Raw genomic sequence first — 288,358 nt, 5'->3', positions numbered from 1 at the left:
GACCTAATTGGACAGTGCCAGGGTGAGTGCACATAGTGGGGGAGGAAGGACAGGGACTGTAAGGCTTAGCAGGTTTCTTTCTTCTTTTGCTTGAAAATGCAGAAAACTATGTGATGAATGTCTTTCCATGCGAGTTCCAGCAGGACGTTTTCTCAGGATGGAGCTTTCATTCAAATGGTAAATACCAAATTCCCCCGATGAGACACTGAGCGAAGTCAGAGGAGACAGAGGTCTGGATTGATGCCTTGCACTTGTGTTTCCCATGGAGCAACAACAAAAAAAAACGTTGAAGTGCCGAAAATAAGTGAGAATCTCTTAGATTAGATAACACATGCTTTTATTGGTCCCACAGTTTCATATGACTAGATTTCTCCCCTCCAGCATCTATGATAGCCCTGGTTTGTCTTCTCCTGCTGTCTTATATGTGAATGTCATTTCACTTCTAACGGTGAAGGATATTAGAAATTTGAGTGAAAAGGACTTGCTTTGTGCATTATTGTTATTTTTATTGCTGTCAGACAAGTGTCCTCACCTCTAGTGAGGACTCACCTCACCTTCTACATTTTTATGATCACCTACATTGAAATCTCCCCAGATTTATGTACTGTAAATGGTGTCACAGAATCACAGAATGGCAAGTGTTTTGTTCTTTAGATCATGTGCCCAGGATCCAGATGGCCATGTTGTGATGGTCTGTAAAGTTTAAGGGCATTCAGGGAGCTAAGAAGAACTTTCATGCTGCTGCCTTCAAAACTCTCCCAGTAGGTAACCTTCATGCACCTCCAATTGCCAGGTTTCACATGGGTGATGCCTTCACACATTGGATTTCGAACTTTCTAATATTTTGTTTAAGAAATAAGCTCAAGGTTCTCTGAGAATGTCTTCATGAGGATGCTAAAGGGGCAGCTCCCAAGCTAGGCTGTTCACCCTTTATGTGGCATAAACAAGACATTTCCAAAATGCATTTCATTCTCTGGTGTTTGAATCTCAGTAGGAGGGGGAATGATGGCAGAGGTGAAAGAGATACTGAACCAGAAATAGCTGAGAGATAAAACTCCTTGTTTTAAATCCATCTGTAATAGCAAAGACAAATTGTGAAGCTGCCTGGAAAAGCAGGATGGCTATTGATAAAGAAGCAATGAGGGGATTCTCAGAAACTGTGAAGAGACACAGCACAGATCAACCACAAATTTTTGTGCTGCAGAGGCAGCTAAGAAAATCCACTAACAAATTTTTAAACTGGAAATTGCAGAATTTATGAAATAATGTGGAGTCCACTATGTGTCCCTTTCTAAAGAGAAAGGGACAGTGCTAGGAAGGATCTAATACTGAGGAAATAGATTCTCTTCTCACTGCTTATGCTTTGGCCAGCTCAAGTGATTTAGAAAGATGCTTCATGCTTTTTCAACAGCTATGGGAAGAGATACGGTATCATGGATCCAGAGAAGTGCAGGAACAGCCCAACTGAACTTAGAAATTTAGTATGATCATGTGAGTGGCGAAAATGAAGGGAGGAAAAGAAATTCCGAAGCAAAAATGGGCCCCGCACTTCAAGAAAGGTGTTGAGGTGTTGAAGCGAGTCCAGAGGAGGGCGACCAAGCTGGGGAAGGGTCTGGAGGGTCTGACCTACAAGGAACGGCTGAGGGAGCTGGGGGTGTTTAGCCTGGAGAAGAGGAGGCTCAGAGGTGACCTTATTGCAGTCTACAACTACCTGAAGGGAGGTTGTAGTGAAGTGGGAGTCGACCTCTTCTCCCAGGCAACTAGCGATAGGACAAGAGGACACAGCCTCAAGCTTGGCCAGGGGAGGTTCAGGTTGGACATTAGGAAGAATTTCTTCTCAGCAAGGGTCATTAGCCATTGGAAGGGGCTGCCCAGGGAGGTGGGGGAGTCACCATCTCTGGAGGTGTTTAAGAAAAGCCTGGACATGGCACTTAGACCATGGTCTAGTTGACATGGTGGTGTCAGGGCAACGGTTGGACTCGATGATCCCAGAGGTGTCTTCCAACCTGATTGATTCTGTGATTTTGTGATTCTGCGAAAATAAAAATGCAAAAGCAAACGTCAAAACAAAAAAAGGCAGTCACTGAAAAAGAAGGGTGATTCTGGCAATTGTAACTGTAACTAATAGAACAAGTACTGAGTGAAATCAGTACTTATATAGTGGATAAAGAAAGGGAAAAAAAATCTCAAACCCACAAGCATATGCCCAAGTATATAAAGAGTAAACCTCAGCAGAGAAATTTGTTGCCTATTTTTAGATGAAACTATTCATGGATAAAGAGTTTCTGTTTGGATTTTATTAAAACCCTTGCAATCCTGCTCTCCGAATGAATTCAAATACACATTGCTTAGCCAGGCTGCAACGGAGGGAAACTGGGGTGTGAAATGTATTAACCATCTACGGAGACTTGCAGAGGCAGAATACTGCTCTGGGATACTTAAGAGGGTATAAATAGGAGAGCACGAGTGGAAATATGGCAAAGAGAATCCAGCGAAAGAGTTGGTCCTCACAGGAAGATTTTCCAGGCTTCAGGAAAAAGAGAAATGGGAATCCAGTTCTTTAGGATAACTCCTGCTCGAGTACCTGAAACACTACTTCTTCTTCTCTAACCTTCAAGTCAACTCTCGCTTTCCTTCAGCACAGCTCTCAGTTCCTGATCACGTTTTTAACTTTACCTTTCTCAGTGCCGAGCCACATTTTTGCAATTTAACTCAAGCAAATCCCATGAGCTAAGTTCTGCATTATTTTGGAGCAGGAATCCTCCAGCTCTGCTCTCTGCACTACTTCCTGGTCAGACCACAAAGCTACAGAGGGGGATGTTATGAATTTTTAGGTGTCTCCTCCAAAATGGTGCTCAAGTGCCTTTAGATGAGCTGTGTCTGCTTATACTACGCTGTCTTCAGGGAAGACATATCTGTCTGAGCACATCAGCCTGGGGGGAGCTTGCAGGTGTAGCTGGTGGAGTCTAGGACACGACTCATCCCATGCTAAAGAAGACACCTTCATTCAGCTGGATGGATCACACCACCATCTCCACTGACTTCACCAATTACCTTTCCATGGAGACTTTGCACTTCTAGAGCACATGGAGACACCTACAGTTTTTGCTGTTTTATTTTATGGTGTCTCACCCTATAAGCTGGATCAAGTCATCCAGGTAATGCCACCTAGACATCAAAAGGTCCTGAGTCCCACATGAGTCCTGTGTCCTGTCTGCCAGACCTGCACAGGCATCTCAGGTATTCCAGGGCATCCCAAACAACACCAGACACCTTTGCATGGGCAACTGAACTCAAGGTCTGCTAATTGCTCTCTAGATGCCTAGATGTCCTCCAAGTTATAATAGGGATCCGGACAACTCATGTTTAGGCACCTGAACTTCATTGTCACCACCTGCAAGGTGAATCCCACAGCTAACACTGGTGAAGATGGGTCCTCCCCTTACAGGATTTTTGATCTGGAGGTACCAGAATATATTCAGGTGCCATGACTTTCCAGACAAGAGCATCTCCTTCTCTGGTTGGTCATCTCAATATCCAGCATCCAAGTCCCTGGAAAAATTCACAAGGGCTTTGGATCATAGATATAGTCTTTGCCCCAGCCAGTGTTGGGTTCCTTTAGACACTTTTTCTTGTCCCAGAGCAGCTGAGGGGATGCAGCACTTCGCAGCAGCTCTCCCTGTCACTCCAGCAAGAAGCCTTGATGGAGTACCATGGAGCACATGGAAAGATTAAAAGCAGAGGCTCCAAGTTAGAGACATTTTAAAAATGTGTGTGCTCAAGTAAAGGACTTTTTAATGTTTTAATAACAAATATTACAAGATATTTTTCTCCATGCCCAGTGTCTGCTGAGCCATCATGCTGAGACTATATTTACGGCACTGTAAAGCACAATGAAGGCAACAGCACTAGGAATACTAATAGCCTCAAGTTTATTACACTAAGGCTGAGTGCTTCATTTTAATTGCACGGAAACATTTAATTTGTTAGATGAGGTGTCATGTAGTTTTCCTCAGGCACCAGTAACTCATATCCACACTGGGACAATCTAACAATCTAGAGGCGGCTTTAAAATTAAATGTATTTTACTGTTTCTTACCTCTTTTGTGTGTGTGGGTGGCCAGATTCTTGGTCTTTGTAGAGTTAAAATATTTCTGCCTCTTTGTTGTAAGAATTGACAGGGGAAATCCAAGTCTTCACAGGCAAAAAGGAGTGTGCAAGGCATCACCATGGGGTGTAAGAAGCCAGGTGGAAGGGCCGTGTGTTCTCATGGTTCTCCTCATCTCGCTATACGGACCGAGGATGCTGCTACCTGTCCTCGGCACCTGAACCTGTTAATGCCACCTGCCAGTGACCCTTTGCTGCAGAGATGGGAACACAACATTTTTTGAAAGGAAGGGTGGGAGTTCAGAGCACACCTGACCAATGGGTCAAAGGCACCGTCATACTTCTCCTCAGCAGCCCTCTCCATCGTTTGTCTGCCCATTTATAACAGCAATGTTTAAGGAGTAAAGGGGCGAGGAAACCCAACTGGACAGTAATGGGTTTATGCTCTGAAGTGATGTCAAAACAGAACATATCAGAAAAATAGCCATTTTTACGAAAAATAAATCCATTTGAGAAAAGGAAGGAAGTTTGCCAGTATGTCCCATGTGGCAAAAGGGACGGGGCAGAGGGAAATCAAGGCCATTTGGAGACAAGCTGGGTCTGTCAAAATAACAGCTCCAGTTTCCTGCGTAGTTCACACGTGCTCAGAGAGTGATGATGAACATGGAATAAATGCCTGAGTCAGCAAGGTTTCATTTACCTCTGGTGTTAGGGGACCTGTCTTTTTCCCCACATGCTGATCTAACATGTTGGACATTGAAGTTAGAAAACTTCACACTGGAAATGAGGTGGCTGTTTGTTTTTTTTTTTTTAACCACGCAGAGAAGTAATGACTGCAAGAGCTTTGCAAAACCAGTGGTAAATACCTTATGACTCCAGGTTTTAAAATGAGATAGGACTCCTTTCTAGAAGATATGCCACAGTTCAGCTCCAACTTCATGGGCTCAATGCTGTCGTGTCTGTACTATGGAAGAATAATTCTCCCAGCTGGAATTATCAGGGAAGAGGAATATTATGCAGAAGGGGGGACTCTCTGATGTCCTTAATATCCACATTATCTCCTTTGAGGCAACAAAGTAGATACCACGGCAATAAGCAAACATAGTGATACACACACGATGTGAATCCATGTGTTAATGATGAACATCCTGGCTGAAACCCACATATTCCAGTTACCTTAAGCCTCTGGGAAGCTGAAACTTGAACGACACGATGGACATGGTCCCATCGCACGGCTGGCTACACCCAGCTGCCAGGAGATCCAAGGAGCGATGCAAGCAAGCGAGTACGGATGTCAGTGTTCAAATCCGTCGTGGGCTTTTACCTCCTTTACATGTCAGTGCTGAAGTAGTCGCCCTTTCTGAGCTCTCTATAAAAGCTTTCTATAAAAATAGAAAGTTTGCAGGAGACGTCCAGCGGAAAACACTGTGCAGGAGGCCAGCGATGTAAAAATATGGGACTGTAAGAAAGATTTTCATCCCGTTGTCAGAGTACTATAAAAGAAGGAAGTCACAGGGTGCCTGATCTCCTGAGGATGGATTTTTGCACCGCTTCTAACGTCGCTACAGTAGGAGCTGAGAAGGGCTTTTCCATCAGCGTTTGCTGGAAATTTTAAACAAACCTCTTCAAATGTGTCCGCGACTCTTTTTTGAGTGTGCATTTTCTGTAAATACTCCTGGCACTGAGATTGTTGAGGCAACAGCTACAGAAATTGGCTGCCCCCAGCCAGCATCCAAGAATGGTCATGGGGATGGAGTTTTGAATTGATTCATGAGGCTAAAAGAGGCCCTGTATGTAAATAGCTATTGGATTTCAGTCACTTGCTCCCACACTGAGAGCAACAGCTCATATTCAGTTAACGCACAATTTCTAGGAACTTGCATTCAAATTTTGAAATTGACCCAGAAACCTGATTCTAAGTTTCTTACCCGACCAGAAGCACAACCTTTATTATGTCACCCCTCTGAATTAATGGCTCAGATTATTTCCACCTTGGCCCTACACTGACATTAACACAGAAGCACCTTGCAGACATGAATAATTTCACCATTTTCATCAAAGCAGTCCCTGCCATGGAAGAGGAGGTTCAGCTCAGATATGGAGTTGGCAGCCCAGAGGCATTAAGTGATGTGACTAGGGTCAGATGGAGATGCACTGTCCCACGTAACTCTCCTGGAGGCCAGACCGATTCCTGAACTTCGTAGCTGTCCCTGCTTTCAGACATTATTCTACTCACAGACTCCTTAAAAATAACAGAAAGGCCAAGAATATTCACAAGGTCATCAGTGAATAATTTTGAATAATCAGTAACCCTGGGAAAATCACAGGTCACTTGCAGAGAATTCATGAGCAGGAAGAGGCAAAAAAAAAAGTCAGAATTAATTCTTACCCAGACAAGGAAATCATATTTTCAGACAATAAATTAACGTGTGTGGACAGCACAGGAAAATCTCAGTAGCCGACAATTCTGAGTACCAGGCACCTGTAGAAAGCTATGACTCCATGAACAATCATGCCGAATGAACTGTTCACTGCTGCCAAAAAAGTGTTGTCTTATTTCTTCTCCCTGCACTTTTTCATGGCCAGTGGTCCTTCTGCTCTGTCTGTGGTGCTCATGGACTCTTCTGTGATCCAATTTGGCTCCGCAACACAGCAGAAAAGTAGCCCTTTTTTGATCTCAGTTAGGCAGGATTAGTGAACTTAACTGGATTTGAGATGTTACATTTACGTTGCTAAATAAAAGGATGTTATGGAGCAAACATTGTCACGGTCACCGTTGCTGTCCGAGGTTTGGTCTTGGCCAGCTCAGAATATTGACCTGTGGGGAAGTGCTTGGGTAGAGTTCGGTGCAGGGTTCACTCCAGCAAGCGTCTCAGATAGGATGGTTCCTTTCAGATGGTTCCTTCCAACCTACTCAGTCCTCCAACACCACCCCTGAAGGCTTTGCATCCCTGAGTAACTCCCTCAGATGTTATCAGGGTGTGCAATGAAGACAAGCATGTGGCAGCATGGTCCTTGTGTTATTCCAGGGACGTGGAGCTGGAGAAGACACACAAAGAGAAATCACGCCTTTGGGGCAGTGGGGTCCGAGCAGAGTCAATGATCGTGGGCATGGCTGGTCTACTCAGAAGAGCTTTTGGCAGCTCCTGAAAATCTCAAGAATTTGGTTGAGCTCGGAATCACTCATCTTTGGACCTAATTTGCAATGTGAGCTGTGGTGAGGCATCAGCTCTGAATGAACACAGGGACTGGCACGTGCCATGGGGTCAGGACATGAGCTGCACCATGTGCCTACGTGTTTTGTTTTTCCCTTGGTTTGGGACCTTAGCTGCCCACCTGACTGTGTATTTAGGAATCTAACTATGAGCATCTAATTATGTAACCCTTGACCAATGGGCCAAACTAATTTGTAGTTGTCCTCTTATCTATTAATGAATTTATAATAGGAGAATAATTTGTCTCTCCATGCCGAAATAAGTATATTCAGATGGGAGGTGCTCTCTTTTTTTTTCCTTTTTAAGGAAAAGACAAAGCTACTTTGTGCCTGATTTGAATTTCAGACAAACATTTCACAGATCACTTTGCTTTCCCAAACGTACAGTGCAGCCTCTAAGAGCAAGCTAAATTGCTATAAATTAAAGTTAAATGTCAAAAAGGCAAAGACGTGCAGGAATGCAGGAGACAATCTCTGTGCAATTGGGGTTGTTACCGAGCTGCTTTTATCCACTTTGCTTGCATATTGTTAAGTGCTCTTACTGGAAAGGGGAACTTTTTTTTTTTCTTTCCATTTTTAAATAAGCCCCAACCCCCCATTCCACTCAAATAGGATGTTATAATTTGTCACTTGCAAATATCATCAGAGAAAGAATTATGATTGTCCACTCATTGTGCTTCTCATTTCATTTGAGTTTTGCAGCCTGCTCTTAGAGAAATGCCATCCTTTTGATATAGCAGGTATCAACCCGCTGAGTAAAAGGGAAATTAACATGCAATTCCACCTGTGCTGAGTAGTTGGCCTCTGTGGGAGGGAAGTGGCAACATCCCTGCTTCTTCTGTTACTCTAAAATAGAAAATAGAAGGGGAAATGCATTGTGAGCTGTATGAGACAGATGGGAAAACAAGTATCAGTGTTCCAGTAGCTGAACCTCACCTGTAAAAAATGACTTCTGCTCTTCAGTGGGGCCAGCATGCTCTTGCCCTCCCCACTTACAGGAGGATCTCCATCCCCAAGCCTACAGTGTCCCTGCAGCATGAGCTGGAGGATGGGAAGATGCCTGAGCTGGCTCTGCACAGACCAAATGGGTCTGAGGGCTCCCTGCAAGCCTCATCTCCTGAGATTACATGATCTAAATGCTCCTCTTTCCCTCCAGACCTCTGGATCTTTAAGACCACCGGTACCTATGCCTCCAAGGGATGCTTCCAAACCAACTGCGTTCTTACAGAATCACAGAATCACAGAATCAACCAGGTTGGAAGAGCCCTCTGGGATCATCAAGTCCAACCGTCGCCCTGACACCACCATGTCAACTAGACCATGGCACTAAGTGCCATGTCCAGTCTTAGTGACACTGAGATCCTCTCAAGGATGTTACGTGCTGTATAACGCAGTACACAGGTAGCACAGAAAAGTGTATAATGTGGTAAGTGAGCAAAGTCTGCCCCATGTACTTTGGGGGCCATGCTTGTCGTCCTAAGCTTGGGTCCAGTTTTGTCAACAATGCAGCATCATCAGCCCACAAGAGGGAGAAGCATTTCAATGAAATGGTGCTACCCGGACAAGGCAGGTGCTGCTCTCTTAGGACTCCTCAGCTGGTTCAACCTGGTTCAATCAGCTCTACAACACCGCATCCCGTGTTTTTCAGGAATGCAGTTTTGATGTTCTTTGACACCTGTGTAACACTTGTACAGGATGGGAGCTGGCACAGCCTCCATGGGTACTTGATATGTCGCTGCAACAACATTTTGACATGTTTTCTTTCATGCACCTTCTGAAGAAGAGTTTAGGACTGTCCTGGTTTTGCAGCGATAAAATTTATAGAATCAATTTTCTGTCACATTTTGTTTCAGTCTGTGCCCAGCTGTGGGATGGTGATCAAGGCCATTAGCAGTTAAATCCAGGGCAGCTGCCCCAGGCTGGCCCACAGGTGTATTCAATAACATTAAAGTCAGGTTCACTATAAATGGGAAAGCTGCTGGGGATGGGGGCTTTTTGCTCTGCTCTCCTCTCCCTACTTCTTCTCTCTTCTCAGTGGTTACTATCCCTAGAGGGACTTGCCACCACTCTATGAGGTGAGTATACTTTTGTGTCTTTTGTAGTAGTATTGATATTGGTTTTCTTATTTTATTAAATCTGTTTAAATTTCAACCCATGGTTCTCCCTCCTTTTCCCCATTCCCGTTTTTGGTTGGGGAGGGGAGATTGGATGATAGAACTGGTTATTGTTTAGCCCTGGGTGTGGGCTAAATGGAGACAAGGACATACATATATAGGTTGTGAATGCAGCTGCCTTAAGCCATGGCTTAGCAGTGCAGAGGGTTTCCATGAAACCCTAATGGCCAGTGCTAATTGATATTTTCCTTGCTGCAAAGCAACATGCAGGTGAAGTGGGCAGCCTGCACACTCAAAGGCTCTCTGGAGCCCAGTTTGGCTCTAAGCTGGAAGAGGTTACCCCTGAGACCCAGGGTTATCCCTGGCTCACACATGGGCTGAGACACCAGAACCCAAATATCACTTCACTGAGAGGATTTCAAGAATTAGGGATATCTCTCACTGTAGCTGGGGAGACCTAGGGTGCATCTGCCTCTGATGCTTGTACCATGGGAAAATATTTAGGGCTGTAGATAGTAGGAAACTATTGCCACGTTGCATGGCAAGGAGAGGTATGGTTGATTTGATCTAGAATTGGGGATAGCCCTGCTACAAGTGGGAGACTGGACTGGAGACCTTCAGACCCTGCCACCTCGACCGCCACTTTCATGATTCTGTGAATGCATGGAGCTACCACTCTTAGTCCTCCCTTTGGTCAGCTTGTTCTTTGTGCTGTTTTTGTGGTTGTGTCTACCCCACGACCCATCCTTTCAGAGCCCCAAAGTGGTCATAATGCATGTAGTTGCCAACCTCACCATGCTGGCCATTCCTATTGATGAAGTGACTGTGGCATAGAGGACTACCTCTAATTTAGCTGTCTAACGTTACTATAGTCAATAGATAGCTAGTCAATGCAAACAGAAGAGTGCAGACCATAATTGTTTTGATTTCACATAGATGTCAACTGGAGGATCTACCTTGTCCACTGACTACTGATAAGATTGTACTAATCAGGTGAGCCATAATGTCCATCTCTTGTTTGGATATATTGTACAGGGTTTAAAGTGTGACACAGGAAGACCAGAGCCCAGTTCAGATGCCTGAACTTGCTGCCTAGTGCCATTTGTGATGTTCTAGGACAGCAACGTCAACCACAAGGGGCTGGCAGGTGGGTCATGAGATCTACAAGATGTCCACCAACTCCAATAAGATCCAACAACTGATGGGTTCAGCTAGAGTCTGGAGGAGGTAGATCATCTCTAATGCCAATGGATCTCTATATTAGGCCTCCTCAGCAAGTCTCAGATTATTTAGAAGGCCCTTCTGACCTCAAAATAAAAAAAGCAGCACCCATGAGCCCTGTTTTTAGCTAGCAGCTTGTCTGTCTTCATTGTCAATGTAACAAAGACACCAAAGGCTGCAGTGCCGTGCAGCCTCTCTACCCACATACCAGCAAGGAGCAGGATTTCTCCTTGTTAGGCAATAAAGAACATGAGGTAAGTAAAGATGCTGTTTCTGATGGACATAGCAGTTATGCTGTTCTAAAAGAGTGAATCCTTGCATAGCACCACGTCCCATGAGATTTCTCTGTCCCACCACTTTCCAACCAGCCAAGAACTAGGCAGAATGATCTGTACAAGATTTCTGGGGGACATCAGGAGCATGCTGGGCTGCAGGGCCCCTTACTTCCTGGAGAACATGCAGCAACTGTATTTGCAGTCTTGTGTGGATCCAGTCAAGACAGAGGAAATGGGAGTCCAGTGTCAAAGACACTTGCTACTGCTCTTGAGGTTGCTGACAGTCCTGAGCCTCATGCTACCAGATTTACTACTATAACCTAGAAAGTCACTGACAGGGCTTGTTATTTTTGTCAGGTATGTTTGAAACCCCCAGGAAGAGAAAGGGCTGTGGACTGAAACCTTGTGAGGTGTGAGGTCTCATCTTGGCTCTGGGACAACACACATCTTGGATGGGATAAAAGCTTCCTGCCAGGATCTTGGGGTGAGACGATACGGGTGGGAGGATTCCTCTCCAGCGAGAATCCTGGCTGTGTGCATAGTTCAGACTCATATCTGATGGATCTGCCTACACAAATTTTCTGTGAAGGATGTGATTATTTTTTTAGGCTGGCTTCCTAAGGAAATGAGCCCTTCATGTAACTGAAATATCTGCTTGTCTGTCTTAGTCCTCCTCCATGTCTTTTGAACCCACTAACAAATTTCAGATAATTTTTCTGGCTCAAAGACCTTAAGCTTCTACAATCTTTATGAAGAAATGCATCTGGCTTAAATGCACTCCGGTTCTGTCACCAAGCATCACTGGAAAGAGCCTGGCTCCATTCTCCTTGCACTCTCCCTTCAGGTATTTATCTACACTAAGGTCCCCCTGAGCCTTCTCCAGGCTGAACAGGCCCAGCTCTCTCAGCCTTTCCTCAGAGCAGAGATGCTCCAGTCCCTTGATCAGCTTTGTGGCCCTTTGCTGGACTCTCACCAGTCTGTCCCTGTCTCTCTTGTACTGGGGAGCCCAGAACTGGACACAGTGCTCCAGCTGTGGCCTCACCAGTGTTGAGCAGAGGGGAAGGATCACCTCCCTGGACCTGCTGGCAATGCTTTCTCTAACACAGCCCAGGATACCATTGGCCTTCTTTGCAGCAAGAGCACATTGCTGGCTCAAGGTCAACCTGATGTGCACCAGGACCCCCAAGACTGACCTTTTCTGTCAAGCTGCTTTTCAGTTGGGTGGCCCCCAGCACATACTGGTTCTTCCTCCCCAGGTGCAGAACTTTGCACTTTTCCTTTTTGAACTTTCTGAAGTTCCTCTTGGCCCATTTCTCCAGCCTGTTGAGGTCCCTCTGGATGAAGCATGACCCTCAGGCTTATCAGCCACTCCTCCCAGTTTGGTGTCATTAGCAAACTTGCTGAGGGTGCACTCTGCCCCATCATCCACGTCACTGAATGACCATGTTAAACAGGACTGGACCAGTATTGACCTCTGGGGTACATGCCCAGTAGTTACTGGCCTCCAACTAGACTTTGTGCTGCTGATCACCACCCTCTGCAGTTTCTGCAGCATGACCAACTCCTTGGTGGTTTCTTTTCTTGGGATCTAGAACTTGGGGACCTGATTTGTGTCTCTCCCATGCAATAAAGTGTCCACAGAGGGATCAGAGCTGGATGTCTAAAACCTTCCTGTAATCAGAATTATGGAGAGGAAATTTTTAGTTGTATGAAGCCCAATTTCCACATATCCAGGGGGAAATTCTCTGTCCTTCATGTGGACCCGCTCTTTCCCATGCCCACAAGTGTGGATAGGCAGACTATGGAGTTAGTGGCTTTTCGGTTGTTCCAGAGAACCTTTCCAACAGGGTTTGATAGATGCGTGATCTGTCTTCACTAGCAAATGGCTGGTTCAGTGAAAACTGCAAATTAGATTTATACCTGAGTTAAGGCAGGCAGTCTGAATTTCCCATTTCTAAAAACACAGATGTCCTGTCTGGTGAAAGCAGGGTTGTGTCCTGCTACATACTACGACCAGCTTGGAAGAGAGTTTGCTGGCGTGGTGGGACTCTTGGTCGTCGTCTTTGTGTTTTGATCCTGTTCTCCTTAAGACTCAGTGAGCATTTTGCTATGATTTCAGATGGGAACAGGATGATACTCTAAATTCATGGCACCCAGTGCCTTTAGTTTAGCTATGAGTGTTTAGTTATGAATGAAGTGTAGGGAAAAAGGATCCATTTGGAGAAAATCTGAGAAGATCCCAGGCAAAAGTACAATCTCCTATCTCAGGAGGACAAGTCCTCTCTATATAAAAGGGAGGAGAAAGGAGAACACACTGGTGAAGTCTACATTGATATACACACTTGAACGTGAAGTCACCCCCCAAGCAGTCACACTGAGATGTCACATCCTACAGCCTGCCCACAAGCAGGCTGTACTTCTTGCTTGAGTGCTTTCCTACACTTTGCCTCATAGCGTAACTCATAGCTCATCTTCATAAAGAACTTGCACCCTTTTCATTGCCAAGAAACTAGTCTTAGATAGCAAGTCCATGGATGCTTTGTTGTATGTCTGTCTTATTGCATGCTCATTGCAGCCCATGCACTTCCAACAGATAACCTCCAATAGTACCTTCTTTGGGGCTTTGATGTTATGTACAAACTTATTCCCTCACAAAAAATGTGTAAGGTGCAAGCCTCAGAGCTCAAAGTCCTCTCCTGAGGAAGCAGGTGCTGCCTCAGTTTCTCCATTTAGCTATGCTTGTATATCCTTTTGCTTTGACCTAATAATTTAAATTAACCCTTTGAATGAGACAAGAAGCCTCCTGCCCTTTGCAAAGTATCCAATAGCAAATTGCTTTCCCTCAGCTCCCAGCCCTCATGTTCTCCCTGACATCTCCAAACTGACAATGAAGACATCTCTGCCATCTCCAAAATGACAAGTGTATGTGCTGGGGTTCCTTGTGTAATCCCATACTGAAAGGCCCAATACAAGTCTCCAGAGGGGAGCAGATGCTCCTTTTACACTTCCCACAGGCTTGTTTGAAGTGTTCAGGGTCCTTGTCCCCACCCAAAACAAAACCTTTACAAAAACCACCATCAAAGTCAATAACGTTCCTTGCCCTTTTCTCTCTCCTTCAGTGCTTCAGTTCCCTCCAAGCATTTTTAATCACTACTCATGATCTGCTTCAAGTCCAACCTGGAGATGTGTTTAGTAATACTGTCTTCAGGGTCTCTATTCTCCCTTCAGGAGGAAATGGAGGTGGAAGTGTAGGGTGGTGGTTTGTTTGTTTTATTTTTTCTACTGAGGCACATGGACTGTGTATGTGTTTCTGCCCTGGGGTATTTAGGCTCTGGGCACCAGCAGTAGCAAAGCTCTCTGAATCCTCGGAGACCTCAGACCTCCCTGTGCAGTAGCCAAACTGAAAACAATGCCAAGAAAATTTTCTCCTGTGCACCAGCAGCATAAGGTTGATTTATGACCCATTTATCCATGACCTGAAGACTCACGAAGTTTAGGAATCACTGGCCCAAGAGTTTTAGAGCCATAAGAGATGGTGACTGCATCCAACTCACAAAAAAGCAAAACAAAGACAACAACCCTGCTAATTCTCTGAGCAACTGATCTTAGAGACCTTCCTGCCAGGGTTATTCATGACAGCTATTCTCTTCTCCTGACCTGGTAGAGTCTTGTGCTGCTTTTGGCACTTTGAGGCTTCATGTTTTTCATTACAGTATTTTCATTTTTGCTTTTAACTGGTTCTTCCAGAAACAAAAATAAATACAGTGCCCCCTATATATATATATATATATATATATATATATATGCACTCACAAACACATATAAGTTACATTTCATAACATTCCTAGAGAAGCCACTGGCAGGATTGATTGAAACAAGCAATTTCATAGTGAGCTGCAAAGTTCTTCCCTGAATCAGTGAGTCATGATGCCCTATAAAACATACACTAAACCGTCATAATGAGCTAGCACTATTATTTCTTCCTTAAATCTTCACTGTGAGAGGAAAGGGAGTTTGCAGAGCAAGGGGGAGAGGAATCGAGCTGATGGCAGCACAACCTGAGGGTTGCTTCTGCGAGCACACCTGGGGAGGTAAGGCTCTCCATTGCTGACAGCATTGTGGTTAGGTGGTCAAGGAGAAGACAGGACAGGTGTTTGTGGGGTCAGAAATCCCCAGACCACTTGTTTGCATTCCTAGGAGTAGAACAGGTTGGATGTCAGCAGCATTACACATTCAAGTCGCAATTTAATTGGATCAGAGAGAGGGTATGAATGAAATAAATATCCCTTTCCACACACAACTCACTAATGGGTTTTCTCACACTCGTCTTCACAACTATGTGCAAAGATGAAAATTTTTTCTTTCTTTTCATTTTTCTAAGACCTTTCTCTACTTCCCAGCCTCCCACACTGATGTTTCCTTTTTTTTTAGTGGATAATCATGACATAAAATGGAAGAAATCATGTAAGCTTGAAGAAAAAGGCACTTCTGGTTGAATGGTTTGTTTATTTGCTTCTGGAAAAGAAACGATCAGAAATATTTTCCCAGAAAACAACATGTTGTGCTTGAAAAGACCTTTCCTCTTTGTGAAACATTTTATCATCAACATTTCTGCCAGTTCTAGGGTTTTGCTGCCAAATGAATCCTGAAGCGCAAGTGAACTTTGAACAAGCAATCTTAATTTTTTTCTAGTCAGAACTTCATGGAAATGGGATAACCACCAAATTATCATTGATTTTCTCTGAAATTAAGAAAGCTCAACTTTCACTGAAAAGCCTTGAGGACCATGACACAGAATGGTCTGGAGTTTCTGATGGTCTGTGAACCTGTCTGATGTCCCAACCACAGTGCTAGATGATCATATCAATGGTAAAGACAGTCTGAGGAAAAGTTGTGGGCTGTTTCTGGTGGCAGTGGTACTGAAGAGTTCATCTCAAGGAGGATCAGAAAGCAGCAGGCTGTGATCCAGCTCTTCTTCCCAGGTAACACCACTACGCAAGTTCCCACTTATACGCCTCTTGCGAAAGACAACCAACTGGCGATGAGAAATTTCAGCCTGTTTTGGACCACATTCTGGTCTAGAAGTGAGAGCAATGCTTTTCAATTAAACTGTCAAGCCAAGTCTATGAAATAGAAAATGTGCAGAGAGACAACTGCAAATACAAAAAAAAATTTAAAAAAAATTCATGCAAATGAACTTTCCATTGGACTGGTCCTTCATTGCCTTGAATCTTGATGCAACCACTTCCATCTAGAGGTGGGAAGCCATTGCTTTGCTAGCCCCTGTGGAACGCATGACAGCTCTTAAAAGAACACACTGACTTATTTTCTGTGTCTGTCAGTGACGGGAGGTCAAGGAGACCCTGCGCTTAGTTGAGCCTTTCGCACTACAGTGTTATCAATAACATGGTCATGCACTTGGAAAGCAAATGGACAGGAAGGCTTTTATAGGTTTGTCAATCCCAACTAAATTTGCTTGTTGTCTGGTTTGCCAACCTCTGCCCTATACAATCCTCCAACGCAGTATCCCAACATGCTTTGCACCTTCACCCCTGCCCTCATGCCACATTAAGGACATTGAGGTTATAATATTTAGTGCTATAAAATACTTTCTAGTGGGTTGCAGTGTGATCTGCATATAATCTAGGATATATTCCATGAGCACATCAAGCTCTTAGGGCAACATGGCCCCAGAGGAGACCCAGGGAAAGCGTTGGGTTGTGTGGGCACTGCCAGTGCTTTAGATGCTCTGGTGCTTCAGAAGTGCATCCTGCTCTAGGTCCATGGTGGAGATCAGTCACTGCATCATTTGGATTTTGGATCAAAGATTGCTCCTTTGCCCTGTTCTATCAGTTGTATAGACATGTCCTAGTGGATAATGTCTAATGCACACTTTTACCCATGTGCAGGTACAAAGGCTTTCCTGTCCATGAATTAGTTGAAGGATGTTACGCTCACTGGATCAGCATCGTGTTTTGATCCAACAGAGACTAGCATCTATTTTGGGTTGCAATTAATTCCTCCCTCGCAGTGCTGATCACCTTGCACAGATTAGAGAAAGAGCCTTTTTGACTAGTTCAGTCTCCACTCCAAACTTTGAGTGCTGATGTGAGATCAGATGAATGATAATGTAAGAAAGACCTTACTGGGTCAAACCATATGCCCGGTACCATTTGTAAGTGTGGATAAAAGCAGATGCCAAGTGAAGAGTCTAAGAACAAGCACCTGCATCTTCCATCTTTCAGTCACTCAAGGCTAAAGGAATTTCAGGACTAGGTTTAGTTTCTATGAGCCTTCAGCAGATGGGTATTTCTTGTTTGCTTTCCCCTCGAACAAGTGTGAATATTTACTATCCACAACACCTTGAAGTGATTTGTTCCTCTGTTCATCTTCCTGTTGTGCAAAGAAAAAACTCCTTTTGTGTGCATTTTTATTCTTAACCTGTCTGCTATTAACTTCCTTCGATGATCCTTAGTTGTTGTACTGGAAAAGGCAGGAAGAAATTGATCCTCTCCACAGTTTCTGTGGCACTCATACTTTGACTTCCAGGCTTTATTATCCCTTCTCAGTTGTCTCTTTCCCAGGCTGAATCCCATCCCCAGCTTCTTATTTCACTGAGTTACACCAGACTTATGCAGATATTGTGGTGTTGACTTGAGTGGTCATCTGAACCCAGCTATGGTAGTTATGCAGGAATAAGTAAAAAGCGTGTTTCTGGATTATCTTGTGATGCTTTGCTGATGCACACATTTTTTATTGACTTTTACTGAGTCAATTTTTGATGTCTGTGTAGGTTTTTTATAAGGAAACACCAGCAAATTTAGTTGGGATTGACAACCTAGACGTGTGGAGAGATACAGTAGCATAAATGTCATTGAAATGATGCACAAGGACACCAAGGAGGATGAAAACCTTGTTATATGGAAGATGAATAGGATCCAGACAATTTTTTTTTTTAACTTAATTTTTTGTGTCCAGATCCAGACACTGACATCTCAGAATGAGAAAGCAGACTGAAGTCCATGAAAGTATTCATGATGCTGTGAGTTAAATGCACTTATGAGTCTTTGCAGGACCAAAGACTCACTAAGCAGAAGGAACTTAGGAATACAAATACATTTTAAAAAATAATTTTCAACTTTTTTTTTTTCCCCAAGTAAGAGGTTTTTCTGTTTTGTTTATCTTAATTTTGACTGAACTATGGTTTTGTTTTTGTCATTGCTGAACATCTTGAATTTCCTTTGATGCAACAGAAAAGCTATTTCTAAAAGAAAGGAAGAAAAACTTCCCAATGCCTTTTTCTTTTTTTTCTGTCTGACTTTATTACATAGTAAACAAAGCAGATTTATTTCTGTGCACACCTGTGTTACCTCTGAAGAGCTGCTGAGCATCTGTGAAACGAACAGATTGTCTCTTTTTTTAAATAAAAAAGCCCCAAAACAATACTCGCAGAGCTCGAGGCTCCTCTGTGTCATCATCCACATCGCAGCAAAGTGAACGTGGCGTCTCCGCTATTCAAATCCAATAGCTCTTCAAACCTCTTCTCCAGTGGTAGAAATGGCAACAGGAAATGTAAGCCAGGGATGAGTCTGTGTCTCAGGGCTTTTAATTATGTTAATAAGTAGTTCTGAGAACAGAGGAACTTACAAAGCTTGAGTAGACTCTCTGGTGTCTAATAGGGGTTTTTTATATCATCCTATGAGCTTCAATAATAAAAAGCCTTTCTGCTGTCCAGCTGTCTCTTTTCGTTGTCCAAGAGAGTTCAATGTATTCACGGTTCAATTTATTGAAGACACTCCCTTTGGTGGAAATCACAGAATCACAGAATCAATCAGGTTGGAAGAGACCTCTGGGATCATTGAGTCCAACCATTGCCCTCACACCACCATCTCAACTAGACCATGGCACTAAGTGCCATGTCCAGGCTTTTCTTAAACACCTCCAGAGATGGTGACTCCACCACCTCCCTGGGCAGCCCCTTCCAATGGCTAATAACCCTTTCTAAGAAGAAATTCTTCCTAATGTCCAACCTGAACCTCCCCTGGTGAAGCTTGAAGCTGTGTCCTCTTGTCCTATCGCTAGCTGCCCAGGAGAAGAGGCCAACTCCCACTCCGCTACAACCTCCCTTCAGGTAGTTGTAGACTGCAATAAGGTCATCTCTGAGCGTCCTCTTCTCCAGGCTAAACAACCCCAGCTCCCTCAGCCGTTCCTCGGAGGTCAGACCCTCCGGACCCTTCAATTATCCAAGTGATTCAAAAGTTGCTGCCAAAGAAAACGGGTAGCTGTGCAGACAGACACACAGACTGATGAAGACAACACAGCTGCCTAGGCTAAATGTCTTTAGGAAGCCAGGCCCAAAACAGGTGGATGCTGCTCCAGTGTAGGTTGAGCACACGGACCTGAATCCCATAGCCAGTTCCCAAACTGAAGAAGAGGGAGCACGACTTCACTGTCACACCACCACAAGCTACACCAGCATTCACATCTTATGATGCAACCCTTCCCTGTCCCTCCACTAAGGCTCTCAGCAGATACAAGCAACAACATACTTTGTCCAGCTGGTGATGAAGCTCATTATGCCTGGGATCCACAGCAGAGGAGCTCTTTAGGGCAATGAATTTGTCTGTCACTGCTTTGGGTCAAGCTGTACAGCGTTATTCTCCCTCTATCCCCATCAGAGCTGCTCGTTATGTTAAGAGAAGTACTTCATGTGGACCCTTGCCAGGTCAGTCTACGCAGCTTGCTCCTCTGCAAAGGCAAATCCGTGGCTGCTGGAGTGATGAGCCAGTAATCCAGCAAAGAGTTAAAGGACATGAAAGCCCTTCCAGAAGCAGCTTAGTGCACACAGGCAAAGCAATTGGGAAGCTGGCACATTACTGCCGCTGAATGAGTGACCCGTAACGTCATGATGACACATCACTATTGTTCCCTTGTAGAATATTTCCTTCGGGAGCAGAATGAGTGAGAAACGAGTTCCCAAATGATTGCTATCAAAAAAAAAAAATATTAAGAGAAGGGGGGATAAAAGGGAAGAAAAAAGCAGAAAGGCTTCATAGGCTAAGAGCAAATTACTCTGCAATTCAGAGAGTGATTTCATGGACATGCTGCAGGGATAATGTATTCTGAGTGGCTAGAATTTCATTTAATTCCACTTCTTTGTTGAGCATCTTTTCCAGTGGTTTTACGACTGAACACTGTGTGCCCATTTTCCTTGTTCTTAATCTGGCTGTTTGACAGTCACTCTGGATATATAATGTTCATGTTTATTTGCACGACGCCTCTTTACCATATACGTCCTGAGACAGAAGCAGCAGAAGGAAAATGTTCACAAATGAACCCTAATTTCACTACTATTGCTGTTTAGGCTAGTGACTCAAGGTTTTTGGCTCTGCCATGCACCCAGGGTAATACAGGTTGTCAGTCACTGATCAATTAACTGATCAATCAGTCTGGTTTTCTATCTTGCAGAAATCCCTGGAATTTCCTGCAATGAGTGAGGGTGTAGAAAGCTCCGTGAACCTCAGCTCAATTGCATGCGCCTTGGTCCAGAAGCAACTCTGGGACGGTCCTGTGCTGAAATCAGGAGTATCTCTGGGTTTTCTGTAGCTTCCTCCCAAAGCCACATGAAACCTAAAGCCTCTTCAGCAGATTAATAGTGAGATCAGAGGTTCATTTGAACCCCAAAAATGAGAATTAAATTCTGGCAACACCAACCAAACACAAGCTATGACCAGAGGGAAGCTGTCAAGCTCTGTGCATGGAGAGCCCTTCCTCAGCAGAGCTTTCCAAAAAAGCAAAGCAACTAGAAAACACAAATGTCTTATTATTTTTCCACCCCTACAAAGTTCAAAACTCCCATTTGAGGGGAAAGGGTGCAAAAAAAAAAAGAGGACTGTGACTTAAACTTCCTTCCTGATACGCCTGTCCTAAATACATGTTTTTGTGGGCTCAAGAAGCTCAGCTGTGCACAGAAGGGAGATGTTATATCGATAAAAAGTATTTTTCAGGGTGTTCCAGGTGCCAGCAGTCACCTCAGCTTAGACCCAGAAATGCATGAAAAGCTGTGGAGGCCCCAAAACTGGTTTGTGCACAGGCTCTCTTAAAGGCAGGAACAGAGGCTCTGAACTAGCAGCCTTATAGCACAACCTGTACAAATTACTGTTCCAGGTATATTTCTCACATGGTTTCAGTTCCTTTATAGTAAAAAAAAAAAGAAGATGTAAGTTGCCTTTTCTTGAAGGTAAGGTAGTCGGTTAGACAGACCTCTGGTCCCAGGCAGTACCTCCATTCTTCCTACTTGTTATTAAAAGACCACGATGCACTTTTAGCCATAAGCTTTTAATCAGATGCAGCTTTCAATATAATTTCCTGGACCAGTTCTGGACCATTTATATTTGCCATAGTGCCACCAGCTGGAAACATCAAACTATTCCATTTTTGTACCCGTTCTGTTTTTTTTTCCTCTTCTCTCCCTGTGGTGGCTGGATCAACCTGGCTTGCTTGGTGGTAGCAATGTGACAGCAAAATTGCCCCAAGTTATTTTTGTCTTGGATTTGCCCCATCCTTGGAAGGTCTTTTTATTACAGCAGAGGACAGGGAAATCTCTTGGAACACGTTGATTCCTATTCAGGCCCCCAAAAAATCATCTTTGGGAATTGAACTAACCCTTTTCCTTCAACTGTGAGCTCTTGGTAAGTGAAGTGTGATGGGTGGAGAGAAATGGTGTCACCACAGGCAGTGGAGCTTACTACCCCTCCATAAGTAAATGATCACAGGGACATGAAAATGGTCACATTTGGCTGGATGAGAGATTTTGCAACTAGGTGCAACTGGGAATATTTGCCCGAGTGTTTTCTTGCGCAGTTCCATCTGCCTGTATCCACTCTTAGCTTCTCTTGCTTTATAATTAGCGCTAGCACTGTCTCAAGGACTGATTTGTCATTCTGTCTTCATACAATTTCCAGCACAATGGAGCATTGATACAAGTCACACTTCCATGTAAAACGACTATTTGCAGATCAAGAAAAAGGACAGCGTGGCCTAAAATCCCATTTTGGCCCCGTGGTGAAAGGAAGGCAACAATTAGAAACAAAAAGACAATAGAGGAAAAAATGGAACTAGGAACATGGTAATTAGCAAAAAAGAGAAGCTGTGAAATTCAGATAATTGGTTAGGAAAACTAAAGACATTAGGGAAAATCCCAGGCTTAAAGAACTGTAGGGCATGTTAAAAACACAGGAGATCTCAGCAATGGTAGTTGGCTCATTGCTGGTTGAGGAGAAGAAAGTAATAACATGTTCTCCATCCCTCAAGATATTCTTACCTTCCTCTCTCATTTTTTAAAATAATATGAAAGAATTATTTGTATTTCATGAATATGATTAGCAACAATTATCAAGGAAGATATTAAGAAGCTACTAGGAATGCATTTGTTTAAAAATTGAAAGTCATTATAATGCACTTAAAATGCTGGCTGAGGAGAACTCTGCACAAGCATGTAGTAAGCCCTGCACTGCTTAACATGAGCTTTTACTCAAAGCAAATATATTACCAGTCATGACAGGGATAAGATGGATTTTAAACAGACAATTGCAAAGTTACCCATAGAGATTTAAGGAATGCAGACTGTGTTAGGGAATAGGGTTAAGGGGTCTTGGAAAGCAAGCAGCTCACCAGAAATTCCCACCATGGTGCTGTAGCAAAGAGATGAACAGAGACCCTGGAGAAAACAAGAAGGGAGTTGTAATTAGGAAAGGAGAAATGTTTTCCGCTTCCATGCGAGACACCAGAGAGCCTGAGCTGTGTAGACCAGCTGGTTGTCTGCTGTCAGTTTTAAAAAGGAGTTTGGGGAAAGGTCTGAAGAGTGTCCAAAAAAAAAAAAAAAAGTGCAAGAAAAATTACTGGAGAGCTGGAGAAAGTGCCTTGCACTGAGACTTTCTGCAATCCAATCTGCTTAGTTTATCAAAAAAAGATGGAGAGGTGACTGATTTGATTAAGGTGTGTAAGGACTTTCACAGGGAGAAAATTGTGGTTAGCAAAGCAATCTTTAATCTTGTGGAGAAAGGTATATTTATGGCTGGAAGTGGAATCCTGACATACTCAAATAGAAATAATTTTTAAGAGAGTGATGGACCGTGTGAACAAGGTGCCATGGAAAGCACTGCATCTCTCTGCCGCTGAAGGCTTTCAAATCAGGACTGAATTTCTTCCTCAAACAGGCAGTCACACTCGACTTAAAGCCCTCAATATGCTGCTAACCAGCTAAATTAGGTCTCTTCCAACCTGGTTGATTCTGTGATTCTGTAAATTCACTAACAAGTAAGAGGTCAAATGAATCGGTCAGTGGTGTCTTCTGGCCTTGAAGTTGCTGCACCACCAGTATAATGCTCTGGGGTTTTGCTGTTTCCCAGGCTTTTTAGACTATCAGGATTAGGTACAGATGCTCCCCCAGTCACCACCTCTCCCAACCACCCCCTCTGACCTCTTGGTGTCACATCGAATAGCTCGGGCAAAGAGTTGGCCTTCTCAGCCACCACTTGTAGACTTAGTGTCAGATCACTGAGAGATGGCTTACTGCATCTCAAATCACTCTCGTGCTCTGGGTTTTCTTTTAATACCATTTTTTCCCCCTTCCATTTCCTTTTTTGTTGTTCGGAAAGGGATCACTGTAAAAATCAACCTCACACAGAGCATGACAAAAGCTGGTGCACCTCATCCAACATGGTCTTCATCATTCCTATGATTTAGGGTGGAGCCTGTGAGTATTTTTACTAGATTAAATGGCTTTGTTGGAAGTGCACTGAAATGGCACATTTCCCAGGACATATATTCTTAGTCGGTGTGAGCACAACATCTACAACAGCCTGGCTGTAGCTTTGAAGGCCTGCCACAATGCAAACCAGAATGGATATATGAAGGTTGTAAAGGGGAAACATAGAAGCAGGTCTAGGGAAGTGATCATCCCTCTGTACTCGGCACTGGTGAGGCCACACCTTGAATCCTGTGTCCAGTTCTGGGCCCCGCACTTCAAGAAAGATGTTGAGGTGTTGGAGCGAGTCCAGAGGAGGGTGACCAAGCTGGGGAAGGGTCTGGAGGGTCTGACCTATGAGGAACAGCTGAGGGAGCTGGGGTTGTTTAGCCTGGAGAAAAGGAGGCTCCGAGGTGACCTTAGTGCAGTCTACAACTACCTGAAGGGAGGGTGTAGCGCAGTGGGAGTCGGCCTCTTCTCCTGGGCAACTAGCACTAGGACAAGAGGACACAGCCTCAAGCTTGGCCAGGGGAGGTTCAGGTTGGACATTAGGAAAAATTTCTTTTCAGAAGGGGTTATTAGACATTGGAAGGGGCTGCCCAGGGAGGTGGTGGAGTCACCATCTCTGGAGGTGTTTAAGAAAAGACTGGTCATGGCACTTAGTGCCATGGTCTAGTTGCCATGGTGGTGTCAGGGCAATGGTTGGACTCGATGATTCCAGAGGTCTCTTCCAACCTGGTTGATTCTGTGATTCTGTGATCCTGCCTTGCACAGCACAACAGCCCAGGCAAACACTTCCCTCACCACTTTGTGATCAGCTCTTGGCAGTCCGCATGGTACCAGGCTCCGGCAGCATCTCTGAGCCCTGATCTTCTGTCCCTTTGGAAAATGTTAATGTGGCCTCTGGGGAGCGTCACCCTAACTGAACGCCAAGAACGTTTAATTGCAATACCAATGGTTAGCTGAGCTACCAGCTGGGACTCAGCGCATGTTGCATCCACAATATGAAAGTCATCTCACTGAAGCAGAAAATAGGAATGTGTTGAGCCATCACGTGGCCTTCTATAAAGATAGAATTGCTACCAGGGGTTTCTAGGCTATTTGTGTGCATCCCCTCATTTCCTAATTATTATTTTTTTCCCCTCAGCTCTTTCAGCAATAAATAAATAAATAAATACATAAGCATTCCCATCCCCATGATAATAGCTGGAGCATCTATTTAGCCCACAGCCCTTCACTGGTATTCATGAGTCTCAGGCTGGCACTCGTGACCGTGATTTGAATTAAAAGGATGTAGCAGGGAATTTAAAATCAATGGGCCAGATCATTAGCTGGTGCAAGTCAGTGTAGACCAGTCGAAGCCAAAAGAACTAAAATTATTTAGATTAAGCAGGGAGATCTGACTGTATGCATAGGAAACCCTGCCCAACCTGTCCTCCAAGCTCTTGCTATTTGCTATCCTCTGCAGTAAGAGAGGTTAATTATCATCATCTGGAAGCACTGGAGTGAAATTAAGTAAAGGAGGATTTAGGAGGTATGTCAGGAAGCGTTTCCATGCTGTGAGCTGTTATCATAGTATATTCTCACAAGGAAGGCGAGAGGTGTCTGATCACTTGTATCACTGAAACTTGGGGTACTCAAATGGTTGGGAAAGATGCTATAAGGAGCAGCACCCCTCTATCCTAGGAAAAAGATCTGAGATCTAGCTGAGCACCTCAGGTTGTTTGATCCCCTGTTTCTGAGTGATCACATTTCCCAATGAAAGTGCTAAGCAGGACACAGGCTATCTGAATTATTATCCAAGCAAACACTCTCATTCTCAAAATCTGGGAAGTTTTCCAGCTTAATTAACATTAACATTTGTTTTCACTAAGCCGTCTGTCAATGTGCCACCAGAAGCACTAAATATGAGCTCTGAGTACACACACGGGTAGGTAGCAATTCAGGTGGAGCATGCAGTTTTATTTCCAAGCTTTGTTCCTTACAAGCTTCGTTATTTCTCAGGTCTGTAAATCATCCCCTCTTCAAACTGCAGAACCCTTTCCCTTGACACGCCGTCTCATTGAAAGATAATGACCAAACATCATGTAACATCCTCGGCTCATCTGTACCCAGACATGAACCCTGATTGCCTTTTGCTGGTACTGATGTTGGTAGTAAGGGGAAAGGAAAAAATTGTTTTAGAGTGGCATTGTGTCCCTATTCCTCTCCACAGCTCCATTTAGATGCAGCTTTCTTAAGTATCAGCCCTGTGAAGGCACAGGTGTTAGTTCTTCATCTTCTTGGGCTCTCTTTCCCTTTGGTCAGCTCATGGCTTTGACAATGATCGGTTCAGAGAGATGATGGTGAGAGAGCAGTCTGATCCACTGCGGAAGGTGGCTGAGGTTGGCCTGATACATATCAGGTTGAGACAACCAACCTAGACAACCTTCCAAATGTTGTGTTTCTCCCCCCAATTAACTGCTCTCTGGGAAGCTGTATGAGACAAACAGGTTCTTCATCATCTTTGAGCTTGCTCCATCAAAACTTTGCTCTGTTTAAAAGGCAAGTTCATTGTTTCTGTCACCAGCAGCACACAGGGCCTTCCTCATACCTGGGTGCAAGGACCAATATTCTGGACGTGTCCCTGTTGCCACTGTCGCCTTCCCCTGATTCATCTGATTCAAGCAAGCTCCTGCCAAGCATATATAGCCCCCCCACGAGCATTGCCAGAGGTTTGGTACATAATTTCAAGGACAGAGTTCTTCTGGCTCCTCAGTGCCAACCTTTCTATCCTGCTTGAACCTCCTATGTGGAAAAAGCCACAAGAACTTTGTCCCAGAATCACAGAATCACAGAATCAATCAGGTTGGAAGAGACCTCTGGGATCGAGTCCAACCATTGCCCTGACACCACCATGTCAACTAGACCATGGCACTAAGGGCCATGTCCAGTCTTTTCAAATTTCCCATCCACACATGTGCAGGCCAATGCAAGACTGAAGAGCTCAAGCTGCAGAAACCAAGTGCATCTGACTTGGGTTAATTTCAAGTAGATTCACCTGGGACAGGACAATAGGGTTTGGTCAGACCTATTGCACAGATTGGAATCTGAATTTGCTGGTGTATTTCTGTGCAGAGGAGATGGCTCCCCTTGAGATCTTGTGCCTGGTGCTGAATTGGAAGTGGAGCTATCACTCCATCCTCTGCTAGGCAACAGAAGAAAAGGTTGGCATGGCAACCCTCTTCTGATACGTAAAAGGTTGTTTTAAAGGGGACAGAGATCAACTGTTGTCATGTCCACTGAGAGAAGGACAAGAAGGAAGGCAGCTTAATTTGAATTTAAAAAAAAAAATACAACTTAGGGATGATAGGGAAAACTTTCTAACCACCCAGTAGTGAAACATTGCAGTTGGCTCATGGGGCAGGCCACAGCATCCCCCTCACAGTAAGGTTTGACAAGTAGGTAAGATAAAGCTGTCAAGGCTGGTCTAGATGCTCTCAACCCTCTTCAGTGCAGCGCCTTGAATGGGGAGATTTCTTGAAGCTATTTCAGCTGAAGTCTTCAAGGACTCCTCCGATGCTTGAGCTCTTCTTGGGTCTTCTCTGCTTTGCATTAACAGACAAGAAGCTCTTCATTTTCCAGTTTCTCCTTGCCTCTATCATGCTGCCATCAGATGCCATCAAATCTCTGCATCCACACATGTTGCACTCTGCTATAATACCACGCCTGGTCTTATAACCCTGTGTCTAACTTTATTTTTCAAATTCACGATGAACAACTAATTTTTCCCCAATTTTCCTTGTTGTCTTCATCTCGTTTGCCAACTTCTAAACTGATTCAGGACCTGTTGTTCTTGCACTCCATCCTCCCTTCTTTCTCCTTCTCCTCTTACAGCACACCCTGCGACAACTGACCCTAACTACATTCTGTGTCTGGCTGCTTCTGAAAGTTAAAATACTTCCACTTCACAGTGCTGGATTTCTGAATCAGAAATTCATCTGGATCTTTTGAGGATTCAGATAGGGCAACACGAGAGATGAAAGCTGAAGGATCCAACCCTAAATGAATACACACTAATGGAATGGGAATCTCAGTGAAAATTAACCCTTTGATCAACCCGTTTGGGATCTAAGTGGGTCCTGAACCAACCTAGCCTCTGTCTTCTAGCTAAAATCTCTGGACTGGACAACAATTATCCAGAAAGAGAAGGGGTCATCTCCCTGCAGCATCCTTGGTGCTGAATGCATCCCAGATATACCCACAAAGAAATGTGGAGAAGCAGTGCAGGGACACTTTGGTAACTGAATTCAACTCAGCTCAGGCATTCCTTCTGCCCCGTTCTGCAAGTCAAGCTCTGCATGAAACTGCATCACCCTGTTAGTTTGGACCACATACCCTTAAATTGGGGTTTTCTGGACAATAGGTTTGGAGTCCATTATATCTGTTCTTAGCCCATTTCATTGCAGTCTACAACTACCTGAAGGGAGGTTGTAGCGGAGTGGGAGTCGGCCTCTTCTTCCGAGCAACTAGTGACAGGACAAGAGGACACAGCCTCAAGCTTCGCCAGGGGAGGTTCAGGTTGGACATTGGGAAGAATTTCTTCTCAGCAAGGGTTATTAGACATTGGAAGGGGCTGCCCAGGGAGGTGGTGGAGTCACCATCTCTGGAGGTGCTTAAGAAAAGACTGGACATGGCACTTAGTGCCATGGTCTAGTTGCCATGGTGGTGTCAGGGCAACGGTTGGACTTGATGATCCCAGAGGTCTCTTCCAACCTGGTTGATCCTGTGATATCTTTTCTTAGTCCATTGTTATACCTGTTCTTAGTTCATTTCAGGGCTTCCTAGATGAGGCAGTTTCTTGTATGCTGGGTTCTAACAACAGAAATTCAGAGAGCATCACAGCTAGTCCTTGGCCTCAGAGATACTCATGGTTACCCAGTGTAAACTGCCTAACGGTAGAGAACAACATCCATTGGGAACTGAATTATTAGAAGACCATGGTGGGGTAAGGAGAACTCTAAGACTAGAAATACCACACCAGAAGGAGCAATAAGAAACATGACTACAAAGAATTAACTCTGGACCTTTAGATCTTTAACATAAAACACCCAGTTGGTAGCAATCCTTTTCAGTAGGATCAAGTAAGGATCAAGATGGTACTTGCTATGAGTAAGTAGGATAGAATTGGCCCTTCATTCCAATTTACTCTTTAACTTTGCCTGGTTAAAAAGGTAATATAAAGCCTACAAACCCACAAGACAGAATCTCAATCTCTCCACAAAATAAATAATAAAAACAAGCAAACCTCAAGCCTCTCTGAGGCCAGCACAGAATCTCAGCCTGTTATAAACACTGCTGGATTTAAATATCACGTATTCAATGCATCAACAACAACAAAATATAATCCATGTTATTTCATATGACAATGCACGGTGTACAAAAATAGAAAGGCCCGCTCCATTAAGCTTGCATCTCAAATTGCACTGAAATTATAATCAACAGCTTCTTCAGGGCAAAAGAAAACAAAGGAAAGCAGAAGGAAAAAAAATACGTGGAGGCTTTTTCTGTGGCACTCAGAAGAACCTAGTTCCAGCCTTTTTCTGGCTCCCTGGACAAGTGCCCTGCTGTGGTCACTGGAGCCAGGCTTTGCTGAATTCTGGAGTCTTTACCCAACCACTCTCCTTTTCCAGCACTGCACATGGAGCTGCAAGCCAGGAGAAAGGCAAGATCCATCACCAGGGTCCACACAGCTTCTCTCATCCACTGCCCTCCTTCCCTGTTCTGTCTCATCTTCCTTGATGTTGAGACAAGCCACAAGGAAAGCCAAGACTGCATCCTACACAGGTCCATCAGTGGATCAGGAAGGTTTAGTATGGGAGGCATCGGGGAATATTTAGGATGGAGGAGCCTGACCTTCAGTCCAAGTTCCTGTTCAGCTTATTGTCCATTCAGGTCTCTCCTCTCTTGTTCTGAGGCCGTAGTAAGATGATGTTGGTCACTTCTGATTGCTTTCCAGCAAGATTTTTCAATAGACGTCAGAGTATCATGCAGAATATTTCCACCTTTTTTTATTCTTTTTCTTACTAGCCAGAACTGCTTGAGGTCACCGTTTTAAAAGTCAAAATTGTGGAAAATCAAACGAATGAACGAACAAGCATAAAGAATGCCAGTTTTATTAGTTTTTCCTGGCACGACCTCACCCCTGGGATATAAAACAGGGGCTAACTTCTCTGAGCAAGGAAAACAAGAAAAGTTTAGAAAAATCAGTCTCTCCAGTGATGCTCTCTTTGGAGCATGTCCATAAGCCCCAAAATCCTTCTTCAGATTCCCCAGGTTCCCTGGAGCTACAGAATCTGATTTCTGTTATTATTTTGTTTTTATCATTGATTTGTGCAAATTAAATAGTAAGAAATACCAGCACTCGAGTCAAAAGGAGAAATGCCTGTTTTACAGGCTCAATATTTCACACAGATTATTCATTCTTCCTTGTGAGCAACTTCTTTTTTTTTCCCCCTCACATTATATTTTTACTGATAGTATTAAATTCTGGATGTAGGCAATATCTTTGATATATGGACAATTTACAACACACACAGAGAACCTTGACAGGATTCTTTTTCGTTTCTTTATCATCTTATTCATAAATTACAGCTGCTCCAAAAAGGGGGCTCAGCAATGAGAAATCAGGGCTGTGTTTGAGAGGTGAAAGCATGGTCTCTCTGTAACATATGACCAGTCAAGCTGCGTTTGTTGCATATATCTCCTGAATACACTAAGGCAGTTTGCTTATGACCTGAGGGTTGTATATAGCCTCACAAGGCAGTTAATTTTTTTTCTTGCAGTGCCCTCCTGAGTGCTTTCCTTTTTTGGGACAGCTTGGGAAGGGACAAGAAAGAGGGAAGCTGACAGGATGAATTCATGCAAGAACAGCCACATCAGCACAGACCAAAGGCTCGCCTAGCCCAACTGCAACTAAAGAGTCACGTAGCCTGGTGATGGCCAGCAGTTGCCACCTGAAGAGACCTTGGGAAGGTTATAACAGGCTGGTGTACTTTCCTAGCCTCCAGTGATGTGTCTCACAAATTGCTGGTCTTTTTGCCATCATTCTGGGATGGTTGCAATCCATTGCGAGCCCACATCTTACATGTTCTGCCCACCGTTTCCCCTTTATGCCACCACAGGGAAGGTGCCAGGCTTTCTCTTCCATATACCTGCTGCAGAAAGGAGCGCAGCTGACAGCTTTCCCCTGCCATCAGAACTGCAAGTGTCACGGGGCTCCCTTGACTTGCATGCAAGGAGATGGATTTGGGTCCCTGAGTGGCTGTCATGATGCTCATGCAAGGAAGGATATACCTACTTCTCCATCATTGCTGATAGTACTCACACCAGCCAGACACAATTTCGAGTCTGGCTCTGGGACTTCTCCACTTTTTGCCCTTGAGAGTTGTATCCGTGGAGTCCCCTTGCCCTCTCTCCCACAACTCCCTTCAAATTCAAGACAGATGCCACTGGCAGAGACCACAGATGGAGAGTGTAACCTTCCTTGCTAGGAAGACAAGGGAGCATGTTCAAGGCCTTCCTGTGGAGTGGAAAGGCACCTGGAAAGAATAGAGCTGGGTAAAAGCCAAGGAGGAGAGGGACAGATGAGCTATGAGTTTCCTTTTTCTTCTTCTGGAACAAAAACATTCTGTTTCTTCCTCTGGATCGTAGCAGCAGAGTTGAACACTTAGCGAACTGCTAGAAGCAGAGGGAAGAGTGAAATGCCAGGCATAGAGTTGTAATGGTGTGAACTAAAAACACATGGCATTTTTCAGAAACTCTTAACCCATCCTAAGCTGCTCTGTAAATGCAGACTTCTCACCTTCAAGTCAGTCGTATGAAGATACATTCAAAACATAAAAGGAAAAGTCCTGGGCTGGGTCGCCCCATATTTGAGAAAGTTGTTCATCACAGTTGCATCTTAGCAATGGCATCCAGGGCTTCCCAAGTTCTGGGTGCTCCATACACTTGGAGGAAGGCACCATCCAATCACACAGGAGCCCTGGACAAAGGAAACACAACTTCCATGACCTGCTAACCCTGGGTTGCAGTTTTGGGTCACAGACTGTTTCTAGAGGATCATTTCAGAAGACAGTACAATGTGTTAGTGGTAAATTCTTTAGGAGCTGTATCAATCTTACTCATCATGCATCTGTAGTCATTTTCTGCTGGTTGTAAGCAGCATTTCTCTGCATAATTGTATACTACCCCCTGGGGTCTGTTACAAACAGACCTTGTGTTTAAAATAGAGTTGTCAATCTGATTCCCTTTTTTTGGTTTCCAAGATATAGGTCAATGCACACCTGTTATAAAACATCTGTAACATTGCAGCTTCTACCTTCCTGCTATCTGAAGTCATGGCTACTGGTTCCTGGATCATGATTGTGAAGCTGTTATGAGTTAGGACAAAAACAATGCCAACACTGACAGTTTTGGCACTGACAGCTTTCCTACGAAACAATTGCCTGATTGCTCTGTCTCTAAACCTCCTTCCACATGGCTACTCCTATGGATGGGTAATCTGCCTCCAGCTGGGCCCAGAGTCCTCCTTTGCAGATCAAATCTTCAGGAAAACAGAGCCTGCAGAGATTTGTTGGTTAATGAAGATGCACTGGCTTCACCCTGCTAAGAATGATGGTGCTTAAACTGAATCCTAGAGCTGGGGTAAAGAGGATGTTTCCTCTTTTGTTCCCAACCCCTTGTCCAACCCACAGGGTCTGGTGCAATTCCTTTTGCCTTCTTCTGCAGTGTGGCCAAGAGTCCACCACCTTATTTGGAATCTGAGCCTGGAAGAAGGGCCATCTTCTCTGAGAACTTTGCTTTTTTCAACCACATAGATTGTCCTAACAAAATATACTGCCTCTGCCTGCAAACTTGGTCTTACTAAAAAAATGAAGGCTTTCTGTCACGACCGTGATGATGCTCTGGCTCTCTTATTGCCTCTTACTGGAGCACATTTGAGTTTCTTTGGGCTTTTCTGCTTGTCCTTATCATGAGCCATGTGGAAGCATTTTGCAACTTGTGGAATTAATGATATGTCAATCCTCCTGGACAGGACACATTGATGAGTTGTCCACTGTTCTGCAGGTGGACATGGCACAGCATAGATAGTCCCTCCTGTACCATAAGAAAGTTATTCCACAGTTATCTTATTCCTGTAGGGAATCACAGACTGTGAGCAAATTACAGAATCACAGAATCACAGAATGTTAGGGATTGGAAGGGACCTCGAAAGATCATCTAGTCCAATCCCCCTGCCAGAGCAGGATTACCTAGACCATATCACACAGGAACGCGTCCAGGCGGGTTTTGAATGTCTCCAGAGAAGGAGACTCCACACCCTCTCTGGGCAGCCTGTGCCAGTGTTCGGTCACCCTCACCATAAAGAAGTTTTTTCTCATATTTAAGTGGAACCTCCTGTGTTCCAGCTTGCACCCATTGCCCCTTGTCCTGTCAAGGGATGGCACTGAGAAGAGCCTGGCTCCATCCTCATCACACTTGCCCTTTACATATTTATAAACATTAATGAGGTCACCCCTCAGTCTCCTCTTCTCTAAGCTAAAGAGACCCAGCTCCCTCAGCCTCTCCTCAGAAGGGAGATGTTCCACTCCCTTAATCATCTTCGTGGCTCTGCGCTGGACTCTCTCTAGCAGTTCTCTGTCCTTCTTGAACTGAGGGGCCCAGAACTGGACACAATATTCCAGATGCGGCCTCACCAGGGCAGAGTAGAGGGGGAGGAGAACCTCTCTTGACCTGCTAACCACACCCCTTCTAATACACCCCAGGATGCCATTGGCCTTCTTGGCCACAAGGGCACACTGATGGCTCATGGTCATCCTGTTGTCCACTAGGACCCCCAGGTCCCTTTCCCCTACGCTGGTCTCCAACAGGTCTGTCCCCAACTTGTACTGGTACATGGGGTTGTTCTTGCCCAGAGGCAAGAGATTGAGGGAGATATAGTCTGTCTACATGAAGGAGATACTTGTATATATTTTCTGCTTATGAACCTTCCACAGACAGGTCTTGCTTTCTCACAAATCACAGAATCATACAATCATTTAGGACGGAAAGGACCTCTTGAGATCATCTTGTCCACCCGTCCTGCTCAAAGTCACTTAAAGTAGCTTACCCAGGACCGTGTCCAGTCGTGTTTTGAGTATCTCCACAGACAGAGACTCCACGACCTCTCTGGGTAATCTGTTCCAGTGTTTCACCACCCTTACAGAAAAAAAAAAAAAAAAGTGCCTTTGCTGTGTTCAAATTGCATTTCATGTTTTTTAATTGGCACCCGTTGCCTCTTGGTTTGTCACTGGGCATCACCAAGAGTCTCTCTCCCTCATCTTCATTAGCTACCATCAGGTACTTATGCACATTGCCTCCATCATTCCATTTATGCTCCATTTATCCACAAATGCCTCTATCATTCATAATTCACAGCATATGAGCAGCACTCTTCAGAAGAGACATGAAGGAAGACACTTCCCCAGACAACAAAGATTTAACAGCAGTTAGCTGAGATTTTCAAATTTGCTCAGAGAGGGACAAACATAAGCCACATAAGCAATATCAGAAACACTGCCACTATTGTACCCATTTAATTCAGCTACACACCATGTTTGAGAGGAGGTTCATTTGAGCTGAGGAGGTAGCTTCCATCACTGACAATGGTGATTCACAGCAGGTGACTGCCTGAAATCTGGGAGTTGGACAGAAGATACCAGTGATCTGGACAGGGTCAAGTCAAGATAGTCACCATCTCAGCTTTACAAATCATGTTCATTCTATTGTTGCACTGTTGTTCCCATCATGATCAGCCTCAGGTTTGTTTCCCCAGCTGTATACAAATCCACAAGTGATTCTGATAGACCCTGGGCTTACCTCTCTGTGATCACAGTGGGCCAAGGTGCATCATCACCTGCCATCCACAAATGAGTTTTCCTGAGCTTGAGATCCTTAAATCTGCTGTGTCAAAGTAGACGGGCTTAACACGGACCTTGTATTTGTAAATTATCCATCTGATGCTTTCCATGACGAAGACCCATTTTATTGTTTCGTTTACGGATAACATATCCTGTAGTACAGATCTTCCTTGCGCTGTAGACTGCAGTTGATGTTCAGTTTCTCCTGAATGAATCTAACCCCAAAAGAACAACTACAAGGCCTGTTACCAAGATAAAGGCTGCCTCTAATTCTTTGATCCATCTCACAGCCCCATCAGATGCTTCTGTTGCCCCTTTCTCCTGTGGAGATCATGCTCTGGCATGAACCAGAGCCATAATTCATTCAGAAGCAAAAGACCTTAATTTCATTAGCGCTAAATCCCTGGTAGAAGCAAACCCAGAAGACAAAAGAGGAGCTGAGAATTGAGAAGCTGGAGATCAGCCTTCATGGTGACTCACGGGACTCATGACAACACATCAGCACACAATAAAATGTCACACCATGAAAAATCCTCATTGTCTGGCCATAAATCCTTTTCCCAGCTGAGCCGTCTCCCTGTCTTCTGCCCTGCTAAAGGCCACAGAGCTGTTCAGACTCACTTGTAGAGGTCCCTGAACAATGTGGATTTCAGGAAGGGAGCCAATACCCTCCCAGACTGGGGCCTGAGAGGTCATCCTTTGGCTCTGACAGGATCTGGATTGACATTTCTTTGGAGCCAGGGCTGAGAAGCAGGGCACTAGCTGGCTGGAGAGGCAGAGCAGATGCCTGAATATATGATACAACAGTGAGGAGGAGGGAAGTGTGGTCTGTAGTCACTGCCCCAATGATGTCCATCACCCTTTCTCTTCTTCAATGACAAAGTGGAGTATCTTCATCGCCAGCAACAGGGAGCTCCCGGTGTTGGAGTATCCTGCTACAATGTTGTTGAAGCACTCACGAGGGACAAGAAGACTCACATCATTGTAGGCAAAGCAAATAGGCATCACTGACTGATCTCTTGCTGTTTGGGTAGATACTGTAGCCACCGATCAATTGCAGTGGGAAAGAAGGTCCCTCTGCCCTGCTCCAGCTGGGGTCTCTGCAAGGCCTGTTTTGGAAGGTGGGATGCCATGCTGAAACAGGTAAAGCTCTGCCTGTTTGGGGAATTTCACTGGGCCATTAAGAGTGGCTGGTGCTTAGGACTTGGGTCTCTCTGGACATGCCTAGGAGCAAACATATAGACAGCATATGATGAGAATCATCTCCTCTCACTTTGGGCCTTCTCCACAGAGAGAGAAGTGCCTCCCGAGGCTTAGTCATCCCACCTGATCTATATCCAATGGTCAAAAAGAGAGTATAGACATCTGCTTTGGAATGGACACATGGCTTTTACACCACTAAAGGTAATGGAGGTGAATCCTCCCATGTGAAGTAGTTCCAGAAAGTAAGCAGTCTACAAGACCAGCTATGAATCAAGCAGACCATTGTGTTTCTAGATCATGGATGTGGGCAGTTAGAGATGAAAGTAGAATGCAAGCATTTCTTCTTGGTTTAGATCTAGCTATATCACGTGTGTCTCTCAGGGCCAGCCAGTGTTGGAAAACTTCCATAAACATGTTGCCTTCACAGGCTGTTGGCAGCAATTGCAGTGCCTGCATCTGATATCTTATGCTGACAGAAGGCATGAGTGCAGGTAAACCTTGGGTCCGACAGACCCTGCATATGGCCTAGGATAAGCATTCCATAAGGGTCAACACGTTTGCAGCCTCTGACTTCAATACAAGAAGGTACATGGCCTTTTGCAGCCCATCTTAAGTCAAAACCCAAAAGAAAATTTGGGAGTTGTTTTTCCATGCTGAAAAGAAGGCATTGGTCCGCAATGTGCTGATAACACATCATCCTCCTCTTCAGAGCAAAGAGCAAGGCAAGTGGTGAAAGAGACACTGTCACCTGGCAAAAGCTGAAATCTAACTCCCACACAAGAAGCTACCTCAGCTCTGCTCCCTGACTGGCAGAGCAATATTTTAGAGCATTCATGGGTCTCTCTGGAATAAGGTAATCAGTTCAGATGTTGTCTCCCTTGGCACATAAAACACCTTCCTCCCTCCAAAGATGTGTGCTGAGACTGGACAGAAGTCCTCAAGCCGTGCATTCATACTGGACAGATGGACAATTACCTCCAGCCACACAGAGAAGCTGCTCTTGGCTTTGGCAGGCATCACTCCAAAGGGTGGGATAAACCACTAGCTAAGCTGTCAGCAAACCCGTTCTCTTTTTTATCCTGGACACTATCAGTGCATTTGCCATGTGCAAAAGAAACTGTTTGTGTACAAGCTTTAACTTTGATACAGATTGCTACCACCAGGCACATGCAGTTAACAAGTTTACTTCTTCTCCTGTTGATATCACCAGAAGATTTTTCACTGACATTGTAGAAACCAATATCAGGCTATGAAAGACAAGTTTTTCCTTTGGATGATTTGAGCCTAACAAAAAGGTGGTTTGTTCCATCCCTGTGGAGAAGATTGCACTTCAATTTTATGGAGAAACAGTCCTAAAATAGTCCAGAGAACAACTGGAGAATGGGGAATTCCCATCTCACCCCAGATGTTTCCCATAATCAGCCCTTGCTCTGGCTGACTGGTTGCACTCAGCTGCCCAGGAGCAGTGTGTTTGGAAGAAAATTGCATTGTCCATCTGAATGCTTGGTAGCCAAAAATTTTGGACATGCAGCACTGAACAGTGTGATGGGGCAACCTTCCCCTGGTGCAAGCTCCCATCCTTGTCTCTAGTAAGGGCAAATGTGGTCTATCCAACTGCCTTAACACAGGGCTCCTAGAAATACCCACAGATAGACCCAGAGTTCAGAGCTAAATAGAGCTGCTTATTTTTTTTTCTATATAGCAAATAAAATTGATTTCTGTTTGTCTTCATTTAGCCCGCACCCAGGGCTAAACAATAACCAGTTGTTCTATCACCCAATCTCCCCTCCCCAACCAAGAAAGGGAATGGGGAAAAGGAGGAAGACTCATGGGTTGAAATTTAAACAGATTTAATAAAATAAGAAAACCAATATCAATACTACTACAAAAGACACAAAGTTATACTCAGCCCATAGAGTGGTGACAAGTTCCTCCAGGGATCACAACCACTGAGAAGAGAGGAGAAGGAGAAAGACAGAGAAGAGAGCAGAGCCAAGAGCCCCCATCCCCAGCAGCTTTCCCATCTACAGTGAACCTGACTTTAATGTCATAGAATACACCTGTGGGCCAGCCTGTGGCAGCTGCCCTGGATTTAACTGCTAATGGCCTTGATCAGGCCATCTTTCCACAGTGGAAAAGCCTCCATGGTCTATGTTGAATGGATCATTCTTGAAACTGACCACGGACCTTTTGATCAAACAGGTTTCCCAGGAGGGCTTTTTCACGCCATTTAAATTTGGTGTGGGAAAAGTTTTGATTTATATGACACAAGAATGAAATGTCTCATTTGGTGTCTGACCTTATATTTTTGATATGATATAATGACTTCATTGTGATTTTGGTCTCAAGTGACATTTTTCTTTCCCGTGAACATTACCTTAGCAATGTGGGACCTCCAGACTTTAAGCTGCATTCTGAGCTGATTTTGCTGAAGAATTTCGTCTCTCATAATGCAAAAGGCATCTCTTCACCGCCTAAGCTGTGTGATGCATTGTGAGAATCCATGGCTGACCGTGATATGGGAGGTATAGTTCAGCCAAGAAACAAAGCCAAGAGCGCATAGATGGCAGTGGGCAAAACGACATTACAAGAAATGTGTCAAAATGAGAAAACACTGAAACAAAGGACATGACTTTCAGCAGAATACTGGGAAACATGGTAATGAACTCAAGATAAAGCATATGCATTTTGGAATTTATTTAAGCACCCTTTGGGTTAAAATCCCTGAAGCCAAACAGTCTGGCATGTCTGGATATCTTGGAATTACTAGGCTGCAAAAAATTTGAAGTGCCAATGGTTTTGGCCCAGTTTGTAAGAAAAAGCCAACATTGGTGTTTTCATGGGGAGAGGGATGAATTTTCCATTCTATGCTGCTTCAATTAGTCTTGTCATTTAAGAACGGGTGCAGGATCTCTCAGTTAAGGAAAGAGGGGGTTTGTAACCACTGGAGATGGAGGGTTGGAGCATCTGTCGCCTGCGGTTGCCCTTCCTCCACCCCCTCTTTTTGCTATGCCTCCGTCTGAGAAAATACACCACCTCCCTCCAGCTCGCAGCCAGCGGATCTTGTTATCCTTTTGTGATACAAACTGAAGAGCTCTCTCATTTCAAATTACTGTTCCCAAGCAGGTACTTACAGACAATGATAAATTACCCCTTAACCTTTTCTCCATAACACCAGGCAGCGTATGCCTCCCATCCTTAGATGTGTGTCCTCCCCCTGCTCCTGCCATCCCCGTCTCAAAAACCTTCAGTTGTTCCTATGGCTCTTCCTTGAACTGTCTCCAATTAGACAGCATCCTTCTGGAGCAGAGACAAAGTGATCCAAACACGGGGGCTCAGAGGTACCCAGCCAAATGCAAAGCCCCATGTCCACCTGGGTGTTGCTGGGCTGATTCTTGCTCTGCTCCTCGTTGGCAGCAGAAACTCGCTGAGTGCTCTTGCTGGTCGCGATTGCAACGCAGCTTGGCGTAAGACCTTCCACAATTCCTCTCCAAATCACACAAATCTCTCCTTTCCAAAAGGGCACCCTGACACCTAAAATACCCTCTCTTGTCATGCTGCCTGTTTCTGAGGGAAACATTAACCAGAACGCCCCAAGGACCCAAGGTTATTGTAGTGATTAGATTGCACTGGGTTGGGAAAAGCTGATTCTACCTCATGGCAGGACAGGTGGTCTAGAAGATCCCCTTTGGTCCTAATTTCTGACATGTTATGAGATTTCAGCCCTTAGACAGTATATAAATGGAAGAGAGCTCTGTAAAGAGATAGAGGCCACCCCCCGTGAGTATGGAGGGTGCAGAAACCTCGACAGGTTTCTGCCCTATCCAATATAGCGTGGTGTTATTTATAACGTCCTGCTCTGGTAACACGTCCTCTGTCTTTTCTCTAGTCCAGGCAAACACAGAAATGAACCCAAGACAACCCTTCCAGCTGTTCTTCTGACGTACCTGCTACTCGCCTACCGCTACCAGGAACGAGCAAGCAGCATCCACTGGTACCTCATCAATCATCTCCAAATGACACACGGTAACGTGTAGGAAGCTTAAATCAGTGGCTGGCAGAGTGCAGTGTGCTGTTGGGGTATATGAAGCTGTTTTACTTTTCTATTACATCTGACAGCTGGACCAGTGCCAGGACAGCATGGTTTCATGATGCGTCTCTAAATTATAGTTGGACTGTGACATACTCCGTCAGTGTTAATTCTATCCACAAGACATTCAGAGTGAGGAGAAAGGTCTCTTTCAGTCTGCGAGTGTATTGATCTGAGTGCACGGGACCCTTGGTGGGAATGAAAAAAAAGTGCTGGCATTTATGAAAGGGAAAGAGACCACATTGTGTTTGGTGGCTGGGAGAAGAACAAAAGGCTGCTTGTCAAACTCAATGAGCGGTTTCATACGTAGGGAACTGTTTATGGCCCTTTTTAATTGCTGTAATATTCCTGCTGCAGCCACAACTCTCTTTCTAGCTGCTTCACTTGCTCTGACAAATCAGCTGCCAGGAGAAGAGAAAACAGTAAAGTAAATAATTTGAGCAATGAAAGGAAGGGTGACCAATCCTGCTGATTTCTCAATCTCTGCTCTCTGCTTGCAGGAAGGTGTCCAAATGACATGCAAGGACTAGCCATGCCCCATCAAGTATTGGCCTATTGACCTCTAGCTGTGGCCAATCTGCTACACACACCTTGAGGGAAAGGCTGCTTCCCTTCCGTACAATGCATCTCATAAATTGTGCTTTCTCATCCATAGGAGCTGGCAGCAAACGTCCTCTTGAGTCCAGTTCGTTATTGAAGCATGAGGGGCAGGTTGCCCTTGGTTAAACCTCAGAGCAGGAAACATACTTTGGTGCATAGAGTTCAGCATCACCTTGAAAACCATGCGCAACCCCAGATGCGAGGTCCTGGTCCAATGCCTTTCTTTCGAAATAGGTTTCACTGGGAATCATGTTTGGTTATTGGTTAGCAAAGGATCCATGAACCTCACCTGCAGTCAGACTGCGAGCTCTTCCAGCTGTGTGCTTTACCTGCTGTGCTCTTGCTATTACACGAGACCTGGTCCCATGGGAAAAAACTCCTATTCCTTGCCAAATTCTCTTTCATAATCTATAAATGCTCACGAAATAGTTTCTGAAAAGTCTAGGGGCTCATTCTAGGTGTCTAAGGCTAGTTTTTGCCAGTTTGGAAATCAAAATTTGACGAAGATGTAGTTAGTTAGTGGGACTCATTCTCTTGGACTGGTAGCATGCAAGGCATGGATGGATGACAACAACAAATATATACAGATAGGGGTGACTGATGTGTGTGAACCCTTTCTTGGGACAGCACACAGTGCTGACTGCTTGAACTCTTGTGAACCAGCAGATCACTGCTGCAAGTCGTGGTCCTCCAGCATCAGTTTGGCAGTTCACACAGAATCACAGAATCACAGAATCACAGAATCAGCCAGGTTGGAAGAGACCTCAGGGATCATCGAGTCCAGCCATTGCCCTCACACCACCATGTCAACTAGACCATGGCACTAAGTGCCATGGCCAATCTTTTCTTAAACACCTCCAGAGATGGTGACTCCACCACCTCCCTGGGCAGCCCCTTCCAATGGCTAATGACCCTTGCTGAGAAGAAATTCTTCCTAATGTCCAACCTGACCCTCCCGTGGAGAAGCTTGAGGCTGTGTCCTCTTGTCCTATCGCTAGTTGCCTGGGAGAAGAAGCCAACTCCCACTTCACTACAACCTCCGTTCAGGTAGTTGTAGAGTGCACTAAGGTCACCTCTGAGCCTCCTCTTCTCCAGGCTAAACACCCCCAGCTCCCTCAGCCATTCCTCGTAGGTCAGACCCTCCAGACCCTTCACCAGCTTGGTCACCCTCCTCTGGACAGGTTACAACATCATGAAGTACTATTTCCACTCCCTGGCTGGATAGCTGGAAGAAAAAAAAACCTCTTTCCTTGAATATATTTTACTTCCCCCCAACATCTGGAGGTTGTTGGATGCCCAAGTATATCACCACTTTTTCCAAAGGAAGAAAACTCCTCAGCACTTGAACCTCTGAAGAAAAACTGCAAGCCTGTTTCTTGTTATAAGAAAATGCACAAAAGGTTTGATATATTGGTGGTTTGATGGAGAAGAGCTCTCAGGAAGCACACGCAGTGCTCTCGTAATGCTGAACAGACTGACTGGAGTGCCTAGGTGGGAGTACAAATGCCTTTGAACTTGCCCAGTTGCTAATGACACACACTTGGCCTATTGTGCTTAACTAGGGTATTGTCTGCAAATTGCTGCTAGTGGTCTTTTGTCATAGGCAGGAAAGATAACCTGTCTTTCCTGCAGCAAAACATAGAAGTGTGGACACGATCTGGTGTCTCTATAGTAAGAATCATGAGGGTTTGGCTGGACACATCCTTGCAACACAGAATGGCAGAAGAAGGGATAATTTCAATATAGTGTAAGCATCCATTAAATTATTACAATAGTCATTCCCTTCTTTCCCCTTCTCCCCTTTTTGATGCCAAGGGGAGCAGGGTTAAGAAGTGGCTAAGCCCTTTGGGAAATCCCACCTGCAGAGCTGAGGAAGCGGCTGCCTCATTTTTTAAAGGCTCTGAGGTGTTCATCTCCATATGGGTTTTTGAGGATCTGAGTTTTGCATTGCATCTGCATTGCCCAGAGAGTGAATTCTCTGCTGCTTGGTCCCTTGATGGTCCACATGGTACCTACATTAGTCCATTCTCAACTCCCTTCAGGAGTGAGAAAACTCTGGCACTAAGCCTGAACACTGTTCTGGGGATATTTAATACCAGGGAGAATGTCCTACAAGCAGTAGGTCTTGCTCCAGACTCCCAGTCCTCAGCGCTATCCCATCAAGATTTGGACCCTCTGAACTCCCTTTACCCCCATGCTTTCACACCACAAGGCAGGCAATGCTACCTTCAGAGTCATTCAATAAGGCTGGCTACAACACAGGCGATGCTTTATTTTAGATTCTTTGATCTGAAAACACACACATTCAAAAATAATAATTGCTTGTTGGCTAGAGGGGCCTCGAGGAGAGGAACCACTCCAGGGGGTTAGCCTCAGCAACGTGGACATGAACTGCTGTGCACCAGGTGGTTGGAAGGACAGATATTGCTACCTGGTCAGAGGATTTCAACACTGCTTGTGTATCTGTAGACTCTCTGGAGCAGCTTTCCAGAGGCACCTAGGAGTCTGAAGAAACATACCCGTAGACATCCTCTAAAACAGGCATCTTGCAAATCCCAGTAGACATCTCTGCATCTTTAGGACCTGAGTGCCTTTAGAAATCTGTGTTTCAGCTTCACCAGTGGAAAAGGAGTTCTAGCACCTCCAGACTGCCCAGAGCTGTGGGGATGACACATACGAGCTGTTCATATATGTGAGACACTCAACTATTATGAGTTTCTTGCAGCTTGTTCAGAGTTGGAGACAAAAGCTGTGCCCTTAGAGCAGTTCTTTTGCTTTAATCTTTGTCCTTTCCCTTGAGCTATCAACAGAGAAGTCACCTGGGATTCTCCAGCCGTTTACCATGGGACGTTAGAAACTGCTGGATGAAGCTGTCTTGTCCATGCTTTGACGGAAGCAGGGACTAGAGATGGTGACATCCCAGTTACAAGACCCCAGTTCCTTCTACCTGTGTATATGGGGGTCTAACTTGAGCTATGGACACCCAGAAAACTGGGTTAGTCTGGTTCACCCTCAGGGAATAGGTCCAAATGAATGAGGAGAGCAGCCCTTCTCCTCACACTTCATGCAGCGGCTCGTGAAATTGATTAGCAAACGCACACTGAGAAGAAAATAGGAAGATTAAGAAATGGAATCACCATTTCATAATAGAATGGTTGGCTTGATAAGGGGGAAAAGAAAAATTAAAAATGATAGGGTCCCTCAGCAGCACGCTGTCTCCAGTGGAATATCAGAAGAGGGCTAAAAACCTCTGAGAAAGACTGTGATTTAATATTGTTGTCTCCAATGTGCAAAGAGGCAAGGACAAGTATGTTGCAACTTCTTCTGCAAACCTCAGCTCTTAGGTGAGCTCTGACAGGGCAACACAGGAGAAGAGATGTCCCCATGCCCTGAAACTGGGGGATAGATGCCCTCCTCTCCAGCTCAGACGAGTAGTTATGATTGAGTTCCTGCCTGTACCAGTTCCAGGTTTTTATAATATTTTCAGGAATCTAAACTCCCGTCCAGCCTTGTAGGGAGCAGGGTTCATCTCCCCCACCCTGAGACATGCAGACTGCAAATGCCACCACCTGAGTCGATCTCTTTTGGCTCACCTGGCAGTCAGCAGCCAGAAATCAGCAATCCCAGCGGGTGACAAGTTTCGGTTAATTTTGGTGGGATGAATCACGCCATAGAAGTGCCATTGACTATAAAGAGAGCTGAGAATGAATATTGCTAATGGAGATGTCGCTGTGAGTACTATGCTGTGTAAGGTCAAGAGAGAGGCAATCAGCATAAAGCACCTACTCTGCAAACGCCGGCTTCTTATTTCCCCATGGATAGAAATAACCTCTGGCATCTACGGGATGTGATCTGACATGCTATAGCCACCTGTCTCCCTTGCACAGAGGGGCCAGGTCTGCCAGCACTTTGGAGTAGGTGACATGAATTACTCCTTACGTTATGCACAGGAGCAGCACGTGGATCTGGATCACTCCAGAGCATCTGCTCTGTGTAGGGGTTTCCTTATGGGCTGCAGCTCCTTTATTGCTGTCCTGATGCAGTGGAGTTGTAAGAGTGACACAGATAAATCACTGCTGTGTGCCTGCTACTCCCACTCATGGGGATGTTCCTCTTGGAAGGTCTCCAGCACCCCAGAACCAACAAAGGCAAACCCCACGGTGTCTGTGGTCTCTGAGGAGGCTCAGAGGTGACCTTAGTGCAGTCTACAACTACCTGAAGGGAGGTTGTAGCGGAGTGGGAGTCGGCCTCTTCTCCCAGGCAACTAGCGATAGGACAAGAGGACACAGCCTCAAGCTTTGCCAGGGGAGGTTCAGGTTGGACATTAGGAAGCATTTCTTGTCAGCAAGGGTCATTAGCCATTGGAAGGGGCTGCCCAGGGAGGTGGTGGAGTCACCATCTCTGGAGGTGTTTAAGAAGAGACTGGACATGGCACTTAGTGCCCTGGTCTAGTTGCCATGGTGGTGTGAGGGCAATGGCTGGACTCGATGATCCCAGAGGTCTCTTCCAACCTGACAGATTCTGTGATTCTGTGATTCTGTGACAGTGGGGCAGAAAGAGGTCACCTGTTGTCTCTTTGATGCAGATATTGGTCTGGCCTGAATCCCACCCTCTCTTCCTTCAACTATGCATATAGGGTGTGTGTCAAAAGAAAAAAAAAGACATAAAAATAATAATCAGATGCGAGGAAGTTAATGCTCCCTGTCTTCATGAAAATACCACTCTGCTGGAGAATGAAGGGAAAGATTGTTTGGGGCCTCATAATCCAAGGCACTGGATAGACCGTGGCACAAACAATCCTTTTAATACCAGACATGACCTGGCCTGCTCACCCGTCTCTCCCAGTGCAGGGCCTGACATTTCAGGCCAGCCATGTGACATGCTGCATGAGATCACTCTGCATTTGACCCAGAGTGCTTGATTAGAGAAACACTCACCCATCTATTCCCAGTAACACTGCAGTGTTCATTTCGTGAGGCATCAATTGCAGCAAATTAGCTGCCAGTCACAGGGGGAAATACTGCTGTTAATGAAAACTTCCCATTTAGCAGCGCAAAACTCATCATTAATGTTATCACTAACATTATTTTTTATTATTTTTAATTTATCCCTGTGAGGCATTGAGGTCAGGATCAGGGTTCAGTTGCTGTTTGACCTTCCAAAACACAGTGGTGAGTAACACCCTCTGCTTGGTAAAGCTTACAGCCTTGATGTGCTTTTCTGGAAGTCTCAAAGGGAGTAGGATCAGATCGAGAAGATGAGCATGGACCTCCTTTCCCCTTTTTCCTTACTCTTTGTGGCAATCCTTTTTTCAGCCATGTGCTTGTATCCAAAGTGAGAGGTGGGAACTGCTCTGGCAGTAGAGCAGCTAGTCCTGCAATGGCCACCTCCAGCCACAAGCTGGCCATGGGCTGTTGCCTAGAGTAGGAATAAAACTCCAGAGAACTGAGTTATTTGATTTGTTGTCTGCAATAATTACACCCATGGCCAACCAGGGCCATCAGGGCTGAGGCACTGAAGGACTGCAGCAACTCCAACAGAGTTGGGAGCTCTTGTGCTAACACCCAACACCTGATGCAACGTTCAGCCTTTACCTGCTGGCTCCCTCACACTTTTAGCCTTTCTCAGAGGTGAACAATTCCCAGCACACGTGGCTGGTCAATGTAGATGAAAGTCTGTTGAACGATAGCTAGCTTATCCCAACGGATGGGTACTAAAATATTGTCTTCTACCACACATCTGTGTTTTTCCAGTTCAAGGAGATGAAACCTTCTACTTGATTCTAGAAAGAGAGAGGCATTGTAATTTTAAGGAAAAAAGTAAAGACCATAACAGATTAAAAGAAGAGTTATATGTCAGGGTGTCACTGGTGGTCAGACACAAGTCACAATTTCAATAAACAAAGGACAAAACTAAAAGCACAACAAGAGCCTTTCCAAGCCAATTTAGTGTATGCTGCATTAATTCTGCATATCAACACAGATGGGAAAACTGAAAACTGTAAACAATATTTACACCCTCACACCATTACCAGCCAATGATGATGGCCCATGGTAGCCTCAAATCAAACAAAGCCTCCCATTGCTGAGGTCTGCGGTGGCTGAAGAGCATCATTGTGTTTGGTGGGATGGAAAGAAGAATGAGAACTAGCGGTTAATGCATTTTAGCAATGGGTTGGCTCAGTAGAGTGAGGTTGAGGAAAATGTGCCGATGACACATTCTTCACCCTAAGGATGACGTAGTTATTAAGAGTCCGGTTGAAAAAACTCACTTGAAGGTTCACCAGTCTTGCAGTGGAACGTCTTTTGAAAGAGATGGACAGGATACCATAAAGCACTGGGAAAAAAAAGGAATTTCTGTCCTGGGGGAAGTTCTGATGTTTCCTATTTGCTCCTGTTCTGAGTCAGGATGCAAACCTGAAGTAAAAAAAACCCAAAACATAAATAAAACTCTTAATTACTCTTTTTTTCCCCCTAGAAATGACAAAATGTTTCACCTCAGCCTCTCCAGTGAAGTGAAAAGAGCTGACACACCAGAATTGAATCTCTCTGTTTGATTGTTGAAATTACCCCAAATGTCACTTTTGTACACCTGTCATGGTTTCAGGGCTGGGTTTCTCAGCCAGAGCTCATTTTTTGGGTCTACCTGTGATTGAGTTCATGTTACCTATAATGTAACTAGTCAGTGGCCCAGATTTGCATGTGGTTTTGTGTCTACATGCATGAGTGCAGGGAACATGGACTTTGTTCTGATCCCAGGTATATTTTACATATATGTACTTTTTGCCATAGGTTTTCAGATTTGGGTCAGATCAATGTCAGGGCTTCCTCTGGTTGCATCCCAGGCAAACTCCTGTTGAAACAAAAGGGAATTTTACAACCTAAAATTACTTTACAAAAAATGACTGGGTTTGACTTTATTTCCTTTCCAGCTGTCCTATCTGGCGCCGGAGTGCTGCCAACTCTGGCTGAAACATCTGAAACACCAACAGTTACTAAGAATTTGAGTCATTTTGTGTCCGTTTCTAAAGGAGACAGAGAGAGAAGCTGGAAGATAAGGTGACTGAAATGCCCTTTGGAGAGTAAATGAGGTATGTTGGCTTACCCCTGTCCCTGACCACTTGTTGGACTATTAATGATCTTTCTTCCTCCAGGGGATTTACGCACTAAAATGAATTGCTGGCAGTTTTCTCATTCACCACACTTATTTGTTAATTTAGACTGAGCTATAAATATTTGCTTCCTTTTTTATTCCATCTGAGGAACTTCCAGCTCTCTGATTGTAGATGTGGCTGTTTTTTCATAACAGTACGGTACAACCAAGGCAGTCTAAACTCACCAAGTCCAGTCCTTGGTTGGCCCAGGTGACCTCAGAAGCTGCTCAGTTATCTCCTTCTCCTCATCCTAGCCACCCATGTTCTTGGCTGTATACCATATTCTTTGTCTTCCTAATGCACCAGCCTCCTCTGCTCAGGAGAGGGGTTGCAGCCTTGCTTCATATTGGTCTCTGCCACTGTATTCAAAATCTTCTATCTCCAGCCATTCACCTGGCCTTAACTACCACAGAGAACACTGACATGACTATCAGTCAGCCCTGAGTGCATCTGTGGAAGTTCTGCAAGTCCTTTTTGGCATCATCAGATGTTTCTGAGATGCCCAGGAACTGATTTTAGTGAAAGAGGCAGAGACAGAATTGTGTTTGTCCGCACTGTGGTGACTGAGACCAAGATATAAAGTTGGCAGAGCAGTTCTCAAATGTCTTAATTTCCAAGCATGACACCCCTCACTGTAGGAGGACCTTCCTGCCCAGTCTCATGGTGGAAGAGGTGACATGGTTTTGGGTGGCCGTTTTGCATCTCTTGGGGATGCTGGGCCTTGCAAGGAATCACTTATCTGAACACAGTACAAAATCCCAACTTCTCGCCTTCTTGTGACTGCACATACCAGATACAGCTTGTCAGGACATCAGATCGGGCTGTCCAGCCACATCTGGCCTGTGAACATAGAAGGAGTGAGAAAAGACTATGGCATTTCATTGCTGATATGGGGTGCTGGCTGTAATGAGCAGGACCCTGTTGCTGTAACCCCCACTTGATGCAGAAGAGCATGATGATCTGTCATTGCATGACTGTCCTTCCAGACCCACTTTGCCCTTCGCTGGCTTCTGAGGAGCCCAAGTGTGAAATGTTGCTGGCAGTGATCAGTACAGCTTCCCTTCCCTCCAGAGGCCAGGACCCCATGCAGCACATGATGTGTAGAAGAGACAAGCTTCAGTGCTTGGACAAGGCTTTGTGGTTTAAATCCCTGTTGAGTATTCAGTAGATGTGTGTATGGGGGGTGGGTCTGCAGTCTTAGATCCCCAAAGCAAGACCTGGAGATGTTTGCAAACCTCCACGGGATAGGATGCACCAGGCTATAGCTCACTGCGACTCTGGAGCCTGATGGTGCAACGACAGCCATTCAGCACACGCTGGTGCTCAGGATCACCAGGATCTGTTCCTGGGCTTGCCACAGCGTCACCCAAGTGCTGAGGCCCACTTACTCTGGGGTTCATGGACCTATAATTTTGGAAAGGATGGAGGGGAAGCCAACAGTTGGAAGACGACACAAGCGTGCTCTGGCAAATGCCTCTACCTGAAGAGGCTGTAGGAGTTTGCAGGGAGAAGGGAAGAAGGTAATGAAAGCAACGTTTGGTGAGGCAGCACATGTGTGAATTTCAAATGTCTCCTTGTGCCTGCAGGGCTTGTATGCTGCTCGTTGAACCAGGCTGCTAATTTCCAAAATGATACTTACTCTAATCCCATCCCTGAAGGCGCCATTATGGTGCATTCAGTAATGGGCTATTATCTGGGCTTGTTGCAGGGGGGGCAGGAGAACGAAAGGAGGAGGGAGGGTTTTTTGGAAAAGCACAGCTGATGTTGGAACAAATCAGCATCGTGATGCTCCTTCCCCAATTTGCAAAGTGATTAGACTGCTTTAGAGCTATTTGCTCTCCTTTGGTTTGTCTGCAGCCTTGATTTGGGGAGGAATTTTATGGAATTTTACTGCCTCATATAACACTCATCCCTGGCAATCAATATTGATTTTAACATAACATTTTGTTTTTAAGACTCTTTTTGTTGTTTTGCATTCACGCTGCATGTTAATAAGGTTTATAAAATCCATGATATTTTCTCGTTTCATGAAATCTTATTGGGATAATTACCTTGCTCTGTTGACAGATAATTGTGCCTGAATTATATGAAAAATACCACTGTTGTCAGCTTTTCTTCCATCTCTTGAAGAATTCTTTCCTACTTCGACATGCATTGGGTGTATGAATACAGAGTAAATACTGAGAAATATTTGCTGTATCCAGTGTAACCTTAGTTATGTTTTTGCCTCATGGAAAAGAAACTCCCAAATGCCACCCAACGCTTTCAGGTAGAGTGACCTTTACTGTAAATAGGAAATCAAGCAAATGAGAAAGAATAATGGCCAAGCCTTCAGGACAGGGTATGTAGTACACGTCTGTCTTTCCTACCCATCTACACCCAACAGAGTGCAGAAACGACTGAGCAGCTCTGGAGATGCCAAGGGAAGAATGTCTCTGGGAAAAACCCTTCCCAATGAAAGCACTTTCATGAAATTATGTCTAGGAGTTTTGATCCTCCTTCTTTCAGGACATGCCTGCTAGACAGAGCATTTTGGTCCTCTCTTGTCATGCTCATGCACCAGTTTGGCTACAACTGCAGTGATGTCTATTGTCAATTTTGGTGTCACATCAGCCAAAGTCACAGGAGTTGTACATGAAGTCTCATGTCACCCTCCAGGCCAGATGGAGGGTTGTTGAAGTAAGGAACTGGGAGTCCTGAGCTGTCTCTGCTTGAGACCTGCATACAAAGATACTTTTCAAACCTATGATAGGAAAAGGAACGTCTGGGAGATGTGGATGGGGAGTAGAGATGAGACCATCACATGAGCTAGACAGTTGCAAGAAGAGATGGAAAACCAAGAGGAAGACTGTGTCTGACAGCCTGAAAGCTGACCCTAATTAACATTGTAGAAAGAAAGCTATCTGAGGCCGGGAGCTCAAGGACCACCAAGCTTACCACACACTGTGACATGATGCATTATTCAAACTCATAATTATTTTTTGTGTCTTTCCTTTCTCAGGGTTGATGCCTCCAGACAGTCATCTCCTTATGAATCAGACTACCAAAGTCATTGCTCGTGGGAATCTCTCCTGCAAATGTAGCGCACAGTAAAGATTAGTTCTTCCTTTTCATCTTCTTGAGACCTTGCATCCCCCTACAAATTATCCCTGTTGTCTGTCACAGAGTGCATTGAACCTATGGACAGCCTTGATTTCTGAACTTCCAGAGACACAGTGAGGTAGAAACGTAATAAATAAAACTGTCCTGTTTTTGCATAATCCCCAGCAAACAGTACTTTTCTTAATCCCTCAAAGGATGCTTTATTGTATGTCTATGCTTTAGTTGGCTGTTCCCAGGCATTTGCTTCTCAGTTATTAAACACAGATCACTGGACTGGAAAAGACTGGACATGGCACTTAGGGCCATGGTCTAGTTGACATGGTGGTGTCAGGGCAACGGTTGGACTTGATGATCCCAGAGGGCTCTTCCAACCTGGTTGGTTGATTCTGTTGATTCACTGTTAAGTGGATAGCCCCTGCACAAAAACAGCCAATGTGAGACCAGGACTGAGTACCTCATAGCTCAAGGGTTTCCAGATATTACAAGCAAGAGCTGAGAACTTCCCTGGGACTAGTCTTTGGAGGTCTGGGCTCCCATTGCCCAGGCTCTGATCTGCCCCTGTGGTGCTGGGTGCTATCAGCTGCAATCAGAATAAAGCAGAATGGATGCAAATGCTGTAAGTGTTATGTGAACTTTGCAATAGACTTGCTCTGGAAAAACCTCAGGAAAGAGGCAGGAAGAAGAAAGTCTGTGTGGATTTGTCTCCTTTTAAAGAAAATATCTGTCCTGGCAGACTCTGATGTCTGAGCTGCAGGGCACTTAGAGATGGGCAGAGGCACGGCCATGGTGAATCAAACAAAACAGCAAATCAATTCCATCCCTGGGACAGTCACCAGCTCATGAGTTCAGAGTTTCTCCTCTCTGTCAAGATTGTCTGTGCATTTTCTGTGAGGGAAACAGCAATATCCAAATGGGAAAAAACACTGAATTGTTCCAGGAGGGCACACAAAAAGGGAGAACAAGTATCACTTCCCCCAGACACTAGAAAGAGAGATGGGTTCTGCTGCCTTGTCTCAGGTCTCGGACAGGCAGCTACCACAAGGAATTGAGTTTGTGTAGACACAAGACACCAAAACCACAACAGATGGTCTAGAGGGAGGGACAGAACAACTAAAGATGTCTCAAAGCGTCCCAGGTAGCATTAACCAGCTGAGAGTCCAACATCCAGTCTAACCTGGTGTCTGGACTGCCTTTGGAATTAATGAGGACTGACTGGCATCTCTAGTAGGCAGTTGACCTCACCTCTCTGAGCTTGCATCAATATCAGCACATAAAAGGGACAGAACCCATTCTCCAGCCCTAGGGGAAAGTGGCATGACGTGGCTCAGGACCACCTGGCCAGACTCTGCTCCCTTCTCTCCCTCCCTCAGAAAAGTGTAGCTGTGTCCATTTTGCCTTCTAGGAAGAGCCCCTGGCCTGTGGTGCCCCCTTACCTGTTCCCAGCCTTGTTGAGGCTGTGCATGAGCTGGAGGGCTGGCTGAATGAAGCTGGCCCTGTTTGGTTTGCTGGGTACGACTGGTCACCTCCTGCAGACCCTAGGTAGCTTGGACTAGAGTCCTGCTTTTCATGAGTGAGCAGTAGAGGTACCAAATCCTATCTTTTTCTCACTAAATGGGTCAGTTTGGATATTTAACATAACAATGCTATGGCTGGAAGGTAGAATACCCTATTTAGATATTGACTTTCAGCTTTCCTAGTCATAGCAGGATCCCAACACATTGGGGATTCCCTCTGTCTCACCTCATACCATGTGAAACTCCTTGCAAAAAAAGACTCCATATGCTTTTAATTTGTTTTGCAGGTTTTGGACAATTGGCTGGACATTTGCGATCCCTGATTCATGACCCCTGGGACTGTGAAGGACAGAATCTATAGGTGGCCTTTTCCATCCATGTGAAGCATTGCAGAGCTCTCCTTGTTACGCCTAGCCAGATGGAAAGAGACATAGGACGCAGCAAAGCTCTTGCAAGTACTCCAGGCACCAAGCTATTTCTGAACATCTGGTCTTTTATTCATGGTGGACTGCAACCAGGACTAGAAATAACTCAAAGCTGCCCAGCTGAGTGGAAGATTGTATCCATCAGAGCCCATCACCACTCTCTTCTACAAAGCCAGGGCTGGGAAGCTTAGCACATCTTGTGTGAATGGTTTGACGTGTCTGAGTTACTAGGAGCCACGGACTCAGCCAACATGCAACCCCACATCATCATTGGATTTGTCACCTTTCCTCACAGCTGGGAACTCTGGAGAGAAGTTTCTTTTAGCTGCATTTAAACAGGAGCAGATGGCAAAGCCAGCTGCTTGTTCTTTTGTTCTCGTTGGCACTGCAGCAGCGGCTCTCAGTCAATTAACAGTTATTGCTGTATGGCTGCTGGTTTTCTCAGGTTGGCAGCCCCCCCCCCCCCACCATGTAACAGCCATGCCTGGGTTCGAGTGAAGCACCAGAGGCCAGATAAGGGTTGTTTCTTGGATGGCAAATCCTGCAAATCACTCTGGGCTTTGATGACAGCAGGTGGCTTCCATTGTTGATGCTTTCCAAACCACGGTGATTCTGTAACTGGATGGTTCAGGTGATAATGGTTCACCAAGTTCTTCCTTAATGGGGAAGTAAAACTAGGCAAAGAGTCATGCTGCCCTGGTGCCACAGTTCCAGGTCCAGAGGGACCTCGACAGGCTGGAGAAACAGGCCAACAGGAACCTCATGAAGTTCAACAAGGAAAAGTGCAAAGTTCTGCACCTGGAGAGGAACAATCTCATGTACCGATATAGGCTGGAGGCCACTCAGCTGGAAAACAGCTTGGCAGAAAAGGCTTGGGATTCCTGGTGGACACTAAGTCGACCAGCAACATGCCCTTGCTGCAAAGAAGGCTAACGGTATCTTGGGTTGCATTGCCAGCAAGTTGAGGGAGGGGATCCTTCCCCTCTACTCAGCACTGGTGAGGCCACACCTGGAGTAATATATCCAGTTCTGGGCTCCCCAGTACAAGAGAGACACGGACATACTGGAGAGAGTCCAGCAAAGGGCCACAAGGATGATGAAGGGACCGGAGCATCTCACATATGAGGAGGGGCTGAGAGAGCTGGAACTGTTCAGCCTGGAGAAGAGAAGGCTCAGGGTGATCTCATTATGCATATGAATACCTGAAGGGAAGGTACAAAGAAGACTGAGCCAGGCTCTTTCCAGTGGTGCCCAGTGACAGGACCAGAGGCAATGGGCACAAACTGAAACACAGGAGGGTCTGTCTGAACATCAGGAAACACTTTTTTACACTGAGAGTGACTGAGCAGTGGCACACATTACCCAGGAAGGTTGTGGAGTCTCCATCTTTGGAGATCTTCAAAAGCCATTTAGACATGTTCTTGGGTAACCATATCTAAGCGGTCCTGCTTGAGCAGAAGGTTGGACCAGATGACCTCTAGAGATCCCTTCCAACCTCAAGCATTCTGTAATTCTGTGAAGCCATAGGAAAAAGCTTGTATATCCAAGACTAAGTTCTGTGTCCTACAAAGGACCAAAACAACATTACCAAGCGCAGTCTCACTGGTGGTCCCAGGAATTTCTGGCTCATCTCTTGCAGCCACATGTTGTTCTTTGGGAAATTCCCCTTTTTTTGGTGGGTCTGTAGAGCAGGGCTTTAAGGAGGGTCAGGAGAGAGAGGGATGGCTGGTGGCCACTCACACCGCGTTATGAGTCAGCATTTAGATCCTTCAATCTCAAATACAAGGTGAACAGTTCAGAGTGTTTCAGGGATTCAAGGGCTCAGCCCATGGCAACAACCACCATAATACAGCCAAATGCTACCATGCTGATGACAATTGTCACAGAGGAGAGAAGGCCTCCTGAGTTGTTGACTTACCAGGTTGTCATACGGTCTGGTACCACCACAACGGTCCTTAGAGAAGGTGAGAGGGATTAGACCTTCCTCAGAGAAAGTGTCTCATGGTGCATATGTTTCATTAACCCCTCCTTGTGGTATGATTTTCCTTCCTTTGTCACACCCAAGAACAAATTTAAACTTCTTTCTTGAAAGTGCAAACTCTTTTGCTTGTGTTTTTTGTGTTGAATTTGTTTGTGACTGTTGTGTGGAAAAAAGCCTTGGAGAAAAAAGCAACTCAACCTGATAAACAAGTCTCAGGTGGTAGATACTGAAAGCAAACTTTGCTGGTGTCCAGTGGCAACCCCTAGCATGCTGGAAGCTCCTTAGCTCAGTGAAGTGTTGCTGTGGCATGGAGGCACCTCCTGAACTCTGCAGAGAAGTCACCGAGCAAAGGTCAAAGACAACTCCAAAACATCCTCCACTAAATGTCACTGCATTCCTGCATGATGGCATTTTAATGAGCACCAACTGATTGCTTTTTGTCAAGATTTCCAAATAAGTGAGGACAATATGACACTGGAAGGAAAAGAATCATATTTAGGCTGTTTCATAATGTCTATAAATCTTCCTCCCTCCAAAATTTAATAACTGCAATTAGGAGCAAAAGGAGACAGTTAAGCTCCAATAGCTGTCAGAAAAGTGTGCTGTAAACTTCTAGAGAATTTCAGGAGGTCTGTAAGTCACCACTGACAGGCACTGTCCTAAGGAAAGGGTTAACAGAAAGCCACAGACACCGCTTTTAACGCCCCATTGATTCACTTTTCCCTGTACTCTGGAGGACTTTCCATAATCACACAGACACTGGATTGGAAACCTTCTTGCTGAAGCCTGCCTGTCAAGAGACGACCAAGGTGAGCTCTCTGGAAGAGTCAATAGCGGGTTGAGGGCTGAGCCAGTAGTCTCCTTGGTTTAAATGAGCAGCCCAGCTGGCTGACCTTTGGGGATGTTGTCTTGTCCATAACATGAAGGTCACCACCCACTCCCAACCTGCACAGAGCTGTAAAATGAGCTGCACTTATAAAGCCAGAATCTTCTCCTCATTCTTGGCTTTTGACATCCTGATGATAGAGTTTACCATTCTAGCTACTTCCCAAAGCATTGCTGAGAGCAATAATCCAGTGTTGATGCATAGGACAATGGCTTCGTGCCCTTGGTATGCTTGGTCATCTGCCCCTGAGGCAGCAGCAGGGTCAGAGCGTTGTGTATCCCTTGGCAATGCTGGCGCAGCGCCGGTTGCAGTGCTCATGTTGGGAAGGCATCACTCATGAAGATCCTTATGATCCTTGTGGCATCAGAAGAGAGGCAGAGCTTGTGTGGACCTGCTGATGCATATGGTACCCAGGGATGGAGCAGGTCTACACGCTCTTTTTGCAATGCTCCTTGTCACATCTCTTCTGCATCTCAGTCATAGCTTTGTTGGGGAATTTTTGACAGCAGCATCAGCTATGGCTGTTTCTTCACCTGAAAGGGAAAAAGTAATCATTTGACCAAGATTTGGCTGTTCATTTGAAACAGAGAGCCCAGGAGATCCCTGAAAATCTGGGTTGACTGTCACTGCTACCAGGAAAAAGTGAGGACAGCAGCTGATGCTACTGACAGAAGTTACTTCCTATTCCCCATCAGTAGCTACCATTTCACATAGACCCACAGCCCATCCCCAGTGGAGTCCAGCTTCACAGACTCTGGGGCAATGGTCAATAAGATTTTGGTATCCTGGCTACTGGTGTGCACCTCTGCTGTGTTTTACCCACACAAAGACAAAGCAAAATTGTAGACACTGGAGCTGTCCTTGTAAAATCCCTCCTCCTTCGACTAAGATTCTCTGAAATCATATAGGATTTGAAGAGACTTGCATATAGCAAAATAGTTCTAACCACCCATTTTAGGGCAGTAGAGCACACACACACAGACACACTGTGCAACCAGACACCCATATCTATTCATGACATCCGTCAAAGAGGCGAAGTCCTTTGCTCCATGATGGAATGATTCCTTCGTGCACCACAAGGCATCTGGATTTGATTTTTCCTGCCATTTTATGTGTGAGAGAGAAAAAAGTCACAAAGCAGTTGAGTGACTTGCTGAAGGTCATGGTGTTCAAATGCTTAACAGGACCTTTTACCTGGGGTTTCATTCCCAGTCCTGTACATTGACCTCTTGAAGAACAGACAGGACTTTAAAAATGTTCAAGGTAAGAGGAGAGCTGAAATCCAGGCAATACATCTCTAGAATTGAAATTTAGCCCTAGGACAACGCAAGCAATTATTTAGCTACATTGAAGGGTGTTGCTCACCAGAGCGCATGTGTGTTGTGAGGTTCCCACCATATGTGGTCATTTGAGGGACCTACTCCCTATACAGAGATGGAGGGAAGCAGGACTGTGGGAAATTCAGGAAACACAGCAGTTCAAGAGCAGATATCAGTCCATCTCCCACTTCACACCCAAACGTAACTCAAACATAAGCCCACATCACAGTGAAAGTCTGTCCTATAGCCAGGAACTGAACCCATCTCCTCATCCCTTAGAAACAAAATTAAAAAAAGAAAAAGCCCTCCCTTTCTTGCAGTTGAAATTCTGCCAGGTTGTAAGTGCTAACTATTATTTCAATTTCTCTCTTCAGTGGCTAGAAAGTGATAATATTTTTGGCTCTGTCCCAGCTGACCTGACCTCTCTGACATGCTATATCACATGAAAACCCTCCTGTAGATCCACATTGGTGATAGTGTCATAAAAGCATAGAAGGGGAGGGAGGCAAGGGACTGGGGAGGGAGGAGAAAGGAATGATTAAACAAAGCAATAGCCAGGCACCCACATAAAATCTATCTAGGTGACGAAACTGCAATAAATGTGGCACATCAGAGCTTTCGTATAAATGGTCAGGGTAAAATATATTTTTATATATATATGAAAGAGTAGTTTAAAAATTACTCTGAGCCCACATTCCTCCCCACGAAAAGAAAAAAACATTGTCTAAAGTGTAGCATGTTATTGATTTTTTATAAGTCAGGGCCAAATTTATTGGAGAGAAAAGTTCATTATTTAGTAATCCCACAGCTCAATCTGCTCTGCTGGCCATTAACCCTCAACGGTTCCCATGATAAACTCCCGGTGAACTCTCTCCATGTGTTGCCTCAATGAACTGCAGATGAATTTTGCTGAGTGCTTGTTCAGCTTCCCCTGGATATTCATCGTGCTTTTTGCTGACACAGATCCCAACTCACCTGGGTACCGTAGCAGTGTCCGTACCCACCTTGGCTCCCACACAACACCACTTCCAAGGAATCACCCTCCAAGCCCTCATCACTCGTTTGTCACCCCTCTGTGGGTCCCATCCATGCTGACTAAAACCAGAAGAATATAAAGACGGAGAAACCGCATGCATATGCATTAAAATGCACCACCACCCTTGGTTCTCCCTCAATACGTAATTGAATTAGTATCAATGATTCATGAAGTACAAATATGTAGGAAAAGGAGCTTTTTCACAAGCATCATGGCATCTTTGGTGCTTGATGGTCACGTGTGAGTGCACGTGCACAGGTAAAACCACAATGTCCCCCCTGTCCTCTCACTTTCCCTGAGCTTTTATTGCTGAGCTCTTATGAGAAGCAGCTGAAGAAACTGGGGTTGTTTAGTCTGGAGAAAAGAAGGCTCAGGGGAGACCTTCACAGAATCACAGAATCAACCAGGTTGGAAGAGACCTCAGGGATCATCGAGTCCAACCGTTGCCCTGACACCACCATGGCAACTAGACCATGGCACTAAGTGCCATGTCCAGGCTTTTCTTAAACACCTCCAGAGATGGTGACTCCCCCAACTTCCTGGGCAGCCCCTTCCAATGTCTAATGACCCTTTCTGAAAATAAATGCTTCCTAATGTCCAACCTGAACCTCCCCTGGCAAAGCTTGAGGCTGTGTCCTCTTGTCCTATCACTAGTTGCCCAGGAGAAGAGGCCGACTCCCACTGCGCTACAACCTCCCTTCAGGTAGTTGTAGACTGCACTAAGGTCACCTCTGAGCCTCCTCTTCTCCAGGCTAAACACCCCCAGCTCCCTCAGCCGCTCCTCGTAGGTCAGACCCTCCAGACCCTTCCCCAGCTTGGTCGCCCTCCTCTGGACCCCTTGTTGCTCTCTACAACTGCCTCAAAGGAGGTTGTAGCTAGGTGGGTGTCAGTCTCTTCTCCCAGGTAACAAGCGATAGGATGAGAGGAACCGGCCTCAAGTTGTGCCAGGGGAGGTTTAGATTGGAGATCAGGAACAATTTATTCACCAAAAGGTTTATCAAACATTGGAACAGGCTGCCCAGGGCAGTGGTGGAGTCACCATCCCTGGAGGGATTTAGAAGCTGTGTAGATGTGGTGCTGAGGGACATGGGTTAGTGGTGGCCTTGGCAGTGCTGGGTTAATGATTGGACTTGATGATCTTGAAGGTCCTTTCCAACCAAAAGGATTCTATGATTCTATTCTATGATTCTATGAAAACACAACTACATGCAACTCTGCATGGGCACCAGTTACTCTGAACATACACATCCACTTGAAGCTCCATGGTGGGCTGTTGTTGCAGTCCAGTGCAAAGGCCCCAACATTTTTCTGACGCAGTTCTATATATCAAGTCAAGTAACACGGGAAATGCTGTGGCACAAGAGTAAAGACAAAACAGCTGTAAATGCTGCTGTTCTTACCCAATGGCATTTTATACCCACCTTGCACAGGTGGAAAGCTCTGCTCTGGGTAAAGATTTGCTGGGAATAGGGCAAGGGAAGCAGAATTACCAAAAAAAAGAGTGTAGTGAAATTATGAGGGGAGGCAAAATATATTTGCCTCGTATGTGAAATCTATCTTGGTAAGTAATTTGATAGAGTAGATGAATTGCTCATCCGAGGCAGGTTGAAATACAGAGTGTGAAGGAAAGAAATAATTGAAACCAGCCATCATAAACATTCAGGGTAAGGGAAATCATGCGTTCAGGAAAGGTCCTAATCATCTGGTGACCATGAGGCAGGTTACAATGCCCAGGGCAGAGTCATGGAAAAGGAGCTATTGTTTCGCTTACCACTTCACTCCAACTGTTGTAAATCAGTGCTCTTTCAGCATCCCCACTTCTCAGAGACACCAGGCACTGATCCCTCTTGTGCTGATGTGTTGGCTTGATGGAAAACCCCTTGAGTTTCTTTGGCCCAGAGATGGGGAACGCAGCACCAGTGAGGAAAACAAACACAGGTGGATGGTCAAATTATCATTATTCATTGAGTTATAGCTAATCTGCTGAGATGCAGGTTACATTAGGACAAGAGCATACACCAGCCGGTTATGGTGTCTCTGCTGACCAGTGGTAATTTATTAATTTGTGTTGATGGATTATGGTGGGATGCTTTTCAGCAGGGCGTCTAAGCAAAAGGAGCAACAGTCAACCATCAATAAGGTGCAGGACAGTAACTAGATGTACACAAGCCCTACTTTGAGATCTGCACAGGAAATATTTTGTATGGGAAGCTGGCTGGCATGTGACTCCTCACTCTGCCAGTGCAGCAAGAAATTGCACCATGGGCTTGATAATACAGACTTTATCCTGCAGAAGCCTTTGCCTCCCTGCAGGCATCAGCTAACTAAGAGTGCCCCAATCACCTCCTGAAGGAGGAGGGGGAAAGACCAAAGCATGTTCCTGTCCCCTCATCTGCTCTACTGCTTCCTCCTTCTCCCAGGCTCACACAATGGTTTGAATGGCAGTGTTGCTGATAAGTGATGAGGACCTTCAGATCATTCACCTGATGGTTCTCCTGGATGCACCTGCAGGAAGCTGGGGAGCAGATGGTTTTGGACCAGTTCCCCAGCCTTGCAGATTATGGATGTCTTTTTCCCTGGAGCTGAGGACCCTTTTCAGCTGCTAATGGAAGGAGGGTGGGAGGACCCCTCCAAGATCCCCAAAGGGAAGTTGTTGACCTGCCTAGCAGAAACTCAAAGGCTCCTTTTTGTTTCTCTAACACCTTGTACCTGCCCTTCAAGAACCTGCAGGTAGCCTTGCTAACTGTGTAGGACAACAGTGGTTTTTCTGAGCCGGGCCTGCCTCAGAAGCTAGGAGATAACCTTGCTCAGCACAAATACTCATTTCGAGCAGAGCAAGGCAAGCACCTTTGCTAGGGTCCCAATCACAGAGGCCTTCGTTAAAGCTGCCTCTTTGCTCTTCATTGGACGCTACTGGGCTGTGACCCCTCCTGGTCAATGATATATGTGCTTGTCGACAGGTGTAAAGCCACCTGAATCCACACGGGATAAGGAAAGTTTATTACTTCATGTTACTGAGCTTGTGCTTTGTCAGGGGTTACCAGCTCACCCAAAGGTTCATTGGATGGTGTTACTCCTGTGTCCACCCATCTCCAAGTATCTATAGGATAAGCCATAAGCAAGAAGTAACAACTTGAGTCGATCATACTATTTCCAGAAAAAAAAACATCTAGTGTGAGAAGTGACATCATACACTTCAGATGGCCAAACATAACCAAGAAGGAGTGATCAATTTATTTTGTGAGTAATCTGTGTCTTAAAAATGCTTTATATCTCCACTGTCTCTGGAGACCTAGATGGTTTTAAAGTCACATTTCTGAGGTGGTTCAGGTGTTTCCTCTCTGCACTGAGGAAGCAGGGGTCTGGAATAGGGTGAATAAGAAAATCCTTTTAATGGGGAACCTTCCACTCTGGGGACATGCATGTCACAACACACAGAAGACCTTCTAGATCTGGCCAGCTGAATAGATCAAGAAGGTTTAAAAGTCTCTTCTCTAACCCTCATCCATTCTATGCCATGGCTGGTGTGGAGGGGAAGGGAACAAAAACAGAGCCAGAGGGAAACACCACCACCAAATAGCCTCTGTCCTTTAATAAAGCATCATGTCATGTGTGAAAACAAATCACACTTCCCCAGGGCAATGAACTCACTTCCTAAGCACCTGCCAGGAGGTTTCTCAGGTTTAAAAAATAGCAGGGCTTGGTGTCTGGAGGTTATTTATTTATGTGTTGGTTAATTCTGAGTCCTGCACTCGTATGAGAAAAGCCTCCAGGAAAAAACTGGGTAAGAACAGGTATTTCAGCTGCTCTCTGTGACAAGCTGGTGCTTTATGCAGCCAATACACACACAGAGGCAAAGCTCCTTGGCAGAAACCATCGTATCTAACATCGTATCTCCTGTGCATGGTCCCTTCAGGCATCTGCAAAATGAGGGGCAGAATCACAGAATCACAGAATCACAGAATCAACAATGTTGGAAGAGATCTCTGGGATCATCGAGTCCAACCATTGCCCTGACACCACCATGGCAACTAGACCAGGGCACTAAGTGCCATGTCCAGTCTTTTCTTAAACACATCCAGAGATGGTGACTCCACCACCTCCCTGGGCAGCCCCTTCCAATGGCTAATGACCCTTGCTGAGAAGAAATGCTTCCTAATGTCCAACCTGAACCTCCCCTGGCCAAGCTTGAGGCTGTGTCCTCTTGTCCTATCGCTAGTTGCCCGGGAGTGTCCCAGGGAGGAGGACATGTGGGACTGGGACCCTTCCTGTCATGGTGCATCCAAGCAGCCATTTCCAGACTCACCCTGTGCTGGGAGAGAGGATAACTGTAGGACCTGATGCCTGCATGGGACTCTTCATGGATGTGGAAAACAAAGAGCTCTGAGCTGTAGCTGCTATTTCAGATAAATCCAAGAATGAAGCAGGTATAACAAGTGAAGAGAAGTTCAGTCTGGCTATAAAAATAAATAGTGCTGGGGCTGGGTTTTCCTAAAAGAGGCATTTATTGTCGGCAAGGCTGTTGCTTATGCCTCAGCCTTGCCAAAGGCACCTGGTCTTTTCCTCCATGCTCATGGCACTGATACAACCCTCTTCTCCAAACACTTGGATGCAACCTCGGATACGTGAGGTAACACAGCATCTCAGATGTGGTGGGTACCGAGAAAAGCCTTTGACATCAGTGAGGCTGACACTGGAGCTGGACCAGGGCCCCGCTTCATGCACTCTGGCTTGACAAGTTAACAGAGCTTTGCCAATCTGCAGAGACACTTCAGACTTCCAGGACTGCGCATCGCTTTATCCAGGTCACTTGCTTTTTAGGTCTGACAGAGGCCAACGCAGCTTTTCCTCTGCTTGCAAGCATCGGCTGTGTTTGCAGCCATCTCCTAGAAGTAAAGCAAAATGTTTTAAATCTTCTTTTTGCTTCCAGGGTCAGGGAGGTGAAAAAAAGTTCTGAACAGTGCCCAAGAATTAGGAAATAGTACACAAACTTGTTTGATGGGGGGACTCCAGCTGATGAGCTTTTCAAAGGAGAAATCTGTTTCCTCTTTAGACTTTTGGACAGAGGGACTGTAGCATCCAATGGTTGGGAGTGGATCCTGGACATGATTTAGTGAGGAGTAAGGCACACATTTTTACCTAAAGGAGATACTTGGTCATTGATCAAAATAATTCAGCACTATCTCAACGTTTGTAGAGCAAGATGTGTCTAATCTGGTTAAGCCAGGCCTAGGGCAGATCACAGAACCACAGAATCAAACAGGTTGGAAGAGAGCTCAGGGATCATCGAGTCCAACCATTGCCCTGACACTACCCTGTCAACCAGACCAGGGCACTAAGTGCCATGTCCAGGCTTTTCTTAAACACCTCCAGAGATGGTGACTCCACCACCTCCCTGGGCAGCCCATTCCAATGGCTAATGACCCTTGCTGAGAAGAAATGCTTCCTAATGTCCAACCTCAACCTCCCCTGGCAAAGCTTGAGGCTGTGTCCTCTTGTCCTATCGCTAGTTGCCTGGGAGAAGAGGCCAACTCCCACTGCGCTACAACCTCCCTTCAGGTAGTTGTAGACTGCAATAAGGTGACCTCTGAGCGTCCTCTTCTCCAGGCTAAACAACCCCAGCTCCCTCAGCTATTCCTCGTAGATCTGATCACCAAGGGGGATCTCTTTGGTTTGCAGGTGTTCAGCCCAAAATCAATGGCGTGTTATTCAGCATATTTGGTGAAAACTACTTTTCCCCTTTCCAGGGCACAATGTTGTGCTTGTAGAAGCCTTTACCAGCCCTTCACCTTGTGTCAGCTTTTAAACAATGAGCAAATCATCACACCTATGTCTCATAGGAGCAGACTGGCAGCCTTTAAATCTCCTTCAACAGCAGCTAGGGAACTGAGATTAAATGGCATGAAAAGCCAAGATTTGTGGCCCTTGCAACATCTATGATTTATGGTCCAGAGACACAGAAAAAGACTTTTTTCTATCCCACCCCTTATTAAGCTCTTCCATTGACTGCTAGTTAAATTTTATCTGGGAATTGCTCACAATAAACATTTAAATCTCCAACAGCATATTGAATAACATCTTTCCAAGAAGCATAAATAATGCAGAACCATGTCTTCAGCCATCTGCGTGCAATCACATACTGTTTATGTTTCAAGCCCTGGTCCAGTGAACTTCAGGATGTAATGTTTTGGAGAGACACATCAGACATAAAAGTTCCTCCATAACCCACCAGCACTGGTACAAAGTGGAGATGACAATTCTGTCTTGTGGTTGATGCAAAAGCCGTCACACCTTCAGGGGAAGAAAAGCTGTGGCTGGAAACCAAATGGTTTATAGTTACTTGGCTGTGTTTATTCATGGAGAAACAAAGGCCCCAAGAACATTGGTCCTCAGGTGCGTTGGGCAGGCACATCCTCAAAGTACAAGCACCCTACAAACAACAGTGCTTCTCTGTCTCAAGTGACAGCTGCTTCCTTGTATTGTTAATGTTTTAGCTACACCTCATGCTATGTCATAGTTGGCTGCCCGCAGCCTGCAGACTCTCTGAGGGCACCAGAAGTTACTTCAAAAGACAACTAGAAAGTCCATTTACTGTCAGTCTTTTACCCCTTAAGCTATATTCACATGCCTTGGTGGGCTTTCCTCATCAGCAGCAAGGGTTGAATCAAAGAAGGTTTGTGAAGAAATTAGAGAATGCAAATATATTATGATGGAACACCTTTTCATGATGCATTCCCTAAATTGTGTTTGGTGTCCAAAGCACCACTGTGAGGTTTTTTATGATTGTGGGCATGAGATATAGAATATCTTGGTGGTTTACCCCATGTCACACAGGTTAAAACACATCTCAGAGCAGATCCTTGTTTCCAGCCCAGTGAACAGCCAGCAAAACACAGCCTCTTCCCAGTCCATCTTGGGGGATCAGGCCAGTTTACAGCCACACATCCACCAGCTGACTAATGCTGATTCAGATGACTCAAACATTTTTCTTTGCCTCTTTCTTAGACAACTGAGAGCTAAAAATGACTGCAGGAGAAGACCTTGGCTGAAGGAGCAACTTGCAACCCTCTCACCTAGATGGTGAAGAGGACAACAGAAGGTTCAAGACCCCTCATGGTGCTTTTACTAAGACTTTCAGCTCCTTGGAGAGAAGAAAATTCTCCTCTGGTATGTGAGACTGACATGATGCAAAATGGGGCAGCTGTTCTCCAAACTAGCATGGTACTGCTGCAAAACAAACAGTTAAAAAATATGAAGCAACAACTTGAGAGAAAAAATATATTACACTGAAAATGCTTAGATGTACACTGCGTGGCACAGTATTTGCATCCACAGCCTTTGACCAATGGATTTTGGCTCATAAAGTGTCTCAAAACCCCGTAAAGTGTCTTAAAATCCTGTGTCATGGCTGTCAGGCTGAGGAAGAGACTTTTCCTCCTCCACCCAGTAAAGCTGTGCTGGGCAGTAGCCAACACGGCAAATTTGGGCTACTCCAACGTGGGAGCACATCTCAGCATTTCACACACTGGCAAGTTTGCTAATTACTGTGGGGACTAAAATGACATGGGCATTGGTTGAACTGACTGCTTGGAGGTGGCTTGAAAATAATTTACAGATATATTTGTATGTTTTGTAGGAAGAAGTGGACAATCTAGAAAGTTCTGTGACAAAATTTCCATTTTTTTTTTTTAATCATAGGTTTTCTGTTGTCAACAGGCTGACTATGTGTGGGTGGGTGCTACAGAAAGAGAAAGGACAAAAATTGCTGTGCTTTCACCACAGTTTTTCCAAGTTTGTGATTTTCCTTGTTTTATTTTTCTTTCGTTTTGACAAATCAATCCTCGGTTACGGAAAACTTACAGAAAAATAAACATTTCACCTTTCCATCTGACTTTTTTTGGCTGAGAGTAGAATTGCAGTGCTGGAGTTGATATGGACTGTGACTGACTGGTTTGCATGGAGGGTGGAGAGATGAAAGTATCATCCTTCCAGGCCACCCACTGCAGGAAGTGTCCTAGACCTTATAACAAGGGCGAGTTCACATGCCATTCACACAAGCCTCTTGTTATTATCTTGTTATCTGAAGATGAGTTCAAATAAATTTCTTGCATAAATTTTCTTATATACAGGCTATGTGATAACTCTTCTGCACTAGTGACCTTGTGAGCATATTGACTTTGAAGGAATTGATGGGACCCCACTGGTGCCTCTCCAAGGAAATCCTTCAGAAGATTGTTCCAGGTTTCGGGGGGAACCAATTGAGGGTTTCCATTCACTACCTCTATGGTCCAGGGGGGTGGTTAAGGAAGCAAATAATCTGCATTTGCAGTCATGGCTTATTATAGAGGGAGAGGGATGACACAGAAGTTGAGTGAAGATGATAGGAGCCGGGCTAAAAAGACACGAGGATGATGAGGGGTTTCACAGACTCAAACAGGAAAATTAGTTTCTCATTAATGTCTCATTTTGGAAAAATATTTGTCTGGGTCAGCTCCCAGAGATAGATTTCCCACCCTTTCTCTAAGAATTTTGCTCCAGCCCTGTACAGTTTACTCTAAAGCCCCCAAATTAGTGTTTTTCTAAGTATTTTGCCAAGAATGTTTCATACTTCCGTAATATCTGGCTCCAATTCAGTCAAAAATATAATGTGAATAGCTTTTCTGATGATGTTATATTGTAGGCTTTACTCCTGTTTTTGGACCAAATGAAGAAGCAAAGAGGAAATGCAAACTGGGGAAGAAAATGAAAGCGATGGAATATCTCCAAAGCTCAAAACAAATAAAAAATGTTTGGGTTTGAGTTCTGGGCATACATTCAGGATGGCCTGGTTTTATTTAGACGGGGTGGCCCATTTCTGTGTTTATTAGGATCACTACACTAATGAAGGCTTAAAGAGAAATGCCGCAAGAACAAACGCTGGGAAAGTCTTTTATGCATCTAATGACACAATTTCCATAGTAAATGCCTAATGTTTAACGAGTATTTTATTCTTTCCCAATTTACAAGTTTATAGTTAACTTTTGTAGCTGCTCATCAGTAATTAGCCGTCTGTTTAAAAGGAACCTGTGAACTATACAACCACATGTTCATTCCAGTGATGGTAACAAAAAGAAGAACAAAAAACTTGGGCACTTCCTTTAGAGAAATATTTGATTACAGGTAGTTGAAAGAAAGCCAGAAAAAAAAAAGAGCAAGGGATTACACAATGGGTAAAACACAAGGGAGAAAGAAATGGGACAAAATGTCTGAATCTGAAGGGAATTTCCCCAGTTATGAGAATATTTCCAAGAGCTGAGAAATCTGGAATAACGCTGGTTTCATGTGCCAAGTTCGTCACCTGTCCCATTGATATAAGGCTTGTGGTCACCATGGAAATTTCACAAGGGGACTCAAAATTTTGGAGAAATAAAGCTTTCTTCTGATACAGAAGGGACGAGTTATTACGGAGCTAGAGGAGGAATCATGTTGCTAGTCCCTCTGAGGGGAAAGATCCCAAACTGGCCAAACCACTGTAAGACACCAGATCGCATGGTGTATTAGCTGTCGTTCAGCTATGTTCATGCAGCTTTGTCCAGAAACAAAGTGAGGAGAAACCCTGGAATTCAAAGTGCATCTTTGCTCATCAAAGGCATCTCACAGACGTGAAATAGTCGACAGCAAGGCAATAGCATAAAGAAATCTCCTAAAGTCAGAGATTAAGGGGGCTCCTTGTCACTGGCCATAAAGCCTTATAGAAAATCATAAAAACTAGCCTTTCCATTTGCACTGAGCAATCGCTGTGACCAAATTATAATGAAAACTAAGAGTTAAAACCAAGTGCAAAGAAGGTACTTTGCAAAAATATTTGTTGAAACACACTCTGAATCTTACTGCTGACCAACAGTGTTCAGGGAAAGGTGAAGTCTGTGTCTAGGAATGGAATTGAGTTTCCAGGCAGATATTAACAAAGTCATTTATTGTGCAGGCCCATAACCTCGCTACCAAACACAATAATTGGGTGTTTAACCTTTATCCTGATAACATAAACTAGTCATGCTCTTCTTTTTCTCAAGCATTGCCTATGGCTGAAGTCTGTGGAAAATGGCAAATACAATTTATGTATATGTGTATAAAGTCTGGATGTGCATCTAGGCCAGGTATCTGTCATCCAGCATAAGACCAATGAATCAGATCCCTCTTAACGCCCACTAATCATCACTGATATCAACAGTCAGATGATGGTAACCGAGTTTAGCACATGAGCTCGTGTTCCTCAGTAGTCTGATTGGGTGTTGGTTTGGGTGTTAAGCCTCCCATCCGGATTAGCATCATTACAGCTCTCATGGAACAAACGACTCTGAGAGATTGCACACAACTGTCCTTGGAGGTATCTTGTCCACAGAAGAAAGGGCAAGAAAGACCATACAAAGGGTCAATAGATCCCGTAAGGTATATTTTGTCTTCTCTCCAATTCCCCCTTGACCATCCTGTTCAACCACTGACACTTCTGGAGGGTATGTTACCTCGAGGGGCACAGAGACTGCTTTCTAAACCACCTCAGTTACTCCAGTGGCTGGACAACTTTTGTGCTTCCCAACACTCGAGGCTACCTTCAGCATGAGAGTTTATGCACATTGGATCTGCTGCAGAGCTGAATTACATCAGCAGGAGCTTTTGTATTCCTTCCAATAGGCTTTGATATTTGTCCATGTTGGTCCTAGCAGTGCTGTACTTCCCTGCTCCATGGTCACATCCCACATTTTCCATGGACAGGGAGTGTACAAGAGTTCAACCCTGACCTTTCTGGAGATGTAGGAACACCACACTGAGGAGGTGGAGGGCAGCACTTACAAGTGGTTATGATGGATGGGAGGGAGACAAACCTGGCAACAGGTCTTTACTCCTCCACGGGCCCTTCTTCTGAATAGTAGCCTCAAGTTCTCAAGAAAATCTCAAGAAATATAAATCCATTGCGCTACATTTTCTAACCCTGAGTTGCACCACATCAGGGCAGTTTAGGAGATTGTGAAGCCACTGACCTTGCAGATCTATGACCTCTTGGTGTCTAATTTCAGGTTGTTGGAATTCACAGCAAAAATAATGTTCCAAATTCATCTAGCATTTGACCAAAATTAATCTAGCAGGGAGATTCAGCAGGCTTTTTTCCAATGGCCTGCAATGTGTTATATTTTTTCCATTTCTATTGGGCACATGTTCCCACACAGTGACTGGATTTTCAAATAAGACACATGACAAAGTCCGGTATCTGGTTGGCTGAAGCAGGAAGGCACAGAGGTAGGAGAACCAGGGTAGGTGTAGTAGAGCACAAGAGAGCAGGAAAGGTGAGTGGAAGCAAACAGAAAGCCCAACAGTATGCAAAGTGATCAGGACATCATCGAGTGACTTCTTTTCACTGCTGATCCTCCCTCTGTGTAGGCATCAACCATATGAAGACATCACTAGAGGCCATGCTGCCTGCATGAAGGCCATTCAAGACAAATCTGTCATCATGTCAAGCAGGGTCACGGTTGTGCAAATAGGGTCACAAGGAAGACCAAGCCGCTTTCCCCATGGACCTCCAGATTATAGCACAGCTCAGAGAAAGAAGAGGAGCATTTGCATCAGTAAAGCAGAAGAGCTCTTGGAAGTGACAGCATGCCATTCATATTTCTCATACTTTTTAGTTTGCTGCATTCTGAGGTCTTTACTGAAGGCATTAAGTTGGTGACTTCATAAACATCTAAAAAGGAGAAGCTGAGGAAAGTACAAATGAGTTTCACCTCGGGTTTAATTACTATAATTTTCTCTCATAATGGTAATTTCAGTAATTAATGGCTGCATTCTTCTATTGTTGCAGTATTTGGAGATGACACAAAATGAGCAAGTGTTTTTGTTTCAGTGACAAAAGGAGAAGATTAGCTGGTTGAATGCTGATAGGAAATGTTTGGTGGGAGGAATAAGCAAGGAAAGACTGATAACAAGTTTAGTGGTATTGTTTCTTCGCTGTATTATCTCTATTTTACTGGAAGGCCACCGCAGCAAAAGCAATGATCTCATGGGATTCTGAAAATCCCTTTCTCCTCCAAGGAGCTCAGTGGCTTCAGTAGCTGGATGGACACCTCAGGACAGCTATACCCATCACACAATATGAAAAAAGCACTTTCTCAACTGGGAGCATACCAAGGTGCTCATTTAAAAGGTCTTGGTTCAAATTTCACCTCTTCCCAGATTTCACCGCTGATCACTCAGCCTCTCTCCCTGGACACCGTCCCATTAGTGAAGAGAAGAGTCTCTTCTTTCCTGCTTCCATGGAAGGTCCCCAGAAGGGCTTGTGGTCTCCCTGTGGTTTGAACCAAAACTTGGCCAACGGGAATCCCAGCACACGTGTTTTTTGTGGTTTTCTTTTTAAATTCAAATGAAATCTCCAATGTAGTTCAATAGTAATAATAATAAGAAGAATAACTATTAATAATAATAATAATAAACATACATGTTAACTTTTTGGATTCCTACCCAGTGATGCAGGAGTTATATGCCCCATGGCAGCTAGCACTTCCCAAATGACACTATCTGAAATAAGTTTCTGGCATCAAGCTGTGACTGAAGAGGGAGGTATCCCCTATGCAGATGGTCTGGCTAGCACTGCTCACATGAGGACCGACTGCCTCTCTTCCCCACAGAGGTCTGTAGTTACAAAGTCTTAATGAGCAACTGGACTTTGCTGTCACACCCTCTTCAGAGGGTTATTTAGGTGACAAGAGGTACCTTCTGCATTCAGCTAGCTGGAGACTTGCTAGATGTTTCCAATATAAATTAACCTGTCTCTAAAGACTATAATCTCATGACTTTGTTTCAAAGGCTAGAAGGCAGGGAGATAATGAAATCCAGACTTCATCTGCAACCTTCCCAGGAAAAATACAATGATTTCATACATACCTGGTCCCAGAATGGGACCATCAGCTCACAGAGGTCCCTCTGGAAGCACAATGAGATTTTCTGCATTTAATATATTCACCACCACATTTCACTGGGGGAGGTTGAGTTTCACCTCATGATGGTGATTTTTTTTTCCCTTTTCCTTGCCAACTGATTTCTGTTTGTTCATCACCTTCCACTCGTGCTTTGACAATGAGGGAGGATGTTCATGACTGTGTGTCATTTCTGTTCCCATTCTGGGACTAGGGACTTGACTCAATGCTTTTTGTGCCTTCCGTTGATGTTGCTTAAAACCAACCCTGGTATCTTACACTGCCAAACTGCACCTGTCAGAAAGGTTACAGAAGCCTGTCCAGATACATGTGCCATTTTTTTGGCTCGCTCTCCCCATCTTTTACTGCCATATGTTTGTTAGCTGCAGAACTGGGAAAGAGAAGCATTTAAGCACTGCTTCAGCAATAGAGCTTTTTCCCTGAGGCTCAGAGACTAGATGTAGTGAGTGGCTAAGAAATCAACCATGAGGAGTTCCCTACTTTAAAAAATAAGTCCTTTGGTTTGGTTTTAAAAGTTTGAAACCCTAAAAAAAAAAATAATGTTTCCTAAATGAGAAGGCTAACCTATACTTTGCCTTCTCCACAGTGCTCCTTTCCTGTACGTGGTAGTCCCTGCACTGCAGCTGCTGGGTTGGAAACTCATGAGTGCTTCTAGCCATGCCCATGCAAAATCAACCTTTTTAATGCAAGCTGACACTGGAGGTGGTTTGAGCCAATACAGCTGATCTTCCATCAAGGCAGGCAGGACCATGACACACACTGTTGGTGCCCAGTTCCCTCCCTCTGATTCATGGTGTTCAGCCATTAAGCACAGAGTTTTACCGAGCAGCTCGCTCTCTTTCTCTCACTGTAGAGAAAAGGATGCTTTCATGCCAACCTTCCACTTCTCTATTTGTTGGTCAATCCAGCCAGGGAGCATTTTTTTCAGTCATAATGTTTTTGCAGCATGGGAGGGCCACAGGAACTATGTGGCATCCCAGCCATGGCAAATGGTATGAATCTGGGTTTGTGTTAATTAACGAGAGGTCTTGCTGATGTTGGACACACTCCATTTCTGACTGGGCAACTCATCCTGGCTCCCAACAGTGGTCTGCCAGGGCTGCCTCTTCCCATACTCACAGCTGGCTACTGTCATGGTGGGAAAATGCCCTCCAGTCCCATTTCATTCAGTTCCACCTTGTTTGCTCCAGTCACAGGCCCTACTCTTCCTCTTCCAAGGCAGCAACTGAGCTGTACTCTTCCAAAAACACAAAGCAACGGAATAGCTGAAACCTCCCTGGGGGTGCCAATTCCCTGCTTGCTAGGAGAAGGGCTCTGCTCCTGCCTGCGGTGGGCTGTTGCTTGCTTTGCCTTCCCACGACCCTTGTTCCCAGCTCTTTGTTTTGAGAATGACCAGGTGGAAATCCGGTCATTAACTGTGGTATCTTCTGCTGAAGACGGAGTTACATGAATCCAGGAACAGGATACAGTCTTGCACCAAGGGGGGAATTTGAAGTGAGAGGAGGGGACTGCACATATTGACTACAGAGCTGATTTATCTCAAGTCCTTTCTACACTACATGAACTCCTCTCTGCTTTCCAGAGGTTGTTCTTCCCGTTGGACTGGTGCTATTAGAAGTCCAAGCCAGAGGGTGGAGATCATATTGAAGTCACTTATATACTACTTCCACCTGGCTTTCCACTTCTGTTGTGTTTGCTCCATCCCTCTCAGGGATGAGTCTGGGGCCCTCACCTTGGTGATACCTCACCCCACAGAGACAAGGTCAGAGGCATTTCACAAAGGGATTTATAAGAGTGAACCTCGTCCAGTGTTTTAATACAGTCAAATCTAGAGTAGAGCACGTGTTTGGCAGCACCAGGGCATCAGGAAAGGAAAGCAGCGAAGAAGGTGCCACATGCCTATTTGTTAACAGCAGTGCTGGCTTACTTCTTTGCTTTCCTGACCTATTTATTCCATCCTGCTTTGCATCATCCTACAAAAATATTTTGGAAGAGGCCTCGTGTTGGACTGCCAAGTAGAGATCTGGCTCAGAGCATCGCGTTGGAGGCTGCTAAGTGGGCAGAAGCAGGAGTGGGGTAGCACAAGCAGGAGTGAAAGAAAGGAGCATGGAGCTTTGCAGAGGAGAGAGTAAAGGCAGGAATCCCCTGATCCAGCATCCCTCCATGGACCACATACCGTCAACAACCACCTGAGGAAGGTGCAAACATGGTAAGTGGTACTAGTGTGTGATTTGGGTGAAGGAGCACTGCCATTAACTCACTGTGCAGGACCAGGTGTCACTGCAAGACAACACAACACGTGGTCAGACTGATGTGAGAAAAGATCTGGTTTAAACAACCTATTCTTCCCCTTTCCTTTTTCAAAACTACTTTATATACACATGTAAAATCATCTTAGGGATCTGGTTTAGAGCCCAGGGCCCTAAGAGTTCATCCAATACAACTGCGGTGTAACCACAGAGCAGGGAAGGATGGGCAGTGGTGGCAGGGTGGAGAAGGGGTGAAGACAAATCTCAAGCCATTTTCATCCCCACAATATGCCTGCATCTGTAGCTCCCCATGGCAGATACGGGAGAAAAAAAGTGTGGTTTAGTTCAAGCTTTTAAAAACAATCCTCCCACAAACACAATATGCAAAAAAAAAACCCAAAAAGGTATTCAATTGTAGTTTGAACCACACCTGGAATAAACCCTTTGTTTCCTTGTTTCAGCTTCTTCTAAAAATAAAGCCTAACAGGGGTCAATTTTGAAACATCACTTCAAACCTCCAAAAAGGAAGTATTTTGCACTAAAATTCACAATCAAAAACCATTCCACATCCTCCAAAAAAATCCCAAACTCTTTGTTATGTGCTTTTAATCAAAATGTTTTGCTAAGTCCAGCCAGAACGAACAAGCATTTCTGGTCAGCCTGAATAGATACTTTTTTCCAGGGAGGTAAAATATTCTACCAAATGTATGTATTTATTTATTATGCATTTTGGCTGTAAATACAAACGCTGCTTTATGCCCACAAAATGCACAAGCTATCATTTAAAAAAATGTTTATATTAACACTGGAAGTTGGGCGTACTGCCTAGCAGAGAAAATAATGTCAATTACCCACACAAATAGCTTTCCAAATCTCTCAGTGCCTGCTTTCTGCATGAGCAGTTAGATTCATAGAAATTAGAGACAGGAAAATATCTTATTAGCGTATCTCATCTACCTCACTGCTAGCAAAGGATTGTCCCCCACTGAGTGTTTTCTAGTTAGGTTTGCCCAGCCTACATTTAAAATTATGAGGGTCTCTAGAGTAGCCTGGCTTTTTTTATCTGTATCTCTTCATTAGCAAGTAGAAATATTTAAATTCTGCTGTGGAAAACAGTGACTTGGAGTCTGGTGTCTGTATAAAAGTGTCTCACCTGTAGTCAACATGCAAGAACTGAGGACAAGCACTCCCCTAGGCTCAGATTTGCAGAGGTAATGGGCCCTGGAGGTGATGTTTCCATCACCCCTTGATGGCCTGTGGTGGATAGGGATGGAAGCTCGGTTAGACAGAGTTGCTCCTCTTCCTCCAGCCTCTCCCAGTGGGAGCCTGCAGAGCAGTTTCCATCTGTGGCCTCTCTGACCATGTCCCTGCCCAGCCACTCTCTTGCAGCCCAGCTGGTTTTGTAGGCAGATGGGTGCTCTCTGTGAGATTCTGCTTCAGCATGGGCTGGACTCTGTGACCTGCTGTATTCCCCAACTGAGCTGTTCCTGCAGTACATTGGCCTCCATGGGCACCACATCCAGACAGAAATCAAAAATGCCCAGAACAGGGCACCCACAGAATCACAGAATCAATCAGGTTGGAAGAGCTCTCTGGGATCATCGAGTCCAACCATTGCCCTGACACCACCATGGCAACTAGACCATGGCACTAAGTGCCATGTCCAGTCTTTTTTTAAAAACCTCCAGAGATGGTGACTCCACCACCTCCCTGGGCAGCCCCTTCCAATGGCTAATGACCCTTGCTGAGAAGAAATGCTTCCTAATGTCCAACCTGAACCTTCCCTGGCGAAGCCAACCTCCACCAGTACACAGTGACAGCCACATGCAATTTCCTGGGCTGCCCAGGGAAAGTCTGAGATCTGCACTAGCCACAGCTCCCTGGGGTCCTTTGCACTGAAAGGCACTTGTTAACATGGATGAGAACAGCTCAAGGAGACTGCAAAGCTCTGTGAAGTCCTAGGTCAATCTCTTGGGCTACATATGTAGTTGCTCAGCAAAAGGGGCCAATGCATCTCACTCATCCCCCTCCCATGGCAACCTTCAGCTGCTCCATGGATTGGTTTCTGGTGTAACTCCCTTGCTGATGCTCAGCCTAGAGCCTTTATACATAGGGAAATATGGTCACTGCTGAGACTGGACTTGCAGGGAGGTCCCAAATCTGATGTGGCTGCAGCTGCTGTTGACGGTTGCTCCATGATGGACACAGCCCACTGCCTCTAGCAGCCCCCTTCCTTGGAGTAGCCCTGCCATCCTTGCAACCAAGACGCTGCAGGTTGCAATGCCTTCGAGGAAAAAAAAATACAAGATGATGGTGCAATCTCTAGTCCTGGGACTTTCTTGTCCAAGCTCAGCTCGGTGGGTGCCAAGTGGAGAAGAGGGGAAATGTGCTAAAGCTTTGTTTACCCGCCAGGTCTCTCCAGGATCTCAGCAATCAGCTTTTGAATTTGATAGCACCTGCATGCCTGTGGCTCACGTCCAGCCAAAACAACTTTGACAGTGAAACCCTGTCATATTATTTTTAAAGGTCACCATAAGCGAGCTGGGCTCCTTCTATCAACTTATTAGTTCTTTACTTAAACCAGCTTAAAGATAAACTTCCCGTGGTGAATTACAGTCTAGCAGCATGCTATTCTGTGATAAGAACAATCCATAGGGCCCGAGACACTCTCTGCTCCAGAAATCGCTGATAACAGCACACCTGTTTGGTGAGGCACGAAGTTATCTGCCATAATCATAATGCACCTTCTACTCCATCTGGGCACTGGGCACATAAGCAACTGCTGGGGCAAATAAGATTTCCTGGGCATGGTTTCTAGTTTTGGCAAAAAAATTAGCTAATTCATTGCTGCTTTTAGGCAGAGGTATCTGTGTATTCTTCAGAGCCTATCTTGTTATCTCAGTCCTGATGATGCTCTGATTTGTCTGCGTGTAACCCACTCCATGTCCTCCAAGTTCAGCATCAATACGTCATGTATGAGTCATCTCTGCAGTCCCACAGACCAGGTGAGGGTCAATTCAGCTGCTGACCTTGAATATTGTGTCCATTTCTGGGCCCCACACTTCAAGAAAGATGTTGAGGTGTTGGAGCGAGTCCAGAGGAGGGCGACCAAGCTGGGGAAGGCTCTGGAGGGTCGGACCTCTGAGGAATGGCTGAGGGAGCTGGGGGTGTTTAGCCTGGAGAAGAGGAGGCTCAGAGGTGACCTTACTGCAGTCTACAACTACCTGAAGGGAGGTTGTAGCGCAGTGGGAGTTGGCCTCTTCTCCAGGCAACTAGCGATAGGACAAGAGGACACAGCCTCAAGCTTTGCCAGGGGAGGTTCAGGTTGGACATTGGGAAGCATTTCTTCTCAGCAAGGGTCATTAGCCATTGGAAGGGGCTGCCCAGGGAGGTGGTGGAGTCACCATCTCTGGAGGTGTTTAAGAAAAGCCTGGCCATGGCACTTAGTGCCATGGTCTAGTTGCCATGGTGGTGTCAGGGCAATGGTTGGACTCGATGATCCCAGAGGTCTCTTCAAACCTGATTGATTGATTGATAACAGCAGTAAACCCCTGGCAGAATTAAACTTTCCTGGAAGTTGTTCTTCCAAGCTCCTGTTTTCAGTGGTTGCAGGCATTGCCAAACTTGAACAGTTCAACCTGAAATTTTTGGCATAGTGGGTATCCAGCCCAGGGTGTGTGGTCTTGGAAAGCTTTAACTGATATATGGCAGATATCTCTGATTAGAGAATATTTGTGTTATTAAAAATAAAATTATAACAATAGTGATCCTTCCTACATGGCGTGGGGAGGGATTCCCAGCATGCTTTTTCTAGGAAACTGGGTTGCACCAGTACCAAGGGTGAAAATGTGTGGAAAACCTGTAGACTGTGCTTTACTGCTGGCTCTCAGTGTGATGGAAACAGCTGATTTCAGACAGAGCTGGATCGGTTCACTTTCTGAGTAGCAATCTCTTACCCTTCCCTTCCAGTCCTGTCCCATGGGCATCTCAGTGCCAGCCAGAAATGACAGAACAGGTTTCCAAGCCACAGAAAAGCCCCAAAAGTGCATCGCTAATGTAAGCAAGATGGTGATTTGCACCCAACTTGGAACAGACGGCTGACCCATCGCTCCCTGAGGGGAGAACAGCTTTCTCTGCTTCTCTCCACTGCTAACTCTAGGTCCCCACTAGCAGCACTCTCATAGGAGGGTGGAGGTTGGTAAAACCACTTCTGACATCATTTGTGCTAGATGGACCACATGTACATGGTGGTTGGGAGGGTGATGGGATGATGCCCCCCTTTCCTTACTGCATTGCTGGAAATCCTCTAGGACACAACCATGCCTACACCCCATGGTTCAGGCAACAAGTTATGTCCTCTTCCCAGACATCAGGCTGTTCACACAAGAGGGTTTTTTTGCCTTCAGGTGTATGAAGGCATCCTGAAGTCCCTGTCCATGCCAGGAAGTGTTTCATCCTATAGACATAAGAACTGACCAACCATCCCCACCTCAGTTTCAGGACTGCTGCAAGCTGGGTTGGGTGTCAGTCTGAGACCCTCCAATTAGAAGGCTTGTGCAGCTGAAAATCATACCTGGTCACAGAGATGCCTTCTGCTCCAGGTTGAATCTCAAATGCAGGCTACCAGATGATCTCCAGAGGTCCCTTCCAACCCCAACCATTCTGTGATTCTGTGTACCAGAGCAGTGGCATGCCTGATGGAGAGTAAGCCAGTCTGGTAAGCCCGAACCCAACCTCCACAAGAAAGGGACAACAACATAGTTTCAAGGAGGCAATAGTTTGTCAGGTCCCTCACAACTTCAACTAAAGCTTGCTGCTTCCCCTATCTTTTGCAAGTGCATGTCCACAAGGCATCCTCAAATCTCACACGGTCAGTGTCAGTTTGGACTAATGCTGATAGTCCCAATAACGTCACTCCAGATTTTAATTCAGTGCAAGCAAGTCTTGCATGCCCTGCCTCCCCCTCTTGGATAGGGCTGGCTGGGAGTGCAGGAAACCCACCCTGGCAGTGGTGCTCCTCTCTGAAACCATCTCGTCAGCACTCACAAGATTACAAGCTGTCTATGCAATGACTCTTATGCAGTATCACTTGCTAATTCTCCGTTAAAGAGATGTAGATGTTCATCATGTTAGTGTAAGTATAGAGCAACAGTCCTGGTCCAGTCACTCCAGGTTTTTGTAGATGTTGCAGGGGCACAATTCATCCCTTCACTGGTTTGGCTGGACCTCACCTGATCTACACTCAGTCCATAACACACACAGGCTACTGGAAATATAATTTGGCTTCTTCCATATCACACATCTCATTACCCTTCACACTTCTACAGACTGCTGCTCATCATCCTACATTACCCAGCCATGCACAACGCTGCACCAGAAGTTCATAACTGACCTTCACCACAGGGAACGTTACAGCTCCTGTCAAATGAGTCATCTGTTCTTAAAGCTTTTGTTACCAAAATATGGCATGAAAGTGACTGACAGAAAGCTGGAGTCCTTCCCTGGCCCCTTCACACAGTTGCAGTGCTTCATCTCCTGCTGTCAGGAAGCATCTCCGGGGCCAAAGGACCATTCACTCTCTAGGAGCATTTATTTCTTAACTTTGCTGTAGACAGAGAGCCATGGGGCTTTAGCTGCTCCATCAGCAGGAGGGTGCTGGATCACCAGGGAGCAGAACCTGTGTAGATCTGACAACTGTGATAATTAAAAAAAAAACAAACCAAAGCAAACTGGCTCAGTTCCCTAAAGCTCCAGCTCCCCTGCCCTGATCCTAAGTCCTTGTAGCACCACCAGTGACCACTCAGCAAAGGCAAAATGTGTCCCTTCCTCCACACCACAGGCTTGGCTTAACCATGATCCAGCTCTTCTCAGAAGAATTAAAAGCCTGAATAGCCCCTGTACTTCAGAGTCAGAAATAAATACAGCAGATCTAATCCTAGGACCTATTCCAAGCTCCCTTTGCCACTTCTCTGCTGGGACACCTTGGGGAAATCAGTCCCTTCCTCTTCTCCCCTCAGTGCCTACTCTGACACAGACAAACCTTGGTTGAGGTTTTGGGTCTCTTCTGTAGGTAAATGGTGATTTAGCATGACCCTGAGGAATGAATCATATAGAGATTAATTCAGTGATGCGGCAGATATTGCAACCAGCTGCCCTTGACTTAAAAGTGGCATCTCCTCTACAAGGTCACTTTCGTCTTCCTGAGTGTCGCCGAATACCCCATGTCCCTTTGACACCTTGGCAAGGCTGGAGAAGCAAGCGTGTCCCTTCCCACCTCTTGATCACCTTTCCCTAACGTCTAACTTATTTACCATCGTTTATATTCCTCTCTAATTAATTCTTATCCCTCACTTGGTTTCACTTTTTAATTCCCTTCCTCCTTTCTAATAATTATAGTCTTACTAATTGATCAAGGAACTCAAGGATAGGAGCATTTATTTTTAATAATTCATTTTATTGCTGCTCTTCATTTCCTACTCTCTATACTGCCTCTCTGATGTAACACAGGAGTGGATTTTCTCATTTCCAATCCCCTGCTTGCAGCCAAGTTTCATAAGTTTGAGAAGGAAAATTAAAATAGTAATAATAATAATATTAATAATAATAACAGCAACAACAGTGGATAAAGATTAAACTGTAGCAGCCTGAAGGCAGACAAGTTGTCATTAACACTAGCTAGCACTGAGAGCTGATGTCATGCCATGGACTGATCCAGAGGTTCATAAACATGAACATTCTCCGGACTCTGGAGGAGTCTTTTTTAAAGCTTCCAAATTTTAGGCACCTGAGCTGTCCTGTATAGCCGAGTCCCTCAAAACCTGATGGGAGAGATTTGGGCCAAACATCTGCTCCAAGACATGGAAACCAGAGGCTTGGCCCATGGGCTTGCCCATGGGTGACCTCCAACCACCCAATCCTTCTCCAATGCATCAACTTCCTTCTAAACATCTGCACTGACCTACAAGTCAAGGGACAAACTACCAGTATGGAAACGTTTGCCATCAACCCACAAATGGAGTGAGACCTAGACCCAGGAGACTTCTCATATCTGACCATAATGCAGAACAAACAGTTCCTTACAGATGTAGCACCTTTAAATGCCTTTCTGCAGCTGTATTTGAGTGGTTTTGGTCATCCTTTTCCCTGCTTCTTCCCGCAAGAGCTACTAACAGGGTTAATACCGGGGTGGAAAGGAGCCTGGAAACATTTCTGAGAACATCGCAGGTACCTCTGGTTTTTTTATGGCTTCTATTATTATGCCCATTATTCTGCTCAAATGTGGTTATTGGCTCATTAGTATTTAAATCAGCTGATAATACGTGGAGAGATATTCCTTCTGACACAGGCTTTACAGCTGGTCTCTGTAGTGTGGAGGTTATAATGGTGCCAGTTGATGCCATTTATGTCAAACAAGCTTTGATTTTCAGCCTGCAGTAGTGACAGAGCAGGGCCATGCAATTGGGTAAGATTAGCATTTTGCTGTCCACAAAGGGAGGATTACGGAGCTTATTGTGGACTGCGAAAATGAGTTGTGAGGGAGCAATGCCCAACGGTTTGCTTTCTTTATGGACAACGTAGCCCTGTGGCAAAGTCAGGGGAGGAGCAGAGGGGATGTGTTTTAAGCAGCTTTGATGGCTGCAGAGTCCCAACCACTGCCACTTTGTAGGCTGGATAATGAGCCAAATCTCATAACTCATGTTAAATAAAAGGGAGAAGAGGCAGGATGGGGACCAGAGAGCAGAAAGTGGGGATATGGGGTTGTTTAGCAAGGGAAGGATGAGAGCTGGGGGACACAGAGAAGGTGGTTGTTCTCTCCCTCCCCACACGTATGTACCCTCTATTTAGACACTTGCTTTGGCCATTTGCAAGGAGAAAAGAAAATAGCAGAATTACCAACTTCTATTGTCCTTGGAGATCTTGCTTGTGATTTTGTCACCTTTTGCATGGACTTGGGAACTTTCAGGCCTTTGCTTTGGAAATAAAAAAAAAAATAGCCTAGTTTTATCTACCTAGCAGGTAGTTACAGCCCCAGGTGGCTTCACATTTAAGTGATGAATGCACACATGCATATTGGAGGTACATAAACGTACAGATTAGATGTCTGGCTCTACACAAGTCTGACAGATACATGGTTTAGTGGGAGAATCCTTCTGGGGAAGATGGGGACTCTGTAGACTTCATCTGGAGGACATCTCTTGTTGAGTGCCACAACTCCAAATCCCATATTTGTGGTGCACTAAGGGGGTTCAGTATTGCTCCCTATCTACCCTTCCCCAAGTGAAGGACTTGGGGGTTTACATGGTATATGTCTTCATTTAGCCCACACCCAGGGCTAAACAATAACCAGCTGATCCATCACCCAAGACCCCTCTACAACTGAGAAAGGGAATTGGGAAAAAGAGGGAGACTTGTGGGTTGAAATTTAAACAGATTTAATAAAATAAGAAAAAAAATATCAATACTAAGACAAAAGACACAAAGTAATACTTAGCTCATAGAGTGGTGGCAAGTTCCTCCTGGGATCACAGCCATTGAGAAGAGAGAAGAGAGCAGAGCAAAGAACCCGCTACCCACCAAGTTTTCCCATTTATAGTGGGAAATGTTATAGAAGACGTTAATGTTATAGAACACACCTGTGGGTCAGCCTGGGGCAGCTGCCCTGGGTTTAACGGCCCATGGCCTTGATCACCAGCTGGCCACAAACTGGAACAACATGTAACAGAAAAGTGATTCTATAAATCTTATCCCCATGAAACCAGGACAGGATTGAGCTGGACATTTGACCCAGAAGACCCAAATGTCCTGAGACTGGATGACACAAAAATGCTGGAAGTCACGCCAGAACTGGAGATCCCCATGGGTCCTCACTGAGAGGAAGACCTCAAAGAGCACAAGCTCCCCTGTGCCCTCTGACATGCAGCAGGGTTGTTCCCACTATGACTGGGACTAATTGGATTTGGGACTCCTTGGGTTAGGAATCAAGAATTGCCTTCAGCAGCGTTGATGTCCCTCATGAAGGCCACTCAGATGATGAACCACTTGTGCACAGGAGCTTGGGCATGATCCTCTTAATTTTTTCCATTGCAAGTGGGAGAGAAGCAGGGAGTGATGGTGCTAAACAGAGCCTTAATTTAACCCGCTGCTACCCAAAATTTCTAGCACACATTTCCTCTCCTGCACTAGGGAGGTAAAGCATCTGTTCCTACACCATGCACAGGGCTGGGGGTGAAAACCCAACACCACCCCTGTGTTGGAGGAAGGTTTCCTCTCTCTCCAGTGTCATTCCCTGCGGGGTATATATTCTTGGCAGTGCTTGTGCCTGGGAAGGGGCCAGGATCCCAGACTGAACTACCTACCTGCCCCTCCAGCTAACGAATCTGCCTCGTTATTTATGTCACATCCATCCATGAGCTGTAAGCGCTTTAACAGGCTCCCTAAAAGGAGCACACGTGTTCTCAGATTCCTCCTCTCTCCCAGCTGATGGGAAGCTCTTTTCCAGGGGAGAGAGATGCGTGTGTGTGTAGGGTTAATAGGTGAAAACTGCTCTGTATTTTCTCCAGAGGTGTGGCTCAACGAAGGAGAAAAGAAAACCAGCAACAACAAAAAAATAGAAAAAAAAAAAAACAGAAAAAAAAGTCAAAAAAACCAACCTCAAATCCTCTGTGTAATTCTTCATTTCAAAACATAAGCTCATTGTTTTCTTGTGCAGCTCTCACTGTGATAACACAACTTCATTTCACCTGTCCCAGGACAGTGAAGAGCAGCTGTCTGAATGAGCTATCTCCTCCCCAAAAAAAACCCACCACTGATAAAATTAGTATTAAGGAAAGAGAACTATTTTGTTGCTGCCATCAGAGCCTGGAGGCATCATGTTTTCCAGGCCTTGACAGCAGAGAGCTGTGCTGCTGTGGTCACAGAGCCCCTCACACGTCTTCATTTTATTCTTGCAGGGAGAGCAGTTGTCACAACTAATTACAACCGTGGTGGAGGAGGTGGTCTCCAGCCATTGAAAGCACTTCTGGAAAGAGCTTCCACACCGGGAAGGATGATCAGGTGTCTGGGCATCTGCCTAAGGATTCAGGAGACAGACGTTCATGTCCCCGCTACCCTACAGCTTTCTTGGGTGACCTTGGCCAAGCCAGGTGCAGACTGCCGATGGTGCTGAGCAATACGATTCCTCTTGACAACCCAGTCTGTGGCCCTTCAGCACCTTACTTACCTGTTTCTGAAATGGAGATGGTGGTCTTCTGGTCTCCCAGGGCAGGAGTTTTCCCATTTTCGGCCAAGAAAGTTTCCCACCCATCCTCTACCTCTGACAGTTTGGTGGTCATAGAATCATAGAATCACAGAATGGTTTGAGTTGGAAGGAACCTTAAAGACCATTTAGTTCCAACCCCCTTGCCACGGGCAGGGACACTTTCCACCAGACCAGGGTGCTCAAAGCCTCATCCAGACTGGCCTTGAACACTGCCAGGGAGGGGGCAGCCACAGCTTCTCTGGGCAACCTGGGCCAGTGTCTCACCACCCTCACAGCAAAGAATTTCTTCCTCAGATCTCATCTCAATCTCCCCTCTTTCAGTTTAAAACTGTTCCCCCTCATCCTGTCACTCCATGCCCTTGTAAAAAGCCTCTCTCCAGCTTTCCTGTAGCCCCTTCAGGTACTGGAAGGTGCTATGAGGTCTCCCCGGAGCCTTCTCTAGGGTCCTGCCCTAGGGGACATAAAGGTCAGCAGGGACCACAGTGGGAAAAGCAAGACCCGAGGGATGATCTATGTCTTTTGCACCTGAAGCCAGCCCAAAGCAGAGGTGGCACAGGGAGGAGTCCTCACCTCTTGGCGATGTGTGAGAGGGAAACAAGCACAGCCTCTTCCAAACACTCTCTCTGCTTTGAAGAGAGGAGCGAACGCATCCCAGCCCTGGAGCAGCAGGAGGATGGTATCAACCTCACACATTCAGCAGCTGTTTTTCCTGAGGCTGGAAGGCAGCTATCAGTCAAAATTAACACTGCATGAATGCCTGCGGTGAGGGTTTTTCACTGCCGAAGAGTAACGGGATAGGAAAGGAGAAAAGTGAGCTGGAGAGAACAGCCTCGTGTAGGGGATGAGGGTAAAAGGGGATTTTCACCTCTCTTCCTACTTGAGGTTTGGGAACATCTGTGTTTAAAACCCTGCTCTGCCACAGGTTCACTGTATTAGCATGGACCAGAGTCTTACAGATAGGTTGAGGTCCTGTAGCTTCTGTTCCAGAGCGTGAGACTCATATGCTGTGACAGGGGTTGTGGTGTGGTTTTCCATCCATGTCATGGAGTAGGTCTTGCAGAGATGTCTTCCAAGCGTGGATGCGCCCATGCCACTTCTCTCCTGCTTCCTGGCTCCAGGCTGAAATAACAGTCAAGTACCTCATTCCAGTCCAGATGTAGTTTGTCCTGCAAGGGAGCCCTGCTCCCTGAGGTGGAGCCACTATCTCCCCTTTCCTACCAGCATGAGTACTCATTGCTCCCTATCCAACCCTACCATGCAACCAGCACGAGCACACAGGACTTTGCGCTCCAGCAGACTTTGCACCTCTTGCTCCTCTTTGGGACCTGCACATCTCAAAGCCCCTTATTGACGTCCCCTTTGGGCAGCCTCCCCATGCCAACCTGAGGTTGGGGACTAGCTGCTCTGCCAGGCAAGGGGATGAGGGGAAATTCGATTTCCCTCACGAGGGAGGTGAACTTGAGTCATGATTTATGGTCCCACATTATGGTAAAAAAACAAAAAGGACGATGTTTCTGCCAAAAATAGATCCTATTCTCCTTGTCCACAGTGGATCTGGTGCCATGGCTTCTTTTCTGGGGCATTGCAAGGGTCACATCATTCAGAGTCTGACTGACTCTGGATCCACCAAGAATAGCCCTAGAGAAAGAAATGATTGATGTGAGAACAGTTGGCTGGCTTCACTGCAGTTCCCTGCAAAGAGATGTTCCTCACCTCCTTGCCATCACCAGACCAATGCTGTAATGAGTCTACATCATCCTCAACGTGCCACGAAATCTGTGTGAACCCAAGCAGAGGCTGCAGGGTCGTTCTCATGGGAGCTGTGCTGTTTGCTATCACAGGGAGGGGACAGACACATCTCTGAGGCTTTGGGCTACACAGAAAATCAGAGTAAGAGTTTCTGTGTGTTCTGTTCTTCAGACTAATGCATGAGTCTGACTCGCCTCTTTTTTTCCATTTTAATCTGGCGATTATTTTTCCCTTCTGAACTCAGCAGAACATGTTCCCCCCTTCAGTTCACCGCAGGATCTCAGCCCAACATTTCAAAGCTCTTTCCTCTCTCTGGACAGAGCCTTAGCAAACAATATTGATGATCTAAGTTTCTTTCCAAAAGGAAAGAGGAATATGCTCCCTGGTGCTCTTGTGTACGGTGTGAAAGCGATCCCCGCAGGGAAGAGTTTGCAAATGAAAAGTGACAGGCACTTCCCATGATGGCATCGTTTCCCTAATCACCTTCAGCACAGGCAGCAGCCCCCCCTTCTGCTTCCCCTAGTTATCTGCTAGGACAGATGTGGCCCCACAGTCTTCCCATTTCCAGGGCTGGAGGAGGCCAGCAGTATTTTAGGATCTGAGACAGAATTTTGTGAATACCAGATTTTCCCCAGTAAAACTGGAGCCTAGTGATGCTCATCTTGCTGTCCCCTGCATGGCAAGGGGCACATTTTAGGAAGCATTTCTTCTCAGAAAGGGTCATTAGACATTGGAAGGGGCTGCCCAGGGAGGTGGGGGAGTCCCCATCTCTGGAGGGGTTTAAGAAAAGACTGGACATGGCACTTAGTGCCACGGTCTAGTTGCCATGGTGGTGTCAGGGCAATGGTTGGAGTCGATGATCCCAGAGGTCTCTTCCAACCTGACTGATTCTGTCATTCTGTGATTCTGTGACACCCCCAACCAGAAAGGGGGTCACTGCTGGGTGATGTCCTCCATCATCCCAAGTCCTCCCACCTTCTCCCATAGGGCTCTCTAGTCAAACCATGTTGTGCATGGTGTGATAAGCACATATTAAATATGATAACAGGGATTTGGATGAACAAAATGAATGGCTTGGAGGGTGACTTCATGTCTCACCATGAGACTGGATGGTCAGCACGCAGCAGAGACCTTCCTTCTGCCATGGATGGAGGCAGTTCTGCGCATGTGACAGGTAGAGGCCACAGCCACACACCATGAAGCATCCCCTAAGGAGCCCTGTAGGTGAATCGCACTCTCCCTGCAGAGTGAAACATCACTGCAGCAGCCAAAATGAAACAGAAAAAAAAAGACCATGCCCAAAGCAAACGAGCAATCAGCTTTCAGGCTGGAAACCTACGCAGTTTCATAAGAAAGGCTCCTGCTCCTCCTAATTCCTCGTGATTCTATTTATTTGCAGCCTTTTCTATGCTGTGGGAAATAAGCTGTTCTGTTTTAATTGGGAGAATTGCAGCAATAACTTGTTTAAATGCTTTTTGGGCCCAACCAGAGTAAAACCCAAAGAACAGAACAAAATTAAAAATGCAGCATTACCCCTGCACCTCCCTTCAAATCAGAGGAAAAAAATCATTTCCGCATGCACAGTGATAGGATATTATTTTTTTCCTGTCTCAAAGGAAAGGTTTCAGTTTGTTGCTCCCCACTTCATTATACTTGTAGAGTAATCACTGCATTTTGCTAAATTTTGAAATGGGGCAGCACTGGAAAATGAAAAATCAAAACAATTCCGTGTGACAAAATTATTAAAATTGAACTGCTGTGACTGTTCTACAGCAGAATAATTTTAAAAAGCAATCCCCCCCCCCCCCAAAAAAAAATTCCTATAAGTGGCTTTTGACCAAATGACTGGAAAATTAGTTCACTGAGAGTTTCGCTCCAGCCAAATCTGCATTTTCCAGCATAATAAACTATTTGACCAAACATCATTTCATGTGCTAGAGTGGCCTCTCCACTACATATCAATACGAAGGCTTTCAGAAAGAGCATGCCCAGCTGGAAGCACTGTTAATGGGTCAATTTGCTGCTCATTTTCCATTATCATACAGTATGGGAGACAAGCTTCTCTGTGTTAACTGGGAACCCTGCAGGGACAATGGGTTTCAACGGGTTTTATTCCCTGCACCATCCCTGAACTTGCCTTTGCCTGCTGTTGTTCCAGGAAATCTTTCTGAGCTCACATTGCGTGCGCTTATGTTCTCACAGGAGTGTGTGGTAGAGAGGGCTGGTGTATCAACTCTGAAGGTCTGCAACCTCACTTAACCTCACAACCAGCCCCATCCATGACCCACCACGCTGCAGCATCCAAGACCTTCCAAGCAATCGGCTCCTTCCTGCAAGGAGAGGATGAAACAGCTGTGGCCACAGAGATTTCAAGAAATCTCTCACTTCAAGAAAGATGTTGAGGTGTTGGAATGAGTCCAGAGTGGGCAACCAAGCTGGTGAAGGGTCTGGAGGGTCTGACCTACGAGGAACAGCTGAGGGAGCTGGGGGTGTTTAGTCTGGAGAAGAGGAGGCTCAGAGGTGACCTTAGTGCAGTCTACAACTACCTGAAGGGAGGTTATAGCAGAGTGGGAGTCGGCCTCTTCTCCCAGGCAACTAGCGATAGGACAAGAGGACACAGCCTCAAGCTTCACCAGGGGAGGTTCAGGTTGGACATTAGGAAGCATTTCTTCTCAGCAAGGGTCATTAGCCATTGGAAGGGGCTGCCCAGGGAGGTGGTGAGCACCATCTCTGGAGGTGTTTAAGAAAAGACTGGACATGACCCTTAGTGCCATGGTCTAGTTGCCATGGTGGTGTCAGGGCAATGGTTGGACTCGATGATCCCAGAGGGCTCTTCCAACCTGATTGATTCTGTGATTCTGTGATTTTCCTTGTAAAAGGGCCAGGGAGCACACAGAAGACTTGATGAACCTGGGGACAGGAGGTGAGATGCTGACCAGAGGGAGGGATGGTGGAGCAGAGCTGCAGAGCATGGCAGGGGGCTTCCCTTCAAAGAGGCATGAGCAGCTCTCGCCTCCAGCCTCCCGCTCAGAGCAGGCGGGGTGGGTGAGATGCAGTAAACGAACTCATTTGCCAACAAGCAGGAGCCTTTGATTGCCCACATTCGTACAGAAAGATAAAGTGGATAAACTAATGGGTATTTACTCTTCTCTGCTTGTGTACACAACAGTTGTGTTTCTTTTAATGGGAGCTCTGTTCTAATTGCAGTCATTACCAAAGGGAGACTTTAAGCTCAACACCGTCTTTCTATTACCTCTGTGTGTGATGTGCTGCATTTCTCCTCTCTCTTAAATACTCCCCTCCTTTGACGTGATCTGAGCCACGGTCCGGATAACCCTCCCAAAATGTTTTTTTGGCATCCCCTCTGAAGTCCCCCCAGAGCCAGGCATGTTTGCAGCTCTGCAGGATCCAAAAGCTCCTGGTGACGTTTCATTAATGGAGCTCGTATACCCACGGATCCAATTTTGTCTGCTCATCAATGCAGTCGGCGTGTCGTGTGAACAGCATATGCCACAGCAGATGGCACGGACTCAATTCTAGCGAACAGCTCTGGAGTGAAATCGCTCATCTGCTCTCCCTTGCTTTGGATAGACCAGGAGTGTTGCTGGGAGAGAAGTTTGAGCTGAAAGGGGAGAAGGAGCAATGATGGAAAATTAGCTGGACTCTGGGTCAATATCTCCATCACCTGGATCCTGCGAAGGACCCACGGACAAGCAGCCCCTGATTTTGCTCTGTGGTGGGGTGCTGGGGTAGGTCACCAGCTGCTGCACTGCTCCCAGCAGCCAGCAACGATGTGTTTTCTCCTGGTCAGCCCCACAGAGGAGGATCTTGAGGTCTCATATAGGAGGTGGGAAGGTATTTAAATCCCAGCACTGAACACAACAAGTTGTTGTGGACATCTCAAGGTGCTTTTGTGTCGCACCTTGCAACCTACTGTGTTGCCTTCCTTACTTGCTAACCTTTACTCCTGCCTGCCTGTGCCTTGCTGTCTGGATGCTCCTTGATGCTTGGGTCGTGCTTTCTCCTTACTCTGCCTACATTACCCTTCCTGCAGAATTAAAGACTCCTTGATCATGAGTCCTGCCTGAGAGCGGACATTTCAAGAGGCATCCCAGTTTCTCTCCCTCTTCTGCTTGCTGACTGGGTACCTGTGGGATATCTTGGGCTTATCAGTGCTCCACACTAGAGCTTTAATTGCAAGCACAGTCCTGTCCCAACAGCAGTCACGTGCCCTTGACTGTCTGGTTTGTTGGTCAGTGAGAAGAAAGCTCAGGAGATGGACTTTGAAAAGAAACTAATCAGTAAAATGGACCAGGCTGTTGAATTCTGTAAGTGTCCTCCTTGGGTCACTGTGTGGCTTGGTCCAACCACCTCCTAGGATCCGAAGTAACTGTCTGAATAAAAATGGTGTCTGGCACATGTGACAAGTATGTAACACTCCTTTGGGATAGCCATTGATGACCTGCCTCTGAGCACCTCAGAGCTTCCTCAGCCTTTATTTTTAGCAGTGCCTTGCCTCCCATGCTGAAGAGTTAAGCTGGTTTGGGCTGTGTACCTACACATCGTCATACTGGGCTATCTGCTTTCCCAAGTGGGTGGTCTTCATTTGGAATGTAGTTTCCCAAGCAAAGTTTTCCCATGAACTTTCTCCAATCATCCATTGATTAAAGAGCTTGGTCACAACTCCTGCCCAGCCCTCCAAGGGTTTCCTGCACTAGAGTCTCTGTGTGCTCCATCCCCAGCAAGCATGTGTGGTGCAACATGAAGCACAAACTCATCTCTGCTTCCCATTTTCAACCATGGCTGGTGTGTCTTCATGTCACTTGATAGTGGGAGAGATTAGCTCAGTTCCTGAAAGCACTACAGCTGCAACAGCATGGCATTTGGACCTACTCCATCCTGGGTATTAGTTGGGTCAATTAATTCAGGAGTGTTTCTGTGGTCCTGGTTTGAGTCTCTGTCCCAGCAACCTCTGTATATTTGCACTCTGCAAAAAGCAAAGACAAGCCTGGTTTTGCACAAGGTTTTCCTCTAATTCCATTTGTCCGTTCTTCACTCACATCCTGCAGGAGATTGCACCACCTCTTACACCCCCAGCTGGTACCTCCACGTGTCAGCTGAGAGAGGAGTAAGGATCTTGCTCCCAGAGCAAAGCCTACAGCAAAGTAGGCTGAGTGAGGTCTGTAGACAAACGTTTCTCTGGTTCCTGGGGTTTGTAGATCAGATCATTAACATTCTCTACCTTCCTGGTCAAAGATTTGGATGGTGATCAGACAACAGTTCAATGCATTCAATTCACAATGCAATTATATTTTAATAAGCTGTGACCCTTGAGGCAGGACCTGCCACCTGTCAGCTGAGATCCAGCAGCTGACCTAATCTCAACCACGGATGGATGTGCTGCAGCTGAGTAGGTGGCAGTGTAGTAAAATATAATTTATGGTAAGAGTCCAGCCAGATCCTTGCTGTCTGACCTCAGCAAGTAGGGGGAACCAGATGCCTCAATTTCCCTTTTGGTATAATAGAGGTCTTATCTCTGGCCTCATGAAGATGCTGCAGAGCCATGGAAAGTCCTGTGGCTCCCCTCCCACCAGCCTGGCAGGGAAGTAAGGTTCTTTGGGGGAAAGAGAAAGTGAGCAAAAGCAAAATGTTATGTACCCTCGTCTCCTGCCATGCTGAGCTGGGCTGAGAGCAGCTCCAAACGAGCTTCGCCCAGCTCTGACTGCAACTGAAAGACCGCCACTGACTGCAACCATTAAAAAAAAAAAAATCAACCATAATCCCCGATGACAAATTCTAGAGAGGGTCAAATTCCTTTATGAGGATGAGACGAGAGGTTTTATGATCACATTGCCTTATTATACCCGGCTCCCTGTAGTGTCATATGCATCCTAAGAACCAATTTACTGTGTATCTCCCTCTCTCTCCAGCAACATTAGGAGCAAAACAACTTCTAAATATCCTTGCACGGCCATAGCTGTTGTTTTTTCGGTAAACATTTGCTTAGTGGCATTCGGGGACCCAATCCTTGCAGAACAGCCGAAGCATCCAAGCATCGCTGAGGAGATAAGTGGGGTTTCGTGGACCTTTCCTGGGAATAAAGGCTGAATGGCTCATTTTCTTTATGGTAGAAAAGGGTCCGGAGTCTCCTGAGTGTGCTGGATACAGCAAGGATTACATGGGACTTTTGCTTGACTTTTCTCAAGTGACTTCCACCAGCAGAAGTGAAGAGTCTCTGGCTTAAAAGGAGAGACCCAATTCCTCCTACAAGGGGATGATCACCTGGAGACAACCGTCCCACGCCTTTTTTTCTAGAATATGAGGTTTTTTTGGTATTTGGGCATTGTTTTTGTCTTAAACATGAATGGTACATTATCTGTTCCTTGAGACAGAAGAGTTAATGCCACCTGGAAGAATAACAGTGGGACTCGATTTAGGCACTGTGCTTTTGGTGCTGCTGCAGTTGAGGGATGCTGGGCTGCAATGACAGTGGCAGCCTCTGTACTCACTGTTAGATGTCTTTATAGGTGGCAGCAGCATCCAGACATCCCCACGATGGCTGGATGTGTGTTGTTTAAGCACTGCACACAAGGTTATAACCCCACTGAGGATATGGTTAATCAGCGTGAATACAGCATCCTGCAAATGAAGGTGTTCTGCCTTGTTACAGAGCTCACAGCTCCACTCCACATCTCCACGTTGGTGCTTTCCAAGGAAACTGAGGGCTGCAAACTAGTGGAAAGCCTGTCCCTGAAGGTCCAGATAGCTTGTGCTTGGGGGAGAGCTTTAAGAAGAGGGTGGGTGTGGAATGATACCTTTTTGCATAAAAACATTCCGTTTAGGGACTTTCTGACCCAGATTGTATTCACTGTGCTGCTTTTCATTGCTCTTGCACATTATTCTTCCCTGGATGTCTCCAGCCCATAGGAAACAGCAGTGCTGAGCTGTTTAGACACTGGAAACTGCTATGGCAGAACATCTTTGATGTAATCCCTGACAATGGATGTTTAGAGGGTTGTTACAACAGGGTCCAGGGGACTAAGTGGTGGAAGGCAACAAGGAGATTTTTCCTTTCCAGGCAAGGAGAGGATAGGTCACCTGGAGTCAAACACCATTGTCCCAAAGCACTTCAACGCAGCAAATTCAGTTCATCTGTGAACAAGCCACAAAGTCATTGCTGAGAAAGGACGGGAGCACCAGCAAAAGCAAGAGCCAGGTGGAAGAGCACTGGAGCACCTTTCATCCCAGTGACCTTTATTTCCATCACGCAGCCCCATACTTGGACCTTGCCAGCTAATTTTCCTTGAAAGGGGGACAAACAACGTATGAGGAAAGGACATTCTTCCTAGGATCCCCTTTGCAAAGAGAGAGCTTCAAGCAGTAAACCCTGAGCTTTTAAACCAGCTTGGCAGGGTACATTTCACTTGTCTTTTGTATTCCCTCTCTTTGGCTTTACTTATTTGTTTTATCTCACCCTTTCCTTTCTTGTAGTGCTCTCAGTGTCCTCATTCTTCCTTTTCTTCCTTCTTTTCTAATTCATGCTTTCAAAGACGTCCTTTGGCAGAGAGGAGGGGGAGAGGGGAGACAACCCCATGGAAACTTCCCTCTTCTTTATTTGCAAGCTTGTTCAGAAAAGAAGCAAGGGTGGAGGAAAGAAAAAAAAACACACAGTATTAAAAACCCTGGAAATATGCTCCTGCTGCTTTCCTGAATGTCAAGGGAGCATTATCTGGCCTTGCACGCAAGGAAGGAGAACTTGCGCCTTGTGAAGTGTAATCAGGAACACAGAGCCTAATGGAAAAATCATTTGCTTGTGGCATTTAATTAAATATGTAAATTTATGAACGGCCCTGAAATCATCAAATGAAAAGGCAGAGCTGTCGTGCATTTTGATTTGATTTCCTCCACGGGCTTCCCCTCCATCCTTCCCTGACTCCTTTTCCCTTCAATCAAAGGGGTGGCGTGCGGGGATGGCTGAGTGGCTGCCAGGCCTGTCCTCAGGGTTTCCCCAGGAGTGACGCACACACAAGGTGGTTTTATTCCCTGCACATCAGCCGCTGGCCCAAGGAGATGGCAGATGGGTGCGTGCTTTGTTGTTGGAGGAGATCCAGTACACAAAGCATGAGACACAAGTGGTTCTCACCATCTGGTTCTGGAGCTTGGTGGGGTGGCAACACGTCCCTGGAGATCTGATACAACTGGTCCCTCGCAATTTCAGTGTTCACAAACCTGCCCATCCACAAACCCACCCTGCATCTGGAGGACTGGCACTGCCTTGTGCCTTCTGCTATCCTCTGCAGTCAGCCCACCCAAGGTTCTGCGCAGCCAGAGCACAGTCACATCAGCTCTTACCTGATGCACAACCCCCAGTACCACCGTGGAGATGAAAACCCTCCAGGGAGGGGGCTTTAGTCCCTTGCTGTGCTCCAAAATCTACCTTGAGCTTGCATCCTGGCACCAGGATTCACACCATTTAGTGCAAACAAGGCATCAGGACTTCTGATGTGATGAACCCAAAGCTTCAACCTTGTCCCACAGACTCAGAGATTTGGGACATTGGGGTTTGTAGCATAGCATGCATTTCTCTAGGGGCTCATCCTTGCTCAGCGTGAGTCCCTGGTCACCCTTCAAAAAGCCACCATCCATCTTCAGAGCTGGGATGCCCAGGAAGGTGACTTTGTCAGACCCAGGCTACTAAACGGTCTCTTTGACTTGCAACTGACTGGACAGAATCTGGAGCTGCCTCCACTTTCCCATGACCAGCTCAGATTTGGGTCTGATGCTTGGACTATAGAGTGTAGTGTGAACGGTTCCTGCTGATCCTTTTACCCTTGTGTAGTCCCAGATGTTGTGGTGCATCAAAGACTCTTTCTCAGCGCAAACTTCGTGACAACCTGTGTTTATTTCTGACCTCTTATCTGCCAAACAGCTGCAATGGGTGTTCAGGTGACAGAGCAGAACTGCTTTTCCTCAGCTCACCGTGGCCATCAGCCTGCCTTGTAGGGTCCATTCAGGCAGGAGTGCAGAAATGAATGGGCTTGTGTGGGAAACACCAGCCAAAGCCAGAGAGGGCAGAGGGCAGCAGGGAGGGTTAGAGGCATTACAGGGACAGCAGAGCCTCATGGCAGCCAAAAATGAGTATTGAGCTCCAGAGGAGAGAATAGAATAGAAAAGGAAGAAACACGGTAAGAGAATCACAGAATCACAGAATCACAGAATCACAGAATCACAGAATCACAGAATCAACCAGGTTGGAAGAGACCTCTGGGATCATCGAGTCCAACCATTGCCCTGACACCACCATGGCAACTAGACCATGGTCTAAGTGCCATGTCCAGTCTTTTCTTAAACACCTCCAGAGATGGTGACTCCACCACCTCCCTGGGCAGCCCCTTCCAATGGCTAATGACCCTTGCTGAGAAGAAATGCTTCCTAATGTCCAACCTGAACCTCCCCTGGCCAAGCTTGAGGCTATGTCCTCTTGTCCTATCACTAGTTGCCTGGGAGAAGAGGCCGACTCCCACCCCGCTACAACCTCCCTTCAGGTAGTTGTAGACTGCACTAAGGTCACCTCTGAGCCTCCTCTTCTCCAGGCTAAACACCCCCAGCTCCCTCAGCCGTTCCTCGTAGGTCAGAAGGTGGAGTGTGTGATGAAAAGGCCATACGCTGATGTTTGTACAAGCCAGGAGTAAGACTGAAGCTATGTCCATGATGACATGGCCATGGCTTTCTCCATCACAGAAAACCTTGCAGAGGGCACAGAGGTCTGACCCTTTCTATGTTGTTTTTACTGAATGCCAGCTGGCAGCCAGAGTGGCAGATGTGCCTGTAAGTTGTCCTCATTCCCCAAAAACCCCTCTGTCACCACAGCAGTGCCACCTCTGCATGTGGATTGTGAGTCAGCAGCGAGAAAAATCCTGAGATTGGAGCAAGTTTCTTTTAAAAGACCCATGTTTCATTAAAATACCTTGTGACTGCAGGACATCCCTGCAACAAGTTCATCAGCATTTCCACCAGCTCCAGGCTTTCCTCTCTCGTGTTGCAAAGACAAACCCAAATCAGGGGGTCACTTCACAGGGGCCACCCCAGGTTTCCAGGGAGCAGAACTGAGCCCCTTGTTTGCATATGTGTTTAGGGAAAGTTGGACACCTTTTCTGCCTTCCCGGGCTGCTTTAGGTCTAGGTTGAACAGGTCTTGAGGTGCAAAATCTGTCCTGATTTGGCACTGACAGCTGAGACATTTTTAGGAAGCATTTCTTCTCAGAAAGGGTCATTAGCCATCGGAAGGGTCTACCCAGGGAGGTGGTGGAGTCACCATCTCTGGAGGGGTTTAAGAAAAGCCTGGACATGGCACTTAGTGCCATGGTCTAGTTGCCATGGTGGTGTCAGGGCAATGGTTGGACTCGATGATCCCAGAGGGCTCTTCCAACCTGGTTGATTCTGTGATTCTGTGACTCTGTGACATTATGCAAGCACAACCCCTGGAGTAAGCGATGCACCTCGCTTTCCACTTACAGCTCCTTGCGGGAGATCCTGTGAGTGGATTGCCGACTCCCCAGGTACGCCATCGATTATCCGTTCAGTTTATTTATACGTCTGTCTGAAGCAGGAGGAAGAAATCCGTCGCGTGTCATGCAGGGACACATTTATCCTGCCAAGATGCTGCACTGATTCACTTGGCAAACAGCAAGTGGTGAAGGGGTGTCCTTTCTTTCAGCCCACTCCTATCGCTGGTTCTCCGAAGAGACCAGGGACAGCTCCAGCTGTGCAAATGAAATTCAAGACACTTAATAACATTTTAATGCATGCTCTTAGCATTGAGGGTTGGTTTTTTCCTCCCCCCTTCTTGCTTTCCCTTTGATGATTATAAATGGAGGGGATGTCATTTGCTTGTACAGCTGCAAACCCAGGTCTTTGGAGAAGGTAGGGAGGATGAGGGAGATTATTTTATCAGGAACTTGAAAGAAGGCATAAAACAGTGATATGCAGGTGTGCTGATTTCCCAGAGAGCTCTAATCAGCTAATAATCTCATCTGTCAGCCTGTCTTAGCAGTGATAAAAGTCTTCATGGCTCCTGGGGTGAAACTGCGCTGCCCATTACCCCAGCCCCAACACTGAGCTGTTTGGGTTATGGCTGGCGAAGACAGAAAGCTGGTCACAAGCTGTCCAGGAGCTGCCAGTGGGGAACTGTCCACCCAAGGCCTTTACTTTCACATGATCTTGATCTCCAGGTGAGGTGAAGGACTGCTGAGGTTGAAGGAGATGGCGGTGAAGCAGAGCTCACCGTTCCTTTGTCTACAGGACAGACAACATCCACCACCCAAATATTCCCAGGGAGTTGCAATGCCCCTGAATTTGTGGTCAAGATTGAAAACCCCAGCCTGTGCAGTTCAAAGTTTCTCCTGTGGTGGCTGATGGCTGGTGGTACAGTGGTCCTTACTGTTGTCCTGTCCCATAGAAGTACTTCTGGGAACTCCAAAGATGTGCACTATGCTCTTGATGGAACATCATTGCCATTGAGCATGTACGGTTTTTGCAGTTTTTGTGCTGGTGAGCACAGAATCACAGAAAGGTTGAATTCACCGGTGACATATCCACAGGCATTCATGCTACATCGACTTCGTTATCACCTTTTGGATATCAGGGTGACAGTGCTCAGTGCTAGTTGTCTTTGTTAGGATGAAGAGTGAGATCTTAGTCTGCTAGTTGAGGCACAGCGTTACCTGGTCATCTTGTTTACCACGTTTTTTTTCTTTATGAGGTGTTCATTCCCCATGGAAGAGGAATCATAGAATCATAGAATCATAGAATCATAGAATCATTTAGGTTGGAAAAGACCTTTAAGATCATCGAGTCCAACCGTAAACCTAACACTACCAAGCCCACCACTAGACCATGTCCCTAAGCACCACATCTACATGTCTTTTAAATACCTCCAGGGATGGTGACTCCACCACTGCCCTGGGCAGCCTGTTCCAGTGCTTGGCAACCCAGAAAGAGTGGACTGAGCTGGTAACAGACAAATGACATAAGAAAATTCCTGGATGTGCCTATAGCTGTGGCATCCATGTCTGCTCTCCCCTGCATCACCCTGGATAGACAAACCCACAGCTCAAAGGGTGGTCCTGAGCTTCTGTCCTTTCCGCCCAGGGCACCTGAGGCCATGTTACCTGCACAGCCTCTCTGATCCAGCTGCAGAGCAGTGTAAGAGAGGAGCTGGAGGTTTGCTGTGCTCTCCTTCCCTTCTTGGGCCAGCAACATGACCAGCCCCACATCAACAGAGACTGTCCATTCTACATCCTTCTGTCTGGGCCAGAAAGTAGAGAAGTCTTCCCAGCATCCTCAAGTATCTGGGCTAAACACAGCAAGAACAACACAAGCAAAAAAGGACTTTCCTCCTACGTGTTGAGGAATGGAGCAGACTCATGCACACAGACATGGAATGTAGCCCAAATGTCACCAAACTTTTCCCAAGCCATCTTCATCCATGTCCTCAACAGAAGCAAATGGGTTGCAAATGTTTTTCATCCCCAACCAATCTGTTCAGGGTATGGCACAGGTTCCCTGCCCCAAGCATCACCCTCCATCCCTCAGCAAAAGGTCGGTGTTACCTCTAGACCATTCTGCTAAGCAAAGTTTTGCAAAAGTTCCCAGAGATGATAGGAAGAGTGTTATTCTGATGCAGGGGGGCCACAGGAGTGGTCCACACCCTAGGCATGAGCCTCACTGCCCTTGGCATCCTTCAGCCCACCTTTGAACTGGCTGAGGACAGCAGAGTGTAACCAGGAGAGCTGTCAGCTCTCCAGAGATCTCTGATCATGAAAGACAACAAAGTTTTATGAACAAATTTAATTCCTCTCCACAATACAATCCAGACCCTTCCAACTGAACTAAACTGAATACCTCTGCAGGTCTGTATCTGGAACATTAGGCTAGAAACACTTTCTATATCCTTTAGATACCTTTGACCTCTATGAGAACACACATTTTCCCCTGCATGGGGCTCTTGGAGAGTACTTGTTATGCATGATTATATCCCCTCTTCCAAATAAAACGCCTTCACTTAGTCAGGCCCTTCTTCTCTCCCCTGTACAGTTCATTCTCTTTCCAGAGCTCTTGCTGGTTCTGTTTGTTTGGAGAATTGCTGGATGGTGCCATCAGGGAAAAACAACACTGCTCACATCCCATGAATTCAGTGCAGAAGTGCTTTGAAAATGCAAACAGTCAGGACAGCCTGCCAGGAGGGGCCTTTGTTTGACTTTGCAGCCAGAGCTCTGAATTGCTCTAAGTTCAGCCCAGGGGTTGGCTCACAACATTCCTGTACGTTACTAGTTTTTCTGCTGTTGCATTGCTCTTCTCAGGGTTGGGAGCTGCTGCACTAAATGTGTGGGTCTGGCCCCAGAGCAGGCCTGTGGGATGTGTGGAAGCTGAGGAAATGTTCAGAGTTTGACTACAACAAAGTGTGAACGTGCAGGGCATCTTCATCTCCCTGTTTGAAGCAGAGTCTTCCACCAAAAAGTGCAGGACCTCTGAGAAATTAAGTACATTACAACCAGGGACTGTCCCAGGATCCATCCCAGCCTGTAAAACCCAGCCTGGAGGAAACCAGGGAGAGTGTGTTAAGAAGCTGAGTGACTCCAGGCTTATCCCCCGGGTCAGGCTCAGACCTAAGCTGAAGCAGTCACTGCCTCCCTGTGAGCCTGAGCTTGCTGCTGCACAAATGGCTCCATGCAGCACGTGGTCCAGGTTGCCAGCTCAGAAGCGATGCCCCGTCTGCCTGCCAGGTACCTTGGGGACCTCCATATACCTACGTTGCCTCTGCACCAGGTGCTTCCCATTTAAAGCCTGACTTATGACCTCAGAAAGGGTCATTAGACACTGGAAGGGGCTGCCCAGGGAGGTGGTGGAGTCACCATCTCTGGATGTGTTTAAGAAAAGCCTGGACATGGTACTTAGTGCCATGGTCTAGTTGACATGGTGGTATCAGGGCAATGGTTGGACTCCATGATCCCAGAGGGCTCTTCCAACCTGATTGATTGATTCTGTGATTATTTTTTCTTATCTTTTCTTCCATTCCCATAAAGTCCCTTCTCCTTCTGCTTTGCTTCAGCTGCTCTTTCAGCTGCACTTTCAGCTGCTCTCAGAGGTTAGAGCATGGAAAACAAGCACAGCTTAAGGAATTTCTGTCCGTGACCCTGGGAGATGTTGGAAATGGCAGGAGCAGAGCAGGACAGCCCCAGCAGAGACTGTTGCTTTGGTATCTACAGCAGTGATGCTAAAGCCAGGAATGATGGGAGCTGGAGGATGTGAGGAGGTAGTGATGAAGGGCAGGGTCTGGAAGGCACCAAGATACCTCAAGGAGGTGGGACAGAGGGAGAAGCAGTCACTGGCACTGGTGGTCACAGCTGCAGAGGTGCACAGAGGGTGCGAGCGGAGGAGGAGGATGGGTGGTGGGACTGAAGAAACCACTGGTGCAGTGTGACCCTCCTCTCCAAACCTTCTCTGCCAGGCCCTTAATCACAGAATCAGTCAGGTCGGAAGAGCCCTCTGGGATCATCGAGTCCAACCATTGCCCTGACACCACCCTGTCAACTAGACCATGGCACTAAGTGCCATGTCCAGCCTTGTCTTAAACACATCCAGAGAAGCAGCTCCTTCAACCTTTGGAAGGAATTTATGTAAAAGCAACTAACCTGGGCCAAATCTTTCCCTCTTTTTCCTTTCTTCCAGTGCTGTCAGGGCTGGCTAGCAGCTCCAGACTCTTCCCAAAATGAGAATAAGTATGAAGCTGTGTGCTGAGCTGCTGAAAACTACTCTCTTCTTCCTCCTGGACTGGCTTTCTCCTGGCTTACTGAAGCTAAGTGTAATGGCTACAAAATGTTACAGATGCTCCCCTCTGGGAGCAGGGAATTCTCTGGGAATTAGGGCAATAAATATTAAAAGTCTAAACAGTTTCCTAATTGCTGAGGGTGTCTGCTGCCACACTTATTCACTCTGCTTCTAAACCCATTTCTGAAGCTCTGTGTGTTTTCAAGGTGGTCTCCTAATTTTGGAACCTGAGCTACACTGGGAAGTAAAAAGAAAAAAAAAAAAAATCACATTTTTTTGTCATGCCTCTCTCCAAAAAAAGCTTTCAACGCTTCCAGCAAAGAGAAGGTGGCAGAGGGTTTCTAATTCTGAAGCTGTCAGCTCATTTGTTTTTGTGGCAGCTGGAGCAAGCCGAAGTGGCGAGGACCTGGAAATTGGTGTGTCTGAAAGCCGTGCCTGAGCCAGCAGTTTTTATCTGGCTAATAATATTTATAATTGGTTGACTTTTATTAGAGGGAGGGAAAAAAAAATCAGAAAATCTTGCCTGGAGATTTTAACTATGTCGAGTACCAGGCAACCTTCCACTGTGCTTTTTTTTTTCTCTGTGGCCAGCATCACAAGTCTTGCTGTGTCTTTCTTGAGTGGAGTTGTCTAGCAAAATTAGTGTTTCTCTCTCCCTAGGGCACACAGGCACCGGCTTGCTCTTGCAATGGCTGTTGTTATTCTCACTGATGTTCAGGCAGGACTGCATTGAAGTGGTTGTTTGGAAAGGAGGAACCTACTTTTCATCATTCCCTAGGGCAAGAAGTGTTCGTCAGACCCGGTGTCTCCCCATTTTGGTCATGGACCTGGACATTTGGTGAGTGGGGCAGCACAGACCCAGCTGCTAGGGAGACCAAGGCTGTATCTCAGTGCAAACTTTGTAGATAATGGACTGTGGACAGGAGCCTTGAGACCCTCTTAAGGGTCCAGACCCTCTAATTTGGATCTCATTCTTCCATCCGTGAAACAGAAATGAACTCATAGCATGTTGGGAGAGCCTGAGCTTTAGCGCTCCTACCTGCACCTCCCCATAAAACCTGCCCATGGCAGCCAGCTCATCTTTTCCTTTGACTGGTGATACCTGGATTCCCAGCACAGGGAGAGGTCACCAAAGGCTTGGAGGTCCCAGGGTACATGATGCCCAGACCACATCCAGTATTCCCAGAGCCTGAGGCATACCCAGCTCAAAGCCAGGCTGGTGGCTGGCTCTCTAGGCAGGACATTCAGCAGCTTGGGGGATTAGTCAGCAAGACCCAAAGGACAGAGAGGTCAGGGACAAACTGCCACAGCCAGCTCCACATCCTGGTAGTGTGGAAGCTTGCAAGGGACCTCCAGCCTGGAGAGGAGAGGAGCTGGTGGGTGACACTGGCAGGGTTCACCCTTCAGACTCCTCTCCCTGCTTTTCGGCAACCTACCCTTGGCAGGCCACATCGGTTCGAAGCCCCCAGGATCCACTCTGCACCGAGCACGAGCAACTGCAGGAGTCCCTGGTCACCGTCACCGGAATCGTGGCACATCGTCACACAGAGGAACGGGGCCAGCACTGCCCGAGGTGGGTCAGGGGAGGAACAGGAATCAAAGGGAACCATGCCTGTGGGGAACCTGGCAGGCATGAAAACCTCCCTTTGAAGAGTATATTTAGGACTCCAGTGATACCCAGTGTGCTGATCTCCTTAGCAGCAAATCATCCTTTGCCCCCAAAGAGGACAAAGCTGAGAACTCACCCCACATGTCTTCCTGCGTGCTGCACACAAGGTGGAAGGGTGACCTTGTCCCTGTCTGACTCTGACAGCCACGGAGGTGCCTTCTCTCCCCAGACCCCAAACTGCAAATGATGCTGAAAAAAGAGTGGCAACAGTGAGGCACTGGGGATGGCTAAAAATTTTCTTGAGCCAAACCACTGGAAAAGGGTGTGGAGATGCCACATGCAAAGCGAGAGGATCTTCACCCCATATTCCAGTTGGTGAATATCAGCTTTGCAATCCCTCTTCCTCCTTTCTGCTTCCCCAGTGGGTGTCTCCACTGAGGAGACACAGCATAGTGCAAAGCTCACCTCTAGCCTATCTCAGGTCTGCTTCAGGCAGGGAGATCACTGGGCTTGCTGGGCCACAGGCCAGGCTTTTCTTGGGCAAGCCCAAAGTCTCAAGAGCTGACCTGGCCTTAGCCAACAAGCTCAGATCACAGTGGTTGACTCTGCAGTAGCCTGGACCCCTTTTTGACTGAGATCTTGGGGCTGCTAATTTTCTCTCTCCCCACAGACATAACTCTTCTTTTGAGGGAGCTGAAAAGGGTTGAGAGACAAAGGGGTTTCTTCCCAGAAATTAAACCAAGCTGACAATTGTAGGATGCAGCCTGACTCAGATGGTGAAGCAAAAAGGTTTGCTCCCTATGCAGGCTGGCCTGAAAGCCAGACCCATGTCCACAAGGATCAAGTTCATTATGAGTCCAAAAGCATCTCCCTCCTGAGACAGAGGAGAAATCCCCTGGCAGATGCGAAAGCAACCAAAGGAGGCAACTCTTCACTCGTTACCCAGCTGAGCTGCAAAACTCCTTGACACAGGAGGCTGCGGATGCTATTACAGGGGTTCAAAAAGGAGCCAGAAGGAAAGGCGTCAAGAGCTATTGAACACAAAAAGGTCATCTCTGCCTCTGGAGGGAAGGTCCAAGGTGGCTACTAAGCATGACAGTCCAGGGTAATGCTTTCATCGGCAGGAGATGGGGTGTCTCTGAACCTGTGTCTCATGCAGCAACCCTAAAGGTCATTTTCTACTTGTTTTAATTTTCCTCCTTATTCATCTGCTGGTCAGGGACACTGCTCTGGCTTAGAAGGACCTTTGATTGACCCCAGAGGGTTATTTCACCTTCTCAGGGCCTTCAAAATCAATGAAGTAAGGGGATGAAGGCAGGAGAAGCTCTCAGATGTATCCAGGCTGATTTCAAAGCTACCTGGCACGCTGGCCACTGGTGCCTGGGAAAGACTGGTTGTCCTCCACCATGCAGGACCCCTTGCTGCTCTTTGTAAAGCCTGTGCTTGCTCCAAGCACTACCTGCTCTTCTCCAGCCTGGACAAACCAAAGTGGGCACTGTGGTGGGAATGAAAGATCAGCAAAGCCCTTCTGCCATCCTGCCTTGCCCCGTTCCCACCCCAGCTTCTGCTAGGAACCTGCAGAGACTCACACCAGCTAATTAAACACCAGTTTATTCTTTCTCATCGCTTGTCTCTGTCAGTGACGGCAGCAGCCTGTGATGGCACGGACGGGGTCACTCTTAATTAGCCGTGAGATGAAGTGATAACCTTGAAGGCCGTGGCAGACCTAAGCAAGGCTAATACTCCCTGTCAAACCGATGACATCTCAAAGGCTGTCAGCTGAGGTGTGCATGAACCAGGGAAAACAAATCCTCTCACCTGGGCTCCTGCAATGTCTCAGGAGCAGGGAGGGATGAGGGGAGGGAGAGGACCGTGTGGCATGATGCTTGGCTCCCTAAAGCAGGGCAAGCTTTGCCTTTGAGCTGTTGCTGTGGACAGATGTGCAAACAGCTGGAGGGCAGCTGGGGGAAGGAGAGCAAGGTGGGATCCCCACCACCCAGCAGCAAAAGAAATCTGTTGCTCCAAGGCTTTGTCTCACTGGCTCAGAACCAGCTGTGGGTGGGGGGGAGATGGGTGGTCACACACGGACACGTGGAGGATAATCGCCAAGACACATTTCCTATGGAAAACAAGCTGTGAAGTCTCCCTGAGTCAAGTTGGCTCTGCTTGAGTTCCCACTGGCACAGGAACACAGCCATGTCCCTGCCATCCCCTCAGCATCCCAAAATCCTTCCATTCCCAGCTCAGCCTCTCACTTTGGGGATGGCAGTTCAGCAAGGGACGCCTCTGCTTCGCTGCCCCAAGGGACAGCTGAGTGGCCCTTTTGGCCCGAAAGCTTTGTGCAGCAGGAGATGCCTCCATGAGGACACTGCTCCACATGCTGCTGCTAAAAAGCGTCTGTAAATTTTCATGGAGATTAGCAAGCCTTTTTTGCAGGGGCCTGGGCGCACCTCTCGCAGTCCAGGTTCATGAGACTGGCCGTGGACACTGCAGCCATTTCCGGAGGCAGCTGTTGAAACTTGCCTACAAGCATCCTTCTGCTGCTTCCCTCTGTCCTCACAGCCACATTGCTTCACTGGTACCTTCTTCTGCTTCTTCCACACTTGCTGGGGGCCTGGATCCCAGCTCTGAGCTGGGCTCCAGCCTGTTGCAACATCCTCACCTCAAAGCCCAGGGTGGAAAGGGAACCATGTCTGTGTCTTTTTGGCTCTAGAGCACACGCTCATTTGTTTGCTTCCAGCTCCTTCCCCATGATCTTGGTTTCATATCCACCCATGACTGTCTAGAGCAGGGACATGTGGCACCTGAAGGAGGGAGCTCTGCCCTGCATGGTGCAGAGCCAAAGCAGGGTCCCTTTGCTCCAACCCCAAGCTCTTCCCATGAGCTCCAGCAGCTCTGCGGCACTAAGCCAACTTGCTTTCACATGGGGGCTGACCCCAGAGATCATGACAAGAAATAACAACCCAGAATCTGGATGAGTCACATCTTCATTTACAAGTCTTATTATGTTAGGAGGCCCATTCTCTGTCAACGTAGACCTTGGCAAAGCATCTAACATAAATGAATCATCTTCCACTTGACAAGCCTATGGCATAAAACCATCATGGCTATTTTAGACTTTAAGAGTGCCACCTCTGTACGTGCACATGGAGACACACAGGCATGCCCATGGCACCCTCCCCTTTCTCTTATACCTTGATCAGCTTTTCCCAGGCAACTCCAGCTGGCCTCAGTCACTGGAAACCAGTGTGATGCAAGTGGTCCTGCCAACCTGGGAGATATCAGTCCAAGGTGGGAGGGGAGAACGGGGGAGCACAGGGGTGCAATGAACTGCAGACAACTGAGGTGAGAGACATGTTTCCTTCCCTGCACAGTGCTGGAGAAGGGATCTGAGGCTGGTGCCCACAGCTGATCCAACCTGGCAGGCTGGACCAGCTCCTCCTGCCTTCTGTTCAAACCCTCAAGGACGTAAGGGAGGGCTCAGCCTGTTCCCTAAGGAGCATGCTTTGGCAGCTGCTTGGCCTCAAAGCACTAAGGGTCCCTTTCTCCACCCTGAATCACAATGAACTCTGACTTTCGGACTGACAGGAGAGAATCATCATTTCTCCTTCAGCCAGAAGAGCCTGAAATAGCTTGCAATGACCTTGGATCTCCCCAGCCTCCCTTGGGAAGAGCAGCAATGCTATTTGCACAGCCATCAGTGTATCTGCCACTCCTAAGAGCTAACACCCTGCGAGCAGTGTCCTCCAGAAACCCAGGGAGGAGAGGAGGAGGCAGGGTGCCTCAGTCCTGCTGTTGCTTTATTTGGTAACTTTGCAGGAGTCTCCCAAAGGCTGCACTGACGTGCACACCAGCACTCATTCTCCTCATTGCAAAGTTGATGAATGAAGTACCCCAAAGGCCATTTTACACGATGACCTCAAGGCCCTCAATGAACTGGCAGGTGCCAAATTCTCTCCAGCTTTCATCCCCCAGTTCCACCCTGTCCCTTGCAGCTATGCCTATACAAGTTGTTTATGGATTTTTTTTCCATGGTCTTTTACCCAAGATGAGACCATGGGAACATCTTCCAGACTGTTCAGCTCCTGGTATGATTCTGGGTTATACCAGCTAGCACCTTCCCAGCCAATGCCCTGGCATGACTGAAACTGCCACCGATGTTCCTCCCCATGGAGGAGAAGATTGCAGTCTCCTTTCTATAGCCCTTTGAGATCACCTGAAGGAGGAATGCCCTCCGCATTTACAGAGATGCAAAAGAGAAATAGAGTAATTTTAAAGGACTTTTCCAAAGCTGCAAGCTGGATGGTCCTGGGAGAACCAGAAATGAGCCCCAAGCACATGAATTATAGCCCAAATAGTGACTAGTCCTGGTCAATTGGTGCTTTCGCTGCTTAAAACATGCTGTACCCTAGAGACCCAGACCAGCAGTTCATCTAGCTCAGTGTATTGCCTGCCATGGCACCAGTAAGAGACACAGTTTAGCGAGATAATGTGAACCAGGATCCTTTTTGTTAATTCTTCTTCCATACTCCCCCAGCATCCCCGTTTGTCCTATTGGGGATGTTAAGGGGACATCCCTGCCCCTCTTATATCTCTGTTTATGGACGTGCCGTCCATGAAATTATCTAGTCCCTGACGGGCTTGGATGTGCCATATTCCTGACTGCCTGGGAAGGAAGATGGGGCACAAGCTGGGGTTGCAGTGCCAGCCTGATCTCTAATTTGGCCTCCTCTGATCATCCCAAAAGTGAGAGGGGAGGGAAATGTGATGCCACTCCTTTGTTTCTGTGCTGCCACTCCAAAGCTTTTCCACTGCTTCCTTGTCACTGCTAATGTCAGTGACGGCTGTGATTGACAAGTGTCACTATCTCTATTCTCACTCCCAAAGCACCAGGACAAACACTATCTGTCTGTCTTGCAGCTCTACATGTTGCTATTTCTCCTGTTCTCCTGGAGCTGTTACAAAGCCTGGTCCACCTCAGTTGCCACAGGCTGTAAGATGGAGCATCGTGCAGCCCCATCATTAAGGGAGTTAAATGTCTCTATTCACAAAGCCCTTCTAGCAAACAAACTTATTGATGCTGGGATTAACTTAATGAAGCCAAAGGACTGAAATAGTTAAGTGAGGGGGGGTGTGTGCCAGAGGTTAATCCATTTGGGGCTTTGCCGACTAAAGACATGTTCCCAACATTTGATATCTTCTAGACATGCCTGGCTGGTGGGGAAAGGCAGCAGCACCCCATCCCATGGGGCTGAGCTGAAGTCTGGGAGCCAGCCCTTGCAGCTCCTGGCTCCCAGCACACCACAGTTCTTCACCTGTGTGTCCAAGCACCTCCTGCGTGTCCAAGCACCTCCTGCCACCATCAGGATGAGTGGGTGGTTTCTAATGGAAAACAAGCATGGGAGATGCTTTCACATGCCTGACTTGCAGGTGTGAGCCCCTTGGCCTTGCAAAGCCACAAACATGGACTCCTCACCTATTTTTGATCCCCACGTGTGGGATATGGGTGACTCAGCCTCTCCATAGGAGATGAATAAGGTCCTATTCCTATTTGCAATGACACAGAGGTATCACATCCAGGCTCCACACTGCTATGAGTCCAGTTCATAGAATCATAGAATGGTTTGGGTTGGAAGGGACCTTAAAGATCATTTAGTTCCAACCCCCCTGCCACAGGCAGGGACACCTTCCACCAGACCAGGTTGCTCAAAGCCTCATCCAACCTGGCCTTGGACACCGCCAGGGAGGGGGCAGCCACAGCTTCTCTGGGCAACAAAAAGTTCATCATCAAAGTTCATCTGCAGGGTAAGACCAACGGCGTTCAGCAGTGACAGAGGCTGGCACAAGGTCAATGTGTGCTCAGGAAGGGCAGGGATGAGACCTGCTGCCTTCCCCAGGAAAGGCACCCACCAGCCCTTTCTCCTACAGCATCAGCACATCTCTTCCAGCTCCATCGGGCAAACACTTCCCTGCAAACATCTGCACAGTCACCGCGTGCCTATCTCCAGCCAGAAACCAAAGAGGGATGGTGATCCCCATGGGCACATCCCACCCTCTGATAAAATGCTTGGCTTCACATCAGGCAGCTCTCCCAGCCGTTTCCAGGCTGCTCGCCTCTCCCAGCTGGCTCTCTGGAGGGGTGTAGCTCTTCTATTTTTCAGCTTCTGTGACCGAGGTCTTTTTTTCCAGCAAAACAAATGCACAACAGGTCTCAATATCCACTTCCCATTAAAAAAAAAAAAGCGTGTGTGTGACCAGCCAGCGTTGAGCCTGAGCTGTGGCTTTTGTGCAAAAGGAGCGCTGGGGCGTTTCAATACACCCCACCAGCTCTGAATGCTATAAAAGAAGCAGGAGATGGTGGAAAGCAGCTCACATTCCAGCAAACCCACAGACTTCCGTCTTCCCCATCGTCATATTATTATTATTGTAAATAAAACAGTAAAACCCTACTCCAAGTCTTACGGAGGGGAGCAGCAATTTCTTGCCGAGGCAGTAGGAAGCTGGGGAGGTCACGTAGGAACTGCTGCATGTAATATAAGCCACGATCATCCCAGGCTGCCATCCAGCTCTGAGAACATCTAGTTGGAGATGGTTCAGAGGGTAGAAGGAGCTTTTTCTCCCTTCACAGGCAGTTTGCAGCCAGAATGGGCCATGGGAGGAAATCCTTCTGGAAACCCACCTCCCTCCCATCTCTCCTGTCTCATCTTCCCAGCAAAAGGAGAGTCTGTGGTGGACCCAATGGGTCCAAGATGTTGCACCACCAAGCCTCTGCCTCAGCCATGGGGCTTGTGGAGGAAGGTTGCTGCAGGGGCTTGAAGGGCTGTGTTCGGTGGGTGCAGTCAGACGCAGAGCAGCAATGGGGTCTGCTCTCGGCAGGCAGAGGGGAAGGCTGGTTCCCAAAGCCACCAGCCCGAGGCAAAGCGATTGGGGGATTCAAGCGTTTAAGAGATTTTCTGCAAAGGTTTTCACTTCGATTGACCTTTAAAAGGCCAATTCTGTTGCTTTTTGTAGTTAAAGCTGATCAGTGGGGGACATTGTTAGCACTTATTTACTTTTTTTTTACTTCATGTTTTTTCAGCATGACAGTTAACTCTCTAATCCCAGCCTCACCTAAACGGTCTGGAAAAAACAGGTTAGTGACTCAGGACTTACTTTTTTTCATGCTTGTGCTCTCAATCCAGCTTCTCTGAATCCCCTTGGCCCTGCAGAGCCACAAACACGGACTCCTCATCCCGTGTCCCCTTTTCACCAGCAGACCACGCACCAGCCTCATATCCAGTGCCTGCTGGATCCCAGACCACCACCCCTGAAGCACAGGTCCTCCATGACTCCCTCTCCTCCTCACCAGCCCCCAAAATCACTATCTTGCCAGACCGGTTCAATACAGTGCCAGGAGCTGTGTCCTGGTGATGGTGGCACTGCTCCTCAGAGGAATGGGTTGTAGGGCAGGAATAACTGATGCCTCTTGACCAAGCATTTAATGTATTTCTCACTTGCAGCACATTAAAACATGATGGGACAGTATATGGGACCCAGAGACTTCCCCTCTTTCTGTGCCAGGGCTTCCCTAAACTTCACCTCCACATCCCTCACCTCCCCTGCCTCTTGCCACATCCTGGTAGCATGAACCATCTCTTATCTGATGGAGGTATCTCTGCAAAATCCTCCTTGTAGCATCACCCAGCATGGCTTTGTAGGGTTCAAAACAAAATTGGTGTCAGGGCTTTTTATCAAAGCCTGTCGTTCCCTGTCGAGGATGTTTGCATTGTGGTTGAGGCCAACTCCACCCTGAGGATGGTGCAAGGCATCTGGCAGCATTGTGGTGTTGACCGAAGCAACGTCAGATGCTGGATCACAGATATTTCTGAATTTCAGGGGTGTTCAGGCTGAGCTCCTGCCTCACAGCACACGTCCCTCGCCCAGGTCAGTGCTGCTTCCAGCCACCTGGAAGCAGCTGGTGGCCACACCTTCGGACTTGTGTCCCTCTGACAAGAACTGCATTGGTTTGGTGACAGCACCAGGTCCCATACAGTGGGAAAGGATAAGATGTGGTCTCACTGGGGATGAGGGAGGATATACAACAGCAGTAAAATCAAGCCAGACCACAGGCTCACCTGTCCCAGTGGCCAACAGCAGCTGCCAAGGGAAGAGCACGAAAACCAGCCAGCACATAGTGATAGTTTCCAGATAAATCTTCCTGCTCTTCACATCTCAGCTTTTCCACAGAAGTGGTGCCTTCATTTAACTTACCACATCTGATATCTTTCCTTTCTTGATTTTTTTCCCAGTTGCTCCCATGTAACCTCTTGGCATCTACAACATCCTGCAGAAAAGAGTCATCAACTTAACTATCTGTTGTAAGGGGCCACATGCTCTGTCTATTTAGAGGCCATCAGCTGTTGCATCCTATTTTTCATCCTGGAGAAGACTCTGAATTGTCAATCTTGTCCACCTTCTCCACGAGCATCATGATTTTGTAGACCACCCTCATAGTGGTTGGTACCATCAGGATGTATTTGTATGTATATTTATACATAAAAAGGGGGGAAAGATTCCTTCCTTATAGCCTAAAATGCTCCAAAAATAGTGACTCCCATCCTCCTGGTTTGTTCGCGTTGTACCTCTGCTAACAAAATAAGGCTTTTACAGACTAAAAGGGCAGAAGTATTGTCACCAAGTAAATTACCTTATCTTCCCCAGCTGAGAGGCAGTGTAAAGAGAGCACAGAGAACAGGTGAGCTGTGGAAAATCATACAAAAGATGTATTGATTTCTCTTTTTTTATTCCCCTTCCCTCTCCCCACTTCCCAGCTGGTGCCAAAGAGGAGATAAGAGCTGCTGGGACTTCTAAGGGAATGAGTCATCTTCTTTCAAGTCCCTGTGACTTGACTTTAAAAAGTCAATGAAAGAAAAGCCTTAGCAAAGTGACAACTAGAGTCAATGAAAGAAAAGCCTCCACAAAGTCAAAACTGGAAGATCCACCAACCCAGTGCAAGGGAGGAATTACCCAAGGAAGGTCTGTTAATGGGAGCAGGAAGGGGAGGTAAGGAGTTTTGTGTGCAGAAGTAGTTTAAAATCTGGCTCTGCCCCAGATTACTGCTGGAGCTCTGAGCCAGCCTGGTGGGGTGAAGCATCCCCTTACACCCTATAATCTTGTATTTCTGCAGCCTGAAAGGACGGGGCATGAACTAATGCCCCACACAGCTCAGTCCCTCCTGAGCACGACAGAGGTGTTTTCTGCACTAGCTGAAAACAAAAAATGCACACAGCAGGTTCATGGTGAGGAAGCAGCCACCCCAGCCCGGGCATGCCCTGCAAGGTGGCAAAAGCCCCATGTGCGGGTGCTATGTGCCCTCATGGCAGGAATAAAACACAAGGGAGGCGTCTCAGAAATTTTTAGGTCATTTCACATAACAAGAGGAGCTTGAAATGATTTCCAGGGCAGGGAGCTCGCAGAAGAGGCCACCAGCAGAGAGGATGCAGAAAGGACGTTTGTTCCCTTTGCCTTCATCCTCCATCGCTTCAAAGCCTCCCAGTCATCATCTCGGTGGCAGGCCTGACTCACAGGAGGCTCCAAGGAGGCATTTTCCCTGTGAGACCTCTCTGAGGGCTCTGGTGACTCATGATGGCCTTTGGGCACGCTGGCTTCCTGCCCTGCTTTGCCCCTCGGGAAGGGCAAGGGAAGGATGCTGCCTTCAGCCTGCATCCCTCATGCTGCCCTGGTCCACGCATTGCATGGTGACCTTGGCTGCTGGTCCTTTCCCAGGGAACTCGGGACTCTCAGCTGCTTTGGACCATCCTGTTGCCAGTTCCTCATGAGTCTCTTCTATTTTCCCTCAACAGCTGCCCAAAGCAAAGCGCTAGACCAATCAATCCTTGCTCAAAATCACCCAACCCTCTGCTGTACCGCTGGTGGTTGGGCCACGGCTCCTTGTCAGCTGTCCTTGGCTTTGCCAGCCCCCGGGCTCAGCCCTGCAGCCTTCTGGTTTCATGGGGTTCAGCATGTCTTTGCCACTGGGTTTTTGCCTGTATGTATGTAAGTGTGTGTATCACGATACAGTGAGCTCCAGGTATCGATGATGTGACATTTCCACCCCTTCCCAAGAACTGTGCATCACTTGGAGTAATCAAGTTTCCCCGCTGCCTCCCGAGTAAACTCGATGGCTTCGTCTTTCCTTGTGCAGGATGTAGCACCAGGATTTCTCTACTGTCCAAACCCTGGTGAGGACACTGAGTCCCAGACCCAGCGGGACAGTTATAGGACATCCACTATAAATTAGGAATCTGTCTCATACACAGGCATGCCAACACTTTAGGTTGTGGTTTCAGGGGGGGCTCTAATCCATTTCCAAAACACAGTACTGAAATCCCTGTACAGGCGACAGAAAGGACTGGAAAGCTCCCATGGCCTCAGGGGTTGATCCCGTCCCCCAAGTTAGCTATCTAAATAAGATAGACTGAACCAGAGCCTTAATCACAGATTTCCTAGCAGTGCTCATTATCACAGCATCAGAGTATGTCACAAGCCATTAATTAACTAATCTTGGCGTCCTTTGAGTACATTATCCCTACTTACAAATGGTGAATTGAGGTTCAAAGAGCTTAAAACCGAAAGTTTCCAGGAATGTTTATTGCTTCATATCACACATGATCTGGTGCTCTTGCCAGCGCCGGCAGAGTGCTAAGTGACGCACAACGGAGGCGGTGCCTTCTTCCACTCCTTGTGGTACCAATTATTATATTTCCCATTTCTCCACTTTCCCATTTTTCTTTCTGATCCTTTTTTTCCCCCCACCTCTTTTCCTGCATTAGGTCTCTTAGAAAAACATCCTCTGTGTCCCACATCCTTATGGCATTTGTGTCCTTTGGGCTTGTGTTGAAACACGGGAGGTGGCAGATCCTGGTTGATCCAGGTCCACCAGTGGTCATAGCTGTGACTTGTGACATGCTCAGCCCTCACTCCTGCTAAGGTGCTTGACTCTCTTCACATTAAGTCTTGCCTTAGCCCGGGGTCAGATGCCTCCATTGGTCATTTAAAATCATTGACACTTAAAACCATGCCCTGAAGGGGCAGGGAGAAAGGAAGAGGAGAAGTTTGCAGGCTGCCTCCATGCACAGCGATAGGAAGGGTGGACACATGCCAACCCGGGGCAGCCCGGGGCTACTCACCCCTTGTAGTGCTGCAGGGGTGGGATGGCTCTGACCATTGATCTGACACGGCATGAGACAATCGCATCCACCATCTCCAGATCTTCCCACCATTCTTCACAGCTGGTCCTGCCATGTCTCTTCAGAAGGCTGGTTGCTGGAAGCCAAAATTTGCCTCCTTGTAGACTTCATGGAGAGATGTTACTACCTTAGGAAAAGCAGTCTGAGACATGGCAATGCCATCTCCTGATAAACACCAAGAGTACAAAAGTGAACCTCTTTATGTCTGCCTGTTTGTACGTGTCATCTGCCACACTCACAGCTAAGAGAAGTCCTCCAGAGGAGTAACGCCTTTGGCTATGAAATGAGACCCCCACCTGCTGTGTGTCAGTAGAGCTGCTCCAAGCTGCCCCCATTTATCTGAGCATCCCTTCCCCAGGTGGTTTTACATCCCACGAAGGTGGTGTTATCCAATAACAATCACCAGCTATACAGCTTCAATTGACTATGAAATGGAGAAATTCCCAAATGGGAGTGCAATCTGTGAAGCACTTTTTGATGGATGTTTAATGTGAATATTGACTATCTGGGCTTTTCTGTCTAATAAGTGGAGTGGATTTAAGTGAAGGCTCATTGTTCAGCTTTCAGTGTCATAAGGCAGCTCTGTTTTGATTATGGTGATTTATTCTGCTCTGCTGCACTATCTGTAACAGCTTATAACTGATTCAATTCCCTATTACCTCCCCCCCCAAAAAAACACCCAGCTGCATTTGGGACTTCATAGATTTTTCAGAAAAAGCATGAAAAAATCCATTGCGATAATTTTCTCTGACCTGCTGCTCAGCCTAGCCCATGAGCTTTGTGCACTAATTCCCACCTCAGATCCAATAACTGCGATCAAACGAGAATCCCTCCTTTTGAAACGCAGCCCAAATATCACTAGCGATGGAGAATGCAACACAGCCTTTGTCTGCTGCTCCTGTGATCAATTATCCTCATCGTTAGAAAAATTACATCTTTTTCTGGTCTGATTTGTCTAGCTTGAACTTCCAGCCACTCACTCTTGTTATACTTTTGTCTGCAGGACCACAAAGCCTCTGTCATCGATTTCTGTTCTCCATGCAGACATTCATGGGCTGGCATAAAGTCACTCCTTAATCCTCTCTGTGTTAAGATAAACAAAGTGAGATCCTGGAGCTTCTCACAATAAGCAGGTTCCCAATCCTTTGAGCATTTTCTTGGCTCTTCTCTGAACCTTCTTCTGTAAGTACGGACAGATCCCAGGACCTGGAGCTTGGATCCTGCCCAGACCCTCAGTAGGTCTGACGCCTGGTGTGTCAATTCATGTTGAGTGGCTGTACCAGGTCTGGTCTCTCTATACATGTCGTGTGGGCTGTTTCTGAGACATTTATCTGGCTCTCAGAATCCAGAAGTGTTTTAAGCTGTCCACGTGCCCATGTCTCTAAACTGGAGTCCCACATTCAGATTCTGCTCCTCCATGAATACTGGACCAGCAGCAAAGACCACAGTCCTGACGCACCACCCGGTGTTGTACAGACATGCACGCTAGACCAGACTGAGTCCCAGGCAGAAGCATCTCATAAAAGCCCATGTAGAAGTCAACTAAATGGTTGCCACCATTTAATTCCCCTTAGCCAGTAAGTTAAACTGGTTGCAAATGAGCCTTCTCCCCATTTCACCCTTGCCCCTGCCACTCCAGCCCTGGCACCGCTATAGACAGTGAGTTAAACCTCTTGCAAAGCTTCCCTTCCTTGCCAAGCCCAGAGTGTTTTAAATCCTTGGTATGCCTTTGGTATCTTCATATTTTACAAGACCATCAGGAATGTGGATCAGGGATTCACCACGGATGTAGAGGAGAGCAGGAAATTTTTGATGCAGGAACATCACTTGTTGCCCGGACTAGCTTAACAAGAAGTTTGGACATCATACTATGGTTCATAAAATGAGGACTCAAACCCACTTGAGGGCAGAAAGAGCACTCAGCCTACGTTTGCACATCATCATATACAGAGGTGGTTCCCAGGTTTCCTGTCTGTTATCCTCCTTTCTTTATTTCTCATCCCAGAATCGATGGCAAGCCAGCAGACACATCATTACCAGAATCCATCCATTTACCGCCTTAAAATATTGGTACTTCTGCTTTCTTCTTGCTTTCAAGAAGATTCAAGACTTAAGAAAAACCAGCTCAGAAGTCAGGGCTCACATGATCAATTTTTTTGCCACCTGAAAGTTGGGAATATAGTTTAAACTGGTGCAAACTCACTCTCTAGTCACTGGAGGGAGATCAGCACCTTCAGGAGAGATGGGTAAGGCCGGGTGAGATGAGGTCGGGTCTGGGAAGCATCCTGCCCAGTGCCTTTGAAACTCTTCCAGGCAAATGTTCCTCAGCTGCTGGTGGGTATAAGGTGCCTTCATCAGGAGATGAAATCTCTTACATATTCCACTTCCCAAGCCACCACTTGGACAGGACCCATTTCCCCATCTAGTGCAGATGAGGCAGTCAGGCCCTTGGAAAGCAATTTTTCCCAAGGAGAGATCTTTTCCTCTCCTTCAGTCACTAGACTTGGGAAAGAGTTTCAAAACTTGGCTCTGCCTCAGGCTGCCCATCTGATTTTTTAACAAGTTAGATCAGGCCAGAGATTTCAAAGAGCTCAGCTCTTGTCAGAACACACACCCCCAAAAAAAAAAAAAAGAGTCAGATTTGTTCATGACCACGAGGTATCTGGCAGCTCCCACTGTGACATGAAGAGCCAGATCTTCAAAAGGGTTGGTTGAAATCCAGCCCTTATTCACCCTGGGGCTTCTCTCTCTTCATCCAGAAGAGTGCTGCCTCAGATCACCGAGGTGTTTTGAGGCCAGACTCGCTAATATCCATGGGCAGCATTTCAGTGGAGGAAGGAAAGGCAGATAAGACATTTGGCTGGACAGATAGAGTGATTTTCCACTTCTCTGTTACAGTCCTTGTAGACATGGCAAAAGGATTTTGCTCTGAGCAAGAAATATTCCTCGCAGCATCTTTCCTTTCAAGGTCTGCGGGAACTTGGCGATACCACGACAAGATCTCTCCTGAGCGCAATCCCAGAGTCCAGCCCCTTGTGGCTTCCCAAACCAGGCAGAGTTTCCATGGTTTTAACACCCCTCAGTGCTTCTCAAGGAACATCTCCAGTTTCCCTTCCCTGTTAACTTTTATCAAGCACCATGCTTAAAATGAAGGAGGTCCACTGCATTAGCCCTGCAACGTGGAGACCTTCTGCTCTTGCTTGTTGCAAGCCTGCCATGGGCTAGCTGACTCCAGAGCATGATAAACCATCCCTTGGCCATGAAGACAGCATCCCGCAGCATGTCAAGGCCATTCTTCTCACTGAACAGCATGGGAAGAGAAAAGGACCTGTCTCAGGAAACAAAAAATTGCCTTGGAAGGCTCCACTTAATCTAAGCTCGGGGCTGATGGAAAGCAATCAAAACCCACTCTGTTTCAAGGACCTGATTATGGATTGTGATTTTACTAGTGAAAAGCTGCTTTAATAAATTTTTAATCAATTGTTAAAGAGCCCAAGAAGTTGATCTGTGCTGTGTAAACACGGATTTTACGTACAGAACAAGCACAAATACCTATAGTTCAGGCTGCCTGACACTTTCCACTACAAGAGCTTATTTGCAGTAACTTACAACTTTGCAAAGCTGAAACCAGATAGTCTAAAATTTTCTACGCAGGATGCTTTACTGCAGGTTGACCTCGTCTACAGAAATTGTTCAGTTATTTCCAAGAACAAGGCTAAGGAAATATCTGCTGGTTTGCCTGTATTCATTAACTTGTGGTAAGGCTTTTGTTCTGGAAATTCTCTTGCTGTGGTACTTTGCAATAGGGAGTAAATGGAAAAAGTCGTGTGTGATCAGCAGTTGGAGTTTGCATTGTATGCACAGCGGAGGGGGGAATACAGATCACACAGCCAGCCTTGCAGGCAGCTTTTCCCAGCTTTGTGCTCTACAACCTCAACACTATTTCATCTGGTGTTTGTGTCAGGTTTTATTTTTGTCAGGAGAGAGGTGGAAGGGGAAAGCAAGGAGTCCTGTGTAACACTTACAAGCCCTCCTGCTGATGGTGTCATGGTCTACAGGGACTGCTCTGCTCCTGACCTCTAAAGGGGTTTACCTTTTAAGTTAAAATCTTAGTCCTTTGTTTTGGCAAGTCTAAAATTGCTTGCTGGCTTTAGCTTCTTTGCAGCATGCTGGGGGTCAGAAAGTTACCTGGTGCGGGGAGCCAGGTATCGACCACGTGCTCGGCAGCAGCACAGGATGGGTTTTCATGGCAAGCTGGGATGTGCATTAGCAACCTGGACAGAGGAGGACGTGGATGTCCATGCTGGCAGAACTACTTGCCCCTCTCTGCCCAAAAAGCCTGCCAGTAGCTGGTGCCCAGGAGCCAGTTTTATCTCGGTGGCCAGCCACGTCCCGTCCTTGTGTCAAATTGTCATAGTGGCCACCATCAAAACAGCCTTCCCTGTCTGCCAGATCCTAAACACCAGCCTGGTTTTGGGTCTTCCATGCTCTCTGCACACAAAAGTGTGGATCTGAAAGCCTGCTGCTGGTTTTCTGCCCCTGCTCCCTGCTTTTTGACTCATTCTAACTTCCTGCAGCACTTCAACTTCCAGTTCTGCCCATCAGCAGCAGCTGCCCAGTCTGCTAAACAGGGACACGAGTTTTGCCGAGGACTACTGAACATTTCTCCTAAGCCCTCACCATCCTGCCGCTCACACCACTGATACGTATGCTGCAAAGTGGAAAGGCAGGCAGGATTTTAATGGAAACAGCTTCTAATGCATGAGGATTTCCAGCTCTGTACTACTCGGCAGACCAGCTCTCCCTACCACAGGCAGCCCCATACTCAGCACTTCAGAGGCTGAAAGCCAGAATAACTCTCCCAGATGGCCAACTGCCAAGAAATAGGGCATTTGTAATTGGAACAGAGAGGAAAAACTGTTCCTGTCAGAAACAATCCAGCTGCCCTTCCCATCTTCAGCGTAGCAAAGGCTTCAACAGCAAAATGAGGGAGGTGCCCAGAATGAAGTCACTGGCAATTCCTTGCCACGGTAATTCTATTACTTAGCAGTGATAAAGCTCTCAGCAAAGGACAGCAGAAGACCGCCCAGTGCAAGGAGCTGTGGGTTAATCCATGGTGGCTCTGGAGCACATGGTCCTCCCTGGGGTTGAGGTAGGACAAGGTGCCATGCCACTGCTACCTCACTGTACCGGGTAATGGAGATGCTGGTGATGCATGAGATGGATTTTCAGCTGCGAATGCCTGGAATCAGTGAAAGATGTTTGGTCCAGAAGGATCCACAGGCTGCCCACTCAGTGTCCCTAATGACATGGGTCCCAAACCCCAAATCCCTTACGCGTTCAGCCTCCCAAGAGGAGTTCATCACATCCTCTCTCTCCTTGGACATGCCCAGTAGATCTGCTTGGTGTTGGCACACCTTTGCAATGGGTGAGGGGAGGTGGCTTCATGGGTTTGAGACGGTCGTTTATCCAAAGGCTGTCATGCCTACCTGCAGCTACTGAAAGAGTCCCGTCAGTTTCCATGGATCAGCCCGGCTCTGTGTCCTCTCTGGAAGCATCAAATATCCTCACAAGCTACTGAAGCAGCCTTAAGAAGGCCGCTGTAGGCATCTCAGCATCTGCCATCCCTTCTTCCTTGTTTGAGAGACAAGATCCCAGGGAGCCACACAGGTAATAAAACCAGAAGAAGTCAGAGTTGGTTCTCACAGTAACTTGGACTATCTCCACTTTGAATGTCACCAAACTCAGCTAGTTCCCTAAGCTCCCAAATTGCTAGAGGCTGGGACAGCCTTTGAGGACATACCACTTCATGCTAGCCCTGTCCTTCAAGCCTTTTCAGAGCATCAGTCTTAGCCATCCCGTGGGACAGTGGACAGGCAAGATATTTGGTCTGACCCAGGACACTTTTCTCATCAGAGAGACCAGCAAAGAGCTTCTCTTGTGCCAAGAACACCCAACCAACCCACCTACAGAGCAACCATTGTTACAGAGCAGCTCTACAGGCTTGGACAGATAGCTGAGGATTTTGAATGCTATTCAGAAGAAAGCTTTTTTCTAGGTATCACACATTACAGCTAATTCAGTGGCACTTTTTCCTATGAAACACAAAAACAGCAATGACAAAAGATATCCCAACCCAGACGTTTCAAAATCCTGCGCTCTCGCTGCTGTTAAATGAATGTCTGAAAGGTCTGAATTGTATAAAGTAAAGATAATACAGAGAGCAGATCCTCAGGTGGTGTAAGAGGGCATCCCTCCAAGGGAATCAGACAGCTCTTACTGATTTTTAGCCCAACCAAACACCTTTAAAACTCAGCAGAGAAGATTGCATTGCTATTGATCAGATACCAGCTATCACTGACGCAGGGGGAGATCTGTGCTTCTTGGGATGCAACAGAACAGGCTCCCAGACCCTGCTGAGAGAAACAGCAATTTAATAAGTGTTGAAACATGCTGTCTACTGAAAGGAAATGGAATAATCATGCAGACTGTCGAGAAGCAGGGCATGATTCCTACAGAGGGAAGGATTCTTTGTAAGAAGAGGATTAGCAGCCGGAGTCCGAATCCCAGTGGCTCAGCGTTGGACCAGTAGCCCCTGTCTTTCACAAATCTCCCTGTAATGGAGAAGGAGTCACCTAAAATAACATCAGGGCAGCAGCATCCACACCATTTTGCCTGATAATGCCTTTATCCTAATCTTAATAGGAGCTGACAATTGTTGTCATCACGAGTTAGCAGCTCTGAGCTGCAGCTCAAGACCTGCTGAAAGGACTAAGCTGCAGCTCCTGGAGGGCTTTTTTACTGTGTTGGAAGTACGTACAAAATACAGACTGAGGGCTCAATTCTTCTCTCTGTTTCTCCAATGTCTTGCTTGTGCACAGTCCCTGACAGGATGATAAAAGGCTGCAGGTGAGACATCGCCAAGCTCACCTCGTCCTGGTGCAACAGCCCATGCAGGCAGCATCAAGGCTCCAGGTCTGGTGCAAAGCTTGCTCATGGGGACCCAGCTGTGCAAAGCCAGGCAAACTCTACGGGAGTCTTCTGGGCCCAGTTTGGCACTAAAATAACGTTAACAGGAACAGGGAAGGCCTGAGAGAAAGCCAAATCTGTGTGATAGGGCAGTGGATGCAGGTGCATCCATGGGGCCAAAAAGAAAACACAGGGAAACAGGATGACTGCTGCTCCATAAATGAACCTCTCCAGGTATAATGATGTGAAACACTGATCTCTTCATGTTCTCCTGTCACCTCTATTTCTCTCTTGCAGCTCTGGTAACTTCAGATATTTACAACACACTTATCCATTTGTCTCAGCTGTCTTTCTAGGATGCAATTCCTCTTATTGCAGGTAGACAACTGAAAGTAGGTCATATTAAACTAAATGTGGACAAACGAATCCTACCCTAAGTGACAACTTCTGTCATGTGCAATTCACCTTTCTCTCCTCTTCATCTCAAACAGAGTAAGTTTGTGCATCCAGAATAACATCCTACAGTGTTATTCTGTAGGAATTGTTTAATTTTTGGGGTTTTTTTTTTTTTTGGCTGTCACTACAGATGTTATAGACAGGGAGCTGCACCAGAAAAGTATCCTGTCTGATGACCACAAGCCATAGTAGGTAGACCACAAAAATATCCCCCTTCTACAGTATTTTCAGCCAAACTGAAAGCTTGAGGGTGGTTCTCAAAAGACCTAGAGAATCTGCTAAGCTCTACAGTCCGTCTGGAGACCACTCCTCTACATGGTTCTGGCTGTACCTACCTACTGGCTGGTAAGAGATCGGACCTACTAATGACTTAGCTGAGACGACCTAGACCAGTTTGGTCTTACTAATTCTGGCCTGGAAGTCCTATAGGGATATATCAAGTGTCACACCAGGTTGGGGTTTTTTTGTTCGTTTTTCCTGAATCCCTGCTAGAGGTGGCAGGAGGGCAGGAATTTGGGAGGTTGTGAGTTGGACCCATCGAATTGTGTGTCCAAAGAAGAGCAATGAAGTTGGTGAATGGTCTAGAGCACAGGTCTTGTGAGGAGCTGCTGAGGGAACTGGGGTTATTTAGCCTGGAGAAAAGGGGGCTGAGGGGAGACATTATTGCTCTCTACAACTACCTGAAAGGAGGGTGTAGTGAGGTGGGGGTCAGTCTCTTCTCCCAGGTAACGAGTGATAGGATGAGAGGAAATGGCCTCAAGTTGTGCCAGGGGAGGTTTAGATTGGAGATCAGGAAAAATTTCTTCCCCAAAAGGGTTATCAAGCATTAGGACAGGCTGCCCAGGGAGGTAGCAGAGTCACCATCCCTGGAGGGATTTAAAAGCCGTGTAGATGTGGCACTTAGGGACATGGTTTAGTGGTGGCCTTGGCAGTGTTAAGTTTGTGGTTGGGCTCAATGGTCTTAAGGGTCTTTTCCAACCTAAATGATTCTATGATTCGATGAATGGAGAGCCTGTGCAACCTGCCCCACCTGTACCAGGGTGAGATGAAGGTGGGCCACCCTTAAAGTCTCTATGGGGCACTCAGGGCAACTCCTGTGGGTGCAAGGCAACCTTTGCCACAGGGTGTCCCAAGGGTGTCCCAGTCCAGAGCCCAGGGCACGGGGTCCCCTCTCCTTCTGCATGGCAGTGGGTAAGCAGGCAGAAGAGGCATCAGGGTCAACGATGATTGACCTGGGACACTAAACATAAGAGGGGAATGTTTTTTCCCCATCCCACTCAAGGGAGGTGTTGATTTTTGCAACGTGCACCTTTCCCAGGATGACAGGTAACCACATTGCAAAGTTCCTCTCATACCTCGTTGCTTCTTGCCTCTGTGCAGGACGGGCAAAATGCTTAGGAAAGATGCAGCGTTATTCCCATCACCCTCTTAAAAAGACCTTTGATGGCAAATATTTCCATTCTGTTTTGTCCTCTGTTGAAACATTGACGACTTAACTTCGCAGTTGTCCCACACTCTACCTCCCAGCTCTACTCCTTTTCAGGACAAAAACCGACTGATATTTTTTGCTGTGACATTTCCACGCATTTTCCTGCCTATGAAAACCAAAAACTGACCAGCACAGATATAATTGTTTTGGTGGGCAGGTCTTCTAGAAAGGCCTAAACTGTCTTCACACTGTGCTTCAAAAGGCTTTGTGGGGTGGCACAGTGGGCTTTGTAAAGGGTACTTAAGAGCTTAGTGCTCGCTGCTGCTTGCTGTTACCTTAGCAAGGGGCAACGTTTGGCTTTGCATCATAAAGTGCTCAGAAAACTTTTTCAGGTTCATTTTCTTTTTTCTCTGAATTGCTCCCTAAAATCGTTGATGGTAGATGCTGTGCAGGACACAGGTGTTATTGCTCTTCAGGGTTTTATGGCAGCTGTTTTCTGCCTCTTCCCTGTGCGCCGTTTCTGCTGTCATTAAGGTGTTTCTCTAATTGCAGAAACAAGCTATTATTGCATATGTCCTCTTCAAACTGCACAAATGAGGTGCGATACTGCTTGAACTCCTGTCTTTCTATATATGAAGTGAAGCAGATGTGCACTCAGGTCCTAAAAAACACTTGTCAATAAAAAAAGACCCAAGCGACAGGACAAGAGGACACAGCCTCAAGCTTCGCCAGGGGGGGTTCAGGTTGGACATTAGGAAGAATTTCTGTTCAGAAAGGGTTATTAGACATTGGAAGGGGCTGCCCAGGGAGGTGGTGGAGTCACCATCTCTGGCTGTGTTTAAGAAAAGACTGGACATGGCACTTAGTGCCCTGGTCTAGTTGCCATGGTGGTGTCAGGGCAACGATTGGACTCGATGATCCCTGAGGTCTCTTCCAACCTGGTTGATTCTGTGATTCTGTGACAGTGCCATTAGCAGTAAAAAAAAAGCACAAATCTGACCCCCATTCTCTCCCAAATCACCAGCTTTAGGTTAAATTTTTTTTTAGCAAGACCCAGAATATGTGCTTCTTATCAGCTTGCTCATGTTTAAGGTGCTTGAGGTCTCGCTTTTCAGCTTTCCTCCACAATTATAAGAGTTTTTACAAATTAGTTTCCGAGAGAGAAGGAAAACGATGTGCATAACCATGTAACACTTGGCACTGGGTCTTTAAAAGTGCATCAGCTGCTGCAATATTTGTGATAAACAATACTGCCAGCTGAGGGACTGTCACAAGCTCCCTATGTCCAACATAACTTTTGGATGATCCATTTTTCTATAGGTGATCTCTGTCTCATGACCATGTGCAAATAGGTCTGACACAAGCCCTCGAATTTGGAAAACCAGTTGCTCCAGTCAAAACACACAACCTTAGTATGTTGCCCCAGTACCTTCCCCCTTTTCATGTGCCTCATGGCCCTTTGGTTCATCCCTGGCCAAGTGGGACATACACACTCATTGCTTTCTCCCAGAGGCCATGTTTTACTCATGCATTTGTATTTTTATATAATTTTTAATTATAGTTCTAAATGAAATTAAGAGCATTGTGGTGTCTGGATGGCCAGGTTGGCTGCTCGTCCCACCTGCCAGGGATGGATGGACATGGGGCTGCAGAAAAGCAGAGGGACCCTGGCACTTCCTTGGAGCCTGATGTTCTTTGCACCACTCCGAGCTCCCTGGCACTGGGGGCTTTACCATAATCCTCCTGGCATAAATCAGGACATATCTCCGTACCTTCCCATCACATCTCCATCCTGACACATGCACAGGTACTGCCATGAAGCAGGGGATGCTAGGTGCTGCAGATCGCTTATCGGAGGGGTTTGCCAACCTTTGGAGGGCAAGAGAGAACAACCCAAGGCAGGGAAAGCAGCGCACGCTCACAGCATGACATGTCAAGCATTTTACAGTTGGCTGGCAGAGCTCTCAGCCAGGCTGACACGCAAGGGGGAAGAAGGAGGTGGCAACGGCGGTGGGACTGGAGAGGCAGCCCTACTCAGGATAAATACTTTACTCCAGATTATGCTCTGTTTTGGTAATTGCATGCAAAATTCTGGGTGTTATGGCAGTCTGCAACCAAATTAAAACCAACTGATGGAGATGCATCTGGTTTTGGCAGCTCTCTGTGTGAGACTCAAAGGGAAGACTCAATAAGCGTTGTGGTTATTAAAAGCAATGCAGCTTTTTTAATGTACTCCTGCAAGATATCAGATTTTCTACCCCACAGCCCTTTGATGGACAGGTAGGATGATCTAAAATGAACACGCAACACGTTAAAGGCATTCAAAGCCCTTGACTGACCTCAGCTTGTGCCAACACACGGGAGCTGCTGGAGCGTGTCCAAAGAAGGGCAACGAAGCTGGTGAAGGGTCTGGAACACAAGTCTGATGAGGAGCAGATGAGGGAATTGGGGGGGTTTAGTTTGCAGAAGAGGAGGCTGAGGGGAGACCTTATCACCCTCTACAACTACCTGATAGGAGGTTGCAGTGAGGTGGGGGTTGGTCTCTTCTCCCGGATAACCAGCGATAGGATGAGAGGAAACGGCCTCAAGTTACGCCAGGGGAGGTTCAGGCTGGATCTTAGGAAGAATTTCTTCACTGAAAGAGACATTAGGCATTGTAACAGGCTGCCCAGGGAGGTAGTGGAGTCACCATCCCTGGAGGTGTTCAAAAAACATCTAAATGTGGTGCTTCAGGACATGGTTTAGCGAGCATGGTGGCATTGGTCGATGGTTGGACTTGATGATCTTTTAGGTCTTTTCCAACCTTAACAATTCTATGATCTGTGAACCATTTGCAAGGAAGCTGGGGTGCCCAAGGGATCGGTGCGCTCTCTTCATACCTATCAGTGGCCCATAAGGAAACTCTGGGGCCTCACTGATGAAGTCTGCAGAAGAAACAAGACTCTGGAAGAAGATATTGCTGATACAATGCGGCCTAGATGATATGGTGAGAAGGACATGAGCAATTGGTGAGCATGTGAACACTGTCCAAAGTGTAATCAGTAGAGAGGCTCACGGTGTGATGATGAAGATGGGGTGGGTTTTGGATGCATAAGCCAGGGATTTTTCAAGCAGACGTCAAAGTATCATGTCTGTATGTAGTAGTAGGGCCACTGTGACCGGGACCCTGCATCTTGTTCCGGTATTTACATAGAAAACAAGAGCAGAGAGAGATGAATGACTGGAAAGTCTGAGTTGACTGGAGACAACCCGTGAGTTCAAGTTGTTTTGTTAAGAAAGAGGAAGGCCAAGGGGTGGCTGGAGCACAGTCTGCAAGACCCCCTCATTATGTGCAGAAATCTGGCATCACTTGTCAGTCTGTCAGACAAAGAGATAACAAGATCCTGAGGCTAGATGTTAAAGCAGGACAAAAATCAAACAAGAAATCACATCTGGTTGCTCTTTTGCTAGGAAGGGTAAATAAAAGTGGAACAACTTATCAATGGCTGTGCTGGATTGTCCATTGCTGAAAAAGACTTTAAAAATAGTCCAAAGTGGGTTTTGTTCTTTTCCCAAAAATCTACTCTCACCCCATTAAACAGGAGGTGGACAACGTCCTCCTGACCTAACAAGAACTCTCCAAAGTCTGCATGTGAGCTGCAGGGCAGTTTCCACACCCACTGAAAAACTCAGGGAGGGAGGGAGCTGTAGAAGTACCTTCTAGGCAAGAAGTTGCAACAGCTCCCTGAGGTCCCTTCTTTTCTTTTGCAGGATGGAGGTGCACTGAGCACACCCCTCTGTTCCTGGGCTGCTGGTTAGCTGTGCACATGTTCATCCGTTTTCCCTTCTGAGGAAGAGCTTGTAACTCTTCCCTGGTACCCATGGGACATTGGCAAATTCAGTAGCGAGCAGTGTCACCTTGGGAATCCAGAGAGGAGAAGGTAAGTGGATCTTCTTGCTTTGCAGTCCCTATGAGGATCATCAGGTAGTGGAAAGACTGTCCTTTTCAGGGCCTTTCCTGAATCCCCTTGTGCTTTCCTGAGGTGGGGGAGTTCACCAACACCTTCTCCTCTCTCTAACAGCAAGGGGGACAACCCAGGAGACTTCACAGGGCTCAGTGTAGCAGAGGGAAGACTGTCTGTAGGGAGCAAATGCCTAGGAATAACCCAGTCACAGTCCTGAGCTGTCAGGTGCCTTCCCATGAAAGAGTATGTCCTCCTGTCTCTACGATTAGATATGATAGTAGCAATAGTGATGAAAATGAAAAGATAAAAAAAAGAGAGAAAGAAAATACAGCAGCTCCTAAAATCAATGAGCCATTAAATAGGTGATGATCATTTCTAGAGAAGTTTCAAATATTTAATTTGAACAAACTGGGGGAAAAAAGGTAAAAATAAAACACTTGTCTGGCCTCCAGACCAGCGCCCAATGCCATTGCTCCTCACCACTGGGGACAAAAATAGCACTTTTCTCTCCAAGAGGCTGGGGATAAAACGGATTACTCTGGGTCCCCATATCAGCTTCTCTCTGCAGGGAACATGGTGAAGAAGAGACTCCAGAGAGGGTTTCCAGCAAATGATGATGTGAATTACTTGGGTCAGGACTAAGTCAGTGAGACCAGGACTGCTCTTTGCTCTCTGCAAGGGCACTGGGTAACACCACCACAGGAGACTGGCCCTGTTCTTCACATAATTGATCCACTGAAGCATTAAAGCCTTTTTGCCATCCTTCTCCTGGCCGTGTTGCCTTTTTCACCTCTCCCATCTTACCCAGAATGGTAGCCAGCCCATGAGATGGGCAAAGGACAGTGTCTGGCTTTTTGCATTGCTCCTTGACCCAAGTTCAACTCCACCCCAGACAGTCTAGCAAAACCATGCTACTCATCTGTCTTCCACCTCCTTGGGCTAGTGGATGGGGTCCTGTCTGGTCCCATCCCACCCTATGAGGATGTTCCTTTCTTGCTGGTGAGGACCAGCACTACAAGGAAAAAGGTGCTGACACAATTCCTAAAGTAATTAAGAACTGGGGACCTCCAGTAAACCACCTGCAGTGGGTAGAGGAACTGATTGCAGTGGGTAGAGGAACTGGTTGCAGTGGGTAGAGTTCCCATCCAGAATGTTCTTCACTGAGCTGGTCTAAGAAGTAGGCCAGGACTTGTCTAAGGACAGCTAAATCACCTATCAATCAGAGGTGTCAGTCACTCTCTACTGCCCAACTCTGGAGTCTAGAAGGCCATCCTACAGCTGATCCATGTGTAGACTGTTAAGGTCAGGCAAGACAAATCAAACCCAAAGGTCTGGAAATGGTTTTACATCATCCCACAGATGGTGTGAGCCACTGCTCAACTCAGAGCCTGTCCCCAGTCACACATGTAAGAAGGACTGGTGGTCCTCGTAGTGGCCATCACTGGTTTGGACACAGTCATGATGAATTTTGGAAGTGCTGTGATTAGTCATGTCCTGCCTCTTTGCCATAGCCCCAGGAGCAATTCTGAGCAGATCGGTGCTTCTCCAATCCGTCTTGCTTTTTAGGCCTGTACAAAACAAAATCCAGGTGCCCATTTTTGTAAGGCCAGCCCCAGTGCCCACCAGATCACAGTGGTCTGCCTTCTTATTAACAGCTTGGACACCTCCAGAGAGCTTTTTAACTGCAATCTGTTTTCCCTTCAAATGAACACAGGTCTGAATAATGGAACGAGAGGAGGAGGTTGGGAGGGAGCAAGGGGTGTATTCTGCAAGAAAATCCCCATTGGCTCTGGTTGTTATGTTGAATTGGGCTGCATCTGTCACATCTGATTAGACTGTGTTGTCCTTTTTTATCTCCCTGATCTAAGCTATGATTCTTCTGGTTTTATGTGACATTTCCTTGGCAATATAACTGCTTGGATTATATATTCAGAATGTTTCCCAAACCGTAAAACATCCAGATTGCAAAGGGTATTTATTTGCACAGTTATGTTCTGCTTTGTCTTGGTTTCTTTTTTTTTTTAATGTTGCTTTTTTTTTGTGCTGATTCTGCTTGTAAAGAGGATCCATGAGGTTTTTTGCATTAAAAAGTATCAACGGATTACGTTTAGAGCAAGGCTATCTGTATCATACTTGGGCAAGGATGGGACTTTGCAGTTTCAAGAACAATATCTCTCTTCTGCGGACCTGGTGTCAGGGCAGAGTAAATCCATGAAGTCTTTTAGGTCAACAAAGGTTTGGAGGAGGCAAGAATCTCACCCAAAATGATCATATCTACACTTCACTTTGCTGGGAAGTCCCTTGATTATATCCTCAGAATCACAGAATCACAGAATCAATCAGGTTGGAAGAGCCCTTTGGGATCATCGAGTCCAACCGTTGCCCTCACACCACCATGGCAACTAGACCATGGCACTAAGTGTCACGTCCAGTCTTTTCTTAAACACATCCACAGATGGTGACTCCACCACCTCCCTGGGCAGCCCCTTCCAATGGCTAATGACCCTTGCTGAGAAGAAATGCTTCCTAATGGCCAACCTGAACCTCCCCTGGCGTCACTTGTACAAACCATGATTGCTGGGAATAGTGACAAAAATAGGGATCGAGGGCTGATATTTTTCAAGCTGTGTTATCTCCAAGACCCGTCAGTTCCTGCAGTCCATTCCTGACTGCTGGATTGCTAGAACATTTCATGGTTTTAGAAGTTAACTTTTACACTGACATTTTGCACCAGCACATGCATCATGTTCTCCTGTTCTCCAGGTGGTCCACCCCTTTCATTGTCAGCCATCTCCAAAGGGTCTTGCAAGTCAGAGGCAATTAAAAGCAAATAATAATGACACAGCTACTGACAAGTTGAGATCATGAGCCAGCTCCTCAGCTCTGTCAACCGATGCTACTCTTGCAGCATGGATAGAGTTGCAGTTATTATATCAGCTGAGACTTTCAACATATTTTTCCTCTGAGATACTCCTCATCTATAGCTTTTATTTAATTAGATGCTTTCTTCCAGGCCCCTCTCTTCTTGCACACATTTTGTAACCTCAGACACCCTACCCCATAAGGCCAGTGCTGGAACACTTGGTTAAGTGACCAAGACGGTTGGGATTTGATAACTGAATCGTTGTGGGAGATGATTGGGAAAAGCCTTTTGGTCCCATTAAATGGCTCAGCTGAAGAAAACCTGGCCCACAAGATCCCCCAGGAGGACTGGTGCTGAGGGTCCATAATCATGCAGAGTGGATGCTCAGCCATGGGAACCTGCCAGGTGAGGTCTCTCTTGGTGACATCCACATTTCATCCTGGTGACCCATGATAAACCAACACAAAGGTTTGTGGAGAAGTGGTCAAGGAAGGTTGTTATCAATCAGGAGAATGATGGACCCAAGCGGTCCCCAACCCACTCTCTCAGACCTGTAGACCCTAGGGCCAAACACTGCCCTGTGAAAAATATCTGACACTTCTCTCCATCAACCTGACCCCATCTCACTAAACCTGGTCACATCTTTGTGCCAACGTAATCTTTCTTCATTTTCATCCATTATCAGCAGGGGCTCAAAGAGTCCTATTAAAAAGCAACTTTCTGCATGTGTGTGTGTGCTCAGAAGATAAATATGATCCCTGGGACTGATTGGCTAATAAACTCCTTTCTAGAGTCTGCTGATTATTCCTATGGAGGCAAAACCATGCTGATGAATTAGCAATGGATTATTAGAGTAGTTCTGTGTCCTGTCTGCAGGGCTAATTTTCCTGCTGAGGTAACGTGTGTTTACCAAGCCAAATATTCGACTGTCTTATCTCTGTCTCTTTGTTTGCAAGAAAGTAATTCAAAGTTTCCTCACCAAACTGTGGTCACGGATAGGAGAATGATTGAGAGGCTCAGCTGGTTTGACAGACTGGGAAAAGAGGTTGTGTAAAGAATTGCATCTCAGCTCAAACACAAGACACCTATTAAATAAACCAACAACAAAGACAGACAAACCAGCTCCCACAAAGCTCGAGTGCCATCTTTGGCTCCTCTGTTTACCAAGGAGACCTTGAGCATGTAGGACAGCAATGTCACCTGGGCATTTGATACGCTGGCAAGGAAGCATAACAGCAGAAGAGTGGCTAAGTCAGGTGCCAAGGCTGTTGGGAGCCCCGTAACACACCTAAGGGAACCAAGAGCAAGTTTCATATGTAGGTGAGCCTTTGGGACAAAGGCAAGTAACGTTTTCTTCTCAGAACAATGCACTCCTACAACTCTATTCCTCTGGTCTAGTTCTTCAAGGACAATGAGATTGGTGGACCACAGACAACCAGCCATGAGTGGACAGAACCCGAACACCCAGGAGGACAAGGCTGGGTAGGGAAGGAACTGAAGATTAATTTGGCAATGTACAATATCCTTGCAGAGTTATGGAAATCAACAGGGCAAAGCCCACAGCTGCCAAGTTCCTGCTCCCACACAGACTTGAAATGGAGCTTCTGCCAGGACTGAGCACCCCCCTGCTCCACCTCCAGGGGTGAGCAAGCCAAGGGAAATTCATACACTTTCCATTGGAAAAACCCTTTTTCTGAGCCACGTCTGGTTCTGAGCTCACCGTACTGGAACTGGTTAATGGATGTTGTGGGTGAGTTACTGAAGTGGTATTTTACAGAGGGTTTTTTCCCACTCAACACCTTCTCTGCCCTTGTAAGGTCCTGAATCAATGCTGAAGCCATTCAGTCTCTTTTCTTGTCTTTCCAAAGCATGTTGAAAGCTTTTCAGTCTGTATCAATCTCAATTCTGTCATCAGTGTTGCAATGCTTAAACGGTCTGTGCCATGTGTGACCACCTGGACCTATCCTCAACCAAGCAGTTACATGGGACAGTGATGGGGCCAGACTCAACGGCTCAAATCATCTATGGCCTGGTGTGTGTCTAAGTGCCAAATTCCCCCTTGGCATTTTCCCCCAGTTCAATCTCTCAGCTCTGGAGTTAGAGAAGGCTCCCCAAAGCAGGAGGACAAATGAGAAGACAAATGATAGAGAATATGATGTGGGGAATAGCTGTATAATCCCATTCTGGATCTACCTGGGCCGGCTGTGTGGAAGGCCCAGGGATCCAGGATGCACCAAGCACTGAGCCAGGGGATGCACCCTCCCCTCGCCAGCCCATGAATGTGACAGCATTTGCATTTAGATGGGAACAGTTATGAACTCAAATGGCCTTTTGTCACCACACAGCTGCTGCACACAGCTGCTCCTTGATGCAAAAAGGTCCCTTATGGTTGTTACACATCGGAGCCCTGCAGTCTTTTGGTGTCTTCCCCCATTCATCTGAATAAAAGCGCTGGGTGGAAATGCCAGAAAGCAGCAAGATTTCCCTGCAGAGTCCTCTAGTCGGTCTGTGATCCCAGCACCACCACACCTGCTAACACACCACACCGCGTTGGAGGGGAAGATTGTGCACACAGATTCAGACACCTAAAAGTCAGCATTTCTGGGTGATCTGGGTGCTTGGCTACATTGCCTAAATGTGATCTATGACATGAAAGATGCTGTAGGTTATCCATAGGGCCACCATGCTACAAAGGTGCAAGCCTCCCGTGGCCTGCAAGCCCTGTGCAGGCATCTCAGACACCCCTGGACATCTCAAATGCCACTAGACCGCTGTCTTTAAGAAACCCTAATGAATACACACTTGAGCTTGGAGAACAATTCAGCTGAGCTTGTGTCTGCTCCAGAGGGAGCAGAACTGCTCTCTAAACTCCTTGGACTATACTTACTACTTCCACCAAATTACAACATGAGCTCTCATGCTTTGCTCCTAGGAGATGCCTACAAGTCCAGAGCTAAAGCCAGGGTGTGAATCTGGAGTTGAATCTCTCCTGGAGTGCTTCTGGCATAAAAAAAATAAAATATTGGTTTACAAACGTACTTCTTTTATGATATAGCAGCAGAAAAAGCCTTTTCTGTAATGCCCTGGGAAACTGGGGTGACTTTGTGCAGAGAGAAAGCCCCCATAAAGCATAAATCTGATCTCCCCAACCATCACATCTCTCCCTTGATGTCAGCAGTCGTGGTTTCACATTTACCCACTGCGATGGCCACAGGTTGCCAAGAGCTCTGTGACTCAACAGGACAGCAGGATTATTGCCATCACCAAAACAACACTGATTCACTGCAACTGAAGTGTTTTGCTGAAGCACAGTGGTTTGGGGGAGGTCAATGACTCACGGGCAGGTGGGAGCTCACACTGTCCACTCTTGGAGCTGGGGATGGGCTAAAAGCTAAGCATCTAATACAGTACTTTATTAGGGCTCATCAACCCTGTGAGTCCTCAGTGGCTGTAAAAAATAAATCCTTCACATTGTGCATTCAGGAGGTTTATATTTATTTCCAACTCAGAAGCTGTAAGGAGATGGGCTAGACTTAGCAGAGCCACTATTGAACATATCTGGGCTTCGGATGCTGAAAATCAGGGGGTAGTTACAAAACTGCAATAAAGACCTCATCTGAGTGTTGAGATGTTCACATATGCAAGTTCAACTGAAATCCTTCTGAATCTGGATGTTTTTCTTTTCTGGAAATTGAAATATTTGTAATGGAAGATTTCCCTTCTCTAGAAAGTGCTCCCCTGCCCCTTGCAGACACACTGCCTATTTGTTTACCAACCCTATTTTAGAACTAATTTTAACCAGTATTACTCTCTTGGCAGGGATGTTTTTTTTCCCCCTCGATGGTGAAATTGCATGTGAATTCTGAATTTTCCAGTTAATTGAGCAAGCTAAGCACTGGCAATGCAATAGGCCCCTGCAACGTACATATGCTTTATTCTGCTTTTCCTCGAGGGGTCCGTATTAGAATAGTCATAAGGAAAAGAAAAGACCAGAAAAAAAGGAAGACACTTGCTGTAAATTGCAGGGTCACTTCTCACGGGTCTCTGAAATCCTTTCCAGCTTATTTTTCTCTGCATCTTGGGGGTTATCTCAGGATCCTCTCTCTAAGTGATAGGTTTGAGGGGAAAAGGGCTCAAACAGAGCTGGGAGGAGCAGAGGTGGTTGGAAATGGGACCCTTGTTCAGCAGCAAACACCAGGAAAAGGCCTTTCTGGGATGGAAATTTCAGCCTTTCCACTGAAACTGGAAGTCCTGGGTCAGGTTTAGGAGTTAAAGTGCAATGCTGACAGCCTTGGTTGTGGGGTGGATGCATGGCAAGCTCAGGGCTCAGACCTTAAAAGGGGTAACCCAGAAAACCCCTCTCCAGCAAAACCAACCTGTTTGGCCACCCTAGCACAGAGCCAACCCCATCCAAGATGCCAGTCAAAATATGAGTCAAGTGTGACTTCCACTGCAGGTGATAGTGGAGGAAATTCCTTCCCTTTTCACAAAAAAAACCCAAAAAGTATTATGCTTCCCCGTTTGAACAGGGGCTTTGCAGGAGCTCTTCTTCTCATGGCTGAAAGCCACGGATGGAAAGCCCACGTGCTCCACCTTCACGGGTTCAGGATGTCCTTACAACAGAGAGGGACTGATTTCCAGCCCCCTGTTTTTAACCTGAATTTCAAGATCCCAAGAAGAGTTCTTACTTAAGTGCTCCACCTAGGTTTTCCAAAGTATTTAATTCTGTCCTTATTACCACTAGAAACCAAAATTTTAGCCATTTCCAGGTCTCCCCAGTTCCTTTTCCAGCATCACACTGGAGATTTGGGCAAACAACTCTATTTTACCCTTTTCCCATCTTCCCTCTAAACTAGCTCTCCCACTGTCTTTTCTTTAATTGCTCCTAGTTCAGATATCCCCTACAATTTTTTTTTTCCTCTTCCCTTGCAAGGGTTAAGAATAAATCACCTCCGAGCAGCCTAGCCACTTACTCCCAGAAACCCATTCAAGTGGGACCTGCTGCCAATGCCGGAACACATTTGTCCCCCACTGTTCCCAGCCATGTGGCAGGTGATTCTTAGTCACAACAAATTTGCTTTGCTCTTGCAGGACTGTCATCTAGTGTTTACTCCGGGACTGTAGGAAAAAGTGATGTTCTGAGGCAGGGCTTGAACACGGGAACTACTCATTTATTGTCTTGCACAGGGTGTCATAATTTTATTAAAACCCAGACAAGCCTGACACCTTGGTGACAGAATATAATTTCCCTAACCAAATGCCTTGACACCAAAAATTAGGCTAAATTGCATTATTTTAAGGGAGCAGATGGGAATGCTAAACACTTACCCAGGGAAACGCTTGAATTGCCACAGTCCATTACTGCCCCAGCACGGCAGGGTACCTAATAGCCTCCATTAGCAAGCGCAGAGCAGAAGCCACAGGTAAAAGTCCATCCCTGGGTGGCCATGTTCCTTCGCAAGAAATAGCTTTGCTCCTCCTCAGACACAGCAGGTCTGGAGATGTTGGAAGAGAAGATCAAATTTACAGTGAGGCTGTGGAGATAAGAGAATAAGTGGTTAAAGTGTGACCTGTGGGGTACCTCTCCTTCCCATCCACACCAGTCCTGCAGCAGAAAGTGTCAGAGATGACTGCTTGGCCAGCTACGTCTTCAGAAAGCTCCCACTTGCAGTTGACTGAACCCTTCACAAACAAATGCTCCCTGTGCAGTTCAAGTAGAGGACTACAGCAATGGGACTCCTGACCCACACAGTCTTTGCAGCTTTGGCCGGGGTGACAGCACAGACCCCAGGAATGAGCATTACTGCCTTTCCAAGCAGTATGTGGCCAAGCAAGCCAGTGTCCTTGTCCCAGATGTCAGTAGCAGGTCCTCACACTGGACCTTACCTTCCCCATCTCCAAACAGCAGGAGCGACACATGGATTTGGAAGCTGTATAGGGGCAAGCAAACTTTTGGCTAGAGATGGATTGGGTATTGGGGTGCTTAGATTGGCAGGTGAGAAATTGGGATTCTTGGCTCCTCTGTCCTATCATCTCTGACTGATTAAATAAAACCTGAAGGAGATACCTGACTTCCTAAGAAGGGTAGTGATGCCTACTGCATCTAGATGGAAGGGAGATACCTCCTGGAGGTTGGCTGAGCATCTAGGATCTTCAGCTCTGAACAGCTGGTTGCTTCTGTTAAACCATGGCATTGACTTTTCAACGGGAAGCCATCAGCGTTGCCCTTTCCTGACTCAGAGCCCATCAACATGGGCTGAGTTGTACCCCTGCAAAGGAACAAACTGTCACAGGAAGAAGGCATTAGACTGGGAATCTGGAGATGCCAGTCTTGGCTCTGTCAAGAACACACCCAGGCCCAGGAGATGGAGAGGGATCTGCAGGTCCAGCAGAGCCACAGCCTAGGGAAGGCAAATAGGTCAGGAGATGGAAGTCCTCTGCCCAAGGCTCTCTGCCACCACTGACAGACCTGCAGGCTTTTTTCTTGAGGCATAGCCAAGCTGACTGTGTCCATATTCAGCACAGCTGCCCAAGCAAGGTCTGACCCAAATCAGAGCTTAGTATGAGCACTGTTGAGCTTTAATAACCTGAGAAAGCTGTTGTGCTTGCCAAACCTACTTCATTTCTGCCTCAGAGCTGTCTTGCGGTTGGCTCCAATGACGAGCAGAGTGAAATCCATGCTGACACATAACCCATGTCTTTCCCTGGACAGCAAGTTTGCCACAACTCAGATCTTTCTAGTGGCACTTTTCTGAATGCTTTCCAAATGGTCAATGTGCGTTTTGAACCAAGGACTCCATATTCAACTAGTTATGTCAACAGTTTTGGAGAAGGATGGCATATTCAACCCTCTGGATATTCTCTTGTTACATGTCCAAGGTCCCTCAGGACTTGCCAGCCCCATCCCTGATCTGAAACACCATCAGCTAGAAGTCTCTCTAAAAATAAAACAACCCAGAAAACCCAGGGCAATTTCTAGAAATGCAAACCCAAGTCCAAATTGGAGCAGATTGGACAATTTCTGCACACTCTTGAAGCAGAAATACAAGGAGTGTTTAAGAAACAGTTGGGGAGAAAGCAATCAAGAGAACAACAACAAAAAAAGATAAGTAGATGGGAAAAAAAACCTCTTGGTGTACTGGAAACAGCAGTGGTTTAGTGGGAAAAAGACCCCCCAAGAGAGCACACAGATGATGTTGGGTGGGGGGGAGGAGAGGGGAGGAAGCAGCATCAGAGAAAAAAATATAGCAAAGAGACTGAACTGGGGAAAGAGAGTGAGAGTCACAAAACAAGCAGAGAGAACACAAGGCAATCATTAATTAGAGGAGGAAAAAGAAATAATGTGCAACAAATTGCAGAGAGCATTGGCAATTAGCGGCAAGGAATCCATTCCCTTCTGCACACAATAGGCGCCAGATAAGAACATCCATTTCAGGATGTTTTGCTCAAGTATTGCTGGAGGGCAAGTAGCTGTATCAGTGCTGGCATTTGCGCTGGCACTGCCTGTGCAAAGGGAGGAAAGATTTGTCATGAGAGGGAACAGCTGGCTGAGGTGGGGAGGGGAACCCAAAGAGATTGAAAAAGTGTGGGTGGCAAAGGAGTTAAGAAAAACATTCCTGTTCGATAACACCCTGAGTAAGCTGGAGTATGTATTTAAGATCCAGCAACATCAGGCACCTGCTTCCTCAATGGGGACCACACTTGGAGCTGATGCTAGGTGTCCCTAAACCTGTCTTGACATCTACAGAGTGACCCTTATTGCCTTGAACACTGCAGGACGATGCAGGTTTAGCTACCCCTATTCCCTCTGGACGCAAGTGACTCCTTAAATAAGTGCTTTGTGCTGGAAAGCTCTACAGAGATTGAAGGAACCAGTTCTCCACCCCAATGGCTCTTGAATCAAACCAGGGTACTTTTCATAGATATAGAGATCTGTCCAGGACCGTGACTCAGCATGAGCAAACTACCACCGCTCCCCAGTGGCTGAAACCAGCACATCCTAAATTAGTGTGTGCAAGATCAGTTACCAGTGGGTGGTAGCTCTTGAAAGCACAATAGCTCAATTGTTTTTGAGCTTGTTGTAAGGGCTTGCTTCTGCCCAAGTTTTCTGGAAGACTCCCAGCTCCGTTAGTCATCGTGGCCTCCAATGAAAGGTGAAGATGATGGAGAGGGTGTTTCTTCACTTCCTGCCTAGCAAAGGGATTGCCAAGTTACAGCTCAGGATCTGAGTGTGGATGGTCAAGTCCAGCTCACCCCCGACCTCCTGCACGTGGGATTTAATTCACTGATCTCAAAGCCCACATTTAGATGTTTCCATGTAGGTAACCAAGGGACTGAGTACCACTACAGACTTTGGAGACGCAGTCAACACAGTCGAGGGATCCTGGAGAGCCATTCTGTTGACCAGAGCAGTCTACTTTTGGGGAGTTGAGTGGCTCTGTAGATCTCCAGTGGTTAAATAGGAGATTAAACACTTGTTGCACAGTTGGGCACCTACCCAGGGTAGATGGAGGCCAGGCAAGATGCCCTAGGGTATTCAGTAGCACTAGAAATGTTTAGACAACTGAACTGAGCACTAAGTGAGCTCACTACCCACCCAGGGCAACTAGTGCCATTGGAAATGGTCTTGGGTGTCCTGTCTGCCCTCCAACATCTCCTCTAAAATGAGTCACCCCATGTCCCACATCATATCTGCCACCCTTGAGCAGATGCCTTGGAAATCTTAGAGAGTCTGAATGGTGAGAAATGCCCACATCTTGGGCAACGGGGATGACAGGGATGGGGTGGTGGAAGCCATGAAGGAGGGAGAGGAGATGCAATAAAAGAACAGGCAGGGTTGGTGGTATGCAGGTTGCACCTGAGGACAGTGAAAGAAGAGGCAGGCACTGATGGCTGAAGAGGTGCCATGGGACTCAGGGGGTGACAGGGCCATAAGGGATGGGGGAGAGGGCAGAGAAGTCCCAGATCCCTGGAGAGTTTGGTAACCCTGGAGCCAGTAGGAAAGGTCAAACCCTTTCTGTGCTGCTCCCAGACCTGCCATCCTCTCTGGGGTGGACATCAGTCTTAAACCAAATAAATAATTCACCTCCCTCACTTTTCAGTTCACACCTCTCAGTTGCGTTCAGCGAGTTAAACACCACTGAAAGCCACGTGGACCCTGGAAAAGCCAGATAAAACCCTGCCCTGGCTGAAGACAGCAGTGTGAGTGCAGGGACAAGAGGACTCATTTAGGTGATCCGTCAAAAGTCTTTGAAGACATCACTACTGTGGTATTGGAAGAAAACTACTCTCTTAGCCTGTGATTTTTGTTCAAAGAGCATCTCAGAAGGTTTCGTCTCTGAGATAAATGGTTGAAGTGAGGGTTGGAGAGTGAGAAGAAGGAAAGAAAAACAGAGTCTGGAGCACAAACTGATTAGAGAAGGAGAAAGAAAGCAATACCAGAGGTAGAAACCATCTGAGCTTGAAAACATACCATGAGACAGGCTGCACAGAGCTGTGATTTGGAACGGGCAGGCAGCAAAAGACTGGGCAAAGCACTTCCAAGGCTCAGAAATGACCTAAGGAGCCTAAATCTCTTCTCAAACTAGACATAGGCACCTACAATGTTTTTCCTTCAGATTTTAAAGACCTTTTTCACTGGCTTTCAACAGCACAGTCACATGCCACAGCACAACCTTGAATTCCTGTAGTGTTGAAGTAAAACAAACCAAACAAATCCAACTGTCCCTTTGAAACTCATTGGTTTGAGATATAACTGAGTAAAATATTTATCCCCCAAAAGGGGAAGAGGGAAACATGAACTGAAGCAAGGGGGAAAGGAGCAGATATGGGATCTGTCTGTTTGGTAGAGCCAAACAGGATTTCAGATCCAAATACATCGGTGTTTGAAAATTAACACCTCACTGTAATTTTGTTTTCTAGGGAGAGCTCTCCTACTTCATCTTTCCTTATTCTTGTGCTGGGAATTAATGAAATATCCAGGAAAACTCTTGCATTTCAAACATAACTCTTATGCCTTTCACTTTCCAAAAAACCAACTTTTCAACAATTAAAAATGAGAAGAATTCAACTCAAGCCAGACTGAAGAGCACATCTTATTTTGTTTCTAAATTTCTTGGAAAAAAAACCCCACGTCTTTCCATTTAAAGCTTAATTCTACTTTTCTATCAGTACTATTCTGGGGAGAGAGTGTTTGGAAACCAGAGGTATGTCAACCAGCACCTGCTACTGGGAAATTGTTCCTTCTGCACAGCTAGAGCAGCACATTGACACTGAGAAAACCTCCTACGTTAGATATGAGAATATGAACCTCACGCATGTACTAAATATCTGGTTACCATGCACCATTTACCTCTTTTCATGAATTTTTTCAACTCCTCTATCAGAGATGCCATTTACTTTTCAGCTAAATATTTCATTCGGGAGCAATGGATTCTTTTTTGGGATAAATATCTGTCACTGCCTCCAATCAGCAGTAATTAAAGTCATATGATGCAGCCCTCAGAGTCACAGCTGGTGAGCGGCTCGTGGCTGTTGTTGATGGGTACAAATTCTTTTGGGGAAGGAGCTGACACTCACTGTACTGACATAAACCACCACCACCAGCTCCTGGATCCGCCCAGGACAGAGAGGCCACTGGGACCCACCATCACATTGTTCCTTGGATGCAGCTGATTTGCATCAGCAGGAGACATTGATGCTGGCAATGAAACCTGGTTTACTAAGGTCACCCTCACCCTCAGGGTGGTCTTTCCCCAGCCCCAACCTCCTTCACTCGGCACTGAGTCTAGAAAAGCTCTGTTTTTTTTCTTGTCCAAAGGTCCTGTCACCTTCCAGCTCCGTCTCGCTGACCTCCCATCCCATCCACCTCATGTACCCCCATCCAACACAACCCACCTCGCCTGCCCAGGTTGCTTATCCCATCAGTCTGGCCCTGTATTGGACAGATATAAGTATATATCTGTCCATATACATCTATTCATTGGACAGATATAAATAAACTTATTTGCCTTACATATTCATGCAGAAGAGAAGGCGGCTGTGACACCCAGCCATTTCATCACAGCTCAGCCCACTGTTTTCCTGCAAGTCCCCAAAACACCATGTCCCAGGGATGGCCAAAAGGCAAATTAGGCCCCCAAAATTCCCACTCCCCCAGTAAAAGGAAAACCTGAATGCAGCTCAGAAATGCTGATAACTTGCTCCATCACTGTTTCTCAGAACTGAGATCCCATCCTCTCTCCCTCCTGCTGCAGCTGAGCTCCTCCAGCACTCAGGAATGGATAGACCTCACCCTTACCCATATCCTGCTCCTGTTTGCAGCATAGACCTGCCTTAGGTATGTCCCCAGGTCATGGTAAGGACGTGGAAAGGCTCCATCTACTTTTGATCTCAAAGCATGTGAGACTCCCTATCCCCAGGAAACTGAGGGGAAGAGGATGGAGTGACACTCCTGGGTCATCCTACAAACTGTGCAGCCCAGGAATCACAGAATCACAGAATCACAGAATCAATCAGGTTGGAAGAGACCTCTGGGATCATCGAGTCCAACCATTGCCCTGACACCACCATCTCAACTAGACCATGGCACTAAGTGCCATGTCCAGTCTGTTTTTAAACACAACACACTTCCAGGAAACTGGAAGGAGACTGCCAATTTATTAACTGCATTCCCTTCACTCTGCACCATGCATCCATATACCACCACATGCACCAGACACCCTACCACCCCCAGACACGCATCCACAAGCCATACAACACAAACTACACATGCACTCCTGCTCTCTGCCCCCAGCACCACTAAAGACCCCAGCTCTGCCTCCAGAGCTAAAACGTAAATCAGGGCGTGGAGGTCAAGCAGCAGAGACGGTGGTTCTCATTTTCATTCTGGTTCAGTTCAGCATCCTCAAGAAGCAAAGCCACGCACAGGCTCTGATAGTGGATTTCATACAAAGTAATCAGAACGCAATAATATTCTCCCCAGTAACCGTCCTGGCAGAAGCCTGGGAGATGTTGACATTATTTGCATCTTTATTGTTCCTGAGCAGTAGAGCAATGATGTTGCCGTGTTTTGACTAAATAGACGGAGATGTTTTCTTGCTTCCTTGAGTGTAGAAAGATTAAGCCCAATTACACATTTCCTCCGACTCCCCCTGTTCACACATACGGATTCTGCCTTTGCTGAAATTGCAGGACCACCCTGCGAGTTATTTAAGGCGGACATTAATGGAGAGCGAGTATCATCTGCATGAAATGGAGGGGAATGCAACGTGCCAAGGAGGACTATAATGATTTTTGTCTAGATGGGTTGAGAGTGATGGTGCACAGGAGGTTCACACCATCACAAGAAGCCCCACGGTCCCAGTCCCAGCCCCACACAAGTTTGGCGTGCCAGCGTTGGCACACCCAGTCTGTGGGTAGTCTGGTAAAGGGAGCTTGAGGGCCTTATTGCATCCCCTTTGGTACTGTTTGAGAAGAGAGGACACCCTCTTGTCCCCCATGCTGCAAGTGCATCCAAGCAGTGCCCTCAGACCATCATGAACCTCCCCATGGAGATCACACACGGGGCTGCAGCACAGCTGCATCATCTGCAGCATCTCTGGGGAGGACATGGCAAAAATGGGGGCAGCACTGATCACTCAAAGAGGCTGAGCATCCATCACCAAATCTGCTGCCTTCCAGCCCAGAGGGAACCACAATCCAACACACTCCCTGGGCAGACCAAACCCCTCCCTCCAAAACTGCTGTGAGCTTTACAAAGCAGATCCCATCCTTCCTTCCCCCCTCTTTTGCTGTGCATGTCCTCAGACAACCCAGACCTCTGCAGTTCCCTTGCCAGGCAGAAAATTACGATGTCACTTTAGCTGTCAGGCTTCTGGCTTGGCATCAGCAAATGGCCAGAGGAGGAGGAGAAGGAGAAGGGCCGGGGGAGGAGGGAGAGGGGGAGGCGAAGGGGGCGAAGAGGAAAGCGAGCAAAGGTTTGTGCAGTAAAGTGGGCAACAGCTGCTGCTGCAAAATACAAATGGCAAGAGGCCAGCACGAAGGATGGATTTTGCTCTCTGGCCTTCCCACCTGGAGGGAAGAAGGAACTGTGGGTTGAAGGTCTGGAAGAGAAAATTAAAGTGCAGGTGGTGAGGCTGACTGAAGACAGCCCGCATTAACCAGGAGAAGGTGCCACCTGGCCTTCCCCAGCTTCCTAAGAAAAACAACTATCCTTTGCCACCCTTAAATCTAGTTTTGGGGGTGCTGGGCAGTGAAGTCAGGATCTACACGCAGCCTAAAGCTGAGGTTGCAACAGGGAGGGATGGATGGACTTGGTAGGACCATCCTGAGCTCAGGAAACTGATTACCACCCTGCATGGTACCTCTCCACCTTTCTCTAACCCTCCAGGTCAGGCATTTGTGCACAAGAGGGTCGTGCCCCCAGCCAGCACCGCTTCAGAGCACACCCCTCATGTGCACACAGAAAACACCAAGGGATGGTGCAAGCTGGGAGGACAACTCCTCATCCCACCTCTGCAGGGGCTGAGGTCTGCCAGTGCAGAGGACCTCCCTCATAACCTGTTGCTTCATGCCTCTGCTCATGCCCTCCCCACAGGACCTTTCCCACAGTCCCCTCAAGCTTCCCCTCCACCAGCTGCAGCTCCTCGGCGTCAGTGGATGGAGATTACTCGACCCGCTGTGTAAACAGCATTAGCCCGCCCGTGCATCATGACTCTCTCTCATCATGAATCTTTGAGCGAGGCAGAGCACAGTCCACCTTCTTTCCGGCCTTCCAGGTGATTTATTTAAGCTCCTGTTACCCCACTAGCAAAGGGTCTTTGCTAAGGCTTGATGCATGGCAACAGCTGCTCCTTTTTCCACATCTAGTCTTCTCCTTCCACAATTTGCTCCGCAAGTTTCTCTCCATCCCTTCTCTGTCCCCTCCAGAGGTTTCCAACCCACAGAATCCCCAGGGGACCTGTGGTTTTCTAGGGATTTGATCAAGATACACAAGAAAAGTAGGTTCAACTTGGAGGGCCTTCAACTAAGGAGGGTCTTATAGGTCTACATTTTTATTGTAGCATATTGGGGATTCACAAAGAAAAGGGTTGAAAACTGCAGGTGTAGATGATTCCTTCTTGTCTTCTTTCACATACCTCCAAAAGGCCAGGTTTTCAGCGAAGCTTCCTAAACCCACCGCAGGGTCCACCTGCACCCACGTGTCCAGGTTCACCTCATCCTCATCCCTCAGGTATCAGCTTGACCTCTCCCCCTTCTTCTGCCACCATGGTACCCTGGGGAGGTAGGAAATAAAATTCATGTATATTCCCCATGATACTTCCAACAGAACTTGGTCCTATCTGAGTTGCATCCCAACATTTTTCAAACATCCTGCAAATCAAGACACTCCATTTTCTCAGGGTAGGAGATGGCTTTATCTGCTGTGGCCACTCTTTGCTCCACCCTGACACGAGAAGCCAGAGACAATTCAGGGTAGTTAATGGCTCTCTGGGCAGAGTGACTACGTGCTGCCAGGGTTACCTCATTTTTCACTCTCCACCCTGGAGGAACTGAGCTGTCACCAATTAACACTCCTCACACTTCCCCCCAATTTCAGTAAGAGCAGGAACAGATACTGTTGGGTTTGGTTTTCCTGTTCAAATGGAGAGAGTCTGCTAAACTCTCCCAATGGCAGCCACCTCCACAGCTTAGCAAATCAATCTGATTTCCACAAATGCAACAGAAAGATGTCTGAAAGTGCAACAAGAAGCTGACCGTCACTAAGCAAGGAGGCACAGAGGCAAGGACCAGCTTTAGTTCCCCATTGTATCAGCTTCTTCAAAATGAAAACTGAACACTAGGGTGATGTTTATGGGGTGGTTTTGGCTTTGAGTCCTCCAAGGGTCTCCATTCATCAAGCGACTTGTTCCCACACAGGGGAGGAACCCAGCACCAAACATGAAGCTGGTGAGGAACCTGGGGGCACAGTGGTGATCACTTGATACATTCCAGTTGAGATGAGGGTAGATAAATCCTCCCATGGCAGAATGATAAATCTAGGAGGGGGATACATTTCCCTGTAATAACCCACCCTGCAGGGTGGAAGGATTTGAATAACAGACGGGTGGTGAGAAATCAAATCTTTTTTGAGCAGGGAGCATAATCACAGAATCAGTCAGGTTGGAAGAGATCTCTGGGATCATCGAGTTCAACCGTTGCCCTGACACCACCATGGCAACTAGACCATGGCACTAAGTGCCATGTCCAGTCTTTTTTTAAACACACCCAGAGATGGTGACTCCACCACCTCCCTGGGCAGACCCTTCCAATGCCTAATGACCCTTTCTGAAAAGAAATTCTTCCTAATGTCCAATCTGAACCTCCCCTGGCCAAGCTTGAGGCTGTGTCCTCTTGTCCTATCACTAGTTGCCTGGGAGAAGAGGCCGACTCCCACTTCACTACAACATCCCTTCAGGTAGTTGTAGACTGCAATAAGGTCACCTCTGAGCCTCCTCTTCTCCAGGCTAAACAACCCCAGCTCCCTCAGCCGTTCCTCGGAGGTCAGACCCTCCAGACCCTTCACCAGCTTGATCACCCTCCTCTGGACTCGTTCCAACACCTCAACATCTTTCCTGAAGTGCGGGACTCAGAACTGGACACATGAAGCAAATGGGAATATCTGCAGAGATGGCTTTGGCCATGGGGTGCAGCATCTCTGGGGTAAATGGTACCCGGAAGATTTTCCCCTCAGTTCAGTGCCTGAAGAATGATCGCTGTCCTCTGTATACGGGAGATCAGCCCTAAGCAACGAGTGCTGCATTTTCTGCTCCCACCACCACCACCTCCTCCCAGGTTTTGGGAAGGTTTTCAAACAGCCCAAGTTTGTCATTAGCTGATGAAAAAGAAAGGTTAGTTTCTTCTCTCCCTGGGTTGCCGCTGCTTGAAGGCTGCGCACAGAGGCAGCAGGCACAAAGGCACTCTTGGCAGCAGCTGCTTTTAAGTGCCGCCGAAGCTCAGTGGAAAATGGGGAATGAGAATCACTAATTAGGCAGCCAGTTATCTTAAAGCCTCACCATAATCCTGCTTTGCCAGGATGCTTTTGTTGCTCTCCTCAGGGAAAGCTCACCCCCGGTGTAAGAGCCTGCATCAGGTCTGTGCACAATTTCAACCTGAATTTGAAAACATAACGAGCGCGCCAGACCTGCACAGGCGTGGATTTCCCTCTCTTACCTCCCAGTTTACCAACCCCTTTCCACCTCAGCAGGACCTCTTGCCCCTGCCCAACTATTGCACCCCATCCAACGGCGAATTTTTAAATATCTGTCCTGTTTGACCCAAGGGACAGCCACATACTGTCACTCACGAATGGTTTTGAGTGTGCAAAACCCAGGCATAAAGTCCCCCTTCTCTGGAGTGGGAGTTTTGTGTTTGTAAATCTTAATCCTACGAATACCCAGTTTTCAGATTTCACCAGGTTTTCAGCACCTCTGTTTACGATTTCCTTGCTCTGAGCCTCTTGGAGAGGAGCCCCATGCATTCTCCATGAGCAATGGGGAGCAAGCCCAGCAGCAAGTCCAAAGCTAGAACTGGGTCAGACATGCTTATCCACCTTTAAAAGGAGGGCTTATGATGGTTTCCCAATGCCAGATACTTGGTTTGAGAGATGCATATGGATTCACACCTTGTGAATTTGGATCCTCTCCTTTTTGAAGCATTTCTGATCAGTAGCAACAACACCGAGGAGACCAGGGACAACTGCCCTGTGGTGCCAGCAATCCAGCATAGCCAGACCCTAGCCACCAGTAACCTTGGCTGGTGTGACAGCTCCTACGGGATGCAGCATGGATGTCTGCCCAACCACCCATCTCCAAGGGGGGTTACAGCCTTGCAATGTCCTATATTTAAGACTACTGGTTGCACACAGTCACTGCTGCACCTACTTGACAGCCAGGACAACCTGCTCTGCTTCAGGTACCTGGTGCATCGATACCTCTCCTGAGCTGTCTGGGCTGCTGGAGTCATTACTGGAGAGCACTCAGAATGATTTAGCTCATGCTTTGGTGGGCTAAAATGAAGGAAAGTAACCACAGACATGCCTGTTTCTCCCCACTTAAGATAAATGGGTTCATGACCTGCTGGGCACAGCAAAAGCAACATCTCACCCATGGTCTTGGGTGAAGATACCCTGGAAGAAAGCTCTCTCCTTGCATTACAGCTCATCTCCTCCTGGTCTCCAGAGAGACATGGCAATTACAGAATCACAGAATCAGTCAGGTTGGAAGAGCCCTCTGGGATCATCGAGTCCAACCATTGCCCTGACACCACCATGTCAATTAGACCATGGCACTAAGTGCCATGTCCAGGCTTTTCTTAAACACCTCCAGAGGTGGTGACTCCACCACCTCCCCGGGCAGACCCTTCCAATGCCTAATGACCCTTTCTGAAAAGAAATTCTTCCTAATGTCCAACCTGAACCTCCCCTGGCCAAGCTTGAGGCTGCGTCCTCTTGTCCTGTTGCTAATTGCCTGGGAGAAGAGGCCGACTCCCACTCTGCTACAACCTCCCTTCAGGTAGTTGTAGACTGCACTAAGGTCACCTCTGAGCCTCCTCTTCTCCAGGATAAACAACCCCAGCTCCCTCAGCCATTTCTCGTAGGTCAGACCCTCCAGACCCTTCACCACCTTGGTCGCCCTCCTCTGGACTCGCTCCAACACCTCAACATCTTTCTTGAAGTGCGGGGCTCAGAACTGGACACAATGGGAGAACTCACATGGCTTTAACCCCTCCAGCCTGTGGCACAACCACATCTGTGCCCACCAGACGTGTCTGTGTCTCAGTAGGAACCAATGGGATTTAGATGCATTAGAAAAATCACATCCCTTTTCCTTCTGACCAAAGCTGGGGGTTTTACAAAAGATTTCCTTCTAATTGGCTCTCAATACAATGTCCTCCAAAACCCATGGGGCACCCTGGGAAAAGGACCCTGAAACACCGAGCTCTTGCTGAATTTCAGTATCAAGCACCTTCCCCGGGGGACTGACCCTGCTCCTGTCTCTAAAAAGCTAGCTTAGTTAACACCAAAAGGTTTAGAAAATCCTTCCCTGCTGAAACAGGGCTTAAATGGCAGCATTTCTGCACTGCTCGGTGACATCAGGGATGGTGATTGTGGGGCAGGGGAGGTGGAGAGAAAAGCTCTATGATTAAGTGATTGAAGTGAAGAAAAACATTCTTTTGGACCTATCTGGAAGGTATACTTTTCAATTTTTCACTGGCAAATCATTTGAACAAAATAAGCCCATTTTGTTTACTTGGGAACTTCTTTCCATTTAAAATAAATACTTCTGTGTTTTAAGTTGAAGTGAAGCAAGTGAAATATTGTTTCAAACCGAGACATCAAACCATCTGGGGGGGGAAAAAAGAAGTAAATTGAAGCTTTTCTTTTTCAAAATTGTCCGGTTTGGTTATTTCAACCCAAACAACAAACGAAGATTGATATAAAACCACAGCATGTTGCAGGTGACCTGAAAGTGTATCTTTCAGCATAAAAAAAAGTTCCAGGTGAAAATGTTTTCCTGGCTTCAGCAACGATTGATTCATGAGCGGAATTAGGATTTAAAGCTTGGGCCACAGAGTTTAATCCACTCCCCCCCAAAGCCAGCCAAATCTGCTTTGAACACGACTGCGGTGGAGGAGAAGGGGGGGGCAGAGAAATCTGCAGGGAAAATACAAGAGCAGCCTTAGAAGGCTCTGGCATCCACTTAACTTGAAAATGAGAAAGAAAGTGGTATAAGACCAGGACAATTAGTTCCTGAGCAATACAGACCTTTCCGAAAATGAAAGACAGCAGGGGGAATTAATGGGCATAAATGCAACCCAGTAATTAATTGATAAATGGCATTAGAGAGTTTTCTAAAGAGCAAGACTCCAACGTGACTTATCTTCCCAAAGGCTGAAGACAATTTCTCTCTCCTTTCACCTTGCAGATAAGGACAGAGAACAGGGACCTTTCAGTTTTGAAGCTTAAGAGGAATCTGGAAGTTGAAGACAAAAGAGAAAGGAAAAAGCCCCACATGGTGGGAGGAACAACACTGGGGGCTGTTGTTGACTGAGCTACCGAAGCCGGAGAAGAGCAACCTGCAACTATTCGCCACCGAATAATTCCTCTTGCAAGGGCGGGAGCAAAGCGAGGAGTAAAATGGGAGCAAAGTGAGCCCTGCTGCAAAGGCAACAGGATTATACCTTGTAGGGAACAGGGGAACCCAGGGGCTGGGCTGTCCCACAACTTTCTGCATAGACCCCCTTGCCTTCCCCACGAGACAATGGGGCAGGTCTGCAGCATGGGACCACTTCTCTTTGCTGCAGCTGCAGCTTCCCAGCCAGCCCCTCAAGCATGTGCATTGCCTGCCTCGGACAAGACAAAGCCCAGCGTGGGGTCTCCATCTCCTCCCCTTGCTGCCTCCATACCAGCTGTAAGGTCTTATTTGTCCTCAGCCCAGCCAAGATGCTCAAGCCAACCCCTACAGCTAACCTGCAGGGTCCTCCATCTCCTGAGACAACCTGCAAAAAGCGCCATCATCGCAGGTGCCCAGCAGTGCAGCAATGTTTTTTTTCAAGGCTGAATAAGCCTAATAATTGAGACACTTCCCTCCTGCCCTGCTAGACATTTATCATTAACAACACTGAATCCCCAGGCGGGATTAGCTGATAGATGGGAACACATAAATTTCAATGCCTAAGTGTAGGTGTCTACGCTCCTGCACAGCCAGCGCAGACCAAAGGCTCAGTTCAGTTGCCTGAAGTTAGGCACCTTGGGCCATCTGAGATGCCCAAAGGTACGCAAGACATCTGCATCCTTCTGTAGCATGAGTTACGCCAAAGCATCCACATAACATCTAGATGACTGGTCTCAGGAGACACCAGCTTCTCAATAGATAACAGCTGTCCCCATTAGTCACAGAATCACAGAATCACAGAATCAACCAGGCTGGAAGAGACCTCTGGGAACATCGAGTCCAACCGTTGCCCTGATACCACCATGTCAACTAGACCATGGCACTAAGTGCCATGTCCAGTCTTTTCTTAAACACATCCAGAGATGGTGACTCCACCACCTCCCTGGGCAGCCCATTCCAATGTCTAATAACACTTTCTGAAAAGAAATTCTTCCTAATGTCCAACCTGAACCTCCCCTGGCAAAGCTTGAGGTTTGCCATGTGGTCCTCTTGTCCTATAGCTAGTAGCCCGGGAGAAGAGGCCGACTCCCACTTCACTACAACCTCCCTTCAGGTAGTTGTAGTCCTTTTAACATGTGTGAAACAGAGATTTCTCTCCATGCCAACAAGCTATGTGCAGTGTGAGTTACGCAGCTTCCTCCAAAAGAGACAGGCCCAGCTTGGTTTAAGAAGGAGAGGCAAAATTTGGGCAGAACAACTGGAGAAAAGGAGTCACGCTTGCTCATGGTCAACCCAAATGCAGTGAAAAGACACAGCTGTTTGATGGATTCCTCCCAACCCTGGCAGCAGGAGGGTAAGAGTATGATGAAGCCAGGCCAGATGGGTCAGCAGGGATGGGACAAGAGCCAAATTCCCCTGAACAGCTGTCTGTGTCACGGTCAAGGTCTGTGGTTTGCACAAAAGCCCTCAATCTTCATGTGGAGGCAGCTCTGCCCCTGTTCATAAACTCACCCATTCAGCAAAATCATTTGCTGCCATGATGTCATCCCAGCAGAGAACTTGGTCCAGCGATTTCAGCGGAGCACCCCAGTGAGACCCAAAGACTGGCAATTTCATAGTGGCCTCCAGAACCATCTCCAGGGTATCACAGACGCTGTCTCTATTTCCCATCCCCTTAAGACTACTTTGCAGGAGATGACCTGGAGGCAGACACAAGCAGGAGGGGTTCTGCATGTCTGGAGGGTCCATTCTGCTGGACCTACACAGCTGAGGTGTCCAGCTGCCCCTGTCCCGAACTGGGGTCCTCCTCTGCCATCCCTGCAGACTGTACTCTTGCAGGGTTCCCCTCTCAACCACGCAAGAGGCTTTTCTGTGCTTGGAAAGCATGGTAGCGCTGTGAGGTGGCACAGTGCATGTCCAGGTCTTGTTTCTACATGGAAAATAGGATTTATCTAGGACATATTTCTGGTCCTAGGAACTAGGAAGACCTTGGCTTCCCCAACCCAGGCACCATCTCTGGTCCCATGAGCTGGTGATGGTGAAGTAAGGTCTATGACTGGAAGTGAATCAAGTATTTATCCGACACCCTGACTCACAGAATCACAGAATCAATCAGGTTGGAAGAGCCCTCTGGGATCATCGAGTCCAACCATTGCCCTGACACCACCCTGTCAACTAGACCATGGCACTAAGTGCCATGTCCAGTCGTTTCTTAAACACATCCAGAGATGATGACTCCACCACCTCTCTGGGCAGCCCGTTCCAATATCTCATGACCCTTTCTGAGAAGCAATTCTTCCTAATGTCCAACCTGAACCTCCCCTGGCGAAGCTTGAGGCTATGTCCTCTCTCTCTATGTGACTCTTCCCAGAGCAGTTCCTCCATTCCCAGTCCTGCTAAGCAGCAGGCAGACAGAACAGCTCAGCAGCTATTCATTCCTGTCATGAAAATAGGTGTAATCTCCAGCCAACGCGCCAAGCCAATTCAGCAAAAACCCTGCACAATTGCCCTGAGCTGAATCAATAGCCCCCCAGCTTCATCGCTGGAACAGGTCACCCGCTTATCAAGAGAGAGCTGAAATCACTCATAGGATGCTTGTGGTTTCACCGTCCTTGCGATGGCTTTCCTGAACTCTGTCCAAAGCAGAGACGTGTCATTTAGATTCTATTAAAACAAAAGTGCACGTCCGCACACGCGGGAAGAGCAGGAAGAAAGAGAAAAGAAGGAGGGAGCCGAGTGTCCTTGAGGTCATGTAATCTAACAAATCACGGAGAAGCCATTAGGAGCACGAAATGACAGGAGGCAAAACAAGGCAGAACGTTAAGCGCCCGGCGCTACCAAATCCATCAGCTGCCCCCGTTATTCTGATGGTGTGTCGGTGCAGCGTATAATCATCAAAAATTGGTATTCTGCTGCAAATCATCTGTCTCCTGCTTTCTCTCCGGGCTGAGTTTTGCTGGTGATTAGGGATCAAGGAGAAAGTACGAAGTCCACCTCGCATTAGTTCTTGCACAAAGTCTGCTCGGCCCTCCTTCATCGGCAGAGCAAACAGGGTGCTAAATGCAATAACTCCCGTTGTGTGCTTGTAAGGAGGGGGAATAACTGGGAGAGAGGCTTAGTCAGCCCTGGAGTCATGAAGACCTCAAGTGTGGTGTTGTTTTGGAGGTGGATGGTGGCAAAACCAGCAATCATAGAATCACAGAATCACAGAATCCCAGAATCAATCAGGCTGGAAGAGCCCTCTGGGATCATCGAGTCCAACCATTGCCCTGATACCACCATGGCAACTAGACCATGGCACTAAGTGCCATGTCCAGGCTTTTCTTAAACACCTCCAGAGATGGTGACTCCACCACCTCCCTGGGCAGCCCCTTCCAATGTCTAATAACCCTTTCTGAAAAGTGTTGGATCTTCAAAGGGTTCTGAAATGTGCTGGATCTTCAAGGCCCTGGGGCTGGGTCAGTGTTCAGCAGAGTCCTTGTGTCATTTGCAGAACTGTGATGGTAAAAACATGAATGACCACCATCAGAGCTGGAACAACCCAACCCTAGCAGGTGGTGGAACCCACACACATGCACATATAGCTGTCACTCAGGGGACAGGGGCGGAAAGGGGCCCTGGGGAGTCTTACAAGGAGGGACTGGCTCTTACTCAACATGGGACTAGTCCCCCCAGCATAGATCAGGTTTTGTAAGACTCCCTTATTGAAGCTTGCAAGGATGTTAGAATTGACCAGACACAAAGTGCAATCACCACTGGCCTTTTCCTGGGAAGAAGAAGAAGAAAGGCTCTGAGCAGACACTCTAGACAGCTGACAGAGGTCCTTTCCAACCAGCATCTCTGCAATTCTTGAGAATGGATAAAATTCATGTTCTGCAAAACAAGAGACGACCTTGTCCCATCCGGAGGGTCACAGAGCTTCACAGCACTAAGGGATCTCCATCAGAGACAGTGATTGCTCTGGGGGGGTTGCCAGCAACCTCATGGTCATTCCCTGGCTCTCAAGGAGACACCAGCATTGCAAGCTCTACTTGAGCGACATCGAAGGACCTCTGCTCTCTGCAGAGTTGGCAAGGTCCAGGTAGCAGAGTTCAGACCACGTGTGAAGCTACCAAGACCATTTCATGGAAAAAAAAGGACCAGCAGGTCTCAAAGTTCTTCTCACACCAAGTTTTGTCTGGATAGTGTTGAATATCCAGCTCATAGACATCTAAAAGGGCAGTCATGCCACTTCTATCTGTGCTCTTCCATCCTCAAGCCCTGCCACAAGACATTCCCAGTGTGCTGCAGGACATCTGAACAGGACAACATCATCTGGATGTTTTGAGATGGCCCAGTCTCAGCTCTTCAAGCCCTAGAGAAGATCCTGACCTCCTGCTGAAAATACAGCAGAGCTCAATTTAGTTATATTCAACAGCCTGTTCTCTAACAAGACAGAGCATAGAAGAGCAGCCATTTCCCATCCCAGAAAACAATGTGGTTTTTGAAGTTTAATGGAGAAAGTTCTCCAGCCAATTGTCTGCTGGGTTTTTTTTGAAGTATCGTGCATGTCACTCAGTGCCAAGGATTTCAAAGTGTGTCATCGCTGAATTCTTTTGTCATTAACTGCCAGGTTTGGGGGATGGTTCAGAGCTGAGCCGGAGGAATATCGGAGGCAAAGCTGACTTCATTAAGACTGTGTTTTGAAACCTTTCTGCATCTTGTTTAAATTGATTTGCTTCTGCTTCTGCTCTAAAAGGGGAAGAAAAAAAAAGAAGAACTCCATCCAAGGGAACATCAAAGGGAACTGAGCTATTTTCACTGCTGGTATAAAAACGAAAAACATGCAAAGACCAAACTGCACCAGTGGTGCTAATAAAGTGTCTGAGAACAGAGACCCGTAGAGACAAGGCCCAGGAATGGACGATAACGCCTTGACTCAGACCTGAGTTGCTTGCACACGTGTAAAACCCTCCCGGGAAAGGCATTGTTGAGGAGAATGTGTGGTGAAAAAATCACACCAGGAATGATTTGAAACTCAAAGAATGACTGAATGTCTTGCAGTCATGGCTTTTCTTTCTGGAAAGGGCAAGCAGAGGAGGAAACCCAACAAAACGAAGCAGAAATGAAAATAGTTGAAAAAGCCACCTGGTATTTTTATGCCCAGGACAAAATTAGGGTGTTTATCCAAACCGTGGCTCGTTTTGGATTCACTAAGCAAAGCCAGCAGAATGGCTTGGCAGGTTGGATTCTGGCCTTTGGTCACCTCAAATCCAATGGAGACCAGGTACCTCCTGTCATGTGTTCCCTGGATGACACCTATAACTCTGTCCTGCGTGGTTGACCTGATGTATATACTCAGCTCAGGTCCTGCCCCTACACATGTATTTATAGCTGGAGACCTTTGCACAGCAGGAGGAGTCTCGATGGGGCCACCATGTGATTGCAGGTCTCAGGCTCTGGAGACCCTCTGTTTCAGTCCTACTATGGTAGGTCCTGTCCTGCAGCTGTAAGCTCTGCCTTGCCCTTCGCCTTGTGCTTTCCACCCTTGTTCATGTTAGCAGAATCTTGCTGTGAATCCAAAAGGGTAAATTCACACTTTGCTAGAAAATTAATCCAAAAGCTGTATCGAGTTGATCTAGCTGGGAATAATAAGGTGACTATTCATAAGTGAAAGGGGCCTTGAAAGGGTGCTAAGATCTCCTTGTTCCTCTTATACACCACTGACCACAGGAAAAACTGGCTTCTCAAAATGAAAGTGGATGTTGGCACCAGGGACTCCTCATCTAGACATTTAGAGGTACCTCTTAGATCAGTCCTTTTGCACTAATGTTGTCTACGATGACTTAAGGACTCCCTTTTTTCCTCTTCACCCATTCTCTACCAATCACAGCCAGAAGCAGGGAGGCCAAAAATGGACCACCCTTGGTTGAGGAGAGCCACAGAGGTGAAATATATTCCTTCTCAGCCTAGTCCCAAAAGCTGTGTCTGTACTCATGAACTGAAGAGTGGATTGAACTCAAGCTGCTGAATTGTTAGTCCTCCCTGGCACACGTTTGGCCTTAGCACAAAGCACTATATGGTTCTTGCATGGGTCAACCACTTATGTGGCCCATGAATCATCCCAGCAGACAGTTTGCTGATGGCCACTTTGTTTTGAAGGCAGGAGAATTTAATAACACAGATGAAGACTGCTCTGGGCCATTGGCCTCAGGACCCCCAAAACACTCCCAGGCACATTTTAATCTATGAGCACAGACATGACCAGAGCTCCTTGCTCTGCAAGTCTAGGGATCACAAAGTACATGAAGTCCCTCAGTCACAGGAGGCTACTTTGGACTGAAACAGCTTCTTTATTTATTTTTATGCAAACCCAATAAAGATAAAATGATCTCTTGATGACAAAAATTTCATCTTATACTTCTTTAAAGGACCTTTGGGTACCAAAGAAGTGGCAGGAATAGCAATAAACAGCCCTCTGTCCCTGGGCAAGTGTCCCACCAGCTTTCCCTGGGCAAGTAGGAAGGCTGGTGAGCAACAGCCTGACCTTCAGGGCTTTGCTGCAGGCAAGCACAGTGGAGGTGTGGGCTGGAGGAGTGACAGCAAACTCAGCCATTCTCTGGGAACTGTCAGCCCCATCCAGTCCCTGGCTGGTCATGATTGTCCTTTGCAAGCATCTCCTAGCATATCCTCAGTGGCCACTGAATGAAGGAGGCTGCAAAAGTCCTCTTAGATGTGTTTCTCAAGGCAGTAATTTGGTGCATCTTTGCTAATTAGGCCAGAACAACTCTTCCTCATTTATATATCTCATCTGTTGACAAGAGCTGGACATCTGGGTCTCATGCAGCGCATTTGAAGCCACACTGTGGTGTTTCCACCCCCATTTCTACATTCTCCAACTGCCTGATTTTACTTCTTTGCAACAGTTTGGTTTGATGATCTCAGCTGAGCACCTGGGACCAAAACAGGTACATTGCATGCGCTCTCTGACATACAGGTTCAGCCCAGCCTCCACTCACCGATGTTCTTCAAACCACAGTGGACAGCAGAAGCAGGGTCTTTGCATGGAGGTGCCACGTCACCACGAATCCACGGTGCAGGGCTTCTCCTCAGCTCCAAACGTTGCCCAAACTTGCGCCGATTCCTTCATTTGTTTCTCCAAGCAAGGATTTAAAACAGAAAGAAAAGTTGGAGAGGGAGAGCTGCGTCCTGCTTTGACACTGCTGACGCAGAAGTGCTCCATCTCCAAGCTCACTTTGTACTTCATAGCACGGGGACTTGAAAGACACTCACTTCTTTAAGAAATCCTTGGAAATTAGAGAGATAAAACATCAGCTTTAGGTAACACTTCAGTGACAGCACTCAACAGGACCCCAGTCTTTAGCGCGTGTGTGTATGATATTATAAATTTATTTCTCGCTGTATATATAGAAATGTTGATGCAGTGAATTAAAATCAAGCTGTGCTTTATACTTTCATTTTTAATGGGAGCATTCTTGACGCCAAGGAGAGAGCTATCAGCCCCTAACGGCAGGAATGGGTGGAGAGCAAGCGTCTTCTGCCAAAGACAAATAAAGTAAAAGGCAAGAAAAGGCACTGGAAGATGATGAATGGTTCAACTTCCTCAGCTGCAGGAGCCTCTTCATTAACCGCTTCACTGCCTTTTTTTTCTTTTTTCTTTGTTTATTTTTTCCTTGTTTATTTTTTCCTGTGGCTCTGTGCATGTCTGTCTGCCTGCAGCTCTGAATGCCCAGGAGTGTGTTGCCTGCCTGCAGCTGGTCCCAGTTCAGGTGTCCATCCCCCTCATCTCTCCCGCCCCAGGACGCAGCATTAAATGAGAAGAATAAAAAGAAAATGGTTTTACATTTTACACTAGCAATGTCACCTCGTGCTGCATCCCAGGGCGCAGAGCCTGCCTGGTGCCAGGACACCCACAAAGAACTTGGTGAAAACTCAAAGCATCTTGAAATTCAGGCTCCAGGGAGCCAAGGAGGACACTTCTTGTCCCAAGGTGACTTCCCCAGTGTGCTCCAGACACCCCTCCCCACTATTTCTGAAGCTCCCTGGAAGCCATTCAATCCCTGGGGACTCTCCCCTGTCCCCTCCATTGCTTGGTCTTTCCTCCACATCCCCCTTCATCCCTTAGAGACCCCTGCAGAGCCCAAGCAGGCCAGAAGACCATGGAGCTGCTATGGGTCAGGATCTGGCCACATCTCCATAATCATGGTCCCAGGTTCTCCCTTACCTGACTGGAGGGGAAAGTGAGGCCCAACATCCCAGCAGATGCAGCATTTTGTGGACATTTTGCTGCAAGAAACATCCAGGCCAATGCCAAAAAATGCAGATGGGCTAAAGCAGGTTACAGCACTCCGTGTACTCACTCTGGTGCTGGTGAAGTGTGTATGGGGACAGACATGATACATGACTTTGCCTACACAGCCGCAAAGCTGAGACGAGCCCCCAGAAATGTCGAGGTGATGAAGGTAAAAGTGCTCTGACCCTCTATCCCACACCCACCCCTCCGAGCCTTAGGGAGACTGAAAGGCACTTAAGAAGCACATGGGACCACCATGACATCTCAGTGCCCCAGGTTTCAGTGAAATCACAGAATCACAGAATCAATGAGGTTGGAAGAGCCCTCTGGGATCATCGAGTCCAACCATTGCCCTGACATCACCATCTCAACTAGACCATGGCACTAAGTGCCATGTCCAGTCTTTTCTTAAACCCCTCCAGAGATGGTGACTCCACCACCTCCCTGGGCAGCCCCTTCCAATGGCTAATGACCCTTGCTGAGAAGAAATGCTTCCTAATGTCCAACCTGAACCTCCCCTGGCGAAACTTGAGGCTGTGTCCTCTTGTCCTATCACTGGTTGCCTGGGAGAAGAGGCCGACTCCCACTTCACTCCAACCTCCCTTCAGGTAGTTGTAGACTGCACTAATGACTGAGACAAGACCCACCACCACAGGACCCTTCCTCTTTTCCCTTCATCATGCTGTTTGACTGAAACTCCATCAGCCAAAAAGGTGCCTTTGATGCTGAAGACACAGCATGGCTGTGGTTTTTCAGCTCTCCACCATCATTTTCCAAAGGTACCCAAGCTCACAGTGGACTCCTTTATAAAGGACAAAGCTCCACTTGGATGGGCTTCAAGCTCAGCGAGTCATGAGAGGCACTTGGCAGCTTTCATGCCCAGCTCACACTTTTAATGAGTTTGCAGATGATGGGGCAGGGAAGAAAGAGCAAGGAGAAAAGCTGTGCTTGAGGATCTGGTCCCTAGAAATCCCACAGCGATTCAGAAGTAAGGCTGAGCAGAGCATTCGGTGGTCATCTGCTGCCATCTAGTGTTATCTAGACACCCAAAAGCTCTGCCTGGATTCATGAATTTCTCTAACCAGGCCTCAAATCCTGCCCATCTCATGGACCCCAGGCCACGCCTTACATTTGCGGGTGCATCAGGATGGACATCATCCACCTGCACTCCCTGCGACCATCTCAGGTGAGATAGAGCCAGAAAATAGACCATTGTGCACCATCCCTAAACTACACCCTCCCCACCCTTACACCACCGCTCCCAGAGGGGAGCCAGCTTGCAGGTCAAGGGCAGAGGAGATGGGTTGGTTTGGCCCCAAATGTGCATGTTGTACCTCTGTTGGTGAAGTCTGGATAGCTGTGGAGGGTGGACTCCCCATCTCTCACCACTGGCAACAGGAGGACACGAAGGGGAGGGTGATGGCCAGGTAGGTGACATTAATGGGCAAGAATCCAAGTTCAGGGACATTGCATCAGCTTGATGTGATCATTCAATTGCTGGTCTCACAGTAAGGTGGTTTTTTTTGACTGCAGCGTTGTTGTCCCTCACCTTGTCATTAAGCAAATGGTCCAACTCATGGGGAAAAGTTTTTCCAAACACTTCATCATTGCAGAGACTTCTCCAAACCCTCTCCACCTGTTTAATCCTCTGCTAACACCTACACTGGACAGTAGAAGGGAGGGCATTCACAGGCAGGGAGCAGGGTTTCCTCTCTCCAGGAGCTCTGTAGGCTCTTCCTCAAGTCTGACCATGTCAGAAGTGCTTTGTGGAGATCACTAAAAAGAATCATAGAATCACAGAATGGTTTGGGTTAGAAGGGACCTTAAAGACCATCCAGTCCCAACCCCCCCTGCCATGGGCAGGGACACCTTCCACTAGACCAGCTTGCTCCAAGCCCCATCCAACATGGCCTTGAACACTGCCAGGGAGGGGGCAGCCACAGCTTCTCTGGGCAACCTGGGACAGGGTCTCACCACCCTCACAGCAAAGAATTTCTTCCTCATATCTAGTCTAAATCTCCCCTCTTTCAGTTTAAAACCATTCCCCCTCGTCCTATCACTCCATGCCCTTGTAAAAAGTCCCTCTCCCGCTTTCCTGTAGTCCTTTCAGGTACTGGAATGGGACCTTGGGAAGGTTTAGGGACCAGTTCATTTATTGTGTCCTCTGGAGGTCATCTGAGGATGATCTCAAGAGGTCCCTTGGAACCTAAATGACACTCTGATTTTGTGACTTTTTATCAGAGTAAGAGGAGCTGCTGGATCCTACATCCCACCTGGATATCCACCGACCAAGACAAATATGGAGGTACCAGAGATGCTTCAGGGAAGACCCACATGCATGACCAAAGACTTCAAAACAAAGTCTGATCGATGAGAGTAAGGACAGCTTAGGTTAAGGTGGCCTTAACCACAACCTGCAATTAGCATCCCATTTTGTGACACTGGGCATAATGAAACACCCAGTCAGTTTCCTGAGGGTTGTCCCTGAGCGTGCATCGTGAACAACCATTACATTGGTTGGACACAGCCCAAAAACTTTGTCCTAGGACAGATGGGATCTACACCAGGGTAGCTGACATGTCACACACAGTTGGACAGAATGATCTCAGGTTTAAGGGCTAGCAGAAGGTGTTCCAGAGATGTCTGTTTGCATTGGTGTGGTGGGAGACCCAGAGCCCCTTGTGTCTAAAGGCTCAGGGAACTTCCGAGCAAGAAAAGAGCTGAAGGAGCCAAGAGACCATACAAAGCCTTTGTTCTCATTTCAGACTCTGACAGGGCCGCATGTCAAGTCATAGGAAAGTGGCACGGTACAGCACTGTGCAGGTCAACAGCACCTTTCATTGAGGATTGTAAAGCCCTTTCAAGACATCAGTTTGTTAAACCTCACGACACCCCTGTGAGGTAGGTATTACCCCCCCCCATTTTACAGACGGGGGGAACTGAGGCACAGAGAAATGCGATGGCTTGGCCAAGGCCTTTGGGCAAGCCAATGACACGGGCAGGAGTTCTTCCTGCTCTTGTTCCCGCCTTGTGGCTCCTTCCCCCTTTGGACAGCAGAGCGTTAGCAGCTCACAGAGCCACTGCTGGGCTTGCCCCATGAGCAGGGAACACGCAATGTTTATGGAGGGCTCCTGAGCCCCTTGAAAGCACCCTGGTAACCAGCTGCCACCAGCACTGGAGACATTGAACCGTTTCCCAGACAGCTTCTCCTTCCAGGTACGGCCCCAGGATTGTCGTTGTTTCTTCTTGTGCAATCAGGCAGGAGGAACTTGAGAACCTGGATCCTTCATGAAAATGTCCCAGCACTGCATGGCACAGTCCAAACTGGAAACCACTTTGATGGCAAATGTCTCCCTGGAGACAACGCCCAGCACTGAACTCTGATGGCAGTGAGTGCTGGGAGGTCTCACCAGGCCTGGAGGAGAAGGAGGAGGTAGCTAGAAGGATATTACACGGCTTTCGCTGCCACTGTCGTCAGCACCTTGCGTCAGTGTTGGATGTTCACTTGACCTCAAGTCACCCCATCCCAGCCCATGTGCAACGTCAAGAAGAAACTAAAGCTTGGGGATAAATTGGCCAGGAAGCGATGCCAGGAGCTGCGGTGGAGTCTCCATCATGGTAACCCCACCACCAACCCACTGCAACCCTTGGTTACATCATGGTACCAATTTCCCCTCTCCTCCCCCCACCGCTACAGTTTTTGTGCTAAATACATATTCTGTCTTATAAAAATAGTCCTCTGGTATCAAAAGACAAATAATACAAGAGAGGAATAAAAGACCCCTGTCGCCAGCAGCAGTGCAAATCAGGAGAGCCAGCTCAGCAAGGATGGGCTTAAGGTGTCCTTGGTTTGTCACTTCTTCAAGGGGAAGGAGGTTGATTGGACTTTGATGGCTGGGACTGGCCTAGTGCAAGAAGAAAGAGAAAGGAGACAACTCATTCAAGTGCAGAGACCAAGCATCCACCACCTCCACCACAACCATCCTTGCACAGCTTGAGGAGGACAGACCAGCTGCTGTCCCCGAGACTGGAGGGGACCTGTCATGGTCACCCATGTCCTCTCTCAAAGATACAACCCCAAATTGTATCACTTTGAGTGTTTTCCTTCAGTGTACCCTCAAAACCCTGATAGGACGCAGAGTCCGCCAAAGCATGTGGTGGCACCAGGCAGTAACCAGCAGTGAGAACTGGGAGCCCACCAGCTGTGGGAGTGATGTCCCCCAAGGGGTTACTGCTCTTGCCTTCCCAAGAATAGCCAAGGTGGTTCGTGCACTACCACAAGACATCACCAAATCAACCAACCTGATATGGAACCTATAGTCCATCTTACGAATTCATTAAATCTTTCACCTCATCCATCCAGGAAAGGCAAGAGTTCCCTGGCCCTCTCTTAGCATGTTGGTGGTGTCAAGTAATGACTCTGGACCAAGACATGGGCACATCCTGCTCCCTGGCACAAGTCTGGCCCTGCCAGACAGCACTTTATGACATGGGCAGTGTTTCAAGAGATGGCCATGGATGGCTCCTGGAGGGCAGCAAGGACAAAACTGCACCTTATGGGGAGGGAGTCAAGTTTGGCTGCTGGGATGTGCCAAATCCTTCTCTTTTGGGACCACAGAAAGGCCTGTCTTATCTACTAGAAGACTTGAGCTATAGGGATTGAGTTACACTGAGAAATTTTGGGGCATATTCAGCCTCCTTGTGGTGGCAACTACAAAGACATAGGAATCTAAAAGGGTCCAAGAGGGTAAAAGCAGTAATTAGCAAAGCAGACCATCTGGGGATGAGGGCCAGCACGGCCTTCTCTCCATGGCTGAATATGACCCAGTCTCCTGGGTCCCAGCCCAGTGCTTGAGCAAAGACCATCCCCCCATGGTCCTGCACCGTGTCTGTGACTCACCTTTGAGGTGGCATCAGTCTGTAGGGAGGAAAGACAAAACAGAGCATCAGTGTCCATCCCTTCACTGTCCCCCAGCAGCTCACCAACAGGCCCTTCATGCTCTGGGACATGGGGCCATATGCACCCACCAAACGATGGCCTCTCCCTTAACCCATCAGAACCCTACAAGACCCAAAGTCCCAACTTTGGTCACCACTGGCCAACTTTGGCCAAAGCTGGTGGGCTCCTGCGAGGTGGAGGCATGGCTGCAGACCCCCGACATCCACAGGTACCTTGCTTTGGTGGGCAGGCTTTTCTCCTGTACCATGCAAGAGGGAGCACGGGCACAGGGTTGTTTATGTACGTAGAGTCCCCATCTGGACAAACATTTTGGTTGTGGTTGCTCCCCAGGTAGCAGGATTTGGGACATCTTCTGATTTCCTTTCTACCTGTTGCTGCTGCCCCCAGGTGCCCCATACCAAAGATCCCCAATGCCCTACAGGCCAGTTACCTCAAAGCTGGTGGGCTTCAAATTCCTTTGTAGCTACAGCAGCGGATACAGACCCGCACAGCCCAGACCACAGAGCATTTCTCCTGCTCCTCAGCGGCCTGGCCTGTACACACCAGCCGTATCAGGGTGGAGCAGGAGAAACCCAGGTCATGGTGAAGATACCATGAGGGGCAGACCAGAGCACATCACAGTGACATTTGGGATGTCCCACCCAGACGTCACCCACAAGACCCCGTTCTGTGCCCACCTGCAGGACCCCAGCAGAGGTGGGTGGTAGCTCAACTCCTCTCTCAACTTACTTTAATGGCCTTGTGGTGTGGCTCATGGCACTTGTACCCGATGCCTTGAAGTTGGTAGGAGGGACCATGACCAGCAGGGTCTGTCCATGTGCAGGAGGCAGCTCTTTGGCCAGAAGAGGACTTCCAGGCAGTGGCCGACGGGGGGGCTGGTGCCTTGGGACGACCTGAGATCACAAAATGGGGAGAGATGACATCCTTAGAGGAGCATCCAACGACCTCCTAGAAACCTCTCTCCCCTGCTGCAGAGCTGAGATGCTTCACAGCATGTAACAACAATCCCCAACTAGTTTAAAATATTCTCATTATCTAATGAGCTTTCTTCACCATTGCAACAGATTCACCTCTTATGGTGGCATGAAAGCTCCTTAATAGTGCCCAACCCAAAAGAGCCACAGGCAGCTGAAAACCAGGGAGTCTCTGCAAGTCTGGAAGGAAAGCACAGCCAGCCAGTAAAGCTCACCAGTGGGGTCCTTACGGGGCTGCAGGGAAGAGGTTTCCTCGGAGGTGGCAACTTAGCCTGGGAGACAACAGTTTTGGTGGGGACCATGGGTGATTTGCTGACTGGCGGAGGTGGTCTGGCAGGCTTGGGGTCTCTTGGGCGTGAAGGGATGGAGTGGGGAGCCGGGCGAAGAGGGTGGACAACGTTGACGGGTTGGGAGCCGGGACGGTGAGCACTGGCTTTGGGGGGGAACACAGTTCGCGTTGCCTGCAGGGACAAGAAAAGCAGAAGTATGGAGAAAATCCTTAGGTGCATTTTCCCAGGTGCTAAAAAGCAGATGTCCCCTCAAGGTCTGGGTGCTACGGAGTTGCAGGAGGAGCACTGGGTATTTATTCCACTTTCTGAGACCACTACTTTTACCATCCCACCCAAAAGCTGAATACATTTCATAGAACCATAGAATCACAGAATGGTTGGGGTGGGAAGGGACCTTAAAAGTTCCAACCCCCCTGCCACGGGCAGGGACACCTTCCACCACACCAGGTTGCTCCAAGCCCCATCCAACCTGCCCTTGAACACTGCCAGGGAGGGGGCAGCCACAGCTTCTCTGGGCAACCTGGGCCAGGGTCTCACCACCCTCACAGCAAAGAATTTCTTCCTCAGATCTCATCTCAATCTCCCCTCTTTCAGTTTAAAACCGTTCCCCCTCATCCTGTCACTCCATGCCCTTGTAAAAAGTCCCTCTCCCGCTTTCCTGTAGCCCCTTCAGGTACTGGAAGGTGCTAGAAGGTCTCCCCGGAGCCTTCTCTTCTCCAGGCTGAACAGCCCCAGCTCTCTCAGCCTGTCTCCACAGCAGAGGGGCTCCAGCCCTCTGAGCATTTCCGTGGCCTCCTCTGGACTCGCTCCAACAGCTTCGTGCCCTTCTGACGTTGGGGCCCCAGAGCTGGACGCAGCACTGCAGGGGGGGTCTCCCGAGAGCGGAGCAGAGGGGCAGAATCCCCTCCCTCGCCCTGCTGGCCACGCTGCTGGGGATGCAGCCCAGGATATGGGGCTCTTTGCCCCTGGTAACCATCCAGAATATTTGCTCCTTGCTAACCACATGAGAGCACACAGGGATGACAAAGGTGCTGGCCTCTGGTGAATCCATACCAGATTTCCACCAGACTGAATTACAGAGAGGGGACACATCACCCCTCCTGCCTCAATCTCAGCCATTGTGACCACACTCCAAAAGACCATCACTTTCTACCTAAATTTAGCCCCGGGATTCCTCATCCCAAGGTCACCAGAGCTGACAAAACCAGCAGCAGAAGCATCTGCCTCCCTGGAGACCCAGAACAGAGTCATCAGCCGGACTGCAGAGCTCCTGCTAAGCTTTGCCATGGTGATGGGCAATTTCCCAGCGGAGGCTCCTGGCAATCACCGGGGTCTTATTGAGCAGGAGGAGCTCAACAGACTCACTTTTAGGAGGGATGTGTACTACTGACCAAGGGCTCACAGTGTAGACACGATCCAAACCAGCATGGGGTACCAGTTGCTTGCCCAGTTGCTAGAGGGAGACGTGATCACCCGCAAGGATGAAGTCCCAAGGAGGGAAAGCAAACCTGGAAGGTGACTTATTACTTACTTTATTAGTGGAGGTGGAAATGTTTCGCAAGGTGAAAGCAGCGTTGGGATGGCCACCGGTTGACTTCCGACTGATGGTTTTGTTCCTGCCCAGGATCACAAACATAAATCACAGATGGCAAAATAAAGCAATCGTTTTTGCGACAGCTGCCTCCCAAAACGCTGCCAGCGAGACCCTGTCTCCATTAGCAGATCATTAGCAGACAGTCCTGCAGTGCTGGGTGAGCAGGGGTGACAAGCTCATCTTGAGATAATGAGGGTAATGAAGTAGGTTTGCTTATTTATTTTTCTCAAATTATTGCAGGGGCTCTGAGGCATGTGTTTGTCTGTACCTGTACTGGGACGGGAAATAATGAGAATATCTAAATTCAGAGCTACTTTAGAGCCCTTCCAGCTTTTGCAGCCTGCTAAGAGCAGATGGCAAGAAAGCTCCCCAGTACCAGGCCACTTTCGTCATCGCTCTCTGGGCTTGTCTGTCCAACAGACCATTTCTGACTTCTGCTCAGGGGACAGCTGAGAGCCTCAGATTGTCCTAGGAGAGAGCTCTCCATATCTCAACCAGGTCTTGTACCAGTTTGAAACAGGCCCAGTCCACCACCAGCTCCCTGACAACCATTCCTACCAGGCTGGATGCTGTCAGTGGCAAGAAAACATTTCAGAGTCTCACTAGGTCCTCAAGAGAAAAGGGATTTAGGACACATCACCCACCTGTATGTCTCCTGGCTCCTCCTCCTCATCTCCTTTATCCATTTATTCAGGAGCGAGTTCTCCTGACGGTACCAAAAGTAGATGCTCATCATCAGGGCCGGGAGGAAGAGCAGGAAGATGAGCAGAAGGGTTATTAAGATGGCTTCATGATCTGGCAGGGAAAGCACAAAGATGAGTGGGGCTGGGAGAGCCAGCAGCCTTCAGCTTCACTCGATGGAAATGTCGGCCCCATCTGCCCATTCGTGGCCACCCAGACTAGAGACATCGTTGCTGACCACACCTCCAAAAAGGGAGCAGTACCATTTGGTGGCTTCTGATTAAAATGGGTGGCCACCAAGCAACCAGAGCTGGGCACAGGCTGTGAGTCTGCCTGAACAGACCCAACCCAGCACATCTGGGAGCAGAGCTGTCAGCAGCTTTATCGCCCCATCTCCCCTGCTCGTGGCATCACTCCAGCCCCACCAGCATCACAAGGCACCGGATGAGAAGTCAGGACTCACTGTCACGCTGCACAGGGCCACTGTCCACGCTGCCGCCCAAGCCCGGCTTCTCGCAGTAGGGGGGAGCCCAGCCGGCATCGCAGTGGCAGTTCTTGTTGCTGTTGCAGACCTGCAGAGAGAGAAGGAGGGTTGGAGGCCACGAGGGATGTATGGAAACGATGGTCTGTATGGTGGGGATGAGAGCAGACGGCCCATGGCGAGAGCCCGGGCTGAAGGAGCTTAACCCCTGCCAACGTTCACCCCTTGAACATCACTCGGATTGTGCCCGTGTTGCCCCCAAATCTGTGATGGCAATGTACAGAGATATCTACCTGTTGACACTTCTCTTTCCCTGTTGAAGACAGGTATCTTGTACCCTTGGGTTTTCACACTGCTTGACTAGACAAGCGTGATGCCCTTAATACTCTGCATTAGGCCAGAAGTTTTTTCAACATCTTCCCCTTGGGACCTTCCCATTAAACCATCGCATTGTTGTTGCCTTATCACAGAATCGCAGAACCAACCAGGTTGGAAGAGACCTCTGGGATCATCGAGTCCAACAATTGCCCTGACACCACCATGTCAACTAGACCATGGCACTAAGTGCCATGTCCAGTCTTTTCTTAAACACCTCCAGAGATGGTGACTCCCCCATCCTCCCTGGGCAGTCCCTTCCAATGGCTAATGACCCTTGCTGAGAAGAAATGCTTCCTCATGTCCAACCTGAACCTCCCCTGGTGAAGCTTGAGGCTGTGTCCTCTTGTCCTTATCTGACAAAGCCCTGCATTCTGCAGAGATCAAAGCTTTGTAGCCTTCAAGCTTTGGACAAGGGTGGCTCTTCCTATTAGCTCAACTGCTGCCCTGCCTTTTTGCAGTCCCAGTTGTGTTTTTGACTCCTGCTTTGCTCTCAGAGGCAACAGACACCTGCTCTGAGCTCTAAACACTCTCCAGTTCAAACTAGACCCTGATCCAAATTTTGCAGATGGTCCTTACGTCACGAATGATCTTATTCCTCTAACTTGGACGTGAGTAAGCAAAGATCTCAGCTCAGTCTCACCCACAGCTGATGCAGGAGAGAGTTATGAAAAGCAGATGCCCACGGCTTTGCAAGGCTCGTCCCTGTGGGAGATGCTTGGTTTCCCTTAAGAACCTGCGCCCATCTCATGAGCCAGCTGTAGGTCTCAGGCAATAACTCACCCCATGGCCGTTGCACCGGGAAACGCACTTTTCCAGCTCAAAAAGGGAGGCGTTCTGGCACCGGCGATCTTTGCAAACCTGAGAGAGAGCCAAGAAACTGAGGTTAGAGAAAGACAGGAGAGAGGGGGGGACAGCAACCTTCCACCTTCACAAATGAGTCCTCTGGAAGGACGTTGTCCGTTGGAAAATGCAGGTTGGTTAAACCATATTGTTCCAGGTCAACGCATTTCACTCCAATTTTCAGCACAGCCCAGGAAACCTCTACCATTGCCCCATCCAGTGGAGACCATCCACTACCATTCCCACCCTCGTCCCCTGACACCCCACCTGGCAGCTCCCAGAGAAGGCATTTCCCATCTGGCCCTAAAACACAGGCACCAGCCAAAAAAAAAAAGGACACTGGATTTCAAAACCAGCCATCTTTTCTCATGAAAACGTTGACATTTTGGCCTCCCATCCCAAACTGTGATGAAAATCTCATAATTAAAATGCCAAATAGCAAAGGTCGTATCTCCGCAGCCAGCTCTGTCTGGCGTGCATCCCTGCTACCCTGTTGTCTACCAGATTTCTGCTCTTTTGCAGCTGAACTCACCCTCTGTAAAGTACTTGGAGATGCAGGGGCTGGAAAAAACCTAATGCTCAGTTAGCAACATCTGTTTGGATCTGTCGTCTTGATTCCTAACACAGCTTTCCCCTGGGAAACAGTTTGTTCATAGGAGGAAGCCTCATCCATCAAGTCCTGGGGCATGCAACCCTTGTTGGGGTTGCTCTACCACGCATTAAATCAGTAAACAAGCACGGAAGCCAAGGAGAGAAGGATTTGGTGGCCTACACACAAGCATCTGGTGATGTCTAGAAATGCCCCAGTTGAGATGTCACCAGGGCAATGTCTGCAAGCGTGGGGGAAACCACGTCCCATGGCCTGACTGTAACACAGAGAAGAGCCAATGTCTACATTGGAGCTGGGACAAGAGCCAAGGAGCTGATCTCCTGGAGAAGACCTCAGCCCTACCAAGAGGTACTCACCATCCCATCTCCACATTTTGTCCCCGTCATCACCAGCCCGGGGTCGGAGAGGTCTTCCTCATCATCCTTCGCTGTGTACATGTAGGTGCCTCGGCACTTCACCTCCCGCCCGTTGAATCGGATGGTGGTGTCGATGGAGACGGTGTTGGTCCCCTGGGGCTTCTTAGCTGAGCTCTGGCACTGGATCTTGCCACACATAGCATCCCTAGGAGCGGGGCACAGCCGAGGTGAGGGCAGGAGATGTGGGTACCAGCCGCCTCACCCCCCCTGCCCCATCACCCCCTGCTCCACTGCCTGCTTGCTCCCCTCCCTCTGAATTTATGGCCGTGGGAGGTTGTGATGGGAGAGAGTCAGCAGGTTCAGAAAGGACTTAGATAAATCATGGACAGCACGGAGAAATGCTGGAGGGAACAGGTTGCAGGTGGGTCCCTCTAACATCCCTGGTCCAACTGGGAATACTGGAGAGCACACGCTCCCTAAATAGCATCTCCTGCTCATGCTGTCTGATTTTCCCTTCAGGCTGGGCTGGGAGGTGTTGCATGGGGGGACAACCTCCCAGCAGTGACGGGGATTGAGCCCAGGAAGGACCTGGTGGCTTCCTCAGGTCCAAAACTGAGCTGGCCCAAGGGGTAATGTCAGGAGGCTTGGGTAGGACCCTTCCAGTCCCTTTGCAGGGGTGGGTTGGGGGGGGGTGTGGGAGGAGGACATGGGGCACCCATGGGTGCCAGCGCTGCACCCACCTCTTGTCACATTTCACGTAGCGCCCATGGCTGTCTTTGCCGCAGTTGCCGTAGGTGTTGCCGGCCATGTTCACGTCCTGGAAACAGGCGTCCGGGGCTGGCCAGGCACCTGCAGGGAGGGAGGAAAGGTCCCACGTGGGATGGGGAATGGAGCCAGTGGGGAGAAATACCGATACCGGGAGCAGTGGCTGGATGCTCAGGGAGAAAACACCATACACAGAATCGCAGAATCACAGAATCAACCAGATTGGAAGAGCCCTCTGGGATCATCGAGTCCAACCATTGCCCTGACACCACCATGGCAACTAGACCATGGCACTAAGTGCCATGTCCAGTCTTTCCTTAAACACCTCCAGAGATGGTGACTGCACCACCTCCCTGGGCAGCCCCTTCCAATGGCTAATGACCCTTTCTGAGAAGAAATGCTTCCTCATGTCCAACCTGAACCTCCCCTGGTGAAGCTTGAGGCTGTGTCCTCTTGTCCTATCGCTGGTTGCCCAGGAGAAGAGGCCGACTCCCACTTCACTACAACCTCCCTTCAGGTAGTTGGAGACTGCAATAAGGTCACCTCTGAGCCATGGAAAAGTCTCCTTGAAAGCTGCTGCTGGGGGTGCCAGGCCAAGAACGGCACAAGAGGGGTGAAAACCCTTTGGCTGCGGGGTCTTGCAGAGGATTTTGTACATGGGTGCCAGTGGGATGTTGGGAGTGTGGATATGGGGGCTGTAGCATGCCCAGGGGCAGGGTGCAGCACGTGGCTGCGTGTGGCCATGTGTGGGGGCCCTGTGCAGTGTGGGGTCATGGGCAGCAGGAGGCCATACACAGCAGATGGCCATATGGAGCACATAAGCTATGGGCTGTACGCAGAGTGGGGGCCATATGCAGCGTGGGGGCTGTAGGCAGTTCATGGCCACATAACGAGTATATATAGGTGTGTGTGTATATATATGAAGTGTGTAACAACCATGGAATCACGGCATGGTTTGGGTTGGAAGGGACCTTAAAGACCATCTAGTTCCAACCCCCTGCCACGGGCAGGGACACCTTCCGCCAGACCAGGTTGCTCCAAGCCCCATCCAACCTGGCCTTGAACACTGACAGGGAGGGGGCAGCCACAGCTTCTCTGGGCAACCTGCGCCAGGGTCTCACCACCCTCACAGCAAAGAATTTCTTCCCAATATCTCATCTCAGTCTCCCCTCTTGCAGTTTAAAACCGTTCCCCCTCGTCCTGTCACTCCATGCCCTTGTAAAAAGCCCCTCTCCAGCTTTCCTGTAGCCCCTTCAGGTACTGGAAGGTGCTAGAAGGTCTCCCTGGAGCCTTCTCTTCTCCAGGCTGAACAGCCCCAACTCTCTCAGCCTGTCTCCATAGCAGAGGGGCTCCAGCCCTCTGAGCATCTTCGTGGCCTCCTCTGGACTCGCTCCAACAGCTCCATGTCCTTCTGATGTTGGGGGACCCAGAGCTGGACGCAGCACTGCGTGGTGGTGCAGGACCACGGTGTGCCCATGTGCAGACACAGTGCTGAGACCCGACGTGGCTCCTGCTCCGGAGAGGGGTGGCCAGGAGGCTGGTGGGACTCACCTGGTCCCCAGAGCTGGACACACTGCTGGTGGTGGGTCATGCACATGCCATTGTTGCAGTAAGCCTCGCCGTAGGCGCAGGACGAGCCATCCAGCAGGTACACGTTGGCTGGGCAGTAGGGTGAGGCACCCGTGCAGTATTCGGGGAGGTCACAGGATCCCGCTGCTTCCCTGCAGATTGTCCCAGCCACCTTCAGCTGCCGCAGGAGGAGAGAGAAACATCAGCACTGAGTGGCAGCAAAGGGGTCAAACTGGGATTGCTGCTGCCTCTTGGTACAGCTTGGGGCCATAAACCATCTATAATGTCCCCTCTGGGACTATAGGACACAGCCTCAAGCTTGGCCAGGGGAGGTTCAGGTTGGACATTAGGAAGCATTTCTTCTCAGCAAGGGTCATTAGACATTGGAAGGGGCTGCCCAGGGAGGTGGTGGAGTCACCATCTCTGGAGGTGTTTAAGAAAAGACTGGACATGGCCCTTAGTGCCATGGTCTAGTTGAGATGGTGGTGTCAGGGCAATGGTTGGACTCGATGATCCCAGAGGGCTCTTCCAACCTGACTGACTCTGTGATTCTGTGATATGGGGTTGTCAAGGTATAAAGCCAAATTCCCAGCCACAAAGCAGCCAGCAGAGGTTCTCCGGCAGACACAAGTTTACACACAACCCTCCTCATTTGGCACCGACGGGGCTGACCTTACGGACATGAAGCACATGAGTCCTGAGGGAATGGTGGGGGCCATATCTCCCTGCTCAGCCCCTGGGCAGGTGCGTAGGCAGGGAGGGGGACACGGTGGGGGGCTCACCTTGCAGTTCTGGCAGCAGTCACCGTGGGCACATTGGGCCCCCATCTTCAGCGTGCAGTTGTGTGCGTTGCAGCATGGGTTGGTGCACTCCTGCGTGGGGAGAAGAAGAAAACACCATGACCAGTGAGTCCATCCCTTCCCCATTGCTGCCCACATCCCTTCTCCACCCATCACAGCACTGCTCTTCTCATTTTACCAATGGGGAAACTGAGGCACGGGGAGGGCTGAGGAAGACCTGAGCACTCTAAGGCAAAGTCAAGAAGAAAGCCAGGCCCAGGTTAAATGGATTTAAGACGACAGGACTGGGAAGAGCCCTTGGGATGGAGTTCCTGTGGTGACCAGCAAACCCCTTTCCCTTGGAAATATGTTTCTCCACGTGGGCCACATCCTGCCACCCAGCAGCTGAGCTGAGCTGCAAAAGGCTCTGCGGGAAAGCGATGCAGCACCCAGCACCATACCTCCACCTCGCCACAGTCACAGTCTTCTCCTTCCTCCAGAAAGCCGTTGCCACATTTCCGTCCCACCACCAGGTCCTTGGTGTCGGGCAAGTTGAAGAGACACATGCCACCTCCCTTCTGGAAGTAATTCTCCAGCTGCCTCTTGCTGCAGGAGCTGAACACGCGAGGGAAGGGGTGTCTGCGCAGAGGACAGATGGGGAGGGATGGGAACCGGGGCGATCGGGACCAGGAGAAGGTGGAAAACCACAGTCAGAGCTGGGAAATAAGGACAGGGGTAAACGGGCACAAACCCTTCAAAGAGCAAGAAGCCGCCATCGACCAGATGCATCAAGACCGCTAACATCTCCCACCCCAACTCACAGAATCAATCAACCAGGTTGGAAGAGACCTCTGGGATCATCGAGTCCAACCATTGCCCTGACACCACCATCTCAACTAGACCAGGGCACTAAGTGCCATGTCCAGGCTTTTCTTAAACACACCCAGAGATGGTGACTCCACCACCTCCCTGGGCAGCCCCTTCCAATGGCTAATGACCCTTGCTGAGAAGAAATGTTTCCTAATGGCCAACCTGAACCTCCCCTGGCCAAGCTTGAGGCTGTGTCCTCTTGTCCTAGCACTAGTTGCCTGGGAGAAGAGGCCGACTCCCACTGCACTACAACCTCCCTTCAGGTAGTTGTAGACTGCACTAAGGTCACCTCTGAGCCTCCTCTTCTCCAGGCTAAACAACCCCAGCTCCCTCAGCCATTCCTCGGAGGTCAGACCCTCCATACCCTTCCCCAGCTTGGTCGCCCTCCTCTGGACTCACTCCAACACCTCAACATCTTTCTTGAAGTGCGGGGCCCAGAACTGGACACAGGATTCAAGGTGCGGCCTCACCAGTGCCGAGTACAGAGGGACGATCACTTCCCTAGACCAGCTGGGAACTCGCAGGGCTGAGCACCAGACTAACAACCAGGGGACACCACAATGAGCGCAAATATTTTCCAGGTGGGATGGGGAGGACATCTTCTTGATCTGTTATATGCCACCCTTTAGAGCATCAGCCCTCCAGCAAGAAACCTCCTGGAGACTGGAGACCCCCATGGTCTGAACCTGAAAGCCCAGGGAGCACCCATGCCTGCAGGCTCTGCTAGCTGGATGCTGGTGTAGGTGTCACCTCCGTGCCTTGGTCCTCTGCACCTGGGACACCACAGACCTCCCCGCCTTAACCGCAAGGCGGGTCTCCACATCTGCTCAGGATGTCCGCTAAATAACATGCCTGCTATCACTGAACCACTGATGGGAAATACCCGTTTGGGGTGATCTAAACACCTCTGAGGCTGAGATGGAGAAAAATCATTGAAAAAATTAAAGAAAAATGGAAAAGAAACACCAAAAAATCCCCATATTAAATCATCCACAAGGCCTGAGCCGCACAAAAAAAAAATCAGCGCCTTCTACGTGTAAGGTCATTTTTCTAACAGCCCAACTGACTTCTGTAATGAGCTGGAGAGAAATGGTGATTTTCTAGAGAAGCTCTGAGCATGGTTCTTCCGTAATTTTGCACAAGTTTGTGTTTTTTTTCGTGTGATGTATTAAGAAGGAGGAAGCAGAGAGCACGAGCTGTGCACAGCTCTCCGTTGCGGTGCTGGTTTCATTTCCTCCTGTCGTTAAAACAATATTTTATTTCATATTAGGACGCCTCATTTCCGAGATGACACAGAGGGCTTCTTCTAAAAGTAATTTTGAAGTCTGGGGGAAAATCTCTTGAGCTGTAAGGAAAGCTCTAAGTCCATCCAAGTCATGGGAGGGTGAGCAAAGAAATATACCCATAAGGTGGTACATGAATGTGCAATAGGGACAGGTTGAAGCTGGTCAAAAATGTGTTTCGTGCCCGTGTGGAAAAGAATATTTCAGCGAAAATAAGAAGGAAGAAATGTCATGGGGAGATGTCAGCTCGGAGGTTCAAATAATGCAGAATAAACAGCTGCTTTTCTGTAGTGCAGGGAAATCTGGGACCACTGTATCGTCGGGAGCTGGAAAACCCAAAAGGAGAAGGACTTTGGAAGGGAAAGTGGTACCAACCAGCTGAATTTCATGCAACTGTGGGCCAAATTAAAGGGTAAAGGCATGGGAAAGCAAACCCTGGAGGGATGCCAGAGGGCATGAAAGCCAATGACTGCTACTCCAGGGCACCCTGCATCCAGATTTAGTGGGGTTGGGGTGAGGGATGTGAGCTCCCCGCACCGCAGCCCCACGGTGCCATGAGTCCCCACCGGCATGGCCGAGGACTGGGCACCCCTTGGCCCTCCAGTCTGATAATAAAGAATAATTTCATAGAATCACAGAACGGTTTGGGTTGGGAGGGACCTTAAAGATCATCTAGTTCCAACCCCCTGCCACGGGCAGGGACACCTTCCACCAGACCAGGTTGCTCCAAGCCCCATCCAACCTGGCCTTGAACACTGCCAGGGAGGGGGCACCCACAGCTTCTCTGGGCAACCTGGGCCAGGCTCTCACCACCCTCACAGCAAAGAATTTCTTCCTAAGATCTAATCTAAATCTCCCCTCTTTCAGTTTAGAACCATCCCCCCTCGTCATGTCACTCCATGCCCTTGTAAAAAGCCCCTCTCCAGCTTTCCTGTAGCCCCTTCAGGGACTGGAAGGTGCTAGAAGGTCTCCCCGGAGCCTTCTCTTCTCCAGGCTGAACAGCCCCAGCTCTCTCAGCCTGTCTCCATAGCAGAGGTGCTCCAGCCCTCTGAGCATCTCCGTGGCCAATGTGCTGAGGTGTGGGTTAGCACAGGAAAATGCCTCAGATTCCTGCAACATGTCTACCAGATAACATCCATTTGCTTCCATCCCCAGCTCTTTTGGGATGGGGCTGCTACCCCTCGGAGACCACCAGCCCTGCCTGCTCCTGGGTCCTGGGATGTGTTTGCTCCAGGTAACTGGGACGTGCAGGGCAAACGGGGAGGAGGGCAACTAGCCGGGTCCCCCTCTGCAGTGAGGCACTGCACCCGCAACGCTGCCTTGTAGGACAGGACCCCCTCCCCGCACACAGCCCCCACAACCTGCTGGGGGGCTTAGGGGCCGCACCCCGTCCCCAGCGCCACTTACCCGGTGGCCGCTGCCATGACACAGCCGCCTTGCTCCGGGGTGGCCTCCACGCAGCAGCCCGTGCTGTCGTGGCTCATGCCGAAATTGTGGCCAATCTCGTGGGCCATAGTGGCGGCTGCTCCAATGGGCTGCTCCGAGTGGTCCTGCATCAGGAGGGGCGATGTGTCAGCACAGCAGCCAGGAGCAATGGAGAGGGCTGATCCCACAGCAGGGCGTGGGGCTGGGGTGATGGAGGGACCACAGCATCCCTGGGGTGGCAACTGGACGCCGTGGGAGAGAGGGATGGAGGAGGATTCATGGCAGAAGTGGGGTTTGGTCTCCTAAAAGTCCCGCATGGGACTGTTGGGAAGCTCTTTTGCTGGAGCCAACTGATGAAAACCTGGGGCACTGGAAGGCACATCCCAAAAACCAGAAACCTTGGTGCCCCACACCACCACCCTGCCTAGGGACCACAGGTCACCAGGGCCACCACCACCACATCAGGAGGAGGATGATTTACCTGGGGTGGAGATGACCCTACAACCAGAGAGCACAAGCAGGGAACAAGTAGGGGCTATTAATATGATGGGCAGAAGCAACCAGGAGATCCCAATGCTGCTGCTAGCTGCAAGTTGTAGGTGTACATGGGGCAGGAGACCTTTAAACCAGCCCCTTCTCACCTCCTTAGACCTTGGCCAACATCTGAGAGGGGTAAGGGGCTACCAGCATCATCGTTTGTCCTCAGGCTGCATCCCAGGACCAACCCCAGATGGCTGGTCCTGCAAGCCCATGAAGAACCCCAGTAAGATGGGGTGGCAATGGGGTCCTCCAGCCTGGGAGGAGCAGTGGGGACCCCTGTGCTCCTCTTACCACGCTGACGCCTCCGGAGTTATCCGCACTGCACATGCCCTCCAGCGGAGCCATGCCGATGGTTGTCCCCCTGAACGTCTTCCCTCTGCCCGGAAAGGAGAACAGAGGGGCAGTTAGCACCCAAGGGGTGGTTTGGAGACCCTGGTCTGAGCTGGGAGCCCCCTGCCCCAACGTCCCCGGGTCCATAGGGGTGCTCACGTCAGCAGCTGGGCGTTGTCGTGCTTCTTGCGCGACCTCAGCGCCTTCTTCCACTGCAGGAAGGACCAGAGCGTGGCGTTGGCATCGCTGGTGACAGCGCACTGGTCCCGCTCCGTCCACACCTCCAGGCCAATCAGGGCCACCTTGATATTCAGCGACCTGTAAAACTGCAGGGAGGGGACAGGGATGGAGGGGATGGGGACCGGCATTCGCTGTACATCCTCCATCCCTGCCACCGCATTTCAGCTGGCGGGTCTCCATGCTTTACCTCCAGCTAGGTGACTCGGGGACACACTTGTCCCAAATCCACCTGCAAGCATGAGCTCTACAGGCACAAATGTGGGCACAGGAGCGAGACAGGGTGGCATGATGCCATCCATCAGCTGACAATGCCTAAAGGTGTCCCTCCTCATGTCAAGGGTGCTGGCATTGATCCCCATCCCCACAGCAGCTCAGCCGATGGGTGGCAAAGCATGTTCCACCACGTGCTCACATCTGCCACCTAAACTCCTAGCCCTAGTGACATGGGGACAGTCCCTGAGGGCCACCACCAGGTTGGTCCCACGCTTGGGTGCTTTCACATGCACTGGGAATGATGGAGGTGGTCACCAGGGACCAGCAGGACCCTCTTGCCAGCCATTACCTTGTCCACGTAGTTTGCGATCTCCACGATGCGCTGCTTGGTGTGGCCCAGGTTGAGGTTCTGGTTCCTGTACTGCAGAGAGACGTGGATGGGGAAGGGTCACCAGAGGAAGAGCAGGGAGGGAGACAGAGAGGGGTCCCAGGTTTTCAGCAGGGTACCAGGTTTCTGCCCCCCCCGCCCAGCGCTCACCAGCGTGTGATCGGCAACAATGAAGAGTTCCATGTACTTCATGGTCCTCCAGGCATCCCTCTTCACCTGTGAGACAGACAGACAGCAAGGCTCAGAGGAGCAAAGGAGCAGGCAGCCTACAGCTCTGGCCATCTCAGGCTTCCCAGACACCGCAGAGCTGCTCAGGAAGGACAGCTGAGAGGGGAAACTGAGGCACGAGGTGATGAGGAAAATTTGAGTGGCTACAGTGCAATTCCCAATGTCACCTCACATCGTGTCCCACACCGTATGATGAGCACCGGTACCCAACCCACACGTCTTCCCTTTGAGGTCTCCTGCCCAAACTCAAGCTAGGTAAGCTGCCCACTCAGACCCCCTCAGGTCCCATCTGCCTGTGCAACCCTGCCCAGATGCCAGGGTGATAGGCCCGCCACAAGCTGCAGGCATTTAGCAGGGGTGCAGACAGCCCCGCTCCCAGCCCTCTGCCCCTCCGCGCCCAAAGGACCCCAAGATGGATTTACCCGGTGGTGCACGGGCTGGAAGAGCCGAGCGATGTCGGCGACGGTGCTCCCGAAATCATCGCCGTGGCCGCAAGTCCCACCTCCGATGGGCAAGTGCTCTGCTCGGTGGATGACGTGGTGGCCCGGCTCAGGGGTCCCCAGGGGTTTCAGGTAGTAGCTGGTGTTGCTGCTCAGCACTATCAGGCCCCTGGCAATGGAGAGCAGCCCCCGATGGCTCCTGTGGTGCCTTCACTCCACTCCCCCAGGCCCTGCCGAGGCCCCACAAACTCACTGCACCTCAGCTTGGCCCATACCCGGGGTGAGGGCAGAGACAAGAGACGGGTGTCTCTGTGAATCAATCAATCAATCAATCAATCAATGAGGTTGGAAGAGACCTCTGGGATCATCGAGTCCAACCATTGCCCTAACACCACCATAGCAACTAGACCATGGCACTAAGTAAGTGCCATGTCCAGGCTTTTCTTAAACCCCTCCAGAGATGGTGACTCCACCACCTCCCTGGGCGGCAGCCCCTTCCAATGGCTAATGACCCTTGCTGAGAAGAAATGCTTCCTAATGTCCAACCTGACCCTCCCCGGGCGAAGCTTGAGGCTGTGTCCTCTTGTCCTAGCGCTGGTTGCCTGGGAGAAGAGGCCAACTCCCACTGCGCTACAACCTCCCTTCAGGTAGTTGTAGACTGCACTAAGGTCACCTCTGAGCCTCCTCTTCTCCAGCCTAAACACCCCCAGCTCCCTCAGTCGTTCCTCGTAGGTCAGACCCTCCAGACCCTTCACCAGCTTGGTCACCCTCCTCTGGACTCGCTCCAACACCTCAACATCTTCCTTGCAGTGCGGGGCCCAGAACTGGACACAGGATTCAAGGTGCGGCCTCACCAGTGCCGAGTACAGAGGGACGATCACTTCCCCAGACCGGCTGGCTACACTATTCCTAATAGAGGCCAGGATGCCATCGGCCTTCTTGGCCACCTGGGCACACTGCTGGCTCATGTTTAGCCAGCTGTCGATCAGCACACCCTGCGAGCTCACACATCCTTGGCATTGAAACCTCTGTGCCAGTCAGCCCACAGCGACATGGGACGGCAGTTAGTGGTTGCAACAGGGTGAAGCTCAGTTCAGGTACCCGCTGTGGGCTGCGGGGTCTCACCTCCTCCAGGGATGAATTTCCTTGAAGGCAGCTCATGCTGCCAGAGGAACAGTCTCTGCCCCCCCGCCTGCCCCTGGGGTTGGGTGAAGGGTGGGAGAAGGGGAGCAATGGAAAAATCAGCCCCACAGAGCACCCAGAGCTGGGCTTGGGGGGCCATCGGTGCTGCTCCAGGGTGCCTGGAGGGGGTCCCTGCAGAGGGGAAGGGGGCAGATGGATCCATCCCCCCCTCACCATCCCCACATGTCTCTGTACCGTATTCCCGAGCAGGTGCTGAGGACAACCCAGGAGCCGCCGTAGCCCCGGACGCGCCCGTGGTAGTGGCAGTGGTCCTGGGGAGAGAGGGGACGGAGACCATCAGAGACCCCCATGGGCTGGGCAGCGACTGACCCCACTTGCCCGTCCCCAAAACCCACATGATCTTCATTCCCCGGCCGGGAGGGACGGAGGCAGGAGGCCGCCGGCTCCGGCGGTTCAGCCAGGGACGCAGCCAGCGCTGGAAGGGTGACAAATGGCCAGCGGGGAGACGTCGGGGAGGGCGAGGGCTGCTCGAGCCCGGCGCTGCCTGTGTTTGCCTCCCGAGGTGCTGTCCCGCAGCCAAGAGATACAGGAGCCGCGCGCGGCCGCGTCCCTCCCGCGACAGGCGCCGGGGACGCCGCCAGCCAGAACCCCGCGCCTCAAAAGTCCCGCTGGGGCTTTGGCTCCATCCCAAGCGCCGAGACATCCCGAAAAACGGAGCTGAGTTTAACGCCTGGCACCCACCGTGCGGTTGGGGGTCACCGTCACCGCCTGCCCGTCCGCGCCGTAGTGCGTCTCGGTGTAGCCCGGCGCCAGCAGCCTGCGGAGAGGGGAGAGGGGTGAGGACCCCCGGGCTGCTCCAGGCGTCCCCCCCCCCAGTCTCTGCACCCAGACCCAGCTGAGCCATCCACATGGTCCCCCTTCACAGCCCCCAGAGCTGGCAGCACGGCCATCACCGCGGCGTCAGGGCTGGCCCCCCGACCAGCAGATGCCCACGGCCAGTGGGGACATGAATCGCAGCCCGACGTCCCCCTTTGTGTCTGCGTCGGGGTCCTGCTGGTCTGGGACAGGGGAGTTGCACAGGAGGAGCCCGGCTGCCCACCCACCCCCAGGGTCAGGGGCCACCTTGCCACCACCAAGGTCATAGAATCATAGAATAGAATCACAGACTGGTTTGGGTGGGAAGGGACCTTAAAGACCATCTAGTTCCAACCCCCTGCCACGGGCAGGGACACCTTCCACTAGACCAGGTTGCTCCAAGCCCCACCCAACCTGGCCTTGAACACTGCCAGGGAGGGGGCAGCCACAGCTTCTGTGGGGTCGAGCACCCAGGCAGGGTGACAGCTTCCCCATAGGGACCAAACCCCGCTTCGAACTACCAAAGTCCTCAGGAGGAAACATCCCGCTGGGAGAAGAAGGGATCAACCCCATACTCATGCTCCAGCCGAGGACACGGGAGGTTTGGGGTCTCGGACACAGCCACCCCCTCCAGCCCCGTGCATGTCACTTCGCCTCACTCATGGCACAGCGAGGGGGACGCTCCCGACGCAACACCCCAGCAACGGGGCAGGGGGTCCCCGAGAAACCAGAGCTGAAGGGGAGGAAGCTCAGGCTGCCTTTAGCAAAGCCTGACAGTTTGGCCCTCGATTCCTGGGGTTTGGCCCATCCCAGAGGTTTTATTCTGCAGCAGAAGAAAACAAACCCAGCAGCCGGCCCCAGAATAGCCCTCCCGCCTCTTGGTTTCTATTTTGCAACCAGGTTGGCCCCAAAAATGTCACTGTGGGCACGTTCCTGGCTTCCCAGCCCACCTGTGAGTGGGTGCTTGGCACCAGAAACTCCAGTTACAGCAGAGAAAAGAGACAGGAGCTCAGCCTGCTTCCTGGAAAGGGACTCGTGGGCAGCCTGGCAAGACAAGTGCCTGGCCAGCATGGGGGCAGATGGGCAGCTGCCCGTGCAGGATGGGGACAGGGATGGGGACAGGACAGTGAGGACAGCAGAGAGGCAAAAGCCTCCACACCATGCCTGGGGAATAGGGGGAACTGGGAGGGTGGGGCTGACCCCCGAACCGGGGGGCACAGCAAGTCCCATCCAGGGGCACAGTGAGTCCCAGCATGGCTCAGACCACTGAGATGTCGTCTCCAGGGCAGGTCAAGGACCAGGAGCCCTGGGGAAGGAAGGGCAAGGAGATGTGTCTTCTCCTCCAGCACAAGGGAAGGCCTTGGTTTTGGAGGCCAACCACATCTCCCAGTAGCAGAAGAAAGAAGAGTTGAGGTCTAGCATGGCCTCACTGGCCCATGAGCTAGCAGGGCTAAAGTAGCCCTGTTAGTTGGCACAAGACAGCAGTGTAGATGGCCAGGGCTGCACTGGTCTCCCCAGTAGATACAACCACTAGGCACCGCCAGTCTTGGATGCTGTGGACTATCCTGGGTGCCATATGGACTACTTTTGGTGCCATGGATGGTCCTGGGTGCTATGGACTGCCTTGGGTGCCCTGGATGGTCCTGGGTGCCATGGAAGTTCTTGGGTGCCGTCTTGAGTGTCATAGACTGTCCTGGGTGCCACGGGTGGTCCTGGGTGCCACGGATGATCTTGAATGCTGTGGGTTATCATGAGTGCCATGAACTGTCTTGTGTGCTATTGATGCTCCTTGATGCCATGGGAAGTCCTGGGTGCCACAGATGGTTCTGGGTGCCACACAGAGAGTCCTGAGTGTCATGGACAGTCCTGGGTGCTACCAATGCTTTTGGGTGCCATGGATGATCCCAGGTACCATGGATGGCCCTTGGTGCCATGGACTGCCCTGGGTGCTCAGCTCCCTTTTGCCGCCACCAACCCCCTCATCTGTTTCACTGTGTCCTCATCCAGAGCTCAGCACCCTGCAACACCCCACGCTCCTTCACTCCTGCCAGAGGTACCACAGCCACCAGGAATGCTCTTCACCCCTCCTGGCCACACTCATCCCTTCAGCATGGCCAAGTGGTACCAAGCCAGAATGAGAAGACATACAAACACCTCCAGGCCTGGTGCACCAGCTAGAAACAAGGCTAAGCTTTGCACATGAGCTTTGAGCCTCCACTGCCAACCCTCCCATTGCCCACAGTCCTAAAACACAACGTGCACAGGAACTCCCCAGGTCTCCTTCCCGCACACCAAAAGCTCTTCTGCAGGTCGCTGGGACCTGCTACCCAGCAGGGCTGTTCGGGGGACACCGTGGTGGGTGCTTTTGTACCCAAACAGCAGCATGAAGAGGGCTCTGCCAGGCACGAGCCTCCCACAGCTGCTGGCGAGAAGCAGAAGTGGAAGCAGAAGCCTGTCCTGCAGAGATCAGCTTTCTGCGCTGCTCCATCACGGGACCACCTGGCACCAGGAGGGACCCAAACCCGCAAAGGGACAAATGCCATGAGGTCTTGGGGTGGAGGGGCAAGGAGAGCAGGGCAAGAGATGGAGATCACAGAATCACAGAATCAATCAGGTTGGACAAGAACTCTGGAATCATCGAGTCCAACCGTTGCCCTGACACCACCATGGCAACTAGACCATGGCACTAAGTGCCATGTCCAGGCTTTTCTTAAACCCCTCCAGAGATGGTGACTCCACCACCTCCCTGGGCAGCCTCTTCCAATGGCTAATGACCCTTGCTGAGAAGAAATGCTTCCTGATGTCCAACCTGAACCTCCCCTGGCCAAGCTTGAGGCTGTGTCCTCTTGTGCTATCGCTAGTTGCCTGGGAGAAGAGGCCGACTCCCACTTCACTACAACCTCCCTTCAGGTAGTTGTAGAGTGCAATAAGGTCACCTCTGAGCCTCCTCTTCTCCACACTAAAGATGATTGCTAGAGATGATTGCTCTCCTTGCTCCAGCCCTGGCACGAGGGGATGCCAGGCTGGCTGAGTGTCCCAGGGGACAGATGCTGCTGGCACCTCCATCCAAGCTGAACCAAAGAAGGAGCCCAGAAAGGGTCGAGCGAGGCTACATGGCAAGGTCACCCGGGAACGGTGCCAGGCTGCCAACTCCAAGAACAGTCCAGCAGAAGAGCAGCAGACAGAGGTTTCCAAATCACTGCCAGCAGCCACCATCACCCACCATCACCCACCACAAGATACCCCTAAAGACCTCCCAGGATCAGCCCTGCCAGCGGGATGGCAGCCCAGGAGCCCCCCATCCTGCTGACCCTCTGCCTGGCACAGCTCCATCCCCTAAGCACCCCACACCACCTTCACCCACGCTGGGTCCCGCACCGTGGCACCGAGCCAAGGCTGTTTCTTGCACAACACGGGTGTGGGCAGTGGAAAAAAAAGAGCGTTTCAGCCCAAACTGGTGCATCGGCCGCAGCCAGCAGGAAGCCACGCCGGGCCGTCCCTTCCCCTGCGGGCAGGATGCTACCGCTCCAGGTGGGACCACGCCAGGGACACCCAGTGCCCCTTCCCCAGCCCCAGCCCCAGCACTTACTGGTTCCTCTCCAGCACCAGGACGAGCTCTCTGCCCTCAGCCATCACGGCCACCTTTGCCCGGGCAGGTGCCGGCACCTAAGGAGAGAGCAAAGGGGGGACGGGGTTAGAAAAGACAGAGTCCAGGACGCTGCCAGCCGGGTGCCTGTCCGTGTTGTTGTAGGACCTACCGCTCCGTTAGCAACACAAAGGGCAGCAGGTGCGATGGGTTTTGAACACCGTCCCCGTTTGGAAAAGCAGGAGCTGCTTTTCCAACTGCAGCAGGACCAGGGAGGGCACCCCGTGCCCCAGGGCAGGGGTGGGCGTTAGTGGGGGCACGGTGGCCAGGAGGTCCCTGAGCATCCCCAGCTACTCTGCAGGGGAAATCCCACACCGCCCCACATCACCTCTCACCTCCCAAACACTCAGTTACAGAATCACAGAATCACAGAATCAATCAGGTTGGAAGAGCCCTCTGGGATCTTCGAGTCCAACCATTGCCCTGACACCACCATGGCAACCAGTCCATGGCACTAAGGGCCATGTCCAGGCTTTTCTTAAACACCTCCAGAGATGGTGACTCCACCACCTCCCTGGGCAGCCCCTTCCAATGCCTAATGACCCTTGCTGAGAAGAAATGCTTCCTAATGTCCAACCTGAACTTCCCCTGGCCAAGTTTGAGGCTGTGTCCTCTTGTCCTATCACTGGTTGCCCGGGAGAAGAGGCCGACTCCCACTGCGCTACAACCTCCCTTCAGGTAGTTGTAGACTGCACTAAGGTCACCTCTGAGCCTCCTCTTCTCCAGGCTAAACACCCCCAGCTCCCTCAGCTGTTCCTCGTAGGTCAGGCCCTCCAGACCCTTCCCCAGCTTGGTCGCCCTCCTCTGGACTCACTCCAACACCTCAAATAAACCCTCCTGCTTGATTCCCCACGAATAGCAGTGGATAAAAGAGGATTCACACTGGGATTCACCCAGCAAGGGCAGGGGTGAGAAAGCAAGTCCCAACTCTGCTGGCAGCTCCTCCAGAAAAAGGCAGTGAGAGAGAACCGATACGGGGTACAGGAGCAGGAGCGCTGCCCCGAGCATCCCCGACAGAGTCTGTGTGTGCTCCATCCCACCGTAGCTCCATCCCTGTGGGGACCTTGAGCCAGATCCTGCCAAGGCTGGTCCCTGGGTGGGGCGGCACATGTGTGCACCCCTGTGGGGTACGAAAACGAATAGCACCGGATACCCGCACCGTTAAAAATACCATGGGGCGGCAGGAGGAAACGCTTGACTCAGCTTCCCCAGGATGCCGGCAGTTTCGCTCCCTCCCTCACTTTGGAGGGCGTTAAATGGGAACCCCACGCAGGGATCCGCACCAGCATGGCTTGTGTGAACACGACAGGATGCGCTGGAGCCCAGAAGCGCTGCCCTCCTCCGATGGCCTCACCTCCCTTCTCCGTCTCCAGGCTGGGGACACTAAAAGCATCACCCCATCTCTGTTTATCACAGAATCACAGTGTGGTCTGGGTTGGAAGAGACCTTAAAGACCATCTAGTTCCAACCCCCTGCCACAGGCAGGGACACCTTTCACCAGACCAGGTTGCTCCAAGCCCCATCCAACCTGGCCTTGAACACTGCCAGGGAGGGGGCAGCCACAGCTTCTCCGGGCAACCTGGGCCAGGGTCTCACCACCCTCACAGAAAAGAATGTCTTCTTCAGATCTCATCTAAATCTCCCCTCTTGCAGTTTAAAACCGTTCCCCCTCGTCCTGTCACTCCATGCCCTTGTAAAAAGCCCCTCTCCAGCTTTCCTGTAGCCCCTTCAGGCACTGGAAGGTGCTCGAAGGTCTCCCTGGAGCCTTCTCTTCTCCAGGCTGAACAGCCCCAACTCTCTCAGCCTGTCTCCAGAGCAGAGGGGCTCCAGCCCTCTCAGCATCTTCGTGGCCTCCTCTGGACTCTCTCCAACAGCTCCGTGTCCTTCTGATGTTGGGGGCCCCAGAGCTGGACGCAGCACTGCAGGGGGGGTCTCACAAGAGCGGAGCAGAGGGGCAGAATCCCCTCCCTCGCCCTGCTGGCCACGCTGCTGGGGATGCAGCCCAGGACACGGGTGGCTTCTGGGCTGCCAGCGCACGTTGCCGGCTCATGGTGAGCTTCTCGTCACCCATCACCCCCAAGTCCTTCTCCTCAGGGCTACTCTCAATCCATTCTCCACCCAGCCTGTGTTTGTGCTTGGGATTGCCCCGACCCACGGGCAGGACCTTGCACTTGGCCTTGTTGAACTTCATGTGGTTCGCACAGGCCCAGCTCTCCAGCCTGTCCAGGTCCCTCTGGATGCCATCCCTTCCCTCCAGCGTGTCACCACACCGCACAGCTCGGTGTCATCCCCAAACTTGCTGAGGGCGCATCAATCCCACTGTCCATGTCGCCAACAAAGATGTTAAACAGGACCGGTCCCAATCTCGACCCCTGAGGAACGCCACTCGTCACTGGTGTCCACCTGGACACGTGGCCACTTATAGCCCGGAGGACGGCGTGGCTGGCTCTGTCTCCCTCGCTCAGTCCCTCCCCATCCATGACGGATGCCGGGAGCCCCATGGGCTGCCAGCCCTCATCCCCAGGACCCTGGTACCCTGGCCACGAGCTGGGGAGGTTTTTCCCAGCTCTGGAGGGAAAGGGGAGAGGAAGGAGCCGTCCCCACAAGGCTCTGGCTTCGGCTGCCTGAGCACCACGGGGTTTCGCAGCCGGTCGCTAGGAATGCAGCGGGGTGGGGGTGAAGTTGGGTGATTCCCAGCTTGGGCTAAAACAGAGGCCAAATCCTGCTGTCCCCCCTCATCCCTACGGAGATGGCCAGCAAAGCTTTGCTCCTCATGCACCCTGGTCCCCACCCCGTGTCCTGGGCACCAGGGATGCTGCGGGACCTCCAGCCTGGCAGCCCCTGGGCCACCCTCCTGGGGACCATCACGCTTTTAAGGGGCAGCATCACAGGACAAAGCGTTTCGGGGTGCAGGGCAGCCGGGTACCACTGCTGCTGCACCCCAGCATATGAGGTTTGTGCTCCCAGGGTGGGTGTTCCTGCAGGTCCACCCCCAAATTGAGCTCCAGGGACCCCATTAAGCTGCTCAGATTGGCCACAGGGATGCTGCTGGCCCTGAGAAGACCCAAGGGCCTGAGCCCTTATGGCCCCATTTCCCGAGGACAGGGATGTGCTGGTCACCCCAGCCCGTGGTAGCACAGGGACACGGTGACGGAGCGGGGCTGGCTGGGCCCCCTCTCTGCCTCCAACACCATCTTCCCAGCTCCAAAAAAGGAGACCAGACACAGCAGCAAAAAAAAAACAACAGCAAAGCCAAGACCGAGGTCTTGCTGCTTCCTGGTGAGCCCCTTCAGCACGGCCATGGCCACGACCACGGCATGGCCACGGCCATGGTCCCCGCTCCCAGCGAGGGGCCCTGGGCGACACGGGGAGGAGGAGGCCGGGGCAGAGGGCTCCCGTCCTTCAGCGATGGTGGGAACGGGCTGTATTTTTAGAACATGATCTTATACAAACATCACTCCCTGGCCAAACATGGTCTGTACGGTTTTCTTGCCGTTTCCCTTCTTCCACCCCCCCTCACCCTTCCTTTTTTCCAGCCTGTTGCTCCCTGTCTCTGATCTCTCCAACACCCTCTCCCCACAGCCCATCTCCTCCTCCTCCTCGCCCCCAAGTCCCCGCCGGCTCCTTCCCGGTTTTGAATTCCCCAGCAATTACTCCCTGCCTTCACTCAAGGGCCTTTACTGGCAAAATGCTCTTTCCCAGCTGCCGTCTTAAAGGGACACGTGTGTGCACAGGGTTAGCCCGGCATCCCCAGCTCCCCTGCAAGCACCGGCCCGTCTCCCAGGCTGCCAAAGGCTGGAAAACAAACCGCTGCTAACAGGATCTGTGTCCGACCCCTGCGAGGTGGTATGTCACAAGCTCTCCCCTTCCCCGTGCCTCAGTTTCCCCCGAGAGCACGTGGGGAGCAGGGGACTGATCCTGGTTTCAGCTGGGATGGGCTGAAACCAGCTCGATCCCTGGAGAAATATGAGTAAGAGGAGGGAGAAGGAGGGTGTGAGGACCACTCGTGCTGGGCAGGAGCCAAATGATCCAGCTCAAAGGCCAGGAAAGGTTATTGCGTTCATTAAACACTGATAGTTTTGCCTTGAGTTGAACTGGCAAAAGTTGGGTCCCCAGGAGCTGGCAGCCAAGACGATGTGCAACAGGAATGAGCAGGGAGCAGCAGCATCTTGGGCTCCAGCATCATCCTGGGCTCCAGCATCATCCCAAGCTCCAGCATCTGTCCCAAGCTCCAGCACCTTCCCAGGCTCCAGCACCTTCCCAGGCTCCAGCATCTGTCCCAGGCTCCATCACCTTCCCGGACTCCAGCATCATCCCAGGCTCCAGCATCATCCCAAGCTCCAGCACCCTCTCAGGCTTCAGCATCTGTCCCAGGCTCCAGTATCATCCCAGGCTCCAGTATCAACCTGGGCTCCAGCATCATCCCAGGCTCCAGCATCATCCCAGGCTCCAGCATCATCCCAGGCTCCAGCATCTGTCCCAGGCTCCAGTATCATCCTGGGCTCCAGCACCTTGCCCAGCTCCAGCATCATCCCAAGCTCCGGTCCCTTCCTGGGCTCCAGCAACATCCCAAGCTCCAGCACCTTCCTGGGCTCCAGCAACTTCCCAGGCTCCAGCAACTTCCCAGGCTCCAGCACCTTCCCAGGCTCCAGCATCTGTCCAAGGCTCCAGCATCTGTCCCAGGCTCCAGCACCTTCCCGGGCTCCAGCATCATCCCAAGCTCCAGCACCCTCTCAGGCTTCAGCATCTGTCCCAGGCTCCAGTATCATCCCAGGCTCCAGTATCAACCTGGGCTCCAGCATCATCCCAGGCTCCAGCATCATCCCAGGTTCCAGCATCTGTCCCAGGCTCCAGTATCATCCTGGGCTCCAGCAGCTTCCCCAGCTCCAGCATCATCCCAAGCTCCGGTCCCTTCCTGGGCTCCAACAACTTCCCAGGCTCCAGCATCATCCTGAGCTCCTGCGTCTCCCTCCCTCATCCAAACTCTGCCACCTCCTTTCTCCAGTGGCCACAAAAAGGGTCCACCGGACCCCGCCACAGGCTGCAGGAACCACCTTTCCCTCAGCCCTGGCTGGATGTGGAGGTGGTGGCCCCTCTCCAGGACATCCCAGCAAAGCCAGTCCCACCAGGGGCTGGGCTGGGAGAGGCGAAGAGCAGCTGGGATGAATCTGCCCTGGCCAGGACCCAGCCAGCGAGCAGCCCAGAAGACCCACTGGGCCGAGCTCGAGTCTATTTTTCTTTCTCAATCCACTGATCAGAAAAACCGCAGCGATGTTTGCAGAGGAGCCGAGGCCAAGGGGTTCACGTTGCTCTTCGAGGGGAAAGACGATCTTTGTTTCCCCACTGCTCCTGGCCATCCTCCTCGCCCAGCTCCCTCCTCTGCCCTGCAGGAGAGCGGCTCGCCCAGGAGCGGGCTCAGAGAGCGCCGAGCTCCTTGGGACATCACTGGTTAAGCCAAAAATCCAAAAGCCACGTTCAAATCCAGCCTGGCCATCTGCTGGGGCAGGTCCCACAAGCCCTGATTTCCTAAGTAATGGATGTCATGAGGAAGACGGGGATCCGAGTTACCAGGAGATGCTCCGTAGGGGATTCGGCGATGGATTTTGCAGCTGGAGTATCACGGCTGAGCCAGGTCCTCCCCGGGCAGCTGGATCCCAGCAGCAGAGTTAGGATTTGAAGAGCACAGCTTGGGGACTGCATCGCCTTGTCCTAAACGCACACGGGGATCGGGATGGGAGACCTCAAGGACAAGCCTCTCGCTCCAGCTGCTCGCTGGACAAGCATCCTGGGGGCAGCTGGATCCATGGGAGATGGGGGAGCCAGGGTAACCCTGGAGACACAGGCAGGATTTTGGTTGGTTTGAAGCAAACTTGGCTCAGGGACCGCGTCAGGGTTGGCTCAGTCCTGCCACACGCTGCCATAGGAAAAGGGTTTCCCTGCAGGAAACAGATTGCAGGAGCGCGTGTCCTCAGCACCTGCAGCCCGCCCCAAACCACAGCCCATGGGTCCTTCTCCTCCCTTCCTCCTCCCAGAGCAGGGCTGTGACCCCACAGGGCTGGGATGCTCCCAGGGAAGAGGCCCACACTGCAGGGCCAGGGAGGGGACGGGCTATCGCACCCCGACCACCACCGATGGGGATGCTCTGAGCGTTCCTCAGCGAGGATGAAGGGGACAGCCCCGTCCCACCCCCCCAGGACAGACAGACACTGGCTGCTCCAGGGACCCAGCAGGCCATGCCGTGGTGTGAGGGGAAGCGGTGGGTGGAAGGATGCTCCATCATGTAAACGTGCGTTCCTGTACATGGACGGGGTGCCAGGAGAGACCCAGAGGGAGGTCGAGGGGCTTTTCTGCCTGGGTGCTCCTCAGCCCTCATGATTCATAGACTCACAGAATGGTTTGGGTTGGAAGGGACCTTAAAGACCATCTCGTTCCAACCCCCTGCCACAGGCAGGGACACCTTCCACCAGACCAGCTTGCTCCCAGCCCCGTCCAACCTGGCCTTGAACACTGCCAGGGTGGGGACAGCCACAGCTTCTCTGGGCAACCTGGGCCAGGGTCTCACCACCCTCATCATAAAACATTTCTTCCTTACGTCCAATCTAAACCAACCCCAAGCTGGTGGTGACAAGGGAGCTGTTTGCAATCAGGGTCCCCACAACCTCCTCCCTGGCCTCTCCGAAATCACTTCCATGTGTGCTGGGAGCCGGGAGCCCGCGGGGAGCTCAGCCCCGAACAATAGGAGAGAGGAGGGTGTAGAGGGGGGAGGCAGGGTCCGCCCCCCCCAGCGCTGTGCCAGCCCGCACACAACGGGACCGCGGGGCCACCACCACCACCATCCTCCTCCTCTTCCCACTGGCCTGACCTCGCTCCTCTGGGAGGAGGGACAGGAGACACGGTGATGTTCCCCGGTGATGTGATGCCCCCCGGGACTGTGGCATGGGCCACCCCACAGCATCCCACCCGCTGCGCAGAGGAGCAGCCCCCAGGGAAGGCATGGAGGAACCTTAGGACCATCACCACGCTTGGACCCATCATTTCACACTTGAACCCATCACTTCATGCTTGGACCCATCATTTCACACTTGAACCCATCATTTCCATGCTCGGACGTTGCCTCCTCGCAGACCCCCGCCCAAAAGCCAGCTGTGCCCTGCCAAACAGAGCGGGCTGGCGGCGATCACGGAGCCATGGTTATTTCCAGGATCTTTGCTGGAGGGCAGGAAGAGACGAGGCGGGGATGGGGGCGGACTAAATTGATCCTAAAAATACACACGCCAGCAGCACCAGGGCAAAAAGGGCCGGTCTGGGGCTCTGTCCGCACGCAGGGAGCCCACGGACCCCTGCCCCATCCTTTGCCTGGTTGCCACCGTCCTTCCCCCACGAAGCCTCCCCACTCCCGGCTGCGATCACCCTCCCTCTCCCCTCCTTCCTCACCCTCTGAGGAACAGGAGCCTCCTTGTTTCAGGCTGGCTGGAGCCCGCGGAGGCAGCGCAGATGCCAGGAAACACACCGAGACCTGCCCAGTCACCCTGTCCCCGGCCGGTGGCCACCCCAGCCCCACCAGTGACCCCCAAGCCCCCCACACGCCTGCGGTTTGCACCTACCCAGCACAATTTTGGGCAGGGGGCTGTTACCGACAGTATAAATAAACCTCCCGCTGCCACGTGTTCCACATCTCCATGCCCTCCAACCTAAACATAGATCGATCCGGGGCTGCCAGGGAGGGAGGGGACATTTCTGCAGGCTGACCAGTGTCCCTAACGCGATGGGCTATTTCGGCTACTGGAGAACCACAACTACCAGCAGCAGCATCCAGCACCTCGGAGGAGGCAAGGCAGCAAAGCCCCTCTCTGCTTTCGCTGCTGGGAAGTATCTCCTGCCTGGAGTGAGGAGGTCTCACTTGGAGACATCTCAGGTGGCTTCCAAGCTGCATCCTCAGCCCCTGCTCCAAGGAGATGCCACCAGAGAAGGTCACTTTGCAGCACTGCGTCTTGTCAGCAGCAAATCTGCTCAGCCCAAAACACAACAGTTTCCCGCATCGGTGCTTGTTGTGTTGGGAACCGATGTGACCTGCCCCGAAGGAGACCACAGCCCCCAAGACCCTCCCAGCTGCTGGGTATGAGGACCAGCTGCTGCAGCCGATGGGCAGCTGCAGAGCCGGTTGACCCCAGAGCCGGGCAAGGCACCAAACCCAGGCAGGGGTCACCACAAGCACCTCATAAAGTGGATCTGGAGATGGTGGCAGGGAGGATGTGACAGGCCAGCAGAGCAGCCCTGGGAAGAGATGTCCTCTCCTCCCCGCAACCCGTGTCCAGCTTCTCCGCAGTCTTCCCAAGGTCATCGCTCTTAAACCCTGCAGCACTTTCCCTGTAGCTGACACTGCTGCTCTAGGACAAGAGGACACAGCCTCAAGCTTGGCCAGGGGAGGTTCAGGTTGGACATTAGGAAGCATTTCTTCTCAGAAAGGGTCATTAGCCATTGGAAGGGGCTGCCCAGGGAGGTGGTGGAGTCACCATCTCTGGAGGGGTTTAAGAAAAGCCTGGACATGGCACTTAGTGCCCTGGTCTAGTTGCCATGGTGGTGTCAGGGCAATGGTTGGACTCGATGAGCCCAGAGGGCTCTTCCAACCTGATTAATTCTGTGATTCTGTCCATCCCAGACAAACCATCAGCCTGACAAATTACCTCCATCTCCTCTCTCCAAACTTCCCAGCTCCTTTCCACTCACCCTATAGCTCTTGTCCATCCTTACCGCCCAATAATTAAGACCACATTTAATTAACTCGCTGTTGCTTCCTCTGATACACCCTGAACAGGGTGATGGGTCCTGTAAACTCAACATCCTGCTCATGGCACCTGCAAACTCGACATCTCCATCCAAGTCCCACCATGAAGACCTCTGGGAGCAGGACCTGCCCGTGCGGCACAGGGGAGAGGAACCATCTCTGTCCTTACCTGTTCATCCAGGCTGATGGCTCGTCTCGTACGGCCCCCGAGGAGCCAGTGTGGGGTGACCCGCTCTCCATGGGACAGTGGCCCTGGGGAAGAGAAGACCTGGTGAGCACACAAACGGACTATGGAAGCCCCTGAGAGAGGAAGCTCCTCTGCAGCCACAGCAAGAGAGAAATGGGGGGAAGACACAGAGCTGGGGGCTCTGGCCAACACTCAGGGCCACCTCGGGGGTGTTTCTGGGGGATGGACACCAGCATGAAGCCAAAGCCCCCTCCCCAGGCCAGCACCCTCATCGCTGCCCCAGCCTCTCTCCTGGAGTCCTCCCAGGAGCATCGCTGCCCACCCAGCTCCCAAACCCATGGTCTAAATCCCCTGAAACCCATCCTGGAGAAGCAGCCAGCACATGGGTGACACCACCCTGGCCATCACCAACCAGCCCGGAGCACCCCAGCCCAGGGTGAGGGCAAGGGCTGCGCAGGCAGCAGCGCATCCTCCCCCCAAAACAGCTTTATTTTTGGCTTTATCCTTTACCGATGACTTAAGCCTGGACAACAACCCCAATAAAACCTGAAGATGCTGCGGAGGGAGGATGAGGTCTAGCAAAAAAGTCACGGGCTGGACCGCGCTGCCAAGCCAAATGTTGTCAGTGAAAGCTTGGATCTAACAACCGTCCCTAGCAAAGTTATTTACTAAGGGAGTGGAATAACAGGGCTGAGGGGTTTATAATTTTATATGTTTGGTTTGGTTCCCCGTGCGATGGTCTGGGGGGGATTGGCTTGAGGGAAGATGAAGATATTGAAAAGAAACAAACAAACCAAAAAAAAAAATGGAGTTATTGGTTGGGAGCTGCAGATGGAGTGTTTAACGTGGTCGAGCCGCCCAGCCCGGCCACGTCTCTCCCCGCAGGCCCCGGGACGCGCCCGGCGCTATCGCACGGCGGCATTTAATCAGCTTTGATTATATATAGCGTGTAATCAGATTCCAGGAATAACTGCAGATAAGGGGGTGGCACAAGCCCAGTTGCCTTCTCCTCACCCCCTCCAAAAGCGTGAGCGCTGCCCTCCAACCCCCCCAGCCATAAATAAGCCTCTTTTTCTGGTGGGGAAACTGAGGCACGGCCACGAGGCGATGTGTGTTCAGCCACGAGGGGTGGGCAGCTCCGGCGGGGTTTGCTGCCTTCCCATTTCAGAGAAAAGGGAAAAAAAAACACCTTATTTTTTTCTTCGCTGGCCGCTGCGGAGGGAGAAGGGCAGAGAGCCGCTGCCTCTCCCAGCTCCCTGCAAAGCCCCGTCTTTCTCCCACGCTGTCTGGGGAGCGGACGGGACGCGAGGGGCAGCCGTTCTGCGGGGATTACGGGGCTGGGCTTCGGGCCACGTCGTAAAAACCTCTTGGTTATTCTATTAAGCTGCTCGCTGTTTTGACTCCAGCTTTTGCTGGGAAGCGGAGAGACTCAGAGCATGAGAGAGAGCCTTAAAAATTAAGTCAAATAAACCCAAATGTAGCGCAGAGGGGGTTTCCCACCCCCCCATTCTTTTTTTTCCTGGAAAACACGCTCATTCCCAGCCCTTTATGGGAACGCTGGTGTTTGGCGTTGGGGATGTTTGCAGCGTTGGGGATGTGCAGCCTCGCGTTTGGGGGATGCCCGAGCCCAAAGATGAGCCCCGCAGCGCCCAGGCTCCAGCCAGAGCGGGCAGCTTGCCCGTCTGCTTGTCCTCTCCTCTCCTCTTTAATCCAAACAGAGGGTTCTGGCTCCCACCACCCTCCCCGCTCCTCTCCCAGCTGCACGGGTCGCTCTCGGAGCTGCCGGAAAACTTCTTTTCGGCAGCGGCAAAGAGCCCAGCAAAGCTCGAAAGTAAAAAAAATACAATAATAAAAATCATGCTTTGAGGGGAGAAACATCAGCCCCAGGTTCTTGGTGGGGTCGGGGAAGGAATTAGGGGCTGGAGAAGAGAGATGAGGCTGAACCCAACCTGGCAACCTCCCCCTTCGGTCTGAAAAGGGATCGAAACCTCTGGGGAAAATAATGTATTTCCTCAACAAGCGAAAAAGCCAAGTTTCACCCCAAAACATGCGTCGGCAGCACGAGCTACCGCCAGCCCCTTTCAAGGTGCCACCACCTAGAGCCAGGGCGGTTGCGGGGACCCAAGGGGGAGGTGAGGTGGGGACCCAAGGGGGAGGTGAGGGGGGGACCCAAGGGGGAGGTGAGGGGGGTCCCCACTGTTCAGGGGGTGCGGAGCTGACCCCAGCCCCTCGCTCGGGGCAAGGGGGGGTGTCTGCTCCAGCCCTCCCAGCCCATATAGAGTCATGGCGCAGAGTCCCGGCCCGGGGCAGCGCTGGGGGGGCCCCGCCGAGAGGGGGGATTTGGGGGGCGCATCCCCAGCGGGGCGGTGGGGCCGAGGGGAGGGAGCGCTGCCCACAGCCCCCCCCCCCCCCATCCCAATCCCCATCCATCCCCCCTGTCACCCCGGGGTGCTCCCCCCTTACCTGGCGGTCCGGCGGCCCCCCCCGGCCCGGGGAGCAGCAGGAGCCCCCCCAGCAGGAGGACGCGGCTCCCCCAGGCCGCAGCCGCCCGGCCGCGGGGGCCCGGCCCGGCCATGCCGCCGCTCCCCGGGGCTCTCACCGCCTCAGCTCGCCCTGCCCGGCTCTGCCTTCCCCTCTTATGCTCTCGGCTCCCCTCCCCTCCGCCCGGCTTCCCCCCCCCAACACCCCCGGTGCCATTCACTCGCCCCCTTTTCCCCGGCGCCCGGCTGGATGCTGGGCTGGGCGGAGGGAGGGAGGGATGGAGGGATGGAGGGGGGCGGTTATTGTTCGCCGTTATTTATTGCTGTGTTTCTTGGCCCGGGCGGGCCGCTTAATGAAAACCAGAGCGCAGGAGAAGGCTGCTCCCAGGCTCACCCCCCTCTTCCCCGCCCAGGCATCCCGCTTCACCCCCTTCCTCCGGGAGGAGAAGCAAGGGGGCACCGGGGGGTTCCCTGCACCGGGAGAGGGGGGAAAAGGCAGTTAAATAACCCCATCCATCCCCTCCAGGGCGAGAGACGCCTCTGAGACCCTCAATACACTCCACAGTTGTTGTTTTTATGACTAATATTAATATATTAATATGTGCTGGAGCACCTCTGCTATGGAGACAGGCTGAGAGAGCTGGGGCTGTTCAGCCTGGAGTAGAGAAGGCTCCGGGGAGACCTTCTAGCACCTTCCAGTGCCTGAAGGGGCTACAGGAAAGCTGGAGAGGGGCTTTTTACAAGGGCATGGAGTGACAGGATGAGGGGGAACGGTTTTAAACTGAAAGAGGAGAGATTGAGATGAGATAGTGGGAAGAAATTCTTTGCTGTGAGGGTGGTCAGACCCTGTCCCAGGTTGCCCAGAGAAGCTGTGGCTGCCCCCTCCCTGGCAGTGTTCAAGGCCAGGTTGGATGGGACTTGGAGCAACCTGGTCTGGTGGAAGGTGTCCCTGCCTATGGCAGGGGGGTTGGGACTGGATGGTCTTCAAGGTCCCTTCCAACCCAAACCATTTTATGACTCTGATGTTTTTCTAGCAGGAGGTGGGTGGGTGCCAGCACCCAGCACCATGAAAGCAGCGGGTGGCACAGCCACCGCCCTGCACACCCCTTCCTGCACACACCCCCCACCCGTGCTCTGCTACCACCCTTTTTAGTCCTTTCCTGGTGCCACCCAACTCTCCTCCTAAGTTCAGGGCAAGGACTCATCAATAGTTATTGAAGCCCTAATAACAACATCGATTAACGCTACTAATTAAAGCTTTGTGGATTATTTTACTCTAAAAATGGGGACAGCTGCAGGACGCCCTTACCCGAAGCGCTCTAGGGCCCTCTGGGTGCGCCTGCCCAAGGTGACATTTGGGGAGAGGAAGGGACAGGGGACTTTTTGGGGGTTTCCCAGCACAAAGGGCAAATGGAAATAGCACAGCCCCAGCAGCAGCAGCACGGTCAGAGCCCTCCTGGCATTCAAACACATTGAGGTCCTCTTAACAGGGTCCTCAGATGCAACCAGCAGATGCAAACATCTGGACCACATTAGCAAGCCTCCCCCAACTCAGCAGCACCTTCAAGGCCCCATTAGCCTCAGCCCCAGCATTTTTCAGGTGGGTTAACGCCATTTATCAACACCTCACTCTCACCACAAGCTCTCCCAAGCATCTTCCACCCTTTCTGGATCAAGCTCTGCAGAGGACCAGGAAGGACTCTGTTGATGGTCTCCTCACCAGGGAGGGGTCCCATCACCTCCACGAGAGGACAATGGCTGCAAAAAGCAAAGTCACTCCAAAGAATAAACCTGTGCAAGTGTGGTGAGAAACAGAGGGCATCGCTGTCCCGTCTTGGATCCAGGCAGCTCGGTGGAAGCTCAGCAGAGCAGCTGTAGATCAGCAGCCTGGCACACAACCACGAGAGGTTCAAACGCACAACAGGGCTTTCAGCCATCAGGAAGCCAGCAGCAGCAAGGTCCAGAGGGACGAGGTCTTTCCAAGAAAGGGCAGTGGGTGGCCAGGACTGCCGCGGAGGGGTGAGCCAGGGGCCGGGAGGGACCGTAAGCCAGAGGAAAGCCTGGGCAGCCGACAGGCTCCAGTCCTCCCCCAGCAGCCCATCAATCCCAGCGTAGCTTCACCGTTATGTGACATTTTTCCTCATTCCTCCACTTTCTCAACCAGTACAAACTACTGGAAGTGGCAGTCTCGGGGCCAGGTGAAGGCAGAAGTCTCTCTGCTTCCCACTGGCACAGGGAACGTGAGCGTAGCCATTGGCTGTGGAGAAGAACGTGGCCCTACACGGGGCTGGGGATCGCAACGGCTGGTGGTTACCCAGAGCAGCTTATAAAAGGCCTTTTTGTGCAAAGGAACAGGCGTTCTTCCCCCTGTCTACAGCCTCAACCACTTGATATCTCTGCTGACAAATGCCTACAGAAGCTGTGGCACCCGACCACGGTGTGCAGCTGGGTCACGCAGGCTGGCAGCTGGGGCCGAGCCCGGGGATTTCTGCACCCCGGCGTAAGCCAAGAGCAGCACGTGTGGAGCAGGGGCGGGGGATCGCTCACAACCGTGGAATTAAGGACAAGGGAGAGCCCTCTGGTATCTATTTTCATTGTGCTCCTGTCCTCCCAGGCACTCGTTCTTAAGAGTCATGAAGGAGGCAACCAGCACACTGAGCACACAGGCACAGGAGGTGCGCTCAGGAAGATCCCGGGCACCCACACGTTGGGTCTTCCACCACTGTGTCAGCACAGCCTTCACAGAATCACGGCATGGTTTGGGTTGGAAGGGACCTTAAAGGTCATCTGGTTCCAACCCCCCTGCCATGGGCAGGGACACCTTCCACCAGACCAGGTTGCTCCAAGCCCCATCCAACCTGGCCTTGAACACTGCCAGGGAGGGGGCAGCCACAGCTTCTCTGGGCAACCTGGGCCAGGCTCTCACCATCCTCACAGCAAACAATTTCTTCCTCAGATCTCATCTCAATCTCCCCTCTTGCAGTTTAAAACCGTTCCCCCTCGTCCTGTCACTCCATGCCCTTGTAAAAAGCCCCTCTCCTGCTTTCCTGTAGCCCCTTCAGGTACTGGAAGGTGCTAGAAGGTCTCCCCGGAGCCTTCTCTACTCCAGGCTGAACAGCCCCAGCTCTCTCAGCCTGTCTCCACAGCAGAGGGGCTCCAGCCCTCTGAGCATCTTCGTGGCCTCCTCTGGACTCGCTCCAACAACTCCGTGCCCTTCTTATGTTGGGCCCCCAGAGCTGGACGCAGCACTGCAGGGGGGGTCTCCCGAGAGCGGAGCAGAGGGGCAGAATCCCCTCCCTCGCCCTGCTGGCCACGCTGCTGGGGATGCAGCCCAGGACACGGGTGGCTTTCTGGGCTGCCAGCGCACGGTGCCGGCTCATGGTGAGCTTCTCATCACCCATCACCCCCAAGTCCTTCTCCTCAGGGCTGCTCCCAATCCATTCTCCGCCCAGCCTGTGTTTGTGCTTGGGATTGCCCCGACCCACATGCAGGAGCCCGTTATGGGTCCTTCTGCAACGGACAAGGACAGTTGTGACAAGGTAAAATAGCTCTATGCCGTTCGTAAAAACTTTTGCCCTGACAGACCAAAAAAAAAAGTCACCTTAAGACCAAATTTCACATAATCTTCTATCAAAATGACTATTGAATCTGTACATGATGCCACAGGAACTCAACTCCTCGTGCACAGGCATTCAGGAGGCCACAGAACGTAGCTGGCACGCTACGTCCTCCAGATCCCACCACTGAGTCTCAGAAACCAAGAGACTTACCCCTCTCCAGAGGAAGGTCAGGGCTGGCTGCTCAGCAGATGACTCAAGACTTGGCCAAGGCCAGCAGAAAGCCCCCAACGGTGGAGTGATTCATGGGACATACCGAATGGAGCTCGGGTAGGGGAGCCAGCACAGCTTGGGGAAAATGAGCTGGAGTCTCTCCTTTCTTTTGCATCATGAAGACAAGTTTGAAGTAGCTTCTGATAAAGCTAGAGAGAGACAGGGCTGCACCGCATGGGTACATGAATAAAATTAGATTGTATTAAAAAAAACCCCCAAACTTCTCCCCTATCAAGACCTCTCACAACTGTCCTCATCACCCTGGAATTTGAGTGCCTTCCAGAGGAGTATTAATCAACATGGCTTTCATTTGTCATGCGGAGGTCAGTCACCCTCCCGCAGGGTCTCATTTGGCTGGGAGAATTCAGTTTATCTGCTGATGTAGGGAGAAAAATATTAATAAAAGTTTGACTTTCAAACCTTGCTCGTGTGAAAGAACCGTGTCTTCTCCATTTACAGCTGAATTCCTTCCCCAAGCCTACGACGAGCACGTCCAATGACTTCACGTTACACTTTTAAGCTTCACAGAAGTACAGCCACCCAGCTGGCTGATGAATAAAGGCAGCAGAAAGGAAGCAATATATTAAGATGTTCTTTACTGGATTAAAGGTTGATCTGGACTAATGAACAGCCAGCCAGGAAGGAGTTCCTTCATTAGGGTGTTGTTTCAGGAAAAGTGAATTATAACCCAGGATGCTCTCACGGAGAAGAGGAAGCGATTAGCTTACCTGCCTTCGCACGGGGCAAATCTTCTTCTTCAGTCTCCTCCTCTTCAAAGTCATTCAATTGCGTTCTCCTGCAGGCACAACCACTCACAAATTTACCCCCAACAAGGGCAGGCAGCAGAAGTCCTGCAAGGAAGTGGTCCTCCAAGAGCAAACCACTCTGGACCAGGCCATATCTAGACAGATGTACAGTTAACACGACTCTATTCTGCAGGGAACCTCCATTTCCAAGGAAGTCATAGAAACATAAAATCACAGACTGGTTTGAGTTGGAAGGGACCCGAAAGACCATCTAGTTCCAAACCCCCTGCCACAGGCAGGGACACCTTCCACTAGACCAGGTTGCTCCAAGTCCCATCCAGCCTGGCCTTGAACACTGCCAGGGAGGGGGCAGCCACAGCTTCTCTGGGCAACCTGGGACAGGGTCTCACCACCCTCACAGCAAAGAATTTCTTCCTCAGATCTCATCTCAGTCTCCCCTCTTGCAGTTTAAAACCGTTCCCCCTCGTCCTGTCACTCCATGCCCTTGTAAAAAGTCCCTCTCCCACTTTCCTGTAGCCCCTTCAGGCACTGGAAGGTGCTAGAAGGTCTCCCCGGAGCCTTCTCTTCTCCAGGCTGAACAGCCCCAGCTCTCTCAGCCTGTCTCCACAGCAGAGGGGCTCCAGCCCTCTGAGCACCTTCGTGTCCCTCCTCTGGACTCATTCCAACAGTCACGCACTTCAACTTCTCTTCTACATCATCCTTACAACCAGTTTCCATGGCGGTCTTTCGAGTTATCAGTGATGAGAGAACGTGTCCCAAACAACATCCACTCAAGCCCCATCACCGCCTGATGCGGCGGACCTCTAACCTGAGAATGGTTCTCCACAGAAAGGACTCCAAAAACATCCACCAAGAACCACAGGACTTATGATGTTATTGTAAAAGGTCCGTCAGGATGGAATTTACAGCACAAAAGGTAGAACTAGTGGAAATGGTAGTGAAAGGCGAAACGGAAGGTGCTCCTGAAGGGCAAACAATCACAGAATCAATCAGGTTGGAAGAGCCCTCTGGGATCATCGAGTCCAACCATTGCCCTGACACCACCATGGCAACTAGACCATGGCACTAAGGGCCATGTCCAGGCTTTTCTTAAACACATCCAGAGATGGTGACTCCACCACCTCCCTGGGCAGCCCCTTCCAATGGCTAATGACCCTTGCTGAGAAGAAATGCTTCCTAATGTCCAACCTGACCCTCCCCTGGTGAAGCTTGAGGCTGTGTCCTCTTGTCCTATCGCTAGTTGCCTGGCAGAAGAGGCCGACTCCCACTCTGCTACAACCTCCCTTCAGGTAGTTGTAGACTGCACTAAGGTCACCTCTGAGCCTCCTCTTCTCTAGGCTAAACAAGCTGCTTATTTTAAAATAAGGAATCTTTATTTTTATATAAAGTGACTTCTTACACCTCTCTTCTTTGCCGTTCCCTTGCCTTGTTCACCTCACCTGCCCATCCATCACACTTCCCACCTCAAGTTCAGTTTGCAGACAGCACATCTACAGGCAGCCCAAAGCCAAAGACCATCCTATCTACTTGGCGATGCTCAAGTTTCTAGAGACAGCTCAACAGACAGCTGAGCTGCCCCTTCCCAGTTTGGGAGCTCGCAGATACCATAGCTGGCCTTTTGGTGAGACTCAAACACGCATTTGGCATCTACACAATAACCATCGTGCGGGCTGGGCATGGCAAATGCTGATCAAAGAACATTTCTGATTAACTAACAACAAAATCCTGCTCCATAGGGTTAAAAAACCCCTAGTTCTGCCTTCTTTTAACATCCAAAAATTTGCAGAACTTACCCTAAAAGTCTTTGTATAGCAGTGGATTAAGAAGAGATGACTCCACTCTGGAATCAACACAAGACAAGCACAATTTCCTGGGTTTTTGGACAGAAGTTTTTGCGTGTTGGAACCAATGACTCCAAATGTCAACAGTCTCCTTCCATACAACTATAAACACTGGATGCTTTGCACCCAGCACGAGCTTTATCTGCCCTGATGACAACAAGGAATGGTAGTGGAATGCGTGTGAGTCAGCTTCACTAGCAACCCCTCATGAAGAAATCAGGAGAAGGATGGATGGTAACGCTGTTGGAGTACAGGGCTGAGGAGGAGACCTGCCTCCTTTAAACCTGGCCACAGAGGACCTCATTTTCAGAAGTTCTGAGAAGTTGCAGCTCACAGAATCAATCAGGTCAGAAGAGACCTCTGGGATCATCGAGTCCAACCATTGCCCTGACACCACCATGGCAACTAGACCAGGGCACTAAGTGCCATGTCCAGACTTAAACACCTCCAGAGATGGTGACTCCACCACCTCCCTGGGCAGCCCCTTCCAATGGCTAATGACCTTTTCTTCATTACATCCCAACGTGAACTCCAGGGATAACTGGCAGAGCTGGACCGTAGCCACCACTGGAGGATGGCTCAGCCAAGAGGCAAAACAAGAAGTTCTATGAAAGTCTTAGTGAACACAAGAGGTCAAAACCTCTGAGTGGTGCCTCACCCTCTGCAGAACTGGGTGTACCGTTACAGCTGTTCCTTGAACTGAGTCGCTGTGAACATCTTAAGCACAGAAAATAGGAAACCAGTGTTCGTCCCCACGTAGTCTTCCTCAGATGTCTTTTCCTGTTTATACATCATACGATCTCTATCGTGACAAGCAACGAAACTGAGACTTCAGGCTTCTATCACCAAGAACCACAGTCTTTGTATTTCATCTTTTGCCACTGTGATGACAGTTAAGTGTACAACCAAGTATCTTGTCAGCATGCGAGCATCTAATGAAGTAATAAGTCCTTAAATTCTGTGTTGGGTGGAGTAAGAGGTGATTACAGCCCAGTTTCTTTAGATGTTGTCCACACAGACAGCGAAGATACATTCCATGATCGCAGCAATGGTTACTACAAACCAATCTGATGTTATTTATTTAAGGTTTTTTTGCAGTACAAAACATTACAAGTTTTCTACATTGAGATAGGAAATAAAAAAAAATTTTAAAAAATCGTTGTTAAAAACAATTTAAAATAAATATATAAAACTGCTGTTCCAATCAGGTAGTTGCATTATGAACCAAGCACTTCCAAACTGTGTTTACTTTGGAAGTGCACACCACCACTACAAAAACCAGCCACTTATTTAAAAACCTGTCATTCATTTCAGATCACTGATTCGTAAATAGAGCAAGATCATATTAGTACAAACACGACACAATTGAATACCACAAAACACACGCTGCACAAGTATTTACTGCGTTATCTTTTTCACATCACAATCACCTTTATGCTGCAAGTTTACTAAGCACGAGACACCTTCGTTTGAACTGCAGATCTTACTCAGTTCCAAGTCACCTTCCTCCCTAAGACGTGGTTGGTGATTTTCTGAAAAATAAAAACAAAGCGAGAGAGATGAGTATGATTCCTCTAAGAATTGCAGAATCAGTCACGTTGGAAGAGCCCTCTGGGATCACTGAGTCCAACCATTGCCCTGACACCACCATAGCAACTAGACCATGGCACTAAGTGCCATGCCCAGGCTTTTCTTGAACACCTCCAGAGATGGTGACTCCACCACCTCCCTGGGCAGCCCCTTCCAATAGCTAATGACCCTTGCTGAGAAGAAATGCTTCCTAATGTCCAACCTGAACCTCCCCTGGCGAAGCTTGAGGCTGTGTCCTCTTGTCCTATAGCTATATACAACCCTGAGCAGCCTGAAGCAGGTGAAAAGGGAATGTTATTTGCAGACTCTTCCAAAAATAATCTGGGGAGGCATCGTATAAAATAACTGTTAATAGAATTTAAAGAAACAAAACAAAACAAAAACCCCACAGAATACTTTGTGTGAAGAGTCACTGGCTCGTGCAGTTAAACTGTGGAACTCTGCCCCGCGGTGCTGCGAACACAGGACATTTACACTTCACAAAGCAAGTGGACAAATTCATGAAAGGAAAAAAGCCACCAATCCAAAGATGGATTCAAAGCCCCTTGGACACAAATCACACCAGACTGTCAGAGCACCTTGGAGCAGTACTGCTAACGCTGGCTCTGTTGTGGTATCTTCCCCAGCCACCTGCTAGCGTGACCCATTCTTATGGCGATGAGCAATCCAGAAGATGAAACACCACATCGTTCTGCGAGCTCAGCCAGCAGATCACTGACGTTTTGAAGCATGGAATACATATTACGTGGCTTTATAGAAGTGTACGATAAAGTAAGAGCTTTGGGTAACTCATATTACTAACAGCAGTGGGAATGATACAGCCACAACCTGATGAGACCTTTTGCATCACACAGATGATCGTAACACGAAGCTCAGCTCTTTACACACACGCATACAGAGTATGCAGGATACATGTATATAGTATATACACATGGTGTATGTAGTGTATATAGCAATACAGAACATACTCTGCTTACATACGTATGTATAAAAAGCAGCAAAGCTGCTGACATGAGTATCAGTGTAGAATCTAGGGAAATGATCATCACTAGGGAAGCCAGCCGGTCTAGGGAGTGATGGTCCCTCTGTACTCGGCACTGGTGAGGCCGCACCTTGAATCCTGTGTCCAGTTGTGGGCCCCGCACTGCAAGAAAGGTGTTGAGGTGTTGGAGTGAGTGCAGAGGAGGGCGACCAAGCTGGGGAAGGGTCTGGAGGGTCTGACCTCCGAGGAAGGGCTGAGGGAGCTGGGGGTGTTTAGCCTGGAGAAGAGGAGGCTCAGAGGTGACCTTAGTGCAGTCTACAACTACCTGAAGGGAGGTTGTAGCGGGGTGGGAGTTGGCCTCTTCTCCCAGGCAACTAGTGATAGGACAAGAGGACACAGCCTCAAGCTTCGCCAGGGGAGGTTCAGGTTGGACATTAGGAAACGTTTCTTCTCAGCAAGGGTCATTAGCCATTGGAAGGGGCTGCCCAGGGAGGTGGTGGAGTCACCATCTCTGGAGGTGTTTAAGGAAAGACTGAACATGGCACTTAGTGCCCTGGTCTAGTTGACATGGTGGTGTCAGGGCAATGGTTGGACTCGATGATCCCAGAGGTCTCTTCCAACCTGATGGATTCTGTGATCTGTCCCTAACACTTCATGAAGCCTCAGAAGGGCTCAAAATGCCTCACCCCACAAACCCTCTGATCAGTCCTTACAGCTCACGGACCCTTTTGCAATCTAATAAGCAAACCCAGCCAGCAATTAGATGCTATCTCCCTCTTTGCTCCACCTCCAGGAAGTGACTACAAAACAAAAAACCCCAACATGTTGCTGACAGGAGGGAAAACACAGCCAAGGGGATGAAAAACAAACATTAAAAAAAAAAAATGACTGTAAAGCAGCAAGCAAAGTGCAATTCAGCTCCACACCTCTAGAAGCATGTGCTTTTTCCTTTGGGGTAGTGACACCTTGTGGCCCCTGTCTTGCATAGGCTCTAAAGGACATGTCCACCCACGAATAAAATAAAGTGTTTAGTGTTCCTGAATGCTAATATCTTCTTTTTTTCTTTTTCAAGGGGTAGAGGGAAGTACATACATTAATAACTTTGCTATCCCCTTAATGGAGGTTTCTCCTGTGCTCCCTATTTACCAAAATCACAAACTTACTACATCTAATGGAAAAGCCTCAATAACGGCACAAATTTCTATCTAATAAACTCAAAAAATTCATTTTCACTTCACTTGGGTTGAAAAAGTTATGATTTATGCTGCCATCAGATCAGAAATCTCTCTCGACTATACGGTTTTCAAAGTCACAGGGCATGCACCATCCCCTTATCTGACTAGTATAATTTTATGCTCTATTTGAAATTAAAAGTACAAAAGCAAAGGGATACTGGGATAGAACATCAGTCCATCCTGTGATAAAAATAACTTTGCTATCTCAATAAAGTTAAGCATTTAACAATTGGAAAGATTAAGAATGCCTGTGCAACCCTCAGCTGCCTTCCAGCACAGGAATTTTGATGTTTCCAGTTATATATGAGCCCACAACGTTCCCTCCTGAGGATCCCGTCCTCACTCAGTGCTGACAGTGCCGTTATTTCAGTTTCCCTTCCCACTGCACTGCCCCACATTGCCACTGCAGCACAGAAATGCCTTAAAACCTGGACACTAATTTAAGATCATTATCCTACAGCTCATGACCAAAGACACCCTGTCTGTCCCCCACAGTAGCTGTCGTTGCTCACACTGGAAACATGCAGTTTTGTTTGTTTTCTCCTCACAATACACTTCTAAGAAGCTGATGTTCATTTTTCTTCTGAAGCATCAGCCCATAAATTACAGCAATATACAGTTCACAGAATCAATCAGGTTGGAAGAGCCCTCTGGGATCATCCAGTCCAACCATTGCCCTGACGCCACCATTGTCCCTCTGTACTCGGCGCTGGTGAGGACACACCTTGAATCCTGTGTCTAGTTGTGGGCCCTGCACTTCAAGAAAGATGTTGAGGTGTTGGAGCGAGTCCAGAGGAGGGCGACCAAGCTGGGGAAGGGTCTGGAGGGTCTGACCTCCGAGGAACGGCTGAGGGAGCTGGGGGTGTTTAGCCTGGAGAAGAGGAGGCTCAGAGGTGACCTTAGTGCAGTCTACAACTACCTGAAGGGAGGTTGTAGTGAACTGGGAGTCGGCCTCTTCTCCCAGGCAACTAGAGATAGGACAAGAGGACACAGCCTCAAGCTTCACCAGGGGAGGTTCAGGTTGGACATTAGGAAGCATTTCTTCTCAGCAAGGGTCATTAGGCATTGGAAGGGGCTGCCCAGGGAGGTGGTGGAGTCACCTTCTCTGGAGGGGTTTAAGAAAAGACTGGACATGGCACTTAGTGCCATGATCTAGTTGCCATGGTGGTGTCAGGGCAATGGTTGGACTCGATGATCCCAGAGGGCTCTTCCAACCTGACTGATTCTGTGATTCTCCAGTAGAGCAAAATGAAGAATGACGACTCCAGGCTTTGTTAACCATGGTTGCAAAGTTAGCTGTGAATTGTGTAAGCTAAATCCATCTACAGCAAAGGTGCAGGAGAGCAACACCAGCAGTCTTTAGTTCAAAGAGCCTGTCTGTGGAATACCTTCTTTAAACATGCCCCACAGTCCCTCTGTTCTGCCCTCAGCACTGCCCTAGACCTATTTTGTATGCTTTAATCAGGAACATGCTCCCTTGTCTTTTATTCTATAGACCATGTGTAGGTACTAGAAGAATTTCAGGTTAAGTAGGAGGATTTTTTGTTCCAAGTTTCGCTAAGCTTGACTGCTTTGACCCTGATTAAATGCTAATAGATCTTCACCACCTAGAAGTTGTGAAATAATACCACAGAATTAACATTTACTAAATATTACTATAATGCTTGTGACCTCAAGAAAAACTAATTCTAAAGCGTTCCAGTATGAAGCGTTGGAGCAAGTCCAGAGGAGGGCGACCAAGCTGGGGAAGGGTCTGGAGGGTCTGACCTACAAGGAATGGCTGAGGGAGCTGGGGGTGTTTAGCGTGGAGAAGAGGAGGCTCAGAGGTGACCTTATTGCAGTCTACAACTACCTGAAGGGAGGTTGTAGTGGAGTGGGAGTCGGCCTCTTCTCCCAGGCAACTAGTGATAGGACAAGAGGACACGGCCTCAAGCTTCACCAGGGGAGGTTCAGGTTGGACATTAGGAAGCATTTCTTCTCAGCAAGGGTCATTAGCCATTGGAAGGGGCTGCCCAGGGAGGTGGTGGAGTCACCATCTCTGGAGGGGTTTAAGAAAAGAGTGGACATGGCACTTACTGCCATGGTCTAGTTGACATGGTGGTGTCAGGGCAATGGTTGGACTCAATGATCCCAGAGGGCTCTTCCAACCTGGTTGATTCTGTGATTCTGTGATAAATACTTGACCAGAACACCTACCGTTTTGTAAAGCTGTGCTTTCAGGCGGTAGGAGTTGTATTCCATTTTTCTCTTCTCTTCCTCTCGCTTCTTCTGCACCTCCGGCAGCTGCTCGTAGATCCTGAAAAGTAAATATAAAAAGTCACTATTTGTGACTTGGGTGGAAGGAACTTATTGATATAAAAAAAAATCCTCCGTTTTATCTTCAACTTCCATAAAAGGCAACTGGCCAACGACACCATAGAAACATTTATTTGAGGGTTTACTAGTGTCACACAGGAAAAACGTGGAATACATAGTTGTGATACAGGAAATTCCCACATCCCATAATGCCTTGCAGCACCTCCTAAAAGCAATATTTATAACATTAAAATGACCACACAGCTGATATGATTACCCAGCTCAGCACACAGTCAGTGCACCATTCCAGTCTGGGTTACCTGCTGCCATCTAAAGGAGGGACCCGACAGCTGGGATGGCAGCGTACTGCTCACACCGCCTGCCCCAAATCTTCCTTTGAGATCATAAAGCTTTACTAATTTCACAACAGTGGTTATCAACAGGCTGGGCGGAGAATGGATTGAGAGCAGCCCTGAGGAGAAGGACTTGGGGGTGATGGTTGACAAGAAGCTCACCATGAGCCGGCAACGTGCGCTTGCAGCCCAGAAGCCAACCGTGTCCTGGGCTGCATCCCCAGCAGCGTGGCCAGCAGGGCGAGGGAGGGGATTCTGCCCCTCTGCTCCGCTCTCGGGAGACCTCCCCTGCAGTGCTGCGTCCAGCTCTGGGGCCCCCAACATCAGAAGGACATGGAGCTGTTGGAGCGAGTCCAGAGGAGGCCACGAAGATGCTCAGAGGGCTGGAGCCCCTCTGCTGTGGAGACAGGCTGAGAGAGCTGAGGCTGTTCAGCCTCGAGAAGAGAAGGCTCCAGGGAGACCTTCTAGCACCTTCCAGTACCTGAAGGGGCTACAGGAAAGAGGGAGAGCGGCTTTTTACAAGGGTGTGGAGTGACAGGACGAGGGGGAACGGTTTTAAACTGAAAGAGGGGAGATTGAGATGAGATCTGAGGAAGAAATTCTTTGCTGTGAGGGTGGTGAGACCCTGTCCCAGGTTGCCCAGAGAAGCTGTGGCTGCCCCCTCCCTGGCAGGGTTCAAGGCCAGGTTGGATGGGGCTTGGAGCAACCTGGTCTGGTGGAAGGTGTCCCTGCCCGTGGCAGGGGGTTGGAACTGGATGGTCTTTAAGGTCCCTTCCAACCCAAACCGTTCTGTGATTCTATGATCAAGAAATAGGCAGCTTCAAAAACATTGTGGTTTATGGGAGGTGGAAATGAACGATGTTCAAAAGTGTCAGTCCTGTAATATTTAAAGCAAGACAGATCCTACTATAACTCCTTTCTTAATATGCTGATTTGATAACCAGCAAATAGACAAAACCACCTGTTACAGATACAATACTGCATCAAAAGGCATATTCTTCTAAAGATTGTTCCATTCTTACATCACTGTAACATCTTCACATCATTACTGTTAGCACTTCAAATATTTTTAAAACACATCTATGCCTTCAACTCCCATTATCTGAAAGTGCTTCCACACACTCCATTCTGAACACTGCAAATCAATGTTCAGCCCCACCAGCCAGGATTGGCATCTTTGACTTGGTCTTGGTACTAATTCCAGCAGGAAAATGTCATACTTCAGACCAGCAAGAGAAGCAAGGAAGGCAACTGTGCATCAGTTTGCACCCATTTGCTATTTAGTCAGTACAAGTCAGGTGTCACTTGCAGGTTTCAAAGGAGAGAAGGACGAACCACAGAATCACACAATCATTTGGGTAGGGAAGGACCTTTAAGATCACCAAGTCCAACCATTAACCCAGCACTGCCAAGCCCACCACTAACCCATGTCCCTCAGCACCACATCTACACGGCTTTTAAATCCCTCCAGGGATGGGGACTCCACCACTGCCCTGGGCAGCCTCTTCCAGTGCTTGACAACCCTTTCAGTGAAGAAATTGTCCCTGATCTCCAATCTAAACCTCCTCTGGCACAACTTGAGACTGGTTCCTCTTGTCCTATCGCTTGTTACCTGGGAGAAGAGACCGACCCCCCCTCGCTACACCCTCCTTTCAGGCAGTTGTAGAGAGCGATCAGGTCTCCCCTCAGCCTCCTTTTCTCCAGACTAAACCCCCCCAGGTCCCTCAGCTGCTCCTCATCACACTTGTGCTCCAGACCCTTCACCAGCTTCGTTGCCCTTCTCTGGACTCGCTCCAGCACCTCAAGGTCTTTCACGCAGTGAGGGGCCCAAAACTGCACCCAGGATTCGAGGTGCGGCCTCACCAGTGCCGAGCACAGGGGGACGATCCCTGTCCTAGCCCTGCTGGCCACACTAGTGCTGATACAAGCCAGGATGCTGGTGGCCCTTGGCCACCTGGGCACACTGCTGGCTCATGTTCAGCAGCCATTGACCAACACCCCCAGGTCCTTTTCCACCAGGCAGCTTTCCAGCCACTCTTCCCCCAGCCTGTAGCGGTGCCGGGGGTTGTTGTGCCAGGAAACAAAGTGATAGGAAGCTGCACAAGAATGTGTAACTAAGGCAGAATCAAAAAAGCAAGGATCAAATCCAGATCTCAATTAGTACTGAATTTTACCTCCTAATTCACCAGCATCAGCTAGGGAGAGCCACACGCATTTGTAACTTCTACAGTCCCCCACACAAATGTGTTTCCCAGTCCATCAGAGATCACAGAGGAACTGATAAGCAAGCAAATACACACCCAACAGCAAAAAAAAAGGGGAAAAACAAAACAACCTCACTCCTTCCAGTAACGTCCCTTCCTATGCATCCCTATTTTCCTACTCTCTCTGCAGCTGCTCTTAGGTCACCTTTTCCAAAAATGTCACTACCCACATTACCACTGCAGAAAAGAGGAAATAAATCACATTTTGATGCTCATTTTACTCCTCTGATGCTTTGCTGGAAGGCAGCAGAGGGTGCCAGGTCTGTGCATGTCTTACTGGACAGGGGCAGGGACACCTCCAAGATTTGGGGTTTTGCTTTACTACCATCTCACCATTCTCTAAAGGCTTTTGCCATTCTCGGGCTGCCCTCAACAAAAGATCAAGATTTACCCCTCACAGAATCACAGAATCAATCAGGTTGGAAAAGACCTCTGGGATCATCGAGTCCAACCGTTGCCCTGACACCACCATGTCAACTAGACCATGGCACTAAGTGCCATGTCCAGTCTTTTCTTAAACACCTCCAGACATGGTGACTCCACCACCTCCCTGGGCAGCCCCTTCCAATGGCTAATGACCCTTGCTGAGAAGAAAAACCCTTTCTGAGAAGAAAGGGTCACTTATCTACCTAAAACAAAATTTTCTTAACCTTACCGTTTAGACCGTTGAACCATTTCACTCTTTGGAATTGTTCTTCTCTTTTCTCTAAACAGAAAACCTAAATGGAAAATTTTGAGACAAGAGAATGGTGAACAAGTCTGCTCCTCACAAAGAATGCTACTGCAACAATACGACTTCTTTGCAAGCTATGGATTCTTATAAACAATAACGTTAAATAATTGTAATACTTCTATTGAAAATACACACACCCTTAAGAATAATGTGGAAATTCATCGATTCCTAAGGAACATAAAGAGAAGAATCATGAAAGTACCTCTGTCAGCCAGCATGTGATTTGCATTCTTGGAGCCCTTTCTCTTCTCTGGAGGATTAAATAGCTCTCCTCGTTCGGACTGCAGCATGCTCTGTATCCTCCTTTCCTCCTTTACAAGCTTCAGATGCTTCACACGCTCTCCAGAGCGGGAGATGAAATCAGGGCGATGCGCTGCAAGAGCCTCCTAAGATGGGATGACATAAAACAAAGGCTGAAGTGGCCAGACTGTCTCCCTACAGCTGGAAGGGAATAATCAAAATATCAAACACCATGACCAAAGCATGGAAAAAAAAATCCCATCAACGTAGTATTTGGTAGAACATACAGAACCTTGTATCATTAATGCTGGGTAGATCCTTAGAGACCCCGTTTAACAAGCTATTTGTCAACAAATAGAAAACTAACTGGCCAGAAAGAAAAAAAAAATGCTGAAATAATTAGCAAAAGGGACACAAATCTCTTCTCGAAAAGGCATAGCGAAGTTCACAAAGTTGAGCCCATAGAAGACTCTGTAACTTATCACAGTCTCCCTTGTTATAAATCAGTGGGAACATCAATAGTAGTGATTTTGGATCAGAAGTGGAATTTTAAAAGCGATCTCCTAATCCCTGTGTTTGCCACACTTCAACTTCCATCACAGAGCAGTCTCTGAGCACGTGAGCAGATGCAACCGAAACTTCTGAAGTGCACCTAAAATTGGCACTTCTTAAGTTAGATTCCACTTGCTGTGGGTGAACACCTTCAAAAATATTTCACAGAATCAACCAGGTTGGAAGAGCCCTCTGGGATCATTGAGTCCAACCATTGCCCTGACACCACCATGGCAACGAGACCAGGGCACTAAGGGCCATGTCCAGTCTTGTCTTAAACACCTCCAGAGATGGTGACTCCACCACCTCCCTGGGCAGCCCCTTCCAATGGCTAATGACCCTTGCTGAGAAGAAATGCTTCCTAATGGCCAACCTGAACCTCCCCTGGCCAAGCTTGAGGCTGTGTCCTCTTGTCCTATCACTAGTTGCCTGGGAGAAGAGGCCGACTCCCACTTCACTACAACCTCCCTTCAGGTAGTTGTAGACTGCAATAAGGTCACCTCTGAGCCTCCTCTTCTCCAGGCTAAACACCCCCAGCTCCCTCAGCTGTTCCTCATAGGTCAGACCCTCCAGACCCTTCCCCAGCTTGGTCGCCCTCCTCTGGACTCGCTCCAACACCTCAACATCTTTCTTGAAGTGCAGGGCCCAGAACTGGACACAGGATTCAAGGTGTGGCCTCACCAGTGCCGAGTACAGAGGGACGATCACTTCCCCAGACCGGCTGGCTACACTATTCCTAATAGAGGCCAGGATGCCATTGGCCTTCTTGGCCACCTGGGCACACTGCTGGCTCATGTTTAGCCGGCTGTCAATCAGCACCCCCAGGTCTCTTTCCGCCGGGCCGCTCTCTAACCACTCTTCCCCCAGCCTGTAGCGCTGCGTGGGGTTATTGTGGCCCAAGTGTAAGACCCGGCACTTGTTTCTGTATGCTACACACATGTTCTGTATGCACATTTCTGTATGCTACACCTGTAGTTTTCCACAGATACTGAGTGATCACACCTGATCTGAAGTGCACACTGTATATGCGTGTGTATATATACACACACACACACTGTTTGCACTGTACGAATTAAAGTCCATTTTAATCACACACCACGTACATCACACAGCATTATTTCTGCATGGAAGCAATATGACTTGACATTATGTCAGCTACATTCCCTCTAGTTCCTGAAGACAAATGATTTAAGCCCTAAAATACTAGAGCAATTAAAATAGATTAGCATATTGTGAAAAGCCACATTACCATAACCAAACATGACTGACAAATTCATTGGTTTTCTTACTTTTTTTGTTGGGTTTTTTTGAAGGAGGAGCAGTCTGTAACATGTTGACTTCTGCTGATTATAAAGGTGAAATAAGGAAAACAAAACCAAAAAGGAGCAAAATGTGTTTCCACAAGACTCCTTATTGCAGTCTACAACTACCTGAAGTGAGGTTGTAGTGAAGTGGGAGTCGGCCTCTTCTCCCAGGCAACTAGCGATAGGACAAGAGGACACAGCCTCAAGCTTGGCCAGGGGAGGTTCAGGTTGGACATTAGGAAGCATTTCTTCTCAGAAAGGGTCATTAGCCATTGGAAGCGGCTGCCCAGGGAGGTGGTGGAGTCACCATCTCTGGAGGGGTTTAAGAAAAGCCTGGACATGGCACTTAGTGCCATGGTCTAGTTGACATGGTGGTGTCAGGGCAACGGTTGGACTCGATGATCCCAGAGGTCTCTTCCAACCTGGTTGATTCTGTGATTCTGTGACTCAGCGTTACTCCTGAAACCCTACTGAGATCCCAGCAGCCTTACAGCACAGAGTGCCTTTACCTGTAGCGTAAGCTTCACAAACGGTCGTAAGGACCTGCTCTCGGCATCTCTTGCTGGAACTGCTGGCTGAAGCACGTTGCTGTGCTGCTGCTCTTGCCAGTTCTTCTCTCGGAGAGGCTCTCTCCAAGGCTTTGTGCTGGTCAACGGTTCAAACCAAGAGGGACCAGGACCCGAAAAGCAATTGGAACGGTTTTCTTTCCTAGATTCAGATTTCAAGTCTCCTGCTTGGACAAACCATGAAACTCCTGTTAAAAAGACCACAGAAGAGAAGCAAGATTTGTAGACAATCCATGTGCCTATTTTCCATCCCCATCTACTGCCCTTCACGCCCAAGGTCTTAGCTAAATCCAAGCAGTGGCCTAACACTGAATAAATACTTCAGTTTAATAACGGTGGGACTCTGTAGCAGACACCTTTGGCAGTTTCAAAATAATTCTTCTACCAAGTGTCAGAAAACCAGCAAGTCCTTATCAAACAACACTTCTCAAAAGGCACAAAATGGTTTAGTTTGCAAGTTTCTCTCTTTAGACAGAACAGTTATTTATCAGCAATTACATATTTTTAAGGAGTCTCTGTGCTATCCTAAACCCTATGTTTTTTTAATAGCTGTTTTTGAAGATCAAACGCTTTACATCTTCTAAATGTTAAATACGTATCCAAGAATTAGATTACTCACAGTTTACACACATAATGGGATTTGAATACATCAGCTAGTACTCTGAAGAGATATTCTAAATTTTCTAAATTAAACCGGTATGAGAAAGAATGACTTGTCCCTACATCAACAACGATGACTAAGGAAAACATTTTTAAACATTTAATCATGACATTGTGAAGACTGACAGGAAATTTAAAAAGAAAACCAAAACACACAGTCAGGAGGCTACACCATCAGTCTAAAAATGCAACTCTAGCTAAAAGAGGGAGACGAGTCTAGTTCTTCTGGCACCACAATCTTCCCTCAAGTACTCCCCAAAAATACTTGTTCTTTGAAGCCTCAACACATGAAACACTAAGTACAACTTTGACCAGTTACTCAGAGGTCAACAGAACCTTTTATACTTTGAAAATCAAAATTAAGTATCTATATGATTCCCACCTCACTCACCTTTCCTTGCCTTATTCATTGCTTCCTATTTACTACCTTTACTGGCCAGGTTGCATCTAACAGCTTGATCAATGCCATCATCATAGAGCACTAGAGAGCTCACTTGACATCGTGGTTTTGTTTAAAATTCATTGATTACGAACAGAGTAAGAACTGACTGTACTAGTGACAGACTACTCCGTGTCCTAGCTAATCCTCCTCACATATTTTGCTGGTTGCTGTTGAGAGGTACAGCTTCTCTGGTCTGCTGAGAAAGTGTATTTTGGACTGACCTTGTGGTAAATGCAGCCTGCTCCTTTTCGTCCTTTTCTCCACAAAAAAATTGCCTGGCCGTCCCTTCTGCTTACCCTTGCTTCCTGCTGCCTGATGATCTGTAACCACACCATCTGACTTTCCAAAAATACCACCAACACGATGCCAGGGTTCCTGTGGCCGTTGATTTGGCTGGCTAGATCTTGGGGTAGGAAAAGTCACACCAACGTCTCGAGTGTTTCTCTTAGTTGCACTGTTCACAATCTCCAAGTCTCCTGCAGTTGAAAACGAAGCAGTAACATTCTTATTCCAGAGCAGCTGGAAGTACTTCAACATCAGCACGTGTGACATGCATAATTCAGGGGGTGACCCTCCATTTTCACTTGGTAGCTGAAGCATCACTTTCTTTATCCAGTCCTCAGAAGGCAAAACCCTTTATATTCCCACTTCCAATTCAGAGAGACTTTACAGTGACTCAGGATTGTTACTACATAGAATCATAGAATCGTTTGGGTTGGAAAGGACCTTTAAGATCATCAAGTCCAACCGTTAACCCAGCACTGCCAAGGCCACCACTAACCCATGTCCCTCAGCACCACATCTACACGGCTTTTAAATCCCTCCAGGGATGGGGAATCCACCACTGCCCTGGGCAGCCTGTGCCAGTGCTTGACAACCCTTTCTGTGAAGAAATTGTCCCTGATCTCCAATCTAAACCTCCCCTGGCACAACTTGAGGCCGTTTCCTCTCATCCCATCACTCGTTACCTGGAAAAAGAGACCGACCCCCACCTCACTACACCCTCCTTTCAGGTAGCTGTAGACAGTGATAAGGTCTCCTCTCAGCCTCCTTTTCTCCAGGCTAAACACCCCCAAGTCCCTCAGCTGCTCCTCATCACACTTGTGCTCCAGACCCTTCACCAGCTTCGCTGCCCTTCTCTGGACTCACAAAGTTCTTAAGATTCTTTTTCTAGCTTTGGTTAGACACCCTTAAGCATCACCTGGCTTTCTTTTAAAGGACAGACCCTGGCCCAGGTTGCCCAGAGAAGCTGTGGCTGCCCCCTCCCTGGCAGTGTTCAAGGCCAGGTTGGATGGGGCTTGGAGCAACCTGGTCCAGTGGAAGGCGTCCCTGTCCACAGCAGGGGGGTTGGAACTAGATGGTCTTTAAGGTCCCTTCCATATGATAATGTGAGTAAAATTAAAGTGGTGTAAAACGAGCACCCCAAGGAAAACAAGCTTTTGTTTTGCCCCCCATATATATGGGGAGAGGGAATCAAATTTGGAATTATGGGGAGAGGGAATTAAGCTTTTGTTTTGCTCCCCCATATGCATGGGGAGAGGGAATTAAACTTGAACCAACTATGCCCCCCTTGCTGGGGACCTGAGCTGACTCTCTGAAGAGTCAACTTCAAATCTGCTGCAGAAAGACACAAAGGCAGGTCAACATATAGCTGTACATTTTGGACAGTGGAACTGCAGGTTTTTATGGACCTCTTTATGCAGTGAGTCCCATGCAAAACTATGTTCTAGCTATAGAAGATTGGTTTGCCCACAGCACTACAAGTATTTAACAAAAACACCACCATGAATATTTAGCAGAAACATATAAAGTGGAAAGTGTCAACTAACATTCAAAAAGACATAACTGGACATGGCACTTAGTGCCATGGTCTAGTTGACATGGTGGTGTCAGGGCAATGGTTGGACTCGATGATCCCAGAGGGCTCTTCCAACCTGGTTGATTCTGTGATTCTGTGATCTTGAAAACAAGCCATGAAAATACTTTTCTGATTCAATCCATTTGCACATGAAAAAAAAAAGCGGTAATAAAGAAATAATTGATATGGTTGATGAATAAAACACAGCCATTACTCAATCTGATGATGGGAACTTGGCGTGTAAATGAAAGCAATGAAGAAAGTGATAATTGCCACCAGAAAAACCCAAATGCAGAACTCCACCAGTCCAGGATCAGCTTATGTTTTAAATGGAATATAACATCCAAAACATTACCAAGGAGAATACAAAACACTGCAGTTGCCTTCTGAAACAGCATATGACTACAAAATACACTCTGTGCATAACAGATGTCTTGTGGAGAAAACATATAAAAAAATGCAGTTAGTCCACCTTTACTATCAAAAAGAATCAGAAGCTTAGGTTAAAAAACTAATAAGTAAGTGAGAAAAGTGGCTACTACTCAAGCAGACCAAGAAAGGAAATGAAATGACTCATTTTAATTAGAAAACATCATCTCTCTCTCAAAGCAGTTGAAGTGAATTTGAAGAATGCTGCGTGTACATACCCATCACCAGAAACATGCAACAGACTTTGGAGAATGGTTTCCAAAGAGATGAAAGGCAGAAGCAAATACAGAAAAGTCTGGAATTCAACAACTAACCTGCTTGGATACCTTTGTTTAGCATCCGTGTCCGTCGCTTGTTACTAAGAGCAGAGCTTGGCCCCCAAGAGCTGATGCTTGCAGAAGTTGAGTCTGATGAAATGGGGATTGTTTTCTAGAAAGAAAAAACAAGCAAGAGAACAGAAATTCCTGAAATAGTAACTGAATTGAACAGAAAGCAGGTTTTAAACAGCAAAAAAGTTATAGTCATCACTGTTGTACCTAGGTTCTATCGTTTAAATTTAGATGTTCACCACAGGCTGATCAGTGTCTCATTGCTATGCCACACAACAGTCAGCTTTGACATTATCCTCACGCACCAATGCACTTTCTGCAGCCCGTACCAGCAAGAAGAGTGAATGGTTTTGCAGTCTACAACTACCTGAAGGGAGGTTGTAGTGAAGTGGGAGTCGGCCTCTTCTCCCAGGCAACCAGCGATAGGACAAGAGGACACAGCCTCAAGCTTCACCAGGGGAGGTTCAGGTTGGACATTAGGAAGCATTTCTTCTCAGCAAGGGTCATTGGACATTGGAAGGGGCTGCCCACAGAGGTGGTGGAGTCACCATCTCTGGAGGGGTTTAAGACAAGACTGGACATGGCACTTAGTGCCATGGTCTAGTTGCCATGGTGGTGTCAGGGCAATGGTTGGACTCGATGATCCCAGAGGGCTCTTCCAACCTGATTGATTCTGTGATTCTGTTTCTGTAGGCAAGAGCTTGCCCGCGATCAGATTCTGTAATGTGCTGAGCATCCTCCAGTTCGTTTGTCCAAAGGTCCTGAGACACTGTAGCCTGTCAAGACAGACTTACAAAACCCCTTTGCTGTGGCAAGGTCATTTGTCGGCTGTACTTTCATGAAAAATCGCCAAGTGTGAAATATTGCTGCTGTGGAAAGAGGGAGAATAAACATCTAAACTGAATCCTATATTCCTACCCTCTCAAACCAAAAGCCTTTAAAGGTTGCTGGGTTTCCTGGAGGGACAAACTGCCTTGACAGATCAACATGTTGCTTTGTACATTCACAATGAACTCGCAAGAACAAAGTTCCTTTACAACGTCACCCTCTGATCCTCATTACATGAAGTTCTCCAGGTGGAGAAAATTAAACTCAATAAAAATAAGAAATAGAAGACGTGTGTCCAGTTCTGGGCCCCACACTTCAAGAAAGATGTTGAGGTGTTGGAGCGAGTCCAGAGGAGGGCGACCAAGCTGGGGAAGGGTCTGGAGGGTCTGAGCTACGAGGAACGGCTGAGGGAGCTGCGGGTGTTTAGCCTGGAGAAGAGGAGGCTCAGAGGTGACCTTAGTGCAGTCTACAACTACCTGAAGGGAGGTTGTAGTGAAGTGGGAGTCGGCCTCTTCTCCCAGGCAACTAGCGATAGGACAAGAGGACACAGCCTCAAGTTTCGCCAGGGGAGGTTCAGGTTGGACATTAGGAAACATTTCTTCTCAGCAAGGGTCATTAGCCATTGGAAGGGGCTGCCCAGGGAGCTGGTGGAGTCACCATCTCTGGAGGTGTTTAAGAAAAGACTGGACATGGCACTTAGTGCCATGGTTGAGTGCACTAGACAGATGTAGTAGATATGTAACTTCTTTCAGAGAACAGAAGTGAATTTGAATATGTGCTCAGCACAAGGGAAAATGGTATAAAGTAAGGAAAAAACCCCAAGATAACCCACTTACACGTGCGTATCAGCCCGCAGAAATTAATCTAAGCAGCCATTCAGCACTGAATATTGACATGAATATTCCTGTTTGGACTCGAATATTCCCTGCAGTGCTTTCAAAGCCCTTCAGCAGTTGAATAGTGCAACCTTTAGCTTTGTACCTGCTACCAGATGGCAGCTTGAAGGGTGCTTTAGAAACTACAGAAACTGGAATAGATAAAAACCTTCTGGGATGGGTTCAGCATCTATAAATAAAAAAAAAGCTGTAACCAAGTTTTCTGGAAGCAGAGCTGACAATAGGCTCGTCAAAAACGGAGCTACAAAATGCAGCACTTGCCTGAAAGATTCGTACAACAGTCTCTCTAGGAGTAGGGCCAGATAAATAAATATCTCTCTCTGAACCACAGATATTTGTAACTAAATTAAAAAAATAAATCTTAATTTCCGTTCTGCCAAACATCACAGAAATTACCAAATTCTGGATGGTCGCACTCAAAGAGTTACAGTCAGCTGCTTGATGTCCAGGTGGACACCAGTGACGAGTGGTGTTCCTCAGAGCTCGGTATTGGGACCGGTCCTGTTTAACATCTTTGTCGTTGACATGGACAGTGGGATTGATGCGCCCTCAGCAAGTTTGGGATGACACCGAGCTGTGCGGTGTGGTGACACGCTGGAGGGAAGGGATGGCATCCAGAGGGACCTGGACAGGCTGGAGAGCTGGGCCTGTGCGAACCGCATGGAGTTCAACAAGGCCAAGTGCAAGGTCCTGCACGTGGGTCGGGGCAATCCCAAGCACAAACACAGGCTGGGCGGAGAATGGATTGAGAGCAGCCCTGAGGAGAAGGACTTGGGGGTGATGGGTGACGAGAAGCTCACCATGAGCCGGCAATGTGCGCTGGCAGCCCAGAAAGCCACCCGTGTCCTGGGCTGCATCCCCAGCAGCGTGGCCAGCAGGGCGAGGGAGGGGATTCTGCCCCTCTGCTCCGCTCTCGGGAGACCCCCCCTGCAGTGCTGCATCCAGCTCTGTGGGCCCCAGCATCAGAAGGACATGGAGCTGTTGGAGCGAGTCCAGAGGAGGCCACGAAGATGCTCAGAGGGCTGGAGCCCCTCTGCTATGGAGACAGGCTGAGAGAGTTGGGGCTGTTCAGCCTGGAGAAGAGAAGGCTCCAGAGAGACCTTCTAGCACCTTCCAGTACCTGAAGGGGCTACAGGAAAGCTGGAGAGGGGTTTTTTACAAGGGCATGGAGTGACAGGACGAGGGGGAACGGTTTTAAACTGAAAGAGGGGAGATTGAGATGAGATCTGAGGAAGCAATTCTTTGCTGTGAGGGTGGTGAGACCCTGGCCCAGGTTGCCCAGAGAAGCTGTGGCTGCCCCCTCCCTGGCAGTGTTTAAGGCCAGGTTGGATGGGGCTTGGAGCAACCTGGTCTGGTGGAAGGTGTCCCTGCCCATGGCAGGGGAGTTGGAACTAGATGATCTTTAAGGTCCCTTCCAACCCAAACCATGCTGTGATTCTAAAATTTGGATTTTAAAATTAATTTTGCCATTTTGCCATCAATTTTCTCTCACTCCTTACCTGGGGCAGGTCATGTGTCTATATGTATTTATAAAAAGAAACTACACCATCAGATAAAACATACTACATGGTAAAGCCATATGGGTTCAACGCAACATTGAGCGCTGGGAACAGTGAGCCTTTATTCTCATATAAGTATTGCTGCAAGCAGTTACCTCACGGATGATTTTAACAGGCAAAAGACTAGATGTTGTTTTTAAGGTCCAAACAGACATTGAAAGGTTAGTCTTATGAATGGAATATGGAATAAAATAATCTCAAAATACTACAACATGCAAGAAATGTTGGATCCTAACTTCATTGTTAGATGGTCAGTGTTCTGATTAATGGTCCTCATGTTGCAAAGTTTACAACAATTTTATTTTACCTTTAAATAAATATTATAAATAAAAATATTAATGAAATATTTTTAAAGCATTGTTAGTCTTGAAAAAGACTGTTTCTCCCCCAAACATGCATTCGTTAGCTTACTGGACACACAGACTGAGTTTGAGTTGTTTCTATTAAAAAAACCACTTATTTCAAGCAAATCTATTACTAATGATGACACCACCACTTTCTTCTGGTAATACGAAAAAAATAAAAATATTTCTCACTTGTTCCTGCACTTTTCAGTATTAATGTATATTACAGAACACCAAAACTCTGTAATTTCTTACTATAATCACCAAATCCATGCCAAGGCCCCCTTTCAGGCAATTAATTTTCATTTCTCCTCCAAAGGGCAACAGTCAAATTCAACTGAAGTAATCGGAAAGATTTTCTCCACTTTAAAACAGCTTTACTCCAGACTTTTCACCTAGAATCCTTTGGGCCAAGACTTGGTCTTTTAATATGCTAAACTGCCAGATACAGAAGTGGAAGAAGCTTACAAGCAACACTCAGCAAGATAAAATAATTCCAATATTTAAAATAGACAAACAGTAAGAAAATTCAAGTAATAATTCCAATTTTTATGCAATAGTATTTATCATTGCCCAGAGATATTCAGGTAGCAATATGCAGTCAAAATCTACCACCTCAACTTAACACTGTCTTCAGAATTGCTACAGCACAGAACCTGCAGGTAACTCGAAATCAGATACAGCAGGATCTTGCTTCCCAGGATAAATAAAGGACAAGAAAAAAAGACAAATAAGAACAAAGGGAATGAAAGCACAATTGATGTTTTAAGATATTTTGATCTCGTCCTTGTTCCTGGAAATGCAGAGAGACTTGTTAGAGCTACTTAGATCAAAGACAGAAGCCTACTATATAAACAACACTCTGGGAAATGATAAATGCTTCTCCAAATAACAAACTCCTACTGTACAGCAGTTTGAGTTCCTGTAAAGACCAGTTAAAATTGTCTTTTGGTCTAACTGCCCACATACCTGCATCTCTTTCCTTTTCCCGTGTCTCTCCGAAGTAACCTTTGGATATTCTACCCCCACCACTTCGCCACTTCCATCGTTCCACTTCTCAGAGCGACTTTTCTGGGAGTTGATGGTAGAATAAAGCTGACAGAGTCTCGGTGACACCCGCACTCTTTCATGCCCAAAAGCCCTGATGAGCCTGGCAGTGTCGATGGTGGAAATGGAACTGCTCACCTCAGTCTGAGTAGCAGTTTCCGTCTCTGTTTGGGTCACCACATCTGATTCGGAGGTGGTGGAACAGATCGTGGTGCCGTCACCTCTACTAAGCCTTGCCTCTGAGGAAGTGTCACTAGGAGTTTCCAAGTACTGCTGGTGCTCCAAAATTTTATTCATGTTGTGGGTAATTTTCTCTCTTGACCTATTTTTCCTGAGCTCAACGAGGCTATTTCTGTCACGGGTGATACGTGGCCTTTCTTCAACACATGTTGCATTAGGCTCTAAGGTACTTTCAGACATGCTCTTTTCTGGCAATCTTATTTTCTTGTGTTCTCTTCCCTTTATTTTCTTTTCAGAAACATTCTTTTCAGATTCTGTTGGCATTAGTGTATGCTTAATGGGATTCTGAAGGACCCTGGCCAATCGATCGAGGCGTTCAACAAGGGACAGTTCACCATTACTCCTAAAATCATGGTGCTGGTGTCTCTTCTGGCACTCTAAAAACTTAATCCAGAGTTCATCTAAGCTACCACTGGAGTGGCTTCTCTGCCTCGGTGGTAGGTCTTTCTCCACGTTCTCATTAAGGCAAGTCATTTGGTTACACGGCAAAGGATAACTTCTAGCTGCCTCTTGTTCTGCTTCTCTCCTGCCATGTTGAAGTAGTTCCTTCCCTGATGTTTCATTCCCCAAAGCTGTGCTAACATTTAGATCCTCACTCTTGCTGTAATCTGCTTCTGCAGGGAGTGGAAAGAACTCATTTTCACCATCTTTTCTATGACGAACAGAGAAACTACATTGATGACGACGTGCTTTTTTCTGATTCTGCAAGACAGCACTTGAGGAAGGTCCAGCACGTCTAATACCAGACCTGTCTTCTGACACCTCGCTGTTCGACAGAAAGTCTCTCTCACGCATGGGCATTGGATGATGAAGGTAGAACTGTGCAGATTTAAAGACTGAATGAGCGGTTTTTACAGATTTCGAATGATCCGTGTGTTCTAGAAGAGAAGAAAACACTTTAGATTTTTGTTTCTTTACAGGGAAACACGTAGCAAACAGCAAATCTTAAACAGGATGATTTTCATCTAACACTTTCCAATCACTTCAAAAGATTAAAAGCAGGAATCACTGTACTCATTCGTGAAACACAAGCCTAGAAATTAAGTTTCAGCATTATTAAAAGTACATCAATAATATTTTCTATCATTTGCAACACAGCAGTCTACAACTACTTGAAGGGAGGTTGTAGCGGGGTGGGAGTCGGCCTCTTCTCCCGGGCAACTAGCGATAGGACAAGAGGACACAGCCTCAAGCTTCGCCAGGGGAGGTTCAGGTTGGACATTAGGAAGAATTTCTTCTCAGCAAGGGTCATTAGCCATTGGAAGGGGCTGCCCAGGGAGGTGGTGGAGTCACCATCTCTGGAGGGGTTTAAGAAAAGACTGGACATGGCACTTAGTGCCATGGTCTAGTTGAGATGGTGGTGTCAGGGCAATGGTTGGACTCAATGATCCCAGAGGTCTCTTCCAACCTGGTTGATTCTGTGATTCTGTGAATCCAAGAGAATATTACATCCAACTGAATCTGAAGGAGGGATCTAGTTACACCACAGGTAATTACCCTGACCAAAATCTGAACTGAGTCTTTATTTATATTTATAGAAACTCATGACAGGCAGCCACAACTCATTTTGCCTCTTTTCAGGCAAATGCCCAGGGAGTACAAATGTCCCCTAAGGCTATGCCTGAACATCATCTCTTAAGTGACTCAGAACAGCACTATATATAAGACAACCAATACCACTCCCAGAACCATCTCTGATACCACACCAAGATCTATCCCTGCGTTGCTTTCAAGCTCAGATGACACACTTTAGTTCAAAGGGAGCAGTGAAATCCCCCCAGAATATGCTCCTATCTGAAATTACAAAGGGCTATATGCCAAAATCCAATTATAAACTCATTTGTAATTGACACACATTAAGTATGCATGCAGCACGTCCATTCATTGATCCAGCAAAAGGGTGGTGAGTCCCACAACGAAGCCTCTCCCTACCCCAGGAGGAAAACACCAACCCACCTCATCAAGAATCACAAGCTGTTTGTATAAAACCTTAATTCCACATGGGGAAAAGTGATGCAAGATAAGCTCAGGAGAGGTTAGGATTGCATGAATTCACACTGTTAACAGTGCCTCACAAACCTTACTTTTATTTAGCTGCTTATTTTCCTTACATTTTATACTTCTCTCCCCTTCCCAACACTGAGACACTTCAGTGTAATGTCAAGATCATGAGTAGCATAACCAGACCCAGTCTCACTAACTCTGAATTGGAGGAATTTGTCTTCCCATACAAGGTCAATGTTTATATATAGTCATGTAAGAGGATTCCTCCACATCCTCCTGACAAATGAGATCAGGCTTGGGAATACTCGGCAGAATTTTGGCTGTTTCTGTGTTTTTAAAAAGTTACCAACAAAATGGAAGGAATGCAAACAGGCAAAAAATAAAAAAGTTTCTCTGTATAAACTTATTTTTAAGAAAATGTACATAACTTGCATAATTTTAAGCTCTAGACAAGCTCTGTGGGTAGAGGTAATCTTTTATTAGAGCATCTAAAAATATAGTTGAAGAAGTCAGAGAAGATTTTAGACATGCAAGTCTCTTCAGAAAGCTTGCTTACATTTCCAGCTGTACCGGCTGGTTTAACAAAATATTATTTCTATTTATGGTTCTTTTCTTGCCTGTGTCTTTAGACCATCACAGCTACAGAAAAATAATATTAGATAGTTTTATATCAACACTTGTGCTTCCCTTTCATTTTTATTCAGGGTATTCAGAGAGACAAGTATCCACTGATCTCTGCTTCAACATGATCTTGCTGCAGATTCTTGTTCAGAGAGCCATGACACACCATTCTTTTTCTTCTGAGTTTGCCTCAGTGAATGTAGAAAAGCGTTTTTCTATCTTATTCCACTTGTTTCCATATCCTTGCATTTTATAAACGCTCACAGATAATTATTTCTTCCATTAGAAAAACTAGGTTAGCACAACATTGTCTTTATTGTTGCACTAATTCAACTATTGGTCCCATGTACACTCACCAAACCAGTAAAATTAACATAAAATAATGAAATTGTGTCTTATGCCATCAAATTATCTTCTGGAAATAAAAATTATCTTCTGGAAATACCAAAATCTCTCCATTCTGAAGGGAAAACCTTCAAAGAAAACCCCTTCTAAAGTGAAATACTCAAATCACCAGAAGGAATCCCTATCAACACTGCTCTGTGGGGTGACCTTACCCCAGGCATATCGTGCTGCCTGCTTAAAAAGGACAACAATAATCACACTGAGGTACTCCATAAAAATCTGTTTCATTAAATATCTTCATGTAACAAGTTTATGTGATATTGAGAAAAATAAATGGGCTCCCCAAACCCCTATGTGACTGCCTAGAAGAGAGCAGGAACTCTCTAATTCAGAATCCATTAGGCTGTTCATGTGTTGGTCCCATCCCTCATTAACAGTCACAATTATATTACTTCCTTGCAATTTGCTCACTCTGTTTAATATAGCACATGTTGCAAAATACTGTAGTGTGCAATAAAGAGCTTCCCTGAGGAATTAATAGCTGCATTTAGGAGAGAGAGCAACCACTCAGCAATTTTCTCTCTACAGTTACTTCTCTCCAGGAACAAGATGCAGTTCTCAAACACAACAAAAATCCTCAGCCCGACTCAGACTCGAGGGAATTTATCAGCCACTCAAAATCATAGAATGAGGTTTTGTACAAAACGAGTGTCCGTCAGGACTAATTTTAGCTCCTGTCATGAGATGCAGTGTGAAAATCATCAGTTAGCACAGCATAATTTCATTTTGTCAGCATTCTCAACAAATACAGCCTTAAAGTAGGCTACTATAGCAGCAAACCCTGACCTTCATCCCTCAGAAGTACCATCCAGCAAGGTTAAGGGAGGGGAGGAAGAAAGAGACATCGGTCAAATCAAATTAAAATTCAGTTAAATACCAACATCACAGAGATACTTTATGTGACATCACAAGACCTCAGGGTGTTTGTGGGCAGGAACACAACCCCAACCCAATACACAGAGCCATCCCACCTGATCGACAGCCAGCTAAACATGAGCCAGCAGTGTGCCCAGGTGGCCAAGAAGGCCAATGGCATCCTGGCCTCTATTAGGAATAGTGTAGCCAGCCGGTCTAGGGAAGGGATCGTCCCTCTGTACTCGGCACTGGTGAGGCCGCACCTTGAATCCTGTGTCCAGTTCTGGGCCCCGCACTTCAAGAAAGATGTTGAGGTGTTGGAGCGAGTCCAGAGGAGGGCGACCAAGCTGGGGAAGGGTCTGGAAGGTCTGACCTCTGAGGAACGTCTGAGGGAGCTGGGGTTGTTTAGCCTGGAGAAGAGGAGGCTCAGAGGTGACCTTAGTGCAGTCTACAGCTACCTGAAGGGAGGTTGTAGTGAAGTGGGAGTCGGCCTCTTCTCCCAGGCAACCAGCGATAGGACAAGAGGACACAGCCTCAAGCTTCGCCAGGGGAGGGTCAGGTTGAACATTAGGAAGCATTTCTTCTCAGCAAGGGTCATTAGCCATTGGAAGGGGCTGCCCAGGGAGGTGGTGGAGTCACCATCTCTGGAGGGGTTTAAGAAAAGCCTGGACATGGCACTTAGTGCCCTGGTCTAGTTGCCATGGTGGTGTCAGGGCAACGCTTGGACTCGGTGGTCCCTGAGGTCTCTTCCAACCTGGTTGATTCTGTGAATCTGTGATTCTGCTTTTACTTACCAGGGAATTTCTGTCATTGTCCACACTGGCATCCTTTCTACACTTAAAGAAAACTTTGCACTTCACAAACTTAAGAGCACCTTAAAAAAAACAACACAAAACTCAAAGAAACCCAAACTCCACCAAACCCCAAAAATCCTACAAAGGCTCCGATAAGCCCTGGGGCCACTGGAATGCCAGCAAATACTAACGGCCAAGTATTTGGGCAATCAGGGAGAAGGAGAAAGATAAATGAGTCAAATTCAGCATCTTCAGGCAGACTATCAGGAGTATCATGAGACCAGAAATCATGGATCCTGAAATGTAATTCTTCTGCTCTACTTTCTTACTTATGAAAACACATATAAAATTACACACACACACTGCAACTACCTGAGGAAGCTTCCAGTGGTATCACTTGCTCCTCAGCCCAGGCTAGCTTGGGCTTGGCCCTCTTACTGTAGATTCCTTCTTTAAGCTTGATAGCTGTGCTGTCTGGAGGATTATCATCCCTTAACACTTTTGCTGGAAACCTTGGAGGAAGAGCATCATTTGACCCTGCAGAGCAAGAGAGCAACAATTATGAGTAAAAAGAGGAAGCAGGACAAATAGATACAGAAATTTCACAACAAAGAGCTCTGAAAGAAAGGCTTTTATCCAAGTATTAGCACCAGCATATTCACCCACCAACAATCATGATCCCCAGTGAGAAGTTCTAGTGACTAACACAGCAATAGTAGGTATTGCGCCGTATTGTTTCTCATGATCTTTGGTGACAAGGTTCCTCCCTGAGAGGTAGATAAATTTTACCTGTTCTACTAATGAGCAGAGAGGAATACAAGAAAATGAGCATTAGACAAGCCTGCTAGGAAGCCAGGCACAGGACTTGGAATCTCCAGACTCCCTCCTGCTCACATTAAAATTCCAGACATTTTCACTGGCTGATGTAAATATCTATTTTCCAAGCTCAAAATAGCAATGGAGAAAAAAAAATGGAAGACTAGAGCAGGTCTGTATAATCTCTAAACAAGAATTCAAGACAACAGCAGCAGAGCTCTCTTACCATCATATCACTGTCTCCTAATGTTAGAAACCTAAAATGGCCCCTAACTGATTTATCATCCTTGTCAACACAGAATCACAGAATGTTAGGGAGTGGAAGGGACCTCGAAAGATCATCTAGTCCAATCCCCCTGCCGGGGCAGGATTACCTAGACCATATCACACAGGAACACGTCCAGGCGGGTTTTGAATGTCTCCAGAGAAGGAGACTCCACAACCTCTCTGGGCAGCCTGTGCCAGTGTTCGGTCACCCTCACTCTAAAGAAGTTTTTCCTCATATTTATGTGGAACCTCCTGTGTTCCAGCTTGCACCCATTGCCCCTTGTCCTGTCAATGGACGGCACTGAGAAGAGCCTGGCTCCATCCTCATGACACTTGCCCTTTACATATTTATAAACATTAATGAGGTCACCCCTCAGTCTCCTCTTCTCTAAGCTAAAGAGACCCAGCTCCCTCAGCCTCTCCTCAGAAGGGAGATGTTCCACCCCCTTAATCATCTTCGTGGCTCTGCGCTGGACTCTCTCTAGCAGTTCCCTGTCCTTCTTGAACTGAGGGGCCCAGAACTGGACACAATATTCCAGATGCGGCCTCACCAGGGCAGAGGAGAGGGGGAGGAGAACCTCTCTCGACCTGCTAACCACACCCCTTCTACTACACCCCAGGATGCCATTGGCCTTCTTGGCCACAAGGGCACACTGCTGGCTCATGGTCATCCTGCTGTCCACTAGGACCCCCAGGTCCCTTTCCCCTACGCTGCTCTCCAACAGGTCTGCCCCCAACTTGTACTCATACATGGGGTTGTTCCTGCCTACCTGGTTACATTCAGTGGACTTACTCAACCAAATTTCCCTCAGCTACTACTCGTGAGTAGCTGCAGCAGGGAGTTAAAAAACCCAAAATTTACTGTTTAATTCTGCTGTACATTTTCTAGAACCTTGCACTGCCTCACACGCATGCTGAATTTTTATACCTAGCATCATAGTTTCTGCAAAACAACAGACTCGCATCACATTTGTTTCTCTCATTTTGATCATATTACAAGAGACAGACTGGAAAAAGGTACCGAGCAGAGACACGCATAAACAAATAAAAGCACAATTTGTGGCTATAATGACTAACCTGGGCACTTACTGTCACTGTTGTATCAACCTACTCCCCTGGGGCACATCTGGACCTGGACATCTCTGTAATATTAGTTTTGTCTACAAATAACTTTGGATGTCAAAAAGCTCTGGCTGAAAACAACCTGCAAAGAAGATCTGCAATGCTTAAGTGATGTGTTCTTTACGTACAGGAGAGAACTGAAAAATAACAGCAGGCAAAGCAAAAGTTGATGAATCACAGAGCACCCTTTCCTCTGGTAAATGAGAACTGGTTTCTAGTGGGAGATGGGAGGATGTGGGGAAGAGGTGAATATGTATTTAAACCACAGTTATGAATTACATTGTTTATAGAAAGGCTTTCTACACTGGAATTCCCCAACACGGAGGAAAAATTCAGTACTGAGAAAGCTGTTATCTGAAATGTGTGTTGTATTATGCAGGTATTTCAGACTGCACGCATACCAAATTGATAAAAAAGGGGGAAAATGTACATAAATAAGGGAACTAAAAGAAGGAGAGCTGGCAGAGATATGAAAGAGTCGAAACTGAATAGTACTTCCCAGAGGAAAGCAAAGAATTATCAAGCTGTAAAACATTGAGCCTTGTTTCTTTTCACTGCCAGACTGGAGCACTAACATCCCTTGCATCAAAGAAATTGAAACCACAGCCGTCAGTCATAGACTCGTACATCTTTGTTCTGAAGTGGTGTGAACACGAACCAAGACGTTCTTCTATTACAATCAATGCACCTACTCTAAACTAGTAGGACAGAAGAGTTCTGAGCTTAACTGAGACAATCTAGGGAAGTGATCGTCCCTCTGTACTCGGCACTGGTGAGGCCGCACCTTGAATCCTGTGCCCAGTTCTGGACCCCGCACTTCAAGAAAGATGTTGAGGTGTTGGAGCGAGTCCAGAGGAGGGCGACCAAGCTGGGGAAGGGTCTGGAGGGTCTGACCTCTGAGGAACGGCTGAGGGAGCTGGGGGTGTTTAGCCTGGAGAAGAGGAGGCTCAGAGGTGACCTTAGTGCAGTCTACAACTACCTGAAGGGAGGTTGTAGTGAAGTGGGAGTCGGCCTCTTCTCCCAGGCAACCAGCGATAGGACAAGAGGACACAGCCTCAAGCTTCACCAGAGGAGGTTCAGGTTGGCCATTAGGAAGCATTTCTTCTCAGCAAGGGTCATTAGCCATTGGAAGGGGCTGCCCAGGGAGGTGGTGGAGTCACCATCTCTGGAGGTGTTTAAGAAAAGACTGGACATGGCACTTAGTGCCATGGTCTAGTTGACAGGGTGGTGTCAGGGCAATGGTTGGACTCGATGATCCCTGAGGTCTCTTCCAACCTCATTGATTCTGTGATTCTGTAATTCTGCATACGAAATAGATACATTTTGATCCATGAACTATGACCATAACTTTGCATTTGGAAGACCTAAGATAAATAAGTACCTGAGTGAGAGCTCTCAACACTGGTTTCTGACTCAACTGGAGAAATGTTGGATCTTGCCTTTAGATAGGGAACATAATACATCCCAGTGCTTCCAGTAGGTTTATAGGGCAGAAGTAAGGGCTGATCTGGGGGGACGGAAGGCAAAGCAGTTAAGAGAAGTCAACTGAAGACAAAAGCAACAGATCGGGACCCACGGAGACTGCGGAAGATGTTCACTGTGGTAAATCTGGAGAAATAGTACATACTTCAAGAAAATAAATTGCAATTATTATTTAATTAATACCGACCCAATGGTTAGAAGCTTGACTGTCACTTAACTAGAAAAAACAGCTTCCTTACCTATTCAATATTTAATTTGTGGTTAGGGTGACAAACACTGACTTAAAAATAACTCACATAGCTCCCAGTTGATCCATGTTTAATGAAATAAGTTTAAATGAGCATGGATATGTCTCTCAAGTCACTAAAAACAGTGTGCTGTCATAACAGAATTCCAGCAAATGTTTGGACCAGAACATTAGCTGACTTCTAACAGCAAAGAGAACAGGTGATCAGATAGAAGAAATATTTTTTGCACTCTAATATAACAAAAGAATCAGGTCTCTCAACTCATACTATTTTAAACACCTTCAGAACAGATATACAAAGCCTGGAGCCCAGGAAAAATCATGAAAACTACACAAGTCTACACATAACAGTAGCATAAAACACCACTGTGGGAAACCACTGCACAGCATCCACATTCCTCCATCAACAGATTTAAAAGCCCTCCACATTTTTCTATTTTATTCTGTGGAAAATAGCAATGTGCATGTTTTCCTCTTAGTTTTTGTACTACCTTGGCTAGAGAGTAAATCAGCAATCAGATATATCTCTTGATAAACTCTAGGCAGTGAACCAAATCAAATTATCTACAAACAAACATCAGAAAATTTTCTTGAACCAAACTTGTACCCAACAACTTCAGTTCCAGATAAACTTGAACTGAACTACAACTGTATTTATACAACTCCCTACCCACAAAACTGCAGAGCTCAAGTTTAAGGGTTGGTTTTTTTCCCACATGAGCAACTTTAAATATCAAAATTATCTCAGGAATGTTACTTCCACAAAAAAAGCTGGGTTTGTTTTTATTTTTAATACCTATAAATATCTCAAACTTGAATAGATTAAAATCTACATATACATATAAGACACTAATTTGCTCACCGCCCTGCCTTGGGAAAGAGGAAATCTTGTTAGGAGATGAAGCTGTATTGTTGGGAAGTTCATGCGCTTTCTGGAGACATGATTGGTGGACAGCATTTTCATGGCCTTGTGAATTAACATAAATTTCTGCTGAAAAGGTGGTTTTTTTAGGACTTTCTGTTGTTATCTGAGTGGCAGCATCAGAAGTACTCTTCCCAGCTTTTGCAGGAACTATAGAGTTGCAGATATTCTCCAGGCTACATCTCCCTGAACCCAGAGCAGTGACTTGTGGTCTCTCACTGCTTTGAGGTGGCAGCTCTTGCCCTGCTGTGCTTGTAACAGAGGAAAACACTAGGCAGGGATCTGCTGAAGACACTGGCATGGGTAAAGACGAAGATCTTTGGTCTTCTGGAATAAGGTCAGCAGCTGGTAACTTAGAAACAGCTTCTATTAAAGTTTCTGGAGTTTTTAAAGACACTGGTTGAGTACCAACTTGAGGTTTATCCCACGATCTCATCTCATTTTCAGTATTCAAGTCACTGTGCAGCTCTGAGTTATTACACGTTGAGGGAAGATTTATGTGGACACAAGACAGTACTTTCTTAGTTGGTGATGAGGGAGATACAGACGCGGCAGATAAAATCTCATCCGTAGATGAATGGTGAAACGTACCAATTTTCTCTCTCGCAACCTCTTTCTGCATGAGAGGTACTTCATCAGAAAGACTTTTCTTCTCTTCTTCCAACAACTTAATATGGCCCTTCAGCAAATCAGTCTGTACAGCTGGACCTGAACCTTCTAAGCTCTCATACAATTGGATGTGGCCAGGTGGGCTGCTTTTCCCCTGCTGGTAAGAGCTTATAGAATGGGCTTCATTAAATCTGTTCGTTTCTTGACTGTATCTTATATCGCAGTCAAGCCCCACGAGTCTGGCACTACGCCTGCCCAATTCAGTCACATCATGAGGCAGAACATCAGGTTTTTTTGCACTAAGGGTCTGTCTTTTACCATTACTTACAGAATCCTGATCTGACAAACAGTCTGTTTCTTGACAAGCTCCAACTCTGTCACTGTCAGCAGAGACATGATGAAACCTGTCTTTCTCAGCAGTAAAAGCAATCTCATTAGACACTGAGCCAGCAAGCACTGGACTTGAAGGAGGACAGGTCATAGATCTTCCCCAGTGGTGTTTGCCATGGCTCTGTTCCTCAGTGCTAGCAGAGTCAAACTCCAAAGGCATTATCCCATCAAGACCGTCTCTAGCAAGGCTGCTGCTGAGCACCGTGGAAGTCAATGGTAACTGCAAACGTTTTCGGGATGAAAAGGTGACAGAAGTAATTTGCTTAGCCAGTTCTTCAGAACACTTTTCCACAGAGAGTTGCTTCTGAGCTGGTAAATGGACTTCTGCTTGTGTATCGGAAGCAGCTGCAGACCTCACTGCATGTGTGTCCCATTCCTTCTGCAATGGTGGATGAAGTTCAACAGCAGCAGCAGAATGACTAGTTGCAACTGTCTCATGTTGGTTGCAGAGAGGTGTTTGAACAGTACCCAGAGATTTAACCTGCATATCCTTCAGCAGGCAACAATCAGAAACATCAGCACTATTTAATGGCACAACTTGTTGTAACCTTGACTCTAAAAGCTCCTTAGTCTTGACTGCTTGTGTTTGTCTGTCACTTTGAAATCTTTTGTCACTTGAAGCTTTGAAATGCTCTATGTTCTGTTCCCAATTACGGCTATATTCAGAAGCAGCTTCCAAACTGCATCCCCACGAATCCTGAAAAATACAGAAGAATTCACATGAGTGATGTGGATAACTCCCTGCCCGTGCCAAAAGCTGGATGGCAGAATTCAAAGATTAGTGCCATCAATAATCATTAGTCTGTCATTATGAATGAGCACACGCTTTCTCTGGAACTCATCTGTTCACAGAATCACAGAATCAACCAGGCTGGAAGAGCCCTCTGGGATCATGAAGTCCAACCATTGCCCTGACACCACCATTGCAAATAGACCAGGGCACTAAGTGCCATGTCCAGGCTTTTCTTAAACACATCCAGAGATGGTGACTCCACCACCTCCCTGGGCAGCCCCTTCCAATGGCTAATGACCCTTGCTGAAAAGAAATTCTTCCTAATGTCCAACCTGAACCTCCCCTGGCGAAGCTTGAGGCTGTTAATGGAACTAATTGAACTTTTGTCTTATTTTAAGTGCCAGCAAATTAGCTAACATGGTTTTGATCCTGTAACAAACAGCAGCAGTGACATCTATAATAGAACACTTTAGTTTGGTGAACTATCAACTTGAAACTCTGTTCAATAGGCGAAATTGTAAATACCTTTTCAACATCACTCCATTCACTGGAAAACAAGAATAAAAAACTTTCTTCCTTTCTATCAGTTCGCTTCATACTGGACATTTGTCATAAACCCAGTTCATTATGTACCAGGAAAAATGACTCTCTTGAATGAATATTCACTATCTAAATGCAAAGGGATTTAGAGAGATAAATCACAAAGCTATAGCGATGTGTAAGTGGCAATTTTTTTAATTAAAAAGATAGCCAATTAGCCACATAAAACATTTAGGCTGGAAGAGACCTTATGTGACATTTTAGGGCTTCAGGGATATTTCTCCATCTGACATTTTGCTACATCAAAACTATTCACTACATGAAACGGAACTTGATATAAAAGGTTCTCCCTTACACTTGAGTCGTTTGACTCCAGCATTTATGAAGCAGAACTAAAATAAAGGAACTCAGTTACACGGGAACAAGTGGGAAGAAAAGAAAACTGTTCTTTACAAAGCATAAGAAAATATTTAATCAGAAAAGCTTTAATTTTCCATAATTGATATTTCTCTTTTCCCCTAAACCAAGTATGCCAATTTCCCTCTTAGACAAGAACTGCAATAAATCTTTTTATTTTTATGGTCACCACCCACTGCTGACAATAACTTAAAAATGACTGAAAATAATCAGAACTTTTATTTGCTCTTTAAGGTCCATGATAACTTGTAAAAACTTTCCAGTTCTCGGGTGCAGGTAATTTTCATTCTCCCATCAAAACAGACATGTTCTGTTCAGAAAGCTGGTGACAATGCTGCAAAAAAAAGAAGGTTTTTGGAAAAAAAAAAGTGCAACAGACACTAATCCCCACCAAAACCAAGCAAGTTCACGGTCAGTTGTTTCTGCTCATAAAATCTTTTTAAAAATAAGTTACATTTACACCTTTGCCTGACCATGCACATTGTCTCACGTCAGTATCACTCCCCAGTATCAGAGACACTACATTTAGGATTCTGCTATTTGACTACAGGTATTCACGCACCTCTGGCATGTATTTTATACATGCTGTGTCTTAAACTACCTGCCTGTGGTCATTTAGGAAACTCAAACTAATAATTTACTTTAGTACTAACTTCTGTCCTGGTTTCTTTGCCTGATTTTACTAACCATTCCCATTTGCACCATGCTCTCCAGTCCTCATTGCTTCAACTTGTCCTGTACCTCAAGCCCCATTCCACCATCACAAAAAAAGCCCCAACAGCAACAACCAACAGCAATTTATCATACCAGGTAAATAAAATTTAAAGCAACGTATGCTGTAGTCCCTCAGCAGGATCAGACCAAAAAAAATCCACATACTCATCAGATGGTGTTGCTTTTCAGCTGCCTATTAATGAGGCAGATCACTGACACCGCAGTAAACTGGAAAATTCCCAGGGCTACAGCGCCTGCTCACTAAGGAACCCCCACCTTCTTTGGGCATCTCAAATGTGTGTCTAAATACTCGATGAAACTCTTCTTTCAACTCATTGCAAACAGTGGATACTAACAAGGCACATTCATTGACTGCAGAGATTTACCGACATCAACAAGACAGACAGAAAGCGTGATCCTCTCTCTCTGGCTCACCAGCCTCATTTCCCTACTTTCTGCAACTCCCCGTGCATGTGGAAGGATCAGGAGGCAGGGATGGACAAGACAGAATCCCAGAATCAATGAGGTTGGAAGAGCCCTCTGGGATCATCAAGTCCAACCATTGCCCTGACACCACCATCTCAACTAGACCATGGCACTAAGTGCCATGTCCAGTCTTGTCTTAAACCCCTCCAGAGATGGTGACTCCACCACCTCCCTGGGCAGCCCCTTCCAATGTCTAAGGCCTTTGCTTCCAAGACTTTTCTCATTACAGCAAAAGCTCCCAAATGCTGATAGTTGATCTTTGCACCAACTTACCTGACTGGTGGAAGGAGAAGGTAGTTTGGAAGAAAAGAAATGCAAATACCTCTAGATTAAAGATGACCCTACAAACAAGTGAGTAAAACATCACACCCCCAGATGCATGCAGAAAACCTGCTACTCTACGAGCACAGACAGAAAGCCTTGCAAGTACAACTGGGAAAACCTTAAGTTACCACTCACAGGAATTTATTAGTCTCAGTGTTGAACAAAAAAATGCAACAGATTTTGCCCTGAAGTAAACCAAGGCAACTACTCACCTGATCTGTTAACAGTGCACCTCCAACGAGGGGCAATAAAACAACTGAAACACCAACCTCTGGAAGTAGCTGTCTCCATCCTAGAGAAGTGAACATTTATCTACACACGGAGATTCCCCTCCCTTAGTTATGCACAAACTAAAACAGGTGTCGTACAGTTAGTCCCGTTCCTGACATGAAATACCACACCACACTTCACCCAACGTGCTAGAAAGCAGCTCCCTCTTACATTATTTCACCCCGACTCTTTCTGATGGGTCAAGTTGAGCGTCAGAGGCAGAATCATGGTTAGTGAACACTGGAAATGAACAAGACAAAAGACAAATAATCTCATCAGCATCCAAAACTTACATCCAAATCATTAGAACTCAGGTTAGTGGATGTGAAACTACAAGCCACCAGCCTTCTTTAGAGAGAATTTAAGTGTGGACGTCATTTTATTAATTTATCAGTATCTGCACTTCCTTAATTTAAGTGTCATTAAAAATTACAATACTTCCATTGAGGAGCAGAGAGCAAATCTGAGATAAATGTACTGCCATGGAGATGGTCCAGATAAGCTTGCCTAAAAAAACCAACCTAGACTATATTTATTTTTTCCTACTGACTGGAACAACTGTGGAAACAGCAGAGTATATTTTATTAACGAAGTGCAACACAGGTCCCTGGATGATTACATCCTCAGCAGCTAGCATTAAGGAATTTGGAAATAAAAATCAGTCAAAGACATTTTTGGTGTAAGTCACAAAGTATAAACAAGTATTCCGCAACAGATTTTCCATCCTTTCTACATCCCAGATGTCATTAGCAGGAAACTATTTCAGCAAGTTCTGGATTATTATTCCAAATCAGTACTTTTCTGTGGCCTCATCTATTCTAATCAAGTAAACTAGTTTATTTGGCTTCCTTTACTTCCTACAGCCAAGAGGGACAACAAGGGACTATAGAAGAACACAAGGACACAGAGCAGCCCTGGGCCAAAGTAGGGGTGCTCCTCACAGAATCAACCAGGTTGGAAGAGACCTCAGGAATCATCGAGTCCAACCATTGCCCTGACACCACCATCTCAACTAGACCATGGCACTAAGTGCCATGTCCAGTCTTTTCTTAAACACCTCCAGAGATGGTGACTCTACCACCTCCCTGGGCAGCCCCTTCCAATGGCTAATGACCCTTGCTGAGAAGAAATGCTTCCTAATGTCCAACCTGAACCTCCCCTGGTGAAGCCTGAGGCTGTGTCCTCTTGTCCTAGCGCTAGTTGCCTGGGAGAAGAGGCCGACTCCCACTTCACTACAACCTCCCTTCAGGTAGTTGTAGACTGCAATAAGGGAAATACCACACTACACTTCACACAACGTGAAGATCAGACGATCTCTTCCCTAAACCATGTACCAGTTCAATGGTCTGAAGTAATACCCAGCAACTCCTACTACTGAAAGCAAGCACAGAAGTTGCTATAAACTCATCTATCTTCCCAAGCCTTTCACATGTTTTATTGTGCTTGTTATGTGTCATCTTTCCAAAAAAGATCTGTACGGCATATGATCCACAAGAGACTGCAGTGCAAATTTATAGCTACAACTCGGTGAACTTCCTGAAGAAGTGAAAACGTACAAGGAGTGGAAAAATACAGCACAGAGTGGAAGAATACAGTGTGCAAAGGGAGAACACTCTTAGGTACGTCAAAAGACACCTATTTGATACTTATAAAAATACAGGTGGGGTAATAAGGTCCTCAATTTAGGAGGAAAATTCTTAGGTTTAATATGCTGAAACTGTAGTTACATCTAACAGCAATTCAAACCCCCTCAATCTCAACTGGGGGACCAAAACAAATGTACATGTACAAACAGCAAAAGAAGATGGTTAAATTTGAAAGACAATGCTCCTGGAACAGAAGACCACCCATCATTTTGGAAATTCTTCTTATCTGGAAAGACCCTAATGATTTCAGTGGAAGAGTAGTAACAGGGTTGATTTCTGGAGCCTAGGATTGACTTTTCATGTTTTTCCTAAAAATCCCAACAAACATCACGTTGTTCATGGCTCTGACTGAAGAGCATCACCCATCCTAGGGTTAAACTCCTCAAGCCTATCAAAAGAGTAAGTACTCTACCATCAACTTACCTGCTCAGGTAAAACACAGATCTCTACAGCTACATCAGCATGGCCACAGGTGTAGGAATTATTCATCAAACTTATCTAGAGGAATGTCTTGGCAACTCTCTGCCTCCCTTCACCACAAGCAAGTTTATAGGAGAGTGCCATCAGCTTAACATTAAGTTTCACAAGACCCATCTCTGGACAACCTGAAATGTCACATTTCTTAGGCCCCTTTATAAAACAGTTGCAGTTAATAAAACCTCAGCCTTTGTCTCCTTTTCCTCCTAAAGAAGCCCAGTACACTGAACTTTCTCTTTCCAGGAATGGCAAATTAAGACCTTTAGGAAGAGTCAGTTTCAAACGGAGTCAGTATGAAATTTAGAAAAAAAACCTCTATGTCAAAAGTTCCACGTTTGCCATCTATTCCCAAGCATTTCTGCCAAGTTTATTAGAAAAGCATAACAGTGAGTAAAGTATTTCTCTCCTTGTGTAATGGAAGGGCTGTAAAATCACCAGGAAGACACCACGAATCGAGGGTACAGAAAACAGAATCACAGAATCAATCAGGTTGGAAGAGCCCTCAGGGACCATCGAGTCCAACCATTGCCCTGACACCACCATGGCAACTAGACCAGGGCACTAAGTGCCATGTCCAGGCTTTTCTTAAACACCTCCAGAGATGGTGACTCCACCACCTCCCTGGGCAGCCCCTTCCAATGGCTAATGACCCTTGCTCAGAAGAAATGCTTCCTAATGGCCAACCTCAGCCTCCCCTGGCAAAGCTTGAGGCTGTGTCCTCTTGTCCTAGCGCTGGTTGCCTGGGAGAAGAGGCCGACTCCCACTTCACTACAACCTCCCTTCAGGTAGCTGTAGACTGCACTAAGGTCACCTCTGAGCCTCCTCTTCTCCAGGCTAAACAACCCCAGCTCCCTCAGCCATTCCTCGGAGGTCAGACCCTCCAGACCCTTCCCCAGCTTGGTCGCCCTCCTCTGCACTCGCTCTAACACCTCAACGTCTTTCTTGAAGTGCGGGGCCCACAACTGGACACAGGATTCAAGGTGCGGCCTCACCAGTGCCCAGTACAGAGGGACGATCACTTCCCTAGACCGGCTGGCTACACTGTTCCTAATAGAGGCCAGGATGCCATTGGCCTTCTTGGCCACCTGGGCACACTGCTGGCTCATGTTTAGCCGGCTGTCGATCAGCACCCCCAGGTCTCTTTCCGCCGGGCCGCTCTCTAACCACTCTTCCCCCAGCCTGTAGCGCTGCGTGGGGTTATTGTGGCCAAAGTGTAAGACCCGGCAGTTGTTCTTTATGCAGATTCAGTACACAAGATTTTTCAATTTTACAGAAGAGAAAGCAAAAAAAATACAATTCCCAGTTACACTCGTGAGCTTTGCTTGCTATTAGAGATACCTCTTCAAAATTAAATTTCATATTGAATGTTCCCTTTTTTGGGCCACCATTCAGCTGAGCACTTGAGTACATGTTTGGAGCCCATTTATGTGCATATGTCCCAATCACCTCCTTAGACACTCTGCTCAGCTAGAACTTGAGAAATCATTATGATGCTTCTTTTTTAGAGCGTCTGTTAACACATCACCAGTGACAAACAGCTATCAAACTATCTCAAAAGATGGAACGATCTTTAGAAGTAAAAGATCACTGAGAAGAACTCTCCCAAGCTGTCCTGCTCCTTCGCTGCATTTTCTTTTCTTTTTATAGACAAGCTTCACATGCTTCCTGCGAGAAACAATAAAATATCACAGTGGTACATGATATTTCTTGAGCTGTCACCCATAAAAACAAAAGGCAGAGTCTAAAGTTTCTGAAAAGAACACTTATCACAAGCCCGCATCATAAAAACGATGGTCTGATGAAAGAATTGTTTGCTGAGTGCTAGGAACAGTTTGTCTTTCTCGGTCTTTAAAGTTTAGTAGAAGGAAAATATCTTTTCATAATCTTTGTTCTGTTCTTTCTAAGTCAGTGCATTGCCAGCTTTGCTCTATAAATTCAACAGATATTTTACAGAACAGTTTCTATTAAATTTATAGTAGATTATTTTGTCAGCAATAAAACTGGCTGCAATTTTTTCAGTTAAATACTTTTCAACAATCTGTATTTTTCAGTGACATATTGTTTTGCTTGGAGGGAAAAACACGTTTATTTTATGTGTAACAAAAAAAACAGCCACCTTCACTCTGCAAATTCAAAACCATTTTCTATCTCACCTTAAAACTATTGTAAAGCAAAAACATTTTCAAGATCAAAGCAGAAAGTGTTGTGGTTGACCTAAAGCAATTTCTTGGAATCTTGGTTTACAAAACTACGATTAATTTTTTCTTACTCTAAATTGGGCAGTGTTCAAGGCCAGGTTGGATGGGGCTTGGAGCAACCTGGTCTAGTGGAAAGGTGTTCCTGCCTGTGGTAGGGTGGTTGGAGCTAGATGATCTTTAAGGTCCCTTCCAACCCAAACCATTCTGTGATTCATCATAGAATGTTAGGGGTTGGAAGGGAAGATGTTGAACAGCACTGGACCCAGCACTGATCCTTGGGGGACTCCGCTAGTTACAGGTCTCCAGTTGGACTTGGCACCATTGATTACCACTCTTTGGGCTCTATTGTGTAGCCAGTTCTTAATCCATTTCACTGTCTGTTCTTCTACCTCACACTTCCTGAGCTTGCTCATGAGGATGTCATGGGAAACTGTGTCAAACGCCTTGCTAAGGTCAAGGTAGACTACACCCACTGGTCTCCCTGCATCTACCCATTCAGTCACGACATCATAGAATGCTGTCAGGTTAGTCAAGCATGATTTCCCCTTGGTAAATCCATGCTGACTACTCCTGATAACCTTCTTCTCTTCCATGTGCTTAGAGATCACCTCCAGAATGAGCCGCTCCATCATTTCTCCAGGGATGGAGGTGAAGCTGACTGGTCTGTAGTTTCCTGGATCTTCCTTCTTGCCTTTTTTGAAGGCTGGAGTGACACTGGCTTTCCTCCAGTCCTCAGGCACCTCTCCTGTTTGCCACGATCTCGCGAAAATGATGGAGAGCGGTATGATGTTCTTCCTTTTGCTACTGATAGATTTGAAGAAGGCCTTTTTGTTCTCTTTTACTTCCTTTGCCAGTTTTAGTTCTAAGAGGGCTTTAGCCTTTCTTGTTGCCTTCCTACACGTCCTGACAACTTCCCTATAGTTCTCCCAAGTGACAAGACCCTTCTTCCACGAACTGTAAATTTCTTTCTTCCACGAGACTTCCTTCAGAAGCTCCTTGCTCATCCAAGCAGGTCTCACAGCACGTCTACCCGTTTTTTTACTCAAGGGAACGCACCTATCTTGGGCTTGGAGGAAGTGGTATTTAAAAATTGACCAACTTTCTTGGGCTCCTTTGCCCTCCAGAGTCTTACCCCATGGGATTCCTGCAAGTAGACCTTTGAAGAGTACAAAGATGCCCCTGCGGAAGTCCAGGGTTGTAAACCTACTTATTGCCCTACTTCTACCTTGTAAAATACTAAACTCCACTACGTCGTGATCACTGTCGTCAAGGCTGTTCCCAACCTTAATGTCCCAGAATCACAGAATCAATCAGGTTGGAAGATCCCTCTGGGATCGAGTCCAACCATTGCCCTGACACCACCCTGTCAACCAGACCATGGCACTAAGTGCCATGTCCAGGCTTTTCTTAAACACCTCCAGAGATGGTGACTCCACCACCTCCCTGGGCAGCCCCTTCCAATGGCTAATGACCCTTGCTGAGAAGAAATGCTTCCTAATGTCCAACCTGAACCTCCCCTGGTGAAGCTTGAGGCTGTGTCCTCTTGTCCTGTTGCTAGTTGCCTGGGAGAAGAGGTCGACTCCCACTTCACTACAAACTCCCTTCAGGTAGTTGTAGACCGCAACTAGTCCCCAACTAGTCCTTCTTTATTCGTTAATACAAGGTCCAGCAGCGCACCTCTTCTCGTTGGTTCCTCCACTCCCTGAATTAAGAAGTTATCATCGATGCACTGCAAGAGCCTTTTTGACTGAACATGTCTAGCTGTGTGGGCTTCCCAACAAATATCAGGGTGATTAAAGTCACCCATAAGTACCAAGGAGTGTGTTCTAGAGGCTACCTCCAGTTGTCTGTAGAAGGCCTCATCAACATCTTCTTCTTGGTTTGGTGGTCTATAGTAGACCCCCACAACAGTTTCACTCCCCTTTGCAAGTTGGGAAAAAAATAGCTTCAGGGCCTCTAGTTTTTGATGAGTAGATTGAAGCAAAAATGTATTTGGGGGGCTTTTTTTTCTTTTTTTAAGAATTGTCTGAATTTCTAAAACTAAATAAAATTGTGAAAATATTCTTTTTTTTCCAGGCTCCCCAGTCAAAGATTACCTCAATACATGAATAACTGAGAAGTTTGGTCTGATGTTTGTTGGAAGCCGACGTCTGTATTACCAACAGTGTTCATGTCCAAGAAACTATAAACACAAACACAGACAACTCTTAAAACACTATTTTTCATTCTTGCTGATGCAAGGCTTTTAACTAAAACAAACAAACCAACCCACCCCTACTGGTTTTCCTGGGAGGCAGGCAGTCTAGAGACAAAAAAAAAAAAGAAAATAAAAAAATAAGGAAGATATTGCTAAAGCTAAGGGCACTTGTCTGCAACCCTACATTAAGGATAGATTATGACTGTATTTTCAAATGCAAGTTTTCTACATTCTCCTCAGAGACTGCCCCAACCTTTAGCTCTGCCTAATTGTCCAGTCTCTCTCTCCCACCAGCTCAGGGTCCTCTGTCCTGCACACATGAATACATCATCCATCCACTACTCAGGTTATACAAGCATCTCGGCGTTTTTCCAGCCTGTTCTTTTAATCCAAGTACTCTCTCTGATTGTACAGTCAACTCCTTCCACAGACGGAGGAGTTTACAAGGCACAATCAGCACATGCATAAATACTTCGTGAAAAGCAGAACTCATTAAGCCAATTAAGCATCGTGAGCTGTGTGCACTTCCTCACCACAATAACACCAATTCTACCATCACATCATCACTGACCACATCTCTGTCCTTCACACCTTCCTTCACAGAGAATCAATCAGGTTGGAAGAGCCCTCTGGGATCATCGAGTCCAACCATTGCCCTGACACCACCATCTCAACTAGACCATGGCACTAAGTGCCATGTCCAGGCTTTTCTTAAACACATCCAGAGATGGTGACTCCACCACCTCCCTGGGCAGACCCTTCCAATGGCTAATGACCCTTGCTGAGAAGAAATGCTTCCTAATGTCTAACCTGAACCTCCCCTGGCAAAGCTTGAGGCTGTGTCCTCTTGTCCTATCGCTAGTTGCCCGGGAGAAGAAGCCGACTCCCACTCCACTACAACCTCCCTTCAGGTACTTGTCGAGTGCACTAAGGTCACGTCTGAGCCTCCTCTTCTCCAGGCTAAACACCCCCAGCTCCCTCAGACGTTCCTCGGAGGTCAGACCCTCCAGACCCTTCACCAGCTTGATCGCCCTCCTCTGGACTCGCTCCAACACCTCAACATCTTCCTTGCAGTGCGGGGCCCACAATTGGACACAGGATTCAAGGTGCGGCCTCACCAGTGCCGAGTACAGAGGGACGATCCCTTCCCCAGACCGGCTGGCTACACTATTCCTAATAGAGGCCAGGATGCCATTGGCCTTCTTGGCCACCTGGGCACACTGCTGGCTCATGTTTAGCCGGCTGTCGATCAGAACATCTTCAGTTGTGTGCCATCCCCCCACCCAAGATATCCAACTACTGCCTGGGGGAAAACAAAAAACCCCCAAAACCCACGCCAGTATGTGCCATGGCTGGTCCTAAAGCAAATGTAGGAACTGACTAAGCCGAAACAAGCATCCCCACTAAACAGAGCTCTCATTAGTTTCCATCCTCCTCTCCCTGTCTAGCCACCAATCTTCAAAAATATTGTAGGAATATAATTCATCAATTTAATACCACAAGCAAAACAGTAGCATTTATTCCCCACTTCAAAAATTTTCTCGTTTTTTTGTACCTTGGCTAGTGCAGATTTCTTGGCCCTCAGAAGCAGCTCTGCCTTTATTTCCTCTATTCTTTGTTGGTTCTCTTCATTCAAGTCTGACACAGATTCCTGAGATTGGCTGGCCAGCTTTAGCTTCATCCATGCTACACAAAGAACATAGAACAGGAAGCAGTTGCCTTTTTCTCACATCACATATGAGAACAGTTTTATAAATTAAAATGAAAACTTTGCTCTGCATTTCTAGCTCCTACGACTGAAGGAACAAAGACCACTATCAAGTACCAGATCTGACAGACTGACCAGGAATACAATTTAAAATGGGTCTTTCGAACATTTCTTTGGAAAGATGGAGCCAGGACCCACTGTCTGGTTCTGTCATCTTTAAAGTCAACACTCTTGACAGTCAACACTTGAGTCGGACTCAAGTCAACACTCTTTCACACAATCCCTTCCCAAATTCTTAACCTAGCCCAGGCCTAACAGCTACAGGGACAAAACACTTTCTTGTGTCAATGTCAGGCAAAAGAAGGCATTCAAACTGGAAGAGTCCAGTGCTATCCCATTCTATCATACCACATAAGATGACTAAAAAACATTGATTGTTTAAGACCTGTCCCATTAAAGCTTATTGTTAATTAATATAATATAAACACCTTTAAAATCAAGGGAACAGACACAGATCACAGAATCAGAGATCACAGAATCAACCAGGTTGGAAGAGACCTTTGGGATCATCGAGTCCAACCATTGCCCTGACACCACCATGGCAACTAGACCATGGCACTAAGGGCCATGTCCAGGCTTTTCTTAAACCCCTCCAGAGGTGGTGACTCTACCACCTCCCTGGGCAGCCCCTTCCAATGGCTAATGACCCTTGCTGAGAAGAAATGCTTCCTAATGGCCAACCTGAACCTCCCCTGGCAAAGCTTGAGGCTGTGTCCTCTTGTCCTAGCGCTAGTTGCCTGGGAGAAGAGGTCGACTCCCACTTCACTACAACCTCCCTTCAGGTAGTTGGAGAGTGCAATAAGGTCACCTCTGAGCCTCCTCTTCTCCAGGCTAAACACCCCCAGCTCCCTCAGCCGTTCCTCGGAGGTCAGACCCTCCAGACCCTTTACCAGCTTGGTCGCCCTCCTCTGGACTCGCTCCAACACCTCAAGAGGTCCTCTTACATCCATACCCTTTAATTTCAGTCATCCCTTAAACATACACCTAAATAAAGACTTGCCATTCTAACACAACACTTGATAAAACGCAACTGAGACATTTTATTACCTCGTGCTTTCCTCTCCTCTTCATCTGTGCTCTTCAGGATTTGTGTTGCATGTATCACAGGCAATCCATCTCTCAGGTGGTTTTTGACACGGGCAGCTAGTGAATCTCCACTGCTACTGCCATTGCTCCCTTGCGTGCCTCCTGCCTTGCTTCTGGCTGCCCTAGCTTTAGATAACATGCTCGGGAAGCCTCCTGCGACACCAGTGACACTGCCCAGAGGCTCTGAGGAAGAAGGATTCTCCAGAAAGTTTTTGACACGGGCAGCTAGCGAATCTCCACTGGTACTGTCATCGCTCTCCCGCATGCCTCCTGCTTTGCTTCCAGCTACACCATCTTTAGATAACGTGCTCTGGAAGCCTCCCGTGACATTGGTGACACTGCCCAGAGGCTCTGAGGAAGAAGGATTCTCCAGAAAGTTTTTGACACGGGCAGCTAGTGAATCTCCACTGGTACTGTCATCGCTCTCCCGCATACCTCCTGCTTTGCTTCCAGCTACAGCATCTTCAGATAACGTGCTCTGGAAGTCACCTGTGACACTGGTGACACTGCCTAGAGGCTCTGAGGAAGAAGGATTCTCCAGAAGGTTTTTGACACGGGCAGTTAGTGAATCTCCACTGCTACTGTCATCGCGCTCTCGCATGCCTCCTGCTTTGCTTCCAGCTACTCCATCTTTAGATAACGTGCTCTGGAAGTCACCTGTGACATTGGTGACACTGCCCAGAGGCTCTGAGGAAGGATTTCCCAGGAGGTTTTTGACACGGGCGGTTAGTGAATCTCCACTGCTGCTGTCATCGCGCTCTCGCATGCCTCCTGCTTTGCTTCCAACTACACCATCTTTAGATAACATGCTCTGGAAGCCTCCTGTGACATTGGTGACACTGCCCAGAGGCTCTGAGGAAAGATTTCCCAGTAGGTTTTTGACACGGGCGGTTAGTGAATCTCCACTGCTACTGTCATCGCGCTCTCGCATGCCTCCTGCTTTGCTTCCAGCTACTCCATCTTTAGATAACGTGCTCTGGAAGTCACCTGTGACATTGGTGACACTGCCCAGAGGCTCTGAGGAAGGATTTCCCAGGAGGTTTTTGACACGGGCAGTTAGTGAATCTCCACTGCTGCTGTCATCGCGCTCTCGCATGCCTCCTGCTTTGCTTCCAGCTACACCATCTTTAGACCATGTGCTCTGGAAGCCTCCTGTGACATTGGTGACAGTGCCTAGAGGCTCTGAGGAAGAAAGATTCCCCAGCTCTGAAGTTCTTCCAGTGCTGATTTCACTAATTCCATTGCTTTGTGCAAGACCTACAAACCCAGGCTGATTTCTGTCTGTAGTTACACTACTACAGCCTTCTGGCTCAGACCTTCCTATAGATTTTCCTGCTCTAAACTCTTTGGTCGTTTCCTTCATCATCTCTTCACTATTGCACAAATTGATATCAAAAGAATTTTCCCATCTTGAATTGCCCATGTTATAATTCAGAGGCTTTACTACTAACTCCTCTTCTTGCATACTTCTTTGGGTCGTAGTCTCATCCCATGACAGTATCTTCTGAAACTGAGGGACACTGTCTTTCACTAGCCTGGAAGCTTCAGGGTCATCCTCCTTTCTAATCAGCACTGGAGAAGCCTCATCAGTTTCTCTAGAAGAGGCAGTGGAAAAGATAGGATCACACCACCTGCCAGCTCTATCTTCTGCCAAAGGCTTAGATATTTCTTGCAATGCACCAGATCCAATCAAAGAATCACTTTCTTGACCCTTATTTCTTTTATGACCTACACTTGAAGTTGGTGATCCTCTGTCAACTTCCATTTCAACTCCAGCCAAAGAACCGGCAGTCCTTCTCCGTGGGCTGCTGTTCACATCTTTTGATTCATTTCTAGCTAGCTGAACACTTTTTGCGAGAAGCCTGGGACTCTCTCTGTCAGAATGGCAGTCAGGTGAAACAGTCTGCAGCTGCGGGGTTGGTTCAGCCAGTTTGGAGACAGCTGAACACTCTGCCTCCCGTTGTCTGGAAAGCCGAGCAGTCATCTCCAGTTGGTGGCACGACATACTGCACTGACTCACTGGTTTGTCTCCAGAAGATCTTGAGAAGCGGGGAGAGAGTTCACGGGGTGACAGAATATCAGAGCCAACTTCTGACTTCATTGGTATAGACACACCAAGAGTGGAAGTGCCGGAGTTAAAACTTGTTTGCGTAATTTCAACTGCTGACAGCGATTTACCTGCAAAGAAGCAGAAGACTCATTAAGTTTGGGGCTCCAGAAAACAGCTGCATCAGTAAAGACTACTTTTTCTTCTACTACAGGGCTTGCAAAGGGAGGGAAGAATTACAGAATCACAGAATCAATCAGGTTGGAAGAGACCTCTGGGATCATCAAGTCCAACCATTGCCCTGACACCACCATGGCAACTAGACCATGGCACTAAGGGCCATGTCCAGTCTTTTCTTAAACCCCTCCAGAGATGGTGACTCCACCACCTCCCTGGCCAGCCCCTTCCAATGGCTAATGACCCTTGCTGAGAAGAAATGCTTCCTAATGTCCAACCTGAACCTCCCCTGGCGAAGCTTGAGGCTGTGTCCTCTTGTCCTATCGCTAGTTGCCTGGGAGAAGAGGCCGACTCCCACTTCACTACAACCTCCCTTCAGGTAGTTGCAGACTGCAATAATAATTCAAACATTGGAAAACATTTAGGAAACTGTTTTTAGAATGAGACTTGAACTAAGACTTCCATGAGAATTGTCTACTGAAAGAAATCTCTTAGATCATTGTGGATAAATATATAACATCAAAGAAAGTACAGAACTTGACTTAAATAACTTGCTTCTAAATAAATGCTTAAACTAGATTTTAAATAGATGTTCTTAGATAAATGACATAGTGGTACTTGAATGTCCAAATGAACACTTGGATTATAAAAGTATCCCTGCAAGAAGCAGGAGGGCTGGGGGGGGCAGTATTTCCAAAATATCCTTTTGGAAAAAGGCAAAGGACACACTGTGGAGAAGATTGTTTCCCTCTACTGGTTAGAAAGGTCCCAAAGCAGACGAGATGCACTTTTAGCATTCAGATATGTAACACCTAATTGCATTTAAAAACAAAGCCAAAAACTGAAGTGTAAATGCTGTTCTTAAACCCATGCTGGCAGGTACACACGACAGTGAAGAGCCAGGTCCCAAGTACGCCTGCCAACAGCGATTTTACTTGTTTCAAATGCAGTTTTGTTTCATGGCCCAACCACTGATATTTTCAAGTACATTAAGTAGCCCAGAGCCCAGCTGAACTCCACCACCATGGTGAGGCCGCACCTTGAGTACCGTGTTCAGTTCTGGGCCCCGCACTTCAAGAAAGATGTTGAGGTGTTGGAGCGAGTGCAGAGGAGGGCGACCAAGCTGGGGAAGGGTCTGGAGGGTCTGACCTATGAGGAACGGCTGAGGGAGCTGGGGGTGTTTAGCCTGGAGAAGAGGAGGCTCAGAGGTGACCTTATTGCAGTCTACAACTACCTGAAGGGAGGCTGGAGTGAAGTGGGAGTTGGCCTCTTCTCCCGGGCAACTAGTGATAGGACAAGAGGACACAGTCTCAAGCTTTGCCAGGGGAGGTTCAGGTTGGACATTAGGAAGCATTTCTTTACAGAAGGGGTTATTAGACATTGGAATGGGCTGCCCAGGGAGGTGGTGGAGTCACCATCTCTGGAGGAGTTTAAGAAAAGACTGGACATGGCACTTAGTGCCATGGTCTAGTTGACAGGGTGGTGTCAGGGCAACGGTTGGACTCGATGATCCCTGAGGTCTCTTCCAACCTGGTTGATTCTGTGATTCTGTGAACAGTATCTCTATCGAGGACAACTCTGCCCCTGTACCTATTGCCAAGTTGTTTCAGTTACCAAGTCTCCCACAATGCTTAAAGAAGGAAAAAATAATAAAAGAAAATAAGCAAATCCAACAGGCATGAGAGATGTATTTAATAACTTCTGGTTAGAAAAACAGGTCAGTGCAGGATTCTTGAAGTCACAGATATTCAAAGGGTTGGACAGGTGCTTGTTGTGAAGAACCTCCAGATCTGCTCTTCCCCACTGGGTACAAGATGCAAATGTCAACAGAATATGTAAGGAAAATACACATGTGAAGCAGCTGCAATGCACACTTTCATGTTTTAATGACATACTACATGGGCATGCCACTGAAGAACATTTTAACCCTAACTGAGCACACTCTGTTCCTCATATAGAAATGACTCAACACTTGCTAAGGTCATATCATTTTTTTTTATGCTGAGCTGGATGGATTTATGAACTGATCTGGTCAGTTATAAAATGCGTATGACTTTTTGTCACACTGAGCACATCGAGAAGTCTCAGAAATAAAGAGAAACCAAGACTTAGTTCTCTCACCAGAAGAAGAAGTCTGGTAACATTTCTTTAACCATAGAATGTGAGGGGTTGGAAGGGACCTCTGGAGATCATCGAGTCCAACCCCCCTGCCAGAGCAGGACCAATCTAGGGCAGGTTACACAGGAACGCATCCAGACGGGGCTTGAAAGTCTCCAGAGAAGGAGACTCCACAACCTCTCTGGGAAGCCAGTCCCAGTGCTCTGTAACTCTTACAGTAAAGAAGTTCTTCCTCATGTTGAGGTTGAACTTCCTGTGCTCCAGCTTGCATCCATTGCCCCTTGGCCTATCACAGGGCACAAGTGACAAGAGGTTGCCCCTTTCCTCTTGACACCCAGCCCTCAGCTATTTATACACATTAATCACATCCCCTCTCAGTCTTCTCTTCTCCAGACTAAAAAGCCCCAGGTCTCTCAACCTTTCCTCATAAGGAACATGTTCCAGTCCCTTTATCATCCTCGTAGCCCTCCGTTGGACACTCTCCAGTAGATCTCTGTCCCTCTTGAACTGGGGAGCCCAGAACTCAACGCAATACTCAGGTGAGGTCTCACCGGGGTAGAGTAGAGGGGGAGGAGGACTTCCCTCGATCTGCTGGACACACTCTTAATGCACCCCAGGATACCACTGGCCTTCTTGGCCACAAGGGCACATTGCTGTCCCATGGATAACTTGTGGTCCACCAGGACTCCAAGGTCATCTTAATCTTCAGATACAAAACATTTCATAGAATCACAGAGTACCAGGTTGGAAGGAACCTCAAGGATCATCTGGTCAAACCTTTCTTGGCAAAAACACGGTCTAGAAAAGATGGCCCAGTACCCTGTCCAGCCAAACCTTGTGTCCAGTGTTGGGGAATCCCCCACTTCCCTGGGGAGATTATTCCAACGGCTGATTGTTTCCATTGTGAAAAATTGTCCTCTTGTGTCCAATTAGAATTTCCCCAGGAGTAACTTGTACCCATTACCCCTCGTCTTTTCCACGTGACTCCTTGTAAAAAGGGAGTCTCCATCTCCTTTGTAGCCACCCTTTAAATACTGGAACATGGTGCTAAGGTCTCCCCTCAGCCTTCTTTTCTCATGGCTGAACAAACCCAGCTCTCTCAGCCTTTCCTCATACTGCAGGCCCCCTCATCCTTTGATCACCTCTGTGGCCCTTCTCTGGACCCTCTCCAGCCTGTCCACATCTTTTTTGTATAGGAGGGACCAGAACTGAACACAGTATTCCAGGTAAGAAGCACTAAGTAGAATGGGATAATGACTTCTTTATCTCTGCTGGTGATGCCCTTGTTGATGCAACCCAGCGTGCTGTTGGCTTGCTTTGCAGGTGCAGCACACTGCTCACTCATAGTGAGCCTGCTGTCCAGCAGGACCCCCAGGTCCCTTCCCACAGAGCTGCTCCCCAGCTGAGTAGATCCCAGCCAGTGCTGCACAGACTCTGCCTCCTTAAGAACTCTTATAAAAAGAGAAATAAAGAAAAAAAAATATAAAATGCCACTGCACCAGCTAGAAGATGCCACATAGCCATGACTCCTTAGTGAGATGGCATGTTTTCAAACACTGAATCACAGAATCAACCAGATTGGAAAAGACCTCTGGGATCATGAAGTCCAACCATTGCCCTGACACCACCATGGCAACTAGACCATGGCACCAAGTGCCATGTCCAGTCTCTTCTTAAACACCTCCACAGATGGTGACTCCACCACCTCCCTGGGCAGCCCCTTCCAATGGCTAATGACCCTTGCTGAGAAGAAATGTTTCCTAATGTCCAACCTGAACCTCCCTTGGCGAAGCTTGAGGCTGTGTCCTCTTGTCCTGTCGCTAGTTGCCTGGGAGAAGAGGCCGATTCCCACTCCACTACAACCTCCCTTCAGGTAGTTGTAGACTGCAATAAGGTCACCTCTGAGCCTCCTCTTCTCCAGGCCAAACACCCCCAGCTCCCTCAGCCGTTCCTCATAGGTCAGACCCTCCAGACCCTTCACCAGCTTGGCTGCCCCCCTCTGGACTCGCTCCAACACCTCAACATCCCTCTTGAAGTGCGGGGCCCAGAACTGGACACAGCATTCAAAGTGCGGCCCCACCAGTGCCGAGTACACATACCCTAACACAACAGATTGCACATATCGGATGAGGCAGAAGAAAATGTAATCCTAAAAAATAACACATGTGTGTAGCAGACATGTTAGAGCACGTACAGTGTAGTAAAGTAAAAGTGGCTGTTTAGTAGCCTTGTGGATATTAGAGCATTTGATGTGCAGGAGATATATTATGCACAAATCTACGTATGATAATCACTGACCACTAAATTACATATAAATAACATTTTAATGCTTACTTTTCCAATGCCAAATATCTCACATTTGAGATGGGAGAAGATCAACTCATGAATAAAACAGAGCATCACACGAAAAGAAACAATTCACACTACCAGGTCACGCAACCTCACAGGTGAGCCTGAAGTTCTGTGCTCTCTAAGGCTTGCACAACACAAGGTCCTCTCTTCCCCATACCTTGCGGCTGCGGAGCAGCCCTCGTCAGCGTGTCAGTCGAGTCCTTCAGCGTTCTAAGCTCTGAAGGGGAAAATTCAACTTCCCTGATCGGTCCTCGGGGTACAAACGGCGTCAGTATAGTTTCAGGTGACTGATCAATGCCAAGGTTGCGAAGATATATCTGGCAAAAGAAGAAATAAGTAACACTTATGGCACTCTTACAGAATGTCAAGGGATGCTGAAGTTGCACATTTTCCACATCATCTTAAACACAAACAACTTGCTTTGAAACACCTTGAGCCTAAGTCTTGTTCAACTCGCCCTAACAGTTCACCCTAAACACTAAAGCGGTCACATATGAGACAACATTTCAAGCTTATTCTATCCTTTGGACCATGAGTGACCATAGTATGACTAGGCCTACGTGGTGGACACCTCCCAAGCCACGTGCAGCCCAGCAGAACAACTGACGTATCCTGCAAACTCTTCCTCATTAATTTATGTTTGGCAGCAATTCAGAAGACGTTGGACGAGCTGTTCTGGTGGTGATAGCTTGTGCTCACCAATAGTTTTTTTCCCGACCTTTCCTTCACCACGTGTCAACGATGGCAACTGGCAGTAGCCTGCCACCACCAAACCAGTGCCCAGCCCCTTTCCACAGGATCCAGAAACGATGGAACAGGTCAGCAAAGAAGAGGCCAAAGATCTTGTGACAACAGCCAACTGCTTATAGTCTTTTTTACTCAAAGGCATGCTGTGTCCACTGCATGAGCAAGAAGTCTGATGCTTCAGAGGAGATTGGTAAACTTCAGCCTCACCTGATAAAATTATATTTGCCAGCTGGAAGGAGAGCACAAAGGTTTGGTTTACAAACCTTTTTCCTCCCCAAATGATTGCTGCACAGAAAACATTATCAGACTTTGTAATTCATCTAGGCAGCAGGGAAGTTCCTCACTCTTAAGGACAAGTTCATTATGGGCTAGTCTTCAAGGCAAATAGTTGGGAATCCTTTTGTCAGAGCTGGTTAAAAAACATCATGAAATCGCTTTTGTGACATTGCTGTAGGAAATAAACTTGTACTGGCCAAGGGGGAGAATCACCTTCTGCTGCTGACAGTTTTATGAAGAAATATACAACTTCCCATCTACTCTGGCTTAGTGTGCAATGAACGAATTTCAGCAGCACCTCAAAAACTCCCTGGCTGTGAAACCATTTCTGGATACAACCTACTGCACTGGTTTCAGTCCACAAAACGTAGGATACTCAAGCGTACAAATTCTGTGTACAACAAAGACCTAGTTTTACTAGCTCAGCTAAAGCAATAACCCCTTCTTAGTAAAGACGGGATAAAATACATGTCTTCTTCCTTTTTCCGTAACAAATACACACAAGCACTCTTTCTGTACCACATATATATATAAAAATTGCTATCCAAGTCTTCATTAACATCAAAGCAGTTAGAGAAGCCAAATGAAAATCATACTCAAAACCTAAAACTCTGTGATATAATAGTGAACAACGTTACAAGGATGAGACCAACTCTGTGCAACATCCAGGAGATTGTCAGTTCAGACACACACAGCACCATTCCCTCTATTAATGGATTTTGAAAGCTGGAGGAGTCTCACAGAGGTAAGAGCCTACCAAAGGCCATCTAGGATCTCCTGAGAAAGTAATTTCTTCCCTTTTAACAGAGCATTTAAGTTTACATACAGACATCATGTGCCAGAAAAAAAAAAAATAAAATTTGCCTTGACTTAATCACCTGTAAGGGCAAGTTAATTTCAACTCATCAATACTATGTCCTACACTAGCCAACAAAATCACAGAATCACAGAATCAAGCAGGTTGGAAGAGACCTCTGGGATCATCGAGTCCAACCATTGCCCTGACACCACCATGGCAACTAGACCAGGGCACTAAGTGCCATGTCCAGCCTTTTCTTAAACACCTCCAGAGATGGTGACTCCACCACCTCCCTGGGCAGCCCCTTCCAATGGCTAATGACCCTCGCTGAGAAGAAATGCTTCCTGATGGCCAACCTGAACCTCCCCTGGCAAAGCTTGAGGCTGTGTCCTCTTGTCCTACCGCTACTTGCCCAGGAGAAGAGGCCGACTCCCACTCCACTACAACCTCCCTTCAGGTAGTTGTAGACTGCACTAAGGTCACCTCTGAGTCTCCTCTTCTCTAGACTAAACACCCCCAGATCCCTCAGTCGTTCCTCATAGGTCAGACCCTCCAGACCCTTCACCAGCTTGGTCGCCCTCCTCTGGACTCGCTCCAACACCTCAACATCTTTCTTGAAGTGCGGGGCCCACAACTGGACACAGGATTCAAGGTGCGGCCTCACCAGTGCCGAGTACAGAGGGACAATCACTTCCCCAGACCGGCTGGCTACACTGTTCCTAATAGAGGCCAGGATGCCATTGGCCTTCTTGGCCACCTGGGCACACTGCTGGCTCATGTTTAGCCGGCTGTCGATCAGCACCCCCAGGGCTCTTTCCGCCAGGCCGCTTTCTAATGAAATAAATTACCTTATAGTTCTTAGCCAACTCTATTTCTTAGGATTTTATTATAAACCTACACATTAATAGCCATACATGTGACCTAATCTTTACCTTATCAGTGATGTCTGAGAGCAGAATTCCTCAGAACTAGGGCTGGAGAACATCCCTAATTATAATCATTAAAAAAGGAGGTAACAGACAACCTTTACATCTCATGGATTGCATTTAAAATATCTTCCCTACAATATTTATATTTGTTTCAACACATATTTGCAAAGACAACCGAGAGAAGAGTGCTTCTAAAACACAGTTCCAAAGACCTAATGATTACAGGAGTCATCTTGTGAGAGGAACAGCCTCTTACTCAGAAGATAATTACATGTTTATCATTAACATAAATCTGCATTTCATTTTCTCTAACACTCAACAGCTATTAGTATAGTTAACATGGCTGCCACAATCTGCCCTCCACTCTCACCACCATCCTAAAATGGGGAAGAGAGGAAAGAAATCTGCATTAACCAAATAAAATATAGAGGAGGAAATGCATGCAGAGGCTTCGAACGTCCTTTATGAGCCATATACAAAGAGTCAAGAATTTATGCCTTGGATACTGGAACAAAGTGAACAAGCAAAACGAGTATTTATAGGAAAAAAAAAAGCAATTTGATTTGCCAAGGAGTTCTGTGTTGGTTTTGCTATTATTGCAGATCCGTGGGTGTGTGAAGTTCTTCTCTCTCTCCTGCAGCCTAGCATTTCATTAGTCAGCAGTTGAGTCTCAACCTCATGGTTGGATAATTATAACCTGATCCTTTGAAAGAATCTGGAAGATCAGAAATGGCTTATCAATGCTCTGCTAAAAGAGCTATAACCAATTTATTTACAAGTCTTTTATCAAACAGACTTCCCTTTTTATCACTATGTCCTGTTCTTGTGTCCTTTATGTTCCGCTACCATGAGCCACCAATCTTTACATTTCTCTTGCAATCTGTTACCACAATACTATCATCTTTTCTATAACTTTTCTTCTCAGCAAGGGTCATTAGACATTGGAAGGGGCTGCCCAGGGAGGTGGTGGAGTCACCATCTCTGAAGGTGTTTAAGAAAAGACTGGACATGGCACTTAGTGCCATGGTCTAGTTGACATGGTGGTGTCAGGGCAATGGTTGGACTCAATGAGCCCAGAGGGCTCTTCCAACCTCATTGATTCTGTGATCTATACCCAGAAAAAAAACAAAAAAAATCTTTCCCATATCCAACCCTTTATTTGCCCATGTTAAATATTACTGAAAAGTTATTTCTTCCACCTCTAAGATAAGCTGAACTAATATCATGGATGAAATTCATCAGTAGCACAGACCAGCGTAGAACCATTTCATTTAGTCTGTAGTGATGTAGACCCTACCAGTGTCTCCTAAAAGAACAGTGGAAAAAAAATGGGATTAACTCTGAAACTGGAGTTTTAATTAGAACCAGTTATAAAGGGTCCTTTAAGATTTTTTCTAGGCTTACACAAAACCCATATTTGCTAGTATTTCTAGAAGATGAACTGACGTGACAGGTTCCCAACATGACTAGATACAGGAAACTAACTATAAGCATGCTGGTGTCTCATTCTTGTGATACCTTCTGCACTTCTGTCCTACTCTGTGACAGCCCAGTCTACTCCGATCTCTTCATAATCAAAAGGTAAAGAAAAGTTACAAATTTTTGTTAGAAACTAACTTACTGGGATCCTTTCTTCAATATTAAGCTCCTCTTTCTCTGGAGCTTCCAAAGAAGTTGCTCCAACAGGGATGAAGTTATCATCTTTTGCACTGGTGAAGACGTGCCTGGAAACCACTGAAGAGCACCCTGCAGAGCCCAAGCTCCCCTGGCTGCTGTCCCCAGAACTAACAGGAAGACTCAAACTATCTGGGGAAACATCACTAAAATTGTCCATGCCAACAACGCCAACAGGAGTATTTAGGTTGTGAGACTGATTTTCAAGAGCATCACAGTTCTTCTGGTCATCAGTTGGAGCGTTTCCATCCTCTCTAAGGAGCGGAGCAACTCCTTCACCGGAAACAAAAACATTTGGGTCTGAACTTTGTCCTGTACTATTACCTTCTGCATCTTCACCATCAGATCCAGAAACCATCTCAGCTGTAAACTTTTGTATCATGGAGCCTCCTAAACTATTTTCAGACACTCCTAAAACATTACTTTTTTCTTTTAGAGGCTGCACTGCCTCTGTTGAGTTTGCTGGCGGAATAACTTCAACCAAGGATGTGTTCCTACTGGAAACATTTACTGCGTTGTCAGACTGAGATCTAGTAAGAGGGTGGGCAAGCAGTAAACTTCTATTACAAAAATGCAAACTTCCCAGGGAACCTGTCTCTCTAGAGGAAGCAGCAACATCATCTTTGGGGTCTCTACTGCTTTTTTGTGTTGACAAAATATTGTTTGAAGAACTGGCAATTGCACTGTAGGCTTTCCTCCTAGGAGAAGCTCCACCTGGGTCACATGAAGTCACTGCATCAGATGCCTCCTCTGGCTGGTTCGCGTTCCAAGCCCCTACCTTCTCCATGAAACTAAGCGATGGGAGAGGTTGAATTCTTCCATTGTGGGGATATTTCAGTTTTAAGGACTCAAAATGTTCATTGTTTTCTTTCTGAGCACATTGGAGTGAATGTTCCTTCTCAACAGATACAGGTGTACCAGTAGAAGAGTTCCCTGAGGTTTCTTCATTTAAGCATGAAGGAGAAGCCTGAATACCTGATTTGATCCCAAGGACATCAAGTCCTTCTGCCTTAACATTTTTCTTTAGAAGTATCCCTGGAGTAGACTGATAGCTTGGATGAGCAAAGTGTACAGCGAAGGAGCCATCACCTGCAAGATTAAAGGAAGGGGAAATGCCTGTAACTCTATGTCCCCTTTCTATGGAAAAATCTGAAGCAGTTAATTCGCTCCTGCTTACTCCAGGTTCTGCTTCCACTGAGGCATCTTCACTGCATGAAGAAGGAGCTTCCATGTCAGTCACAACTAGTTGTTTAGGTGCACAATCGCTGGTGCTTGTCACAGTAGGGATAAACTCCTCTTTCTCAGATCTCACTGCAGGAGATAGTTGTTTCCGCTGACGATCTAGGAAAGCTGCCTCGAGTTCCTCAGCAGCAGCCACAAACTTCAAGCTTTCAGAGCCATTTAAATCCACTCCACGTTCCTTTGACACTCCTTCACCTGTTTCAGAAGTCTTTGCAGAAAAAACATCTTGTGCATCTGAATTTTTACAACTGTCTTTCCTCAAATCATCAGACAAATTATTAGCCAAATTAAGCTCAGGAACCTTCTCTTCTTTCTCCAGCTTCTCCAGCTGCCTCATGCACCCTTCCAACTCACTCTCAGCCATTTTTACCTTTTCCTTTTGCATCTCTCTTTCACTTTTTCCTGAATGCTTACTCAGTGCTGTTTTACGAGAGGAGTTTTCTGAAGATGAGAACTCATCATACCTTGGTAACCCTTTTTCTTTCTCTGCAAGCTCAAAACCAGTAGCTGGTACATTGCTGTCACGGAAGAAATGTTCATCTTCTACAGACGTACTACAGGTCTGCTTTGCATGAGAAGCTTCCATTTGGTTCAGTCTATTTGCCTTGGTCAGCATCACCTTTGAGGTGGAGCTTGCCAAGTTGTCACTTGTTTGGGGAATCAATGCCTTCTCCTTAGTAGCATTTTTAGAGTCATTTGCCTCCTTGTTCACCAGCCGTTGTCCAGAAAAAGAGGTTTGCTGAGACAAATAACCACTACAGCTGGCACCACAAGGTTCCACATAACTGAATGAAAGAGGATGCTGTGACAAAGTGAAGCAGTCACTGGGTGCATCAGAGGGAGATTCTGTATCTGCCAGCGACGCAGCTTCAGGGACGTGCGAAGGCTTTGCGTGCTCCTCAGACGCACCAGAAACATCAGGGACTCCTCTGCAAGAGGCAAGAAAAGTACGTGAATTTCTGATCATATTTTTTATTTCAACATCCATATTCTCTGCTTTAATATAAGAAGCAAAAGTAGAACTTCACTCAAACAAAGAACTGGGGTTTAGCAACTTATTCATAAATACATCCCCTAAACATCCCCTAAGAGGACACAGCCTCAAGCTTCACCAGGGAAGGTTCAGGTTGGACATTAGGAAGCATTTCTTCTCTGAAAGGGTTATTAGACATTGGAAGGGGCTGCCCAGGGAGGTGGTGGAGTCACCATCTCTGGAGGGGTTTAAGAAAAGCCTGGACATGGCACTTAGTGCCATGGTCTAGTTGACATGGTGGTGTCAGGGCAATGGTTGGACTCGATGATCCCAGAGGGCTCTTCCAACCTGGTTGATTCTGGGATTCTGTAAACACACCAAAATGTGAAGAAATGTAAAGAAAGTTCAAACAATATCAAAAAAAGCCCTACTGCCCTATAAAGGTCTGAAAATAATACTAGTTTCTACTTAGTATGTCAATATTTTTCAATCAATTTAGGGTTGAAGCTTTTTTTACTAACAGCATATTTATTACTTAAATAAAATACAGGAGTTGCTTACATACATATATAAATTTGCACGTGATTTTTTTTTAACATAAATCACCCACTTCAGTTTCATTATATCAATTATTTCTTTAATGGATATAAAATAAGGCAAGGTCTCAGACAAACACAAGCAATAAGTTTCTATAAACTTCTACTATTTTCCTTGTGGATTTTGAATTAATAGTTACTTTATATGAAAATGATCATCAAACCCCAATTAATATTACACTGTGCAAATAAGTCAATGGCTCTGGTGGAACTGAGTTCTGATCCGCAGAGTGAAGTCACAGTGTACCACATTAGGAAACAAATCTGTCTCCTGTCGCACACCAAAAAACGTATAAGGAAGCCTAAACAACAACAACACAGTAAATATGTGTTATACACACACTTTTTTTCTTCCTCTTTTTAACAAAGGGCAGAAGATTTCTTGCCTTTTTTGCACAAAAGGAATCATTTGTCACACCCTGAAATGAAGGCTTGGACAAAGACTTTTACTGAAATAGCTATTTCTTTCTGTGTTCAAATTTTATATAAAAATATGTATTTCAAATTACATGTATTATTCCAGTATATACAAACCACGATATTATTACATGTATATGTATGCATGTATTTACTACCGTAAATACAAGTTGTATCTGATTTTTGTCCCCAAAGTTTCATGAAGTTTATTTCAGAGTCTAAGAAAGCTAAAAGGATGTCTGAGAGAGTGGAGTTCCTCGTCTTCCCATTCTCTTCAAGTACATTAGGATGACAAGTTCAGAAGAGGCTTGTTCTGGTTTTCCCTTGTTTAAACTCTTTTGAAGGCAAAATAAAAAGATGAGCAGAACTCTGACAATGCCTTCTCTCTATACAAAACAGATCAAACCACACCTCTGTCTTATTTCTGTGACCATAAAACTGTAATTATTTAGTTATCAAATGGAGGACAACTCATGGCGACTCAGGAAAAAAGGTTTGTGTTCTGTCTTTAACCCACCTTAAAGGAATAAAATCCATTTCTGATTGCTGGAGAAGAGTCTCATCTGAATATGTTGAATACATCAGCAGTGGAAGACGGGGAGAGAACTGACTGTCCTGAATATCTGTTAAAAATAACAGTAATACAGTAATAAAAACTTGCCAGGCAATCCTTCTTCAAACTGCCTTGCCAACTAACAGCCTTCGAAATTTAAAAACATGCCAACTGCAGTGGAAATGATGTAATCCCATCACTTAAATCCTCTGCTGAAGCATGTTCCCTCATGTATTAAATTCACCTTTCTTATCACGTATCAAATTCAGGTTTCTTCTTGTCAATCTCAAAATGCTACATGACACTGACACCTCTAACTTACCCTCTTACCCTTAAATCTCTCTTTGTGCACATCCTTACCCTTTTGCACTCATCAGCCCTCACGATTTCCACGCGGGCTGTACCTGTCAGAGAATGTCCACAGGCTTCCACCCAGATCACCATTTACTTCTCTAAAAACCAAGAATCCCCACTGACATCTTTCCTAGTCTCCACTTTTCCATAAATTGATTATAGCAAAGGCCACACAGGTTTTTTTCTCTAGAGTTTCAAGATGCAAATAATAATACAACTTAGTCAACACAATTATACTAGCACCACTGTCTACTACTGTAGCAATAAATTTCAGTTTCTATCATATACTTCTTTGTCCTTTCAGGCTGTTGGCACTTCTTTTTTCAGTTCACTGCTTACAAAAACAACACAGAAGTGTTTTACACCACAAGAATAAAAACAATAAGCTGGTATCTGATAAGTGTAAATGGCTACATACGTATTTTGATGGATGCAAAAAAAATACTTCCAATACTTTGATAAGTGAGCTTTTTTTTTAAAGCAAAAAAGCTATTTGTTGTCAAGAGTCTGACTTTCAGAACCAGAATTCACATTCATTTAATTTAGGTTCATTAGTTTTCAACTATCGCTTACAGAAGCATAATCACATCAGATAAGATGACCATTATATACCAAGAATCGAGTTTACATGACGTCAGCTTTATCCTGAGGCTTTCCACAGCCTGTATTACGTCACCTGCTGATGGTATCCAACCACAAGACGAACTTTCTGATTCATTTTTAATTTAATGCTACCAAGTATCATTTTTTTTAATTACTTTAGAACACTGTAGTGAGAGGATTAATTATATAGATAGAAATAATTCTATATCACACAGCAAAGCTGGCTCAACATTTGGATTCCCCCTAGTCCTACCCCATCAGCAGCTAGAAAAATAATAATATGATTGCTTTACAGTTCCAAAGATTCCTTCTATCTCAGCAGCCCTCTCCACCACATGGCCAGCCTAATGTCTCCTAGAGGAAGCCAAATTTATACTTTAGCATCTGTAGTACAGATGGCACAAACACCCTACAGCAACTTAAGTGGGGAGTCGTTGTTTTTCTAGCACCCAGTACGTCTTTGAAGCTAAACTCTCCCCCCTACTTTATTAGATAAATGCATCTCACTACTCACCACTCCATTCCACTTTCATCTTAACTATTTGCAATACCAAACATGAATGAAAGTAAAAAAAAAAGCCACCTGCTTTTTTTGGAAGTTTATAGGAAAGAAAATATGTATCTTCAAAATATAGGTATGAATAGCTACTCCTGAGCAACTTGACAAGAGGAGGCATTCAGAAGAGGCTCCAATGTAGACTGGTAAGCACAAAGCTAGATATAAAAATAACTATAACACACATGGAATTGCAAAAAACACAGAGGAGAAAACTCAAGACTGGCAGCAACAGCACAGAGGGAGCAGGAGCCAAGAAAACAAGGAATGAGGTCAGAGATGTCTCATTTACAATATAACAGTGCCTCGGGGCTCTGTTATGGGGAACAACCAAGAGTGTGGTCTAATGTACCAGACTGACTGGTATTTATGTGATTTTAATCACAATTTGAATCACGATTTCAAATCATGGAACAGGAGACTGATCTAATTCACTGTAATGTCTTTCACATTTATTTAAAATGTACTTTACAGAAAACAAAGAGGTTTAGATTCCTTATTCCCAAACACTACCTGAAAGTAGACAATATTTACAATGCTTTTACTCTGTCTTGTGTACATTTACTCAATTTTTGTTGTTATACTTGAAAATACTGAGTTGATTAACCATAGTTAGCTTGGATACAGAATTGCATTAAAGACACAAAAACATGTATTTTAAGGAACTTCAAGCAAGTTGGATTCTAAACTCTCTTAGCTGTGTTAGATGTACTTTTTTCCTTCCAAATCTCATTTTACATTTAAAATATTAGTGAACAAAGGCAATAGTAATTGCAGTTACCGAATTACACTTGTCATCTCACATCATGATACACTTCATGTTTTCAGAACTGGCATCTCATTTTTATTCATACAACAGAAGAGGAAAATAAGCTTTCCTGATTTTCAGCTTAACTTCTTCACCTTGAATGAAAATGTGCTTTCAAGCTAAACTGAAAATCAGTAGTGATTAAAGAGCTTTTCTGCACAATAAAGACTGGGTGTGCTGTCTTTGTAAATGAAGAAACAAAAAAGACTGAGGGAGAGAACCAAAAATAATTGGAAAAAAAAAAAAAGCTGTCAAATGCTGTCAGAGACAGATCTTGCCAAACAATTTTTAATGCATCTACACATGTATTGATAAAATAAATGTGCATATACACATATATATACATACATATACAAATCACAGCATTTGACTGATAAATTTCTGTTGATGCAGTAGTAACAAGGACTATTCTTCCCAACCTTGTACTGAAACTACTATTGAAATGGTATTTACAGGTGCTGATGACCATAACTCCATATTTGTAAATATCACAGGAGGATCAGAGAAAACAGTAAAAAGACTGAAGAAACATGCCTCATCACAAGAGTCTCCTGGAACTAAATCTGTTTAGTATCATCAAAGAGAAGATTAAGGGTGACTTGATGACATTTGTATGTACGTATGCAAGACCAGAAATTTGGCCATTAAGAGCATGGCACTTAGTGCCATGGTCTAGTTGACACGGTGGTGTCAGGGCAATGGTTGGACTCAATGATCCCAGAGGGCTCTTCCAACCTGATTGATTCTGTGATTCTAGTTCAGATTATATATAACAAGAATCCAACATACAACACTAAAGCTATGCAAACCCAGGTGACAAATAAGACATTTCTGAGTGCATCGACACGATACAATACAGCTGGCTCTCTACAAAATGTGCAAGGCAGTTCAGATAGATCATTAATCGCTTCAACACTTCTTTGAACAGCACAAATAAGTCTTGCTTCAATTCTCTCTTCCCTCCTTCCTCAGCATCTTACATGTAGCCCTGAACAAGAGCCCCCAGGTTCTCCACCTCCACTTGAAGCAGTAGGACTACACCTCAGCAAGAAGGGACAGAACCAGCCTCTCCATCCCAGCCCAGAGGCGTGTTTCTCCCTCCTTTTTTCGCCCAGGCAAGAGAACTCTGATCCAGCTGAAATGTAACCATCTCCATTTCCAACCCTAACACTGCATTTCAGTGTGAACACAAGCTGATCTGACTGCACCGATTCACACAGGGGGTTTAGCAGAGGGGATGCAGCAGGAATAAGTACGCAGGACAAGAAAAAGCCAGACTTTTCCTTTTCAGTAGCAGACTTTAGCCAAGTAAACACACTGCAAAACTGTACCTTCAGACCAGCCTCCATTTCAGGCAGCCTTGCTCCCCTGACTTCTCCAAAAAGCGTTCTGGTTTTGCCCTGTAGCAGAAATCTGCCCTAGGCTCACAGTACCCTACCTTCCCCAGAGGTTTCCAGTCAGAGGAACTGTGGTGGTGATCAATGACTTGAAGCAGCAGATGACTGACACGGCCAAGAAAGAGAGTGAGGAAAAAAGGGAACAGGAAAAAAAGAAAAGGAGGAAAGAGAATAGTTGAGATTCACTGCAGCCACATCCTCAGTGGAAACACACTGGTGAGGCCGCACCTTGAATCCTGTGTCCAGTTCTGGGCCCCGCACTTCAAGAAAGATGTTGAGGTGTTGGAGCGAGTCCAGAGGAGGGCGACCAAGCTGGGGAAGGGTCTGGAGGGTCTGACCTACGAGGAACGGCTGAGGGAGCTGGGGTTGTTTAGCCTGGAGAAGAGGAGGCTCAGAGGTGACCTTAGTGCAGTCTACAACTACCTGAAGGGAGGGTGTAGTGAAGTGGGAGTCAACCTCTTCTCCCAGGCAACCAGTGATAGGACAAGAGGACACAGCCTCAAGCTTCATCAGGGGAGGGACAGGCTGGACATTAGGAAGCATTTCTTCTCAGCAAGGGTCATTAGCCATTGGAAGGGGCTGCCCAGGGAGGTGGGGGAGTCACCATCTCTGGAGGTGTTTAAGAAAAGACTGGACATGGCACTTAGTGCCCTGGTCTAGTTGCCATGGTGGTGTCAGGGCAATGGTTGGACTCGATGATCCCAGAGGTCTCTTCCAACCTGATTGATTCGGTGATTCTGTGTGATTCTGTGTGAAACTCTCGCTTCCAGCTTGCCCCTGCAGCAACCGGCAGAGATGACCTGTAAAAGCACCCGTATGGAATTCAATAGATGACACTTAACTGGGGCTACAAAACTAATTTTTTCGTATATATAAAATATAACTCCAGCCATGTCACACGTTCTACCTCCTCTGGCTTTTTTGAACGTTTTCTAATCTTACAGCGCACAAACTCTAATGTTTTCAGTAACTTCCTTTCTTCAGGAGGCAGAAAGATCACCACTATCATATTTTGGATGCTTACGATGATTTAGGGGCTCATTACGCTCAGACATGACCTAGGTTTTGCAGGCAGAGAAGCAGGTGCTCGATGCTTAAAGCAGCAAGTGACGTCAGTACAACACTCTTCGAGCATCTTGTGTCAAAACAGTAATTCTTCCCGCTGTCGCTCTGAAGGTCAAAAGCTTCCTCACAGTTGAATTCCCTGAACAAGCAAAGCGAGGCATGCTACTTTATCTTACAGCCTGCTGACAACTCCGAATGCCAGAGTCAAATTGCCATTTGTGGAAGATAAAAAAAGGAAGGCAAAACAAAAACAAAACCTTCTTGGCTTGATCAATCTGTTCCACAATGTAGCAGGAGCAATTTCAATACAACTGTCATTGTGATTTCCCCCCCTCTCCCCAAATGAAATTCAAAACACTTTTTGAAGAGATGAAGGAATAAATTAGTATTATAGCTTGTGTTTCTCCCTTCCCTCTCACCTTTCCTCCTGCATCTGGAAATTTAAGTGCATATACAAAAAGGCTGTAGCTACTTGCACGCTTGCTGGAGAGCAACAAATAAAATACCAGCAGTACACAGAATTCTTAAATCTTTGTATCATATTAAAAAGCCTTATGCTTTCTCTTTAATTCCAATTGCATTTAAATGCAAACCTTGACAAATATCAGGAAATTTTTCTTGATGAAATGGATTCCAGTTCTGCAAACCACAATAATGTGGACAAAATGCTATAAAATATACTAAATACAACAGAATCACAGAATCAACCAGGTTGGAAGAGCCCTCTGGGATCATCGAGTCCAACCATTGCCCTGACACCACCATGGCAACTAGACCATGGCACTAAGTGTCACGTCCAGTCTTTTCTTAAACACCTCCAGAGATGGTGACTCCACCACCTCCCTGGGCAGCCCCTTCCAATGGCTAATGACCCTTGCTGAGAAGAAATGCTTCCTAATGTCCAACCTGAACCTCCCCTGGCCAAGCTTGAGGCTGTGTCCTCTTGTCCTATCACTAGTTGCCCGGGAGAAGAGGCCGACTCCCACTCCACTACACCCTCCCTTCAGGTAGTTGTAGACTGCACTAAGGTCACCTCTGAGCCTCCTCTTCTCCAGGCTAAACACCCCCAGCTCCCTCAGCCGTTCCTCGTAGGTCAGACCCTCCAGACCCTTCCCCAGCTTGGTCGCCCTCCTCTGGACTCACAATCCTACACAGAGGGTGTAGGCAAAGACACAGCCTGCCTCACCTACCATCTCCCCTCACAGGCTCCTTCCCAAAGGATGAATCAAAGCATTATCAAAATGACCACAAAAACTGATGAAAATGAGCAAGAGCTGCACATTATAATAACAGCTGAACTCATAAAACCCTCAGGAGTCACCACAAATATTTACCAGGCTATTCCCAAGGCGACAGGACAAGAGGACACAGCCTCAAGCTTCGCCAGGGGAGGTTCAGGTTGCACATTAGGAAGCATTTCTTCTCAGCAAGGGTCATTAGCCATTGGAAGGGGCTGCCCAGACAGGATGGTGTCAGGGCAACGGTCGGACTCAATGATCCCAGAGGTCTCTTCCAACCTGGTTGATTCTGTGATTCTGTGAATGGCAAACTGCAAATGGAACTTGCATTTAACTGCAAGCAATGCAGGTTTATTTTAAAATATCACAAGCAATCACGTTATTTGCCTGTAATAATTTTGTTTGTTCATGAAAAAACATAGCCCAATGGTGTAGTGAAAGCAGCTTTAGAAGCACCTTTATTCAGCAATTTCAGTTACATCCTGGAAAAAGGAGTCACAAATGTAACAACCTCATAGGCAGGGTAGCACTTGATTTTGCAGAGTGATCCTCTAAGGGGTATCAATACAAAAAGAAACACTTTGGGCTTAGTAACAGCATTGTTATGCGTTTCCAAGGAAGCGTATGCGAGTATGTGCACAAAAGGAGTCGAGGTGGGGTATCATAAAAGCAAAGAAAGAAAAACAAGCGTTATCAGCAGGGAAGAAGTGAACAGATGACATAACACTCAGTTACAGTACACACACACAGAGGTTTGTGGAGGAAAAATTAACAATTCAACTGGAATTAAGACAGAGCTAACTTTGAAAGCCAGAAGTTAACATACAGTGCATGATGGAATTTAATGTTAGAACTAGCATTTAAGGGTTGAAAAAAATTAGAAATCTATGCCTAAAGGCACCAACTGCTAATTTAGGAGTGGGACCAAAGGATAACAACCACATCTGGGGGTCTGGTGAACTGTTGTTTAACACAGCAACTTGGATGCATCAGGAAGGAGAAGTGCAATAAATGGAAATAATGCAACAGAATCCCAGAATCAATGAGGTTGGAAGAGCCCTCTGGGATCATCGAGTCCAACCATTGCCCTGACACCACCATGGCAACTAGACCAGGGCACTAAGGGCCATGTCCAGGCTTTTCTTAAACGCCTCCAGAGATGGTGACTCCACCACCTCCCTGGGCAGCCCCTTCCAATGGCTAATGACCCTTGCTGAGAAGAAATGCTTCCTAATGCCCAACCTGAACCTCCCCTGGCCAAGCTTGAGGCTGTGTCCTCTTGTCCTATCACTGGTTGCCTGGGAGAAGAGGCTGACTCCCACTCCACTACAACCTCCCTTCCGGTAGTTGTAGACTGCAATTACTAGCAAGGCAAGCAAGGAAAATGTTCCAGCTTGGGTGACTAAAACAGCTATCGATAAGTCTTGGCTAATTTTGCCTTCCACAGCACAGAAGAGAAGGTAAACCCCTTCAGCCATGAGTGTTGTTAACTATACATGCTTAGTTCTGCTTTTGCTGGGTTTGGTTTCATTAAATGTGCACATACAAAAAGGGAAAGATACAATTCTTTACAGATTAATTGCCACAGCTGAAGCTTGAAGTTAAAAAACAAAAGGAAAATATGAGCAAATAAAGGTAATAAAGAAAAATGGATCTGATAAAAGTTGGTTTTATTTCCAAGAGAAACAAGTTTATCTTGCTGGGGACAGACGTGTTTCCTATGATTAACAGTAATGAGTGAAAAAAGTGAGCGTCCCTCTTTCCACCATTTTGAGGATTATTAGAAATTATTACAAAGAATCAGTAATATGATTTGTGTCTTAAGATGCAGAGAGTAATGCTGCATTATAAAGAGAAGTTTTCTTTTTCAAAGCTGTACTACCAGCAGACTAAAAATTATACCACCAGAAACGACCAGAATTCTCTGACGCCACATGGATGAAAATGAACATAACCAAGAACGGATAAAGGTAAAATATTAAATCTTGGAACTTCTCAAACCAATCTTCAACTAGACTGTGATGATTAGATGTGAAAGGAGGCAATAGAAACGCTCAGCTTTTCTAAAGTAGAGGTGTGAGAACTGGAAAATATTACTGGCAGTAACATAAATTGCACCCAAATACAAGTGGTAGCACTAAAGACTACTAATAGAATATTAAACACTATAAGTAGTGGGTTTTGCCCCAAAAATATAAATAATCTGAACAGTCATTGGGGGAGAGGGGGCAAAGAGAAAACCAAAACACCAGTGTCTAGCTTGGTGTGAATTCCAGGCACGGAACAGAACACAACCATGTCATTAGGAGAAACAAAAACCAGGATATTTTATGTCAAAAATAAAGTCGACTGCCAAATAACAGATGCACAAACCCTACTAGCATTACCAAATATAAGCCACCAGTCACTTTGGATACTAAAGTAAGAGCCTGATGCATCACTAATGGTGTATTTATAGAGCTAAAAACGTGTTATGAAAAATAGAATTATAACAAATTCATCCGTCCTACATGAATACAGCCTGAAGAATGCTGTATGAGCGCAGCAACAACTACTTGCATGCAAGTGCCAAGGAGCAGTTAATGTTTCTCTCACCAGTGATACCAGAAACAGCTGCATGCGTGTTCTTTCCCTGTATCCAGCCTTGTGGGAACCCCACAGAAAACTGAACCCCTTGTGCAAAAACCAGTAACGTCCTTCCTGTATATATCAAGGATGAAACATCTACAGGGTCCACCCATATCGTGCATTAGCTAATCAGAATTATATGATGTGCAAGAGTGTTACACTGGGATTAGTATGGCTGGAACAAACTTAGTGGTGAATCACAATAAATAGAACAAGAAGTTAAAGTACGAGGAAACACCAAGTCAGAAAACTCTGTATTATGTTAGAAAACCAACAGTTATTACGATTAAGGGATGCAGAAACCCTAACTATTATGGTGTATTATTCTTCAAGGATGCTCACAGCTGTATTACAATTAGGTTTTTAACACCCCACAGGCTTTTTTGTATTTCAAATTGCATTGTTAATGATATTGGAAAGAATATTATATATATTGGAAAGAATCAATATCCATATTAATGTGGTACATTCTGACATGGGTATTGTCCAAACCCAGAGAGAAATGTAAGCACTTGTAACAAAGAGATTAATATCGACATGAATGAAGTAAGAATGTGGGTATAAACTTCTGTTTAAGCACCAGAACAGAGGACTCATTAGCAGAAGGTCCTGTGCTCTAACGATGGGAGGATGACAAGAAGGTTCCTGCATTTCATACACACAGCTCCTTTTTTTGTTAGTCCAACAGGAGAGCAGCCTACAGCAAAGCACCACCCCAGGACTCAACAGCTAGTATACACAGGCTGCCATGTTACAGGCAAGCTTGACCACGTGGGGGGGAAAAAAAAGGGGTTGGTGCTTGTGAGTGCAACAGTGAAAGTGGGTAAACATCAACTTACTTAGACATTTTGTAAATTACCACCTTCCCCTTCCATGTAGTCTTTGTTATGCTAACTTCCTACATAAGCAAATCCCTTTATCTGGGTAGTTTGGGGTAAATCTTGCAGTAGTACAGTACTTCTAGCTATAATTCCTCAGTTTTTCCTCTTATCTGAAAAGGAATACATATACTGATTAATTAAAGAGCAGTAACACTTCTAAGACACCTCTGTAAAGGGTGATTGAAAACCTTTTAAAACTGTATTTGGAGATTATTTTGTCAATAAAGAAATCCTATAAGCAGCAGTGAAACACAGAAGCAGTACACAGTAGTTTGAATACACGAGAAATGGGTACAAGTACACACACTTATCAGTTTTTCATGTTATCAATACAATTATATCTACTTTACTATTATTCCTACTACTTTGAAATTAATGAAGATTTTTGACTAACAAATTAACACAGAATTTAAGGACACAGAGAAGCATTATCTCACCTACAGAGAACCTCAAAAATGTCTAACTTTAGTCAGATTTACTATTAATGCTAAAGGAAAACAAGACTACAGTTTTACCTGAGACCAAAGATAACCAGTTCAGCTGTTAAAAGATCCAGGGAAGGCACACAAGCCCTCTGTCTCATTTTGAAGATGGGCTTTGACAATAAAATTACACTGAATGTATTTTGTAAACACCAGTTCTCACTAAAAGAAGTCAAATCCAGGTTAAGGATTGATTTAAAAGGAAAAGAAAATCCTAATTGTTTAGCAGTTAAACAAAAGGTAACTTTGAACATACCCAGCAGTAAGCCACATGCTGTATCTCCAGGTGACTGCCTTCTAGATGCTTCTGCTGAAGGCAACACTCCTTCCTCCAGCGTAGGGAACTCCGTCAGGTCATTTCTGTCACAAGTCAGGCCAAGCTTTGTCTCCGAGGCAGCAGTTAAATGGCTGGCATCCACTTCTGCTGGAAGTTGATACCATGACTCGATTCCCTAAGAACAGGTGGGGAAAAAAAGAGGGCTCAAGCATCAAGAAAGTTTTATAAGACATATTTCCAAAGGAAATAAAGATTAAGTTGGAAACAATCGAATTATTGCTTCTAAATTGTATTTCCTATACAAACCCTCAGCTTTTAATGTGAAAGAATTATGATGCACTATGAACTGCTGAAGTCCACAGTCAGTTCTCACTACTGCCCAAGTTGTCATTGCTCACTATCTGATCACCAGCCTTCCATCACTTGTCTGAAATCGAGCTCCATCTCCAAATCCTGCCACTGCAGAAGACTTTTTCCAAACCAGAATAAAATCTCTCACTTAGAAAGAAAAATCTTTATAAGGACAAACGCTTCAGTAGGATGCTGGGCCAATACAGTTCCTGACTTACTGCGAAGTAAAGATGGTTTGTGTTGTACAACTGGGGAGTAACAAGAAGAACAGTTTCTATTTTGTCTTTAAAGAAGTTCCTACATACAGAAATTCTGAGTTCTCACAGATAATGCCTGAGAATCCTAGCCAACTCTTTGGTACATTTTAAGAAAAAGACTTTCAGTTCATGTTCAGGTGGAAAGGAGCATCTTTAGTTCATGTAATTCATTAAAGAATTTTCATTGGGATTACTAGGGAAGTAATTAAACAGATAAATTTTAATTATAGAAAAGGCACAGACCAGTCTTCAATGCAGAGAATTAGGAATATCAGTCATTTATAGGGAAAACCATTATCATCAGCATATACAACTTATAATTACATATATGTTCATATAAGCAAGAAAGTGTCCCAGTGAATTGGCAGTACAGTACTATCCCTACGTAACAGCTGCAAGCTCTTCTACCTTTTGAAGCACTACTAAGGCATTACAAGCTACTTTTCACAACAGAATTTTGCTACGTGAACCACAATTTTTGCACAAGGTTCTTATAATAGTTTGGAAATGAAATTTTTGATCAACTCAGTCTTTTCAAAACACCTGTGATCTCAGAGTAATTCAATATTTGGCAGCATATCCATCAGCTAGAACTACTATGACTGTATCACGATGTGAGTACAGTTTTCCTTCATCATACATGGAACACATCACTAAAATTAAAGTCTAAAAGTAGTCAGATGTCACAAACTGCAGCATGGCTCTGTGCTAACATGGGTCTGCTATTTTGAGGTAGACAGATCTGACAATTTAAGAGGCAGTAGCAGGACCAGGATTATAGCAAATCAAAAACCGAATACAGATCAAAGATACTGTTGCAAAGAAGAAAACATTACACTGGAAAATATATTAAGTTTACAACCAGAAAAGAGAAGGGGAGGAAAGGGGAAAAAAAAAAAATATATATCACTGAACTATTGAGGATTCAGTTTTGAATGATAAATGTCAAAATCTTTGCACTATTTGGGTCAAGACTAGACTAGATGACTTGTCAGAGTTCACAACAGTCCCATTTTTCTGCAGTTCCAAGATACAGAAACACAGACCTTCACAGGGCGAGGACAGCGGAGGTCTAACTTGTACAGATAAAGCACTTTGTATTATTTTCAGTCACACAATTAACCTACAACCAAAACAAAGCACAGAACAAATACCCCATTAACGGCAGTTTTCTGACGTATGGCTTCTCCCAGGGAGATCCCGCTGGTAACTGACGCCTGGGTTTCACTGCTGCTGTGGCTTAAGGACTCCTCCTTCGAGTCACGAGGTGGTGGTGTTGTTGCTATAGGCTAAAAGAAACAATACGTGTTTTTAAAACAGAAAACAATTTCTTGGTATTTCAACATGTGCATATATTTATGTAATGGACAGTGAAATATACCAAACACTCAAGCCATCCCCAATGCCAAAGGTGAAGCATCTGCCTCAACATACTAAGGCAGTGACCCAAATTCCATGCAGGGTCCCAAAACTTCACTAAAAGGGGCTCATTTGCCACTTTAGATCCCAAAAAACAGTGAGCTTGATTTTCTGCACATGAGCCAATAATTTCTGAGGGCCAGAAATTTATTTCTCATTCCTAACCCATGTATCACAGAATCAATCAGGTTGGAAGAGCCCTCTGGGATCATCGAGTCCAACCATTGCCCTGACACCACCATGGCAACTAGACCATGGCACTAAGTGCCATGTCCAGGCTTTTCTTAAACACATCCAGAGATGGTGACTCCACCACCTCCCTGGGCAGCCCCTTCCAATGGCTAATGACCCTTGCTGAGAAGAAATGCTTCTTGATGTCCAACCTGAACCTCCCCTGGTGAAGCTTGAGGCTGTGTCCTCTTGTCTTATCACTAGTACATGCAGCTCTGAGTAAATCACAAAATACCCAAAACATTCATCAACTTAATCAAAGTCAGGTTCTGGCATTTGTCCTGTCTGGTTTATTAACAGGGGCTGTTGGGGTTTTAAATAGTAATTTTTAATTTATTTTATTCATTTATTTAATATTTTATCAAAACCAGAAGGTTTTTACTTATATCAATGTTGTAAACTAAATTTTAAAAGCCATCTCATGTAAATATCTTAAAGCAAGTCGAGGCTGATTTCTACACTATCATTTAGCAATACCTGACATATTTTGAGGGCATGAATTGAAGTTAAATTGGACTTCTGCCTAGAAAAGCAGCTGTAACATTTTTTTCCCCACAAGGTAACAGAGGAAGCTGTTCTGAATTCAGAATGAAATTTCTCTTCTCTAATATCCCACGCCTGAGGTCACAGCGACTGTAAGAGCTTTCCCCAGCCAAGGCAGCCAGCCAGGTTCAAACACAATGGTATATAAGAGTGAAAATAGACATTTCTGGAACACCAAGGTGCAGCCCAAACAAAAATGTTCCAGTAAAGTGGTTAAAAAAAGCCTGCAGACCAGCACTGGAGAGTACCAGGTAATATTATTAATGAACCAATTTAACACGAAGCCTCAGCCAGAAGGACTTGTAGCTCCTGCACCTCTTTAATACCCTTCCCTGCCCTCACCTTCCTCCTCATGTCAACTCCAGTTCCAATTTAACTCACTAATAATAATTTTTTTAAAAGCCAAGCTAGCCTCAGAGGTATTTTTTAGTGATTAAATCAGCAAATGGCAGGATCTGAAGAACTTGCAGGGGCAGGAGGAAGCTCCCCACCACCTACTCCTGCACCGTGAATTATGTATCTCCTGTCTGGTGGCATCTGGCTGCTGTGAGAATTACAACGGTCCTTAATGTGGGCAAGCAAAGTGGGAAGGGCAGGAATAAAAGGTCACAGGCTGAGAAAAGGAGAGGGTCAGTGAGAAAGAAGCAATTAATTTCCCTTTTCTGCTAAATTGGTCTAATATTCTTTTGGAAATTTCCATTCAGAGCACAGATCTACCTTGATGGACTGCGTATACCATTTGCAACCTTTACCACAAAAAAAGCAAGCCATGAGAGTTGTCATGAAGACATGAATTACATTCTAAGAGAAGAGATCAGACACAAGCTTAAAGGAAAGTCCAGAACACAGACTTGTTTCAGTGTAAAATAAACATGTAAAATTCAGCATTTGAGATTGTTTTATTTAAAAGTTAATATTACCGATTAGATTAGCTAAAGTGATACCTGAATTCTGTTTCGTTCTTCTTAAAAGCTGGAAAGGGTGTGAATAAAAGCTTAAGATTTTTTTAATTTATTACAAGATTGCTAGTCTGTAATGGAGCTTAAGAAAGGTGAGTTCCCTCTTGGCTATTTATGGCACCCAAGTTGAATATGATTCTTATACAAAACATAATAACTTCAATCCATCTACAAAAAAATTACAGCCATCACAAATGAATCTTTATTCACCCCTTATCTTCCTAAAAAGCCATTAATTCTACCAGAGAGACAGTGGATTTACAAATTTCAGCGATAAGCTCAGGAAAACCCCTTCAATTCTGACTCACCTGTTTAAGAGACACCTGAAATAATCACTAGCCAGTGGCTGGGTCATCATCTACAGAGAGTTTGGGCCTTATTTTCACCCTTACTAAGTCTGAGAACACGCAGAGCTGAAGACAGGCTGAACTTCTCTTGCCTTTGAAGAGCATTTGGTCAGGGGACTGGTGCTGGCAGTGGTACATTTTAAGAAAAAGACTTTCAGATCATGTTCAAATGGAAAGGAGCATCTTTAGTTCATGTAATTCATTAAAGAATTTGCACTGGGATTACTGGGGAAGTAACTAAACAGATAAATTTTATCTGGCAAAGCACACACGGGCTCCCGTCAGCTTCAGCCCCAATTCTGTCCATGAAGAGGTAACCCTTAAACTCCTCCTCCCTGGGAACTGCAGCCCCCTTCACTTGTAAGGTGGGGTTCCAACTCAGGTTTTTTCCTTTTACCCTTTAAATGCCCATTTTTTCCTTTAAAATAAGCCACTTGCTCAAACGGCCGACTGCAAACTAAAGAACATCGTTGAGCATCTTTAGGCACAGTTACAAAAACCCCGACTCTATGTAGTTACTTCACAGATTTTAGCTTGTGGAAGGACAACAATTTCCAGCATTCCAGTACCATATGGATCTTAAATCCTTCCACAAAACAGCACCACTGAAATAAAAACATTTACTGTCAAGAAAATTACTTGGAATGGCAATCACACCTAGGAAACAAGGACGCAACCAGGCAGAAACTACTCTTGCAAATTAATTCCCCGCACAACATAAGTTTGTTTGGGCTTTGTGTCAGGACTAAAGATAATAATTGTAGCCTGGATGCATATATTCAATCCCTATTGCATTCCCCTAGTTCCTATTGTTCGTACTAATCAAGTCATTAAAAGAAGCAGCACTACAATGTACGTGACAATAGCTCTGAAAGCAAAGCATTCCAGTAGCTATTTGGTAATTTAATTAAGGCCTATTATTGAAAATTTGGTTGCATACTATGCATCTTCAGAAAAGGGCAATTTTATTAATCCAACTGGAAATTAATAGCGTTAGGTACTGGAAATTAATTAGGTAAGGGACCCATACTGTGATTAGAAAACTAATTCCAAAAAAAAAAGGTACAGATTTTATTTAGATATGCTGAGCATAGCTAATTAAGTGGGTGTTCCAGAGGATATTGGAACGGATGAGTAATGACAGCATTCAAGATGCACACAATGAACAAAAGACTAAACAACCAAACTGTACATATTATTCTTTATTCTCCCTTTTAAAATGACCTTCTTTAGCCTGTGGTGAGCAATTCCTCTCAAAATCCTTTAATTACTCGTATACCTGTCAGGCACTTAAATTAAAATCCTTTTTCTATGCTGCAGCAGTTGCATCGCAGACTTGCCTCACTCTACCCGAAGCATGCCAGAGGAACCACTTCATATGAAGAGAATTATTCAGTTCCCAAAGCTTACTAATTAAAAAAAAAATAATGTTGACTGGCAATCTAAACAAAATATGACCAAGACAATGATTTCATTAAACCTTATAGCCAAACTTTGAATTTTAGTCTTTTTCCATACAGTTTCAACACACCTGGAGTGACATATTCTTTGTCACAACATTGCAAGAAAAACCTGTTCATCATCTGAACAGGTTTCTTCTACCTGTAGCTTTCTATCTTAACCTGATACCAAAATATTTTCACAGAATCAATCAGGTTGGAAGAGCCCTCTGGGATCATCGAGTCCAACCATTGCCCTGACACCACCATGGCAACTAGACCAGGGCACTAAGTGCCATGTCCAGGCTTTTCTTAAACACCTCCAGAGATGGTGACTCCACCACCTCCCTGGGCAGCTCCTTCCAATGGCTAATGATCCTTGCTGAGAAGAAATGCTTCCTAATGTCCAACCTGAACCTCCCCTGGCAAAGCTTGAGGCTGTGTCCTCTTGTCCTATCGCTAGTTGCCCGGGAGAAGAGGCCGACTCCCACTTCACTACAACCTCCCTTCAGGTAGTTGTAGACTGCAACTTTCATTTTATTATAGAATGAAAAAAAAACCAGCACAATTCACTATCAACTGAAGTCAGCAAGAATGTTCTTTGGAGACAGAATTCAGCTTGAACAAGTCTAAGGTAAATGGGAATAAAATGTGAGGAGAAGGATAAAGGACAACTGAGCTTCCACTTTGTGGAAATTTCTGTCCCAGAAGTACTCCCTCCTCCCCAACGCTCCCTTAGCACTCACAGTTTTCAAAACCCATTTCATTTCACATTAGAATTTGGAATAGGTTCGACCAGTCTTATTTTGGGAAAACAGAGCCAGAAATGTATCATATGCAGATTTCTCTAGAAGAAATTGGTGGAGAAATGCTAATGAGTTATGATGTGATTACTACAAATAGCAATATTCTAGAAGATTCGCAGTACAATTATATCCAGAGCTGCCAAAAGCTCAAATACTCAGTCACCCAAAGGAGCAGGAAGGAATCAAAGCAGTATTACTATCGCTAAGAGTACTTACATAGCGCTTTCCATGCAAAGACCCAAAAATGTTTCATAAAAACTGATTCACAGCACGTTAGAATGTACATGATAAATATTTATCCTCCTTTTACTAGGCACAGAGAACTTAGCGTACAACAATATGGCAAACCAGTGCCAGAGCTGATTCCCCGAGTAGTCTGATCTGGCCATAATGCTGCAAACATCTATTTGATGCTCTAAAATTTCATCTGTCTTTGCCTGTAGGTTATGAGAGAAAGTCAAAAAGAAGAACACTCACAGCATCACAAGCCAAGGAGATTAAAGCCTGAATGAGAACGTGAAATAAGATATGAAATAAATGTTTGTATCACAGTTTGATAACATGATGCCCTTTACCTATTTTAATATTTCGTGTAAGTAGCTGCTGTCATTGTCCCAGCAATGCTACAGCATCATGAACATGAAAAGTGGTGGTGGTGGAGTCACCATCTCTGGATGTGTTTAAGAAAAGACTGGACATGGCACTTAGTGCCCTGGTCTAGTGGACAGGGTGGTGTCAGGGCAATGGTTGGACTCGATGATCCCAGAGTGCTCTTCCAACCTGGTTGATTCTGTGATTCTGTGTGATTCTGTGAAAAGCCAATCATGCTTGAGATACTGAAGCAATAGGAGGACCTTAAGGAAAGATGATCACTTCCCAAAGTCAAATACTTCCCACACAAGTAGGATTCTCCTGCTAGCACCGGAGCTTGATTTGTGTTTTCACATCACAAATGTCCCAGCTCACAGTGGCAGGGCTCGAGGCCCACACACGCATCAGCTGTAGTTTCTCACGCTTGCATCCATTTGGAAAGGAACCTGACACAGCATTACCAAAACACCATAAAGGACATAACGTCTCCTTTTCAAAGACAGTCAAGTCACTAGGACCTCATGGGTTGGCAGCTGGAAGGAAGCAAACAGGCAACAGCACATTCTGTTTCATTATTTCATTTTTAACCCCCAATGAAAGAGAAATATTAAAGAAACAGCACAATGGAAGAGATCTGCCATGTATTAGCACTGTGTGTACCAGGGCACAGGGTACATAAAGCAGTCACAAGCAAAAAACGCATCAGGATTTAGTAAATTAGTATAATCATCTCTGAGGGCTTCCATATAATTAAACTCAAATGAAGAAAATTTAACAAGGTTTTTCTTCCTGAAATCCAATACATCAAAAATCAGCTTTTGCTGCTAAATACAGAATGAGAGGAAAAGACAAAAATAAAGCTGAACAACTACAACCACCCCCACACAACACAGTGGCATTAACTTAGATGGGAGGAACAGCAGCTCCTGTTTGGCGTTCTTAACTGATGCCACGTTTCATAGAAAGAAATATGACTGTTTCTCAGTTTTGAACCACTGAAAGTTTGAATATCCAGCCTTAGCTCTTCTTACTTTATTCTGACCTACAGACCACTGAAAATATGCCAGGAAAAATATCACACAATAGAACACAGCACAATAAAGAAAAATATCTAGAGAGCTATGGGAAAGAGAACTTCCTAGATGAGTAATTCTAACAGTCTGATCTTCTCAAAACATCAGAAATAAACTATAATTTCTTCCAAACGCTTCACTTAATCTCATTTCTCCCTCCTAAAAATCAGAGGTACATGGCCAGGTTAATTCAGTATCAATCTGTGTTTCAGCTTCCTTATCTGTCTGAACATGCAGCTCCAAAATCATCCACCCTGCAAAAACAGGCAGTGGAGTTCAGGACCAACTCTTCCACCATCAGCGAGCATTTACACCAAATTATGGTGATCACGTAACAGTGCTAAAGGCAGATCCCACTCTGAACTTGCCTTTGTTGGATTTCATCTTGCTAACTTCAGGACTTATTTTTCCCCTTTACATCAAGAACATTCCTGATTCTCATACCATTTTCCAAAGCATTTACCACTCTCTCCAGCATAGCCCTATCTACTGATTCTCTAGGCCTCACCATCTACTATTTATTTTCTTAACAATTTATTTCAAGTGGTTTCAAATAGTTTGTTCTAAATTCCTGCATTTCTGTGCTTTTATTGCCTACTCCTAGTAGATAAATAAGCGCACAATATAAAAACTACAATTAATAATTAAATAAAGAACGGTTTATATTTCAGACAAGCATGAATTCGACTGTCTGTATATCCAGTTTTGTATATAGATGCAGAGAAGTCCCCACCCTACAAACCCCAGGCACATCTGCTGAATAACTGGACGCAAAAGACGTATGACTGAAATCCTTTCACAGAATCACAGAATCAACCAGGTTGGAAGAGCCCTCTGGGATCATCGAGTCCAACCATTGCCCTGACACCACCATGGCAACTAGACCATGGCACTAAGTGCCATGTCCAGGCTTTTCTTAAACACCTCCAGAGATGGTGACTCCACCACCTCCCTGGGCAGCCCCTTCCAATGGCTAATGACCCTTGCTGAGAAGAAATGCTTCCTAATGTCCAACCTGAACCTCCCCTGGCAAAGCTTGAGGCTGTGTCCTCTTGTCCTAGCGCTAGTTGCCTGGGAGAAGAGGCCAACTCCAACTTCACTCCAACCTCCCTTCAGGTAGTTGTAGACTGCAATAAGGTCACCTCTGAGCCTCCTCTTCTCCAGGCTAAACACCCCCAGCTCCCTCAGCCGTTCCTCGGAGGTCAGACCCTCCAGACCCTTCCCCAGCTTGGTCGCCCTCCTCTGGACTCGCTCCAACACCTCAATATCTTTCTTGAAGTGCGGGGCCCACAGGATTCAAGGTGCGGCCTCACCAGTGCCCAGTACAGAGGGACGATCACTTCCCCAGACCGGCTGGCTACACTGTTCCTAATAGAGGCCAGGATGCCATTGGCCTTCTTGGCCACCTGGGCACACTGCTGGCTCATGTTTAGCCGGCTGTCGATCAGCACCCCCAGGGCTCTTTCCGCCAGGCCGCTTTCTAACCACTCTTCCGCCAGCCTGGAGAACTGCATGGGGTTGTTGGGAGGTTTCTTCATAGCTGCACACCTTGTAGTACATACTAAAAGGTTCTAGTTCTTATTTGTCCATCAGTTTATGTTCAAATTGTATGTGCCAATTACCTTTAAAACGCTATAAAAAGTTGTCACAGAGAATACCTAAAGCTTTCCAGCCTGCAGCATGGCTTTGTCCCCACTCTGGGACAACTGAGGTGTGAGGACCCTGCCACCACCTGTCCCCACAGTGCAGTGCAAGGCTCATGCCACTTGGACTCAGCAACCCACTGCTGCAGGGCAGGGTCCTCCCCAGCTGTGGGGAAGGAGCAAAGGACCATGGCGAAACAGGCACATCCTTACCTGTTAAAACATGGAATTGACCACTGTGTCCCTGAAGATGGAAGGAACAATTTTGCCAGAACATAGAGTGTGTAGGTCACACTGTCTTACACCTTCCTGTTCCCATCAGGGTGCAATTATCAGCTTGTAATGGACAGTCAAGGAAAAGCAAAGCAACTGTTGTGCAAAAGCACTTCAGAGGCTATAAGCAAACTCAGAATTCCCTTAATGCTACATAAATGCGACTGTATTTCACAATAACCCAACAATTTCATATCTTGTGGCTTTATGGTCTGTATCAACCCTATTTTCTGTGTGAGAACGCAAAGAAAAAAAATCTCATTCAAATGCAGAATAAGTTTTCACCTCAGAGATTTTTTTTTTTGCCAGAAGCCCAGTACCACAAGTTGCATGAAAATTGTTAGCATTTAATCATCATAGAATCATAGAATCGTTTGGGTTGGAAGGGACATTAAAGACCATCTAGTTCCAGCCCCCTGCCACGGGCAGGGACACCTTCCACCAGACCAAGTTGCTCCAAGCCCCATCCAACCTGGCCTTGAACACTGCCAGGGAGGGGGCAGCCACAGCTTCTCTGGGCAACCTGGGCCAGGGTCTCACCACCCTCACAGCAAAGAATTTCTTCCTGATATCTCATCTAAATTAAGTCCAGCTACTGCACTTACCAGATGGTGGTAAAGCTGTGGATGTGGTCTATCTCAATTTCAGTAAAGCGTTTGACACGGTCTCCCACAGCATCCTCGCAGCTAAACTGAGGAAGTGTGGTCCGGATGATCGGGTAGTGAGGTGGATTGTGAACTGGCTGAAGGAAAGAAGCCAGAGAGTAGTGGTCAATGGGACTGAGTCCAGTTGGAGGCCTGTGTCTAGCGGAGTCCCTCAAGGGTCGGTACTGGGACCAGTTCTATTCAATATATTCATTAATGACTTGGATGAGGGATTAGAGTGCGCTGTCAGCAAGTTCGCTGATGACACCAAACTGGGAGGAGTGGCTGACACAGCGGAAGGCTGCGCAGCCATTCAGAGAGACCTGGACAGGCTGGAGAGTTGGGCGGGGAGAAATTTAATGAACTATAACAAGGGCAAGTGTAGAGTCCTGCATCTGGGCAAGAACAACCCCATGGACCAGTACAAGTTGGGGGCAGAGCTGTTGGAGAGCAGCGTAGGGGAAAGGGACCTGGGGGTCCTAGTGGACAGCAGGATGACCATGAGCCAGCAGTGTGCCCTTGTGGCCAAGAAGGCCAATGGCATCCTGGGGTGTATTAGAAGGGGTGTGGTCAGCAGGTCAAGAGAGGTTCTCCTCCCCCTCTACTCTGCCCTGGTGAGGCCGCACCCGGAATACTGTGTCCAGTTCTGGGCCCCTCAGTTCAAGAAGGACAGGGAACTGCTAGAGAGAGTCCAGCGCAGAGCCACGAAGATGATTAAGGGGGTGGAACATCTCCCTTCTGAGGAGAGGCTGAGGGAGCTGGGTCTCTTTAGCTTAGAGAAGAGGAGACTGAGGGGTGACCTCATTAATGTTTATAAATATGTAAAGGGCAAGTGTCATGAGGATGGAGCCAGGCTCTTCTCAGTGACATCCCTTGACAGGACAAGGGGCAATGGGTGCAAGCTGGAACACAGGAGGTTCCACTTAAATTTGAGGAAAAACTTCTTTACAGTGAGGGTGACTGAACACTGGCACAGGCTGCCCAGAGAGGTTGTGGAGTCTCCTTCTCTGGAGACATTCAAAACCCGCCTGGACGCGTTCCTGTGTGATATGGTCTAGGTAATCCTGCTCCGGCAGGTGAATTGGACTAGATGATCTTTCGAGGTCCCTTCCAATCCCTGACATTCTGTGATTCTGTGATTCTGTGATACTGAAATGAATAACAAAATTCCCATTGTCTGCAAATAGTTCAGCACTAGAAGTTCATCAAAAAACATATCAGTAAATAATATAGATTTCAAAAATATTATTCAGAAAAATGTAACAATGATTTGGTACTGTCAGGTATGAGAAACACCAATTATTTAAGCTGAACCTTGTTTCTTCCATAAGGACTCGTGTGCTAGCAGTACTTTGCAGACCCACGCCATTCTCTCCTGGCACGAAACTCCCTGGCAGTGTTCAAGGCCAGGTTGGATGGCGCTTGGAGCAACCTGGTCTGGTGGAAGGTGTCCCTGCCCGTGGCAGGGGGTTGGAACTAGATGATCTTTAAGGTGCCTTCCCACCCAAACCACGCTGTGACTCTATGAAAGCACCACCAACCAGCACATCAGGCACTGGGTAAACGATGAACTGTTTTATTACTTTTGTGCAACGAACCTTGGGCTTTCGAATGGCTATGAGAGATCAGAACCAGCGCAGCAGATCTCAGATACAACAGAGGAAGATTCATGACACAGTAAACTGTCAAGGATGCGCGAAAGCGTTCCAGAAAGGTAACCTGTATATACACACTCACATTGCAAAGGTTGGACATTAGGAAGCATTTCTTCTCAGCAAGGGTCATTAGCCATTAGAAGGGGCTGCCCAGGGAGGTGGTGGAGTCACCATCTCTGGAGGTGTTTAAGAAAAGACTGGCCATGGCACTTAGTGCCATGGTCTAGTTGCCAGGGTGGTGTCAGGGCAATGGTTGGACTCGATGAGCCCAGAGGGCTCTTCCAACCTGGTTGATTCTGTGATTCTGTGACTGCCAGCGTGTCATTTTGAATCTCAAAAATAGTAGTTTCCACTGTCAAGTTTATAACATCAATGGCTTTATGGAGTGTCATAAAATGGCAACTGGAAAATTAATCACTGTTGACCTGCAACAAGCCTGCCTGTTTTTTGCTCCATTTCGAAGGAGTTGAAGGCTCCCAAGGCTGACAGCACTCTGTTCAGAGTGGGCACTGCAAGGGAACCTGAAATCCGATTACTGTAATACACCTTAATGCCCGAAGCACAAGTTTATTCATGTAATCACAGGGTAACTTACGGTGGAAGGACTCTGGAGGTCACCTAGCCCACCCTCCTGCTCAAAGCAGGTCTAACTTCAAGGCTAGATCAGGTTCTCAGGCCTCATCCTGTCAACTTGCGACTATGTCCAAGGATGGAGATTCGACCACCTCTGTGGGCCCTGGTCCAGCACTTCACCACCCTCCTCATGAAAAACTCCTTGTCTCCAGTTAGAATTTCTCCCTACTGTAACACATCACCACTGCTGCCTGTCCTGTCACTGTACACCTCCAAGAAGAGTTTTCCTCTGCCTCCTCTAAACCCTACCCCTGGCAGGGAAGCACGGCTGCCAGGTCCTCACCTTCAGCCTCCTCCTCCCCAGGCCAACAAAACCCAGCGTCCCCTCATGGACATGTACTCCAACCCCCTGACTGGTTTGGTGGCCTCTGCCAGGATCAGGCCACTTTGTTGACCTCTCCCTTGTCCTGGAAGCCCAGAACAGGAGACAGGATCCTGCTGTGGCCAAGAAGAAGGAATATTCAGTTCCCTCCAGCTGCCAGTTACGCTCTCACTAATGCAGCCCAATGCAAGGCAGGCCTTCATTGCTCCAAAGAGCGAGCTGTCAACTCACATTCAACTTGCTGTCCACCAGATCCTCAGGTTCTCTGAAGGACCATCAGTTGGTATTGATGTACAGGGATTTTCTTTCTCATTGAGAAAGACTCTGCATTTTTCATAGCTAAAGCTCATGAGATTCCTCCTGGGCCATTAATCCAGCCTGCCAAGGTCTCTCTGAATGGCAGCCCTGTCCTCCAGCATATCACCCACACCCTCCAAGTTGCTGTCATCCACCAACTCGATGCGAGTGCATTCACCCCATCCACCTGGGTCACCAGGGACAACATTACACAGCACTAGCCCAAGGACTGACCCCTGAGGAACAGCTGACTGGGTGTATTGGGTTTGCGTGGCAAGGTTCTGCTAGCAGGGGGGCTACAGGGGTGGCTTCTGTCAGAAGCTGCTAGAAGCTTCCCCCATGTCCGACAGAGCCAATGCCAGCCAGCTCCAAGATGGACCTAATGCTGGCCAAAGCTGAGCCCATCAGCAACAGTGGTAGTGCCTCTGTGACAATTTATTTAAGAAGGGGCAAAAAACTGCTGCAGAACAATAGCAGCAGAGAGAGGAGTGAGAATATGTGAGAGAAACTACTCTGCAGGCACCAAAGTCAGGGAAGAAGGAAGGGTCAGAGCAGAGAATCCCCTGCAGCCCGTGAGGAAGACCACGGTGAGACAGGCTGTGCCCCTGCAGCCCATGGAGGTCCACAGTGGAGCAGATACCCACCTGCAGGCCAGGGAGGACCCCACACCAGAGCAGGTGGATGCCCAAAGGAGGCTGTGACCCCGAGGGAAGCCCACACTAGAGCAGGCTCCTGGCAGGACCTGTGGCCCCGTGGAAAGAGGAGCCCACACTGGAGCAGGTCTGCTGGCAGTTGTGACCCCGTGGAAGACCCATGCTGGAGCAGTCTGTTCCAGAAGGACTGCAGACTGTGAAAGGGACCCATGTTGGAGCATTTTGTGAAGAACTGCAGCCTGTGGGAAGGACTCATGTTGGAGAAGCTCATGGAGGACTGTCTGCCATGGGAGGGACCCCACACTGGAGCAGGGGAAAGGTGTGAGGAGTCTTCCTCCTGAGGAGGAAGGAGCAGCAGAGACAACACGTGATGAACTGACCACAACCCCCATTCCCCATCCCCCTGCGCCACTCGGGGGGAGGAGGTAGAGAACTTGGGAGGGAAGTTGAGCCCAGGAGGAAGGGAGGGGTGGGGGGAAGGTGTTTTTAAGGTTTGGGTTTAGTTCTCATTACCCTACTCTGATTTGATTGGTGATAAATTAAATTAATTTTCCCCAAGTCAAGTCTGATTTGCCCGTGACAGTAACTGGCGAGTGGTCTCTCCCGTCCTCATCTCGACCCACGAGCCTTTCATTATATTTTCTCTCCCCTGTTCAGCTGAGGAGGGGAGGGAGAGAGCGGCTTGGTGGGCACTTGGTGTCCACCCAGGGTCAACCCACCACACTAGGCTGACTGGTTAGTAGCTCTTCAGGTCCTCTTTCCTGCCCTTCTTGAAAAAGAGTGTAACAGTCACCTTTTTCCAGTTATCATAAATATTCCCCGTCATCACAACCTTTCAAAGGTGACAGAGAGAAGCCTTTCATGACATCAGCCAGCTCCACCACCCCCCTCAGATACACAAGTCCATAGGTCTGGCCAGGGTGTACGTTTGGTTTACCTAAGCAGTAGCTTTCTTGAGCTTCCACCACCCCAGGCACTACCTCTCACCCATAAGTTCTTCTACGAGGCACACAGAGTAAGAAGGAAGATTTAAATGAAACTATGGGGTTATCCCATTTCTTTGCTGGATTCCTCTTTCTATTAAATCAGAACTAATTATTTTGGGTTTCATAGAATAGCTCAGTTGGAAGGGACATCAAAAGATCATCTGGTCCAGCCTCTCGTGGGAAAGGGACCCTAGATGAGAGTCTAATTTCCAATTATAAGAACATACTGAATTCCTAATGGTAACACTGCTACAGCCACTTCAGCCCTCTAACAGCTACTAATTAAAACTATTAACTTTCCTCCAAGCATCAACCTCTTCTCTACTTATTGCAAATAAAGACAAAACTCAGTTTAAGCATCTACCTGAGATGTCAGAACAGCTCATTGCACACAAGGCAGCTCAGACATCTTATTTTCATTCCTGTGCAAAAATTCCTTAACCATTTGCTGTCCAAATCATAATTCTACTATGAACATTTGAATACTGTGTCCAGTTCTGGGTCCCGCACTTCAAGAAAGATGTTGAGGTGCTGGAGCGAGTCCAGAGGAGGGCGACCAAGCTGGGGAAGGGTCTGGAGGGTCTGACCTACGAGGAACGGCTGAGGGAGCTGGGGGTGTTTAGCCTGGAGAAGAGGAGGCTCAGAGGTGACCTTAGTGCAGTCTACAACTACCTGAAGGGAGGTTGTAGTAAAGTGGGAGTCAGCCGCTTCTCCCAGGCAACTAGCGATAGGACAAGAGGACACAGCCTCAAGCTTCACCAGGGGAGGTTCAGGTTGGACATTAGGAAGCATTTCTTCATGGAAAGGGTCATTAGCCATTGGAAGGGGCTGCCCAGGGAGGTGGTGGAGTCACCATCTCTGGAGGGGTTTAAGAAAAGCCTGGACATGGCACTTAGTGCCATGGTCTAGTTGACATGGTGGTGTCAGGGCAACGGTTGGACTCGATGATCCCAGAGGGCTCTTCCAACCTGGTTGATTCTGTGATTCTGTGATTCTGTAATGCTTTTATGTAATGAGAAGGTCAACTACTTCTTTCTATTCTCAGCTTTGGACCACTAAAAAAGCAATGAGTATCCCCTGATTTTTAGATTTCTACGTACAAGAGCTGTAATATGTATTGTACCATCCTCTGACTTCTACAAAAATGCTCATTCCTTTATCTTTTCCACACTAAGTCACCATTGAAATAAAAGGTACCTCTGTCAGAAGTACTTTATTCTGATATTTCTACTTAGCTTAATGGAAAAAAAAAAGGAGAAAGAAAAACTATTAATGATGGACTTTTGGGAATGTAGCTATCAATTTGCAGGATTTGAGAATCAAAGACTTGATCCTGCTGGATCCTGTTTGTAATAGCTATGCTTAACTAAATGTAGAATCAAAAAGTTTGCAGGACAGTGCTTCAATCATGCTCGTAATCAAAAGTAAACTAAAAGAGGGGGAAAAAAGTGTTTTCACTGATAAACCAAGAAATAGCACAAACAGCAAAAAGTATTACTATGTTGGTTACAGAATCACAGAATCAACCAGGTTGGAAGAGACCTCAGGGATCATCAAGTCCAACCATTGCCCTGACACCACCATGGCAACTAGACCAGGGCACTAAGGGCCATGTCCAGGCTTTTCTTAAACCCCTCCAGAGATGGTGACTCCACCACCTCCCTGGGCAGCCCCTTCCAATGGCTAATGACCCTTGCTGAGAAGAAATGCTTCCTAATGGCCAACCTGAACCTCCCCTGGCCAAGCTTGAGGCTGTGTCCTCTTGTCCTATCACTAGTTGCCTGGGAGAAGAGGCCGACTCCCACTCCACTACAACCTCCCTTCAGGTAGTTGTAGACTGCACTAAGGTCACCTCTGAGCCTCCTCTTCTCCAGGCTAAACACCCCCAGCTCCCTCAGCCGTTCCTCGTAGGTCACACCCTCCAGACCCTTCCCCAGCTTGGTCGCCCTCCTCTGGACTCGCTCCAACACCATGAAACCACAGCCTGGCATGTTACAGACTGCAAACACAGGTTTTCAGTGTTATTCTCTCTTTGTCAATTGAAATTAACGCAAAAATAGCCTCTTACAACAGAAATATACAATAAAGGTGTAAGAGTAGCCATATCAAAAGAGAGAAAAGATCTGCCTGGCCTATCTGCACCTGCATCCTTCACCCAGAAGAGCAGCAGCACACTAGCAACAAGCTTGGCTCAGCTCCGTCTGGTATTCCCAGAGCTGAGCTCCGGTTGTCAGAGCAGCAATTAAACCACAGTACAAAACAAACGCAGAGAAGGAAGCAACTGCCATCGTAAACCAACCAAACCTGACACCCAGAAAGGATCCAAATAAACAGACCTATGATGAATAAAAGGTAAAACAAGAAGCAGAAGGCAAGTTCACTGGTCCATAACATCACATACAACTTAGAATCATAAAGTTAACTGTGAAATTTGTCTGTAAATCAGCGTTCAAATGAACTTCGTTTCTACTTAAATATATAAAAGAATATATAGTAGTGCAAGAACCTTCCCTTCTATTCTGTGGTAAATTAGCCTTCCTGAGAACATATGGTGAAGGTCCTTCAGCAGAAGGCTTTTGGAAACTGAATTAAGACTACACTGTCTGAGTTCCCATTTCACATGGTCGCTAAGGCCAGACTTGCCTTTAACATTTATTCACATGGTTGTTTCCATGCTTTGTTTTACTTTCTATTATTTTTCCTGATGAGACTGAAACCTGTACCAATCGGTGGCTCTTCCCTGGCAACGTTTATAAAAATTGATACAGCATCTACCATTTGGCTGTTGCACCTCCGGGACAAAGCTCTGGAGTAATCACCATCTTGTAACTTTTCATTTTGGCTTGTCCTCTCATACCTGTTTATGTGACATCCACAAACATCTCCAGACCCAAGTGTCTGACATCGGCTGTTCAAGTACCCTGCACAAAGATGCCTCCCAACAGCTTGCAAGAGTCAGAACCTGTGCAGGTGCTACAAGCCCTTTACGCTTCTGGAAATCACCATGAGAAGAGCAGGACAGTTAAGACCAGGTGCCAGAACAGTGCAACACCACAGGAAAGAAGCTTTCCAATGCTCTCACAAGGGGCAAGGTCTGGAAGATGTTGATCCCAGAACATGGGGGTGGCAGCATGTGATGGGACACCCATAATCTCCAGAGATCTCCTCTGCCCCATCTCCAGCATTGATATGAACACAGCAAAGTGCACAGAGCCGTGTCTGAGCGCTTCTAGGGCATGAATGGCTCCATGGGGCCACTCCAGCCCCACTGGCTCTGACTTCCCAGGAGGGTCAGTGCCCAAGCCAGCTGCACCCACCCCTCTCCAGGGCAGAGTAAGGCACAAAGGGAACAGGTCAATTACACATACACTCTCCTCCCAGGAGGGGAGAAAAAATCAGGCCGGTTACAGCCCCCCTTCTCCCAGAGGAGAAGGCAGGGGGGTGGAGAGGGAGAAGGACCAGGCCGGTCACAGCCCCTCTTTCCTCCCGGGCAGGAGAGGTGCGGGGGGCTCAGGCCAGGTGCATCCTTCCTTTTTCTGGGGGAGAAGAATCAGCCAGCGACGACCGCCCCTCGGGGCAGAAGGCGAGATCAGCCCAGTTTCCACAGACACAGACACACACACACAGGGAAGCACAAATACGAGCGAACCTGCCAGTCCCACCCCCGTCCCCAAGGCCCGAGAGGGGCTGAGGGGCTGCTCAGAGCACCTACCCCCTCCCTGCCGCGCTCCCCCACAGGCCGCCCGCACCGCAGAGCCCGCACTCACAAGAACCCGCTCGCTCTCTTCATCCTCCTCCTCCTCTGCCGGCTCCATGGCCGCCGCCCGCCCTCCCGCTTCTCCTCACAGCGGCCGCCGCGGGCCCGCCCCGCCGAGAGGGTCTCCGTGCCACTCTGCGCATGCGCGGGCACCGCCTCCTCTGTGCGCCGCCCGTGGCCGTTGGAGGGCGGGGCGGGCGCCGCCGAGTGGCGGCGTTTTGGCGCGCAGAGCGGCGGGGAGTGCCCGGATGGGAGCGGGATGGGCGGGTCCCTCACACGAACCGGCCTCCACAGAGTCACAGGGTGGTTCGGGTTGGAAAGGAGCTCTGAGATCATCTAACCGTTACCCCAGCACTGCCAAGCCCACCGCTAACCCATGTCCCTCAGCACCACATCTACACGGCTTTTAAATCCCTCCAGGGATGGGGACTCCACCACTGCCCTGGGCAGCCTGTTCCAGT

General features: G+C 47.4%; 2 protein-coding genes across 5 annotated transcripts; both read right to left on the bottom strand.

The window, feature by feature from the left end:
* Window positions 1–158,660: 158,660 nt before the first annotated feature.
* Window positions 158,661–193,350, bottom strand: ADAM33 (ADAM metallopeptidase domain 33). The gene is made up of 24 exons (XM_068402746.1): window positions 193,239–193,350; window positions 190,758–190,840; window positions 181,747–181,823; window positions 178,044–178,119; window positions 177,537–177,613; window positions 176,142–176,328; window positions 175,642–175,707; window positions 175,453–175,524; window positions 174,810–174,976; window positions 174,612–174,696; window positions 173,763–173,905; window positions 170,664–170,841; window positions 170,206–170,295; window positions 169,406–169,601; window positions 167,830–167,938; window positions 167,090–167,294; window positions 166,064–166,141; window positions 164,888–164,996; window positions 164,388–164,538; window positions 163,681–163,765; window positions 162,075–162,320; window positions 161,615–161,778; window positions 160,826–160,843; window positions 158,661–159,830 (listed from the first exon to the last, which is right to left on the bottom strand). Exons 1-24 carry the CDS (start codon window positions 193,348–193,350, stop codon window positions 159,779–159,781), a joined length of 2,826 nt encoding a protein of 941 aa, XP_068258847.1. The 3' UTR covers window positions 158,661–159,778.
* A 7,458-nt stretch (window positions 193,351–200,808) lies between these two features.
* Window positions 200,809–287,975, bottom strand: ALMS1 (ALMS1 centrosome and basal body associated protein). 4 transcript variants are annotated; one of them, XM_068403963.1, is made up of 19 exons: window positions 287,908–287,975; window positions 270,781–270,915; window positions 268,998–269,193; window positions 258,694–258,799; window positions 254,896–257,119; window positions 250,681–250,840; window positions 243,791–246,007; window positions 242,531–242,661; window positions 229,915–231,670; window positions 228,705–228,830; window positions 225,491–225,655; window positions 220,122–221,317; window positions 215,511–215,625; window positions 213,131–213,385; window positions 211,751–211,995; window positions 209,348–209,531; window positions 209,068–209,131; window positions 205,697–205,796; window positions 200,809–201,225 (listed from the first exon to the last, which is right to left on the bottom strand). In XM_068403963.1, exons 1-19 carry the CDS (start codon window positions 287,953–287,955, stop codon window positions 201,181–201,183), a joined length of 9,468 nt encoding a protein of 3,155 aa, XP_068260064.1. In that variant the 5' UTR covers window positions 287,956–287,975; the 3' UTR covers window positions 200,809–201,180. The 4 variants fall into 4 exon arrangements, with proteins under 4 accessions (XP_068260064.1, XP_068260065.1, XP_068260066.1 ...); XM_068403964.1 differs by having other exon boundaries at window positions 213,206–213,385; XM_068403965.1 differs by lacking the exon at window positions 228,705–228,830.
* Between the last annotated feature and the right edge of the window lie 383 nt (window positions 287,976–288,358).

Source organism: Nyctibius grandis, chromosome 6, assembly GCF_013368605.1.
Source record: "Nyctibius grandis isolate bNycGra1 chromosome 6, bNycGra1.pri, whole genome shotgun sequence".
Classification (NCBI taxonomy): Eukaryota; Metazoa; Chordata; class Aves; order Nyctibiiformes; family Nyctibiidae; genus Nyctibius; species Nyctibius grandis.
Note: the sequence above shows the minus strand (reverse complement) of the source record. Positions and strands in the feature narration are given on the sequence as shown.

Coding starts and splice junctions, on each gene's coding strand:
- ADAM33 (XM_068402746.1), bottom strand. CDS start 193,350: ATGGCCGGGCCGGGCCCCCGCGGCCGGGCGGCTGCGGCCTGGGGGAGC. Junction 175,525..175,641: donor TTGTTGCCGATCACACGCTG/GTGAGCGCTGGG, acceptor GTCTCTCTGCAG/TACAGGAACCAGAACCTCAA. Junction 161,779..162,074: donor GCCCCGTAAGGACCCCACTG/GTGAGCTTTACT, acceptor TTGTGATCTCAG/GTCGTCCCAAGGCACCAGCC.
- ALMS1 (XM_068403963.1), bottom strand. CDS start 287,955: ATGGAGCCGGCAGAGGAGGAGGAGGATGAAGAGAGCGAGCGGGTTCTT. Junction 213,386..215,510: donor AAACAAAGGTATCCAAGCAG/GTTAGTTGTTGA, acceptor TTTCAACTGCAG/GAGACTTGGAGATTGTGAAC. Junction 209,132..209,347: donor TCACATGCTGGCTGACAGAG/GTACTTTCATGA, acceptor TTTTCCATTTAG/GTTTTCTGTTTAGAGAAAAG.